The sequence below is a fragment of the Mastigoproctus giganteus genome, chromosome 1 (genome assembly GCF_048544385.1).
Source record: "Mastigoproctus giganteus isolate SK-2022 chromosome 1, ASM4854438v1, whole genome shotgun sequence".
NCBI lineage: Eukaryota > Metazoa > Arthropoda > Arachnida > Uropygi > Thelyphonidae > Mastigoproctus > Mastigoproctus giganteus.
This window is the reverse complement of record NC_143575.1, coordinates 196,299,436-196,587,793: the sequence shown is the minus strand read 5'-3', so window position 1 is coordinate 196,587,793 and position 288,358 is coordinate 196,299,436. Positions and strand designations below refer to the sequence as shown.

The 288,358-nt window shown below is 39.3% G+C and overlaps 1 protein-coding gene across 1 annotated transcript; it reads left to right on the top strand.

The window, feature by feature from the left end:
• Positions 1–31,208: 31,208 nt before the first annotated feature.
• On the top strand, positions 31,209–49,454 carry LOC150091429 (glycine receptor subunit alpha-3-like). Its single transcript, XM_090390313.1, has 6 exons — positions 31,209–31,272; positions 38,734–38,960; positions 44,688–44,770; positions 46,882–47,016; positions 47,206–47,558; positions 49,272–49,454. Exons 1-6 carry the CDS (start codon positions 31,270–31,272, stop codon positions 49,452–49,454), a joined length of 984 nt encoding a protein of 327 aa, XP_090246439.1. The 5' UTR covers positions 31,209–31,269.
• Positions 49,455–288,358: the final 238,904 nt, after the last annotated feature.

The following is a 288,358-nucleotide window of genomic DNA, read 5'->3' as shown; positions in this document are numbered from 1 at the left end:
GACAACCGCCTCCAGGTACTCGTGCCTACGCGTTGGAAGGCATGGCCTTCCCTACTATCTGCTCGGCGCCTCCGTAGCCAGGTGTGAAGGAGCAGCAGTGCGTAGCACAAGCTTCTTGATTAGACCGGGGTTCGAGCCCGTCACCACCAAATACGGAGGATGCGGAAAGGTCAGGGAATGACCACCGCATATTGCCGGAGCAATATGGCCTTAGTTGCTAATGCGCCTAAAAACCAAATAACAAACAAACTATCTGGCCACCATTCTCCCTGGGGAATGAATTTCCCAGGGGGGGGAGAGGACTCCACCGGTCCAGGGGAGCCCCAATCCAGGATAATTGTTAGGGGAAAAAAATAAAAAAAAATAATAATAAAATAAAAAATAACAATAAAAAAATAATAACAAACAACAAACAATCTGGTCGCCCTCCTCCCTGGGGAATGGGTTTCCCAGGGAGGAAAAGAAAATAAGTGCAACGTGAAGAGGGAGACGAGAGAAGGATTCCACCGGCCCAGGGGAGCCCCAATCCAGGATAATTGTTAGTGAAGGAGGAAAAATAATAATAAAATAAATAATAATAATAATAAAAGAGAGAGAGGGTTTATCCTGGCCTGGGGCGCCCCAGCCCATGTGGACATGTGTATATGTAAGGGCGGCACCTAGAACGTTTGTTCAACTCCGCCTCGTGTCTCTGTGAAGAACAGTATCACTACACATGGACCAGATATGTGTGTGACGTACGTTTGTGTGTGTTCTGTTGTTATGTTCTGGCCGCTTGGCTACCCAGAAGCATCAGTCACCTGGACAGATGATTCTGGGTGCTCGTCCACACCACGGGAAGGTGCGCCAGTCCCAGAAAAACACGTACTGTCTCAAGAGAGACTCTGACCCACCTAGTGTTGCCAGAAGGTGGAACAGATTCCTCTGGGGGCCCATTCCAGAGGGAGGAGATAAAGACAGAAGAGCCCAAAAAAAAAACACAAACCACCCGTAGTGCAGTTAGGGGGGAAAAAGTAAAATAATAATATATATATATATATATATATATATATATATATTAAATAATAATGTTAAAATAATAAAAAATAAAGAAATAATAATAAGAAAATTTAAATAAATTGGCTGCACTAGAGTGGGATCTCAAGGCAGAGCGCGTGAAAAAAAAAAATAAATAAAATAAAAATAGATATAAAATAAGTAAATAAATTGGCTGCGCTAGAGTGGGATCTCAAGGCAGAGCGCGTGAAGAACAAATTAAATAAATAAGAAAAATAATAATTTAATAAAAATAAAGAAAAGAATAATTTGATTTAGAAAATAAAGAAAAATAAATAAAATAAAATAAATAAATAAATGAAAAGAAAATTAATGAATAAATAAACTGGCTGCACTAGAGTGGGAATTCCAGACAGTACGTGAAGAAGGGAAAAAAAATGAAGAAGATGGTGGCAAGCGAATATAGAACTCTTTAAGTCACTGAAGAGGTATTGTTAGGTGCAGCAACAACTATGTAGCTCTGCTTCCTGCGCTCAAAGACTTCGGATGCATAGGATTGGAATGCCTTTAGATTGTCAGGTGTTTGGAGTAGAGGCTCTGGTTGCTGGTCTGAGATACCTGGCACAGCCTGCAGCAGGGTCCTTCTTAAGTCATCGTATAACCTGCATTCGAAAAGATGTTTCCAATTCTCTGAACTGCCGCAGAACCAGCGATCTGTTGGTAGCAAACCCAGTAGATGTAACTTTTTATTGAGGGACCTGTGTCCGGTAACCAAGTAGGAGGATTCCAAGGTGAGGGAAAGCCAGGTCTTTACCGTTTTCAGGGTTGTGAAAGTATCAGGGAGGAATTTTCTGGTAACGGAGCCTGTGTGTGAGGTGTTCCATCTAGACTGCCAAATGTTGACGAGTTCCTTATAACAGCGAGCTCTTTCTGCTTTGGGGTCAGCATTGAGATTTAGTTCTAGACCCTGTATCTTCATTGGTATTTTCTTTTTAATTCTGAAGTTAAGCCCTCTGAAGATAACAAATAGATCAAGCGGCAGTTCCAGCTATCACCTAGATGGCAGCTGTAGACACTGTTCGGCATAATCTGTGCGTGGCCAAGAGCGTAGCACGTTGAATGGAGTTGACCTTGACTTTCATATGTACTCGTTGAACCCAGTGAAACCACGCTCCTGCTGCGTAGGTCACAATAGGGATGAAAACAGCTTTATAATACAGAGAGAGTGTTTTGTTGGAGAGTCCCCAGTTGCTCTTGGAGATCCTCATGATTGCAGCTGAAAATCTTTTCGTTTTGACCCCTAGGTATTGCAGATGTGGAAGGAAGCTCAGCTTATGGTCAATGACCAACCCCTAGGACTTAGCCTGTATCACAATAGGAAGCTGTTTTCCGGAGATCTTGATTTGTGGTGGGCGACGTAGGTCAAGCTTTGATTTAAAAAGCATAATTTTTGTTTTGCTGGTACTGATTTGAAGCTTGTTGAGAACTGTCCGGAGTAAGTGTTTTCAGTGTCTAACGGCACCAGGGGTTTCCCCCATCTCCGCGTTGCTTTTATTGTGGGTGTACCAGTTCACTGGGAAGGCCAGAGATTTAAAAGTGTATGGATTGTGGAAGTGTGGTGTTTTGTACCATTGTTCCTCTGGCCATTTAGCCGCTGGACCTCTTCTGAGGCCCAACGTTGCCCCACTTACGCCCCGTGGAGGCAGACTAGGTACCCGATAGTCTTCAGTTCACTCTGGCAGGTCCTGCCACGTAATTTCCTGAGATTTCAGTGGCTAGGACCTAAAAAAAAAAAAAAAAAAAAAAAAAAAATTTTTTTTACACATGTGTGATATCTCTCGATTGCGTAGAGTGATGTCGCTTGAATAAGGATAGACAGAAATATGGGCGTAAGTTAATTTGGATTCATTGAATTTATGGGTGTGGGAGAATTCGCTTGTGTAAAGATAGAGAGGGGGAGAATGAAGACTGGGGGGTTAAAGGAGGAAGGATAAGGCCAATAGAGTAGGAGGCCTCAATTTGGTGTCAGCAGGGCATGCCCATGCCCTGCCAGAAGGAAGAATGGGGGTGGCGTGGAGGGGAGGAAACAGTATGACCGTCTCCTTCCCCCTGCCGGGGTGGGATAGAAAGGGCCGGACAAGGGAGCCGGCACAGGTCCCCAATATGGCGTGTGTGCAGCCTGGCTGCAGAGTGGTGGCTAGGCCAGCAGGTTCAGGACAGCATCACATCACTGGCCCCACCAGGAGGTACATCCAGGGACAAGGTCTCTACCGACTTGTTCACAGATCGGTTGAACGCCAGCGTTGGTCATGGGATCAAGGTCTCATCCAGTTTGGTTGTGGTCATGGTCCTTCTATTTCCATTTTGGGTGGTCATTGTTGGTATGTGGTCACTTTCACTGTTTGTTCTGTTATCTGGGCGTCGATGCAGTGTTGTCACTCCTGCATATGGTGATTGTCACATTCTAGGGTCGTTCGTTGGGTAAATTACATGCGCTGTCGGTCCAGTTGACAGGGTGTCCGTGTTTGATTGTGATGTTCGTGGGAGCAAAGTCCCGTCCGATATCGTGGTACTTTGATCTTTCTGGTAGTTGACAAAGTAATGGCACTCATAAGAGCAGAGTCCCGTCCGATGAGTTGTAGTCAGGTCCTGCATCAAGCCTGGGGAGGCTTGATGCAGGACCCACAGGCTGTTTACCCTTTAGCCGGGTAAACAGCTCATGTGCAAAGCACGAGAGGGCATTGTAGTGCTCCTCCTCATGTAATATAAGGTGCTCCCGTTCCTTCGGATTAAAGCGTATCTTTGTGATGAAATGACATCTGATGTCCAAAGAGGGGACAATCGTGCATTAGGTGTGACCATGTTTGGTTTTCTCCGCAGTGGCATAATGGGGAATCCCTGATGCCGAAAGTTGACAGCTTGGCATTAAAAGAGCCATGCCCTGTTAGAAGAAAGGTGGTGTAGAGCCCCGGTGAGAACCACTTTGGCTGTTCGGGATACACTTGGGTAATGTCCTGGATGAACTTCCGTGTTATCTCACCTTTAGTTGAGTCCGCCCATCGGGACTGCCAGATTTGTTGAAGATATTTGGTTAGTCGTTTCTTTTCTGTGTTGCTGTTGTTGGTAGGGTCTGTGGTGAAGCCAATGCAAGTTACACTGTTCCCTCTTGATAGTTGATATAGCATGCCACAGCGGACAATCTCCAGGTCCAAGGGTAGGAGCACCACAAGGGCCTGCAGTGCATGTGAGCTGACCGTGCAGCATGCTCTGGAGACGGTGAGTAAGATGCTGCGCTGTATCGTTTCTAGCTTTCTTTTATTGACTGCGGTGGTTGCTTTTTTAAACCAGATCCCTGCTGCATAGCTGATGGCTGGAATGAAGAAAGCCTTGTAAAAGAGGATCAGGGTTCTTTTCCTTAAACCCCAATCCTTTCGCGAGACTCTTGCTATGAGGGCTGAGTAGTTTTTGATCTTTTTTTGTAGATATACGAGGTGTGGGGTGAATGAAAGATTTTTGTCAAGGATGATGCCTAAGTATTTTAATTCCGTGGTCAGTTTTATGGTTTTTCCTTCTATTTTTATCTGAGGTGGCCTCCTGATATCAAGGGAGCCTTTTAAAAGTATTAAGGTTGTCTTATAAGGTGATATTCTTAAGTGATGATTTTTTGACCATTCTTGGAGGGTATCTATGGCCCTGTTTGCAATATCCTCAAGTTGTGCACGATTGTCCGCCTCCAGCATCAGGACCAGGTCGTCTGCGAAGGCTTGAGTATCTGCTCCGTTTAGATCCTGGTTGAGGAAGTCGTCCTAAACCAAGTTCCAGAGGAGAGGCCCCAGGACTGATTCCTGTGGGCATCCCCGGAACACCGGCCGGGTGAGTTGGCTATAGGGTGTAGATACTGAGATCCTTCTGTCCGAAAGATAGGTTTTGATGCATTGGTATAAGTTGCTGGGAATGTTTGCCTCCCGGAGTCTGCCGAGGACACTTGGCCACCCAAGTGAGTCAAATGCCCCGGCAAAGTCGATGGAGATAATAAGGAAGTATTTACTATTGCTGTGTGTAGCTGCATTTATTATATGTTCCAGGGCATCCACGGTGGAACATCCTCGTCGAAAGCCAAATTTCTTGGGAGAGGGGAGGCCTGCTTCAAATAGTAGTGAGCTTGTATCCTGCTGTGTAGTAGGTGTTCATACAATTTACTTAGTACTGGCAGTAGGGCTATGGGTCTGTATGACTCCAGGAGTTCCTGTGGTTTCTTCGGGTTCTTCAGTATGTCTAATTCGTGCTGCTCTCCAATCATGGGGAAAATATCCTGCAGATAGGCAGTGGTTATATAAGTTTAATATAGTTGTTGGGATATATTCCACGGCCTTTTTTACAATTTCTGGCTCCAGGTAGTCTTCTCCGGGTGTTCGCTTATTTCTTATTTTTGCTGTCGCCAGATGGAGGTCCTCAAGTGTGAACGGGTCCTCCCGATGTGCTGGCAGTAATTAGTATTTTCCTCACAGAGCAGAAGTTGCTCAGGAGTGTGGTCTGAGGGGAGTTTCTGGAAGGTGGTATTCAGGATATTGTCTATAGATTGGTGCCAGGATGTGGTATAGTGGCCATCGGGTGTCTTTGTCGAAGATATTACTTCTCCTTTTGGTAATTTATTAGTTGCCACTTTGTATACAACCCCCCAGGGGTCCTTATTTCCTGTTGTTGAGACTAGTGTCTCCCATGAACATTTTTTCCTGGTTCTTATCAGGGCTCTGTATTTGTTTCTGACCTCACGGTATTCTTGTCTGAGGACTTCTACCTCTGCCCCAGGCCAGGATCTTCTCGCTCGTTGGAAGCTTTTACGGCGTGTATTTACTTCATTCTGCAGTCTCTGAAGCTCAGGGCACCACCATGGGACTGAACCTGCGGATGGTGTCTTTATTTTTATAGCTATGTTTGAAGCCTCTGTGATTAGACTTACTATAACACGCTGGTGCTGTTCTGGGGTGAGGTTTCTGCTGTCAAATGCTTCAACAGAGTATGTCAGTGCTTCCCGAAATTGTTCCCAGTTTGCCTTGGCTATAGCAAATCTGTTGAGGATTGTTCTGGGTGTGGGTGGTCTATTGAGGGCACGGTGCATCTGGAAAGTTATTACTCTATGGTCGGAGGTTGTCCAGCCCTCTCTGACCTTCCATGAGGATATGTATCCTGCTGTGGAGCGAGTGGCTAGGCTTATGTCTATTGTCGACTCCCAAAGAGTACTTGAGAAGGTCGGTAGATTATTTGGCTGATTCAATACTATGAAGCTGCTGTTGGTCAGGAATTCTTCCAGGCGCTGTTCATTGGCAGTTCCTCATCGATCGGGAGTTGTACTGTGCCAGGCTGGTGACCTGCAGTTTGCATCGGCATAGACAATTATTTTAGTATTAGGGAGCTCGTGGAGGAAATTTTGCAGGTATTGGGTTGCAGGGAGAATATCTTCGCCGGGTCGGCAGTATAGCGATATGGCATAAAATTCTCCCAATGGAGAGATGATCTGGGCACAGGCAGCCCATTCGTTGCAAAAGTGGTTTATTTTAGTAACGGTGAGGTCAGGGTTGTAGACGACCAGGGCAGCCCAGGGGGTGTTGCCGTTATGTTGTACAATTTTGTATGTGAGTGGGTATCCTCTCACCTCTTTCTTGTGTGTGTAGGGTTCCTGGAGGAAGAGGATGTCAAGGTTGTCCTCGTCTACCTTTTTCTTTAGTTGCGCAGTGACTGCAATTGCCCGTTGTGCATTATGCTGTGCAATTTTCACTGTGTTAGAATCTTTATATTTACAAAGAGTTCCCATAATCTGTTCTTTGTTGTTGAGTGCTTTTGGCTTTTAAGTACACGGGACAGTTACTGTCTCTGACAGAGTGGTCTGCTGGTAACTTGAGGGCTTTGCAGTTTGCGCACACTAGTGGAGCGGTTTTGTTTTGGGCAGGAATTGTAATTGTGGCCTACTTCTGCACAGTGCCCACAGGTTGGAGAAGTTTGCGGTTGGGTACACGTGTGTGTGGTGTGGCCAAATCGGCAGCATCTAAAACACTTTGGAACAGCCACGTGCTCTCTGAAGCGATGACTGCCCCAATCGATGTAGATTCTTGCCTGCTGCATTAGTACTTTCGACGCTCTGGGAGCTAGTTCTATCACCCAGTTAGTTGAGTTATTATTTCTGGGTTTTGTCTGATATCTGGGTGTTATAAGATTCGATGGGTCCGTATTCGGGAATGCTTGCTGCAGGTTTTTGTGATATATCTCACCTTGCAATTGTGTTGGGGATAAGTCATTTCCTGTGTTAAAGATTACAATGCTTGGTCCTTTTTTCTTGGGAGTTTCTGCTTGTAGGCCCAGGGACACCACTTTCGGATTTGCTATAATTTTGTTCGCCTCCTCCTGTGTTTCTGTCTCGATGATGACGCCGACGTTGCGGGTCTTCATTATCGATTTTATTCTGGTGTTTGAATTCATCGCTAAAGTTAGTAATTACAGTCTTCTTTACTTCTTCACTTGTGTGAAGAGTCTCGGTGTTTGTTGGCTTCAGTATGACCAAGTTGGGTCTTGGTAGTAGTGGTACTTTCTTTTTGCTGGGAGCAGCGAGGGTTGGTGGTCGCTCCGTTGTCTTTATGGTCCTCAGCGCTTGGACATATGTGGGCGCGTGCTGATGCATTTGGTTTGCCTCACATTCCATGTATGCCTGGAACTTGGCATTGGCTCGCTCTCACTCTCGAGGTAAGTTTCCGTCAAGAGAGTGTCCAGCTTGTTCCACAGGTTCACGATTTGTGCCCTTAGCCCTGTGGTAACCCTGTTAGATTGCTCCTTAAATAATGTTTCCAAGGCAGCCTTGAGGAACAGAGACTTCTCGTGAACTGTACCCCCTGGCAAGGAGGGATCCAGGGGAGCCTCCGGTGGCTTCTCCTCGCTGGTGTCCTTTTGGTTTTCTGTTATGTCTTGATTCAGTTTGGGAGCGCATCTCCCGCTCCGGATTAGGTGTTGGCTTTCTATACTTGTGTTTTCCTGTTAGCGGGTCCCCCGAATGGGGTTCTGACGTCTCCTGTTGTTGGTCTATGACGACGGGGTCGTCATTTTGGCTCTGATGCGCGGCATCTGTGGGTTTTTCAATTTCCCATCTATCTTTGCGAATTTCGGATTATCGAACTTTTACGGATAATCGGTGTTCATGAGGTCCCGCGTGAAAGAGCTCGTGGAGGTGAGCAAGAGGCCACCTTCGTCAAGTCTCTGTTTGAATTTGGAACTGAATAATCCTTCAGCGAAGATTTTGAGCTAATCCCCCTCTGTCACTTGGGGTGGGGGAAAAAACAGCCAGATGTGGAAATGCCCCCTAGAAGAACGGGGTTAATTTTCTATTGGGTAGTTTATATCGGCGAAGACGTTGGTAGTGTTATTTTGTTGAAGAGATCATCGGAACAGAAGTAGCTACTCTCCATGGTCAGTTTATGGTAGAGGAGGGGGGGAAAACAAAAATCGTCGTTTCCAGTTGGAATTTCACTAAGTTGATAGCAGTTAGTTGGGACACAATCACTGTCCAAAGTATGTGATGACAGATCTGCTGTACAGGTCTTTATGCAGATGGTGAAAATTTGCACCGCATGCGTGCAACAAGCATTGAAACATCAAGTATTGAAACAAGCACTGGGTAAGTGTGAGAAGGAAGTAAACACCGGAGGCACAAAACAGTGAACACTGGTAGCTCCGATGCGATGCCCGTCCAAGGTCACAGAAGGGGGAAAATATTCAGTCAAATTAGCGAGAATAGACTGTGGTAGTCAGGCAAAGGAGTGGCCACCTCCCTAAAGCTATGGCGCCTAAGCCGAGTGACCAAAGAACAATAGCGGTGAGAAGAAAATGGAAGGAACTCGAAAGAGAGCTCTAATAACACAAAACTATGCTTACCAACAGAATCCTCAAGTTGTAATTATCCATTTGGTAACAAACTGCACTTTTAACACGAAGTAAATCCATAGTTTTGACACGATAATACAGGAGCTAAAAATAACGTGACCGCTATGCTACCCTCACCACTGTCCAGGAGTATTTGGTATGTTGAGGGTCTAGCGGCTCCTGGGATTTCTCCCATCTCCGCGGTGTTCACTGTATCGAGTGACAGTACCCTGTCAAGCCAGAGATTTAAAGTGTGTGGATCGTGTATAGTGTAGTCTGTTGTGCCCATTGTTCATCTGGCTTATTGGCCATCGGGCCCCTAATGGGACCCGACGTTGCCCATACCGCGCCACGTGGAGGCTAGCCAGGTGTTACCAATAAGGAATCAGTACTCTGGCAGGTCCTGCCACCTACTTTCCTCAGATTTCAATGGCTAGGACCTATTTAAAAAAAAAAAAAAAAAAAAAAAGACATTTGCTTTAATCGCAGTTGGTGCTTTTGTTTGGTCATAGAGATTTGCCTTAAGAGCGAGAATGGATTGTACGCTGGATGAGTTTTATTTTTTGTCCGAAAAGGGTCGGGCAAGCAATTTTGACATTTGGGGCTGTGCGCTGTGAAGGTAGACAGATTTGAGTGGGGAGAAGGAAGGCTGGAGGGTAGAAAAAGAAGAAAGGGGCCAATAGAGGAGGTGGGCCCCAAATGTTCAGTGGGCATGCCCATGCCACACCAGAGGGAAAGTGGGTTTTGCAGGGAGAGGGGGAGACAGGGGTGTCCCCCCACCGGGAAAGGAGATAAAGCAGGCCCGGAAAGGTGTCGGATCTGGGTCGCCATTGTTTCAGGGTGGTTGGGAGTGCTCTTTGCCTCGCGAAGAGATTTTGAGCGAAAAGCGTGAAAGCCTTATAGTTTTCTTCTTCCTGCAGCACTATGTCCTCCTGATTTCTAAGGATGGAGCGTAGTTTGGTAAACAGCAGGCCACGGAAGTCTTCATATATATTACATTCATAGAGCAGGTGCTCCCAAGTTTCTTCTTGTCCGCATCTACACTGCGCTATGTCCGAGATTCCAAAATCGTGTAGCTTCTTCCTGAAGGAGCCATGCCCTGTCAGCAGGTAAGTGGTATGAAGTCCAGGAGAGTACCAGGTCGGGGAAATAGGGTAAACACGTCCAATGTCTGGTATGAAGCTTCTAGTTATGCGGCCTTTAGTGGAGTCATTCCATCGATTCTGCCACACTGCTCTCATGTGGTCTGTAAGACGTCTTTTTTCCTGTGGTCTAGTCAGAGTTGGGTCCGTAGTGTATCCCAAATGTGTGATTACCCTTCCTTTGGCGTGTTGGTGCAGCAGCCCACGGCCGACAATCTCTAAGTCCAGAGTGAGACATCCCGCAAGGATCTGGAGAGCGTGGATGCTCACCGTGCAGCATACTCTGGTTGTTGTGAGGAGAATTATTCGCTGTCCAAGAGTAGTGATCTGCTAGGACAAGATTTGCTTTGTTTTCTAGGTCGGAGCGTGATTTCCCAGAAACAACCATAGTCAGGTCGTCTGCAAACGCCACAATTTTGCATCCTTCAAAAATTTTAGAAAGCCAGCTGTGCAGGACCATGTTCCACACAAAGCGCCCCAGCCCAGGGCAGAGCGCAAGAATAAAAAAAAAATAATAATAATAATAAATAATAATAGTAATAAATAAAATAAAAAATTTTGATCCCGCACCCCAGCCTGGAAGTGAAGGGAGCATAGTGTTGGGGGAAAGACGCCATCGGTGGTTACCCACATCTGCACCATATGAACTCTGTGGAGACAAACAGTATCACCGTGAAAGCCAGAAAAATTTTTTGTGTTGTAAATGAAGTATTGTGCTGGGTTCTGTTGGGTGTCCTGGCTTTTGCCACAGGGCCCCTGGTGGGACCCCACGTTGCCCGCACACACCACTAGGAGGTAGCCAGGCTGTCCATAATTCTCTGGCTAGTCTCCTCCAGGTCGCCTGAGCTTCCTGGAAAGAGACCAAAAAAATATAGGATACAGGGAGTACAGGATGTACCAGAGAGGGTAAAGGAAAGGAGGTATAGACAGAGCGACTGAGGATGCAAGGGAAGGCAACCTCTGCATGTTGGGTGGGAATTCTCTCACCTAAGCGGAAGTGGAAGAAGAGGGCCCTCTAGAGGGTGGAAAGACAATCACCTATCAAGAGAGACACGGGCAAACATAGACTAGGTGATCAAAGTCTTCGTTATCACCACAAAGACAGCGAGGGTCATCCACGATGTTCATAGAGGCAAGTTTGTGATTTATGGATCCATGGCCTGTAATCAGGAAAGTGGTATATAACCGTGGGCTATACCATGCTGGAGCTTTAGGGTAGATCTGGGCTATTTCAGGTAAGAATTTTTTAGTGATGGAACCTTTGGGGGTGGTATTCCATCTGTTTTGCCAGGCGTTAAGAAGGTAAACTGCAAGGGATTTTTTTTTCTTTGATGGTGTTTGCTTGGTTTGTGGTGAAATCCAGGATGGTGGTAGGGAGTCCCTTTGTGAGCCAGTAGTGCACGCCTTTGCAAATTATCTGCAGGTCCAGAGGGAGAACTCCTGCCAAGACTTGGAGCGCTGGGTTGCTTACTGTGCAGCAGGTACGGGTGATAGTGAGAAGGATATTACACTGGATGGAGGTGAGCTTCCTTTGGTTACGAACAATGAGTGCACGATGATACCAGACACCTGCAGAGTACCGTAGGTTATAGTGGGAATAAATACAGCTTTGTATAGCATTTGCAGTGAGCGACGATTTAGTCCCCAGTCAGACCTGGTGATCCTCACCACCATTGCCGTGTAGTTCCTGACTTTGCGATGAAGGTATTCTATATGCGGGTAAAACGTGAGCTTGGGGTAGAGAATTACCCCAATGTACTTCATCTCAGTTGTCAGTTTGATGGTTCTACCAGCAATTTTAATCTGCGGCGGCCTGCTTATTTGAAGGGTTCCTCTGGTAGAATTGAAGTAGTTTTCTCAAGGGATATATGGAGTTTATGGAGGCTGGCCCATTCTTGTAGCTTTGTAAGGGCTCCGTTGGCTGTTGTTTCCAGGGAAGCTCTGGAGTTTTCAGTGACTGTCAGTATCAAGTTGTCTGCAAAGGCTTGGGTGGAAACATCCCCCCAGGTCTAGGTTCAGGAACTCGTCCATGATCACATTCCATAGGAAAGGGCCAAGGACACAGTGAAAGGAGCGATGACCAGGGTGCCAGCAACAGAGTGTTTAAAAAAAAAAAAAGTGAAAAAAGTTGTTTTCATCCCGCATGAGGGTACCATACCCTGCGCCGGACAGAGAGGAAAGGATAGCAGTATGGCACTGTTGCTGTCCAAGCTACAGAGGTGGTCCTGGAGCCAGGGCAGAGCACGAAAAAAAAAAAAAAACTGGTAGTTTTGATGGTTAGCATAGGTTTTCCTCTTCTTAAATACTTCTGGGGCAAAGACCTGGAACGCCTTCAGTTTGTGTGGGGGTGTCTATTAATTTGTGTAGTTGTTCCTCGTTGTAGGTGGGAATTTCCCTCTTTAGCTTGTTTCTTTGCTCTTGGTAGAGGGCGCAGTTGAGGAGCACGTGCCTCCAATTTTTCTCCTGTCCGCAGTGACAGCTGTCTGTGTCAAGGAGTCCTAACTGGTGCAGTTTGCTATTTAGTGACCCATGCCCAGTGAGAATAAAAGTGGACTGGAGGGTTGGGGAGAACCACTTATTGGTTGCTTTGGCTGCAGTGATTGTGGAATGGAAACCCTGGTTGCAGTGCCCACCGGCGAGGTGTCCCATCTGGACTGTCACAGTTTTACCATTTCATTATAACAACGAGTTTTTTCTTCTTTAACTTCTGCGTTTAGGTTGATCTCTACTCCTGCTGTTGCTGTTGAGAAGCGTTTCTTGATTCTGTAGGCTAACCCCCCTGAAGATAATATGGAGGTCCAATGGTGGGGCGACAGCCAATACTTGTAATGCAGCTGTGGAGACTGTGCGACAAACCCGATGGGAGGCCAGCAGTATTCATCTTTGGATTGAGCTAATTTTCCTTTCATTTTACTGTTCGTGGCCCGGTGGTACCAAGCCCCCGCTGCGTATGAAACAATGGGCAGGAAAACCACCTTATAATAGAGGGTCAGGGTGCGCCTTGAGAGACCCCACTTATTCCTCTTGACACTGTAACTATGGATGCAGAGAATTTATTTGGTTTGTTGTGGACATGCTGCACGTGCAGAAGGGAGAGTCGATGGTCCATTATTACACCGAGAACTCTGGTTTCTTCTGCGATGGGGAGTCGAATTCCATTAATTTTGACCTGAGGGGGCCTTCTCAGATTTAATCTGGTTTTAAACACCATCATGCTGGATTTTGTTGGGCTGATCTTGAATTTATTCAGCGTAGTCCTTGATATTAGACTAGTGAGGACCGTTTGGGCTGCTTGTTCTATTGCCGTGCGTGATTTTCCAGAGACAACGATGGTCAGATCGTCGGCGAACGCTATAACTTTTGTTTTTTCAAGTGTGTAACTCAGCCAGTCTTAGAGAAACACTACTTCCATAGTGTATAGTGTGTTCGTGTCTAACGGCACCAGGGTTCCCCCCCCCCATCTCTGCGTTGCTTTCATTGTGGGTGTAACAGTTCACTGTAAAGGGCACAGATTTAAAAGTGTATGGATATTGTATGAGTGTAGTGTTGTGTATCGTTATTCTTCTGGCCTCACCAGGTGAAAGGAGGGGACGGCAGGGGGAGTTAAAAGGGGAAACCAGACAAGAGAGCCCGGTTCAGATCGCCAATATTGGCGTTGGGCAGTGTAGCCGCACTGTCATTCATGGTCCAGTGCAGTATTTTTTTTTATCCTTGAGATACAGGTCTGAGTTTGGGATGTTGTCTTCTAGTACAGTTCTTCTTGTTCTTGATGTAGGTGTCTTCTTTTAGTCCTTTTATTGTGATTAGTGAGTGTGGTTACGTGCGATGTTTTCGGTCCTGCGAGTTCGTGGTGTTCGAAATTCACTGGTGGGTAACCAATGGTTTGTGTTGTGTCAGTTTGCTTTTTTCAGGGTTAAACCGTAGGCTCTAGGGTAGTCGCCGTAGGGTCCTTTTAGTCTGGTAAACTTCTCTTGGGCAAATTGTGAGAGAGCCCGGCAATGGTCCTCCTCCAGCAGTATGAGGTGCTCCTGATCCTTTGGGTTGAAATGGATATTCGTGATGAGATGGCAACTGAGGTCTTCGTAGAGGGGGCAGTCGTGCATTAAATGCTTACAGGTTTGCTCCTCACCGCAGTGGCATAGTAGAGATTCTACAATACTGAAGGCGGCCAATTTTGCATTGAAAGATCCGTGCCCTGTGAGCAGAAAAGTGGTGTAGAGGCCAGGTGAGAACCAGGGTGGTTGACGTGGGTAGACTTGCAGAATGTCAGGGATAAATTTCCGGATCACAGTGCCCTTGGTTGAGTCCGTCCTTCTGGATTGCCAGATTTGTCCAAGAAAGGTTGTAAGGATTTTCTTCTCTGTTACAGTGTTATTGATTGAATTGGTGGTGACCCCAATACAAGTCACTGTTCTTTCCTTTGAAAAGTGGTAGAGTAGGCCGCAACGGATGATTTCCAAGTCTAGGGGGAGACAGCCCACTAGGACCTGGAGTGCGTGCGACCTCACAGTAGTTATGCCCTTGAGATGGTTTTTTTATTTTTATTTTTTTTTATTTTATTAATAACAAGATACACAACAGGTAACCATTAACAGTGTATCTGAGATCAGATCAATAAACATAATAACAATAATATGAAATCCAACAGGACGATAAACATTGATATAGATTCAAATAATAAAAGCATATGTAAAAAGAGGATTGTATTAAGTTAAGTTACCGGTAAAACAAGTAATAATTAATCCGTTAGAGAATAGAAAAATAATATAACAAATAAAAAGCTACAATAATTAGATGTGAGCTAGTCACTTTGCAGTTTAAGTGAAGAGGCAAACTTGTGGATGGAGTTCATCAGTGATTGGGAGTTGTCAAAGAAGTCAATGCGAGAGTCATTTGCTGATTTGCTGATTCTGTTCAGTGGACTGAACTTCATTAAGTCCGTGTTGGCAGAGTCAAGGCGAAACGGTGTAAGGTTCCTGACTTGTCTACAAGGAGCATTGAAGTTTATTTTACTCAGGATATCAGATGCTTCGTAAATTCCTGTGATTACTTTGGCTAGAAGGGCGATGTCAGCAGTAACTCTTCTAGTGCACAGAGGCCTCAGATGAAAGTAATTACACAGCGATTCATAATACACTGAGTGATAGAATAGAGGATTGCGGTACGTAAGGTAACTGACAAAGTTTTTTTGTTTTTGGACTGCTTCAATTTTGTTAGTTAAAGTCTTTGTGTGAGGATTCCAGATGGGTGAACTGAATTCAAGGATTGGCAGAACAATAGTTTTAAAGAGGATAACCGCATATCTGTAGCTTTTGAACTTGTATGTGTTCCGTTTGATGAATCCCAGTGTTTTGAATGCTTTGCTGGTGATTTTAAGGACATGGGCTTCGAATTTAGCACTGCTGGAAAAGAGAATCCCCAAGTCGTTAACTTGGTCACACCTTTCGATGATCACAGAGTTAATACTATACTCCGTATTCATTAGTTGTGGAGATCTGCAAGATGAGAAAGAGATTACTTTGCACTTCGAGGGGTTAGCAGACAAGCCATTCAGAGATAGCCACAGAGAGAATTTATTGAGAGCACATTGAAGCTGTTGAGAATCGGTAGTCTCCTTCACTGCTGAGTAGATCTTAAGATCATCTGCATAGAGAGCAACTTGAACATTGGAGGTGTACATGAAAGAAGGAAGATCATTTACGAAAACAATGAAGAGAAGAGGACCTAAGGGAGAGCCTTGTGGTACTCCGCTTTGTGGTATAAAACAGTCTGAGTTCACTTGATCTATGATAACGCTCAAGGAACGATGCGTAATATAGCTGCGTAGCCATGAGAGCAAAGGGTCACGGATATCATATAGTTTAAGTTTTTCCAGAAGTTGTTCGTGCGGGACTTTATCAAATGCCTTGGATATGTCTGTGTAGACTGCATCAACTTGTAGGTGGTTATCAAGAGCTTCCAAGGTGTATTGCCAGAAAGGAAGTAAATTTGTGACTACTGACTTGCCACTGCAGAAACCATGTTGATTCTGATCGATAAAAGGCTTGAAGAATTCGAAGAGATGTTTGTGCACTGCTGTGTCGAAGAGTTTAGCCAGGCTGTTTTGCAAGGTTATGGGTCTGTAATCGCATACGTCATTTTTATCACCTTTTTTGAAAATAGGAACTATATTGACCTGCTTAAAGTGCTTGGGATACTTCCCCAGCCTGAGAGACAGGTTGAAGATCCGCAGTATGAGGGGTTTCAATGTAGTGACAGTCCTTTTCCAAAATAAGCCTGGAATGTCATCTGGGCCTCTAGTATAGTCATTTCTCATGCTTTTTAATGCCGAATTTAAATCTTCATCAGTGATAAAGAGATTAATGAGGATATTATCTTTAACAGGTGTGAAGTCAGGAAATGAGGCAGGTCTCAGTGTATCATTTGTTTGAATTCTAGAAAAGTGTTTGGCAAACTCTTGAGCAATACTGAATTCGTCAGATAAGAGAATTCCATCTGCGTTACGGAGTTGTAACTTTCTACTGGTTATGTTCTTATGCTTCATGAAATTCCAGAATGGTTTGATATCTCTGTGAGTAAGCAGGCTATCCTGAACTGACTCTGTATAGATGTTGTAGGAGTTTAATATGAGAGTTTTCACTTCTTTGCGGAGTTGGCTGAATATTTCATAGTATTGACTGTCACCTGTTAGCTTATACTTGTTTCTGTAGAATTCTTTGGATTTAATTTTACGTATTAGTTCACTGTTATACCAGTGCTGGTAGGTAGAGCGTGCGGTAAGATGGGATTGAGGAACAATGTCAGATATAACTGAATGGACACAGTTAATCAGGTTGTTGGTGAGCACATCGATGTCATCCATAGCGTCAGCGAGCTGCTTGTCTATGTTCCTTAGAGCTAGGTTGAGCAGAGGCCAGTCAGCCTTTCTGAAATTAAATCGAGGAGTACGGGAGCTGCATTTGAAGTTATGAGAAGTCACTGTGATGTCAAAAGTAATTGGTGAATGATCCGAGTGAAATATGGGGTTGTCGGTGTGAACATCTATATGAGTAGAGGAAAATATTAGGTCGAGGTAGGCATTTTCTCTGGTTGGAAAGTTGCAAATTTGTTCCAGACCATAGCTGTGAAGCATATTAAAGAGAGCCCTAGTCTGCAGTGATGGAGAAGAAGATCCTAAATTGGCCATTTGACAGTTAAAGTCACCCAAAACCATTGCTATGTCGACAGATTGATAGTGGAAAGATTGATTCCAGCGAGCTTTCTAAGTACTGGAGGTCTATATTAGTTAAGGAAGGTGGAAAATAAAGCAATACTATTAAAACTTTTAACTTGCCAAGATGAAAAAGGCAGTATACTGATTCAATATTTGTGAAATTTGATGCAGTTTCACAGAGTATATGGTTAGAGTGTATAATAGCTACTCCGCCTCCACGAGATCCTCTGTCCTTTCTATGGATTGTATATTGTCCATCTATAATCTCCTGATCATCAATATCAATGGAGAGCCAGGTTTCAGTGAGCAGGTAAATGTCGTAAATATGTGAGCCTTGGATTGCTCTGAAGTGGTTTAGGTTGCTAATTATACTCCTGCAATTCTGAAGGTAAACACTGAACAGTAGGGATCTGGGGATTCTATGACGAGAGGAGAACGTAGTATGTGTAGATAGCAGGGTATCTGATTGCTGTGCCGGTGGAGAGGAGATTTTGGACTCCCTTGATGGCCTGTCCGTGAAGCGTTTTACTAGAGCCCCTGATAAAAGGGATCTTAGATTCAGCACTTTTTCTGTTTGTGATAGAAGGCATGTTATTATAAAATATGCGTAGGCGGGACATCGTGCCTTCAGAGAACGGACATCTACTCCGAAACCATATTCTTCTTTAATTAGGTTGATAAGATCTTCAGATTTAGTGGCGGGTCCAAGTCTAGAAAGAAAAATTCGGTCTTTTGTGGGAATAACTGTGATATTATACTTGTGTTTGAGTAACTGAGATTTTTCTGCAGTAGTTACATTCTGTGTTTGATGAGTTATGGCTGGAAGCTTGGAGAAAGTATCTTGAGATATAGATGCTTTAATATTTTCTGACGGTTTGTTCTGTTTTGATCTTTGGTGTGATATTTGAGACTGGGAGTTAGAAACAGGTTTACTCGCTGTGGCGGCAGATCTACAGACAGGTTTGCAGACCTCATTAGGTTAGTAGAATGGAGCGCTGTATAGTCTCTAATTTTCTCCTATTGACTGCCGTGGTGGCTTTTTTAAACCAGACACCCGCAGCATATGAGAAGGCTGGGATAAATATGGCTTTATAAAAGAGGGAGAGTGTCCTCTTCTTTAGGCCCCAATTCTCGGAGTAGCTCTGGCAATAAATGCTGAGTACCTCTTAATTTTTTTCTGCAGATGTGCAAGATGTGGACTGAAAGATAAGTTCTTGTCAAGGGTAAGTCTGAGATGCTTCAATTCTGTCGTTAGTTTTATTGTAGTAGTAGTAGTAGTGGAATGTGATGCAAGAAAGCAAGTGTATGAGCTTATGCAGCATCAGCCAAAATTAAAAAAAAAAAAAAAAAACATATCATTCCCTCCAAATGCCTGTCCAGTTCCTCCTTAAATTTATTCAACCTATCAACTTCCACAACGACAGATGGAAGTTTGTTCCAGCAATTAACCACCCGCTGGCTAAAGGCAAATTTCCGCACATCTCTTCTACATCTGTCTTTTCTTAATTTGAATTTATGCCCCCTTAGGTTCGTAATCTGAATAAGTGGAAGGATCCCATCAGAATTCAGCGTGCTAAACCCATTCAAGGCCTTATACACCTCAATCAGATCACTGCGCAGGTGCCTAGTCTCCAGCCACTGCAATTTACAGAACTTAAGCCTCTCTTGGTAAGAGGATCCCTTCATTACCCTAACCAATCTTGTTGCCCTTCTCTGTACACGCACAAGTAAACCTACATCCTTCCTAAAATGAGGCCTCCAGACCTGTATGCTGTACTGAAGGCGTATCCTGACCATTGCCTTATACAGAGGGACAATCACCTCCTTCTCCCTTCTAGAAAAAAATTCCTATATATCATTGACAAAACCCCATGACCTGCCCTGGCAGCCTGTCTGCATTGCTTAGAAAACTTCATATCTGCCTGCACAATTACTCCCAGGTCTTTTTCATTTTCTACCACCTTAAGTGTAGTACCACACAGGTGGTACGTTTCTCCCGGGTTACTTCTACCCATATGCAGTACTTTGCATTTGTCAAGGTTAAACTTCAGTTGCCACTTCTTAGCCCATTTGCCCAAATTATCTACATCCTGTTGCAGTAGCACATTGCCATTACTGTCATTAACAACACTGCCAACCTTTGTATCATCTGCAAACTTCAACATTAAGCCTGATATACCTTCATTAATATCATTGATAAATATACAAAACAACAGTGGACCTAACACCGAACCCTGTCGAACACCACTAATAACATTAGTCCACGAAGAGCAGCACCCATTGATTACCACACTCTGTCTTCTCCCACTTAACCATCCTTTTATCCATTGTAGCAACTTACCCTTAATACCATTCTGCTCCAATTTGTACTGTAGTCTTCCATGCGCAACAGTGTCAAAAGCTTTCGTGAAATCCAAATATATGATGTCAAAATTATTTTTTGCATCCAGTTCCTTTGTAACCACATCATAATATCCTATCAAATTTGTCAGACAAGACTTTCCCTTAACAAATCCATGCTGTGTCTGAATTATTGCTGCATTCTTGTCTAGATGATCCTGCAATGCATCTTTAATCAGTGACTCCATTATTTTACCCGGAACAGAAGTTAAACTAACTGGTCTGTAATTACTCATGTCACGGTTCGATCCCCCTTTGTGAATTGGGGATACATTTGCACATCTCCAGTCCGTGGGAACCTCCCCTGAGTCCAAGGATGGTCTCATAATTATGGCTAAGGGTTTGCTTAGTTGCTTTGCCGTCTCCTTTAATATAACTGGATAGATCCCATCCACCCCAGGTGCTTTTCTTATGTTTAACTTCAACAATTTCTCCTCCACTTTGCTTTCAGTTATTACAAAATCATTAAGTATCCTGCTACAATTTGATAATCTTCTGCCATTTTCAAACCTTAATAGTTCCTCATGTGTGAATGTAAATGCAAAATACTCATTCGGTTGGTTTGCTATCTGAGCAAGTTCATCAACGGTCGAACCATCGATGTCAAGTGGACCAATCAGATTCATCCCCTTCCTTTTAGAGTCTATGTAAGTAAAGAAATCCTTGCTGTTTTTCTTAGCATCTTTTGCCAAGGATTTCTCGTAATCTGCCTTCGCCTGCCTAACCTCCTTTGTGACCTGATTACAGACTAGCTTATATCTGCCATAGGCTTCTGATTCGCTTGATAATTTATATGCATCCCATGCATTTTTCTCCTCTGTTACGAGTCTCATTAGTTCATTAGATAACCATTTAGGCCTAAACCTTGAACAGTATTTCTTAATAGGTATAAAACTTTTAGCAGCATCCACGATTAATTCCTTGAATGCTTCCCACTTCGAATTTACTGTTGGTAACATCGTCAGTTTATCCCACTGTACAGAATTTAAAAACTGTCGGAGACTACCGTACTCACCTTTACGGAAGCAAAAACCCTTTCCTTTACCCCTGATGATAATTAAATCTTTAAGTAAATCCCACATCAGTACACTGTGATCACTGCCACCTAGTGGTTCCTTTATCTGCAAATTCTTAATACACGAATGATCACTGCTGATAACCAGATCAAGTGTATTACTTTCTCTGGTTGCCTCTAGAACATGCTGCTGCAGAAAACAATCATCCAATAAATCCACAAAAGTCTGACTAGTGTGTGGGTGATCAACCCATAAGTTCCAGTCAACATCTGGGAAGTTAAAATCCCTCATTATAATACATTCCGATTTACTAGCCCAGTCTATTTCTCTGTACAATTGTTCATTGTACTCATTCAAGTCATTAGGCCTATAACACACTCCTACTCTTATTTTTGCTTTCGCAGTGCTTATGTCACACCAAACTGACTCAACAGTGAACTGTTCATTTATATCAACTGGATGCACTTCTTTTGATTTTATGTTTTTCTTAATTAACAGCATAACACCTCCTCCCTTTCTATCCTGTCTATCCTTTCTGTACACATTGTACTCCCCAAATTCCAGTTCTGCATTCCTTATATCTGTGTGACACCACGTCTCTGCTATCCCAACAGTATCCGCCTTTGATGTCTTGACCAACACTTCAAATTCATCAAATTTATTTACTATACTTCTAGCATTGGGTTTGCGTATGTTGAGAGAACCTTTCAGGAGTATCGAGGAAGTTTTGGTTGAGGAAATTCTCAGGTGATTGAGACAGACCCATTTCTGTAGTCTGTCGATGGCCTGGTTTTCAGTAGCTTCCATCTGGGCTCTGTTGTCCGCCAGTAGCATGAGGACAAGATCATCCGCCTATACTTGCGTATCTACTTCATCAAGGTCCAGCCCCAGGAAACTGTCCAGGTCAAGGTTACAAAGTAGTGGCCGCAGTACAAAACCCTGTGGGCAACCCCGATGAACGGTCGGGTGACTTGGCAGTAGGGTGTAGTTAAAGTGACCATTCTGTCAGAGAGATAGGTATGTAGTCATATAGATTGCCCGAGATATTTGCCTCCCTGAGTCTGCCGAGGACGCTTGGCCACAAAAGTGAGTCAAACGCCCCGGCAAAGTCAATGGAAATGACCAGAAAATATTTTTTGTTGCAGTTTTGGGCTGAAGCTGTTATGCGTTCAAGAGCGTCAACCGCAGAGCGCCCCCTCCGGAAACCAAACTGGTTCGGGAAGACGAGGCCCGCGGCAAGGTAGCGACTTTCAATTTTATTATAGAGAAGGTTCTCAAAGAGCTTGCTGATTACTGAGAGAAGTGCAATCGTTCTATATGACTCAGGGAGGTCTTGTGGCTTGGTCGGGTTTTTCATTATGAGTCTGACTTTTGGCAATCTCCAGTTACGAGGAAAGTGGCCTGTAGAGAGTCAGTGATTAAATAAATTTAAGATGAGGTCCGGGATATATATTCTACTGCCTTTTTCACAATCTCAGGTTCAAGATAGGTCGCTTCTGGCGTTTTCCTGTTTCGCAATTTGTTCACTGCCAGAAGGAGTTGTGTATGAGTGAAAGGGGGGGGGATGGCTCCTGGAGAGCGTGTATTTGTTGTTCTCCTTGCAGAGCTGGAACTGTTCTGGGGAGTTAGGAACCATTTGAGGAAGAAAGGTAACATCCAGAATTTCATTTACTGATTCATGCCACGTCTTGGTGTAGGTGCCCATGGGTGTTTTGATGGCTGGTATCATCTCCCCTCTGGGTAGTTTATTGGTTGTTATTTTGTATACAACTCCCCAATAATCAGTATTTAGAACAGTGGAGACCAGGTGCTCCCAAGACTGTTTCTTCTTTTTTCTTATTAGAGCAGTATATTCGTTCCTGACCTCACGATAACGCTGTTTTAGGGCTTCCACTTCAGCTGCCGGCCAGGAGCGGCGCGCATGCTGGAAGTTCTTGCGGCATGCATTGACTTCGCGTCTGAGTCTTTGGAGTTCCGGACACCACCACGGAACGGATTCAGGGGACGGTCTCTTTCGTCTGATTGCAACCGCTGCAATCAGACGAAATGTAATAATTGTTGTTATGGCTCTTTGATGTTGGTCTGGTGTGAAACCTGCGTGGCCAAAGGTCCGGGTAGCCTCAGTCAGCTTCTCTCTGAAAAGGTCCCAGTTGGCTGTTTTCACTGAAAATCTGACAGGGTGAGCCTAGGTATAGGTTGATGGGTGAGAGCATGATGTAACTGGAAGGTGATAACTCTGTGGTCTGAGGTGGTCCAATCTTTTCTGACCACCCAGGAGTATAGGTGGTTGGCGATGGAGCGAGTGGCCAGACTGACATCGATGGTGGCTTCCCAAAGAGAGCTAGAGAAGGTGGGTGCATTGTTTGGTTGGTTAAGAACTGTGAGGCTGTTGTTGGTAAGGAATTCTTCAAGGCGTTGTCCATTTCTGGATCCGCGTCTTTCGGGAGTTGTGCTGTGCCATGCCATGCCGGTGACCTACAATTGACATCGGCACAGATGTCATTTCAGACTACAATTGACATCGGCACAGATTTTAGCATTAGGAATTTCATGTAGGACGTTCTGCAGGTAGTTTACCGCCTTGAGGATGTTTTCACCTGGTCGACAGTATAATGATATTGCATAAAAGTCCCCCAGTGGGGAGGTAATATTGGCACAGGCAGCCCATTTGTTGCACAGATGTGAGGTGAGATCTTAGTCACCGTGAGGTCAGGATTGTGGACGATCAGGGCCGCCCAAGGAGTGTCTCCGTCGTGCTGTACCACTTTGTAGTTGAGTGGGTATCCTCTCACCACTCAACTATGTGAGTATGGCTCTTGGAGGAAGAGAATATCCAGGTTTTCCTCTTCTGCCTTTTTTCCCAGCTGGGCTGCAACTGCAATGGCCCCTTTGAGCGTTGTGTTGCGCAAATTTTACTATAGTTGAGTTATAGTTTTTAGGTAGAGTCCCCATAATTTATTCATGTTTGTTGTGCACTCTTGGCTCTAACCTACACCGGGTAACGTACACCGGGAATTTATTGTCTCTGATCGAATGGTCGGCAGGTAGTTTTTGGGCCTTACAATTGGCACAGGTTGGAGCATCTGTCTTGTTGGGGCAGGAGTTGTAGTTGTGGCCCGTGTCTGCACAGTGGCCGTAGGTTGGCAAGGTCTGCGCACACGTGTGAGTAGTATGACTGAAGCGGTAGCATCTGAAACACTTGGGAACAGCCACGTGTTCCTTGTAGTGGTGGCTGTCCCAGTTTATAGAGACTCTATTTTGATGTTGTATTGTTTGCCAGGCTCGGGGGGACAGCTCCACAACCCAGTTTGTTGAGCTTCCCGTACGCGATTTTGTTTGGAATTTTGGAATGACATGGTTGGCAGGGTCTTCTTCTGCGAGTGCTTGTTGGAGATTTCTCTAGTATAGCTGCTCCCTGATGGTTGCTCGGTCAATGTCTTTAGCGATGTAAAATATGGTTATTGATGGGCCTTTCCTCTTTGGGGGTTCAGCCAGAAGGCCCAGAGTTGAGATTGTGGTGTTTTTTAGGATCTTTGTTTCATCTGCTTCGGTCTCGGTTTCAATAATTAGACCAGTGTTCCTGGTCTTTCTGATAGATTTTATTTTTGTCGTCTTAAATTCGCTGGTTAGTTTGGCAATCACAGTCTCCTTAATTTTCTTGCTGGTCTGAGGGGCGTCGGGGGTTGTAGGTTTCAGGAGAACCAGATGTGGTGTAGGAAGGAGTGTTTTCCTTTCGGTTACAGTTGTGGTTGTTGACACTGGTTGGTTTTGTTTGCTTGTATTCCTCAGCGCCTCTGCGAAGGTGGGAGCACGCTGTAGCAGTTCATTTGCTCCACAGTCAGTTTGTGGTCTTGCTCCTCCGTCAAGGTAGACGTCGAGCTTCGAAACTGCTTTCTCGTATTTAAGATTGGTTTCGTATAGCACTGTTTCAAGTTTGTTCCATAGTGTAACAGTTTGTGCCTGTAAGTTTGTGGTTACCCGGTTAGACTGGTTTTTGAACAGGTCTTCCAGCTCGGTCTTGAGTTTTATTGCTTTCTCGAGGACAGTGCCCTTTGGTATGGTCGGATCCAGTGGGAGGTCCTGTTGTCTGGTCTCATCCAGGTCTTTTTGTATGATGGTTGCGTCCTGTGGGTCTCGCAGGTCAACCTGGCTGCGGGTCTCTATTTCTGACTTTGGTACTGTAAGTTTTGTGTACTTTCTTTTGGCGGTTGACACTAAACAGTGCCGAGACGATACTGCGTGACACATTAAGTCAGTGTACCACCTCCACCTGCTACTACCTGGCTTCAAGTCGTCTAACTGCCCGCCATCTCAAAGAATCATCTAAATGATGATGACTTGCCACTCTGAGTACTGGAGATGTGGCCATTCCACTGAGCAAGCCAAAAAACGGGGTTCAATGAGGTGATTGCAACCCGTGTTTTTATAGGCATGAATAATTTGTATAATGTGTGGCTCTGTAAGGTGATAGATCGATTTCTATGGGATACTCGGAATTCACATCTCAAGATGCCTGTTACATCAAATATTAGCCTTCGGCAACACCGTTCACAATAAAACATTCATAAAAATATTTTGTTCTGTTAATTTTGTAAAGCAGTATGTGTATTGCACTGGCTGGTAAATTGGCGTGTTTGTCACATTAGGTCGTCGATGTGTTGTTTTATTTAATGTTTCACAAATTATCACGTTGTTTTCTTTGGTTTTCGTTATATTTATAGAGATATTTCAAACAATCTGGGCCATCAAGAAGGCCCCGATAAATTTGTAATTTCTTATTAATTTATATTAATTGATATGTTTTATTAATTGGTATTTCTTATAAATTATTTTAGAAACGCATTCCTTTTTCAGTACCGAAATATCCAAATGGTCATTTGGACCTCGATTTATTTTTCTTTCTTCCCGTCCTTTTGGTACTTCCCGTACTTATGTACTGCTTTAGTTTTTCCTACTTATTTGGCTTTCCATGTGACTGGCATATTTTTATTTTATTTCTCTCTATATATAGAAAGAGAGCGATAAAATTTTATATGTATTTAAAAGGTTGCATTTCGTAAACCTGAACAAAATTAGATCTGCGAACAGTTTATAGCAGTATCTCTGAAAAATCTGTAGGAATTGGTCATACATCTGAGAATGAGTTAATTCCTTAACTCAACACTGACCATCAGTTGATAAAAAAAAAAAAAGGTTTTACGAAGAATAATATGAGAAAATATAAAGGACGGTGAACCTGTGATCAGGTGCCGGCGCCACCAAAACAGCTGTTGGCGCTGTTTTAATGATGGCAGCTCTCTTTTAAAAAAATTCAAACTCCATTGTAACTGAAAACGGTTGTCAAGCGTGCTGTTTTTGAATATAAGCACACATTTTCCTTTATTACTTTTTAAGTTGAGCTATGCAGCAGTAATAGGCATTAATGGAAGCACATGTAGAGCGATAAACAGGCGGTTCATTAAAATTTGAATTAGGTTCCCCCAGATTTCCATTTGAATGGCAGCATAAATATGCATTAGGGCTCTGTTCATAGTAGCGAGATATTACGATTCCATTTTAGTTTACTTTTAGTGCAGATCAATTTTTCAGCTAGTTGTTACGAACAGGTAATCATATTCCGCAAAGAGAAATAAACCTCTCAGAGAAAATACTGTCATAGTTTATCTTTCTACGGCGCTGTTTTATACATGCCTGTTTATCCGGGGATAATTTGGTCTAGGATATTTCGAATCGTTGATTGTACAAGATTGGCAAGAAAATTATAAACTAAATGAATGGAAATATATTTCGCTTACAGTGTACAGAAGTAAAACCTAATTATACGAAATTATACTGCGTGCAATATGGGCTAGATCTCCTTCCTCCATAGCGACCTCAATTTATTCATAATCGTACTATGAAGGGTAATTTGGCGCCTCCGTAGCCAGGTGGGCAGGAGCAGTAGCGTATAGCACACGCTTCTTGATTAGACCGGGGTTCGAGCCCGTACCCACCAAATACGGAGGATGCGGCAGGTCAGGGAATGACCACCGCATATTCCCAGCCCGCATAAAGGGTGATGGTTAGCGTCAGGAAGGGCATCCGGCCGTAAAAATTGCATGCTAAAACAAATAAAAACGCTGACCTCATATAATAATGGGGAAAAGGCGAGGGGAAAAAAAACTATGAAGGGTAATTTCTAAGTGTGGACCAGTCAGGAATGTAAAAGTACTAGCAGCTGATTTCGGACGATGAAAATAAAAATAACGTTTATTGCAGAGTAGAATAAAAGAATGAATATATAGTGTAGTTGAACACTCTACCCTTCACAGACATTAAAAAGCCAGTGGCATAATTTAAAATTTAATTATAAATTATTATTAACGATATAGGTACTTCATTTATAACATTTTGTTCTAGGTCTGATATTGGTTCTCTTTGGCTACTTTCTTTTTTTTTTTTTTTTCCTGGGATCGATTTCCACTGCGTTGTTTCACTCACTGAGAAAGCAAGGGAATTTTGTGTAAAATGGCTGGACTTTGAGCTGTTATTGACAAAATTTTGACATTACGAGATGACACTATTTATGTCAGTACAGTGCAGAAATACATTCTTTTTCTTTGCCTGTTCCGCGATAAGAAGTGCCAAGAACCAACGCATGCTTTTCACTCAGCCTGGAGCACAGCATAGTCACTGCATAATTCTGTGATAGTTTCAAGTCCCAACCAGTTCATTCAATTCAATCTATGTGAACAGTTATGGCTGCTTTGACGTTATCAGCTTTACCAGCAGTTCGAAGTCACTGGGCGATACTGATTGATACATAATCAAGATAGTAAGGTATGTTGGGGTGAGAACGCTATATTGCCTTTGGCGATAAGAGGGAGAAGAGCCAGTCACTGCCTAATTTGCATACAGGTATGCTTTTCTCTGTTTGTCAGCGGATGTCCCTGTCCTTTTTTTGTTGAAAACGAAAAAGTAGTCTTATTTTGTGAAATCTCTATAAAAATTTGTTTATTTAAGTCCCATCATATTAGATTATTATATGTGTAATAAAATGAGAAAAATGCATGTTTCAGACTTATCCATATATTTTAAATGCCATCTGAACTTCAACTAATCATTGTTTCAATTCAAATTTTATTGATTTAAATCTCGTGTGTGTTCAAGGCTTGTTCAGATTACTGTATCCCTTTAAGATATGTTTTAGACTCTGCCAACTAATTTGCATACAGGTGTTTATTGAGACTGTTTGAGAACTTAATCTCCCCTCCATTGATTGATTTTAAAATTAAGTTTCATTTTGGTGGACAGTAAATATTCTGTTATATATATATATTTTTTTTTTCCCCCTAACTTACTATTAGTCTTCAGCATCTCCAACATTTACATAAACTGCCATGTACAGGTAAATGTTAAGGGACGTTGAGAAAATGTGTGTGTGTGTTTTTTTCCGTTGTAGAGTTATAAGGGAAGTTATTGGCATTGATGAGGCATTTTTACTTCTACTGGCTTTCCGTTCTCCAACTGCATTAATGATCGATGAAATTCATCTGAAACCTTATATTGATTACGCAGTTGGAACCGTACTGGGAAATTTTGATAGTACTAATGCATCTACAAGTGCTTATGTATTTATGATTCAAAGCTCATTGTCAAATTACAAGATGTCATTTATATTTTATCCGTGAAAAAAAAATTACTGCAGAAAAATTGCATTCAGTTTTGAAAAAAATTATTGTGGGTTTGGAAAAAATTGGTTATAATGTTGTAGCAATTGTAAGTGATAATTCAAAAAGGCTGCCGTAGCCTAGTGGTCAGGTGCGCGGGTGCATACGTACACGTGCCTTGAGTGACCGGGGGTTCAAGCCCGTGACTGCTGAATACGGTGCTGTTTCTTGTATTTTGTATATCTTATGAACTCCTCTGACTGTTTGGTTGTCCCGGAGTATAAACAGAAAATTTATTTATTCAATAGAAAAAGTATTTCACTATTTACAAACATCGATCGAGGTGGACTGTTATATCCTGAATCAAACGTTGTTGCTGTATGTTGTTATCTATTATTTCAAAAAAGTATATTGTCACCAGCCATAGAGAAAAATTCTTGAAGTTATATAATCAGAGAGATTTCTTGTCATTACTTATGTCAATTTTCTTTGAAACTATTGAATTTTCTTTGAATGATGTTTGCAAAAATGGTCATTTTGGAGAAGTAATTTTAAATTTGCTAATTAATACCATTATCAATATTTTGCTCAACAATTATTGTAAAAAGAAAAATGATGCATTAAAAGCAACATATAAACGTAAACTTCAAACATTGAAAAAGAGCTAAATTTTAAGTAAAATAATTGCTGTTCAACTTTAGCATCAAATTATTAGATTAAATGAATAAATGCATACATTAGTTGGATTACAAATTACATGTAAAACATTCAAAATAGTTAACTATAAAACGTGTCTTCATTTTTTCAGAATGTTATGATTAAAAAAAATTATCACACTTAAGTAGCAAAACTGATTATTTTATTAATTTTTTTTCGTATTGACCCTTGCAGCATACATTTGCTTTCAATTATGCAAAGAAAATAAAGTAGATTCAACTCTTGCTCTCGCTTTCTTCAATTCTGTGCAGCGATTTAGCTTTCTGTACTTATGGCCCACTTATGATGATGTCAAACACGCAGTGATAAGGTATTATTATTACGGTGGCGACGCTTGAACCTGGGTCACTCAAGGCATGTATACTTATGCACCCGCTTGCCTGACCACTCGGCTACGGCGTCCTTTATATCATTGACAAGACACCATGAGCTATTCTTGCAGACCGTCTGCACTGCTCAGAAAACTTCATATCTGACTGCACAATTACCCCCAGGTTATTTTGGTTCTCTACCACCGTGAGTGTAGTACCGCACAGTTGATACGTTACTCTTGTATTACTGCTTCCATATGCAGTACTGTACTTTACATTTGTCAATGTTAAACTTCAGTTGCCGCCTCTCAGCCAATCTGCTCAACTTTTCTAGATCCTGTTGCAGTAGCGTACTGTCATTACTGTCATTAACAACCCTGCCAACCTTCGTATTGTCTGCAAAGTTAGACATTAAGCCAGATATACCATCATCAATATCATTAATAAATACAGACAGCAATGGACCCAACACTGAACCCTGGGGGACTCTACTAATAACATTAGTGAAAAGCTGAAATCTTGCTAAATTTCCCTTAATCGTATTTATAACATACACAGAAAATCTAACAAAAAGTAATCTGGAAAGTGAATGTGAATTTTTTTACAACTACAGGTAGCAGAATACCGAAATTGCTCAAGACAGTCTCAGTGAGTTTTCCAGATGCATAATGAAAGCATACGGAAATATGTATTTCTATGACGAATAGTTGTTGAATTTAGTAAATTTATGTGATAAAAAGTTTTTCAATATGGATATCAACGTTTTGCAAATTTGAAACGTAAAAATTGAGATGCAGGTACTCATTTAACAAGTTTAACTTACAAACAGATTCCGTCTGTTTCTGAAAATATCTTCATTACGTTGTGGAAATCTGAAATCTTGCCAAGTTTTATATAACCGTATTTAAATCATACACAGGATCTAGTACAAAACTTAAGTTATGATTTAAAACAGTGCTCCTCAAAGTGTGGTTTGCCGACCGATGCCGGTCCGCGACGAGTTAAGTACAGAAATTGAGAGTAAACGTTTAGAAACTTTTATACTTATAGCAATTTGACATTGCCATATCGGTCTGCGACGGATTGGAAATAAAAGAAACTGGCCCTTCGCCACAGATAGTTTGAGAAGTACTAGTTTAAAACACGAAAGGTTTGTAAGTACGGATAGCTGAATATCAAAATTTCACAATCATTGTATTGCTCAATGATTTTTCCACGTGCATAATGAATGCATGTGGAAATATTTGTACGAAAAATAGCAAGTTGAATTAGTGAAAATACATATGAAGTATATATTTCATTTATTTCAATACGAGCGACAGCTTCTTTGCGCATTCCTACTTGAAGTTGTGGGACATCCACATAATTCCTCGTACAATTAATATAATTCTCACCAATGTAATTTTATTAAACAGAAAAACATTATTAGAGAGAGCAACTGAAATTGAGATTTTTCACAAAAGCATTTTTCTAGTGCTGAGTTGTGTGGCAGAACTGCGTATCTTTTTTTTCATGTGTTAATCAGCCTTTGAGCCGGTTATCTACAAATTTCGTTGATTTGTACATAACTGCTATTAACTAGTAGTAGTTGATTTATTACTGCGGTGTAATTGTGTCCATAATTTATTTCTCTTGATGGAAATAAACCACAAAGACATCGTCTTCAGTAAAAACTAAATTCTTATCATTTTCATGTATTTACACGTAATATTATTTATTGTTTATTTGAAATCATTTATAGAGCGCAGGGTGAATGTAATTGAAGGCAGCTAAACGAAAATTTGAGATTTCTGTAATTATCCTATTGTATGTTTTGCTTGTTACTAATTTTTTTACTTTTTTTTTTTTTTCTTAGGAAATGCTGTGCAAGTCAAGATTGGATTGGTACTAGCAAGTCTGTATTCTGTTGATGAGAATACGATGGTAAGTGGATATGTAATAGGATATAAGTACTGTATATTTTAAAGGTGTTCGAAGTTCACACTAAACTATTTAATAATATTGTGTTTAGAAATAATACGTATTCCTTGAATTACGGTTCTATTCTAATAAGAACAGAATACTAATTTGAAAAAAGAAGTCTCGTCGCTAGTACAGAGAGGTGATTGCAGTCTTTCAGAACTGTGAGGGCTTGAACCCCCGTCTAGTGAGGAAACTTTAATGATATCCAGTCAAAACATTAAGACCACTTCGGTGTTTTGCCAGGCGCCCGTTCCTTCCCTCCCGGTGGCACACTTTGCGATGAGAAGCAGTAAATGTGATAATGCAAGTTCGTGGCATTCAGTCAATACGAACTGCTTGATCGACATGGACAAGGGACGTAAGTTGATGGACTTCGAAAAAGGGATGATTGTCTGGTGCCCGTTAAAGGGTGGAAGTATTACAGAGACTTAAGAGTGGGCGAACAGTGGACTGAACAGCAGCCACCCCGGCCAATAGTTGGTCCCGCGCTTCATCGATGGATGTGGTGAACGTAGGCTGCCCAGCTTCGTGCTAGCCGATAGGCGAAGAGCAGTGGAACGGCTGACCATGGGTTCTGTGGGTAGACAGTGGTATAATCACCGTCCTCCTCACACCGGGTGGAAACGGCCTGGGTTCGAATTCCGTCAATGACGTGAGGAAGTTTTATGGGCCTTTTTTTTTTTATTATTCAGGCTGAATTTGTCGCAGGCATGGATAGTAAGGTACCCCTCCCCCCACGAAATTCGGATTTTTCGTCTAGCAAAGACGAAAAATCGAAAGAAATAGGGCAGAGGACGAAAAATCGAGGGAAATAGGGCATGGGCATATAAGTTAGTTCATGATTATCCTAATAAAACAGGGTTTTTTTTTAACCATTAACTTTGTCTGCGCTGTATAGTACAATGCTTATAATCCCTGTCCTCTTCACACCACGTGGAAAAGGACCGGGTTCAAATACCGTCAAGAACGCGCGAAACTTTTTTAGTCTCTGGAGGTCCTAATATGACAGATCAGTATGCTCTCAATATTACCAATTAAATTGTAGAAGTGGATAGTTTGAATAACTTTAAGGAAGAACTAGACAAATTATTAAAGAGAATGGATAGATGAGGTGGCGTACTGGTGTGTGTGTGTGTGTGTGTGTGTGTGTTTCCTCTGGTTGATGCTGTATAAGCTTGCTTCTTTGCATCATTTACTACTACTAATAATAATATTATTACATGTATTATACACCTGTACGATAGTCAGAGAGTTCGTCGACTGATAATAGTAACCTGACAAACAACTACTTCATGCATCTGGTTTTTCTGGAACAACCTTCCTTCATACGTATTTCCTGAAAATTACAATCTACAGAAGTTCAAGTCCAATATCAACAAATATCTTCTTTCGTGTTCTCAACCTCCAACCCAAGCACGGTACTAAGTACTATAGGTTATAATACCTCTCGTGTTTGGGGTTCTCATAAAAAAAAAAAAAAACAGCATCAGTTGCCCATAAGGAAAAGAAAAGGGATAATAATATATTGAAACGTATATAACTTAAATTCAGTGTCAACAAGCTTAAGCCTTCCATACCCTCAACTAATCCACCATATTAGAGTAACATTAAGTTTTAATAAACTTCGTGTTTCAGCCACCATAAAAAACGGTCGAAAATGTCTTTGTATACTACTGAAGTGTTACAATGCACGTGCACCATAGAAAAAAATATTTTAAGTTCTTAACAGAACCCGAAGTACTTCTATTGTGTGAATTTCCTGTAAAGCTGATTTCCATGATTTCATGTTGTATATGATAATCATTTTATACAGTACGATCACGATGGGTAATTTAAGCAGGTCGGATCTAGCAGTGAACCCTTTTTCTGTGACCCGCAAACTGCCGAAAAACTTAGTATTAAGTCTGCATATTTTTTTCTCAGTGTAATTTTAACTTTTGACGTAACGTTCGACAAACATCTTTTTTGTTTTGTGTTATATTTCTGAATTTGTAATGGCAGCGTATCTTTTCAGGCCCTCGTTGGTAGCTCAGTGGTTGCGACTACTATCCTTATTCTAAAAGGCTTAGGTTCGAATTCTGTCAAGAGGGAATGAATTTTTATGGGCTTTATTCATACCATCGTCGAACTGGTCTTCGGTGTTTGCTACATGGATTTTCCTTCCAGAAACTCGAGTTTCTCACCGAGAAAAACTGGCAAACGTACCACAGAATAAGCGCAATTCACAGATATTTTATAGCGACTCCCTGTGGTGTTAGTACTTTAGTGTTAATTATAAACAGTGAAGCGATATATATCCATTCAATCTTCCTCATTAATGATTTATTTAAAAAACCACCGTGGCAGCCTACTGGATACAATACATCGCCTTGTCTGCCACTCATTTGAAGAGGTCTGGGTTCCGTTCCGTCGTCAACTGGAAGAATTCCTAAAGTCCTCTTCATTCGAGGCTGTAGATAGCAGATTTTCATGTTTAAGCGGGCTGAAACACACGGAATAACCCACGGTTATTCCGTGTGTTTCAGCCCGCTTAAACATGAAAATCAGCCCTTGAAAACACACCTCTACGATATAATACAATTACAGTTATAAGCGGATGCAGGGGAAGGAACTATTAATATCAGTATTTATTTATTATTTATATGTTTATTCTGGAGTATCTATAAATGTGAGGAGCCGTTTATGAAATTCGAGATTGACAGACCATGACCTACACTATTTTATTATAATAACTTGTGATTATCATAAATTGTGAAGAGCCACGAGAAATATTTCGCGAGACGTTGACACTTTGTGAAAAAACGTTGAAGCCCTAAAATCACATTAATTAATACGATATTTTATTTATTTTTTTCTTGTTATTATGTGATAATTTCATATGTCATAATTTATTATACAGGTACAGGGTAGGGCAGGGAAACTGGCAATTTTAATAGTTATAGTTTTGTAATAAGCGCTTTGACGTCGAAAGTACGACGTGCACCATTCCACTGTTCCATGATTACTAAATAGCATGATGTGGACGATGTAATCCTCCACACCACAGGTATTCAAAAAAAAAAAAAAAAAAAAAAACCCCGGTTTTTAACAAGGTACTAGAACTGCAAGTATTAAAGCTTAACAATCTTACCCGCAAAATTTTTTGTGACGAAATGCTAAATCAAATGGACCATGATGAAGGCTTTATTCACAATCTGTAGATGTCTGATGAAACTTACTTTCATTTAAACAGTTTTGTAAATAAACAAAACTTTCGTCTTTGGTCGGAAGAAAACACTCGCCAGTTCCATCAGCAACCATTTCACAGTGACCGGAATTACACTGAACAACAAAATTAGGTCATATCTTGTTACAGGCATGAAATTAAGTTTACTTTACGATTGGCTCTTGTTTTCGAAAAAAGTAGTTTTATCTATTTATGCAAGATATTTTTTATTTATATGGCAGTAACATGTAGCTACGAACATACCTGTATCAAACAAGGGATCTCTTTTCGCCTTTCGCTTGTATTCAGCTTCAGACGCATCCCATTTCACCAACCAACAATAATGGGCTAACACGGCGGCTCTCTATTTGCTTTGTTATCGTTGTTCCTTCGCTGCGATGTCTTGATGAAAGCGCTCACCAAGTTCGTCGCTGACGGCACCACAGTTTGGCGGGAAGAAATCCAGGTGTGAGTGCAAGACATGCATCTCGAATGATATGTTGCACCTTAGTTTTTCATAAAAAGTAATGCGATTTTCCGCAAGCTGCCTGTAGTTGCTGGCTTTAACATTTCCTAGAAAACCAGTCGAAACATTTGAAAGGCTTTCCACGCTGATTTCTCGCTATCGCGAAGGGTACATTCGAACTGTTCGTCTTTGAAAAGTTGCCTTATTTGTGGACTGATGAAAACGCCTGCCTTAATCTTCTGTGTACTGAGTCTTGGGAATTTCTCTTGCAAGTATGTGAATGCAGGACCGTTCACTTCCAAAGCCTTCACGAAATTTTTCACAGGACCCAGTTTAATGTGGAGTGGTGGAAGCAAAACTTTATTTGGATCTGCCATAGGCTCAAATGCTGTGTTCTTCATTCCAGGTGTTAATGAATTTCGTTGAGACCAACTCCTCTTCTCGTAGTGCATATCCTTGGCACGACTATCCCACTCGCAGAGAAAGCAACAATATTTAGTGTAACCCTTTTGTAGTCCTAATAAAATGGCGATTACCTTTAAATCACCACATATCTGCCACTCATACTTCTGATAGCGTACACTGAAGAGGATGTTCTCCATGTTTGCGTATGTTTCTTTTTTGTGGAGGGCATATGCAAGAGGTATTGAAGGCAGCATATTTCCATTGTGTAATAACATAGTCTTAAGGCTAACCTTAGAAGCGTCTATAAATAGTCGCCATTCTTCGGGAACGTGCCTCATGTTCATTGCTGCCATTAGACCATCAACATTCTTACAAACAGTAAGTTCACCTTCTGTTTGATAGAATTTAGCATAGTCTTTATTTCGAGTACGAAATGTTGTTACTTTCACAGAATGACCTAGAAGATTCCACTGTTGTAGCCCCGAGACCAAAAAGCTCTGCCTTATTCTTCGGCAGTTCGATATCCCTGATGAGGTCATTGATGGGTGAATCGTCCCGTTCGATTCACCCACGCGCTGAGTTTTCATGAACAGGTAGTGGAGCATACGTGTGGAGCCCAGTTCTTGTCCTGGTCTCCTACTTTACACCCAAAGTACAAGAAGTAGGCCTTTTTTTATGATTCGAGCTAACGTGACTTCTCCACATACGTAAAAGAAGTTATCCGGATTATTCACACAATTATGGGGCATATTAATTTTACACGACACAAATGCTGTGCAAAAAGTAGGAATTTCACAGAAAATACCCGTTAACCGAGAACAAATCACGCAGTAACTAGCCATATTCGAGGATTACTGCAACAGAGTTGTAGATGCATTTCAGGGGCAACAACTTATCACGTGATGCAGAGCGCGGCGATAGTTGCCGATCACGTGATAAGAGCGTTTCGGTACTGAAACTGCGGTGTTTCCATGCGTTTTGCCGAGAGTCGTAGTTGATACTGTAGACGAGAGTGTCTAGGAGCCACCCTTCATATCAGGACACACACAATCAATGTACAGAAAGACTACAGTATATATAAGAGCATGTATATAAATCTGTATATAAATATTGTATATAAATTGATTAATATTGTATGTAAATTGATTAAGATAACTTGAGAATGTATATACAGTTGTGTGTTAATAAATAAATAAATAAATGTAGACGAGAGTAACTCGCTAATATGAAACCCCAACTGTAATTCGAATCTGCAGGGCATGTCGCACTGTCAGCACCCCTGCCCTACAGGCTATTACTGGATGCTTGCCACTCTATCTTGAGGTGATTAAAAGGGGACTTTACCATCTATTAAAGAAGGGAATTCCGACACAGTTGTTAAATCTTCAACTGCAACTTACCAATGACCTGAAACAAGAAAGAAAACGTATCTTCACACACCTTCAAGGAATTTGGCAGCATTCATGGGAAACCACGCCCAAAGGAGAAATTACCAGAAGATTCCTCCCATCCATTGACATGACTTTCCCGAAGTCTCCTTCCTGGTTTTCACCTGGTCTGCAAGTTACATTCCTGATCACAGGACATGGGCCCTTTCAACAAAAATTGACAGCAATGGGAATTGAAAGCAATCCATTCTGCCACTGTGGCGAAGAGGAGTCATGGGGGCATCTCATGTATGAGTGCCCTGCTTACGATGATTGTAGGCTCAAATTTTTAACTGAAATCCAGGAGAACCCTCGTAATCATGAAACATACCTGCTTCAGAATGAAACGACATACAAAGCCTTAACGAGTTACGCACAAGCTGTCTTTACCATCAGACGGGCAAAGTTTGCTGAACTTAGAGCTGCTCAGAACAACGACCTTCAAGTGCAAACACAAACTGGGGTCGGATAGCATTTTCCCAAACTGATAAAAGAGTAAGACATGGTTGGCACTCCTTGAAAAGCTGACTCCCAGAGAGTGCTTGGCCTTTGGCACTCGCACAGTGGCGCCTGCCCCTGTGACTTTTGATCCCTCTACCCATCCCCTATTTCTCCTTACTCGGGTGGACTGCCTTCTCTATCTGTCCACTTTAGCTTGTTCCTCACATTCAGATCCCTCTTCCTCTTGTTCCCCAGACCTTCTCTTCTCTTCTTCTCTTCTTCTCTTTTCTTTTTTTTTTTTTTTTTTTAACTTGGTCTTCGTCCAGGACGCTCAGGCGACCCTGGCGGAGACTAGCCAGAGAATAATGGGCAGCCTGGCTACCTCCTAGCGGTGTGTGCGGGCAACGTGAGGTCCCACCAGGGGCCCTGCGGCCAAATGCCAGGACACCCAACAGAACCTAACGCAATATGTCATATACAACAGACAACACTTTTCTGGCATTTACAGTAGTTCTGTATTTCTTCACAGCGTACATATGGCGCAGATGTGAGAAATCACAGGTGGCGCCTGACCCTAACACTATGCACACTATGTAGACGAGAGTAACTCGCTAATATGAAACCCCAACTGTAATTCGAATACAAGAGCTAATCGACAAATTTTAATGTGATTTTCGTGTTCAGCAACATAAAATTAATCAAGATTGGATATGATGATAATCATGATTGGCCAATGTTATCGGCCGTTATTTTTTTTAAGATGATAATATAAAAGTAAGAACTGTGACGTTAGCCAGGTACTAACACGATCGCAACTTTTTTGACTGATGAACCAGCTACTAGGTTTCCTCAAGTTAATGAGACTAGTTGGCTTCGATAAGGTGGCGCGAACCCGCCAGGGTGTCATTGTACGCTGTGAGACTGCTTTTCATAACCACATCATCTGCTAGAATAGTGACATTTCTTGACCTCCAAGGTCCCCAGATCTGTCAGCATGTTTTTCTTTTTTTTTTCTATGGGCCACTTAAAATAAAAAGCAAAGTGTACTCTCATTGTCCACACAATATTAAAGAGCTGAAATAAAGCATTCGTGGAGAAATGGCGGAATTCCTTTAGAGATGCTACACCATCTCATGGGAAACATGAGTGGAAGATTAGAAGAAAGCCTGCGCAGATACAGAGATCACCTCGAGGATATATCTTTAAAAAATAAACAGCATGCTGTGTACTTAAGGATGGCATATTTGTAGTTGGCAAACATGAATTATTTAATTATTCAGTTTTTAAAATCGTCCCTTTCCCTTCCTCGCCTGTAGTTTTATTCCATGTGGGCGTTTCTATAATATTCTTAATAATTACTCTTGTTGTGTAAGAATTCTTGTAAAAATGGATATATGTAGCCATTTCCTGGCAATTTATAAAATTTTTATCCAGCCGCAAATGAACAAAGGTTGCCTATCTGTGTGTTTATATTGCAGACTTACACCGTTACCGTCGATTACGAAGCTCAGTGGAAGGATGAACGACTTCGATTTCCTTCGTGGATCAAGGCGAGAAAGGTAAACCTTGATGTGTACTGGCTTGATAAATTGTGGCATCCGAAAACCTTCTTCAAGAACGCAGTGGGAGGTCAGAATGAAAAAGTGATCCATCGTTACTCATTCTTGTGGCTCTATAACGATTCTTCAATCTATTTCTTCAACAAGTAAGTAAAAGAACATATTTCTCACATGGTACTACCAGTACAACCATTAAGAAGTATTCTGTAGCGTATGTTAGTTTTTTTTAGCGCTAATATTCTATAGTTTTACGAACACCTTATCGTAAAATATTCTGCACACCACCCATGCATTAGAGAGTGCCACAGCAGGAAAAAAAAAAGGCACCAGACTGAAGCGCTGAGTATCATTAGTTTGTATGGTGGACTAGGTAGCAGAGCGCGGTTTTAAATCCACTTGTCTCATCATCCTATTAAGGGCCCTGACACCATAGAGATATTTTTTTTCTCCACTCATCCCGAATTTGGCCTTTTTGTATTGTTTCACTGTAATTCATTCTTGAGAGTCGGAGCACGTCATCAGGTGGTGTGATTCTTGGTCGTCCTCTGCTTCTTTTCCCTTCAAGCTGTCTTTCTAGTATGTTTACTATCCAATCATTGTGTCTCCAGAGATGTCCTAGGAACCGCATCTTCCTTTTTATTGTGGTTTTCTTGATTGTTCTTTGTTCCTCAGCTACTCTGAGGATCTCTTCATTCGTCTTTTTCTCTCTCCGGTTTGTTTCTCTTCCTGTTTTCTTTGTTTATCTTTCTTGCAATAAATGATTTCTTTTTCCTAAGTGCTTCTTTCGCTATTGCAATTCTTCTTTTTATTTATAAATGGCTTTTGCCATCCTCTTGTATGTTGCTTTCAAGATATACAAATGAACTTGTTCAATTTCCTTCTTATCTATTTCTATCTTGTCTGTTTTTCTTTGACTTTCTTTACCGCCAACCATTATTTTTGTCTTTGTTTGTGTTAATTTTGAACCCATATTCAAAGAAAACTTCTTCCATAACTTCGATTATGTTTTTCAACTCTTCTTCATGTTCCGCTAATGCCGCTATATCAACTGCAAAACGTTAAATTACACCTGTACCCCTCCTATGTTTATTCCTTTGGTTTTACACTTCAGTTTCTCTAGAATGTCTTCCATGTACAAGTTAAATAGTAATGGTGATAATGCACACCCCTGCCTAACTCCTTTTCTTATCTTGGTTATTACTTCATTATTTTGAAATTCAATTTTTGTTGTTTGATTTTCATATAATTTTTTGATTGCTCGTCGATCTCTCCAATCAACCTGGGCCTTTTTCATGACTCTGAAAAGCTTCTCCCAGAGAACACTGTCAAATGCTTTTTCTAGATCAATAAAAGCTATGTGTGTGGTTTTGTTTATGATTATTCTTCGATCAACGTAACACTAAGATGATTATCTGCGTAACACTAAGATGGCTTCTCGTGTTCCTCTTCTATTTCAAAAACCAAACTGATCTTCGCTTAAAAACTGTTCTGTTTTTGGTTTAATTCTGTGTTTTTTTATGTTCAGTAGTATTTTGGATGCGTGGCTAAGCGGACTGATGGTTTTGTAGTTTTTACGCTGTGTCGTATTTCCTATTTTCGGCAATGTCACTGTCCGGTTTTGAAAAAAGTCATCCACATTTTTTCCTTCTTCATAGACTGCTTTTATGGTATTGAACATTTCTTTCCTTTTTTAGTCTCCTGCTTTTTTTTAGCAATTCAGCCCGAATTTTATCTGTCCCCTGTTTTTCCATTGGGGACCTCATTTAGAGCTCTTCTAATTCTAGTGATTCTGACCCCAAACAATCCTTTTTTTACTTCACGTTCGGTCTCCAAGGCGTCTTAAATTATTTGGTTCCCATCATAGAGGTCTTCCAGGTACTCTTTCCATCTTATTCCTTTCTTTATTTCTAACCAGTAGTTTTCAATCTTTATCTCTTATTGCTGTGCTTTTGGTTTTTGGGTCTTGTGGCAATCGTCTTGTATGTTATGTCAGTTCTTCCATTTTTTAAAATTATCTTCAACTTCCTTGCATATTTCATCCATCCACTTTTCTTTTGCCCTTCTGCATTCATCAGTCGCTTTATTTCTTAGTCTTCCGTACTGTTCTTGTCCTTCGGCTGTATTATTCTTCTTCTTCTGGCTTTGTTTCTTTGTACAATCAGGTTGAGAATTTCACTTGTTATCCATGGCTTTCTTGGTTCGTTACTTTTTCCCCCCCTTATTTTTTTGTTTTAAGAAAAGACCAGAATTGTAGGTCTCCTAGGATCTTCCGTTTAGCCGCTTCTTTTTGGTACTTCAAAAAGGTGTGTTGCCAACGGTTAATTCTTGTTGATTACAAAACTCTAAGTCTTTCTCCCCTTTTATTTTTTATTCCAAGTCCAAATGGTCCTGCTTCTTCACATGCCCCTCCTTGTCCTACCACTGAATTGAAATCACCCATTATGATTAGGTTTTCTGTATCTTTTACTATCCCTATTAATTCGTCCAGTTGTTCATACACTGTTTCTATTTCATCTAATCACAGTTGCTTGTTGTATTATATTTAAAGACTTGTATTATATTTAAATCCACTGGGTTTGCTTTCACTGTTGCCATCAGCACTCTATCACTAAGATAGGTGTTCGTTACTTTTTCCCCCCTTATTTTGTCAGCAGAAGTCCACTTGTCTAGACATAATAAAATAACAATTTCAAAGTTATGAAATAGCTATTGATATTTTATACTTTTCGAATGACGTAAAGTAGTTAGGCAATTTTGTTCCTTCCTGCTTTTTTGTGCATTTAAACTACACTGACATTGTTAATATTTGGATCAATAAATTTGTTCCGCACATAATCATTTAAGGTCATTGCATTTACTGGGCAATTTATATATTTGTACAAATAACAACAATACGTTTGAAACAGGAATAATGGCAAATGAGGGAATATTTATTACATAGAATTTCGATGCATATTTAGGTAATAGCTAGCGCAGTTTAGGGTTATCACAAGTAGGTTGTTACATAGCAGGCATGTCCATTCTTCAGAGAGCAGAAAGAGTGGGACAATCCGAACTTTATTTCCAAAATCAACTATAGGGAATGCCAGTGGAAGATAGAAGTAATTCTATCATTAGTCCGATGCTAGGTAGATATCATTATTGCCGCTCCTCCAGCAGTGTATGTGAGCAGTTGAAATGGAGAGTGAAAAATTTGCGAAGACGCTTTTAATGAGCTGAGTCGAAAGAGACAGTTGATAGAACGGGAATAAGCGCAGAACTTCATCCTCTTGTGGTTGTACTGCACTACAATGAAATTCTGTTGGGGTAGTGGGAGTGGCGCTGTGATTGGGTTGTTTACGTGGTTTTGATTTAGTCTACTGGTTTTCATTGATGAAACCACGAGTGTATCTGTGTATAATTATTCATATTCTGAATAAAAATCTGCCTTATCTGCATTGTAGCAGTTATTTTGGAGAAAAGTGTATATATGTATCAGCATGGCAATGCTTTGTATCTGAAAGCAGAATCGTTGCAATAGTGGTTTAAGGAGAACTATTTAGTTTTGATTAACTAGCTATTTCCAGCTCGGATCTGAATCCAATTGAACACTTTTGGGAGGCTTTAGAATAACAATTGAGAGCCGGAACAAGACATCCTAGTTCAAACAGAGCTAACTGCAGCCTTACAAGAGGATTGGAGTAATATTACAGTATAGTACAGTACTAAAAAATTGTGGAAGGTGTCTCCGAGAGAATTGTTGATGTCATGAAAGTCCATGTGAGTTTACTCGATATTAAAAATGTCTTTGTTCTAACGAAAGTTTTTTTTTCTTCATGTAATGTCCCAATACACGTTGGAGGATAGTGTATATATGAATACCGTGTATATACAGTATTCACTGTGGTTTAGCAAACTTTTGTGGGGCTCTATTGTTAATTCCATCGGGTTGATATAAGAATGTCAGGAGTGTTTAAGGTGGTCCCACTTAGCTGGAAGTTCTGGTACATTGCACCATTTCGCCATTGTGAGAACTATTGACCATAGAGGAATCGATCTTTACAGTGAAGTATCAGGAGTCATTTGACTTCAGTAATACTCTACAAGTTGTTGGAATCAAAACTGTATTTAGTTATAAATATCACCAGAAGGGGAAGTGATACAGAGTTTCATCAATGAGATATACATAGTGTTCATAACGAAATTTCTTTCGAACACGTGTTCACAGTAATGTCTCAGTATTGGGTGTAATCCCTCTCATGGTAGAACACATCCGTTAAAATTGCTGTACCTTCTTGGTGTGTGACATCTTTCAACAATGACTGAGATGTCGGATATTCACGAGACTTGGGACACCTCCATAACCAAAAATCTGACTTGACACCAAGTCTTGGGTTTTATGAGCTCATTCATGTGGATAGAGTTCGCCAAGTGTATCATCTGCATCAAAGGTTGACATTAGAAATTATTTTATTGATGGTGTACCATGGCATATGAATGTTATCGTAACGAATGCTTTTCTTTCTTGAAGGCTAAGCGTGACGTAAAAGGTCGACGTATGGCCAACCTGTGACATTGCAGGTTTTCAAATCAGTGGCAATGTTCTTTAAAGAAAATGGCCCATATTTAACGATGCCGTAAGACTACTCCTTTACCTTTGGTGCCTGCTGAGGAGATTCGAGTAAGCCTGAGGGTTGTCTGTTCCCCAAATTCGGTAGTTATGGGAGTTTATCCCCTTAGCGAAAAGTGAACTTCATCCATCCTAAACATTAAGAAACCTGTTCTCGTTTTGCTCAGAGGCCGGTCTAGCGAATGCCTCTCGCTTTGGTAAATCGTATACTGGATATGCATCGCTTGCAGATAACAAGCACATTCGATGCTCTTCCATATCGTATGGAAAATGTTTTGCCTTGATTTCATTTCAGTGGAGAAATTTTTATGAGCTTCGTTTGCATCTTGGGATCAACAATATCTCGGACGAGGGTTTTATGTACCTCCTGCCCTGACTGAGGACATCTAAGTTCAAAGTAAGGTGTCAGTGTGTCGCTGTAAATTCCTTATATTATATGTCCGTTTGCCTCTTTTGAGTACAATTTTCGCCTGGCAGAAGTTACCATGAAGCAACTACACAAAAATTTACAGCGCGTCTAGTTCGATAGAAGCAAACTTGGTTAATAATAGTGTTGGACCATAAGGTAAATGTTCTTTTACTTCCGAAAGATGTGTAACTGTAGAAACAAAATAAAATTTTGTTTGAATTTATGTAATGTATGAATTTATGTAAGGCCTTTTGAATTATTCTTATTTGTACATTACTCTATTGATCCACTTCACTTAAGTCACAAAATTCAAATAGTAACCGCTATTGTGAATTGCGGTAGATTAGTGACAATTTTGCATTTAAACCGCTGTAATTTTTTGGGTATCACAGAACTTTTCAAAGCTTTTTTTTTTACACACACAACACGCCGACCGGACTAGTTGGGTGAGTAAAGTGCCTGCCTGGCAACCCAAAGGTCGCGGGTTCGAATCCCTCCTCGGGCTTGGATCAAAGTACTGCAAAAACCTTGGGAAGTGCATTATGGGCACAGAAGCCGATGCGCCAACAACTACCGAAAAAAAAAAAAAAAATACACACAACACATTATAGGTATGCTGAATTATAAAATATTTTTATAACATTTATAGCTTAGGTGACCTACTTCTCTCCCTTCTTCCTTTATATTTTTATGTCATAATACTGCCTCTCATATTTCTAAAGTATTTGCTGCATTTAATGCAGACGTATTACATTTCTTAGATTATTCTATTTAAGAAATAAATAAAGCAACTTAAATGCATGCAACCAGCATATACTTGTGAATAATCATTTACTCTTTTGTTACCCTATTCAGATTAACTTTAAAACTGAGCTGTAACATGGAACTCAGCAGGTTTCCTCACGACATTCAGAAGTGCAGGATCTTGATTATGAGCTGTAAGTAAGAAATAGTTAAAATTACTGGTACTTAAATATTTATTAAACGTTAAATACATTAAAAATTGAAGATAAATTTCAATATTCATTTGAGAACACCGTATTTAGAAGATAAAGTAGCTTTCAGACGAGGAAAACGAACGTTCAGAGGCATTGCTGGATTAAGGCACGGGCTAGTAGGGCCCTTGCCCAGGGTACCATTCTTTAAGGGCACCCTGGGCAAGCGCCAAAAACCTTTCTGCCCCGGGCACGGAAATACTTTGGTCCGGCTCTGTTTAGAGGAGAAACGTTTTGTTCATAACTATCTAAACATGGCAACAAGATTTAAATAACTGTGGCTGTGTGAATAACTTTACTGATTAGGAGGCCGCCGTAGCCGAGTGGTCAGGCTCGCGGGTGCATAAATACACGTGCCTTGAGTGACCCCGGTTCAAGCCCGTGGCTGCTGAATACGGTGCTGTTTCTTGTACTATTTCTACCTTTTGAACTCCTCTGACCGACCGTGTGGTCGTCCCGGAGTATAAACATAAAATTTAATTATTTTTTTTAATTTAAACAGCAAATTTTATTTCCAGAGAAATTGAGAAATCATATTTAGATTCCTAACAAAGACTATATTAAGGAATAAACAAGCGGTAGCTCGAAGGTAACTGACTAGGCTTCCCCAGGTGGTTTATTTTTTCTTTTTTTGGCAGGTAACACGCTACAAACAGTATTAGCGCATGGCCGCCCACCCTGAGCTTTCCTCTCATCACACAGTGTGAGTGTGGCGCGGGTAGGCCTAATGACAGTTAGGCCTACCTGCTACATACCTTACGCTGCCTATTGTTTTTCTCTTTACTATAACGTGTGTTACAACAAGCTCTAAAAACCTTTGTCCACCCTTTTGATGCCTTAAAAATACGAGCTATCATTTTAAGGGTTTTTTTTTTTTTTTTTTTTGAAGAAGCAAGCATATTGTTATATCTGCGGATATCAAGGAGTATGCGGATATTTCCAAATTAGAAAGAAATCGAGAAGATATAAGATGCAATAGAATACTTATTACAGAAGGGCAAGTATTCAACCGCACAGATTGGGTATAGAATGGTATGAAGACTTTTTAAGCACTTGGATTAAAACAAGAAACGTCGTTCGCGCTACACGAAAAGTTCTAAGAATGCTGTATTCACTTTGCGATCCCCGAGAGTTGACAAATGGGCACTGTTATTCCCAGGCTTCTACAGTCCTGTTCATCTAAATCCTCGTCTACTGTTCTCGGGAGAATAAAACTGAATTTTTTAAGATTTGCACTACGAATCACTTAACATACTCATGCACTCTTGAGTCTGTGTGTTTTTGTAACTATTCTGTTACTCAGTGTATATAAATTATTTTATTCTATTAATTGTTATTCTATTAATTATTATTCTATTCTATTAATAATGTTGTTCCTTTAGTGAAGATTTAGTAGCGCCTGGCGTTCACGATTAATTTTCGATTATATTTCATATAATAGAGAATGGGCCAAAAATAAAACATTGTTTTATTTTTGTCACGGTTCTTGCCAAAACGTGTAAAAGTTGTGTCTCATAATTAAATAGGAACTTAGATACAGTAGTGCCAAAGAATGTGCGTAGTAGTAATATATATATATATGTGTATATATATATATATATTTTGTTTTTTTATCTGTTTTTTTTTTTTTTTTTTTTTTCTTCGGATAATTTTTTGTACCAATGCAAATAAGGGTATGAGGTGTCAGTTTAATGTTTATTTAAAATTTTGTGTGTTCTGGTGGGTTGTTTTCGTAGTGTACTGAATGAAAAAACCAGTTTCTAGAGGAGTAACCGTGACCAATAAAACACACAATACCTCTTGACGGAATTCGAACCCGGGTCTTCTCCATGTGTCTTGTGGTTAAAAAAAAAAAAAAACAATGTATAGGTTAGTAGCACTGTGCTATCTGAGGATCGGATAACTGTGATTTTCTGGCCACTGACGTTTTTTTCTGCATAATATTTATTCTGGTTAAAGAAAAATCGAGTTAATTTTTAATTATTAGGTTTAAATGTTTATTTTGAATGGATGCCAAAACTGCGTTCGTTAATGGCTATGTTTTTTCATTTTAGTAACTCACACAACAGAGGATGTGATACTTGAATGGAATAACCTTAACGTTTTCCGTCTCAGTCGCCAGGTGGTGTTACCTCAGTTTGAAGTTGTTAAAATGTCAACCTCAGCCACCAACTCAGCTTATCTCATTGGTATGTATTTGATAAAGAGAATATGTTTGAAATCTTAACAAGGAAAGAATTCTCGTTTTAAGGTTTGTTTCAAGAAGGTCCATTAAATAAGAAGTGGCAATGCTGTCAGTATCAAATTTAATTACTTCTTAATATATTTTTAGCGAAAATTCTCAAAACAATTTTGTCCTTTGTTGTTTTCCCCTTTAGGAAACTTCTCCCGCCTCACAGGAACTGTGAGTTTGCAGCGACGCCTTAGTTTTTATATAATGAATGTGTACATTCCCACCATTCTCATAGTTATGATATCGATGTTAGCATTTTGGATTCCACCAGAGGCTGTTCCTGCTCGGATCACTTTAGGAGTTACCAGCCTACTGACGATAATCACTAAACAGTACCAATCATCACTACCCAATGTGTCGTACACAGTTGCTCTCAACATCTGGCTGTCCTGTTGTATTGCCTTCGTCTTCTTCAGCCTTCTGGAATATGCTCTTGTCTTAGTAATGAAGAACAAACAAAAATGTAAAATCTCTGATTGGGATGCCGATCATTTTAAGGTATGCATAACTTTGACTGCTAAGGTGGATTTTTTAACTGACACGTTTGTAATCATAGTAGCCCCATAAAAGAACGAAATGAATAGTGGTAATTCTTCTGAAACAGGATGGCATTCAAAAATTAAAGGAAGTGCCATAGATATCGTGTTCTTTTTTAGCACAGTTACAAAATAAAACTCTGTAGATTCAACGCTTCCTTTTGTAACATGCTTAAAAACTTTCAACCCAGTTCTACTGAGACTTTTACGACGGAAACTCAGAACTGTTACAAATTCTTATAATAAATTACATATCCTCTAATTGGGAAAAAAAAAACTCGGGTGGGGCAACTGCTGTCCTCTAATTTACATTGTCACTTGAATTTGCCCTGTAAGTGTATTCTACAGGAATGAACCTAAGAATCGCCCTGTATAATAAGTTGCAAATCAAAATGATCTTTTACCACTTGCGGACCAGAACTGGTCTAAAACCCCCGATCATAAGCTTAGATCGCACCAAGGAGAGTTTCCTTCTCTCATTATATACTGCATTTTATAAAAAAGTTTAAATTTACGTAATAATATAATTGCTAAATCTTGTGTGAAAGGCATTATGTGGGAATTCTAACGAAATCTAAACGCGACACTTGACTCCATTCAAGGCAAAATTTTATTTGTAAATTACAGAAATTCTAGCCAATTTGGCCAGCCACGTCATCCGATTCGAATCTTATAGAGAACGTATGGGACTGTTTTGAATGGAAAGTGAAAACACAACAGCATCCACGCGATTACGGGCCCAGTTGTTTTCAGAATGGCTTAATATTGATATAAACTGTCCAGTTGAATCCCTGCTAATGAGATATCGGAAGTGATTCGTGCTAAGGGAGAGGTTACACGTTATTAATTGAAAAACTAAGCAGTTTACTTTTCTTTCTTTTTTTTTTTTTTTGTCCGGTGTCTGTATTATTTACTACCTAATTTAAAAAAAAATGAAAATTAAACATGGCTTAATCAAGTATTGATGCAAACAGAAATGTCAATAAATCAAACTACCTAATGAAAAAAAATGAAATAAAAAAATACCAGAATAAACAAGCAAGGACTTTCACTCATCAGGGTCAATGTAGGCCCTCGTATGCAGGTAGCAGTTAATACCTATTCTACATTACTTGGTTTGCAACAACTCATTTTTACGTAATATAGTAGTGTTTAATTTTGTAAATGGCTATCAGTTACTAATTTTGGCCAATCGTTTCTTTTTTTTGTGGCATGAGCAAATTTTTATATTTTTGTTTCAGCATATTTGTTTAAGAAAAAGTTTTTTTCCTTTTTTTGATAAAAGATTTTAACCCCTCATACAGAGTAATTGCCACGAGTAAAAAAAAAAATATCCAGTTTTGAGATGGCAGAGTCAAAATTCATTCCACGAGGCCAAAATCATAAATATAACTTGAATGCCATCCCGAGTGCGGACCTTGACTTTTTTTTTGTCTGGTTCCAGGGTTGAATCGAGAATGTATCGTATATAGGAAGTTTTCTGCATTCATTGCCACGAATATATGTACCTTAGTTAACAAAATATTTACGTATTTAATTAACATATTCTCAATGCGTGGTTAGATACCATTTTCCCTTCCAACTATTCGTTCTGTATTTTAATGCTGGTTTTATTTAGTAACTTAACGATGTAATTAAGTTTATTTGTACTGCAGCACTTTAATTATTTTGACAGGTTTCCAAAACGAAAGGAAGTGTGAAAGAAACTGAAAAACCATTAAAAGACAAGCAGGCAGCAAATAAGGATGCTGAGGAAAGGAGGATCAGCATTGCAGAAAAGATTGATTTAATATCTCGTGCTGTTTTCCCATTGTCATTCCTCTTGCAATGTTGTGTCTACTGGAAAATGTACGTGTAAAGCTCTACAGAACACCACTGGTCGAACATATTCTGAGCTTTGTCAAAACGCTGATAAATATTTGATGCGTTTGTTGCGCATAAGGGGAATGGGATGTAGCAGAATTATGAAGTAGATTGGTTTGTTTTTAGAAAAACCGAAGTTTCTTTGTTTAAACTAAATTCGCATATGTGCGCTCACCTCATTACATATCCTCTAATTGAAAATGATTATTATAAGTGAGTATTTCTATGAGTTATGCTGTCATGCTCATATTCTAATTTTGTACTTTTGATTCCGGAAACTTTATATCAAAGAATATATGTTCCAAAGAATAATTTTAAAGAGAAAATTCCAATAATCACTGTAAAGAATTGTAATTCGCTTTGATCACCAAATTGCAATAAATTTCTCCTAATGTTCCTTTTTTTCTTCATTTATATCTTCTATCAATTCCTCTAACGTTTATGTTGTCTTATTAATATTCCAAAAGCTGGCTTATTCAAACGAAACGATTTAGGAAACAAGTGTATCATAGAAGATAACTTTATAACCTTCTATAAATTTTATAACATTATAAGGAATCAGATATATTTATATATACTCTGTATTTCTACAAGTATCCGTATTATGATTCCAGAAATCATAAACGTTTCATCCAGATGTTTGAATCACAGACAGTTATTATCCTATAATGCACTGAGTGGCCATTTTTTTAGTACATCTACCTTTGCACTCTAGCACTTAGAACAGCCTGGATTCGTCATAGTATGGACTCAACGAGATGTCTAAAGTGTGCCACAGGGATGCTGGTCATGTTGACTCAGTTACTTGTTGCAGATTGGATGGTTGTGGATCTCTATTCCAAAGAGCTCGTTCCACCTCATCCCACAGATGATCAGTTGGATTGCGATCTGATGACTGGGCAGGCAAACTGAATTTATTCTCACGTTCCTGGAACCATTTCTGTACAGTTTTGGCCTTGTGAAATTATTCAGTTGGAAGAATGCAACACATTCGCAGATGGATACAAGTAGTATCACCCTGCGATCTGAACAGACCTTAATAGCAGCTGCGAAGGGATCTGAACCTGCTTTAATGGCTGCCAATATGGCGGCGAAGGGATATGAACCAGTGGGGTAGGACGTGTGCAAAAATTTTAGTTTTTACTATTTTTATTTTTTGTTCCTAGATGGCGTTAGGGGTATTTTCTGATTTTATTTTCTTGAGGTGGATTTGATCACAGATCTGTCTGGATGACGACTCGTTGCATTTCCTCTGGGCTACAGGGGCCACATTTCACACCAATGGAAAGGTCAACTGATACAATTGTCGAATCTGGGGCATCCAGAAACATGAAGAGATAATTGAACATGAGCATGATTCGCTGAAGGTGAATGTTTTCTGCGCCTTGTCACGCCGAAAACTGTACAGACCTTCCTTCTTTGCCGAGGGCACTGTAACTAGGCTATCCTACCTGGATATGCTTCAGAAATGGTTGATGCCTCAAGTTCAGGAAGATAGTGATGACTATTTACCAGCAAGACCCACTTCCATAATGACGTTCGTGCCTACCTTAACACCTAGCTACACAAGCGCGCTGGATCGGAGGTGCTGGAGAAAGCAACGAATGTTCCTTGAAATGGCCGCCGAGATCACCGGACTTAACTCCGTGTGGTTTCTTCTTGTGGGACTACATAAAGGATCGTGTTTATGTACCACCTTTGCCACGTGACGTCCAGGAACTAAAGCAGAGAATTGAAGAAGCTACCACCACGGTCACACAGGATATGCTGGACGGGGTATGTCAAGAGTTTGATTACCATGTGGACATTTGCTGTGTCACACGAGGTTCCCACATTGAATCATTGTGAAGTGATGCGTTGTAAAAAAAAACCTTGACATTTTCTCTTTCACAAAGTATTTATAACACTGATATCTGTCCTAGTCTTTGTGCAAAAAATCACTGAAAATGTTCCCACCATTTATAAACACCATGTATTTAGTTTAAATTCAAAGTCTCCTCAACAGTAATTAAAGAAACAAAATAAACACCAGATTGCCTTCTATAATGATTTTCAATCACTACTAAATTTCACAAAAAAAGTTATTTCCAAAAGTAGAAAAACAAACTTAATATAGAGGTAAAGAATTGTACCCGTCATCAGACATTATCAGAACTAAGTCTGGTTTTGGTATGACATGTGCAAAGGTATTGTTGTCACTAATGCCACTGAAAAGCTGGTGTCAGCTGATGCATGCGAACTTAGACTTTCATTTGGACCAGGCTTAATGGACACTGACGATACAGACTGAGACATACTGGTGTCTGAGGAGACGGAGGATATGTCCACTTACGAACCGCTGGAAATACACAACAATTGTGTGGGGGTTGAAATTTCCATAGATGTATCACAGCCTTCGTTGCCGAGTGGTCAGGAGCAGGAGTGCAGTAGCACACGCTCTTTGAGTAGACGGGGGGGGGTTCAAGCCACCTGACTGCTAAATACGGCCGATCTGCCAACCTACACTGGACCAGCGTGGCAGATTATGGTCCATTTCGCTCGCCATGAATTGTTGAAGAGGCTTCCATCCTGCAGTGGGTTGATAAGAGCTGTAGTTTACCTTTTTTTTTATCACTTGAACTGTAGTCACTATAATACCAACGCTATCATCTCTCGATGGAGAGGAAGTAAGGGCATTGGTATCAATACAGGAAGGAGTCAAACTAACGAGGGTTTAGCTCCACAATGTAGGAAAAGATAAGAGTTTTCCACATCTCTACGCTCAAAATTCAGCTCAAGTTCCGCAAAATGCAGAAAGCCAACGACCTCCTCAGAATGCCAATTTCCGCAACACTCAGAACTTTCACCACTAATGTCGTTTAAGTTAAGACCGACATCAGAGACTGAGTACACGCTATGACTACAAGCCATTGGAAAAAAGTAATGCTGGAAAGATAACAACTAGAACGCAAGAGTAACATGAAGAGAGCACCACCAGAAATTAGCCCTTTTAACCCCAAGCACGGATTCAAATGTTAACCCAATATAACCAATCAGATTGGTGGGAAAGCTGAAAATTTAACCAATGAGGTTTTTTTTTTTTTTTTCATCTGGATTTGCAAACTAATCATTTTCACACATGTATTCAGAACACACATATGGTAATTGATGTGGCTGACAATGTGTGAGATTAATCACTACAGGCTATTTATGGCATAAAAAGGAACCAAAACTCAAACGAACACTTTCATGCATCTGGACAGAGGTCAATAGCTGAGGGTGATCTGGTAAAGTTGACTCGCTTTGTTGTCTTTTCTCATGTTAGATTAGGCTTTTCAGAAAGATATCTCAATACATAGAACGAAATACACAGAGCAGAGGGTTAGTTACCCTTTCATTCATTTCTCACGAGTGAAACATTCATTCACTCATTTCCGGCTCTGAGTTCTAATATCTTGACCTCGGGTAATGGTGTGTATATGGTGGGAACTTAGCTTTGTGTGCTTTTTTAGCTGAAAAAGTTAAATTATACATTCAAAACTCAGTGAAGAAAAATAATTTCACTGTCTTTTAATCTGAAACGAACCTGCCGTTTTGGGAATAGTGATGCTTGTTAATGAAAAAAATCAAATTGTGTGTATTCAGACCACAGAAAAATATTTTTAAAACAGCATTAATTTTTTTTTTTTTTTTTTTTTTTTTTTGTCAGTAGATACTAAAACGAGCCATTGTATTCCAGATTTTACACGTAAAAATGACTACCTTTACACTAAACGCTAGTGGCTATTGAAATTCCATTTAATGGGTATGTAGGTAGTTGATAAAACTATGCTGTTGTAAATTTTACGTGTCTGTGTTTTTTATTTTTAGGGATAAGAAGTGTCGACAGAATAAACTTTAAAATTAACTGCTAAAGAAGTTAAACTTAATTGGTTTGAAGAGATTCACAAAATAAACTTAGTCTGAGTCTAGTTGACTTTATACAGATAACAAAGTTTGCATGGTGTAGGTGTGAATATAAACAGGCGTTGCGAACGGATGATAGCATTCATTTACCTAGTTTTTTTTAAATGTACATTTCTTAAAAATTATAATGTTCACACCCATCATGTTAAATTGTAGAAAAATAATACCACTGCCTTTTTTAAAACTAATACTAAAAAACGAATGGACCATTTTGTTTTTGGGACGAAATTCACCATTGTTAATTTTTTTGTTAATTCATAAGTTAAAAGTTTATATCTTTCACAGGTTAGAGGAGGTGTCTTGGACTCTTAATCACTATGGTCGGGAAGGAGTTGGGAATTGCCAATATCTGTGCAAACGTTTTTCACTTTCTGAATTTGGTTTAATGCTTGTTATGTTTAAACTGAATGTTGACTTTATGAAAATCTTTCAAAATTCGATCTTTATTTTATCTACTTTTGAAAGCTGATATGTTTCTTAATAACACAAGATTAGCTTTTATGGAATGCAGAATACTAAAGGGCATCAGTTCAATTCAAACGGTGACAAACAACAATAGTTCAAATAAATTCAGTGTCAACCAGCCACATAGAGTTAAGTCTGACAGGCAGACAGATAGGCACAAACAGTTGAACTCACTATTATCATGTACAGTATAAGATTTCTACTGCTAGCTTTACAACGTTACAAAAACACCATTGTGTTTTTGTATCACTTAGTTTCACTCCATTAAAAATCACCCCAAAATAAAAAACACCGTTTTTAGTGTCAGTTTATAAAGTGATATTATTTGCTACCACTTATTTGAAAAGTTTAAGTTAACTTCAAAAACACATAAGCAGATTAAGGACATGAGCACGCTAAAGCGAGAGCAGTAAATGTGTCGGAACATCAAAGAGTAACTTCTTACCTACATTGGAAACAATCTTTTGAATGTATTATTTCAAGTCCAACCTACTACTACCACTGAAAATATTGTTAAAACAATATCAATATTTTATTTTTTTATCTTGCGTTCTGAAATGCAAGGTTACCACATTAAAAATCGAAAATGTCGATTTTTATTCAGGTTACAGGAGCAAAAATGCATTATTACGTAGAGTTTTTATTCTGTATACATTGGAAGTTAATTTTTATTCAGCTAATATCCGGAAAAATATGGAAGCAGTTTTCTGAAACTGCTTCCATAGTGCGGAGACGACAATGTGTTACCTGCTCATGCCCTGCTTCAAGTCACCCAGTAGTCCGCCAAAAAATTATCTAAACGACAACTTGCCATCCTGAGTACTGGAGATGTGACAGCAAGCCAAAAAACGGCAATGAAGTGATGTGGTCGCAATCCGTATTTTTATAGGCATGAATAATTTACATAATGTGCGGCTCTGTAAGATGGTAGATCGATTTCTATTGGAATTTTCATACTAAGATGCCTGTTATATCAAATATTCATCTTTAGCGACACGGTTCCCAATAAAATATTCGTAAAAAAACATTTTGTTCTGTTAATTTTGTTGAGCAGTGTAATTTAATTTAATCATGCAACCACGTACGTCTCAGGCTGATTCCATAAATAGTTCAACCAGTACAGAATACTTTGGTTTCGCAGCTGTAATATTAATTGGGGACTCAGTTGTAAGGGAGATAGGCAACATATTCTGTAAGAAAGACAGATGACGTTGGACCCGATTATGTCAAATGGACGCAAAAATTGAAGATGTAACTGTTTCAATTCATAATGGTACTATGACATAATAACATATATGGTAATACAGGTGTGTAATTGATTATGAAATTAATGCCATATCGGAAAAAGTGTCGTGAGACAGGAAAAAATTTTCTCTGTCTGCAATTTTGTTCTGACATGAAAAGAGGAATTTCTTGATGAAAGTCTTGTAGATTAACTCAAGGTTTGAGAAACTCTGCAAGGTTTATGGAGAATTTTTTTTTTTTCAGCATGGTTGGCATTGATAGCGACTGGGGTTTTTACTAATGCCATTTAGGAGACATTTAGAGTTCATGGAAATTTTATAATTACCCTAAAGGGTGCAAGTGAATGCTGCCGTATGGGAAAATAATACACTTCCACCCTTCGAATGTGGTGACATTTTTACATATAAACTTATTTTATAGTATGAACCAGAGCTGTAATGCTCAGTACGTTCTATTGATATCAATATTTGTAAAATAATAAGACAATAATAAGGTTTTCGTGTTAATCAACACGCGGCCTCAGTTTGTGGTTCTCGTTCAACAGCGTCAGAATTAGCCTTTCATGCCGTTAACAAAAAACATACTTTTTATTCAACGAGGCCAAAATACTTAGTGTCCAACGTAATTATACCAGACTATTAATTGCAGACACTATCGAAATTAAATTACATGAAAGCTCGCCAGCCATTTCTAATCTTCAATTCATGGGATTTTACGCGCATGCGCGAAGACAATCCCTATTTAAGTTTCAGGCTCACCCCTATCAGGATCACGGCATACGGTCAAAAAACGTTGTCAGCTTCAGGAAGGAAAATAGTATTGCTTTTTTTTTTTCGTTATATTTCTTTTAATTGATCTATTTAATTTTTAATTGCGTTAGATTTATTTCTAATTATGCTTCATTTGATTTCTTGCAGTTCATTTGATTTTTAATTGTGTTCAATTGATTATTTTTTACTGTTATGTAAGATTTTCGATTTTTTCGTTTTAATTCTAGAGAGTATCATACGGAAATGTTCTACGTATTATATTGAGGCAAACTACTCTTATTATTTTACAAACTTATTTTATTAAGGACTCTAATCAGACTTTCTTCCAGGAAGTGGATATGAACTGTTATTCTGCGGACCTATGATTATGAAATGTAAAAATTTATACTTAGCACTTTAAATGCAGTTATTGTAAGTCCAGTTTTCAGCATTTATATATGTATTTTTATTACACTTAATTGCTTTAATCAGAATTTATTATAATATATACCGATGAGCCTAAACATTAACCAGCGAGTCGTTATGCAAATCGAAGCAACTGCAGTTGAACTATACGTGTGCGTAGGTCAGGGCACGGTATAAAGAACACCTGATACTGAGCTCCGTTAATCAGTGTTACCCGTGTTCTTCAGATGGGAAAGGCAGCGTACTTAAGCGAGTTTGACAAAGGCCAAATTGTAATGGCCAGACGACTTGGTCAGAGAATGTCAGATGTGGCACGGCTGGTGGGTTGCTCCAGAATGGTACATGGAAACAGAAAGGCGACTGTTTCGCAACTCGCCGGTAATTGGAATTCTGGTGACGGGATTAATGTGTCACAACACACAGTACTTCAAACTCTGCTGAAAATGGGGCTGCGTAACCGCAGGCCGCTCCGAGTGCCCATGCCAACCATGGTTCACCGGCGACAGCACCTACAATGGGCATGCAAGCATCGAAACTTTGAGTGATTGGAAGAAGGTCGTATGGTCCGACAAATCACGTTTCCTGTTGCACCATGTGGACAGCAGGGTACGTGTGCGTCGTTTACCTGGGAAGTGATGGTGCCTGGATGCACCGTGGGACGAAAACAAACCGGTGGCGGCAGTGTCATGCTTTGGGTGATGTTCTGCTGGGATACCCTGGGTCCAGTCATTCATGTGCCTGGCACTCTGACATCTACCACCTACATAAACATCAGAAAGAGATTTAAGTAAGGAAGAAATAGTAGAGGGCATCTTTGTGAAAAATCTTAAAAGATTATGGCTTTACTTTTGAAGAGATTCAGGAAGTGGTGATGTTACGTTTTAGCTCAGCTACAAAGACAAAATAATAAATTGGGTTATAGGGCTCTCAACGAGATTATTTAGACATCTTTCAGAAAACGATAGCATTTTCTTGGGATTCTCAGCCCATAAAGACAGGAAATTTACAATAGTGACAAAATGCTTCCGTTGCTTGGGATTTGGTCACCTCATGCAGTTTAGCACCCACAAGACTGTATCTTGCTGACATTGTGCAGCTGGGAGACATATACTGTATATGCAGATTGCCCCATAAGAACAACCCCCGAGATGTATAAACTGTAAGAGGAGGAATAGCGACAATGCGCATTCTGTAAGGGATCCACTCTGTCCAGAAAGGCGCCTCCGTAGCCAGGTGGGAAGGAGCAGCAGCAGTGCGTAGCACATACTTCTTGATTAGACCGGGGTTCGAGCCCGTCACCACTAAATACCGAGGATACGGAGAGGTCAGCAAATGACCACCGCATATCCCCGGAGCAATATGGCCTTAGTTGCTAATGCTCCTAAAAACCAAACAACAACAACTGTCCAGAAATATCAGAAGGCAGCTGAACTTGCAAGACTGAAAATTGTTAATGAATAATACACTAATAAACCATCTAAATTACAATAGATCTGCCAACAAGTACATGTACTTCCTAAAAATAATGCAGGTGAACGTGCAACGTTCACGTTGTATTACAGGTTAACTAAGAGCTTCATGTTTGCAGGATAAAGTATATATTCTGGCTATTCAGGAGCCCTACTCGATGTATGGACAAACGGTTAAGTTATATCACGGTGTTGGATACCCATAGTAGCTAGAGTCGTTGCATATGAATCGAAGCAGCCAAAAACTGCCATTGTTGTATTTAATGGAGCTCTAACTGTAACAGTTATATCTCATTTTTGTACATCTTTTCTACCTGCATCCATATTTCTACCCAATTTTTAGACTTCTACATGGTTTCTTTATATTGCGCTTTAAATGATAATATTGAGGTACCAATGCATCTTTTGGAAGAACTTTTAAGCACTTTTCCTAGTACTTAAACTGACTCCAACGCAAAATCTCAACTTTGATTTAGCGAACGTAACGGCGCTAGAGGTTCTGTGTTTGAAGAATTTATATTAACTAACCATTGCAATGTGCACAATCTTCCCAACATGCCAACAATCTTTTGGAATGTTCGCGGATCGTCTGACCCTTTCCTCTACGTGTTTATCGCAGCATGTAGAAAACTGGATGGTCTTCCCGGATGTATGTATAGTGTGTTCGTGTCTGACGGCACCAGGGGTTCCCCAATCTCCGTGTTGCTTTCATTGTGGATGTAACAGTTCGTCCAGGCAGACCAGGTACCCAGTAATTTTAAAATTTCACTCTGGCAGGTCCTGCCACATAATTTCGTGAGATTTAAGTGGCTAGGACCTAAAAAAATAAAAAACATAAATAAATGAATTAAATTTTTTAAAAATGGGGGGGGGGGGTCCTTGAGGTTGTCACAGACATTCTCTCAGATATGCCAGACAAGCTGTAGGAGTCTAAAACGCTGATGGAACTGATATTCGGATGACACTCAAGTCAAGTGGACCCAATTTCGGCTAAGTTCGGACAGTCTGTGACAGCCAGATCCTCTGCTTGCACCTTCACGATGGTCGGACTGTTAGTAATCCTGGGTATAACCTCCATGCACAAGTACATGGTGGGTGACCACCCAGGTATGAACCAACATAAGCAGGGGTCGAGGTGTGGCGCCCACACCACATGGAGGAATGCCATCCCTCTATGTTACCAGGAAGTACTAGGTGGTAGATGTCACTCATCAATCGGTGTAATACCACCACTTTACTTATTGGAGGCTTGAAGTGGTGGAACCCATGTTCAGTCTCTAGAGCTAAGTTCCGGTCAACCCTTCCCCATCTCTTCCATCATGCAGTATGATTGATGACTTTTGAAGTTATGATGAACATCGTGGCGAGATCCAATCTTCCTTACATTTCGAGGGTACAGCTCTAAAACGGTGTTCGCAGGCCGGCCGCAAGTTAGTACACCGAACCGAACCTATTGGTAACTCTCTAGGAGGCTTCCGGATCAGCTAGTGTATATCTTGCTACCTCTACTCTGCCAGATAGTGACTGGAGGGAGTCCGAGTAATGTGTTTGCGGTGGGCATTGTCGAGGCCACTGATCTGGGTATATTCTTACCATGTGTACGCCATATCCAAAAATTTCATTGCTTCATACAGCATGTCCCACCCACTTTTTATTACTGTTGAATACAACATGAATTGTCAAACTAATATAGCAAGTTTATCTGCGAAAAGATCTAAACCTCCCAAACATTTCCTGATTCATTTCACAAATATACGTGGTCTCAATTCTAATCTCAACGATGTCCATTTCCACTTACAGTCTGCCAAACCCCATGTACCTCTTCTAACAGAATCTCAGTTATCGGTTGATTCAACTACTGCTCATCTGAGATGCCCAAATTATTCGCTGTATGATTCCTTTCGCCTCAAAGGTGGTACTTGTGCATATGTCCGTTGCGATATTCCCTGTCAGAGACTTCGTTGGAATCTCCTCTCTTCGATGTTCTCTACCTCACTGTGTGAAATTCATCTGTTGTCTCTACCGTTCTCTCCAACTCCACTAATCACTTGGAGCTCTTTGACGTCCTCTGTTTGAAACTTGACTTTCTCCAGTACAACTTTCTTAACAGTGAGGTAATTTTCCTTGGTGATTTTAATGTTCACAACTCCAGCTGGCTTCCGTTTTTCTACTCACACCGACCCAGCTGGTCGAGATGCTGAGGCTTTTGCAATTACTAATGACCTAGCAGAAATTGTTCATTTACCTACAAGAATACCGGACAATCCTAATCATACAGCCAACACGCTTGATCTGTTTCTCACAATCAACCCTTCTAAGTACACGGTTGAAGTGAGAGGTCCTTTAGGCACTTCAGGTCACAACTTGGTGATGGTCTCTGCTCCGATGGAGTTTTTATCTCATGGTTATTCCCAACCTCGTGTTGTTTGGCATTAAAGAATGCAAAATGGGATGACTTGCGAGATTTCTTTTCCTTGATCTGATTACTGTTTCAAAGCTTCTGATGTAAACGTCTGCTCAGATCGTGTCAGTGAAATTATTCTTGCAGGAATGGAATCCTTTATCCCACACTCGACTTTAAAATCTCGTCCTTTACCTAAACCTTGGTTTTCCAATAAATGTGCTAAGGCTGTTCAAGAGAAGAATGTTGCATATCGTAATTGGCTTGTTTCTAATTCTTCAGTTTCATTTTCTGCCTACACCAAAGCTCGCAACAATTGTAAAGCAGTTATTAATCAGTCCAAATTAGAGTTTGAACAGACTAAGAGTAGAAAACTTGCTTCTTGCCCTAATGGTAGACGAGCATTCTGATCTCTTGCTAAAGCTATTGGCCGCAACTTTTGCCCATCTCTGCTCCCACCTCTGTCCAAACCAGATGGTTCTGTTGTCACTTCAGCCAAGGATAAAGCTGACTTGCTAGCATCCCATTTTCTTCCAACTCATGTATTAATGATGGTGGTAAAACACCTCCCAACATTCCCAGCATGCTCCATTCAATGCCTTCTGTGGTCTGATGTCAGAAGGATTTCGACGAATCTTGATTCTAAGAAAGTTCCAGGTACCGATGGTATTCCTCCACTTGTTCTCAAAACCTGTGCTTCTGAACTTACTCCTATTCTTTGCCGCCTTTTTTCACTTTCTTGTTCCAAAGGTATTTTTCCTTCTGCTTGGAAATTTGCTCATATCCAGCCAGGTCCTAAAAAAGGGTGACAAATCCCTACCATCCAACTGTTGTCCCATTGCAATTACTTCTACTCTTTCTAAAGTAATGGAGAAATCAATTAACCGCCAATTCTTAAACTGCTTAGAAACCTTCAGTGTGATCAACGATCGCCAGTATGGATTCCGTCTTTGTCCATCCACTGGTGATATTCTGGTTTATGTTACCCATTTGTAGACAAATTCAATGGAAAAGTTCGGTGAAACACAAGCAGTTGCTCTTGACATCTCAGAGGTTTTCGATCGTTTTTGGCATAAAGGTCTCTAAACAAACTTCCATCTTATGGTTTGCCAACGATTTTTTGTAATTGGTTGTCCAGTTTTCTCTCTGATTGCTCATTGAGGGTGATGGTAGATGGCTCTCTGTCTACTAACATCTCCACTAATGCCGGTGTCCCCCAACGTTCAGGTCTTTCCCACATTCTTTTCCTTTTGTATATTAATGACCTTCTTCCATTGACTGGAAATCTTATCATCGTTTTGTCGATGATAGCACATTGCATTGCACTTTCCATTTTGAGAAACCTTACCCTGCCCAATCAGTTTCAACTTCTCGAATATCTGCTACCAATTCCTTAATTTCTGATCTTCAGGTAATTCTCCAGTGGGGCAAAGAGAACTTAGTTGATTTCAATTCTTCTAAAACTCAGTTTTCTCTTATATCTCACAAAAAGGATTCTTCTGCCCATACGCTTATCTTTGGTGACACTCCAATTTCTAGGCAAAATGATATATCTCTTTTGGCGCAAGTACATTAGAAATATTGCTTCCTTTGCATCTAAAAAACTTGGTTTTCTCTTTCGCTCTCGGCCTTACTTTTCTTCCAAACAGCTGCTCACTGTGTATAAATTGCAAATCCGCCCTACCATGGAACATTGTTCCCACATTTGGGGTAATTCCCCCAAAACCTCTCTCAGGCTTCTTGATTCCATTCAGAAGAGGGCAGTTAGGTTAATTAATGATTCATCTCTAACAGAGTCTCTCCACTCGCTGCCTCATAGACGTACTGTTTCTGCTGCATGCTTCTTCTACAGATATTTCCATGGGCACTGTTCTTCTGAATTGGCTTCTGTAATTCCCGTTCTCTCTTTCAAAACAGTCCGAACACGTGCAGCCACCAGCCAACATCCATTTACTGTCCAACTTCAAACTCACAGAACCAACCTTTCATCTTCGTTTATTCATTCAACTGCCGTTTTCTGGAACAACCTTCCTTCATATATTTCCAATATCAACAAATATCTTCTTTCGTCTTCTCAACCTCCAACCCAAGCACGGTACTACGTACTGTAGGTTCAAATCTTCTCGTGTTTGGGGTTTACATTAAAAAAAAAAAAAAAAAAAACTGGAAAAGTAAGACTTCAGTCTTACTTTTCCAGTTTTTTTTTTTATATATATTAAAATTATATTAATATATTAATATATTAACTTACTTATATTAATGCCGTTTAATTTTGGACGTTGTTGAATTTTGACATTGTGTGGGGGTGTATGCTGACAGTTTAGGCAGAGTGGGGAGGGGATGCTGAAGACGGGGTGGGGAAAAGACAAGTATGGGGACGATAGAGAAGGTGACCCCAAAAAAGTCAGTGGGGCAGGCCCAGGTCCCACCAGGAGAAGGGGGAGGCAGGGGATGGGAGGAGACAGAAACCCTTATCGTCCCCCCCCACCGACCTTGGAATGTGGATTTATAGGGAACCTAGTTCGATTGGCCAGATGGCACTTGATGGGGTTTGAGTGTGTCAGTTTCCTTACCTTCTGCTGTGCTTTAAAGGAACTTTTCTCTCAATCAAGGTTCCAGTCAGTGATTCAAAGCTGCGTCGTGAGTTGTGGGTGGCACTGTACAGTTCTCAAGTTTGTTTCCGTGGAAGCGCCCTGCGTCGGGTGAACAATTCTTGAACAAAGTGCATGAAGGCAATGTAGTCTTTGGCGTTATCAAGGACGTGCTGTTCCCGGTCTTTTGGAAGATAGGTATAAGGTATAAGGTATGTTAGTGTCTAACGGCTCCTGGGATTTCTCCCATCTCCGCGGGTGTACATTGTATCGGGGCCAGAGATTTGAAGTGTGTGGGGGTCATGTGCTGTGTATTGTGTTGTGCCCTTTGTTCCTCCGGTCTATTAGCCGCCGAGCCCCTAGTGGGACCCGACGTTACCACACCATGCCACGGGGAGGCTGACCGGGTGTACCACTGTAGCTAGAGTACTCTGGCGGGTCCTGCCACCTACTTTCCTGGGATTTCAGTGGCTAGGACCAGATTTAAGAATGAGATGATCGCTGTTTCTTGAGCAACGGTTGTAATTTTAACAGAGCGTAGGGTTGTTCGCTGATAACTTGTTCTAGGGCCAAATAGGTCGGGCAGTAATTTTGATGTTTTTAGATTTAGACCTGTGGGGGCATGAGTGTGTGTGTATATAAAAATATATATACACACCCACCCACACACAAATATATATATATATATATATATATATATATATATATATAAACTAAAAAAAAAAAAAAAAAAAACGTTGTGCAAGAGAAAAGTAAGGGAGGAAGGCAAAAAGACTGGAGGGTAGGAAACAGAAGAAAGGGGCCAATAGAGAAGATGGCCCCTGATGACAGTGTGGCATGCCCAACGCCTCACCAGAGAGAAGAGTGGGGTGGCGGGTGGACGAAAACCACCTCCCCACAAAAAAAAAATAAATAAAAATAAAAAATAGTAATAATAAATAAAAAAAAAAATAAAAAAATCATTCTGTAAGAGAAAAATAGGGGGGGGGGAGTAAAGAACGGATGGCAGGAAACAGAAGAAAGCCGGAAAAAAAAAAAAAAAAAAAAAAAAATGAGAGAGAGATATACCCCGCAAGTTCAGGGTAGGTACAGCTAGCACGGCCAGTCAGTTGCAGCCGACAACTTGCTGGAAATCCAGCAGTGTGAGATAATGGAAGATAATGGATTTTGGTGAAGAGAGTACATCTTAAGTCCTCATAGAGCTTGCAGTGATACATTAAGTGACTCCAGCTTTCCAAGGAACCGCAGTGGCATAGGGGGTCATCAATAATGCCTAGTGCTTGTAATTTCCCTTTTATGGGCCCATGGCTAGTTAAGAAGAACGTGGCATGGAGGCCGGGGGAGAACCATTTCGGCATTTCCCGATAAACCCTAGTAGTGTCGGGAATGAACTTTCTTGTAATCTCTCCTTTAGAGGAGTTGGTCCGCCTGGATTTCCAGGTTTGTTGTAGGTAGTGGGCTAGGCGTTTTTTCTCTGCTTTAGCTGTCTTAGCTGGGTCTGTTGTGTAATCCATGATTGATACTGCTTTGCCCTTAGAGAGGTGATATAACAACCCGCATCTGACGCCCTCAAGGTCCAGGGGTAGCACACCAGCCAGCACCTGAATGGCGTGGATGCTGACCGTGCACATCGCCCTGGTGATGGTCAGTAGCATTGCTAGTTGTATTGTTGCTTTCTGTAATTGACTGCTGTTATGGCCTTTGCATACCAGATTCCTGCTGCGTATGTGATTATTGGTACGAAGATGGCTCTGTAGTATAAGGAAAGAGTTCGTTTCTTTAATCCCCAGTCGCGGCGAGAGACTGTTTACTAGTGAGGTGTAATTACGGATCTTTTACGTAGATACGTCAGATGATGGGTAAAGGATAAGTTATTGTCCAGGATTATGCCTAGATACTTCATTTCGGTGGCAAGCTTGACAGTTCTGCCCTGTATTTTTAGTTGTGGAGGTCTCCGGATGTCCAGCGCTCCTTTAAGATGTATGGAGCAGGTTTTGTCCGGTGAGATCTGCAGGTTGTGCTCATTAGCCCAGTTCTGCAGGGTAGCAAATGCTCTGTTTCCTATATCTTCAAGCTCTGCTCAGTTATCGGCTACCAGGATAAGGACCAGGTCATCTACATATGCCTGAGTATTGATGTTTGCTGGGTTGGTAGAGAGGAATTCCTCTAGGACGATGTTAGGACCCCCCCAGCACGTACCCCTGTGGGCAGCCCCTGTAGATTGGTCGGGTTATCTGGTTGTATGGTGTTGACAGTTATGCTGCGGTTCGAGAGATAGCTGTGGATGCAAGGATTTAGGTTTTGGGCCAGGTTTGTGGCTCGAAGTCTACCCAGGACTCTTGACCACCAGAGAGAGTCAAACACCCCGGCGAAATCAATTGAGATTGCAAGGAAATATTTCTTGGTAGAGCTTTTGGCGGCTGTGACGATGTTATCCAGGGCGTCCACAGCTGACCAGCCCTTCCATACTGGTTTTGTGACTGGAAATTGGTGCTGACATAATGAGTTGTTATTCTGCTATGTATGAGATGTTCAAAAAGTTTGCTAAGGCAGGAGAGAAGAGCAATTGGGCGGTAGGAGTCTGGTCTATCTGGTGGCTTGTTTGGATTTTTTAGGATCAAGCGTACACTTGTTACTTTCCATGCACTTGGGAAATATCCTACTTGGAGACAGTGGTTGAAGAGGTCTAAGATAGGGTGTGGGGTATATTCAGTTAGTTTCTTAACAATTTCTAGCTCGAGTTTGTCCACACCAGGTGACTTACGTGTCCTAATTCTTGCTGCTGCTAAGTTAAGTTCCTCCAAAGTAAATGGTGGTTCCGTTGTTTCTGCGCTGTAATCATCATTTTCTCTGCATAGCAAGAGCTGTTGTGGAGTTGTTACCATTGCCAGCTGCTTAAAGATTGCATCAAGAATATTATTTATCGAGCTGGTCCGGATGTATGTAATAGCGATTACCGTGCTATCACTTTTGATTTAGTATTAAATGTTAGGGATGGAAGTTTTTCAGGTCACCTTCAGGATTGAAACCGCCTCTCTATCAGGATCACGAACTGGATCAAATTTAAGCAAGTCTTGCAACAAGATTTTTCAAATGATAAAATTGCACAATAGAACAGTTTATCTGTAATATAATATGCTTACTTTGTGCAAAACACTCTTTACAGAGCTTTGACTGAACCCACTAAAAGGAAAGTTAGGAGATCTGGCTCCACCCCCATGGTGGAATCCCCAGTTATCTGTTTTGAGAAGATGGGTTATAGATGGAATGAAGAATTTCCAGAGTCACAGGTACTTAACAGAAACAGATGTTAGATGGCTAAAAGAAGTCTATTGTCAATTACGTAAGGAATATTTCAAAGGTATTGCGGAAGCCAAAAGATCCTCATGGGTCATGGCAGAAACTAGTGTGTCATACAGGTAATTCTGATCCATGGGGATTAATGTACAAAATATGTCGTGACGAACTTGTAACTCCTGAGATATATAGTTCTGTTTACTCTAACAGAAGACCGACTATTGATTGACTCTCCACGGTTGAAGTTATTATAGAGAGACTTTTCCCTGATGATCACCCAGAGCAAGACTCAACAGAACAAGCCCAGAGGAGGTTCATTAATGGATCAAATGACACGGAATATTTAGTCTAGATGAACTTGCACTTGCAATTTATAAAATCAATCAGTCAAAATGTCCTGGAATGGACTTAGTTGAAAATGCGGCAATCAAAATATTTTACCAACATTTTTATGTATATTGCTGAATGTATTCAACAAATATCTATTAGAGGGGACTTTTCCAAATTTTTGGAAGATTGCGTTATTAAAGATGATCAGAAATCCTGGAAAATTGGCAACGCATCCCAAAGATTATCGCCCTCTAACCCTTCTAGGAAATATTGGAAAGCTTTGAGAGATTATTAGCGCCTAAGAAGCAGAAAGGTTTGGTTACAAGTAATATGATTTCTAATTCACAATTCGGCTTTAAGAAAGGCTCCTACACTGAAGATGCCATCAGAAATTTGGTGAATCTATGTAAAACAACAGACAAGAAATACATGATGGTTATTTTTATTGACTTTCAGGGCACTTTCGAGACATTGGTGGGAGAGTGCTCTCAGGTCACTTCGAATGGCAGAATGCGATGATTTACTATATCAGGTTATTAGATCTTATTTTACAAATAGGCAGATAAAAGTCATCTCACAACATTTGATATTTTCAAAATTCATTTCCAGAGGATGCCCACAAGGCTCGGTCCTTGGGCCTTTCCTCCAGAATTCTGTTTTAGACCAGTGGTTACTGAAAGAAAGTCAAATTTCCGTAGCCTAGTGGTCAGGCACGTGGGTGCATAAGTACACGCGCCTTGACTGACCGGGATTCAAGCCCGTGTCTGCTGAATATGGTGCTGTTTCTTGTATTCTGGCTATCTTGTTAACTCCTCTGACTGTTTGGTCGTCCCGGAGTATAAACAGAAAATTTATTTATTTAAATTTGCAATAAAATAGCATATGCTGACGATTTAGTGCTGTGCATACCAGGCAGGTCAAGGCTTTTGCTAGAAACATATGGGAAAGAAATCCTGGATGATTTGCTGGAATGGTCTAGAACAGGGGTGGGCAACAGCCGGCCCGCGACGATGTTGAATCCGGCCCCCTCGGTAAATGCATAAATATAGAAAATCCATACCTGACTACACTCGCCGTAAACGTTCGGCTTAATTCGGTTCAATCGGGAATCGCGGCCAGTGCAACAGTAACCAAGTGATTCTACGCAGCGTCAAAGAGTTATTTCCTAATTATTATTGTAGCATCGATCGAACGAAGTTCCTTTGGGTTTGACTTCTTATTGAAAAAAATAATATTGGTGCGAGATATTTTATGTTTTATGCCTTTTCTAATTATTACAATTTTTAATTTAATATAATTTATAGCCCATAAAATGAGCCAATTAAAAAAAAAAGAAAAATTGATGCCGAATGCCGCATTTTCAATGATCATTGGACATTCGGATATTTTTTTTAAAAATACATTAATAATTTGGTAATTCAAGTAATATAACATTTTTTAGGTTCTGATTTTTTTATTAAATCGTTCAACCTATTCCGGCCCGCATCATGATGCGAAAATTTCATTCGGCCCGCATCATGATAAGAAAATTTCATTCGGCCCGCTGACGAAAAAAGTTGCCCACCCCTGGTCTAGAATAAACAAATTAAAAATTTCTGAGACGAAAACTAAAATTATGATTTTAAATAATAAACTGGATTATAACAGGCCTCCTAAACTTCATATCAACGATGCCCAAATTCCTTATGTTTCTCAAAATAAATATCTTGGTCTCTTAATTGATAAATTTTCTTTTATCCACCACGTAAATAACTTAGCTGAAAAGATTAAGAAGTTTACTGCCAATGTAATTAGGCTCTTCAGAGCCGAGTGGGGTATAAACACAAAGCTTTGGCATTATATTATAAGGCTATATTTTTGCCAATTGTTGTATATGCGGCCGCCATATGGTTTCCCACGGTTACTCACGTCACAGTGGAGGCCAAAATTTTATCTTTTTAGAGAAAGATGATATTGGTAATGCACAGATGCTGCAGAACAACATCAATCAATGCATTACAAGCGATCTCAGGATGTATTCCGATTGACTTTTATATGGCACACCGAGGCATGGTTTTTAACTTAAAGAAAGGTTTGGCAACTCAAATTCTCGACATTGTAAGTAATCCGGCCACGGACATTCGGCAGGAGAAAATTAATCTTTGGATAAAATTCACTGATAAGTGGAAATACAGATGGCAATCCAGTGAAACAGGACTCACTACCAGGGAGTTGATTGAAGATGCAACATTTGCTGTAAATAAAGTTATTGATTGTTTTATCCTTCAACACAACGTCATATTTATTAACTGGACATGGTTCACTGCGGGATAAATTGTGTAAATTTGGACTTGAACCTGACCCTTTGTGTTTTTGTAGGGCAGTAGAAGATGGGAGGCATGTTCTGCTTTATTGCCCAGCTTATGACGACTTCAGACAAGAACTATTTAACAGCAGTCAACCTATTAGGACTGACAGCCTGAATATTTTAATTCAAGATGCCAAGAACTTTGCAGCATTCCAATCTTTTTCTGACAAGGTGTTTAAAAGAAGACGCACCTTGTTTACTAATTCTAGAAGTGGACAGTAAGTAGACTGATGTATCCATGTAATTAATTTTCTACCTTTCAAACAGCTGTTAACTTTAGAAACTAAATATTGTTTTCTTAAATCAGTAATAATATTGAATGCATATACTGTAATGGTATTAAATATGCATTGAATTTTTTTACATAGAATTTTTTTATTTATTTATTTTTATATTTATTTTTTATAGTTAATTTTATTTATTTATTTTTTATTTCATTTTTTTATTATTTATTTCATTTTTTATTTATTTTTTTATTATTTATTTATTTCATTATTTATTTATTTATTTTTCGTTCGGATTGGGCAGCCTGAGGGCTCCTGTCCTTTGGTATTGTACTCCTTCCACTGGACGACAAATTGGTGCAGCAACACTAGATAATAGAACCAGGCACAACTCTTCACTTAGAAATGGGCACTAGGCAGTGATTGACAGGGTGTTCTTCGCTGTAGACAGTGTTACTTTTTCAACACAGATTTTCCAAGGTGGAGTTCGACTAAACGTCTAGGTGTACCCAAAACAAGTACATACGCATGCCTGCATACATGCATAGTATATCTTTTATTGCGTTTTATTGCTTGCAAGTGAAGCTGTATAATTAAGAGTTTCTTACACAGAATGCAATGATTGTAAATAAAAAGTGTTTGTATATGTAATAAAATGTATGTAAATGTACCTAAACATCATTGCTGACCAGACCATGGCAACGGTCTTCCACTCTGGCGTTACCGTATTTCAGCAGGATAATGCGCCATGCCACACCGCCCGGACTGGTTCGCGGAACATGAGGAAGACTTCCAGGTGTTTCCCTGGCCTCCAAATTCCCCAGACATCAATCCCATCGGAGCCACTGTGGTTTGTGTTGGAACAGTAACTCCGATCTGCGGCGTCTCAACCACGGACCTTACAGGAGTTAAAGGATCTGCTGGTTATGTGCTGATACCAGATACCACAAGACACATTTAGAAATCTTGTAGCGTCCATGCTTCGTCGGGTATGAGCTGTTTTGGCTGCACGTGGAGGACCAACATCATATTAGGTAGGTGGCCATAATGTTTTGGCTCATCGGTGTATGCTTTTAAGAGTTTTAATATACTTTAATAGCCTAAAACTCTGAGCAATATTGTTTCAATTTAAGTGCAAACCGCTCATATGTGCGGTATAGTATATCAATATATTTTTTTGCCTGTTTTGGTGCACAGAACTATCACTGTTATAACGTTGGGAAGGGCGGCTTAAGGCACGATCGAGCGGTTCCCCCGAACAGGGCGCCAAAATTTAGGGCGCAAATTTCACTGAAAATTCACTGATTTGCTGTAAATTTCAAATCGGAGAAGGCGCACCAAAAAATCTCGCACAGGGCGCTGATAGACCTGGGGCCAGTTCTTTCTGTTGGTGCAATTTAGAAACACCCTGACACTTTTGATCATTATTTTAATACTTCTAAAAAAGGTATTTGAATCTTTGAGGCATTCTATTTTTTTTAATAGTGTCTTCTATGATATTAGATATACCAGAAAGAAAATCCATCAGTTGAAATCTAACAGAAAAAGTTCTTTAACAAACATTAGTCTATTCATTGGAGCCTGTATTTCTTCTTATTCCCAACTTTAACAAAACGCTTTTGGGCATAAGAAGTTGGAGTTTTTCCCGAAATTCCTCTGCTACTTGTGTTTCAGGGCAGACGTGGAAACGGAAATAATGTAACATTTTGACTAAACAAAGTTTTACTTCAAACAGTGGAAATCTCTCATCTGCGCAGTTCCTTGGTCCAGTTCCCAATGGAAGATATGCATACTGGTGAAATTCGATTTTATTCTTAGGCAGGAATCTGTCTGGGTTGAATTTTCCTAGGTCTGGGTAATAGTCTGGATCCTGATGTAATGCAAAAATGGGGATAGTTACTAACATTCCTTTTGGAATTGATTCCTGTTTTCCCTAATCTGGAATCTTCGTGTGCCAGGCTCTCAGTTCTGATCAGTGGTGGATACAGACAGAGACTGTTGCTGACCACACAGTTAAGATATTTCATATTTTTTATAACGTCATAGTTAACTTCTCCGTAGTTAAACATATGGTATCACCGCCACAAGTTGTCATTTAGGTGTAGCTAAATGACAACCGTCGAGGGTGATAACATGTGACCGCGAGAAGGGCTGTTGAATAGAGAACGTATATAATAGAGAAGAGAAATATATATGAAGGTTAATAAAAGGGGGAGGGGGAAGTAAGTGGAATCAGATGGTTTTACGGTGTCTTGGAATTTAGTCTCCATGATTAAATTAAATTCTTTGTGTGGATCACGATATATGCTAATTTTCTTTAAAGATATAGAAATTGATGTTGGTGAAAGAAAAAAATAAAGAAGCCAATCCAATCTATGCAAAGTCAAATTAAGGTATCCCAAAAGAGGTAGCAAAGGAATTTTTTGTGTTTGCAAAATTTAGAGGAATATATTGTATATCCTTCCTTCCTACGCTATTAGATAGCGTAGTATTGACATTTAATTAATTTAATTTATTGATTTTATTAATTTAAAGTATCATGCCCTCAAATAGAGAAGCAAAGCAACTGGCACAAAGTGGCAGGAGTGCTGTGACTCGGGGGAGAACTGAGGGGGGCGATTCTCCAACGCCTCACAGCCTAAAAAAATATGCGACTTGTGAAATGTTTGCCGAACTATCTGGAACGGAACATGATATTGCCATGTGGGGATGTCTTTGTGTGTGCGCGATGTAAGGAGTGTAAGGAAATCAGGCGATAACTCAGCGTTGTTATGGGCCTATATGACAGTTTCAAGGACAGGGTGGATGCCCTCGAAAGATCTAAATTAAGGGCCCATCAGGCTCTCAGCTGCCCACATCAACTCTAGAGCTTCACTTGGTCATCACGCAACACAGCGGCAACCCCCAAGGCAGAATGCGCTGGTCCCTCAGGAACTAGTAGTTGTTGGTGGCTCTATTGTCAGGTAAACGGGAAACATCCTTTGTAAAAAGGATAAGTGGAACAGGACCAGGGTATGTCTGCCAGGGGCAAAGGTTGATGACGTTGTAGAGCAGATATCATCTTTTAAGGGCACAAAAGGTAATATAGTTGTACACGTTGGCACTAATGATATTAAGAGTAGGAGACCGGCAGAATTATTTAACAAGTACAGGTCACTAATGAAAAAAAGCCGTGAATTAGGGTTGAATTTGAAAGTGTCTGCAATTCTGCCCAGACACGAGAGGAGGGAGTATATGATGAGAGTCTTGTCGATCAATTCGGTCCTGGAAAGATTGTGCAAGGCTCAAGGGATAGAATTTTTTTCAGCCTGGACTGTACTTGTTAACAGGAGAGACTGCTTCTACAAGGATGGGATACACTTAAATAGAAAGGTTGCAAGAATATTTGCTGATGCTATCGAGGCAGTGTTGGGTGGGTCGGAAAACTGATAGCTTGGGGGGATACAAGGATTAATAGTTTAACAGTAGCCGTAGTCAGAGGTGAAGGTGATTCTTGCACAACTTCTATTAGAATAAGTAGCGACCTGGAGCGTGGGATGTTGAGGGTTTCAGGGACGGGTGGCAGTCATCGTGGAACGGGTGGGTATATGGGATGTGTTAGGGTAACAAAGAATAGGAGTAGGAGCATGTATGCCAATGCTAGAAGTATAGTAAATAAATTTGAATTTGAAGTGTTGGTCAAGACATCAAAGGCGGATATTGTTGGGATATCAGAGACATGGTGTCACACTGATATAAGGAATGCCGAACTGGAATTTGGGGAGTACAATGTGTACAGAAAGGATAGACAGGATAGGAAGGGAGGAGGTGTTATGCTGTTAATTAAGAAAAACATAAAATCAAAAGAAGTGCATCCAGTTGATATAGATGAACAGTGAACTGTTGAGTCAGTTTGGTGTGACATAAGCACTGCGAAAGCAAAAATAAAAGTAGGAGTGTGTTATAGGCCTAATGATTCGAATGAGTACAATGAACAATTGTACAGAGAAATAGAGTGGGCTAGTAAATCGGAATGTCTTATAATGGGGGATTTAAACTTCCCAGATATTGACGGGAACTTGTGAGTTGGGCACTCACACACTAGTCAGACATTTGTGGATTTATTGGATGATTGTTTTCTGCAGCAGCATGTTCGAGAGGCAACCAGAGAAAGTAATACTCTTGATCTGGTTATCAGCAGTGATCATTCATTATTAGGAATTTGCAGATAAAAGAACCACTAGGTGGCAGTGATCACAGTGTACTGACGTGGGATTTACTTAAAGATTTAATTACCATCAGGGGTAAAGGAAAGGGGTTTTGCTTCCGTAAAGGCGAATACAGTGGTCTCCGACATTTTTTTTAAATTCTGTACAGTGGAATCAACTGATGATGTTACCAACAGTAAATTCTAAGTGGGAAGCATTCAAGGAATTAATTGTGGATGTTACTAAAAGTTTCATACCTATTAAGAAATATTGTTCAAGGTTTAGGCCTAAATGGTTGTCAAATGAACTAATGAGACTCGTAACAGAGAAGAAAAATGCATGGGATGCATACAAATTAACACGTGACACAGAAGCCTATGATAGCTACAAGTTGATCTGTAACCAAGTTACAAAGCAGGTTAGGCAGGCGAAGGCAGATTACAAGAATTCCTTGGCAAAAGATGCTAAGAAAAACAGCAAGGATTTCTTTACTTATATAAACTCTAAAAGGAAGGGGATGAATCTGATTGGTCCACTTGACATCGATGGTTCGACTGTTGATGATCCTGCTCAGATAGCAAACAAACTGAATGAGTATTTTGCATCTACATTCACACGTGAGGAATTAAGGTTTGAAAATGGCAGAAGGTTATCAAATTGTAGCAGGATACTTAATGATTTTGTAATAACTGATAGCAAAGTGGAAGAGAAACTGTTGAAGTTAAACGTAAGAAAAGCACCTGAGGTGGATGGGATCTATCCAGTTATATTAAAGGAGGCGGCAAAGCAACTAAGCAAACCCTTAGCCATAATTATGAGAGCATCCTTGGACTCAGGGGAGGTTCCCACGGACTGGAGATGTACAAATGTATCCCCAATTCACAAAGGGGGATCGAACGGTGACACGGTTTAACTTCTGTTCCGGGTAAAATAATGTAGTCACTGGTTAAAGATGCATTGCAGGATCATCTAGACAAGACTGCAGCAATAATTCAGACACAGCATGGGTTTGTTAAGGGAAAGTCTTGTCTGACAAATGTGATAGGATATTATGATGTGGTTACAAAGGAACTGGATGCAAAAAATAATTTTGATATCATATATTTGGATTTCAGGAAAGCTTTTGACACTGTTGCGCATGGAAGACTATTGTACAAATTGGAGCAGAATGGTATTAAGGGTAAGTTGCTACAATGGATAAAAGGATGGTTAAGTGGGAGAAGACAGAGGGTGGTAATCAATGGGTGCTGCTCTTCTTGGACTAATGTTATTAGTGGAGTCCCACAGGGTTCGGTGTTGGGTCCACTGTTGTTTTGTATATTTATCAATGATATTGATGAAGGTATATCAGGCTTAATGTCGAAGTTTGCAGATGATACAAATGTTGGCAGGGTTGTTAGTGACAGTAATGGTAGTGTGCTACTGTAACAGGATCTAGATAATTTGGGCAGATGGGCTAAGAAGTGGCAACTGAAGTTTAGCCTGACAAATGCAAAGTACTGCATATGGGTAAAAGTAACCCCAGAGAAACGTACCAACTGTGTGGTACTACACTTAAGGTGGTAGAAAATGAAAAAGACCTGGGAGAATTGTGCAGGCAGATATGAAGTTTTCTGAGCAATGCAGACAGGCTGCCAGGGCAGGTCATGGGATTTTGTCAATGATATATAGGAATTTTGCTAGCAGGGAAAAGGATGTGATTATCCCTCTGTATAAGGCAATGGTCAGGCCACGCCTTGAGTACTGCGTACAGGTCTGGAGGCCTCATTTTAGGAAGGATGTAGATTTACTTGAGCGTGTACAGAGAAGGGCAACAAGATTAGTGAGGGGGAATGAAGGGATCCTCTTATCAAGAGAGGCTTAAGTTCTGCAAATTGCAGTGGCTGGAAACTAGGCATCTGCGCGGTGATCTGATTGAGGTGTATAAGGCCTTGAATGGGTTCAGCACGCTGAATTCTGATGGGATCCTTCCACATGTTCAGATTACGAACCTAAGGGGGCATAAATTCAAATTAAGAAAAGACAGATGTAGATTAGATGTGCGGAAATTTGCCTTTAGCCAGCGGGTGGTTCATTGCTGGAACAAACTTCCATCTGTCGTTGTGGAAGTTGATAGGTTGAATAAATTTAAGGAGGAACTGGACAGGCATTTGGAGGGAATGGTGTGTGTTTTTTTTTTTTTTTTTTTGACTGATGCTGAATAAGCTCATACATTTGCTTTCTTGCATCACATGCCACTACTGCTACTACTACTACTACAGCACACAACACGTTTCTGGCATTTACAGTAGTACTGTACTCCTTCACAGCGAACATATGGCGCAGATGTGGGAAACCACAGGTGCCGCCTGACCCTAATACTTAAAAAAAAAAAAAAAAAGGCCTTGTTCTGTGGAGGTGCTACCCATGCATCACTTAATGTATCCAGTAATGCCCGCACGTTGTCAGATGGATAATCTTAGCATTGGATGCCCTTTTCCAGTAGGTCCCAAACAGTGTTGAAAGGGTTGAGATCAGCTAAGTTGGACGGCCATGAGAGGGCGGAGAAACATTGTCATTTTCCTGAAACCAATCAGTAACCTGCCGAACCTTGTGGCATGGCACGTTCTCTTCCTGATAGACTCCAGAGTTGTCTGCATACACTGTCATCATAAAGGGGCATACTTGTCGGCAATGATAGAAATGTAGGCGATCCCAACGACTGTTGATTAACGGTAGAGCACCTAGGGAATTCTACGAAAATAGTCCTCAAACCATAACACCACCGCCTCCAGCCTGCCGAACACCAACAATGTATCCAAGTTCCAAGGCCTTATGTTAATTTCTCCAAATGTAGATACGCTTGTAAAACGATGTGCACGTACCCGGCCGTCCACATGGTGCAAAAGAAAACGTGATTCATCGGACCAGACGACCTTCTTCCAATCACACAAGGTCCAGTTTCGATGCTCGCGTGCCCATTGTAGGCGCTGTCGCCAGTGAACCGTGGTTAGCATGGGCACTCGAAGCGGCCAGCGGCTACGCAGCCCCATTTTCAGCAGGATTCGCTGTATTGTGTGTTGTGACACGTTACTCCCGTCACGAGCATTCCAATTACCGGCGTGTTGCGACGTACCATCTGGGAGAGCCTTCGCCCACCTCGAGCATCGATGAGCCATGATCGTCCAACACCTCGCCGGCAGTTCGTGGGTTTCCCTTCCTGGGACCACTTTCGGTATGTACTAACTACGGCTGACCGTGAGAATCCCACTAGCTGTTCCGTTTTTCGAATATGCTCTGACCCAGTCATCTGGCCATTACAATTTGGCCTTTCTCAAACTCGCTTAAGTCCCCTGCCTTTCCCATCTGAAGAACAAGAGTAACACTGATTAACGGAGCTCAGTATCAGGTGTAATTATACCGTGTCCTGACCCGCGCACGTGCCAAAGTTGACCGGCAGTTGCTTCGATTTGCATAACGACTCGCTGATCATAATGTTTTGGCTCATCGGTGTATATTCCATTACACTAGTCAACACCAAAAATGTTTCTGGCTTGAAAATAGTCAATTCTTCTTAATTTCAGTACGAGAAAAAACGAATATAACATTTAAAACTCTTAGTTAGCTCTCGGTTCCACGATATAGCCCCTCTTATTATTTAGGACAACATCATCATCAGCCATTTTCAATCCACTGCAGGATGAAGGCCTCTCCAGCAACTTTCCAGTTCCTTCTGTTTTGAGCACTGGCCATCCATTTACTACCCACGAACTCATGAATTTCATCTATCCATCTCCGCCTTTGTCTTCCAGGTTTTCTTCTAGCTCCTCTTGGATACCATTCTTATTTTCTTAGTCCATCTGTCATCATGCCTTCGAGCTATGTGGCCTGCCCAAGACCATTTTAGTTCTTTAGTTTTGATAATAATGTCCTTTACTTGAGTTTGCTGCCTAATCCATGTGTTTCTCTTCTTATCTAACAGTCTGATTCCCAATATGATTCGTTCCATTCTTCGCTGTGTAGTTCTCAGCTTCTCTTCCATTCTTTTGGTGAGTTGCTAAGTTTCACTTCCTTAAGTCATGGTGGGGAGTATACATTGGTTCATTATTTTACGTTTCAGACAAACTGGGATATTGCTCTTCAGTATGTGACTATATTTCCTGAATGCTATCCATCCAAAATTTATTCTTCTCTTGACTTCCAGCCATTTATCAGTATTACAGCTAATGACTTGTCCCAGATAAGTATATGACTCCACCTTTTCAAACACTGCTCCTTCAATCATTATTTCCCTTTCTGTGACATACTTCTTGATCATTACTTTTGTTTTAGCCATATTCATCTTTAGCCCAAAATCTTTACTAGCTGTGTATAACTGATTAAGGTTTTCCTCTAATTCTTTGGGATCGTGGCTTATGACCACAATGTCATCTGCAAATTGTAAATGGGTTTAGTACTCTCCGTTCACATTGACTCCTTTCTGCGACCAGTCTAATCTTCTGAAAGCTTCCCCAAGGGCAGCAGTAAACAGCTTCGGAGATATTGTGTGTCCTTGTCGAACTCCTTTCTTCATTTTTAATTTCTTACTGTCTTTGTCTAGTCTAATAAAGGAGGTAGCACTCTCATATATTTTCTTCAAAATCATAATATATGGGGTATCAATGCCTTGCCTTTCCAGTGCCCGAAACATTGCCTTATGCTGTATGGAGTCAAATGCCTTTTCATAATCCACAAATGCCAGGCATAATGGTGTTTTTTATTCATTTGCTTTCTCCATTAGCTGTGATATTACGTGAAGGTGATCCATAGTTGAGAATCCTGTCCTAAAGCCAGCTTGCTCTTTCGGTTGATTCCCATCAAGTATTCTTTCTAATCTGTTAGTAACGACTCTTGTGAACAACGTGTAGATGTGGGATAACAAGCTAATTGGTCTATAATTTCCAATTTCTGATTTTTCTCCTTTCGTATGCAGCAAAACTATGATTGCATTATTCCACTGCTTAGGCGTCACACCTTTTCTAATGCACTTTGTGAAGAGCCTTGCCAGTTTTTGTGTTATGTCTCTTCCTCCCAATTTTAACAACTCTACAGTAACTTCATTTTCCCCCGGGGCTTTCTGATTCTTCATTTTCTTCAATGCATGTTCTACCTCATCAGGAAGAATATCGGGTATGTCGTGTGTGTTGCTACTTTGCAATCCATCTTCCCCACTGCTGGCATCATTCCCCTGCTCCTTATATAATTCTCTATAGTAGTCTTCTGCTATTTGAATTATGCCTTCTCTGCTGTTTATAAGTTCCCCATCGCTATTCTTCAGTTTCAGTATCATTTGTCTTTCTGTATTACTGCTAATGGCTGCTGATTTAAATCCTTTGTTTTCCCTTAATGCTTGTTCTACTTTTCTTGTGTTAAATCTTCTTATGTCCTCTCTCAGTCTCTTTCTAATGGCTTTGCATAACTCAGTATACTCAATTTTGTCCTTGTCAGTGTTTTTCTTGCTTTTCATTTGCCGTCTTCGGTTCATCATGACAAGTGTTTCTTGACTAATTTTTTCTTCTTTGGATTTATATTTCCATATAGGTTTCTTGGGCTTTATCACTTTCAAAAAGTTGTAATATTCCTCGTCGATATCTTGGTCCTGAGTAGTCTGCAGAAGCCCAAACTTGTTCTTAAGTTTCAGTACATACTGCTTTTTCTCCTCTTCTGTTATCTCAAAGACCTGTGTATTATTTACTCGAGTCAGTTTTTTCCTTTCCTTTCCTACATCTATATCAAGTGTACACCATTCTGTGATCACTTCCAACATTTACCTTATTCAGGACGGTAACATCATTCACATTATATCTTCTGTTAGTGAGGATGAAGTCGATTTCATTAGATGTTAATCCATTTGGACTCTTCCATGTCCACTTTCTGTTCACCCTTTTCTTGAAAAAAGTGTTCATTACTGACAGTCCTTGAGATTCTGCAAATTCCACAAGTCTTTCACCTCTTTTATTTCTTTCACCAATTCCAAAATTTCCTATAGTTCCCCTTTCTGCGCTGTTTTGTCTTTTTCCAACCTTAGCATTGAAGTCTCCCATAATAATAGTGTAGTGGGTTTTCTGCTCATCTGGAAGACTCTCAATTTCGGTGTACATTTCTTCAATCTCTTCATCATCGTGGCTCGATGTTGGTGCATAAATCATTATAACCTTTAGCTTGTACCTCTTAGAAATCTTGAGTATTAGTCTTGACACCCTTGGTGATGTACATTTGAATTCCAAAATGTTGTTTTTAAAATCTTTATGGACCAGAAACCCAACTCCACCTTCACTCCTTTCACTGTTTCCTTTGGTGTACAGCAGATTTCCACCTGATAAACTTATAAGTGATTCATTTCTTCTTCTTGTTTTAGCCAAACCAATGATATTCCAATTCACATTTTCTAATTCCTTTTCCAGCTCTAATATCCTGTCTTCACCGATGAGTGATCTTACGTTATAACAGGCCAAGTTCAGTTTCTGTGCATGGCAGCCTGGTCGTACCCAGAGATTCTTAGCACCCTCTGCTCCCACTCTGATCCTCTCGCTGCCGTAAGAGGGAGAGTGAAAGCTGCTGGGGAGCGAGGGCCATTTGTTTTGTCGTGCTGTCATATGCTGGAGGGTTTGATCTTTTCCTCTTCACGCTGACCAGGCGTCTTGAAGAGAACCACTCTACACGTTCGTTGCCACCTAAGTGACGTAACAGAGATTACCATCGAGAAGGTGTGCATGAGTGGATTTTAGGGAGACAGGCCAACCAGACTTCTCCTAAATCTTCTGTAATAGAGAGATATTGGATCCATCAGTGTTTTAGGCTGAGTGTCTGATAACACACAGGATACCTCTTCCTGTGATTTAGGGCAGGGGTCGGCAAATTGCGGCTTTTTAACTTTTAGCTCACAAGATGCACAATTTGAAATGGGGTTAGAGGACTTAAAAATCAATGATATGTGGAGTGCAAGACTAAAATGCCTTAAAATTGAAATTGAGGATTTGTAGAGGCAAAAGGCTTCACTTTCAAGTCTACACAAATGGATGGCGAAAGAAGAGTTGAAAATGCAAGACCAAATTGTGTTCGATCCGTGGGGGTCAAGTATATAAATTTGAAAATATTTGCGTTTAGACTTCTCTCAGTTTTTAGTTCGACGTATTTCTGCGGGCAAATATTTTCGAACCTTAACTATTTTAAAAATAAATCTCAAAACCGTCAATATAATGCGAGTCTCTCAGCATGTTTAAAGATGAAAATTACGACATACTCGCCTGATGTTGAGAGACTAGCTCAAAAAGTTTAGCAGCAAGTCACATTAATTCGTACCTAATTGAATCTTTGTTAGGTTTTTTTCAGTATTAATAAATGATATTTTTAAAATATATATATATTTATAATACACCTTCTTCTGAGGTGCGGCTCAGAAGAAGTTGTATTATAAATTCTTTTTTTTTTTTTTTTTTAATTAGATCAAAAATGGTTCTTCAATCAAAAGTGGTTTCAGACCCCTGATTTAGGGGAATATTTGTGAATACTAGGCGAATTTTGGAGTCTAGAGAATCGATACGTTAATAACACTGAAATAGGAACCGATGCGCCATGGTTTTTTTTTTTTTTTTTTTTTTTTGTATTTCTGTTTATCATTTACTTTGCAAGTGATGTATGAGTGATGTTCATTTCTTCCTTTTTTTTTTTTTTCTGGTTTATGGACAAAAATTACGTAAAAAGCCAGGATGCCACGTAAATGTGTTAGCAGTGTTGACAATTTTTGTTATGTGTGTGGTTATGTGACATTTTCCACTAAGAAACGCCAATTGACTCCACTTGTGTAGACAGCCTACTACCATTATTTTAGCTGTAAAGTAGGGGATGAAGACAAACTCTGGGCACCTCATACTTGCTGCAACACACGTGTTGTAAATCTCCGTGGATGGTGAATAACGAAGGACGTTCAATGTCTTTTGCCATCCTAATGATTTGGAAGGAGCCTTCAAATCATGTAAATGACTGTTATATCTGCATCGTGCCTCCTCTTCAACATGGCATGTCAAAAAAAAAAAAAAAAAAAGTGGACTGTGGAATACCCCAAAATCCCGTCAGCTATCCGACCAGTGGCACATTTCCCAAACGTCTGAACTGGTGGGGTGTTCGAGAGCCGGCGTAGTTAAAGTGTACCAGGACTGGCGTCAAAATGGTCAAACAACGACCCGACGGCAAAACTGCAAAGGTCAGCGAAAGGTTTATGTTAGAGATGAACGCCGGGTCCGACGACTCGTACAGGCGAAAAGGCGCAGCACTGTTGAAGAGTTGACTGCCCAATACAACATGGGCCAACTCGGAACAATATCTGGCATGACCACGCGTCGCACGCTCTCACGTATGGGCTATATCAGCAGACGACCCCTACGGCATCCCTCCTAACCAAGGTTCATCGGCGTAAAAGACTCGTCTGGTGCAAAGAGCATGCAAGTTGGACGTTAGAAGACTGGAAGAAGGTGTGCTGGTCGGATGAGTCACATTATTTATCCCACACCGTGGATGCTCGTGTACGGATTTAGCGTCAACAACATGAGGATCTTGATCCATCATGCATGGTATCAAAAGTGCAGGTCGTTGGAGGCGGTTGTATGGTGTGGGGCACATGTTTCACTGACAGGAACTTGGACCCATGGTGCATGTGGAACACCGTATCAGTGGTGTCTACTATGAGGTATGAGGTATATTGAGGGTCTAGCGGCTCCTGGGATTTCTCCCATCTCCGCGAATGTCCTATGTATCGGTGACAGTACCCTGTCAAAGCCAGAGATTTAGAAGTGTGTGGGTCATGAGTAGTGTTATATGTTGTGCCCATTGTTTATCCGGCTTATTGGCCGCCAGGCCCCTAATGGGACCCGACGTTACCCATACCTCGCCACGTCGAGGCTAGCCGGGTGTTACCATTGAGTCAATTGTACTCTGGCAGGTCCTGCCACTTACTTTCCTGGGATTTTAGTGGCTAGGACCTAAAATAAAATTGGAACGACCGCGGTTGATTTTAATTCACTTACATTAAAGCGCTAATATGGGGTTTGACGCTGAAGGCCTGTTTCTGAAGTGCCTAAAAGGTTGGGCGAAATTTTTTTGGTGTATTTTAAATTTGGACGTGTAGGGCTGTGCACTGTGCAAGAGAAAGAGCTGGGAGGGGAGAGTGAAGGCTGGGGGGTGAAATAGGAAGAAGAGGGTCGATAGGGTAGGTGACCCCCAATTATTCAGTGAGGCATGCCCATGCCCCACCAGAGGGAAGGAATGGTGTGGCAGGGAAGAGAGGAGACAGCAAGCCGTCACCTCCCTCCCCTACCGGGTGTGGGAGTAAAAGAATTGCACTGCACAAGAGAGTGCAGAGCCTTGAGCCAATATGGCTCCGTTGAGGCAGAAACATGGAGTTTCTCTATCTTCGTCGGTCTTCTGTCATTGGTAGCGTTTGGTATCCAGATTTGTCCTACAGCTATGAACACTGGTCAGGTCCGTTGTTAGTCTGTTAGCAATGGCTGTGGTTCTCTTCATCATGGGAAGATCCGCATCTCCATGGGGTTATTCTTGCGATCGCTGGTTTTAGATGATTAGTAGTGAGCAGGTTCCTGAGGGAGGTTCTCCTTGAATCCTCTCCACGCGTCTTCTGTGTCTCTTTTTATTTATTTATTTATTTTATTTTATTATTTTTTATTTTTATCTTCTGTAGATGGCTATCAGTGTTTTACGCCTACCAAATAGTTTTTGGGCATATTCCTTTAGCTCCCTGTATTCCTCTAGTGAGTCCAATAGATGTGATTCCAAGTTCTTGGGGAGGTAGTGTATTGCAGTGATCAGTCTGCACCTGAGGTCCTCATAATGGGTGCAATCATACATAATGTGCTCCCAGCACTCAAGCTCCCCACAGGCACAGCTCGGATCCACCTCAATCCCCAGCGCTGCCAGCTTGGCTTTAAAGGCCCCGTGACCAGTCAATAAATAGGTGGTGTATAAGCTAGGTTGAAACCAAGTTGGGGGACTGGGGTACATCCTGTCGATGTGTCTACTATCGTCAACTGCTTGTTGACGTTGTACACCCCGCTTTGTTACACTTTTTCCTGAATGGCGATGTTGTCCTCCAAGATGATAATGCGCCGAGCCATCGGGCACTTGTTGTGCAGGAATGGTTTGTGGAACACAGTTCTGACTTCCAGCGTATCGATTGGTCTCCGAACTCCGCTGATATCAATCCCATTGAGCACTTGTGGGACAGTATGGAAAGGCTTACGTCTCGATTCGCCAATTACTTCCATACTTGCATTGCTGACCACATTACACACAGCTTCGTTGGCCATACCTTCCGAACGCTTCCGACATCTTGTTGAATCAGTGCCACGTCGGATAGCTGCTGTACTAAGGACAAAAGGAGGATCTACGAAGTATTAGGTAGGTGGTCATAATTCAGTGATCACTCAGTGTGTGAGAATATGAAATTAATTCTGGAAGCAATGAAGTACAAAGACCACCAATGGTAGATCTGTGAAGACCTGAAGGTGATTGCAATGCTGCTGCTGGGCATGCAGTTTGGACACACGAAGTGCTGCTGCTTCCTGTTTGAGTAGGACAGTCGAGCTAGGTCCTCATACTACAAGAGAAGTCTGACCTCTAAGGAAAAATCTGCGCCCCGGGGGAAAAAATGTCCAGCACAATCCTCTGGTTAATCGAAGCAAAATTCTTCTTCCCCCCCCCTTTACACATCAAACTGGGACTCATGAAGAACTTTGTTAAGGGAATGAACCAGGATGGAGAAGCTTTCGAGTACCTGAGAGGACAATTTCCACCGTTCAGTGATGCTAATGTTAAGGAAGGAATCTTTCTTGGTCCACAAATTCGTGAACTTTTAAAGGATGACATTTTTGAGCGAGTCCTCCAGGGTAATGAGAACGCAGCTTGGGAAGCCTTTAAAAGTGCTGTGCATTACTTTCTGGAAAACCGAAGAAATGGAAAATATGTTAAGACTGTGAACAACCTTCTAGAAAAGTATCGTCAATTAGGCTGCAACATGTCACTGAAAATCCGCTCTCTCGACTCTCACTGGACTTCTTCCCTGACAACTGTGGTGCAGTGAGTGACGAGCACGGTGAGCGATTCCACCAAGACATTTCAGCAATGGAAAGAAGATATCAGGGTAGATGGAACGCTTGTACGCTTAAATTAGTAAAGTTTGCCTATTTTAAGAAAGGAAACAAATTCAAAGAATTTTTTTGTGAAACAGTGAATTATCAGCGAAATTTCTACCTCTTTTTGTGTTTTACATTACGTGACATTTTCCTAACAGTGTTCAGGTGGTTTCAGCTGTTCTTTTTGCGTGTTTACATGTCAGCGTTTCAAAGCATCCGATGCTGCTGACGCATATAACACCACTAGAAAAAATATCGGCACGATGAGCTCATATAACCACGGCTTCAGCGAGCCCCTTTAATAACAGTCACCAGTAAACACGTCATACCACATGGGCTTGACTGTGATTCATTTCTTTGTTAAACCTCATGTTGATTTATGGCCTTTGTGTGCTTTACATTCTTCATCCGCGCATATGAAAAGAGTTTGTGCTCTGAATTTGTACCTTTTGAAATCCCCATATTTTGTTATAACTATATTATAATAATTGAACAAACTTTTAGAAGGGTCCCCCTCTTCTTTATCGAGCCCCGAATGCCTTGTGTATCACCTTAATTCTCTCCCTTTGCATATCTCAAGTTCGAAAAATCTGTTTGCGTAATCTTCTTAATTCATATGTTGTTTGGATATAAATAAGTCACTTTTCACACAGGATTGTGTAATTGCGTCTTTTTTTTTTTTTTTTTTTTATTAAATTTTATTATGAAATACTCGTAAATAGTAACAACAAGCCATAAGTGAATTTATTTACAGATGAGATGGATAATGTTTATAAATACAGCAATAATTTTGCTTACCAGCTATCAGATAATTATAATTAAGGTCTTGAGCAGAAAAATATTAGGTAATATACGTATTCCATTACATTCCAAGTGTATTCGATTATCAAACAACCTACCTCAAGAGTTAAATAGTTCATTACTTAAGAAGTGTTTATCAAAACCTCACTACGTGATGTTCAAATCGATAGGCAGCTGCGAGGTGGGTTAACAGTTCTCTTTTGGAGGAGGCAACTGGGGGGGGGGGATCTATTGACGTGAATTGTAGTACAATGGTTGACAAGAATATTCTAAATAATGGCTAAAATATTAAAATGGTTCAGAGCACTATTCTAGATTCTTCGAAATGTTTCTGCATCGAGGGAAACTGGGGATTAAGAAATCGTAATTTGTCCTTAAACTTTCATAGGAATCAATAAAATATGATTACATAATGTCTATCCGACTTTTTTTTTTCTCGAGTAATGCCAGAAACACTTTCATTTATATAGATTTCTGTTAGGAGGAAAAGGAAGATATGAAATCGTAATTAGTCTTAAAAGCTTCCCAGGGACGAATGAAACGTGCACTGAAATTTGATTGCGATCTGATTTTTCTCTTCTCAAGTAATGCTCGAACACACAACCCTCATATAGAATTCTGTAGTAAAATTTCATTTAAATCCGTCCACTGGGAGTCGAGTTCTTAAGTTCGAATGGGTATATAGGCATGATGAAGAGAGTTGGCCGCTTTACAAATTTCCAATCACGCCTAAAAACGAACCAACCCAGCTGGAAATCAAACCCATCATTGCCTAACCGACCCAAAGGTCAGGTTCCTGCAGGTATTGCACCAAACTGACCTGATTTTTAAGCGAATCCCAGCCCTATCCAACTTAATGAAAATATAGAAATATTGTCCAGCAGGTCTTGTAAATACATAAAGCTTGTATTCTTAAATCTAAGCACGCAGTTATTAAAAAGATGGGAAAGACAGCTAAATAAATACATTTTCTGTTTATACTCCGGCCAAATGTTTATACGACCAAACGGTCAGAGGAGTTTACAAGATACACAGAATACAAGAAACAGCACCGTATTCAGCAGTCACGGGCTTGAATCCCGGTCATTCAAAGGCACGTGTACTTATGCACTCGCGCGCCTGACCACTAGGCTACGGCGGCCGCAACTGATAACTCCACTGAAGGAGGAATGAACACAAATTTCTGCTGCATGCTGAAAGGAACTGGTGGAAGTGTTCCACAAAGATCTCTGCCTTCATTGCAGCCCGGGGGGTCTACTCCTTATTTCGTGTTTTTCTAAACTTGATGATATCCTTGCGTGTGTGTGTACAAACACACACACGCAAACATGATTATTTCAGAACAGTCGCTTGTATTTCGCATTAAGTTCGTGTTTTTTTAAGGCTGCAGCCAGCAGTTGCTGCTGTGCAGCAAGACAAAATGAATATTTTTCAGGGGCATTACAAAAACTTTTCGAGGCCCATTTTTGAACACTAATATGAATATAATATCACTGTTGAAGGCAATCAGATGCTTTCGGTGTTATTGCGCATTATTATATTGGTAAATCATGCACCAGGCATGGTTATTTCAATGACTATAATTATTTATTTTAACTTTAGAAATACTTTTTTATGAACTGTTATCTCATTAATGCCAAAATTTCACTCAAACTTAACATTTTACTCAGCCGAAGAAAAGTCTATCTATCTATCTATGTTCGACGTAATACGGCAGATCGCCGCCTTGTCGTTCCCATTTTCCAAAGTCGCCGGACGTGAGCATCTTCAGCTGTCAAATTTCTCCTTCTCATGGCTGATAGTGCACCTTTCTTCCATGTTTTTCTAGGGCGTCCTCGCCTTCTCTTCCCTTGTGGTATCCACGCATATATAATTTTAGGCTATCTCACTTCATTCATGCGCAGCAGATGTCCAAACGATCTCAACTTCCTATTTTCTATTCGTTCTATAATATCTTCAACTGCGTGCATACGTTTTCTTATTTCCTCATCCGTTTTCCTCTCTAGCCTAGAAACCCTAGCACTCCGACGTAGGTAGTCCATCTCTAGCGCTCCAAGCTTCTTTTTGTCACCCTCTTTCAGTGTCCACACCTCACATCCGTAGCAAAGTACCGATTCCATTAACGACTGTCCGATTATGTTTTTTAGTTCTACGGGAGATATTGTTGTCCCACCATATAGAGTTTAGAGCACTAAGAATCTTCCTACTTTGATGAATTCTTGTATAAACTTCCTCTTTCCCCATTCCTTCCTTAGTTAATCTACATCCAAGATATTTGAAAAAGTCAACAGGTTTTAGATGTATAGGCTGTAACTTTCAATTCATCAGGATGTTCCGCTGTGCTTAGGTATTCTGTCTTTGTAAAATCGATATTGAGGTCCCATTGGTCATATGTAAGATGCAATTTTCTCAACATGTATTCTAAATCATAAGCTTCTTGTGCAATGATAATCTGATCAACGGCAAAATTTAGACTCCAAAGATATCTGTCATTAATTGGTACTCCCATTCCATAACAGTTTCTTTTCCATTCTTGTAAAACACATTCCAAGAAAACATTAAACAATAAACGTAATAGGCTACATCATTGTCTCAGCCCCTTTGTTGGATAGATTGGGGTAGATAAAGTATTCCCAACTTTAATATATGCCATGTTGTTATCGTACAATTCCCTAATCAGTTCCACAATCAGTGGACATATTTTGAAGGGCTTTTTGTAATTCCTTTCTTGGAACGGAGTCATAAGCCTTTTCTAAATCGATGAAGGCAAAGAAGGTGTCTTTTCTTTTCTTTTCTCCACCAGCTGTTGTAGAACAAACAGATTGTCCACACAAAAGCGACCTGACCTAAATCCACTTAGTTCTTCACTTTCCTTATCATTTAATAACTTATCTTATCCTTTAATAATCCTCTCGTAATTTTAACTGAAGCACTTTATAGTATAGTCTGAACATAGTGCAGTTAACACTTAAGCCTCTATAATTCTCCGAATCCAGCTTATTTCCTTTTTTATATATGGATGAAATATAACTTACTTTCCATTCATTTGGAGTTTTCCTTAGCTGTATACATCTGTTAATCAGCTGTGCTATGAGATAGAAAAGACTTAGTGGTCCATATTCCATCGCTATATTCTCAGGGACTGGAGATTTTTTGTCCTTCAGTAATTTTGCACAGTCAAGAACTTGATGTTTTGTAATTTCTATCTCCCTATTATCTACTGGTGGAGGGGTAATTATGCTCTGATACTGCGATCGTCTTTCGTTTAGGAGGTTATTATAATGATTTTCCCACGTTGGCATACCTATAAAGTTCTTATTCGATCGAGATTCATTTATTTTCAGTTCTCTCAAGCTTCGCCATGCTTCGGATGACTGTGTTCCTCCTAATGCTCTGTAAATTTCTTGGCATCTTTTCTCCCATGCTGCATTATTGGATTCAGAAATTTTCCTTTTAACTGCTCTGTTGAACCTTTTGTATTCTTCTCTATTTTGCTGATTTTTATTCATTAACCATTTGTTATAGGCTCTTTTCTTTTCTTTCACCAAGCTCGCTACCTTCTCATTCCATCAATACTGTTGCTTATGTTTGTGAACAATTTGGCCTAGTGCTTCGTTAGCAGCCGAAGAAAGGTGGTAGATGTGTATTTAGAAAAAAAAAAAAAACCTTACGCCTTCATTGTTGTTCTGTTATACTTTGCTCAGCTTAATTTAAAATTTGCGCAAGCCAAATTGTAAGTGTTATTCTATCATTTTAAACTTGACGGAATTTCATATTAACTATTACAGATGTCCAACATACTAACCAGTAGTAGTTTTTCACTTACAACGAAGGGAGCTCGTTATTTTCGAAGGCACAGCACATATTTATTATTAATTATATATATTTTTTATCTTTTGCACTATTTAACAAGTTGTTACTGTATACACCAACAACTTTCCCATATTTGAAGGATTAAAATTCAAATCGGATCAGAAAACTTAGAGGTAATTATTTGTTAATTACTCAGATCGGCCCCGTCGAGAACCAGCACAGGGCTATTGGGGAATGAGGCACCGGGCCTACTTTTCCTCCAATTCCTTATATATCTTATTTCAGTGGCCCTGGCTGTGGAAGCTGACTCACCTGTCCCTTTCTTAACGACCACCTGGACTTCAGGATTTTACTCGCTCACATCTTAAGCAGGAGAAGCTTTTAACTACGTTTAACTCTTAACTCGGTGGAATGGCTACTTCCTCCTGAGACTTGGCCAATTTCAGGAGGAGTACTAGTTTTGTTTTGTTTTGTTTTTTCCTGGACTTTTCCTCTATCCCCAACAAAATAAATTGGCTTAGAATACAAGCTTGTACAAACAAGAAATACGTGGACTCATCAGAGGTTTATCTGCCTTCTAATTGTGGTGAAATGATTGTCGAATTCTGACCTCATAATTTAATATAGCTCTTATTAATTCAGTTGATTTAAAAGCAAATCAATTCAAGGCTTCCCTAAAGAGAAACTAGCATTTTAACATTACAATGCTTCGTAAAATGAAGGTTAAAATCCTGTAAATGAAGAAAAGACCAGTTGAATTTGACTTCGCTCTGTAACATTTAGCATTAGTTTTAGCTCCTACTTTCATTATTAAAATTTATTTTCATTCATTTTCATCTCATTATTAAACATTACTCTCATTATTAAACAGAAAAAAGAGGAATGTAGCTGGTTGGTTCTCTCTCACACAACAGTGATGATATTCAAACTGGTATCGTTTAACTGATACGAATTTAAGGCGGAATGGGGGGGGGGGTAATTCAAAAATTACGTAAAGCGAATATTTAGCTTTCAAAGATTCTGTAACGCTTCGTAACAACAGTTTTGTACTGAAAAAGAATCGGATACTAAGAGTACCCAATTATTTGTAACAACACCTCATTCCTTGTAACATTTCTTTGTAATAACGACTCAGCCACATTATTTATTTTTTATGAAAAAAGAACTGTACGTGGCGTTCGTGCGACCACTCCACCTGTTCGGAATGTAATTTATTGGCCATAAAAAAAAGGTGAAATTTTATTCGACCCACCTTGTCTTAGATACAAGTAGAACCGAATAAGAAATTTTCCAAGGGACTGAAGGTTTAGAACTTCTTAGAAGGGAAAATGACCTAAGGGTGTTAAATATTAACCACAAATTTAAAAATGAAAAGATATACATACATAAGTTAAGGATCATTTTTAAGTACTATTTTACAATTTATAAATATTTTACTCTGCCTATGGGGACCATTTTTAAACTGAGGATTTCTAATTGCTTTGCATTGTGTTCATTAAACTCATTACCAAGTTGGAAGAATGAACTCTTTTGGCGTTTAAACATACCTTAAAAGGTCACAATTACAATAAGACAGAGCAACAATCCTCTAAGTAATTCAGACCCAGAGGCGGACTGCCCATAAGACTTACCGGGGAAACCCCCAATGGGCCGGAGACCAGTGTGATTTTGGCCATAAACAATATACCCATAAATACTAGTATGGGGCCGCTACATATTTTCCCCATAAAGAATTTTTGACCCATTCTCCTCTGTTCAGAACTATTCACAACCATCAGAACTTAACGGCGGATGCTTCACTGTGCTACACGTGGTCAACGCTATCCAGTTATGGATATTGATGAAAACAATTGGAGTGTGTCACTTCCATTATATAAAAATGTTTATGTTAAAAAAGGTTTTAGTGCTAAAAATCTCAGAGTACGGAAAATTCATTAATCGAACAAGCTCGTGCCAAGCATCATTTTAGTTCGTAGTAAATCGCCGACCGAAGTAGGTGAAATGGCATCGTTTCTGTTATATCTCATATTGTGAATGCCTTCACAACGAGTTGCCCTGATATTGAACTACCTAGAATAGGAAACGCTTCGAGAGTGGATTCTAGAATAGGCAACACTTCGCCAGTGGATTCTTCGCGGATACCACCACCACCCTTGGATGGTGGTATCCGCCGAGAATAAGTAACATTAGTCTTCTCCACTTGCGAAGCTTTGCTTATTCGAGTTAGTGCAATATCAGGGCAACTCATTGTTGTTGTGAAGGCATTCATAACATGAAATGTAAAAAACGATGCCATTTCACCTACTTCGGTGGTTTATTACGATCTAAAATGATGCTATGCACTAACTTGTTCGATTATCAAAATGTTTATATTGTTTAATATTTTTTAATATAAAAATAAAGAATTTCTATATTTAAAAAACGTATTAAGTGGACAAACGTCATTATAATAATACACTGTGTATTCTTTAACACGAACTTTTTATGCGGGAAAAACTTTTTATCCCGGAAATGAATATATTACAACATATATAGTCGAAATTGGGACTTAAGAAACCAAACCTAGTACAGGGGAAAACTCGTTATGCGGGAATTTCTTATCCGGGTTCTACTGTAATTTGAATGGCTCCTAAAAAAATGCTCCACTTCGCAGCTACCGTGACCGCTCTTGTCGTATTATATTTAGAATAATCGATCCCAATTTATTATACAGTGTAATAGATTCATATTTATAGTTTAGATAAGAGTTCTATTGGTTTGATTGCAAAAATTGTAAATACTTAAATTCTTGTATATTCAATGCAGATCCTTTTCGCTAATCTCTGCAGGGAAAAGAAATTCCAGATGCTGAATTCTATAGAATTCAGCGACTGGAACTGGATTTTGTTCTTGTAAGATTTATTGACAATGTTAAATGCCTTTATATTGTAAATATTGCAAAACAGCTAGTTGCTAGCACAGCCCTGCTATCGACTAAGTTGCCGGCTATTATAACAACATATCCACTAACTGAAAACACAGAATTCTAAGTAGTGCAGTTCAAGCTTAAACCTCAACTCTGTTCCTAAACGTTGCTAGTAGTCCATGGCCAGCCTCTCTGTTCAGCTAATACCTATTATTGTAATGATTTATCTCTTTCCCCATTTTCTGGTTTCTTATTGCTTATGCATTAGATTTACAATATTCATTTCAAAGTATTTTTCTTCCCTTAGAGATATATTTCATTTTGTATAGCTATTCACAAACTTAAAGAATATTACTTGTTAAAAATGTGCCGAGAAAACATTGCATAAATGCGACATGTTTAGTCAGATCAATTCTCATTTTAGATAAGTCAGTGGTTCAAATTATTGGAGCTGTTTCTAAAACTTAAAATGAATAAATACTTCTTTCTTTCGTTATCAAACAGAAAAAAGAGGAATACAGACCGGTTCTCTCAGATACAACAGTGACAATATTCTAACTGGAATCTTTTTAACTGATGAAGCGAAAATTTTCCCTATGTATATCATAAACGGATCGGAATGGAATAAATTCAGGTTCCATAGGCTTGAAGTACGATCATTCTACGTACACCGCCCAGTATGTGACAATCATGCTTACAAATGCACAAGGAAACAATACTCGAGATAAAAGATCCACGTTATCTTTGGTGATTTTCAGCGAGCTAATTTTTCTTGTTACAGTGGATTTTAACCAAAGTCCTTTTATTGCTGGATTTTCCTTAATAAAGAGAACAAAAAATTAAGGTCATAGCTAAAATGATTGGAGAAAGAGTTCATTTTGTATACATTTTTAACCACAATAATTATTTGTGTTATCTTAAATATGCACATAAACTATATTGCCAAAGATACTAGGTTTAACAACGTGCGACCCCTTGGTCTTAATTACATACTGCATCCTCGTTGGTAGACTCTGAAATAGTGTTTGATAACAGGAACGCGGTATTGTAGCCTCTTCCTCCTTTAGCAGGTAATTTCAGCTACTGATTGTGGGCATGTTAGCATGGCCCGAAGCCGACGTTCCAATTATCCCAAAGGTCCTAACTGGGGCCAAGGTCGTGCGCTCAGCAGGCTAGTGAAACTTTTGCACGCCCATGTCTTCGAACCAAATTACTATAGGCCAGGGGTGGCCAACAAGTCGATCGCAGCTTTAATTTCGGTCGATCAGGACGAATTTTAAATATATATAAAAATGGATTAGTCAAAATTTAAATGTTATTATTATTATGTGCCCCACTCATACGCTTATTACAAATCCGTTGAACTACGTGACTACTCTTGTCGCCGCACAGCCGCTAGGTTTGTCTAGTGAAAATTCACGCAGTTACGCTGTGGAGAGTGTTGTGTTGATTTCTTATTTAGTTTATTTAATATTAATAACTGGACAGTACTTACTTATACGTTAATTTAATACCCTTTGATTTAAAATAAATACTACGAAAAAGAGTAAAACGTATCATTTTCATCAAGAGTGGGAACTAGAATACTTTTTTGTAATGATGAAAGAGAAAAGGTTTGATTTGCAATGCTTCCGTGGCTATACCTAAAAGAGGAAATTTAGAACGGCAGTTCAACGCAACTCCATGGTAAATACCAATCGGATTTTCCGCCTAATAGTGACCTTAGGAAAAAATATATTAAAAGAACTTAAATCCAGATTACTCGGGCAACAAAATTTCTTCATGACACCTAATTTACAATCTAAAGTAGTAACTGTAGCATCATTTAAAGTGAGTCATCGTCTTGCAAAAAAATGCAAACCATTTTCTGATGGTCAATTCATCAAAGACGCATTTTTCGAAATAACAGATTCTCTTTTTGAAAATTTTCAAAACAAAAATGAAATTAAAAGTGCTCTTCAAGATCTGCAATTATCTCGAAATACTGTGATGCGACGCTTCCAAAAAATTAGTAAAAATGTGAGCGAACAAATTGCATGCTCATATTGCAAATTGTGTGTCCTTTTCTTGACAACTGGATGAATCTACAAACGTCCAGTGATACAGCTCAATTGCTCGTTTTTATTCTTATGGTTTTCGATGATCCAGCCACTAGAGAAGAACTGTGAGTATGGTTTCGTTAAAAGAAAGAATTAAAGGTCTTGCAAAAATTTTAATGAAAAAAAATTAAATTACCACTATTTAAGCTCGTATCAATAACAACAGATGGAGCTAAAGCAATGACGGGGCATCTTAACTGATTCATCGCATCGTGCCAAAAGGGTGAATTCCCAGATTTTTTGAGTTACCACTGTATCATCCACCAACAAGTGTTAGCCAGCAAAAGATTAAATACTAAAAGTATTGCGGACATAGCTTTCAAAATCGTGAATTCCATCAGAGGACAATCTTTTCAAAGGAGACTTTTCAAAATGCAACTTGATGAAAATGAACGAGATCTGATATTACACACAGATGTGAGGTGGCTGAGTCGGAGTCAGTTTCTACAGAGATTTCAAAATTTGCTGAATGAAATTTAAAAAATGTGTTAATCGAAGGAGAGATGATTATCAGAAGCTACAAGATACGGAGTGGTTGTGTGATTTTTTTTTTTGTCAGATTTTTCCAGTAAATTAAGTGATCTGAATTTGGAATTACAAAGAAAAAATAAAAATGTGGGTGACATGATTCGTAGTATTTCTGCATATAAATATCAATTTTTGGCAATGGCTGAGAATCTCAAAGAAATTCGATCATTTTGCAAATATGCAAGTCAAAATTCTATAAAGTTTGATTATTTGCAAAAATATCCTGTTTTTGGATTTAATAGTGATAAATATGTTTCTAATTGAGAAAGTTGGATGAATTTGAAACCAGATTCAGCGATTTTAAAATTTTGGCAATGGCTGAGAATCTCAACCATTTTAAATTAATTTTAAAACAATTGAAGATATTGCTTAATATATTTCTTATTCATTTAATGTCGGGTTAATGTAAATTGCAGAAAAAATCGCTTCGATTTTTCACATGGAGAAAATATTACTTTAAAATTGAAATTATTACATTTCGAAACGATATCTTTCTAAAAGCCAGATCATCAGAAAAAGACTTTTAGAAATATGTTTGCCGAGAAAAGTACCCAAATGTAAAAAAAATGCAGTGAACTTTTAAATTACTGTTTTGGTTCCACATATTTATGTGAATCGTCCTTTTCGTATTTTAAACAAACAAAGACGAAGAATCGCTCTACTCTTACGGATTTGCATACACAATATTCTTTACGGTTGGCCTTATCACAGTATATCCCCGATTTTCAAAGCTTGGCAGATGACACGAAGACACAAACATCACATAAATTAAAAATTTAAATACCGGTACGTGCGAATTTAAAATAAGAATTCTGAATTGTATTTAATCTTAAAATTTATAAACAACATTTTTCAATGTGTGTTGATTAACTTTTTTAACCATGTGCAATGAAATTCTTAAGATGGTAGATCGCGGCACATTTTGAAGAAAAAAAGTAGATCGCATTACAAATTAAGTTGGCCACCCCTGCTATAGGCTATGTATTATTAACAAATTTTACTGCTGTAACAGAAATAGGCCCCTATATTTATGCCACAGTGTGGGAAGAGCAGAATTGTTTAGAATGTCATTGTACTGCATGGCGTTCATTATTCTAGGAACGACGGCAAATGGTCAAAACCCAAACCATTAGAGACGGGGACAGCGCTTCCACTAAATTTCACGGCTGTGACTACACGATAATGTTCTGGCATCAACAAGAACCAAATACGCTCATCAGATTGGAAAACCGTGTACAGTGATTCTTTTATCATCCAATATTCCTGGAACAGATTATGATTGGTTGTGCACCAGGGAAGTCGATACTGTGCACTGCGTTCTATAAAGTTTGATTGGTGTGCTGCGGCTGTTCCGTAAAATCCAATACCATGTAGCTTCCTACTTGTCATCCTTGTACTAAATATCAGTTCCTGTGGTTTCCCTGAACTACTGACTGACAGTATTCGATCAGGACTGACGAAATCTACGTACCTCTCTTCTCAGCGCCCTCCAGTCTCTTTCTATTAATTTCTGTGGTCTAGTTTAATCCTGGCTGCAGTAGCACCATGTTTCCAGTAGGTGATCCAGAATACAGCAGTTTTGTTGCAGTGGCACTATCAGATTCATTACTAATATGACATCCTATGATGTCTCTCTGCTGGCAGTCGCTAAACTGAATGCCTCAGGCCATCTGTATTTCATGGATCTGTTTGCTTCTAGCATATACGAAGTTGCTTTTATACCTATTTCTGACACACAGATGGCGGTTATGGTTCATTTTTCCAAAATTCCAGAGGCGTCCATGTACTTTTGTCAATATAGTGTGCATACAATTATATTGTGTATCATTGCAATGCATGCTTATACAACAGTGATGCACAATAAACAAAGAAATGAATATTCTATATAAGTTCATTTTACAGAGAAATATAATAAGTAGAAAAATTTTCGGCGAAAATTCCACCCTCTTCTCGGTTCCTTATAGAGTGAATTCGATGCATAGATTATTGCATATCTAGTCGCTACTAATTGAGGAGCAGAAATGAAAAACGTTGAAAGTGTCAGAAACTAAATTTTTCAGGAAATGAAGAATACGTAATTCTTGCTTCTTTGGTAGTTTCATTGTTTTCCAGGATCTTTTTATTTTCTAAAGCAAAGCGTAGGGAAAAATACTGTTTGAAGAAAACCATTATGATTCTCATTTATCCATATGAATAAATTTTTTAACCTAATCCTGACTTCAGCTAGACTGGTTAGGGAAAGAGGTGGCAAGAATAACCTAGATAATGGTTAAATTTTATTTTTGCTTAAAAAAATAATTGAAGTTAAAAAATGCAGATTTCAACATAGCAGTTTTTTCACTATCCATATCATAACACTCATTATTTTCGTTGTGTTCCCCCAAACCAAGGGCTAGATAAAGCTTTTGTACTCTTCATTGCCCAAAAAAGGAGCATAGCTCCAAAAGGTCTTTTCTTTCTTTCTAATTTCATGCTTGTTTGTTATACGTGGAAGCATCAGTATTGAGAGTAGCTGTTTTTGGTTTTTTTAAACACGATAAAGATTTCTCAGTCGAAAAGTTCTTTGAAGGAAGTTTGATCTGGACTTGGTCTGGTTGATGACTTGTCTTGCTGATTTGTGATGCTTTACTTATGCTTAGTTTAGTGATGCTTATAAAGTTATCGGCCAGTCTTGAACTTTTGATGATCTCTTCCAGCTCATCAGGGACCATGGCTTTCACGAGCCTCTTTCATTTTTCGTTAAGCCCTAAGTCCCCGTCACAGGCCATAAAACTATGCCCCGAAACAAGATATTTAATTTCAGTAATATCAAAAATTGTTTTGGCCACTAAGTAAATCACAGTGAAGAGTAGAATCCGGTTTTTATTTTGTGCCGCACAGTTGTCGGCCCATAGGACATGTCTAGTGTTAGTTATTTTTGAAAATATTACCTTGAAAAAGCATGATGCGATTTCATTTCCTTCCTTCCCAGAGATACTCTCATGCCACATATATATGCAGCTTTTATTATTTGTCGAGTCATGTATGCAGAGGTTGTAGCAAGACAACGGGCGCGAGTAAAAAAATTCTGGAATTTGTAAGTGTAAGAATACACAGTGCTTGCTGCATGTCCATGCAGCAAGCACTGTGCATCAATGATATCAGTTTTCTGAGTCTTTTCGTTGGTGTACCTGCAGTTCATTATTAGCTTGCTGTTTGATACCAGGAACTGAAGCAGTTTTTATTGCAGCATCTTATCACAACGGTTACAAGTGTCTGTTTAGGCCTTCCAAATGCCAGATTAGGAGTTGTCCTTCAAAACACTTCCACAATACTTAAGTGTAATTTGACTCCTCGAATACATTTCTTTAAATGCTTGATAAACTCTATTTATATTTGAATCGGGATTCAGATTCAGGTACTCTATTTGATTTTTTTTTTTTTTTTTTTTGATAGTATGAATCGGAGCTGTGCTACTCAATATGTTCTACGTTGATAATAATATTAGTAAAATAATAAGAGGAGTCTACCTCAATATAGTGCGTAGAACCCTTCCGTATGATACCCTCCAGAAATTAAAACGGAAAAAACGAAAAAATCGGCAAACTTACCGGTACATTAGAGTAAAAAATAAATAAATAATTAAATAATCAATTTAACACAATACAAATCAATATAAAACAATTAAAAATCAAATTAACGCAATTAAAAGAATCAAACGAAAATTTTTCCGTTTTAATTTCTGGAGGGTATCATACGGAAGGGTTCTACGCACTATATTGAGGTAGACTCCTCTTATTATTTTACTAATATATTTTTTTTTGAATAATGATTTATTTCACGAGGAAATGATGTAATGTTACAACGAACTACTAAATTTCTGTCATTATTAGTAAACTTAAATTTATGTGCATTACACTCTGGTTTTCTTCCCCTTTCACCTGTGTACAACAATAGCTCCCGTCTTTTCTTTTTTTCCTGAACAGTCTGTAGGCGCCGGGCAGTCAATGCAAAAATTTCTCTGAATGTCTTACTACAAACTTGAACGTGCTCACGGAATAGTATAACATAATGTAGCGTAATGTAATTGTGTGGCGTAATTGGGAATAGTGTAACAAAATGTTGTTTGATCTTCAACTGTCGATCGGATCATTGCAGGTTCCGATACGCCGCCTACCTATTTTTACGAGTTCAAGCCGATTCACATATACAGGGCGGGCCCAAAAGTAGGTATACAGTACTGATCGGTCATGTTTGGTCCCTTAGGTCTCTTTGGACTCCACCAACGTTGCAACATTCCTGGAACCTGTCCCTGACACTGTGACATACAGTAACACACAAATTCTGGTTAGCACCAATGTCAATAAATGCTTGAGAGATGAACTCCTTCAATTCGTCCACTGTGTAGGGCTTCCTCTTAAAAACCTTCTCCTTCACTGCGTCTCCAAAAAAAAGTCCATAGGTGTCAAATAAAATAAAAAATACCATGACCCGACCAGTACTGTATGTTCCTTGTTCTTTGTCAATTAAGTTTTGCCGATCTTTTCTTCGTTGTGTCTTGTTCATCCTCGCAGGTTCAGGAGACGAAGTAGGTACGGATGGGAGGTTAGACATAATGACAAAGTAATAGAAATACAATATTCCAAACCACGCACTACTGAGGGAAACACAAACAACTCGAATACTTAACACGAATCTTAGCCTAATTGGGGTACGTAAGACGAGATCACAATTCAAAAATTGCTCAAAAACAATAAAAACTACGCGAAGTCAAGGGACGTAACACTCTAAACAAAACTCACAGGAGTACAATGACTGAGTGCGGGCGCTGGCACTTTCGTCGATCTCCACGTTTCCAGCCATGGCACTATCATATTAGTACATTTTTTGGGCGGAATTTCTCACTAAAATATTATTCTCAGAAACTTTTCTCGTTCACTAGGCTGTCAAACAAGGCACATACAACCAATTTATGTAAAAAACAAAAAATGAATTTTTGGGCATTTCTATCGTTTTTCATTTCTTCTTCTCAATTGTCAGTCTTTTTTTTTTTTGCTACAAATTCGGGTGACGGTCTTATTTTTCTCAACTTTGTAGTTGATAGCACTGGCAATCACAGAAAACCAGTCTATAAGTCGATATTAGAAATACGGACTTATATACAGATCATTGCATTTTCTGACTTCCTGAGGCTCAAAACAATTGAATATTCAAATTCTAAAATTTAGAATTTTAGCTGATGAATGAAAGTCATATGAAAGATCTGATGAAAGAACTGTGAAGGAAAGTCACCCATTTTAGGTTTCACATGGTGCGAAACCTAAAATAATTTGAATTTGTCTCCTGGCAGCTTCCACTATTCTACATTAATTGAAGGTTTCGCAGCACGAAGGTTTCGAATACCTGCAGTTATCTGTTTCCTAGTTATATACTGCAAGTTTTATATTTTTCTAAATATTGTTCCTTAACTGTCCTTGTGAAAACGAAACTCACCATCGATGCGGACGACCCGAAATAACTTAGGTAGCTGTCGGCGTAGGCAGGAAAACTGATATCAATTCCAATCAGTGCACAGATTGGAATTGATTATCGAGATATTCAACACCTCTATGTCAAGTTTTTTTGTTTGTTTTAAAATTTTCTTGACTATTATTAGAATTTTATCACGTAAGGCATATATTTACAATAAGTTTGATTTAAAATGTTTTCATAATGCTAAATGACCACCTCGTGGACAGTTTTAAAATGGCCTAAGTATAGGCTACTTGGTTCCACATAATGAATCTTGCACAAATTTTTCATTGTCCCTCCTAATTGGCAAGTGTCATTCATTAGGAATGTCAGAAGATGTGAATTTGAAAAATGAAATAAAGCACGGATGTTTAATTCATACAAAATGAAGTGCACTATGTGAGAACTTTTGTAATCTTCCCACAACTTTCACTCTTTCGACATAGAAAGAGAAAGTTGAGTGATTAAGAAAGATTGACCAAATTGAAAGAGAAAGATGGAAAGTTTGATAAAGAGGCGGGTTGAGAGAAATAAATAGAGAAAGCCAACCATACGGAAAACTGTTTTTTGTTGAGGACAAAAGATGAATCGTGGCCGTCTTTCGTATTCGGTATTATACATAGCGACTTAACCGGCGAGATACATATTTCTTGCCGGCTAATACCAAAAAGTAAACGATCGCTATGTCAATATTACAAAAAAAGCAAACGAGCCCCGTTACGGAGGCTCTATCTTCAATTTCCGTTTTTGTGGTGGTAAGACACTAAACCGAAAGGCCAGTTATTCAGATTGATGGCACAACCTCATTGTGCTACTGTTTGTCCCATCCCGGATTGGTTGTCAACAAATAATAAGCTTCCTGAACTATAATTAGCTATTCACGCACTAGGCAAATAATAATACAAGGAAATACAAAAATATCTTTGGCAGCCGAGAACCTAATTCTCCCCACTTTAGTTCCATAGGTCGTTAACTTTGCCATTTAAGAACATATTTTGGTACTTAACCCCTCGATCAGCATGATCCTACTGTATACAGGGTGTTTCAGTTAAACGTTTCAGAACTTCTAAGAGGGGTAGGGTACATCCTGACAACTCGAAATCATATAGCAATGTGGGGTCGGAAATGCTTTCCTGAAGCGGTGTTGTACACAGAAGCACCATAAAGAAAAGAGACCGTAAGTGAGAAATCGTTTTAATAATACATGAAAAGAAGCAAAAGGTACATGGATTAAAGTAAGTGTTCGAAGTTTCTTCCACGGGCTACAATGCACGCCTCACATCTCCGACGCATGGACATCCGAACATTCTGGAATACTCCAGGCGAATTTCGAATTTCTTCGGCAGCTACTGCGATTCTTGCAACCAGCTCCTCAGCATTGTCAACAGGGGTGTCATAAACTAGCGATTTCATATGACCCCAGAAATAAAAATCAAGACATGATAGGTCGGGTGACCGAGCAGGCCAACGCACGGGACGACCACGTCCGAAATGTGACATCCAAGTAGTTACGAACATCTCCGCTATAATGGGCAGGGGCTCCATCGTGTTGGAACCACATTGTCTGTTGCGTCGATGCAGAAATCTGTTCATCTCTCAAAAGTTGTGGCAATACTTGCTGCAGAAAGATCAGGTAGATAGGTCCGGTTAGACGACACGGTAACAGGTAAGGTCCGATGAGGTGATCTCCCATAATACCGGCCCATACATTGACCGAAAATCGAATCTGTGCTGCACGACGTCCTATTGCATGCGGGTTCTCGACCGCCCAGATATGGTCGTTATGCGTGTTGAAAATTCCTTCCCTTGTGAAGGATGCCTCATCGGAAAACAACACTTCAGCAGGAATCGCAGTAGCTGCCGAAGAAATTCGAAATTCGCTTGGAGTATTCCAGAATGTTCGGATGCCCATGCGTCGGAGATGTGAGGCGTGCATTGTAGCCCGTGGAAGAAACTTCGAACACTTACTTTAATCCATGTACCTTTTGCTTCTTTTCATGTATTATTAAAACGATTTCTCACTTACGGTCTCTTTTCTTTTTATGGTGCTTCTGTGTACAACACCGCTTCAGGAAAGCATTTCCGACCCCACATTGCTATATGATTTCGAGTTGTCAGGATGTACCCTACCCCTCTTAGAAGTTCTGAAACGTTTAACTGAAACACCCTGTATAGAAATACTAATATGCAACAGCACAATAATTTGCAAAAGCTTATTAGTTGTCTTAACACTACTGGAATGACTTCTGTGGATTAAATTTGAATATTAATAAATGCAGCACGATCAATTGTGCAGATCATAGAAAGTGCGATTGATTACCTTAGGAGGAAGCTTTGTGGGGGTTGTGAGATTCTCCTTTCCCATCAACAAAAGTACTATTGCATACTCCAAGAGACTGAAAAATACGAATCCGATACAGCAAGACAGCCATATATTGAGAGCAACTATATAAGATACGTTAGGTAATGAGGCTTGGTACTGTTTAGTCACAATGGTTAAAAGGCTTGTAACTCCTAAAGTAACCCTGGCAGGGACAGCTTCTGGAGGAATCCAAAACGTAAGCATTGACATTGCTACTATCAGAATTGTAGGAATGTACACGTTAATTATAAAAAATCCAACGCGTCGTCGTAAAGTCACGGTCCCTCGGAGCCCTGAGAATTTTCCTGTAACGAAAGAATTAATGGTTAATCATAAATATTTTAAGGTTGATTAGATATAAGCAAATCACTTCTGTATATGAAACAGAATTTAATTTATCCGTATGCAACAAAAGTCAGCTTTCAGTGTAATACTCTTTGGTGCCAAGCTGTTTTTTTTTTTTTTTTTTTTTTTTTGCGCCCTACAGTATTCTGATGTGAAAAGTCGACGACAACAGCAAATACCGAACACCTCAAAATACACTCGCTATTTTTTAATTACTAGTTGGAAGTGTATGATTTGAAAGAACTGTCCGCAAATTTATAATATTTGAATAATTTATAATTCAATAAGCTGGGGAACACGAATTGCAGAATATGAAATGGAAAAATTAATTTGCGAATAAAGCACAGAAACTGAAGATGATATCTCAGATGGCAAAACTCTCCTCCCTCCCTCCTTTAAGTTTGTGTTCACCATATTAACGATTATAACAGAGTTTTAAGTTTAGAATAGTGTAGAATAATTTTAATATTACTGCTTCAGTCAATTGATGTAAGTGGTAATATTCAAAGCCGTGTAAATAGCAATCAAGCAATTATTTAATTAATCAAGTCAAGTTGTGGATAAGTCAACTGTTGTATAAGTCAAAAGCTGAAAAATGTCAAGCTGCAGTGAGTATAATTATCGTAAAGGTAATGCAAATACTCTCCGCAAAACTTAAAAATGATCTTAATGAATACCGTATCGAAAAGAAAACTTTTTTTCGGTTCTACCAAAACGGATTTTGTTTGTTTCGCCGATTACCATTTCCCTAAACCATTTCCAAAAAAAGAAACGAAGAAATGTCAGGAAAATATGGTTGAAAAGTTTTCAAAGAAAAAAAAAATTGTTTCCATCTATTAAGAAGGTATATCTTCTTCAAGAGTGAATGGGTTTAATAGAGAAACTGTATTGAAATTAACAACAAAATTACTTTTAAGCGACCGACTAAACTTTATTAAAATAAATTAAAAAAGGTTGAAAATAAAATAAAGGTGAATAAAAATTATATTCTAAAAACGATAAATATGTATAGTTTAAAGTACGTTCAAATGACAAAATATAAGTCAAGATAAAAATCAGAAACTGGTAGCTTTTAAGGCGGTGCGCCCCTTCGTTAAACAAATAGTACATGGCAAAATGCGGCATAAATAATGAGTTTGTCATGTGATAGAGGAATGAGGACAAATTTTCACGCACAAGAAAAAGCAGCAAGCAGGTTCTGGCGGCGATAAATGATATGTGTTGCCAACAGTATTCCGATTGCGCCGATGCTGAAAAATTGTAGGGTAGCCGACTCCATAATAGGGTGGATGCGCGTACGGTTATTACGGCTGAAATTAAGACCCACTGTGGCATTACAAAGTTAGCATTATTAATCGCTTCCACAATTTCCATATTCGATCGTGGCTCGAGGTGCTCTGTATTGCTACAGCAAGATTAGTAGAAAGTTGCTGTAGCAACATAGAGCACCTCGAGCCACGATCGAATATGGAAATTGTGCGAGCGATTATTAATGCTAACGTTACTGCTGGGATAAGGTGTGTGTGTGTGTGGTATGGTTGTTTATTGGCGCATTAGCTGGGATAAGGAGCGGATTAAGGTCGGTTGAGGCCCCGGGCGCAGAAGAAAATATTGGGCCCCTTAAAAAAAAGAGACAGGGAAAATAAAAATACATGTTAACCATTTTTTTAAATAAATAAAAAATATTATGTACTATTAATGTTTTATTTCCAATAAAATTTGAATGTAATATATGTATAATATAATTAATAATAGCATAATAATAATCACAAAGTTTTGAACTAATACGTTCAACTAATTTGTTGGGGTTTTGCGTGGGCCCTTCAGAAGTCGGGGCCCAGGGCGCGCGCCCGGTGCGCCCGCCGTTAAATCCACCTCTGGCTGGGATCAAGCTTATCATGCTGTTCATTCCGGTAATGTTCAGCAGTGGCAGATCGAGCAAAACTGGCAGTGCCGACAGCTTCCTTATGCTCATGACTGCGATCTGCCAGCTTATGCGGTACTTTTAATCGCAATAAAGATACGCGCATCCATGCTATTACGAGTCCGCCCTCCTACAGTTTGACGAGCAGTGGTGCACTCGGAATACAGGTGCCAACGCGCATCCTTTGTCAGCGCGAGATCGTGTTTAGCTGCCTTTTGTTTGCTTCTTTGTGTGCCTCCTCCTTCCTCAATCACATTGCACTATTTGTACCGCACTGTGTCATATACTTGTGGTCTCCAAACTTTTTTGGTCGCGCACCCTTATTTTACTTAAAAGGACTAGCGCGCACTCCAGAATAAAAAAATAAATATATAAGTTTAATATATATTTTTTAATTTATCATCATTTACATGGAAGGCATTATATCTAAAATCACATATAATTTTAAAAGATCACAAATAAAAAAATACAAAACAAAATTAAATTGAAGTTCAAGCACAAAATGATATGAAATCATTAATGTAATAAATGTAATACTATTTGTTTTATTTATAAATAATTTACATAGTATACATTATATCTAGAATCACATATATAAAATCACGTATAATTTAAAAATATCACAATCTAATGCGATGCAAAAATACAAAACAAATTGAAATTAAAGTACAAAGTGGTATAAATCAAATCAACAGCATTTTTTAGTGGGAACTATAGTTTCGTAATTTGAAACCAATCTTGGTTTCATAATTTGGGACACAGCTATCAAAACATCTGTTTAGTTAAATTTATTTCTAAACGTGGTTTTAATCATAGTCATCGCAGAGAAAGTCACCTCATATACGTACGTTGATCCAATGGAAATATTGCATCGCTCGCCCTGCTTACCAAATCATCCCATGGATCATCCGCGCACCCCACTTTGCATACCACTGCTATATACTAAATGGTTGACGAAGAATGGAAACTGCCTTGAAAACTAGCACGTTTTTGATTTTACCTTCGCTTATATTTTATAATTTTAACGTATTTTATCCTGTATATACAGTGTATTTATTGTTTTTAGTATATCATTTGTATTCAGTCTTATTTTCAACTTTTTTTACTTACTTATTTCTCTATATTTATTTTAATAAAATTCATTCGGTCGTTTCAAATAATTTTATTTTTGATATGTTTCCCGATGCAGAAGGCTGCTAGACTTGTTTTAACATTAAAAGGGAAAACAAAATCCATTTCGGCTCTCTCTCAATATCACCTAATTCGAATTTTCGCATGTCATATCTCCCATATTTCTAGTTTGAATCGACAATGTTTTTTTTTCGCAATGCGGTTTAAATCTTTTATCGATCGCAAAAAAGGGGGGGGGCAGAACTAAAGAGGATGCTGTGCTTGTCAGGCACAGAAGTACCGTGGCTTATACCTGTCAGCTTGAAATAAAACGTGCTATATAACTGTAGCGTGCTACAGCACGCCACAACTCTTACTACACGCTAGTTTTAGACAGAAATATGTTGCTTTGTATTTTATTATACTGTATTATGTTTGTTTGTTTTTTTTTATTCATTCTGACCCATTTAAGGAAACTCATTCAAGACGAGATAAACACCATCGTGCATTGCAAGAGAAATGGGCTGGCATTTTTGTACTTTTATATCATAGAGAATGAAAATGCTTTTCGTTTCATTAGCAACAAAACTCTTCGTTGTGAAAAAATATACTATGAAAAGGCAAAATAATTCTAAACGAACCAGTTATAAAAGCTTTAAATCAGATAAAAGAAAAACGCACAACAACGGAGAAGGATTTGGCTGGCCAGTACGTGCGTTAGAAACAAAATAATCAAGCTAATAACGTTCTTTGTACAAGTTTGATGGTAGCGATGAACACTTAAAACCATTTTCAGGAAACAAGCCTTGTCAAACAGTGTCTTTGTATTGTCATAAAAATACTGTACTGTATTCTTTTCTAATAAAAGGAAGAATTTTGAACAAGTAAACTTCTTGGGACAAAGTTTACGTGTTCAGACAAAAGGCGACTAATCACGAGTGTAACGAAATGATAAAATACCCGAAGTCGCAAAGAAACCACATTAGTTTTTTGTTCTAGACAAAAACTGAGCTGTTGCAATTTCGCTCACAGGGTCTATTTTGTCATGAGGAATAAATTTTTAATTCAGTTTAATTACGAAAAGAAGTATGAATACTATATGTGCATTTCAACCTAATAAACGATACAGAGTCCGCTGAAAGATGGAAATATACACCGATGAGCCAAAACATTATGACCAGCGAGTCATTATGCAAATCGAATCAACTGCTGGTGAACTAATGTGCGTGCGCGGGTCGATAGACGGTATGGGAAAGGCAGCGGATTGAAGCGAGTTTGACAAAGGCCAAATTGTAATGGCCAGATGACTGGGTCAGAGCATATCCGAAACGGCACAGCTAGTGGGATGCTTACGGTCAGTTGTTGGACGACCACGGCTCATCGATGCTCGAGGCTTTCGAAGGCTCTCCCGGATGGTGCGTGGCAACAGAAGGGCGCCTGTGGCGCAACTCGCCGGTAATTGTAAAGCTGGTGACGGGAGTAATGTGTCACAACACACAGTACATCGAACCCTGCTGAAAACGAGGGGGGGGGCGTAGCCGCTCCTAATGCTCATGCTAACCACGGTTTACCGGCAACAACACTTACAATGGAAACTGAACCTTGAGTGATTGGAAAAAGATCGTCTTGTCCGATGAATCACGTTTTCCTGTTGCACCATGTGGGCGGCCGAGTACGTGCACGTTTACCTGGGGACGTGATGGATGCACCGTGAGACAAACACAAGCTGGTGGCAGTGGTGGTGTCATGCTTTGGGCGATGTTCTACTGGGATACCCTGAGTCCAGTTATCCATGTGCCAGGCACTCTAACGTCTTCCACCTACCTAAATATCAGAAATTAGTCCTGCCTCTCTAGGGCTATTTTCATACTTTGGTGTGCCTTCCCCCCAATAATAGTGGGGAAGCAAAAAGTTTAGATTGACCACTGCTAGGCCCCAAATTGTGCCACAGACTTACGGTTGGCAACATTTGTAAACATTTTCTAGCCACTTCTTGACCGTGATGATCCGACTTCGATAATCCGGAGTAGTCTCGATAAACCGAACCTGTGACAAAATGAGTACCCAGAGTCAGAAATTGACTGAACTTCAGCCAGAAGAAGGCAACAACCTACTCTAGAGCAAAATGATGATTTGCAACTTATAGAGACGAATGATCATGACGATGGAGTACAGCCATAACAAACTTCAAAAAAGAAGTACAGGAAATATGTCGCCCTGAGTAGGGAGGGGAGGCAAGATCGCAGAGCGAATCATAAGACCAGCAAAACAACGAGGATCCCCAACCAGAGGACAGCGAAGAATTAAGTAAGCAGCCACAACCTACCATAGACCCCAAATTGCTGGAAGGAACAGTACTGGACCAGGTTTTGCCCTCCGGGTGGAGCTTCAAAACAAATTGAAAGACTCCGCAAGTAGAATCTCAGCCGCCCTTAGGGCTGATATTGTAGGAATATAGACCAAGCTGGAGACGGTCCTCCACAAGGTTCGCAGTGAGGCAGAAAGAAATGCAACCAAACTGGAGGCCTGCCAGGAATGTAGGGTCACACAACAAATGCAACAGTGCACCCCTACCTACACAGATGTGCTGAGGAACCGACCAATTGTGATACAGATGCCAAGAAATGAACAGCCAAAGAAAAAGACACTCCTCACAACGCCGCCAAACCTGGTAATACTAAGGCCCAAAAATGCCAAGGAAATATGCACAAGTGAAGAAATTAAGGCAAAGCTATTAAGCACAATGAAGGAAGACTTCAAACAAACCCAAGTCAGAGGAATACGCAAGATGAGGAGTGTAGGACTAGTAATAGAAACCAAGACAAAGCAAGAGATGCAAGGGATAATACAAAACCCCAAAATAGCCACTTTGGGACTAACAGCTGAACCACCCAAAAGGAAAGGGCCAGCCATAATAATATACGACGTAAATAAAGACATCACACCGAACCAATTAGCATATGAACTCTACCATAGGAACCTACAGGTTAAAATCCCTGACAAAAATCCAAAAGAGATAGCAACGCCCAAACACTCCATTAAAGGGAGGGATGGAATAAACAAAAATTGGGTAGTAGAACTCACCCCAGAAGTCTGGCAAGCCTTAAAGAACCAGAAAAGGGTGTTTATAGAATGTGGATGCTACCGATATCGCGAACGTGTGGTCGTTCCGAAGTGCTACCGCTGCTGCAAGTTCGGCCACACCACGCATACGTGTGCACAAACCATCCCAACATGCGGCCACTGCTCAGTAAAGGGCCATAAATATAATGCTTGCCCCCACAAAGATATGGAACCTACCTGTGTAAACTGTAAAAACTTAAAGCTAGAGCACAAGCATTCACTGAGAGACCCCATGTGTCCCACGTACCAACGAGCTAAGAGTTTACACCAAATTAGGATCAACTATGGGGACGAAAATTAAAGCTTACAACGCAAATATACTAAAAATAATTCAGATAAATGTGCAGAGGGCTAGAGCAGTAGCCGACCAGATCCGGGTTAAAGCTGAAGAGGAAAACGCAGGTCATCATATTACATACTTGCATGGGAAACAGGTTGAAGGCTACCCACTCACCTACTAAGTGATACACACAGTTGAAGACACCCCATGGGCTGCTGTCCTGGTAAGGAATAGCAATATCAGAGTGACTAAAATCACACAGTTCTGCATGGAGCCACCTGTGCCTAGCTAAATACAGCTTTAGGAAACCTCTACATTGTGGCACTCTATTGTAGACCAGGACCACAGATAGATTTTGTAATCGACTACCTTCGATGCCTGCAGGACACCCGACCAAACCAAAAAATCATCGTAGGAGCCGACAAGGCACAGTACTACACCTAGCAGGCGAGGAACCCAGAATGGTTAACTCCTCGAGGATTATTGGCAGGATCACAGCTGACATTGCTAAATCAACCTCAGCACTTGCCAACCTTTTGCAACACCCTCTGGGAGGCCACGATTGATGTATCCCTAGCCACTAGGAACTTGGCGGGATTTGTGACCAACTGGAGGGTGGAGGAGGCATGGATTACCTCAGACCACCGTGCAATCACCTTTAAAATAATCAGACAACTGACAACAGTAACACTAACAAACCAACAGGAAAACAGATATGTGGCTGTGATGAGGTTTTTGAATGACATCCAGTCAGCTTTGGCAACTACATATCTGTAGTTACCAAAGCTTTTATGAGGTTTTTGCAACCCAGCCAGTATAAACCAACAGAATGACCCGGATCACCTGCTGAGGGGAACACAGACCTAATACAAACCATTAGCGATCGAACAATCAAAAGAAAAAAAACCCAAAACCTGGTGCTCTTCCCTGGTGGACCCCAGAAATAGCCGTGCTTCAACGCCAGAGGGCCTGTAAGACTTGCCCCACACATGAAGTGGAGGCTTTAAGACAGCGCTATCGAGAAGCCAGAAATCACTATACAGACACGATACAGAAAAGCAAGAAGCGTTCCTGGGAGCGTCTAGTATCCACGACAGGAAGCACTGACCCCTGGGGTGTAGTTTACAAGGTGACTACAAACAAACTGCCCAGGGGGAGGTGATCAGCACCACCAGAACCCTGCAAGGACACTATACAACCACTTGGGAGCAATCAATGGGTAATATACTTGACACAGTTTTCAAGGAACCTGCGACCCCAACTCTGCAAGAACAAAATAAAATCTGCGAAGAAAATGAAAAATATATCACTTCTGCGCTCGAGTCCCCTTCACCCATGAGGAACTCGGCTCAGCTGCTAATAGGATCAGAAACTGCAAATGCCTGGGACTTGATATGATCAAACCGGAGATACTGAAAAAAATAGTAGAAATTGCCCTGCAAATCCTACTCATCCTCTACAACAGATGTTTGGAAACAGGGAAATTCCTTGTAGTGTCGAAAACTGCAAACACCAAGCTAATTCTGAAAAACCCTACTAAGAACCCAGAATGTTCAGCATCATACAGACCAATTGCGATGCTCTCAGTGGTCAGTAAATTACATGAGAGGCTGCTCCACATGCGGTACAGAAGCACTACGAAAGGGCAGACCTGGCAGCTGAAAATCAGTTTGGCTTTAAGCAGGATCCTCTACAGTGGATGTCCTTGGAAATCTGCTTAGGAAAGCACAAAGATGCAGGAAAAAATATCTATTAGTCATTTCAGTTGATTTTGCCGGGGTTCGACTCACTTTGGTGGCCGAGCATCCTGAGCAGACGGAGAGAAGCTGCAGTACCCATCAACTTATACAAAGAAATGGAAGACTACCTTTCAGGCAGAAGAGTGGAAATAAATACAAATTATCAAAAAATAACAAGAAACGTACATAGGGGCTGTCTGCAGGGGTATGTTTTGGGGCCTCTCCTTTGGAACATGGTCTTGCACGAATTCCTGTGCCAGGATCTGGGGCTGGCCAAGGCCCAGGCCTTTGCGGACGATCTCATTGTTACTATTGAGTCAGATTCCAGAGTCCAACTGGAAAACATTGGTAATCAAGCAATGCAGAAATTACAATACTGGGCCACATAAAACCATCTAAAAAGAATCACCAACGAAAACCATATCCATCTTGCTGAAAGCAACTCTTCAGGTACAGCATCTGCCCCAAATAAAAATAAATGGCCTGACCATCAAACTCACCAAGCAAATGGAGTACTTAGGAGTTATCTTAGATAATAACCTATCAAATACATAAGAATGAAAATAAGAAGATACTTAGCCTTAGTGGCTAGGATTATGAGGAAGGACTGGGGATTGAAAAAACGAACCCTAGTGCTATATTATAAGTCAACCTTCATCCCAGCAGTAACCTAGCAGGTGTAGTATGGTACACCAAAACATCACTAGTAACCAACAAGAAAATCCTGGAAATGACACATAGGACCATCCTATTGACAACCACACGAGCTTGCTGCACGGTAAGCACACTTGCACTGCAGGTGCTTGCTGGAGCGCTGCCCCTGGATTTAGAAGCTGGGAAAGCAAGACTGCTCTACCTGCACTCAAAGGGAGTGGGCGCAAATCATCAGGACTTCACAATCAACCCAACAAACAGTCAAAAAATGGAAAGAGCCCGACTACAGATCTACCTCCTTCAAGAGTGGCAGCAAAGATGGACAGAGATAACAAAAGGCGAGATCACTTGTAAATTCTGAAGTGAAAGATCACTTGTAAATTCAGAACTGAAGAAAATATACCCAAGGCAACCAGGCTGGTTCTTCTTGGGCTTGCACCTGACCTCGTTACTCATAGGACATGGACCCTTCAACCAGAAACTGTTCAGCTTCGGCCTCGCCGATGACCCATATTGCACGTGCGAGGAGGTCGAAAACTGGAACCAACTGCTTTACGACTGCCCACAATACAAAATCTCAGATGCACCCTCATCACGAAAATCCATGCCAAAGGACTGGAACATCACTTCATTAACACGGAAGAGGAGTACCGAGTGCTTTCCCAGTACTCACAGGACCTCATCACAAGGAGAAAGGTCTTCATTGCCATACATCGAGACTGATAGAACAGTATCATAAACAAATCGCATAAGACAGAGACAACTCCTGGAAAAGAAAACTGTGGAAGAAAAGAAAATGAACGGAAAAGAAAGGATAAAGAAAAGAAGGGTAAAAAAAAAAAAAAAAAAAAAGAAGACAGGGCTTGCCCCATGAGTGTCCCAACCTGAATCAAGTGGACAGGAATAGAGACTACAAACTAGAGCCTAGCTCCCAAAGCATTACAGCAGCCTGAAGAGGGCACCCTGGCCCCTTCACCTTTAAACCCTACTTCCCAGGGGGACGATTCTCTCATCTCCCCACTCTCATTTCTGCTCTTGTGGGACATGGGCATGCCCCACTGAAACTTGGGGCTATCTTCCCTATTGGTCCCATACTTCTGTCTTTCATCCCCCAGTCTTCAGCTCCCCCCTTTCCATCCACGCTAGCGAAGCCCCCACACACCTAAATTTAAACACATCCAAAATAACTTCGCCCACTTCCCGGTCTATGAACTCAAACGACATCAACCCCCACGATTGGCGATGGTATGTGTATGCATATATATGTACATGTGTATGTATGTATTTGTATAAATACAATATAAGAATTTATTTATTTTTATTTATTTTTTTTTAATTTATTTATTATTACCGGTATTTTTAATTAATTAATTAATTTAAAAATGTTTCATTTTTATTTTTTATTTAATTCCTAGCCACTGAAATCTCAGGAAATTAGGTGGCAGGACAAGCCAGAGCGAAATTAAAACTACTTTCTGGTTCCTGTTCTGCCTCCACGGGGCAAAGTTGGGGCAAAGTTGGGGCAACGTTGAGCCTTCATAAACAGTTATGAAACAGTTCATAACTGCTTTGCCATCATTGCATCACTTGTACCCACCTACCCATCCACCGAAGAAGGGCCAAATAGACCTGAAACGGTGCCGTCTGGGTGGTTGTACCTATCTGAGAATAAGTAACATTAGTCTACTCCTTAGGTGAAGCATTACTTATTCGAAGTAGTGCAATATCATGGCAACTCGTTGTGAAGGTATTCACAATATGAGATATAACTTAAAACGATGCCGCCTTATAAATATTCTGTTTATTCAGAAATGGCTGTGTATTAATGATGCTATTGCACTTAATATATACATAGTCTAAGTTTGCTCGCAGCTTGAGGCTTTAGCCCTAAATGTATCTTAATTCATACACTTTTAAATCTCTGGCCTTTACAGTGTTCTGTAACACACAACAATGTAGTCTACACGAAGATGGGGGGAAACCCCTGGTACCGTTAGACCCTAAACACACTTTACACTTAACACACTTACCTAAACATCAGAGGACTAGATGTGGATGGCAAGTGCTTGCTGGTTGTTTTAATCAGTGCCCTTCAAAGTGTGTTTTTTAAAGTGATGCTAATTTACTATTTTGGATATAACAAATTTTATTATTTATTATTCAAGTCGAAGTGGATCTGTTTAGTTCGGTGAGTCGACTGATGTTTATTTTATGCCAAACTTCTAAGGCGTTCTCCAGATACGAACTAATTTAAATCTTCACTGTTGTCACATTCTCGGCTCGTTCATAAAGGCTATGCCATATAGGTCCATCCATTGCCTTATTTTTAGACCACTTATCATTAGATTTCTCTATCTTTTGGAGAGTTATGGATGCCTTAATTAATTTCACATTTGTTGATACTGATTTTATAGTGAAATTGTTTTGTTTACTGTGATTTTGAGGGACATATTGTTTTGACGCGAATAATTCGTCTTGTCTTCTTTGCCCATTGCTTCTTCCCCGGTGGGAACAAAGGGATTCGTTTGAAATAACAAGTCACGTGACCGCCAGGGCGATCGGCCATTGGTTCTCCTGAAGCCAGCATCTAAAGTTAGAACTTTTAATTTGGAACATTTATTTATTAATTATGACGTCATTAGTAATTAATACTGATTGTCTATTGAGTTGATTAATATGTGGTTATTAATTTTGGAACATACTATTTGCATACCAGCTTTTGAAGGGGACTTTCTTTTACTCTGCATTGATACATCTGACTACTGACCCTCGGGTGACGTCACAGTCCTCTGTCGCCCAAGAATACAATTTGTAAATGTCTTCCCATATCTTCATCGCTTCCTACTGACAAAAGTTGGAATTCTCCTTTTCTGTTAATTATTTAAATTCTTCAGTAGACTTTTCTGGAGATTTGACTCAAATTCAGTAGAAGCATTCATTCCTCGAACCTAAAAATTTCATCCCCAACACAATAAGAATGTTGAAAATAATGAAATTGCTGAAAGTTTACAGGACGAGTTTAGCTCATCCGAGAGAGAGATGAATCGGAGACTTCTAATTCTCTGCTTCGTAGAGTACCTTGCAAATCCTCCTCAAAGTAAAAGAAGAAGTCCAACAGGAAGTCCAGAGTTCGTCCTATGCTCTCCTCTTCCCACACAGACGAATAGTAACTGTATATCATTTGCCATAGACCATAATGACTCAGCTTCTACCTTGGAGCAAAGCATCTCTATACCAATAGCTGCCTCCATCCTCGAATCGATGACAAACTCCACCTGAACTGCAGCTCCAGACACTCATGTGAGTGTCTGGAGCACTTAACCAGAACGGGAGCACTTAACCATATTGGCTATTGTTGAGACAATGGCACCCGCACTGCTTACCTTCACAATCATTCCAAGTTGGAAAGATGTGGAGCTGACCCATTCTTCTTCGTAAACACTCAAACTGATCGCAACGTGTGTGAACTACAATCTCATATTAGTCGTTCCCAATATATATACAGTATATATATATATATATATATATATATATACAGTATATATATATATATAGATTGTAGTGATATACGGAAAGTCTAAAAAAAGAACGAAAAATAATATCTTAGAATGGAACACTGGAATGGAATAATAATATCTTAGAATGGAATGGAAAAATAATAAAGACTGATTTATTTAATATTTCTTTCTTACGTTAATTCTGGGATGCTGGCCTACCTATATTGTATTCCCTGACGTATAAGTTCTGGGTCAAACTAATTACCTCAAACTGAGGTAAAACGACGTGAACACTAAGACGTAGTGATTCGATCCGTCCCCATTTCAGCTTTATTTCATCATCTGTATGGCTCACTGTAGAAAGATTAAAAACATAAAGTGGAGAATCGTGAACAGTTTTAAAAGATTTCAGCAGTAGAAAAATATTGATGACCTTTAATCTTTTGTGATATTATTGAACTGCTTTATTTTGAATCGAAGTATGAATGGATATAGAACTGCACGATATAACGTGAGTAGTTATTGACCCAGAATCCTTTCCGAATGAGAGGGACACATATTCCCTCCCTCAGGAGGAGGTGCGTCCCGATTTGGCGGGAAATGGTTGACTTCAATTCCAGCCATCTCTCTCTTGTTGGAAGATGTTAAAGGCTACATAAGACTATCCAAAAGCCAATGGCTAGAATTGAAGTCAACCATATCCTGCCAAATCGGGACCTACCTCCTCCTGGGGGTGGGGATGTGTCCCTCTCATTTGCAAAGGATTCTGGGTCAATTTCGTTCATACCGACTCCAGATACTCCTAACGTGCAAGTTTTGCGAAATATTATATTGTTCGAAACAATATTGTAGTTATGTTCAAAACTTATCGGTCAGGTTAATCATTCATTTAACTCTGATTGATTGAGTTTCTAGTTGTACTAATAAATATAATGACATCAAGGAAAATACAGTCTCAATGAAAAGCTTAGTAATCACTTAGCATATGAAATATAAATTTCCTGAAAAGATTACGATTCCAGAACGTTGACTTACAGCTCATAATAAGTATATGACATTCTTGCACATCATGAGGAAACATCTGAAGATGCAATTCGCAGGTTAATTCCAGCGTCATCCTGAAAAAATAGAATAATGTTTTCAGATAAAGGCTTTTGAATCATTTAAATATCACTAATACATTAGAAGTAGCATTAAAGTACACTCGCATGTCTTTTTGATCCTTGAAGAGTCTCAGGCGGGGACAGCAGAGCAGGATTCAACCCCCTCCCCGTAAACTCACGGTTTTTCTTCCAGCAAAGCAGACAAGCCGACTAGAAACCACACAAAATTTATGGACATAATGTGGCAGTTTGGATGGCTCCAATATGACAGCTTGCTTTTTTTCCCTGCTCTCTAGCTGCATATTTAAGAATTGTTTTGGCTTCCACTATTAAATGAATATTGGAATACAATATAAGGGATGGTTTAAATGTTTCGGAAAAATACTGCCATTATGATCGTTGAAAACCAGGTGAATTTATGGTATCATCGCTATAGTAGCCTTTATTCTGATTGAGTGCTGAATGAATAGAGTGAATGAATGCTGTGGACTCTTCAGTTAGAGGTTAGTTTTGCCAAATTACAGATAATGTTATGTAGCGTATCTGGACAGTCATAAAACCCCCCTCAAGGAAATGTTTACAAAATGTTCTCTCCTCTTCTCTGAGTTTTTTAGAAAAAAAAATTGCTGAATAGAGTTCCTGAACAGTACGGACCGACTAATTCAGACACTGAGTGAAAAAGCCCATAACAATTACTCCTATCATTGACAGTATTCGAACCCAGGCCTTTTACACATAGTATGGGAGGACAGTGATTATAACCACGGTGCTACCGCAAAGGCACAACCAGAGCACAGGATTTCGTTATGCGATTTGCTTGGAGGTGTTTCTTTAATTGGCAGAATACATTCCAGGCGAACTTGACAGTAGTTGTAAGCAGTCGTAGCCGAGTAGATAAAGTAAAAGCATAGGGTTAACGCATTCTGCGTGTTCACATTTATCTGATGACACAGAACACAAAAAAATTATTGTAAACAGCTGTATCTTCGAACTGCTCCACCCTCAGGAGAAAAAACATTTTATGTATTTAAAAATTTGCCAGTTAAAGTGTCGACTGATGACCTCTCTGTCGTTTGTCTACTAGTCCACCTGATTGATAGATCACCGATAGTGAGGATCGAGTAGCGAGAATCGACATTGCTGCCAGCCACGAGTGTTGATTTTTGCTGTATCCTTCCAAACATAACATGAAAATAGGACTCCTGGACGAGTTAAAAAAAAAAAAAATGCTGAGAACGCAGAAGCTAATGTTGAAATTTGATTTGCGCATATTTAAAAATGGCAAAACTATTCCAATATATATATATTAAAATTACTATTCCAATATATATTTAATTAGTATTAAAGACAACAGGAGTCCCTAAAGAGAAATTCGGATAATACTGATAACTAATATGGCTTCAATATTACGAGTAACAAAAGATGAAGTTCATATTCTTGAGAACCATTTTATCGATTTCCTTTGTTCATAGGAGTAACCCAAGATTAGTCGGAGAGGTTATTTAGTTTTTTTAGGAGCATTAGCAACTAAGGCTATATTGCTCCGGGATATGCGGTGGTCATTCCATGACCTTTCCGCATCCTCCGTATTTGGTGGTGACGGGCTCGAACCCCTGTTCTTAATCAAGAAGCGTGTGCTATGCACTGCTGCTCCTTCCCACCTGGCTACGGAGGCGCCTAAGATTAGTCGGAGAGGAGCACACTCCTAATCCTGATAAGATGTAAGTCATTCTATTAAAGAAAACACATCGATTGGACCACTTTTAAAAGATATTGTCTTGGAAGAAAAGTTAAAAAGATTTTAAGCTCGATCTCCTTCATGTCAAGCATGTCTTACAATATGCAACAAAAAGTTAGGCAATGTAGCGTGTTACGTTTCAGGTGCATTTGATTTTTTTTTTTTTTTTCTTTTTCTTAAATTTTCGATTTTTTTCTTAAATTAATCGAATTTTTCAATTTTCTTCGATTAAAAATGAAAAATAAATAAGTAACTCGCTATTTACCAATTAATTACTAATAATTAACTTTTATTATATAAAAATAAATATTAAAAATAAAAGTAATTATATAAACACAATTTTTTTAACTTCACATAAAATGCAATATTCACTGACTTTTTGTATTTCCTTCTGAATTCTAATAAAAATCGAATTGTAACATACATTTCACAGATCCTCTGTGATCAATAAAATAAACAGATCGTAATAATTCATTATTTATATATTTATCATATTGCTAATGAAAAACAAGCTCCCACAAAACCTCAAAAAAAAATTCTTAAACCGAGAATATTTCTCGGTTTAAGAATTGTCTTCTAACCAATAAAGAACGAATTTCATGTAATTCGACTAGGTGTTGAAAAGGACCCTTTAATAACACTTACCATTCTTAACTATAGAATTTCTTAATTCTTAATTGTCCAAGAAGATATTGACATAGTTGACGTTAATGATAATACGAATATTTTTTTTTCAAAATATGTATCAATAATTCTAGACCAAATAAAAAAATAATCATAATCGTTTGAACATTTCTGAAAATAAAATGAGAGACATGCCACGGATAATTATTGATATAAAATCTATGATTTTTCACACAGATGAACTGTTTAGAAAATATATCAATTGATCTTACAGTGACTGTTTACTACATTGAGTAGCCACTTTATTACTACATCTTCCTAATAGAGAGTACGTCCTCCTTTTGATCTCAGAACAACCTATATTCGTCGTATCATGTACTCAGAGAGGTGTCGAAAGCGTGCCACAAGGATGTTGATCTATGTTGACTCAATTGTTTCCTACACGTGTTACAAATTGGTTGGTTGCAGATCTCTACTCCTACCACTTCATCCCATAGGTGCCAAATTGGATTGAGATCTGGTGACTGGGAAGACCTATCTCAGTACGCTGAATTCGCTCTCATTTTCCTGGAACCAGCTCTGTACAATTCTGGTTTTGTGACATGGCGCATTATCCTGTTAGAGGACCCTGTTCGCCGATATGAACGAATGCACATTATGGGGAAACAACTTGTAGATAACTTGTGGCATCCAAGCGTTGCTTGGTGGTATGAAGGGACCCAATGCGCCACGAAATTACTTCGCCACCACTAGCCTGCATTGTTGACTCATGCTCTTTTCATCATATTCTTATCTTCCCATTACCGTGAAACTGTCACATTATGTCCATAGTGGAAAAAATGCAGGAATTGGGATTCGTGAGACCGGCTAGCGCCTGGTCTCACCAATACTAAGGATGTAGTCACGAATACTAAGCATCTTGTCACTTTAGGTATACGTAATTATAGACCAGTATTGGTCTGTAACTGAGTAATTGAATAAAGTACAGTAATTTAATATTACTTTATGATTCACATATGCATTTACTTCAATGGCTTTTCTTTGTTAAGTCCCAATTTATACTCCTACAAAAGAACGCAAATATGAATATTAACAATTACGTATTAATTCTTTTTAGTAATTTGAAGAAAACGTATCTTGAATTTCTACTGTTATGCATTGTTAGTAGTCCACGAAATTTACTATTGTAGTATGGGGGGTTTGAGGGTTTGTTTAATTTTTTATTTTTTTTTCTGGGGGAATAGAAGCTAATTAATAAATCTCTTTGTACTTTCAGACCCACCTCTCTTAACTTTGTATTTCCCCGTTTATTTTCCCCCTAATTTACCCCCTCCCACATTAACACCTGACGTATACTGCACAGAAGATCACAGATTCTGGGGGAATAGTAGTTCGTGTATGTTTCCTCTGGACTGGCTGAGTATTCAGAATGACTCGTACTTACAATTTTGTTTATTCACAGTATATACATTAAAAGAATATATCATACATCATCATTTGGGGATTATGTTAATTACTAGCATTATATGTGTGTGCTAAGATTTAATGATAATCACAACTCATATATCATGTCTTTCTGCCTTTTCTCCTTCTGGTTTAGTTTACATCTCATAACATTCTCTTGTCTTCTAACAATTTGAACTTCCCAAATGGGATTACAGCAGTGAGCATAACAACTATATGTGTATTTTCCTAGATTTATAAATCCCCGCTATAATCTTTCTTTAATTATCCCTTCCAAAATAATTACATGTGCATAGAACATAGTCTCAACTTAAAACATACTAGTCTCGAGTACATATATCTAAATCTTCCTTGCTTATTAACTTATCTTTGTGATGAAGTACATATATCTTATGAACTTTCTCCTTCCCTTTATGCTAAACAATATCAAATCAACTAATTTAAAACATTCCCTAGAGTCCTTTCCTTCAAATCAAGCTTAAAACTATTATCTGGTACTTACACAACAGCTTAGGGGATCATTCTTTACACAACCTCTTTCTCAGCTCAGGGGCGGCCATCATCATCAATATAGGGCATCATCAGACTCCTACTGGAATTAGTCATCGGCTAAGGAACTGCTGCTCATCTACAGGAATTCTCCTTCGTTCAGGAACTCACTCTTTTCTCCATAAATGGGTTGCTCTGGCCCGCTTTGGGCATCTGATCAGCTCGACGATACTGGGGTGCATAATAAAATTATCAAGACTCTCCTTACTGCTTTATCGAGAAGACAGACTGTATAACTCTTCCTTATCTTTCTATATCGAGACTTTGCGATCCTTATCACTCAGCTCCAGCATATGTGTTTCCATCTTTCATTGGGCATCTCCTTCCTATTTCTACGTTGCGGCTGACCTCTCCCAGGACTTGCCTAACGAATTGTCTTTGCGACAAACTGCTTCAATTCCCACTACCACATTCCAGCGATTCACAAGAACTCTCACCTTCTTCAAAACTTCCTACAACTCCAGAAAACTCTAAAACTCTCTCATCTCTCACTGCAAAAAAAAAACTCCCTTAAATTAATTTCTCTGTCCGCTACTCTCCAGCGATTCTCCCGGCACTTCTCGGGATTTCTTTCCAGCCACACATCACTCAGGCCCACCCACAGGAACTCTCAAAAACTTCTAAAAACTGCCCAAACTGTCAAAAAACTGAAACTGTCACTCCTCCTCCTGTTCCATCTCCTTTTTGCTTCAGCCACCCCTTCTATTCTGATCCAATCGTAGTTCGTTCTTCATCATCCCTTTATTCTCATTCGCTCTCTCCCACTTCCGTCGTTTTCTTGGCCCTTCCCTTTCCTGGGGAAACATCCGACTTCTCGAAATTTCTAGACGCTTCGATGAACTTCCGGACGATGCACTTACCCCCATTAGTCCACTCCGTTTTTTCTCTACCGCTCCTTGAAATCAGTAAGTGCTCAAGGAGTCGGTTTGTTTTATCCAGAAGCTAGCCATTTCCACAGGTGTATGCCGCATCCAGGGTCCGCTCCACCTTCTTAGTCTTTAAAATTCTTCCTCTCCACAAGGGGGAGTCGGTTCCCTTGTTCTTTTCTTCCAAAGAGCTGCCCACTTTCTGTTTATAGCGACTTGAACTGGCCTTATGGTGCTCCCATTGTACTTTTGTGCTCTTCCAGTAACCCCTCCCCCCTCACCCGTTGTTACGTTAATCCTCCCCTACTTAACTGTACGGTACAGAGTGATCGCAATCTAAGCTGAAAATCATCCTATGTAAATAATATTATTTAATATATACATATATTTTCTTGTTATGTCATAATATTTATTTCCCTAGGATAATTGTAAGAATTAGGTTCTTACAGTAGAAACCCCATGAGCAATGTCGTTCCAACTCGTTGAATAATTTGACTCTAGTCTCAGAAGTTTTATGGACTATTTTCGTTCTCTGACCGCGTTCTTATTTCTCCCGACAACTGATTTTTCATCCCATAAAGCATGAAAACAGGTCATCGCATAAAGTAGCATGCACACCAGATGTAGTGAACTCCTCATAGTCATAGTTGCCTGAGAATGAATTCTAAAACAATTCAATCCAACTTAGCGTCAAAAAATTTGCACTTCTCTTGATCTTGAACGATGTTTCACTTAGCTATAGATTATTATTATTATTGGTATCATCTGTTTATTCACCTTAGGTTCACTCCCTGAACAGCTAGTGGGCTCGGAGGGTGTACAAATATATATATAAATTTTTACGTACAGTATACAACTTTATACAAATTTTTGATATTTAAAATAATGACATTGTTTAGAAAATTATATTTTCTTAATAGCAGTAACGATTAACTTTAAAATAAGATTGATATTCAATTAATATTGTTATTATATTTGCAGGTTGTTCTACATATCATTTCCTCTGTCACTACAATTTGCTTTTATTTTACAATATATTTTTACATTAAATTATTTTCATTTCTGATATAAATAAAGCTCAGATTTCAGTAGTTCTGGTGATTTGGTTCAGATTTTGTCCATAATTTGGCTTCTGTACGTTCTATTTTCTCCAAACGTATTTGGATCTATGGAGAAGGTGTTGAAATGTTGGATCATGTTACACGGAAACATTCCTTGTAAGGAGTCCAGGATAGTGAGCTTCATCCTAAGTGGACGTTTCCCGCTCTGGTGGTTTCTATTGCTTGCTTTTGGAAATGAGATAATATCCTCGATCGATGGGGCATCAATCTGACGGGTTAGCAGCTTAGAGAATGTGGACAGATTTTTTTTTGAGAACAGTGAGCTTCCAGGGGGTCTGCCTAGATTGATTAGAAGAGTAGATTTTGAGATGGTGCACGGGTTCACGCCCAGACGGTTCAGCCCCCGCAGAATCCCATATTCCATCGTCAGGAATCTGTTACGCAGAGAGGCAAGTGATGAGGACCAAATTTCACATGCATATAAAGATATAGGAGTGAGACACCTATCAATGTATTTAAAAATCAAACTGATGTTGTGGCAGCCTACGAGCTCCTGGCATATAGCCCAGAATGCAGCATAGGTCTTCTTCTTTGTCTTCAGGAAGTGATCTGAAATTTAAGTCTTCATTACACGTTAGCCCTAGGTCAGTATGCAATGAAACTTTTGGAACTGTCTGGCCATTAACTATAATTCGGATGTCATTCCTGAACTTCCTCTTCGTAATTGTCATGTGGGCTGATTTTGCATTGTTTAGTTGGAGTCCAGCTAGCTGTAAATAATCTGTTAATTGTTGAATTTGATTGGAGGTTTGATTATTAATTTGTTGATCTGTTTGGGATCTTTTGAAATAATAAAAAAAATTTAAATAATCGGCGAAGGAGCAGAAATTTGGATGTGCTATAAGGAATGGTTCAAGTAGAATTGCAAAGAGGGTGGTCGACATCACTCCACCCTGAGGCATCCCCCTCGTTGCATAGATAGTTTTTTTGGTGAGATCTATTTTCTATAATTAACTCTCTCCGCTGCATTAAAGACTCCAGAATGCTGACTATTTGGTTTGATGCCTTGAAATATTCTTTTAGGATGTATAAAAGAGTAGGGACACAGTATCATAAGCAGATTTAATATCGAAAAAGATAGTGTCCAGTTTAGCTCTGTCATTCAGGGCTTTTTGTGCTCTGAAGGAAGTATCGAGGAGATTTGAGGTAGTGAACCTGTGTTGTAGGACTATGTGGAGGTAAGGTGGTCGGTGAGAAAAACAGTTTTGGATAATTACTGGATATATTAGTTTTTCAATTTTTTTTAATAAAGTACATCTTATGGCAGGTGGACAGAAGTCTTTAGTAATCTTGGGGTTTCAAATTTTAGGAAATGGTTTGACATAATAAGATTTAGGCTGCCGTAGCCTAGTGGCCAGGCGCGCGGGTGCGTAAGTACACGTGCCTTGAGTGACCGGGGTTCAAGCCCGTGACTACTGAATACGGTGCTGTTTCTTGTATTCTATCTATCTTGTGAACTCCTCTGACCGTTTGGTCGTCCCGGAGTATAAACAGAAAATTTATTTATTTATTTATTTCCAGAGTTCAGGTATGGCGCCTGTCTTTAGAATATTCTGGAAAATGTTAAGGAGAAGATCCACAATGTACAGAGGCACACCTTGACCATAAACAGTGGAAAGCTGTCAGGTCCAGTTGTAGCCTTGTTGGGCAGGCCATTTATCACATCAATGACCTGTTGCTTAGTAACTATTATATCACCATAGCAATTAGAGTTTTCCCAGTTAGACTAGGCAGGATTGCAGTTTCTCTGGTCGCATCTGGATGATCAAAAGATATGCGCGTCCATTCCTCGAATAGCTTTCCTTCCATGTTATAGTGATTGTTGCATTTCGAGGAAATTCTCCGGGACTTCTTAATTTGGGATAAGATGTACTGTTGATGTGCTCCTCTCTTGAAGCGCAGGAATTGATGTTATGTTGAGAAACCTCTGGCCTGTTAGTGCTATTTTCTGTTTGTATTCTACATAGATGGTCACAATTTTGGAGGCAGGGACGCAATCCTCTGTGAAAAAGTGATCATAATGGGCATCTTTTATATTTATTAAAATGCATTGATTAGATTTTTGATTGTACTTTGTGTTTACAATTATGTAAAGGAGGAGACAAAACTTATCAATAAACTTTTTGATAAGTTATTTCTCCTTAATAAGTTCGTAAGTCTAAAATGAGTATTAATTTCGTGAAGGTTTTCCTGCATTCATAAAGAAGTGTCTTATAAATGTATAATTTATAAGGGCATATACAAAATGGATAAGATCCAGAAACAGTACAAACCACGAAACCTTTAAAAGGGAAAGAGCTCACTTCCTGCTCCTCAAGAGAGGAGCATATCAACAGTATCTTGTCCCAAATTAAGAAGTCCCGGAGAATTTCCTCGAAATACAACAATCACTTTAACATGGAAGGAAAGCTATTTGAGGAGTGGACGCGCATATCTTTTGTCCATCCAGATGCGACCATCTGGATTTTAGGGAAAACCCTAAAATCTATGGATGATATAATAGTTACTAAGCAACAGCTCATTGACGTGATAAATGGCCTGTCCAACAAGACTACAACTGGACCTGACGGCTTTCCACTGTTTATGGTCAAGGTGTGCTCTGTGTACATTGTGGATCTCCTCCTTAACATCTTCCGGAAGATTCTAAAGACAGGCACCATACCTGAACTCTGGAAATCTTATTATGTCAAACCAGTCCCTAAAATTGGAAACCCCAAGACTGCTAAAGACTTCCGTCCAATTGCCATAGGATCTACTTTATTAAAAGTTTTTGAAAACTAATACATCCAGTAATTATCCAGCACTGTTTTTCTCACCGACCACCTTACCTCCACATAGTCCTACACCACAGGTCCACGACCTCAAATCTCCTCGATACTCTCTTCAGAACACAAAAGGCCCTGAACGACAGAGCTCAACTGGACATTATTTTTTTTCTATATATTAAATCTGCTTATGATACTGTGTCAATCCCTACCCTTTTATACATCCTAAAAGAATATTTCAAGGCATCAAATCAAATAGTCAGCATTCTGGAGTCTTTATTACAGCGGAGAGAGCTAATTATAGAAAATGTATGTCACCAAAAAACTGTTTATGCAACGAGGGGGGTGTCTCAGGGTGGGGTGATGTCGACCACCTTCTTTGCAATTCTTCTTGAACCACTCCTTGCTGCACATCCAAATTTCTGCTCCTTCGCCGATGATTTAAAAATTTTATTATTTCAAAAGATCCCAAACAGATTCAAGAAATTAATAATCAAACCTGCAATCAAATTTAACAATTAATAGATTATTTACAGCTAGCTGGACTCCAACTAAACAATGCGAAGTCAGGCCACATCACAATTACGAAGAGGAAGTTCAGGAATGACATCCGAGTTGTAGTTAATGGCGAGACGATTCCAAAAGTATCATCGCATACTGACCTAGGGTTAACGTGGAATGAAGATTTAAATTTCAAAGACCACTTCCTGAAGACAAAGAAGAATACCTATGCTGCATTCTGGGCTATCCTCCAGGAGCTCGTAGGCTGCCACAACATCAATCTGCTTTGTCAATACATTGATTGGTGTCTCACTTCTATACCTTAATATGCATCTGAAATCTGGTCCTCAGTACCTGCCTCTCTGCGTAACAGATTCTTGGCGATGGAATACTGGATTGTGCTGTGGCTGAACCGTTTAGGAGGGAACCCGTTCACCCTCTCCAAATCTATTCTTCTAGTCAATCTACGCATGATCCCCTGGTAGCTCACTGTTCTCAAAAAAAATCTATCCACATTCTCAAAGCTGCTAACCCATCAGATTGATGCCCCATCGATAGAGGATATTATCTCATTTCCCAAAGCAAGCAGTAGAAACTACCAGAGCGGGCAACGTCCCCTTAGGATAAGCTCACTATCCTGGACTCCCTGAAAGGAATGTTCCCGTATAACACGATTCAACACTTCAACACCTTCTCCATAGATCCAAATAAGTTTGGAGAAAATAGAAGATACAGAAGCCAAATTATCGATGAAATCTTGACCAAATCACCAGAATTACTATAAAATGCGAGCTTTATTTATATGAGAAATGTGAATAATTTAATGCAAAAATATAAAGCAAAGCAAACTGTAATGACAGAAAAAATATATAGTACAAATTTGTACAACCTGTATTTGTATTTACAATATTAATTTAATACCATATATGAAGTTGGAAAATCCTAAAATTACTAAGCCTGTTAATTTATTTTACTCTTAAGAGCTTCTGGTGTTTAATGAAATTATTTTAAATTATGACGAAAAATGAAGTGAATTATCAATTTTTACAAGATAATTTAATTTTGACGGCGCTAGCGTCAAGTGTAACTTGTTTGCACAGTTTATGTATTACAGTTTTAACTATCGTTTGGGAAAAGTACTTTGTCATGATCATGTGATTGTTGTCATTGGAAACTCCAATTAAACGTTGAGAAGTAAAAACTAGCGTTCTTGAAATAAATCTTAAAGTTTAACTTCAGTTATTTCCAACTGACAAAGTAACGGGTTAGTGTATTTTCCGTCTTTTAATGTAAAGTTTTTCTTTGCAGTATTTTCGAAACGCGGAGAATTTTATAATTTCTTGAAGTGATAATGAAGTTGAGGTGCTTTTCCTGTTGACGAGAAACATTCTCCGTGTATTGTGTAGTTCTTCAGAGTTGTCGCAGCAAATGCCGAATACGTTTGCTTACCGAGGTCACCGGAATACTTGCATCGGAATACTTACATCGGAATCTGTACCGGAAATAACGTAAGTGGAAATTGGTTTGTTTTTAATTGCTGGGCGACATAGAATAATTATACTGCCGTAATATTTGTGTGTTATAATTATACCTCGTACTCAGAAGTGGATTTATACTCTTATTTATCTTAGACCTGTGAACTCCCCCCCCCTCAACTTTCGTATGCTTTTACAATACAGTATGTTCGAAATTGCAAGTGGCTGCCCATAGTTCCTTGAGTATTCTAGCTATCGGTTAACTCTCACTTGGTCATAGTGAATAATGCGCATCTTATAAAATAAATGAAATAATCTTTATTCTGTGGTGCCACTGTATTGAGTCAGTGGTGGCACGCTTCACACTAAATCGACCTTATTTAAAAATCAAAAAGTTTTTGATAATCGATATTGTAAAATGATTTCTGTTAATCATGCGTTTGAGTTAATTCTTCAGTCGTCATCGATATTATAATCAGGTTTACACAGATAAATAGATAGTATAACGAGGATACAGTATTCTGGAAAATTGTGAAGGACATGTCAACAACAAAAAAATGTTCAATACTACTGACATGGTATACAGAAATCAATTGGACATAACATAGCTTATAAACCATACTGGATTTTGCTAGTCGCTGCAATGGTGCACATATTTTTATAGAATAATAAATAATATAATATAATATATAGTGATAAAGTAATAAAAACCAAGTTTAAACTTATTGGTGAATAATTGGATTTAGTGTAATAATAATATACTGTAATGGACTACACATATCATTTGTAGATACCCATTTGTAGACTTCATGATGAAGCACGCTTCCAAAAAGTTGGAAGTAAAAACCATGAGCATATAACGTTAGCTAACTTTTTTTTTTTTTTTTTCCCACTTTGTGGAAAAAATCTAACATTTCAAGCGCATTAAGATTTTATATTTATTTATTGATTTAAAATTCAGGAAAAAGTCACATGCGAGGATTTAAGCGGACAAACCTCGAGTAGCATTACCTGCAATTATACAAAGAATGGAGATATCATTGAAAACAGGGCATAGATAAAGCTTCCATTTACGAGACCTTCGCGAAAGGAATATTTCTTCATTTACATGCATTTATCCGAAATACAGTAGAGCAGTGATTATCCAGTTTTTAGGAGGGAAAGGATTGGCAGTTAATGTTTTTGGTCGATAATTGGTCACGCTACCATTTTCACATAATGGTTATCGAGCTATTAACCAATCAGAAGGGAATTATACGAACGCTTCTGTTGTGTTTTTGGTTGTGTTTTTCCGCATTTATGAATGTTGCGATAATACTCGTAATAGGATCATGTGAATATTTGTATATTTTCTAAGGATTGGTATTTTTATTTTCGTGACAGCTATGTACTAGACCACATTTTGGGAAATGCTGATCTACCGTATTACGCGCACACTGGCTCGCTAGTCACCAATGGCTGTATTATCGGCCCTCCGAAAAAACGATTTTGATGGTGAATGAAGGTGCACTTGTGTGTTCACTCGCTCCTCGTCTCATTCCTTTTTTTTCTTTCTTGTTTTTTTTTTTTTTTTTTTTTTTGTTTCCGACTGCAATTTATGGTAGTGTTGGAGTCGTGTAACGTGCGATTAGTTTCTGGTTAGTCAGTTTTTATTTGGAGCAGCTTGTTTATGATGGAATAATAGGGTTTCGGTACCAAGCGTAACGTGTCCCGTAATTGCTTTTGCCGAATAATGTATTATTATACATGTATTTTCTTATCACGAAGGAGATAGTTTATGAATTCGACGTAGGATTTTTCATTAGGAGAAACTAGTCAATAATATATCTTGGTGTTTACTACTGGTTAGGTCGGCAGTTTTCTTTCACGGTATTATGTTGTCTAAAAATATTTATGTTGAAACGGAACAAATGTAGTTAAGCACGGAAATGATGAAAAGGGAGTTTCCATTGGCTTTATTTCTTAGTTGTTTTTGCATTTGCGAAGGAATTCTGCAAGCCCAGGATATATGCAGCATTACACTGATTTTCTGGCAGCCTTCAAAGAAATCGATATAATGGTGCATGTGAGATCTTGTTGGAATTGCCACCTTTTTGATAATTTAAGTACTGTAATATAATTTATTGTGGAATATTTACATAGTGCTAATGAAATATTTACTAACTTTACATAGTGCTAGCCAATAAAGTGATTTGGACTTGGCGCTGCCATCCTCGATTTTTGTGTTCGCAAATGCGAAAAACAACTGTTGCCTTTGTCATATCTGCCGCATATGATAAAGATCCCACTGGACAATTTTAATAAAATGTTATATTATTTTCTCAGAAAGATTTTGACTAATCCCAAATTTTATTACAATCGGACCAATAGAAGTTCGGATTTTTTTAAAAATAATATTTAAAATTATTTCTATATATGAATGGAAGTACAGTATTGTTTTGGATGTTGGATCATTATCTGGTAAGGAAAAGTCAAATCGATACGAAGTCTTCAGCGTATGTTCTGTTATTTCCTTGAAAGGGTTAGCAGATCAATTGCGAGGAGAGATACCAGATCAATGGAAATATACTGGAATTCTTGAAGTCGCTACTTACAACCAGGGTCTTTCGCCTGACTGTGAATAAAAAATCATTCACAAGGAAAGTTTGTGTAGGTTTCCCCCAGGGCGGAGTTCTTTCAGGGCTGCTCTTTACCGCTGCCATCCACCCATTCCTGTGCCAGTAAAACAGAATTTATTAATTATGCAGACGACTTGAAGCTCCTCTATCTGATCTACGGGACCGCCCGACCTGATTCTGCTTCCGAAACCATCATTAACAGACTTAAGAATATGATTACATACCTAGCACAGTTTTCTCTTAAGATAAATCCGCACAAATGGTGTTTTCACTTAAAAGAAACCCAACACAACTAAAGCTGGAAATTCATGGAAACCCCATCATCCCAGTAACCAAGCACAGAGATCTCGGTGTTATATTTGAACCCAAACTCAGTTTCAGACACCATGTTGCAGACATTCACAACAAGGCCTGCACATCCAAATGGCTTGCTAATCAACACCTCCATGCCACAGAGGCTGTGTACACGCCCCAGTGCATTACCGGTTTCTGCAGCCAGTCATCATCTACGGATCTGGGTATCGGCAACGAAAATCACGCTAAAAACCGTTGCATCTGATGAGTACTGGCTTCTTCGGTGGGTCCTCTTCAATCATAAGCTGCCGCCCCTCACGCATACTTCAGATATTACCAAAATACTTCATTACAGAAAAGTCATGGAACGGATCTTCACCCTCTGCTTACTCATCACAATTAAAATGATAGCGGATGAAATCAATACGCCAATATATGCAATTGGAGGATCGCCCGAAACCCTTAAGAGCCCTCCTCTTTGCAGTCTCTGGAGGGTCAGGATAGGCGATAGATTCCTGCCCATGGAAATGCCCCACAACGTCCAGGAGATGGGTGTCGACTACAAAAGTTCATAGAGGACAAATCCTAGAGAAGACGCATCATAAGGGAACAGTTTCGTCTTCAGCTGAGTGACTGCCATCGTTTTTTATCGCGCAGTGCGCAGCAAAAAAAAAAAAGAAAAGTTTTCTTTTCCCATGTTAATATATAATTTTTATATAATGTACAAGTTAGTGCATTGGCATAATTTCTGTACATAGCCAACTACATAAGTAGTTATATATTGGCATCATTAAGTATATCTCATATTGTGAATACCTTCACAACGAGTTGCGATGATATTGCATTACCTCGAATACGTAACGCTTCACCATTGGAGAAGACTATTGTTACTTATTCCAGCGGATACCATCACCCATACGGCACTGTTTCGGAGCTTATTGGCTCCTCATCAGTGGGTGGGCAGGTACCCTGGTTTTGCAATGACGACAACCCCGTTGCAAAGTATAAATCCACAATATGAGAGATGCTTGATGGTGTGGAGTAATTTAGATTACGATATACAATAAACTCCGAAACTGTGCCTTATGGGTGATGGTATCCGCTGAGAATAAGTAACAATAGTCTTCTCCTATGGTGAGGCGTTACTTATTCGAGGTAGTGCAATATCATGGCAACTTGTTGCAAAGGTCACAATATGAGATATACTTAATGATGCCAATATATAACTACTTATGTAGTTGGCTATGTACAGAAATGATGCAAATGCACTGACTTGTACATTAGTTAAACTATTTACGTAGCCTGAGGCTTTAGCCCTAAACTATACCATAATTTTTATATGTAATATATGTGATTATACGTCTTATGTTTTTGCATTAGGCATCCATGTAACTATTCACTGCCCTCAATAAAGATATTAGATATTTTATTAAGTTCATATCATAACTACAGAAGAATCACTGGTGGATAAGGAAATAATATAAAACTTTTTATCTGTAATATATTGTGTATTTATAAAATAATTATACAAAGACAAAAAAAAGTGTATAATTCTTTTAAACAAGCAATTCTAACGAGATCCCTGGGAATGATGCGACTCAGAAGCGACATTAGATTCTATGATAGCGCTCGTTGACAAACCAAACCCTCCCCTTAAAGTTTCTAAAACTTGCCCTTTGGGAACCATTGAATAATCCTGCGCTTATTAACCCATATACAATGTATTCCCAACCGGTGTGCAGAGAAAATATAACATTCAACCCCTACCATCCGGTGTATTACAATTAATATCAATCATTTCACCATCAAAGTGTAAAGCTCCTTGCACTGCTGTCTTGATGAGAATATACTAGTAATACATTGTAATCAGTATTTATGAACATTTACTAGTAATAAAGATTATTTATTTTAATTAATTTATTTATTGCTAATCTATGGCTTCTGCTCTGATGCCCCGCAATCGGCATAATTCAGTACAGCGCACCATTGAATTTAATTTCGAGACTAATTTTAAAGATAATAAGTGGATCTTCTTATATTTTCTAGACCTATTAGCACGCCAGAATTTATTCCTGAATTTGTCTTCGAATAATATTGGTGATGTATAAACTTGTCTGCTTTAAGTTACTTTCTGCCTATTTCTATAAACTAATATGAATGGGTGATTGCATCCTACCCGTTCTTCCAGAGATCTCTTTAACGATGCTCAACTGACGTGTTATTGAAATAGAACAACTTATCCAGTTATTTTGCGACACAAATTTTAAAATCAAATTTCATAGTCTTTATTACGTTTTGGCTAACCGTGGAAGTTGAATAACTTACATTATCTGGAAGACCTTTGGATATTTTCCCTTGCTACCAGTGTGTGAGACTGGTTTTTAGCCATGAAAACGCGCAAGCCAGAAAGTCAAGCAAAATTCCAAGATACGGAAGGGGATCTCCGTGTCTGTCTATCTTCTGTCAGACCCAATATTACATGCTGTATTCACCTGGTCTGGAGCCCCACAATCGATCCGATGATACTGTGGCCTTGAAGCAACTTTGCCATTGCAACGTGTTAACCCGACATTTGCAAAGTTTAAGCGATTGTCGTGCCATTAAGTCACCCATTAACCTTGCTTAATATTTATATCATGTTCTTGTAATATTAAACTTTTAGTGATTATTGCTTAAAATAAATAGTGTTTTTGTATCCGTAGAGATTTAATTTACATTAAAACTTATTTAACTTGCATTAAAAAATTCAAGAAATATGAGAATTATAATCGGCTCTGAATACAAAATAAAAGGAGGGGATACGAGGTGAGGAGGATGCTGGTGTGCCTCATGAAAACTAGATGAGACAATGTGCCGTGAAACGAAAACGGTTGGGAACCACTTTGTTAATCCATATATCCCCTCCCCTTAAAAAAAGAATTATTACATAAATACAATCTCTCGAATGCTCATTATACTTCATGTGTGGTGACGTTTCGGTAAAACACCTTTTTGAATACAGTATAGTAAGAAGGTTTTAACCCCTGAGGTACGTTATTTGATAATCGATAGTGCCTGAAATGTAACAGGATACGTTCATTTCCTAACCTCTCCCCCCCCCCCTTATTTAATATAGAAAACTGCTTTTTGAGCTTTTCTCGTAATGCGGTAAACATTCGTCTGTTGAAGTTTTATTTTCAATTTCAAAATTCGTCTCCAAGGCTATGGGGCCAAATCACTGTTGGGTTATACAGGTGAATTTGGTGTGGATCCAGTTGTTTTGTTACAAAGGTCGCGTAAATGCCGATGGCTATAATGACATTGTGAATTATGACATTGTTATTACTTGTGTTGTTATTATTATTATAAAAAGATTATCCTTTTTGTGGGATTTTTTTTCCGCTGCTTGACTGGTACTGGTACCAAGTTCATGGGGTGGTTGGTTGTGTCCGATTATTATTATTGTTACTGTTGGTCGAGGAACTGTCTTATTATCCTACAGGTGTTCAGGATCGCGGCTTTCTAGAGTTCCATGTAAGTGTCCTCTAGGTTCTTAGGGAGGCTCTTTGGCACCATGCCTGTGGTTGACACGATGATCGGGATTGTCATTACTCGTTACATATGCCACATATCTTTGACTTCCTGTCTTAGGTATCAGTACTTCCTGATTATTATTATTAAAATATATTTATTAAACTCCTTAGTAGACAAGACTTGGTGCAGAGGTGTGTGTGATACGTATTTAGATGCAAAGCCACATGTAACTTTAGGGTTATAATAGCATGCCTGCTGGTTCTCTCACCTGGTAGTATTATTAAATATATTTACATTTCAAGATGACACGGGTAGATATTTTCACATGCTTACATAAGTACATATTACCTTATTTATATTGTATATCACATTACATAGATTTAATTTTATATATGCGATTCAGTATCCACTTATGGGTAGAATCACGTGTTAACCAGTTAAATTTCTTTTAATATACTATTGTTTAGTTTTTACCATAAAACAACTACAGCTCTCACATTAACGGAGTAAAGCATAATATCTTATTATATGTTTGTTTAGTCCTGAAAATGTAAACTTGCTTCAGGCTGTGAAGTTCGCTGCTTAACTGAGTTGCTTTAACTCTGAAAAGATTCGCCTGTTATCCCTGCTTATTATGGTTTCTTTTATGTACTTTTTGTAGTTTGAAAAGTCTAGGCACATTTGTTGATTTTCGCTTCTCTTGGTGCCCTCTTGATTTTATTCATCATGAAAATGCTTAGCTCTCTTTTGCTTTCTTTAGGATGTATGAATTGCACATAATTTGTCTTCTATACTCATCAGGACAGAAAAATTGTGGGCATAAATTTTTAGGCACGTAATTTCAATTGTGTTTAATGGGAATTAACTTCTTAGCCTGCCCAGCTTACTGCGTACTGTATGGGTAGGTTGAGGTGTATGCCAAAGTTTAGTAGTTGGACATGGCTTTGAAACTAAATACAGTATTAGCCGTTTCACTAGTCCGTACCCAACCTTTGGGAAAGTTTTCATGTGGCAAACTTTTACCACACGTCTAGAAAAATAGGACAAGTCCTCCTTTTTTTATATGTTCCTTGTTCTGCACCCATTTTAAATAAATTTGATACTGTTCGGCTTTTTACTCTTTCCAAACTCTATATAATTTTTCTTTGTAACACTGCATTGTCGTTATTATTATTATTATTATTATTAGCTATATGGTGCAAGGAAGCCTGAGGCATATGCTGCACCAGCCAAAAATAAAATTCCCGAGTTACCCCTGAGAGAGAGAGAGAGAGAGAGAGAGAGAGAGAGAGAGAGAGAGAGAGAGAGAGAGAGAGAGAGAGAGAGAGAGAGAGAGAGAGAGAGTCAAAAGGGAATCACCAAGAAAGAGAAGAATGATGATATCCAGCTCAGGACCCTGAGTATGCCAAGCCCATACTCACCAGATGTGAGCCCCTGGGGTTGAATTCCATGCCCTCCTTTTTTCTCCAATTTCGCTTCTGATGTCCTCCTGATGGCTGGTAATCCTAGGCAGATGGGACCGAAAATCATATTTGTGTGGAATGGGTGTTTTATCATAACCCAATAGAAAATACACGGTTCTGCTATTCTTCATTGTTACAAAACAAAAAGAAGCTTTGTGATTGTTTCAACGAGACAATATACCATTTCACAAAGAATTAAAATTTTATAAATCATAAAATTTATGATTTATAAAATTTTAATTCTTTGTGTTCAGGATCGCGAATATGGACCTCAACACACTAAAAAATATTGGGTTAACTATCTATCGCGACTTTTTGAAATGACCAGTGCATTCACCTCAAGGATTACAAGAAAATATTAAAATTTCATGGGAAAACTTAGGTAAATCTTTCTCTTTAATGCTTATCCAAAGAGAAGTTGTGATCTTTATCAGTGTCGAAGGTAAGAGTTCAGAGTTGCTGGCAGATTAATGTATTTTCTGAATACTGTACTGCGGCTTCTGCTCTTAGAAAAATACTGTTCGAAAATTTTTTTTTTTTTTTTTTTTTTAAATGTAACTACATCAGATTCGCTTTTTTTTTTTACTTAAAGTTCGAAGAGCAAAAGGGTACATAAAGCACCCTTCTTCTCTTCAGACTGTGTCAATTGGCGAATTAATATAACTAACAAAGGGTCTAATGTGGCTAAAAATACTAACTTGGAGAATAAATAAACGGTCTTGTTTTTGTAGAGCCATAAGAAAGAGTAAGGATGCAAAATTGTATCTGAGTCACCTCCTATAGAATTTTTAAAGAAAGTTTTCGGGTTCCATAGATGTTGTAACCATTTGTAATCTAACTCAGTTTTCGATTCCACACTGTAGCTTGGGTAGAGTAGTCTGGGGTCTGTCCATCTTTGATGGTAGGCGATGTTCGTCCAGAAACTCTACAATAATGTAAAAAAAAGAGTAGTATAAGATTTCTGTTATGACAGTTTAGTTATATTTTCAGTTATTAGATTTATTCAGACACTTCTAATAATTATGTTCTTGTATGTCATTTCCAGTACAAGGTCTGTTCAAAAATGAATTATTTTTTAAAATTATTTGCTTACCTTAATGTATAAGAGTCGTGTTAGAAACGAATTTCTGGAATAAACATTTCAGAGATTCCCTGGTTTAAAAGTATACACCCAAGGCGTTGAGACATCTGTCCTGTCGTGCTGCTATCACAGATACCTTCAATACTCAGCTGGCTGCTGGTAACAACGATTAGTGATGGTCGCCTTTATTGTTCGAATGAAAACGACGACCTTTAAGTGCCTTCTTCAGAGTGCTGTAGATGCCATAGCTGCACACTAGACTGGTTTTCAAGCTACCTGTTGCAACATTTCTCACATATGCCGCTACAGCTGAGTCTGGTCGTAAAGGGCTGGTTACGGTTGACGTGGAGTAAGCTGTTAAGCAACTTGGTTGCTTTGCATTTATTCCATAAGTGCTCCAGCTTGGGTAGCACTGTTGGTATAATCGCCGTCCTCCCTACACCGGGTGGAAAAGACGCGAGTTTGAATCTCATCAAAGACGCGAAGAATTATTAAGGTTACTTTTTCACAACGTGGCTGAGTTAGTCTGTCTCAGGCGAGGGTAACATGGTTATTTTTCGGAAACCCTACTTTTTTTGTACAGAAAGCAGCAAATCGACCACAGAACACACGCAATTTAGATACCTATATACGGCGAAATATGGCCTAAGCTGCTGATGCGTCAAAAAAAGAACCCCTACAACATCCATAATTGGTCCATTATTTCGCTTTAGCAATGCTCAAATGAAACGAGTAAACGTTGACAGCCTGGCTATGATAATTGTCCATAAGGGTCCCACTACTCACATACAAGTTAGTGCATTGCATCATTTCTGTAAGCAGGTAAATCAACCAAAGTTGTACGAACAATATCATTAAATAACATCTCATGTTGGGAAAAATCCGTCGTAACGAGTCGCCTATCTCTTATACGTTGAATAAGTAACTCAGTACTTCCCCATAAGAAATCATTGGTATTTATTCTCATTGGACACCACCACCCAGGCAGCCTTTTTATATCAGAATATGTAATCACCTAAGGCCTCTGATGGACAGTTGAAAAGAGCAATAAGTTGGTAAAAAGGGAAGAAAGCCAGAAATGACACACACACACACACACACACACACACACACACACACACACACACACACACACCTGCAAAAAATGCAAGATACAACATTCAGACAATCTGGCTCCTTGTGCCCAGTCTAATTGAGCTGGGTACAATTAAGCTGCCGAGAAAACTGCGCTGAAACAGCCACATCAGACCACTTTCATTCTCGGCCGCTCACAGAGTGAGCGGCCCACCCAACTAGACCAGGGATCATTACTCTATGGCTCAATCCTCGCACAGGATAAGCGATATCTGGCCAAACTTATACAGTATATGCTAAAAATCCCTAAAGCGCTAAAACTCTCTGCAATTGCTAAATCTACCAAAATTCCAAAAAAAAAAAAAAAAAAATAATAATAATAATTAATTAATAATATAATTTAACCCATTTCAGATGAATTGCCCTTGAAATCTAATGAATAATTTTACCGGCTGATACCGAACCAGATACAAAATAGGTGGCACGAACCATGCCTTTCGGGACTTCAGATTACCTATTCGTTTCCTTTCTAGCCATATAAAGGGCTGAGCAGAGATGTAGACAGAGGTGTAGCTAGGTTTTTGGCGCTCTTGGCAAATTGGTGGCTACGCGCCTTTTTACGATAATTGCTAAAGTCATCGTAAAAAGGCCCTTAAATAAAATTATCATAATTAATAATAATAAGTACAGTCTGACCTTTGTTTTAACGAACTTCTTTACACCAGATTTTCTATATATACCACTCTTCTATTTCGCGAATTTTTTTGAACTCCCCTTCGTAATTATGAAATTACGAAAGCAACATTTAAAATAGTGTCCGTAAACAAAGAAAATTTTCCATACGAGATTACCAGGTTAATGGATTACGAGAGACTTAACTGGGTACGCACTGTTCGCCCCTCTGGCCTTCAAGAAATTTAGGCAATAGTACTGTTTGTTGCTAAGCACAGTGGTATTCTCTTTAGCTTAAAGATTACCATCTGCAACTTAGTGGTACCCGTAAAACCTATCCAAATACCTGTCCCACATTTGATTGGATACTACGATGTGGTTGCAAAGGAACTGGATGCAAAATATAATTTTGATATCATATTAGTATTAGTATTAGTAACGGCCGCATGGTGCAAGAAAGCCTATGGCTTATGCTGCACCAGCCAAAAAAAAATAAAAAATAAAAAAAAATAAATCCGAACAAAACAATGATAAAAACAAAAAAATAAAAATAAATAACTAAATAATAATAATTAATAAAATAAAAAATAAATAAAAAGGAAATTAAACCTATCATCCTATGTGCTTCCCTTACCCGAAAGTACTATCCAGATGACCTTTGAATTTCCCCAAACTCTCGGCCTCTACCACCCATGAAGGCAACTTATTCCAGTAATTTATAACTCGCTGGCTAAAATAGAACTTCCTGCAATCCAATCTAAACATTTCCCCCCGTAACTTGAATTTATGTCCCCTAGTTCTAGCATCATTTATAATCTTGAAAATTTTGTCCTCATTCATTTTACTGATGCCTCTCAGAGCCTTAAACACCTCAATCAAATCTCCTCTAAGGTGTCTAGTTTCCAAACTCTGCAACCCACATATTCGAAGTCTTTCTTCATAAGGACGCCCTTTTGCCGATCCCACCAGGCGAGTTACCCTTCTTTGCACCCTTTCAAGAAGCTCGATGTCTTTCTTCAGGTGCGGTCTCCATACTTGAACACAGTATTCCAAGTGTGGTCTAACATAAGCCTTATATAATGGGATTATCACGTCCCTATCTCTACTTGCAAAAGTTCGATAGATCATTGATAGGACACCATGGGCCTTCCTTGCAACCTGTTTACAATGCTCAGAGAATTTCATGTCTGACCGTATCGTAACTCCCAAGTCCCTTTCCTCCAGTACTGGCTTTAGTTGAACTCCACCAAGTGAATAAGTTTTTTTGGGATTACTGTTTCCCAGGTGTAATACCTTACACTTTGTTGGATTAAAGCACAGCTGCCATTTTTCTGACCATTCCTGAAGTCTATCTAGGTCTCTCTGAAGAAGCTCAGCTTGACAGTGATCATTAACTACTCTCCCAATTTTAACATCATCTGCAAATTTAGACATCACGCCCTCTATCCCTTCATCAATGTCGTTTATGAAAATTAAAAACCACAGTGGTCCTAATACTGATCCTTGGGGAACCCCACTTCTTACATCAACCCAATCTGAGGAATAGCCATTTATCACAACCCTCTGCCTCCTGCCCTGAAGCCATCCTTCTATCCATCTAAGGATTTTCCCAGTGATTCCAACCTGTTCCAGCTTATAAAGCAACCGCTCATGTGGGACTGAGTCAAAAGCTTTGCTGAAATCTAAATAAACAATGTCGAATTAATGTAAGTAAAACAATGTCCAAGTAAATACATATACATGTATTTACTTGGATTTCAGGAAAGCTTTTGATACTGTTGCAAATGGAAGACTACTACACAAGTTGGAGCAGTATGGTATTAAGGGCAAGTTGCTGCTATGGATAAAGGGATGGTTAAGTGGCAGAAAACAGAGAGTGGTAATGAATGGATGATGCTCTTCTTGGATTAATGTTATTAGTGAAGTCCCCCAGGGTTCGGTGCTGGGCCTCTTGTTGTTTTGTATATTTATCAATGATATTGATGAAGGTATATCAGGCTTAATGTCCAAGTACTGTATGCACATAATACAAAGGTTGGGAACATTGTTAATGACAGTAATGGTAGTGTGTTACTGCAACAGGATCTAGAAAAGTTGGGCAGATGGGCTGAAAAGTGGCAACTCAAGTTTTAACATTGACAAATGCAAAGTACTGCATATGGGTAGAAGTAACCCCAGAGAAACGTACCAACTGTGTGGTATTACACTTAGGGTGGTAGAATATTAATAATAAAATAAAAAAGAACTGGTAGTAATTGTGCAGTCAGATATGAAGTTTTCTGATCAGTGTAGACAGGCTACCAGAGCAGGTCATGGGGTATTGTCAATGATATACAGGAATTTTGCTAGCAGGGAAAAGGAGGTGATTATCCATTTGTACACCGATAAGGAATAACATTGACCACCTATCTATTATGATGTTGGTCCTCCATGTGCAACCAAAACATCTCGTACCCAGTGAGGCATGGACGCTACAAGATTTCTAAATGTGTCTTGTAATAACTGGTACCAACACGTAACAAGCAGATCCTTAACTCCTGTAAGGTCCGTGGTTGAGATGCTGCAGACTGTAGTTGCTGTTCCAACACAAACCACAGATGATTGATGTCTGGGGAATTTGGAAGCAAGGAAATACCTGGAAGTCTTCCTCATGTTCCGCGAACTAGACTCGAACAATCCGGGTGGTGCGGCATGGCACATTATCCTGCTGAAAGACAGCACCGCCAGAGGGGAAGACCATTGCCATGAAAGGGTGTATCTGGTCAGCAATGATGTTATAGTAGGTGGTAGAGGTCATAAAGCCCAGCAAATGGATGACTGGACCCAGGGTATTCCAGAAGAACATTGCCCAAAGCATGACACCGCTACCACTGGCTTTAATTCGTCCCACGATGCATCTAGGCCATTACTGGCACCATTACTTCCCCAGGTAAACGATGCACGTGTACCTGGTTGTCCACATGGTGCAACAGGAAACGCGATTCATCAAACCGGGTGACCTTCTTCCAATCACTCAAGGTCCGGTTTCGATGCTCGCGTGCCCACTGTAGGCGCTGTCGCTGGTGAACCGTGGTTAGCATGGGCACTCGGAGTAGCCTGCGGCTACGAAGCCCCAATTTCAGCAGGCTTCGATCTATTGTGTGTTGCGACACATTACTCTTGTCACCAACATTCCAATTACCGGGCGCCTCCGTAGCCAGGTGGGAAGGAGCAGCAGTGCATAGCACACGCTTCTTGATTAGACCGGGGTTCGAGTCCATCACCACCAAATACGGAGGATGCGGAAAGGTCAGGGAATGACCACCGCATATCCAGGAGCAATATGGCCTTAGTTGCTAATGCTCCTAAAAAACCAAATAACAAACCAATTACCGGCGAATTGCATCACAGTTGCCCTTCTGTTGCCACGTACCATCTGGGAGAGCCTTCGCTCAGCTCGAGCATCGATGAGCCATGGTTGTCCAACACCTCGCTGGCAGTTCGCGGGTTTCACCCTCCTCGGACCACTTTCAGTAGGTACTTACCACGGCTGACCGTGAGCATCCCACCAGCCGTGCCATTTCGGATATGCTGGTCTGGCCATTACAATTTGACCTTTGTCAAACTCACTTAAGTCTGCTACCTTTCCCATCTGAAGAACAAGAGTAACACTGATGAACGGAGCTCTGTATCAGGTGTTTTTTATACTGTGTCCCGACCTGTGCAGGCGCCATAGTTCACTGGCAGTTGCTTTGATTTCCATAACGACTCGCTGGTCATAATGTTTTAGCTCATCGGTGTAAAATGCAATGGTCAGACCACATATTGAGTACTGTGTACAGGTTTGGAGCCTCATTTTAGGAAGGATGTGCAGTTGTTTTAGTGAGCAGAGAGAAGGGCAACAATATTGATGAGGGGAACAAAGAGGTTATCTTACCAAGAAAGGCTGAAGTTCTGGAAATTGCAGCGTCTGGAGACTAGGTACCTGCGAGGTGATCTGATTGAGGTGTATAGGGCCTTGAATGGTTTGAGCCGGCTCAATGCTGATGGGATTCTTTCTGTTGCTCAGATTACGAACCATAGGGAGCATAAATTCAAATTGAGGAAAGACAGTTCTAGATGAGATGGGCGGAAATTTGCATTTAGACAGCTGGAACAAACTTCCATCTGTCGTGGAAATTGATAGCTTAAATAAATTCAAGGAGGAACTAGACAATCTTTTAGAGGGAATGGATGTGCGAAATGGGCTTTTTTTTTTTTTTTTTTTTTTTTTTTTTTTTGGCTGATGCTGCATAAGCTTGCTTACTTGCATCACGTGCCTCTAGTACTATACATGCTTGGAAGTCGACCTGATCAACTACTTTCTTTATATCCCTAGTCAGTGACAGATCAAGGGTATTCCACATTCGTACAATAGGCTCTGGTCAACCTTCTACTCTAAGCAACCTGTTAGAGATTTAGGGGAGAGTGGTTTTTCCTTTACCCCAACAAGGAGTCATTTGTTGTTTCGCTGAACTGAATCAGCCACACTTTGCCATAAATTTCCCCTATTTCTGTTTACATGGTCACAGTAATTGAATATCCAAGTGTCTCCAACATTTCATAGTTTCAAAAAAAAAAAAAAAAAAAAACATAATAATAAAATTCAAATTTAAGCCAGTTTTGTAAACAAGCAGAATGTTTTTTTTTTTTTTTTTTGTTTTTCTTTTTAATTTCTTCTTTATGCAGTCTTTCTATGCTGCACTGATGTTCACTTCTTTTGTTTGGTGCCATGTCTAAAATTAATTGGCCTTTTTTTTTTTTTTTTTTTTTTTTTTTTTTTGTTTCATTAGGCGCCTCCGTAGACAGGTGGGAAGGAGCAGCAGTGCGTAGCACACGCTTCTTGATTAGACCGGGGTTCGAGCCCGTCACCACCAAATACGGAGGATGCGGAAAGGTCAGGGAATGACCACCGCATATCCCCGAGCAATATGGCCTTAGCTGCTAATGCTCCTAAAAACCAAATAACAATAACCAAATAACAATTTTGTTTCATTTGAATTATAAATCACGATTACTTGTTTAAATAGCAAGCACAAAAATACTCTACACACAACTTTTTCAGTATCGCAGAATTTACACAGTGCGTGAATTGCAAATTGCTGTGCATTTGAGCATGTGCCAATGAAGCAGTCTCTTGATTGGTCCCTTAAAAGTTACGTTCTGGACGTCAAAGAGATCTATGCTGCTATGCAGTATGTGCTCAGATTTAAGGATGCATGCAGGCTTCAATCGTCCTGTGAAAACGTTTGGAAAAATAATTTTCACCCCACCCTCTGCTCCCATCCTAATGTGACATCTAGGGGTGCCATTTCGTCAGCTTGCCTCGGGTGTCAAAATAACTTTACACGGAACTTGTGGCCTGTCAGTGGTGCCTTCTGATACCAGTGCCCTCGGCACCTGCCCCAAGGAATTCCTACGCTACTGGATGTAGACCGCACTGTACAATCAGAAGCCTAGTAGGCTTTGGACCAGTTATGTTACTTCTGTGGGACGGATATGGTACTTAAACACCCCTTCCCTACTAAAAAAAGTGGAAACTGGGAAAGCATTAGTAGAGGCATACGATGCAAGAAAGCAAGCTTATGCAGCATGAGCCACCAAAGCCCCTCCTCCATTTCACCCCTCCATTCATTCCAAATGCCAGTCCAGCTCAGTCTTAAATTTATTTAGGCTATTAGCTTCCACAACAAAAGATGGAAGCTTGTTCCATCAATTAACTGTCTGCTTGCTAAAGGCAAATTTCCACATATCTATTCTATAGCTGTCTTTCTTCAATTTTGAAACTGTGTCCCCTCATGTGCTTAGTCTGAGTAAGAGGAAGAATCCCATCAGCATTCAGCTTGCTCAACCCATTCAAGGCCTTATATACCACAATCAGATCACCTAGTAGGTGCCTATGCTCCAGGTGCTGCATTTGCAGAACTTAAGCCTTTCTTGGTAAGAACACCCCTTTGTTCCCCTCACCAATCTTGTTGACCTTCCTTCTTTGTACTTATTCTAGCAACTCTACATCCTTCCTAAAATGAGTCCTCCAGACCTGTACACAGTACTCTAGGTGTGGCCTGACCATTGCCTTGTATAACAGGATAATCACCTCCCTGTCCCTGCTAGCAAAATTCCTATATATCATTGACAATACTCCATGACCTGCCCTGGCAGCCTCTCTGCACTGCTCAGCGAACTTCATATTTGACTGCGCAATTATCTCCAGGTCTTTTTCACTTTCAGCTTCCCTGAGTGTAGTACCACACAGTTGGTACATTTCTCTTCGGTTATTGCTACCCATATGCAGTACTTTGCATTTGTCAATGTTAAACTTCAGTTGCCACTTTTCAGCCCATTTTTTCAACTTATCTGGATCCAGTTGGAGTAGCATACTGTCTTTACTGTCATTGACAGCCCTGCCAACATTTGTATCATCTGCATACTTGGACATTAAACCTGATATACCTTCATCAATATCATTGATAAATATACAAAACAACAATGGGCCAAACACCAAACCCTGGGGAACTCTACTAATAACATTTGTCCACTAATAGCAGTGTCCATTGATTAGCACTCTTTGTCGTCTCCCACTCAATCATTCCTTTATCCCTTGTAGCAACGTAAACTTAATGCCATACCTCTCTCTTACTCTTAATGTCATTAGTTCCAGCGTATACAACAACATCACCTTTTATTCTCTTAAAAGATATCTGCTCTATAGCATCATCAATATTTGCCCCTGGCAGACATACCCTGGTCCTGTTCCACCTATCCTTCTTGCATAGTATATTCCCATCTCCCTGACAATAGTTACCAACAATAACTAGTTCCTTTGGGACCAGCACATTCTGCCTTGGAGATTGCCTCTGTTTTGCCTGATGTACAGGAGTGAGCTCTGTCGTTGAGCTGGGTAGCTGAGAGCTTGTGGACCCCTCATATTAATTTCTTCGAGGGCATTTACCTTACACCTCAAGCTCTCATAGATGCCCACCAGAACACTGAGTTGGTGCCTAATTTCTTGACACTCTTGACACTTAGCACACACAAAGGCATCCTCCTTGGCTAGATCATGTCCTGTTTCAGAAAAGTCGGTAAACATTTCACACTGGGGCTACTTACCCTATTGGTCCCATATTTCTGTCTCTCACCCCCCCAGTCTTCTGTCTCCCCCCACTCCTATCTTTACGCTAACGAAAGCCCCACACAACAAAAATTAACGTGCCAAAAATCCTTTGAGTCCAAATTCGGCATGACAACCTTAGCGATCATACCCCCACGCCAACGCATATGTGTATGTAATTGTACATGTGTGTGTGTGTGTGTGTGTGTATATATATATATATATGTGTGTGCGCGCATCATCACTAACCTAACGGATTTTTTAAAATTTATTATTAGTTTTTTTTTTTTTTTTTTTTTAGGTCCTAGCCGCTGAAATCTCAGGTAAGTAAGCGGCAGGACCTGCCAGAGTAAAACTGAGTCTACTGGGTTCCTGGTCTGCCTCCACGGGGTGTAAATGGGGCAGCGTTGGGCCTCAGCAGGGGTCTAGCAGCTAAATGACCAGATGAACAATGGTACACGAAACTATACATGAACAAGTCCCTCACACTTTTAAATCTCTGGCATTTCCCAGCGAACTGGTTAACCCACAATGAAAGCAATGCAGAGATGGGGGAAACCCCTAGTGCCGTATGACAATAACACACTTTACACTTAAACATTTCACATTTCGCACATTTTTTCATTTATTTAAAAACTTTGCATACATCTTATAATTTGTCCCATCTCTTCCTCCTTTTCATAAATTTAGTACGTCCTTGTAGACTGTGATGCGTTGAAGAATTGTCCCCTTCATTTCTCCCCTGAGTCACAGCACTCTTGCTAGTCTATGATCTTTGCCTCGCAGCTCTAGTCTGGGTCATGATTTAGGTTGAAAATACAATTTAATTAACAATTAATTTTAATAAGATTAATAATATTTTTGATTTTAATTGATAATACTATAATAAGCTAACAGATTCCTAATTGAGTGCTTCGTATTATGCTACCTAGTTTTACATTATACCTAATGCTATCCGTTCTAGATATATATACGTTATGCTAATTCTTATCAACTACAATATGGTGGCTAGTTCGACAATATTGGCACCAACACTGGGAGTCGTAACTTCCAAAAATTGCTAGTTAAATTTAAAATAAGAAGCTAATGAATGCAACTAAATCTATTTAATATCTCTGTAAAATACAATGTACTATGTTAAATAACGAAGAATACAGTAAAAATTAAAAATACTTATCCCTTTACAGCAGCCAAAAAACTACCCACTGTTCCCTTCCGCAACCCGAGCACCCTCGGGTCGTGGAATATACACGGCATTATCTCAGTTTAAGCCAGAGCCATGGCGAGCCATTTTAGTACCCGAGGCAAGAATGAAAAATTACACCCTCCCCTAAAATAAAAAAAAAAAAATGACTTATTTAAAATACATTTCAGGTACACGTTTTAATAAAAATTAAAGGATGACAAAAATAAAATTTAAAAAACTGTCTAAACTAATTTTTATTCTCATAAGCAGTATTTATTATAAATATATAACGGACTTATTTATGCATCATTCATTTCAAAAATAATAACAATATTATTATTATAATACTTTCAACAAATGTTTCATCAAAAATATCACAAATTAGAATAATTTAAATTATAAATCAACTATTTCTTTAATCAAAACATAAAATCAAAAATGTTGGCAATTATTTAATCTTTCTTTTAGCGCCCCTTTCAGCTTTTAACCTGAGCAAGAAGCCTTGTTCACCTCGGCACGTCTCTAGATTGAGTCCAAGTTTGTGTATCATGTCCAAAGTCCACTGCCTATCTCCCAAATAATCGAAATTTTTACCTTATGATTGGTCTTCTCAGACGCAATGGTAAAAGGCACAACTAAAGGCCCAATAAACCCATAATAAATAATAATAATAAATACAGTATTCCAAAACCATCACTCCTCAATTTGTCAAAATATATCCACTGCTCTTAATCCTTCTGACATCGGCCATTCCATAAGTAATGAAAAACAAACGATGAAATTGCCTCACTATCTGAGCAGAATTCCTGCTAATAATAACACCTGCGTTAAGTAAGAAACGAGCACAATTTTCATCACCTGTTTGCAGTGTCTTGCCATTTTTTCTACCTGAACAATCCCCCCTACCAAACCTAAACCCAAAACAGTCATACAATTTATAGCCACTTCGTTCACCTGTGGGATTGTCACTCCCTTCCATTTGCCCCAGATTGAATCTTGTGCTATTCTTGTTCATGGCTAAGCCAGAGTAAATCTTAAACTTTCCCTGGGGACAAAATATTCATAGATTTGTTCATCTGTTAACATCCCTATCACTTCGTCATCATATTGCTACAGTCCTGCTGAAGCTGGTAATAACACCCTATGAATATGCCTAAGTTCATAGCCAGCTCAAACAAGACAGGACTCAACGGAATTCAGTGGCTCACATTGGAACCCCAAGGGAACCCTATTAGATCAGAAACTAACAATTAATTTTTAAACGAGTAAAAGGGGGGGCTTGTAGGATGTAATGATTTAATAGCTGTATACATGAAATCACCCACATTGGCCTGGCACAATGAATTAAACTAATATATCTCAGAGAAGACTGTGAAAAGCCTTTATAAAATGCACCAACATAAAAGCGACCTTAGCTCTCTTTCTCAATAGATACCTCTCAATCCCTTAAAAGATTTATGTTAAAATCTAAACTGCTTCCTGATAGTATTCTTTAAACCTACTTGCCACAAATAACCCACTCTATGTATGAATACTCGTATTACTTGCACTCGTTACTTATATTTCTCTAACTGTTTATTTAAAAACTTTGCATACATCTTATAATCTGTCCCATCTCTTCCTCCTTTTCATAAATTTAGTACGTCCTTGTAGAAACACTGGTGGGCTTTTCCCATGTGCAAAAATGGAATTTGAAATTTAAGACTGGCTATAAATTTCTATAAGAAACCAATCTAGTGCTGGTGCCTTCTGGTCCTTAAATGCTTCTAAAACTTCATCTTATCTACAAGGGGATTTGGAGGTTTATATAGATAGCTTTTACAGTGATATTAATAGGAGAAGCACAGAAACCAATGTATGTAAGAGAGTGTGATATCATTGTCAGTAACATTCGTGAGCAGAAATGTAGGCTGGGAGATGTAAATTCAATATATAAGTTAATTACTAAGCTTAAAAAACTATTAGTGGATTATACAACAAGTGAGAGTAATAAGGTAACAAAGGTAGTTTCAAATTTTGTGTTGGATAAGTGGATAGACTTAGAAGTAATTACCACAGCATTACTAATGGATAATGAAAGACTAAAAGCAAGGGTAGAGGAATTGCAGACAAGAGCTGCTCTATTTGATGATTTAGTTAGAGGTCAATCACTTTTGCCTGGGATCCTGGAGAATCAACAGCAACATCATCAAATTTATGCAGATATGGTGAAACATCAAGGTTCACACGTCTTGACCCAACATGATGGTAATACTAAGGTATTAAAAGACTCAAATTGAAGAAAGGGGTTTGAAAATTAAGAAACCACATCAAAATAACACTGTTATATTTGAGAGCTCAGGATGATACTAAATTTGCAACAAGTCAGGATATAAAGAATGTTATGATTACAACTCTAAAACAGGATTTAAAGGATGTTGTGATTACAACTCTAAAACAGGATTTAAAGAAAGTAAAGATAAGGAATTTAAGAACAATTAGAAATAAAGGTTTATTGATTGAAACAGACAACAGAGAGGATTTAAGTAAGATTATTGAGTCAGAAGCACTGACTGATAAGGGGATTAAACAAATTAGAATTAAATTTACTAATCCAAACTTGTTAATTTATGATGTACCGAAGAAGATGACACAAGAAGAAATTGTAAATCTTGTATTGTAAGAATCTAAGAGATTATGGACATATGAGGAGGAAGTGAAGGAGGGAATATCATTTAGGTCTAAAACTGGTAATAAAAGTAAATTGGGTAATTGGGGTTGATCCTCAGATATATATGTATGAGAGTATTTCTCAGGGGATAGATTATTTATTTATTGGTTATTCATCACATAAATTTAGAAAATTCACAGTAATAGTTAATTTTTCAAATGTTTAAGTTTTGGACACTGCAAACTATTGTTTCCATAAAACTGTTTCATGTGGACACTGTGCCCAAGGAGAGCATATCTTTGCTGACTGTATTAATAAAAATAAGAGTCCTAAGTGTGTCAATTATAAAAGGAAAGGTAAAAGTTGTGAAGATTCAGTTCGGGACAATAATTGTCCAGAGTAAAGGGGGGGGGTAGTATATTAGTGTTTTTGAAATAGAAAGTATGAAGGTTAATAATGGATAGTGAGTTTTTTTTAGAAACCTGGAGTCTTTATATATCAGTGAGGATGATTTATATAAATATTATGCAATTAAATGCATAAAGAGTAGGCCAGTAATGGATGAGGCAAGGGTTATGGCCTATGAGATGAATTTAGATATTATGTGTTTCCAAGATCCATATATTAGTTGCTTTGGAGGGGTATACAAGGTGACTGGTCTTCCTATTACAGCAAGGACAGTGTATATAGATAATGATAAACTTAAATCAATTGTTATTTTTAATAGGAGCATTAATGTCACTGTTATTTCTGGTATGTGTAAACAGAATGTTATCTGTGTGCACATGTAAACTCCAGTGGTATCATTCTATCTAGCTTCAATTTATTGTCCCCCTTCTCATGATATTGAGAATATATTGTGGTGTCTGGAAACATTATGGAAATTGTGGGTAGTGGAAACCTTTTGGTTGCTGTTGATGCAAATGCCAAGTCAAAATTGTGGCACAGTTCCATAGTGACCACAGAGGTAGGATACTGGAAGAATTTATTCTAAACCATAATTTAAGTGTTATCAAATGTGAAGGGTTTCCCCTCCACATTTGATAACTTACATGAAAGTTCCAATAGTGATGTTACCATTGCAAATCAGCAACTTAGCAGCAGAGTTTGTCATTGGAATGTGTTGCTTGGTGGCATCAACAATGACCACAGGGCCATATTGTTTCATGTATTGCTGACTGATCTCCATTTAGATAGTAATTTGGATTTGATAATGTAAGATTTGGGTATAAAAGAATTAACTGGAAGAACTTTTAAGTATTCTTTGGAAATATCTTTTGATGATAATATTTTGAGTTGATTAAACAGTTTGAATGCTGCGGAATATGCATTTTATATGCAAAATGCTCTGTATAGAGCTTTACTGTTAGCTGCTAAGAGAATATAAGAGATTAGCATTAGTAGAGGCATATGATGCAAGAAAGCAAGCTTATACAGCATCAGTGAAAAAAAAAAAAAAAAAAAACTGCTCCCATTTCACCCCTCCTTTCGTCCCAAATCCCTGTCCAGCTCAGCCTTAAATTTTATTTAGGCTATCAACTTCCCCATCAAAAGATGGAAGTCTGTTCCACCAATCAACTACCTGCTGGCTAAAGGCAAACTTCCACAGATCTATCCTACAACTATCTTTCCTCAATTTGAATTTATGCCCTCTCATGTGACTATTCTGAGCAAAAGGAAGAATCCAATCTGCATTGAGCATGCTCAAACCATTCAAGGCATTATACACCTCAATCAGATCACCTTGCAGGTGCCTAGTCTCCAGAGACTGTAATCTGCAAAACTTAGACTTTCTTTGTAAGAGCACCCCTTTGACCCTTCACCAATCTTGTTGCCCTTCTTTGTACTCATTCTAGCAACTCTACATCCTTGTTAAAATGAGGCCTCCAGACCTGTATACAGTACTCAAAGTGTGGCCTGACCATTGCCTTATACAGGGGGAAAATCACCTCCTTATCCCTGCTAGAAAAATTCCTGTATATCATTGAGAAGGCACCATGAGCTACTCTTGCAGCTAGTCTGCACTTCATATCTGCCTGCACAATTACCCCCAGGTCCTTTTCATCCTTTACTGCACTGTCAGTTTAGTACCACAGAGTTGATACATTACTCTGGGGTTACTGCTTCCCATATGTAGTACTTTATATTTGTCAATGTTAAACTTCATTTGCCACCTCTCAGCCCATCTGCTCAACTTTTCTAGTTCCTGTTGCAGCAGCGTACTGTCATTAGTGTCCTTTACAACCCTGCCAACTTTCGTATCGTCTGCAAACTTGGACATTAAGCCTGATGTACTAACATCAATATTATTTATAAATACAGAAAACAACAGTGGACTGAACACTGAACCCTGAGGGACTCCACTAATAACATTAGTCCAAAAAGAGCAGTGTCCATTGATTACCACTCTGTCTTTTCCCACTCAACCATCCGTTAATCCATACCAGCAATTTGCCTCCAATGTGGCACTGCTCCAATTTGTGCAGCAGTCTTCCATGTGCAACAGTATCAGAAGCCTTTCTAAGATCCAAATATATGATATCAAAGTTATTCCCTGCATCAAGTTCCTTTTTGACAACATCATAGTATCCAATCAAATTGGTCAGGCAAGACTTTCCCTTAACAAAACCATGCTGTGTCTTGACTATAACTGAAGTCTTGTCTAGATGATCCTACAGTTCTTCTTTAACAAGTGCCTCCATTAATTTCCCTGGAACAGAAGTTAAACTAACAGGTCTATAATTACTTGTGTCACCCTTTGATCCTCCTTTATGAATTGGGATCACATTTGCACATCTCCAATCCATGGGTACCTCCCCTGAGTCCAAGGAAGCTCTTATAATTATGGCAAAGGGTTTGCTTACTTCCTTTGCTGCCTCTTTTATTATAACTGAATAGATCCCATCCACCCCAGGTGCCTTTTTTATGTTTATCTTTAACAATTTCTCCTCCACTTTCCTCTCAGTTATTACAAAATCATCTAGCTCACTGCCAGAGTTTAATTCACCTCTGGCATTCCCCTCCCTGAATAACTCCTCGTGTGTGTGAATGTAGATGCACAATACTCATTTAGTTTGTTAGCCAGCTGAGCAGGATCATCAACAGTTGAACCATCAATATTCAATGGACCAATCTGATTCATCCCTTTCCTTCTAGAGTTTACATAGGTAAAGAACTCTTTTGCTGTTTTTCTTTGCATCCTTTGCCAAGGATTTCTCATTATCTGCCTTTCTTGCCTAATCTCCTTTGAGCCTTGGTTACAGACCAGCTTATATCTATCATAGGCTTCCCTGTCACCCATTAATTTATATGTATCCCGTGCATTTTTCTTCTCTCTCATGTCTCATTAGTTCTTCTGACATCCATTTAGGCCTAAACCTTGAACAATATTTCTTAGTTGGTATGTAAAGCCTAGTAGCCTCAAAGATTAATTCTTTGAATGTCTCCCATTTTGAATTTGCTGTTGCTAATATCATGAGTTGGTCACACTGTATAGAATTTAAATATGTCTCAGACTACCATAGTCGCCTTTACGAAAGCAAAAACCCTTCTCTTTACCCCTGATGATAGTTACCTCTTTGAGTAAATCCCACTTCAGCACACTGTGATCAACGCCACCTAGTGGCCCAATTATCTGCAGATTCTTAATGCATGAAGAATCACTACTGATAATCAGATGAAGAGTATTACTCCCTCTACTTGTCCCTCGAACATGCTGATGTAGAAAACAATCATCCAATAAATCCACAAAAGCCTTGCCAAGTGCGTGAGTGAACAACCCACAAATTCCAGTCAATATCCCGGAAATTAAAATCCCCATTATAAGACTGTCTGATTTACTGGCCCACTCTATTTCTCTGTACAGTTTCTTATTATACTCATCAGAGTCATCAGGCCTATAACACATTCCTACTCTCAATTTTGATCTCCCAATGTTTTTTTTTTTTTTACACCAAACTGACTCGACACTGCACTATCCAGCGATGTCGACTGGGTGCACTTCCTTGGATTTTATGTGTTTCTAATTAATAGCTTAACCCCTCCTCCCTTCCTATCCTGTCCATCCTTTCTATACACATTGTACTCCCCAAATTCCAGTTATGCATTCCTTATATCTGTGTGACACGACATCTCTGATATCTCAACAATATCTGCCTTTGATGTTTTGACCAGCACCTCAAATTCATCAAATTTATTTACCGAACTACTAGCATTAGTGTATACACAAGTATACATGCTCCTATTCCTAGCTACCCTAACACAACCCATGTGTTTACTTGTACCGCAATGACTCCCAGCAGTCTCTGAAATACCCTACATCTTGTTTTCCAGGCTGCAGCTCATTCCAATAGAAGCAGTGCAAGAATCTCTTTCACCTCTGCCAGCAGCTACTGTCCTTGAGGTTGTCACAGACATTCTCTCAGATATGCCAGACAAGCTGTTCTTGCTACCTGGGAGTATAAAACGCTGATGGAACTGATATTCGGGTGACACTCAAGTCAAAGTGGACCCAATTTCGGCGAAGTCCGGACGGTCTATGACAGCCAAATCCTCTACTTGCACTTTCACGATGGTGGGACTCTTAGTAATCCTGGGTATAACCTTCATGCACAAGTACATGGTGGGTGACCACCCAGGTGTGAACCAACGTAAGCAGGGGTCGAGGTGTGGCGCCCACACCACATGGAGGAACGCCGCCCCTCTATGTTACCAGGCAGTACTAGGTGGTAGATGACTCTCATCAACCGGTGAAATACCACCACTTTGCTTATTGGAGGCTTGAAGTGGTGGAACCCATGTTTAGTCTCTAGAGCTAAGTTCCGGCCAACCCTTCCCTATCTCTTCCATCATGCAGTATGATTGATGATTTTTGAGGTTATGATGAATGTCTTGGCGAGATCCAATATTCCTTACATTTCGAGGGTACAGCTCTAAAACGGTGTTCGCAGGCCGGCCGCTAGTTAGTACACCGGACTGAACCTATTGGTAACTCTCTAGGAAGCTTCCGGATCAACTAGTGTATAATCTTGCTACCTGTACTCTGCCAGATAGTGACTGGGGGGAGTCCGAGTAGTGTTTATGCGGGGAGCTTTGTCGAGGCCACGTTATGTCAAGGATCTGGGTATATTCTTACCACATGTACGCCATATCCAAAAATTTCATTACTTCATACAGCATGTCCCACCCACTTTTTCTTACTATTGAATACACCATGAATTGTCAAAATAATAGAGCAAGCTTATCTGCGAAAAGATCTAAACCTCCCAAGGACTTCCTAATTCATTTCACAAATATACGTGGTCTCAATTCTAATCTCAACGATGTCCATTTCCACTTGCAGTCTTCCAAACCCCATGTACTTTTTTGACTGAATCTCAGTTATCAGTTGATTCAATTACTGCTCATCTCAGATGTCCAAATTATTTGCTGTATGATTTCTTTCGCCTCGAAGGTGGTACTTGTGCATATGTCCGTTCTGATATTCTCTGTCAGAGACTTGGCAATTTGGAATCTCCTCTCTTTGATCTTCTCTGGCTTAAAATCTCTCTACCTCATTGTGTAAAATTCATCTGTTGTCTCTACCGTTCTCCCAACTCCACTAATCACTTGGAGCTCTTTGACTTCCTCTCTTTGCAACTTGACTTTCTCCAGTCCAACTTTCCTAACAGTGAGGTAATTTTCCTTGGTGATTTTAACGTTCACAACTCCAGCTAGCTTCCGTTTTCTAGTCACACCGACCCAGCAGGTCGAGATGCTGAGGCTTTTGCAATTACTAATGACCTAACACAGATTGTTCATTTACCTACAAGAATACCGGACAATCCGAATCATACAGCCAATACGCTTGATCTTTTTCTCACAAACAACCCTTCTAAGTACACGGTCGAGCTGAGTGGTCCCTTAGGCATCTCGGATCAGAATTTGGTGATTGTCACTTCTCCAATGGAACCTTTATCTCATGGCTATTCCCAACCTCGTATTGTTTGGCATTACAAGAATGCAAAATGGGATGACCTGCGAGACTTATTTTGTTCTTTTCCTTGGTCTGATTACTGTTTCAAAACTTCTGATGTCAACGTTTGCTCAGATCGTGTCAGTGAAATTAATCTTGCAGGAATGGAATCCTTTATCCCACACTCCACTTTAAAATCTCGTCCTTTATCTAAACCTTGGTTTTCCAATAAATGTGCTAAGGCTGTCCAAGAGAAGAACGTTGCATATCGTAATTGGCTTGTTTCTAATTCTTCAGTTTCATTTTCTGCCTACACCAAAGCTCGCAACAATTGTAAAGCAGTTATTAATCAGTCCAAACTAGGGTTTGAACAGGCTAAGATTAGAAAACTTGCTTCTTGCCCTAATGGTAGCCGAGCATTCTGGTCTCTTGCCAAAGCTATTGGCCGCAACTTTTGCCCATCTCTGCTCCCACCTCTGTCCAAACCAGATGGTTCTGTTGTCACTTCAGCCAAGGATAAAGCTGACCTGCTAGCATCCCATTTTTCTTCGAGCTCATGTATTAATGATCCTGGTAAAACACCTCCCACCATTCCTACATTCCTAACACCCTCCATTCAATGCCTCCTGTGGTCTTCCGTCAAAAGGATATCAGAAGGATTTTGATGAATCTTGATGCTAAGAAAGCTCCAGGTCCTGATGGTATTTCTCCACTTGTTCTCAAAACCTGTGCTCCTGAACTTACTCCTATTCTTTGCTGCCTTTTTTCACTTTCTTATTCCAAAGGTGTTTTTCCTTCTGCTTGGAAATTTGCTCATATCCAGCCAGTTCCTAAATAGGGTGACAAATCCCTCCCATCCAATTATCGTCCCATTGCAATTACTTCTACTCTTTCTAAAGTAATGGAGAAATCAATTAACCGCCAACTCTTAAACTACCTAGAAACCTTCCGTCTGATCAACGATCGCCAGTATGGATTCCGTCAGTGTCGATCCACTGGTGATATTCTGGCTTATGTTACCCATTTATGGACAAATTCAATGGAAAAGTTCGGTGAAACACAAGCAGTTGCTTTTGACATCTCAAAGGCTTTCGATCGTGTTTGACATAAAGGTCTTCTAAACAAGCTTCCATCTTATGGTTTGCCAACTGTTTTTAGTAATTGGTTATCCAGTTTTCTCTCTGATCGCTTACTGAGGGTGATGGTAGATGGCTCTCTGTCTTCTAACTTCTCCACTAAAGCCGGTGTCCCCCAAGGTTCAGTTCTTTCCCCCCCTCTTTTCCTCTTGTATATTAATGACCTTCTTCCATTGACTGGAAATCCTATCCATAATTTTGCCGATGATAGCACATTGCATTCAACTTTCCATTTTGAGAAACCTTGTCCAGCTCAATCAGCTTCAAGTTCTCGAAAATCTGCTGCCAATTCCTTAAATGTCGATCTTCAGGTAATTCTCCAGTGGGGCAAAGACAACTTAGTTGATTTCAACCGTTCTAAAACTCAATCTTGTCTTATATCTCTCAAAAAGGATTCTTCTGGGCCTATGCTTATCTTTAGTGACACTCCAATTTCTAGTCAAAATGATATATCTCTTTTGGGGATTACCCTGACTTCTAATCTCTCTTGGCACTAGCACATTTACAAATATTGCTTCCTCTGCATCTAAAAAAACTTGGTTTTCTCTTTCGCTCTCGGCGTTACTTTTCTCCCAAACAGCTGCTCACTCTGTATAAATCGCAAATCCGCCCTGCCATGGAATATTGTTCCCACATCTGGGGTGGTGCCCCCAAAACCTCTCTCAGGCTTCTTGATTCCATTCAGAAGAGGGCAGTTAGGTTAATTAATGATTCATCTCTAACAGAGTCTCTCCACTCGCTTTCTCATAGACGCACCGTTTCTGCTGCATGCCTCTTCTACAGATACTTCCATGGGCACTGTTCTTCTGAATTGGCTTCTATAATTCCCGCTCTCTCTTTCAAAACAGTCCGAACACGTGCCGCCACCAGCCAACATCCATTTACTGTCCAACTTCAAACCCACAGATCCAACTTTTCATCTTCCTCATTTATTCATTCAACTGCCGTTTTCTGGAACAACCTTCTTTCATACGTATTTCCTGATAATTACAATCTACAGAAGTTCAAGTCCAATATCAACAAATATCTTCTTTCGTCTTCTCAACCTCCAACCCAAGCACGGTACTAAGTACTATAGGTTATAATACCTCTCGTGTTTGGGGTTCTCATAAAAAAAAAAAAATCAATTAGTTCTTGTGTCCCCCCCAGGCCAGCAGTTTTCCAACCCACTGAACACTGCCTCTATAGCATCAGCAAATATTCTTGCCCCCTTTCTATTTAAGTGTATCCCATCCCTGTAGAAGCAGTCTCTTCTGTTAACAAGTACAGACCAGGCTGAAAAAAAATTCTACCCCTTGAGCCTTGCACAATCTGTCCAGGGCTGAATTGATTGACAAGGCTCTCATCATATACTCCCTCCTATGGTGTCTTCGTAGAATTGCAGATACTTTCAAATTCAACCCTAATTCACAGCTTTTTGTCAACAGTGACCTGTGTCTTTTTAAATAATTCTGCCAGTTCCTACTCTTAATATCATTAGTGCAAACGTGTATAATATCACCTTTTGTGCCCTTAAAAGATGATATCCGCTCTACAACGTCATCAACCTTTGCTCCTGGCAGACATACCCTGGTCCTGTTCCACCTATCCTTTTTACATACCACATTCCCCCGACAATAGTCACCGAAAACTACTAGTGCCTGTGGGACCAGTGCATTCTGCCTTTGGGGTTGCCATTGTGTTGCATGATGATCAAGTGCAAACTCTGGCATTGATGTGGGCAGCTGAGAGCTTGATGGGCCCCTAAATGTAGATCCTTCGAGGGCATCCACCCTGTCCTTCAAGTTGTCATATAGGCCCATAACGCTGAGTTTTCACCTGATTTCCTCACACTCCTTGCATCGCGTACACACACAAAGACATCCCCCATGGCATTATCATGCCCCGTACCCGATTGTCCACAAACATCATGCAAGCAGTGCATTTTAAAAGGCTGTGATTCAGAGGGCAACTGTCCCCCTCAGTTCTCCCTTGAGCCACAGCACTCCCGTTAGCTTGAGTCTTTTGCTTTGCTGCTCTGGTCTGAGTCATGATTTCGATTCAATTTCAATAATAATTCAATTTCAGTACAAAATGATAACCCTAAACCTATATTCCAATACAGTTATAACACTATATTTATATATATTTTTTTCAGTATCGAGTATTATCTCAGAGTTTCGTTCTGTAACTTCCGTATCAAGTTATGTATTAATTAGTAATGTTACATTTGTAAAAGCCAAGTCGTTATATGTATTTAGTTAAAAAAGCACAATTTAATTGACAATGAAGTTTAATAAGATTTATAAATTTTACTGATTTATTGATAATATATACTGTACTATACTAAGCTAACACTGTCTAGTATGGGATATAACGTTGTATCGTATAACAATGGCGGCAAGTTACGAACGGTAAATCTACAGACATTAAGTATTAATTAACTTCCAAAATCTCGCTATCTAAATTCAGAATAAACCAAGTTTCTTGACTATGTCTGTAAGCTATTTATAGAAAATAATTTAATCTAACAATTAAGTCAATAAAGTGGCTAAATATAGCTAAAACGTTCCATTTGAAGAGGCTGAAAAACTTGTAAAACACGTGGATTGGATACCCTTACCGATACCAAGTAATAACCTACAAAATCTCTATTGAAGTTAAAAATTAAACTAAGCATCGTAACCAGGAATATAAAGCTACTCTAAAAAAATAAGTGAATATGCCAATTTAAATTGATAAAAGCGAAGAAAAATTTTTTTAAATCTTCTCTATTTGTTGGAACTGTAAAAACTTCGCCTGCACAGGGCTACTCTCGTTCCCACAAAGCAGTGTGTACCTTGGTGGTGCAATGGCTTGATGGTTTTCCATAGGGAAGTGTTTACCCTTAAGAAGAAATACCAAAGATGCAGAAGTAGAGATTCTGCTGATGCATTAGTGTTTAAAGAACTGTACAGAATTAAAAGGAAACAATATCACAAAGAAATATATATGAACATAAGTTAGCTGCATGGAGGGATTTTTGTACTAACAACAGGGAATACAGATCCTTTAAATTGTCAAGAGACAAACTGCATATTAATAATGTTATTAATATGGTTAACTCAAATAATATATAAACTTTTGATTGGTTTTCAACCATTAAAACTATTACAGATGAGTTGTTTGTGTATGATGCTATGGATGATGATACTAAGGAACAAAGGAAAATTAGGGTTGATAATTTTAGTTATGTAGGAAATAATGACATGCAATTGTTCACTACTCAGGAGTCATTAATGACATGTTCTAAATTAAATGAAAATAAAACTCCAGGCATGGATATGATAAAAATATTTGTATAACTACGATGAATGAATATTATCCTGAGATATTGGTAGTTATGTTTAACAAGTGTTTGTTGGAGGGTAGTTTTTCAGGGTTCTGGAAAATTGCCCTTCTAAAGCTTTTACATAAACCTGGTAAACTTGTTAGTGATCCTAGAGGATATAGACCTATTTTGTTGTTGGCAAATTTGGGAAACATTTTTGAGAAGTTGTTACTTTTAAGATTAGAACATGTTTATTAAGTCTAAAATGGAGTTTATAGGTCAGTTTGGATTTAGAAAAGGTCTTTCAACCGAAGATGCTATAAACACATTAGTGAGTTGTTGGTCACAAGTAAATATGTTTTGGCTTTATTTGTAGATTTTGAAGGTGCGTTTGACAAGGTCTGGTAAGAGAGCATTTTGTGCTCATTAAGAAAAATAAATTGTCTTCAAATATTGAGGACAATTTAAGTGGTAGGAGAGTTCAAGTATATTCACAACATTTGAAATTTGGGAGATCTGTTAATAGAGGCTGTCCGCAAGGATGGGTGCTCGGTCTGGTGTTTTGGAATTTGGTGTTAAATCAGTGGCTGGAGAAAGAAATTCCGCATTATGAGTTGGTTGCATATGCAGATGATTTAGTAATATTTACTGAGATTAAATCTAGGTTAGTATTAGAGCAGACGATGGGAGTTGTAGTAAAAGATCTGAGTATGAGGGCAGGGGTAAATAAACTTAAGAATCTCAGATAGTAAGACAGTAATGATGTTGCTGAAAGACAAGTTAGAATGCCGACCGGGCTAGCCGGGTGGGTAAAGTGCCTACCTAGCAACCCAAAGGTCGCGGGTTCGAATCCCACCTCGGGCTTGGATCAAAGTACTGCAAAAACCTTGGGAGGTGCATTATGGCCACAGAAGCCGATGCGCCAACAACTACCAAAAAAAAAAAAAAAAAAAAAAACAAGTTAGTTATGGAAGGCCACGGAAATTAATAATTAATGGAAAGCAAATATCTTTGAGATCTCAAGTTAAATACTTAAGAATTTTACTAGATGACAAATTGTCATTTTTCCCGCATCTTGATTATATAAGTAATAAGATCAAAAAATTTACATCAGCAATTATTAGAGTAACAAAAACTGGTTGGGGACTTGGCAAAAGGGTCTTGAATTTATATTATAAGGTGATATATCTCCCAATCGTAGTATACGCTGTCTCTGTATGGTTTAAGTGTATAAATATTGTTAAGTTTAAATACAAGTTATTATCCCTACAGAGAGTAATAATGTTGGCTTTTATAAGAGCATGCAAGACCGTTTCAACAAATGCTTTACAGGTAATTGGAGGGGTATTGCCTTTATATTTATATACTATTTATAGAGCGTTTTGTTATTTCTCGAGAAAAAGGGTATGAACAAGCTTTTGGAGGATGAATGTTACTTGTATGGATCATGTTAAAAAAAGCAAGTGATTAGAAGTAGATTAGTAGAGATGTGACAATATTGTTGGGAGCAGAGTTTAATGGGAGAAGTTATCAGATTATTTATTCCGAATGTGTGGTTTAATCACAGTGTCAAAAATAAATGGTTTTTATCCAAGTATGGAAACACCATATTTAATTATGCGGCATGGGTCTTTGAACCAAAGTTGTTTTATTTTGGGTTAGAAACTCATCCTAATTGTACATGCACACTGCCGGAATTGTGGGATCATATTTTATTTGATTGCCCCATATACGAGGACTACAGGAGAGAGTTAATGCTTGTTGTGCCACACTTTGTCAGAGGAAAAGAGTACGTATGTTTAGATAATAACGAAGTCTTTCAGGCCTTACAAAATTTTGCAAGATTAGTTCTTAAGAAGAGGAGAACCCTCTTTGCTGTTGCTTACAGTTCATAAATGCCGTAAATTTTTTTTTCTCCCTGGCTTAATTTGGCCTTGTTGAGGGGAGGTTTTTATTTTAATATATATATATATATATATATATACAGGGTTGATAAAATTAAAGTATCCCTATATAGAGGGCTCTGGAGCGAGTTCTAAGGCTCTTACTGAAGAGAAATTTGGACAACAGGTACAATAAAGAATGTGCTCACCATTTATTGGAAAAAAAATTTGTTACAAAATTTGTCATTGTGTGGCGCGTAACTATCTTAGTTATGATTATGCAAATAACTTAAACTTACGTTATTTGCATAATCATAAGTTATTGCCACAGTGCCATTACTCAGCTCTACTGTACTGTATAAAAAGCAAAGCAGTCTCTTCAAAATCATACAGTAGATGTTTGCCTGCACTACAGCAGCAATGCCAACAACGTTGCTGGAAAAGGCGCTATTAGTTGAAGCTGTACTATCAGAACAGCAACAACGCAGCTGTGGCTATCAGAATTCCAGCATCAGAAGTGCATAAGGCATTGAGCTATGACTGTTTGTGCTGTCCGCAAAATGATTGCAAAATTTGAAGTGACAGGACATCTTGGTGTTCAACCAGGTAGAGGTCAAAAAACGAGTGGACTCCTCTCAAGTTGAAGATATGGCTGTTGCTGTCGTGGATTTATCAAGTCAATCTCCATGTAGTACCACAAGTGCGCCAGCTGTTTCTCGTGAAGTGGACATGCCGTAATCCACTGTAAGGCTAGTAATGCATCAGGGTGTTGCGGTACTATCCTTACAAGATGCACATGCTACAGCAGCTAAAGCATGGTGATGCAGATATTCGTTTCACATATGCACTTCAGTTTCTGGCACGATTGACAGTGGATGGAACATCCTTGCCCATGGAACAACCTTTGGAGTGATGAAGCCCACTTCTGCTTAAACGGACACGTGAATACGCACAAATGTCGCATTTCAGCAACAGAAAACCCTCGAGTTATCCAAGAGGTCCCGTTGCATTCTCCAAAAGTGATAGTGTGGTGTGGATTTACGGCCACATTCATGATTGGGCCATATTTTTTTGAACAGGTAACACCGACTGTACCCTGCACCTGTTCCATCCCTGGACAGTGATATTATGAAATGTTGGCAAATTTTTCAATACCAGAGCTGCAACAACGTGGGTGCCTCCAAGATACCATATTAATGAAAGATGGTGCACCACCCCACATCCACCGTTGTGTCTAAAGATTGCTAAGGCAACACTTTACAGACGAACGGGTTATCAGCCATTGTTTCCAGACATCTTGGCCACCCCAATCACTGGACCTCACCCCAAGCGACTTCTGCTTGTGGAGTTTTTTGAAGAACCAGGTGTATCGGGAAAGATGTCAAACTCTGGAAGATCTGAAGGACAACATTAGATACCACGTGCTGGCTATTCCAGTTGACATGTTACGTTCTGCTTTAGAAAATGCTGTTCTTCGAATGGAAACTGTTGTTGACCAAAATGGAAGACATGAACAATTGTAGCGCTGTTCAAGTGATTTGTATTGCCACAGTAACATATAGTGACAAAAGTTTTAACTAATTTTTTTTTCCAATAAATGGTGAGCACATTCTTTATTGTACCTGTTATCCAAATTTCTCTTCATTGCTAGCTTTAGAACTTGCTCCAGAGCCCTCTTTTTTTTTTTTTAACTCTGGCTTTAGCCATGTGGGGAAGAAATTTAATTGATTTTTTTTGTTTGTTTAATTATAATTTTAATTTGTTATTTTTATTTATTTATTTTATTATATTTATTTATTTAACTATTTATTTTATTTTTATTTATTTTTGTTATTATTTATTTATTATTTGCTGGCACTCAGGTTTGGGCAGCCTGGGTACGGGATTAGTGCCAATTCGCACAATAATAGCTTTAGTAGACCCAGATTGGAAAACGTGCCTGGGACAGGCACCAGGAAGCAGCTGCAAAGGTGTGACTGCTTCCTGGTGGTGAGGTGGCCTGAATATAATGTTCAGGCCATTTGTAATATTCATCGAGTATATGTTCGACAATAATACTAGGTGGATTTGGACAAGAGTCTTGGGGCCACCATAGAACAGAAACAAAGATGATGTATTAGAGAAGCACCCAACATCCTGTGCTACTGGCATGCCATAACCTCCAGTGATCTTAATAATATGCTGAGAATATGCATAATTTTCTCCCCTCAGCTACCTTGACTTCCCACCTTATTTCTCTCCATAGTGGAATAGTGTTTGGGTAAGGCATCATTGGTGGCTTCCCACACATGCACAAGTAGTATAAGAATAGGATCTGAATGAGCGTAATGGCGGCCAACATGTCTGCGAATGGATCTGAACCGAGCTCAATGGCGGTCAATATGGTGGCGAAGGGAGTTGGGTCGTGTGGAAAAATTTTAGTTTCTGCTGTTTATCTTTGTCCTTAGATGGTGTTAGTGGTATTTTAGATTTTCTTTTCTTGAGGTAGATTTGATCCCGGCTCTATCTGGCGCTTTTTCTCTGGGCTACGGTGTTCCTTGCCAGTAGGAAATTAGAGGTGGTAGTTGAAGATAGCAGTCTGTGACGTTAAGAAAGTTTGTGACTGTGTAATTAGGCTTGTACTTTGAATTGCGGATGTTGCTATGAATTGTGGGATGAGTTTGTCTGGTGCGAGGCGCCGGCCCACAGGCGAAGGTAGTTTGTTCTACTAAAGTTATAATTTTTGTCACTGTTAAGTTTACCAAGATTTCTTCTTTTGGCTTTCATCTATTGGAAGCTAACTGAAAATGAAAAATTACTTGGTGTTTATTCTCCTCTCTGTAGTTGAAAAAGCCGAAAAATAAATATTTTTTGCTGTTTTTCTCGTACGATTAAAACTGTATGTGCATATGTATATACTTAAGTTTAGACTTTTTCTTGACAAGGTTCCATCTGTTATTGAAAGCTTAAAAAATCAAAATTGTGTGTGTTTTTTTTTTTTTTTTTTCCTAGTGTGATCTGCAAGTGAATATATTTTTTTTCTTGACAAAGTTCCTGTACTGGTGAAAGCTGAAAATTAAAATTGTGTGTGTGTTTGTTGCTTTGAAGCCTTATCAAGTCTACCTGTAATGAGTATGATTTTCTGAAATCCCTGAATATAGTTGATGTGTAAAAAAAATTCCCAAAGTAAAAAATTAAGCGGTTGAGTTGTCAATAGTTTAGACATTAAAAGTTTTTATTTTTCTCAATAATACTAAGGAATTGCACAGACAGAGATAAAATTTACAAAAGAATAATGTTATTGGCCATATCCAATAGACATATTATTTACAAGATAGCAGTAAGCATACAAATTATTTTCTAAGCTAGCAACAGATGGAAATTATGAAAAACGCTAAATTAACATGCAAATTTCACCCAGAAGATTCACTTAGTCTGTGTAACGAATAGACAAACTACTTATATACTTTTAACATTATTTCCTCACTGTCTGAACACAAACAACTTAATTTTCATTAAACACCATATTTTCCCTCCCGAAAACAACAGCTTTGTTTTTTCCTGTCAACTTAAAAAAGACAGTGAACTGAAGTTTGTTAAAGAAATAGAATCAGCACTAGTTAGGCTTATATAATGGTTTTCAATCATTGCTAAATTTTACAAAAATTATATCCAAAAGTAGAAAAAAAAAACAAACAAACTTAATAAAATAACTGTAAGTGAATATTTGTCATTTTTAACATTGCATTCCAAGATAAACTAGGAACTGTATAAATTAGATCCAAGCAGGATCTAATTTATATGCTCCTAGACAAACATCTCTGAAATTTTCAAATATATCAGCTAATAAGAACACATCAGTTTTTAAATACAAATCAGAATATTCACTCATGTTTTATGTTAAATTTTTTTCCAAACTTTGTGCATGAATGTAATCTTCATCCGTTATGTAACTTTCGTTTAATATGCTATAAAATGTTTTAGATTTTTTAGGTAATTTAGTTTATTCACATTTTTTAACAAATCCATATAATAATCACAGTGGTATACACCTTTTCTTATCACTAAATGTAACTTATCTTCTGAAAAGTATTTGTTTTTGAACTGATCTAAGGAAAATTAATTCATTTACAAATTATTTTAAAACTTATTGGGCTTAATGCAATTTAAAATTATTCTAATTATTTGTGATAATTTCTTAAATTTTTATTAATTTTTTGCACATTGTTTACATACTGTGCGATAAAAACCTTGGATATTTTGTAAATTCTGAAATAAGATTTTCTTTATCACATTTTTGCATACTTTTTTCCTTAAAGTTCCATAAGACGTCTTATATGTAAATCTAACTTTCTATATCTATTCAAATAAGTTGTTTTGAACTTTTCTTCCATATTTACATACAATTATTTTTCTATGTTCATCTTACTTTCTATGACTATAATATTCTTTTTGATATTTTTGTTTATAATCGTTACAACAAAGGTGAGAAATGCTAAATTCAGTTTCACTTTTTCTTGATTACATTTCTTACAGAATTGTTTCCATTTATGAAAAACGTTTTTAAAAATTAAAAAAATTGTTTATTAAAATGGAGCATGAAAAGACTAAAAGCAATTGGTCAATTTTCACTAACTCCAACTAAAAATTAATCGATTTAAATGTAAATACTCCTTATCCAATAAAAAAAATGAAAAAAATAAAATATTGAGAAACAATAATTGTAACTTTAACTGATAATAATAAAATTACTTTTAAAGTATTTCTTCTATATAAATTTTCTAAATAAATAATCAAAAAAATATTTCATCATTTAATAACAAAAAAATTAAATCAATTTATTAAGGTAAGGAAGATATTGGAAATAATAAATTAGCTGATATTTTTAAACTTTGAGTTTAAAAATAGTCAAACTTTTATTTATTAAAATACTGTATATTATTTTAATGAGGAATTTCTAATTTTGTTTAAAAGTATAAATAAATTGTTTCACATCAGCTTCAGTACCGCTTATTCACTTACTGTTAATAGCAGATGGGGTTTAAGTAGTGAAAAGAGGAAAAATCTATTTCATCAGCTATACGTGTGGGCAACAGTAGAGATAATGTGTTATTAGTGATAAGAGGAGAAGTCTATTTTGTTAGCTATATGTGGGCAGCAGTACAGTTACCGTATTATTAGAGGATTAAGAGAGAGCTGTATATGAATAGAATAGAGTTTTTTTTAATTAAAAAGTGGGTTTAGAAACACATTATTTAAGAAATGTAAATAATTTAATTTTTTAGATTTTAGCAGTTTATTTTATAAAAATGGATGATTTTAAGAGAAAAGTGGTGTTTCTTAAATCATCTCTTTTTTTTTTTTTTTTGCGTTTGTAAAATTGTACATTTGTCCTAGAATTCCCATTTTCTGTACTACTGTAATTAGCGAAAGTGCCTTTATCTGCTGCTAAAAAACACGTGCCAATCGATCATATGAATAATAACCATGACCTCCACTGTAAAGATCTTAATCATGCAAATTTATTCCCGTCAGCTGTCTGACTTCCCGCCTTATTTTTCTCCAGTAAGAGACCTTCTGTCCGTTTTTGGGCAGCAAAGCTTCAATGGATTTATCTTCCTAAGGATTCTAGCTTGAAAAAATATACTAGATTTCTTGTGTCCGTAGAAATCGAAAACATTAATGGCGGCAATCTGCATTAGTAAACACTTGATTCTTTGAGTTAGCATGCTGAAGTGGTAACGAGACCAGTGAAAATAAATTGACTTACCATTTTTGATTCGTCCAAGGAATGAAGACTCATCAAGACTATTCCAATTTCAACTGTTGTTGGTTCATTTCCTGTAGGAATAAACAAATTAAGTTATAGCATTATAAGTATGATCTGTATAAGGTTACTTATAGTTCTAGTGCTCAAAACGATTAAGATATATCTCGAGATTGCCTTCATTCTCCAGTAAAATCAGTGTTCTCGTTCCAGAAATATTTTATATATTGCCAATTTATTTGGTGTATTTAGCCCGCAGAACAGCTTGGATTCGTCGTGGCATGGACTCAAACGAGGTTTTAAAACTGCGGCACAGAGCTGCAGATTAATACTCAATCAATTATTTCCCTTAGTTGTTGCGAATTTGGATGGTTTCGGATCTCTACTCCAAAGAGCTCCTTCGATCTCATCTCATAAGTGCTCAGTTGGATTGATTCTGGTGACTGGAGAGCCCACCGCACTAGGCTTAATTCACCATCATGTTTCTGAGACCAGTTCTTTACGATTCTGTCCTTATGACATGGCACATTATCCTGTTGAAAGCTCCCATTCACAGATGGATACGCTGCTGCCATGAAAGAATGCGCCTCTAGGAAACAATTTCTAGATAACCTGTGGCATTCAAATATTGCGATATCAAAAGGCACAATATGCACAACGAAAACACTCCCCAAATCATTACACCATCACCACCAGCTTACATTATTGACATCTGGAAAGGCGAGACCATGGGCTCATACTGTTTTTACTATATTCTTGTCCTCCAGTCCTAATGAACACCAACATCTGCAATGACGTTGGTGTTCCAAATCCTACACGATGTTGTGTTCCAAAACTTCCACATAGTGTTGGTGAGTCGTGTTCCAAAACGTCTACACATACCTTTCTACATGTGCCTTTCTCACAACGTGGCTGAGTTGGTTTATCTCAGTTGAGGTAGCATGTTTTTTTCCTCCCGTAACTCCGGTTTTCATCCACCAAACAGAAAATCGACCACAGAACACATGCAGTGTATGCGGAGTGATATGTCCTTATTAGCTGATGCTCCTAAAACCCAACTACTGCAACGGCTGAGCCCACTATAACCGTACGTTGCTTTGCTTTTGCTTTTTCCCCCCTGACAGGAATTGAACCTAGTTCGGTCTTTTGGGCCTTGACAGGGTATGATAAGTTCTACATTCCTAAATAGCTCTTTGGTTATTCCTGTTTTCCTTAGTTGTTTTGTGCGCCTCTGCAATCTCGATACATTCAAGACACCAGTAAAAACCCCAGAAGGGTTGCAGTTTCTGAGTTATATCGTCGAGCCTGATGAAGACTGTCATGCTGCCATGTTAAACTTGTATTTCCCATTCTTACACTGAACTGCCCACCTATACATTCATATTACCTGCATATTACATTCATATTGTATGGTACGAACACGTAATGCTATTTTTATAACGTCTGAGGCCACGTTTGGGTGGGATAACTGCGTAAATATGTGGGAGTATAGAGATGACAAGATTGCCAAAGACGTGGAGATATTTCCTCTCATGCCGACGAGAGAGCATCCCATACCTGTTCACTGGAAGAGCAGTGGATCTGTTGTTGGTCCATTCGACTGGAATATAGTAATGGATGAGTTGTAACAAGACTGGACGATCTGTGACCCGATATCGTACTCTGATGACTTATTGTTATTAGCGTATGGGCGGTCGAGGAAGCAGCTCAAGGAAAGAATTCAACAGATGGCGACGGTAGAGAATTGGGTTGAGCTGAATAAATTAGAGGTTTCATACAACAGACACATGATGTTGCTTTAGGTTTAGGCTGAGTGAAGGGAGAAAGCTTACAGCGAAGATCTTTTTCTAGTCCTATAGAGTCTTTACCTTTTCTGGTCCTTAGTCAAATACCTTGGAGTTATTGTAGATGAGTGATTGACTTTTTGTCCCATGCTCAGTATTTAAAAGAAAAAAATTAGAATGGTGAATTCTATGATAAATAGAATAATAAGGGTGGAGTGGGGGATCTAGGGGAAGTTCCTTATTCTCCTATATAAGTGTGTTTATATCTATAGTAGGATATGCGTGTGGAGGGTGAGGTGATAGGGTCAGTAATAGCCATATTCTGAGGAGTCTCTTGTCAGCACAGATTTGCTCTTTTGGCAGTCACGAGGACCTGCAGAACTGTCTCCAATGATGCACTTTTAAGTTTTGGCTGGAAAAGAACCAGTAGCTTTACTTATATTTCAGAAAACATAGGATGTGCTACTAATAAAATTATATGCCTAGAGGTGAGATCCTGTATCGATATGAGTAGGCAATATAATAGGGAAAACTTGAAGAAGAGATTATGTGAAGAGTCAACAGAAATATGGCAAAGAAGGCGGGACAGTTCTGCAGTTGGCCGAGTCACATATGCCTTTTTGCTTGGGGTGAACACTATTAGAGATAATAATACCTGGCTTGTGCTGGGCTGGGAGTCTTTGCCTCAATGCTGGTGACGGGGCATGGCCTAAGAAAAAGGCTGAACTTGGAATAGAGAACAATATGATGTGTGTATGTGGAGTAGTTGAAGTGGAACATGTTATGAGGAGTTGTCCCCTCTATAGAGCTTTGAGGGAGGATTGGTACTTAATCATATATCTTCTGTGAGCTCTTTAAATGTATAGAGAAATATGGGGCCTTCCTGGACTTCGCAGATGCCGTTCACCTGCGGAGGAAGAGAATGGTCCTCTAGTGTATATATGTATATAGTTATTTTGTCAGTTGGGGTTTTGTATTATACAATTTCTAGTTTAATATGAGTTTAGTATTTATATATAAAAAAAAGGTGGAGTTTTATTTATAACAAGTGTTTCAGAGTTTAAAGTTGGTGCTAAAACGAGCATTGGAATTACAAGTTAAGGCTTAAACGCTTTAAAGTCGTGTTTATGAAGTTTGCGATAGATAGTAGAAATCCATCACCACGGGGCTGGGGCGGTAACGTGCTCCGCGTATTCTGAATTTTCAGATCGAGGAGTACGACTGAGGATCAATGATAAAAGTTGAAAGTATAGAGTAATTAAACGGGGCTGAGATTTTGCCCAGGAAGCGTATAAAAAGATTGTGTATGTGAAGATGATGATGATTATTGCATGGTACGAACACGTAATGCTATTTTTATAAAGTCTGGGACCACGTTATAAAAATACACGTCATAACGTCTGGGTCAGATAGCTGCTTAAATACACCTGGGTATGGAGATGACAAGATTGCCGGAGACGTGGAGATATTTCCTGTCATGCCGACTACAGAGCATCCCGTAATTGTTCACTGGAAAGTGGTGGGCGGGTGGCGAAGTCGGACCACTCTTTCCAGCTCTATACGACGTGTGTGGCAATAAAGACCCTTAACTGGTGCGATAGAAAGAACACAAAGTGAAGCAGCTAAAAAATGTTTTTACTTTTATTCAAAGTAATCACCACCCGATTGAATGCACTTATTATACTGTACTAAAAGTTTCTGAAAAGAGTCAGCGAACGCGTCCAAAGAGATGATGTTCAGTTCGGCGGTTACTTCTTTCTTTGTCTTCAACATCCTGAAATCTCTTTCCTTTGAGGGCGGTTTTCACCTTGGGAAAGAGGAAGAAGTCATTGGTGCTAGAACACGGCTATCAGTGAGACTATTGGTTGGAAGGACTCCGTTGAGATAATTTTAAGTAAAATATTTCCAACTGACGACCCTCGGGAAGATACTGAATATCAAGCTGGCATACGTAGAGATAATCGGCTCTATGTAGCTAGAGAACATACTGCGGAGTTTACGATGGATGAACTTACAGGATTTTTGAAGAAGCTTAATCTCACAATGTCCTGGAATTGATTTATTCGAGAATATATTTATAACAAGGTTCTATTAGTCGTTACCTAATATCCTTTTATTAATGTATAACAGAGGGGCAGTTTCCAACGCAATGGAAGATTGCATTATTGAAGTTAGAAAACCTGGGAAGCCACTATCTGAACCTAAATCATATCGTCCGATCGCTGTTTTGGCAAGCCTTGTTAAAATCCTTGAAAGGTTAATGGCATTATGGGTAACCGACCTGCTAGTGCAGCAGAATATGATATCGCCTCAGCAATATGGGTTCACTCCTAGGAAATCCTATGAAGATTGTCTAGTGGCATTTCGAACGCATATTGAGAATTCTACCTCTAAATATGAATTAGCAATTTACGTTGATTTCGAAGGGGCATTTGATGCAGTTTGGTGGGAGGTCGCGATGGCTCAGTTAAGAAACGCTGATTGTTTCAAGGAATTATATATGCTTTTCAACAGTTACTTTTCAAATAGATATGTGCTAGCGAAGTCCAAGCACTTCGAGCTACGAAAACAGGTTGTGAGAGGGTGTCCTCAAGGTTCCGTCTTGGAACCCCTTATTTGGAACCTAGTCTTATAGAATTGGTTGGTTCGCATGTTCCCTAATTGTAAGGTGCTGGCATTTGCGAATGATCCGACAATTATAATTGCAGGACGATCTCGCTCACTCTTAGAAGAGAGACCTAGTAGTGCTGACAGACTTAAGTTCTTGGGCTCAAAGCTATAAGCTTGCTATTAGTCCTTACAAAACTAAAATGATGTTATTTAAAACAGCTTTGGATATAAATCGACTTCCTCAGATCAAGTTGAATGGTGTATAGTTACCTATGATCCTTGATACCAAATACCTTTGAATTATTGTGGACAGTAAGTTATCATTTCAGCAGCACTTATTATATTTAAGCAATAAAATCAGGAAATTTTCTGATGCTATCATTAGATTTTCAAAGTCTGACTGGGGCCTATCACATAAAACACTGTTTCTGCATTACAGGGCAGTGTTATTCCCTATAACTACGTACACTGCAGGAGTCTGGTTCCATAGAGTTAAAATAGCTAGTTTTCGGGCTAAACTAAATTTTATACAGCGCATCATGCTTCTTGGTATTCTAAGAATGTGCAGAACGGTGTCCACTGCCGCGCTGCAGGTGTTGGCCGGAGCGCTACCCTTGGATATACATTTGTTGTATCGTGGTTTTTGCTACCGTATTAAGAGGGAAATTCCTACAGAATGTTTTGGTATAGAGATCAGTATTCGCTCTGACTGTACAGGCGAAAAGAAAAGATGTATGAATGAAGTAATCAATTTATGGCAGACAGATGGAATACCATACCTACTGGAAGAGTTACCAACTTGTTTATCCCGAACGTAACTTTTCTCAATGATAAAAAAAGTTCGCAATTGGTTTACACCTAGTTTACAGTCGTCATTTTTGTTAAGAGGGCACGGGTCAATGAATGAGAAATTATATGCATTAGGACTAAGTGACACGGACCGTTGTTTTTGCGGGACCATGGAAGGCTGGCAGCACATACTATATTGTCGATTATATGACAATGCCAGGACAGCGATACGTGAAATTCTTGTCGGTATAGCTCCAGGAGAAGAAGCTATATTTTGAAGAGACCGTAGTAAGTTTCAGATGCTCCAGGTATTTGCTAAAGAAGTGTTTGGTTTGATGCTGCCGTTCTTAATGGTTGCACAACTAGAGCTTCTGTTTTCTCATCTTTTCTTTATCTTTCTCTTTTTTTTTTTTTTTTTTTTCATCCCCGCTTTCGGTTCCGTTCGAGTTTTTTTTTTTTTTTTTTTACTTTCGGTTTTTATATATAAATATATATGAACAGGAATGAGTTCCTCATATGTAGACAATAAGAATATTTTATATCAACATAGTTCCGAAAATCCTTGGTTCCAGAGTTATTAATCGAAATGTCTTATCTCCCGCAGGTGATTTCCTTCATCACAAGGTACTGACAGAATCAGGCGCCTCCATAGCCAGGTGGGAAGGAGCAGCAGTGCGTAGCATACGCTTCTTGATTAGACCGGGGTTCGAGCCCGTCACCACCAAATACGGAGGATGCGGAAAGGTCAGGAATGACCACCGCATATTCCCGGAGCAATATGGCCTTAGTTGCTAATGCTCCTAAAAACCAAATAACAACAAACAACAAACTGACAGAATCTGTTGGTTTTCCATTCCGACCATGTACTGAAATCAGAAGCAAGGGGATATGCACTTTATGTACGGTTTGGCGGACATCAATGCCCTGGAGGTTCATCGTTTGTACCACGAAAAGTTCTCAGAACGAAGATGTCCAGACAGGAAAACGTTTGAAAGTATCCATGGCCTCCTTTGCGAACATGGGACCATTACAACTCGTGCTGCCGACAGAGGACAACCAAGATCTACGACTCCTGAAGTAGAGGAGGAGATTTTGGATGTTGTGCATGCCACTCCTGGATTCAGCACGCGGAATAGCAATGCAAATGGCTGTTCAACATTCGACTATTTGGAGTGTTGGGAGAACGCCAACTGTATCCTTACCATCTGCAATGGGTACAGGCTTTGTCACCAGCAGATTACCCTGCGCGAGTAATGTTCTGCCAGTGGTTCTTGCAGCACTGTGGCACAACTCCTCACTTTCCTGCCTTAGAGATATTCACAGATGAAGCACAGTTCACACGAGACTGAATCCAAAACTTTCACAATGAGCATGTATGGGCTGAGGAAAACCCACATGCAATTCTTCCACCACATCACCACCAGCGGTTCAGCCTCAACATCTCGGCGGGTGTTTTTGGTGATAAGTTATTTGGGCCCCATATACTTCCAAACAAACTCACAGGGCAGGCGTACGGAAACTTTCTGGAAAACAACATGCCTGATTTCTTGGACGACACGCCACTGGCCATTCGTCAACAAGCACACTTCATGCAGGAATGAATCGAAGGTTTCCTGGTCGGTGGATAGGTAGAGGTGGACCAACTGCCTGACCTCCACGCTCACTGATTTAAACCAGCTAGATTTCTTCTTGTGGGGCTATTTAAAGTCATTGGTGTATTCGACTCCGGTAGCTGATGTGGAAACTCCCCGCAATCAAATTGTGGCAGATTTTTTTTTTTTTTTTAGGAGCATTAGCAACTAAGGCCATATTGCTCCGGGATATGCGGTAGTCATTCCCTGACCTCCGCATTTGGTGGTGACGGGCTCGAACCCCGGTCTAATCAAGAAGCGTGTGCTACGCACTGCTGCTCCTTCCCACCTGGCTACGGAGGCGCCGTGGCAGATTGTGAGACAATACGAAACATGCCAGGAATTTGGCATCGTCTTCGCGAGTCCATGAGACGTCGATGTGAGGCCTGTATTCAGGCAGAAAGGTGGACATTTTGAACAATTACTGTAAGGTGATGTGAACAGTTAAAGTGTCATAGCCAGATCTTCAAAATTCAGAAACCAAGCATTTCCGGGACTATGTTGTTATAAAATATTTTTATTGTCCACATATGAGGAACTCATTTCTGAAGTTATGCCGTGTATTTTTGAGACACCCTCTCTCTCTCTCCCTCTGTGTGTGTGTGTATTATTTTTTTTTTAAATCTTATTTATTTTTTTATTTATTTATATTCTTTTCTTTCTCTTTCCTTCGGGGTTCCCCCCACTTTTTTACTGGAACTGGCCCACCATCGCGTGTGTGAACGTGTACCTAGAATCACCTGTCCAGGTGACTGATGCTTCTGGGTAGCCAAGCCCCCGGTATCGCTTGACCCTAAGCACTTTATGTGACTGGCTTTGTTCGTTGGGCTAGGAGAGTGTTTCCTGGATTTTTTCCCCCTTCTGCAAACTCGAGTTTTACCTCCAGCAAAGTTACTAAGAATACACGTAATTAGAAACAGAGTATACAGACTCCTCATAGTCATAGTTACCTTGACTCTTAACACACCTTTCCCTCCCGTTTAAAGTCGGTAAGTTAAGCGCTTCGACTCGTCTACTGTATTTCGTTAATCTACTTACTTCTAACGGATAACTATAAAAGCAATTATAATGCAGTTGCTTTTGTACCTATTCTTGACACATGGATGGCGGGTATCGTTAATTTTTTTCAAATCCTAGGACTGTCCGGATTCTTTTGAAATGAAATTCTGAATGAAATAGTGATGTGATCGGGAAGTTATCAGTTTGTATTGAAATCAACGTGAACTGAGAGATTAGGAGGTTGCCATATCATGAGAGCGAATGTCCAGAGTTCAAATAGTACCAAGAAAATTGCATAATTTTTGATTGATGCTTGAGAAGTGGTGAGGTCTCTGGAAGATTGGATTATAGTCTACATTTTATTGTAGCCTATAATCTAATTTTAATCATCAGAATAACAGAGGATGTCGTTTCTCTTAGTAGCAATTAGTGCTATTAGTACTGTAAACCGCATCCGCAAGTAGTTCATTTTCTTTACAATCTGGTCAATATGAGACGTGAACGTAAGTTTCGTATCAATGTTACTCCGAGATCTCTATGCGTCTCAACAACTGGGATAGGTTTGCCATTAAGTTTCGGGTGTACGAGCGTAGGCGATTTTTTGAGCGAGTACACCATGATTACAGTCTTCTGCGGATTTAGGGCCAAGCCAAACTTGTCTAAGTACACGAATAAGTTCAGAAGCTTATAATTAATCTGCTCACACAATGCCCTATTGTTCATGGACGGTTGGATGGGTGTTAGGATCTTAATATCGTCTGCATAAGTGCATACATCATCCTTACCGTTGCAGAAGGATCATCGTGGCGGTAAAGAGGAGTCCAGATAAAACTCCACCCTGTGGAACTCCTGCATGGAGTTGACGTTGGAGGATCTGACTATCTGTGCGGTAATAAATGGACCGACAAGTAAGTAGGGCCTGTAAGAACTTCAGCAAATTTTCTTTTATTTGGAAGGTGTGTTGGAGCAGATGAAGTAAGGCATGTACATCCAGACTATCGAAAGCTGCTTTTATATCGGCATAAATTATTGCAATTTCCTTTCTGGCTTGGAAAGCATTTAGTATCGTGGCTTGAACTGTGAGGAGGTTAGTTATTGTTGATCTTGCAGTTATTGAATAATGAATTTGTTGACGCTGCCCAGCCAGTATCTGATTCGACAACTTTGGCAACAGAGCTTTCTCCAGTACTTATAACAGGGTAGATGCAGTAGATATTGGCCTATAGTGCTCCACAAGGTTAGGCTTTGTAATTTTCGGCATTGGAATTACAGCGTACTTATTACCCTCGCTGAACAGAGTAGCCTTAACTTCTTTTATGGGGTGAACCAGGATGCTGCCATTGCATTGAATCAGCTGTTTATATCCCCGTAGAATCGTCTTTCACCTATTAATAAAAACTTACGAGCATTCATTTAATATTTGTAGAGCTGCTTTTGTTTGTAACTTAACTTACCCATTCTCCCTTATATTATGAAATAATTTTTTTTTTTCAAATGCACACAACTATTTGTTAACCTATTATATAGCAAATGGATATACATTTCGGCTATTATTAATATATTCTTCCAGAACTTACCTGATTGAATTGGTGGACTGAAGCGATCATAGTTTTCTGGAAGTATGTTTCTTAGCAACGGAGGAATCATTGTTGAAGACGAGTTCATTCTGTAATAATAATAATAATAAGATTAATTATTATTATTCAGTAATAATAAGGGGCGTTTAAATATGAATGTATCGTGCATTGTTTCTAAAATGGAATGAGAGGATAGCAGGAAATACGCCCAAGTTCCTTATGATATACTTATATTTAGAAGTATATCATATTCTTATTTCAATGAAGAATATCCCTAGATTACTGACAGTGCACTGAAAAAAAAAATGACTATCAAGAGGTGGTTATGGATCACTTCTATATCATTATAAACAGTTTGCTGGTGAATACGTTATATTTGAAAAATCTCTGGTGTAATCACATCGATGAGACCAGAAAATTATTGAGCCGTTTTCAAGTGGGAATTACTTGATTTATCCCAGTCGCAGGTACTGTGTCCTTTATGTCATGTCATATGATTTTTGTTATGACTCGTGCGAAAGTATTTATATAAATTTAAGAAAAAACAAGTAATATAAAAAAAAATTTTAAAGTCAATTCCTACTTAGGTCAACAAAGAAAAATTTTATTTTAGTTTTTATTAAATAATTACAATTAATATAAATATGTATATACATATGACAGAATCACAATATTAAGTGGCAAAATAGAAAGCGAATTTCCTTGCAATTTTCCATTTTCCTTTCTAAATATGGTGTTGGACTATTATTTTTATTCACATGTTTCATTTTCCATTTTGTTCCCTCCAATCAGTTTTGATCTTTACTAAAAAGAATCTGAAAAAGAAATTTTTTTTTCCAGCGATCTACACGCTTCGCCACTGACGGTATTTATTCCTAAATTTATATCCTGCTAAATATCTTATATAAGAGAAATTTTTTCTCCCATATAAAACTAAAATTAATTAATTTAATTTAATTAATGAATTAATATTTGAAAAAACTGTATTAACATCAAGTGTCATCCACTACAAGTTTAAAAAAATTTATTTGAACTTGAGTGGATGAATAAAAAGTATTTTATTAACGATTGAAAATTTGAACAAGATATATAAATATATATAGGGAGAGTGTGAACTAATAATAGGAATTGAAAAAAAAAGCGGCGATTACAGTGGTGATTTTAGGTATATCTTGGAAATTTTAACCAAAACATCCATCGTTAGGATGGTTGCGATTGGAATGTGGTGTTATTAATGAGCACTGCGTATCGTTTCGCTGTTTAAAATGCGTTACTTAATGTTGATTACAATTTTATTACACAAAGTACTCCAACTGGCCGCATTCCACAGCGTTCTATAATTGCAAAGTGATGTTATTTCGAATTGGTAAAACATTCAGTGTTCGCTTCAACACGCTTAATACATGTCACGTTTATCTTACTGTAGCTACTACTTTTGCAGATTGCAGTTTTCAAATCGCATTTAGACAGAAACTTTTAATCCAGCATAAAATTAAGACAGAAAATGTCTGCCTGATTGAACTAATAATTACTTTCAAGTCATTTAAAAAGAACTTGCAGAGAATGGTCAGTAATCATCTTTTTGGAAATTTGGACAGCTTTTCACCTTGCATGTTTTTTTTCTGTCTCTCATAGAATAGAAAATGGAGCTTGAAATTTTAAATTTCACCATTAGCACCGTTGATGTTGATAAAAATCACCCCTAACAAGTATTAGAATGAACAGAATCCCTCTGCCCTCCTGCATTAACCTATTTAGTTGTAAGTTAATTTCACTTTTTTGTATTTTGTAAATTTCTGTGTGCTTATGTTTAGTTTTTCAACTCCTATAATTTCGCAGTTTAATCTGAGAATTTAGTACAGATTCGAATTTCCTTCTCGAGTATTATTTAAAAGCGATGTACATCCAGAAGTATAGAGTTCCATCTTAGGGAATATTTCCACCTTTATTAAATTGCATTGTAAATTTATTATCTGATCGGCCTGCCAAAGTAGTCATTGAAGGCGTTTCTTGTTATATATTTATAGCTTCTCCTCTGGCACATTATAACCTTCTATGTTTTTCCGTCATAAAAACCAAAAATAATTATCATCATCATCTGGGACACTTTTTCCATTATTACTTCTTGTAGTACGGCTGGTTGAAATAGGTTTCTTGTTCACAGCCGACGCTAGAAAAACACTAGATAAAGAAGGCTTCATTGAAGGTTTTATTTGAGTTTGAAGAACTCGAGTAGAACCTTCAAAGAAGCGTTTCCAAAGTGTTAAGCGTAAATTGATGCGATTCACTTCAGTAAACATTTAAAACTCTATCATCTGGTGTAACAGTGTTTTTAATTTCCTTTAAATCGTAGTTAATGCCTAACTACGTATAGCTTTCTCTTCACACAAAGGATGTTTGTTTCTTGTATAACGACTCTCGTCGTCAGGCGCAATTTTTCAATAATTCACTGTATTTTACCATCTCTGTATTGCTTTACCTTTACTTTCCTTAAAATCTTTGAGGTACCCGGTTTTGCGAATGCTCGCCTCCTTTTTTTTTTTTTTTTTTCCCTTACTTATTTAGTTAACTTTTGAATACGTAACGCATCCCATCTCAGGCCTTTCACCGCCATAACTTGCATCCGGATTCTCCGCGCTCTGCACTTACTGTCCACAAAAAAACTTCCCAAACACCAGTTCACCCTTTTTGGTTTGGAGCTATGCAGTAAGATTTTCTTCCCTTCTTAATTCAGATATTTTCAAAAATGGATACCACTAGGTGCGATTGGTATAGCTCTAGAATTTAGGCATTTTTATTAAGGGAACAATAGCTTACTCTTTGGCGTTTTGATCTTTACTTCAGGAATAGTGACGTTAAGGCCAACTTCAATCACTTAAATTCCTGATGTTTTGTATCTCGATTTACCCGAAGTATTCATACCGTTCAGTTAATTTGAGTGAGCCATTATTTGCTAAAGGTGCTAAGAGGGGCTTAAATTCTAGAGGCTATGGTATTTATTTCTATCATTTTCATGTATTTGCGCAGAGATGTTCGAAAATAACAATTAGTTTTCGGATTCTTCATTAAATCCCAACTGAATCTACACGGGGCAATCCTGATATTTGCTAATACGGTGTTATACCAACAAATTATCACTTTAACTCCTTCTCCTCCTCTCTTCCCATATAATTTTATAATAAAATTATATTTTGTCCTTCCCCCCCCCCCCCCGTTTTTTTTTTTTTTTTTTTTTTTTTTGTAAGCTAAGGATACATTTTTTTCATCTTTTTTTTATTAACATATATCTGCACAAACGCTTTTCTTATACAGTCATCCAGTTCTTCAGGAAAACTCTTTGTGATTATAGACCATCTCATACAAATCCATAGGCCGACCGGACTAGCCAGGTGGGTATGGTGCCTGCCTGGCAACCCAAAGGTCGCGGGTTCGAATCCCGCCTCGGGCTTGAATCAGAGTAGTACGAAAACCTTGGGAGTTGCATTATGGCCACAGAAGCCGATGCCCCAACAACTAATAAAAAAAAAAAAAAATCCATAGACAACAATAAAACACTTACTCTAAGGAAAAACATGTATACATGTGACTGTTCAGTATAGCGGCGGCACTTGGAAGAGTTCAATCCCGCAAGTTATCATCGTATTTACATAATGCTTTAGTTTTGCCAAATGTAAATAAATAAATGTGCGTTGTATGTGCCACCTTAACCGGGCAGCAGTAAAGCGGTACCCATCCTCAGCATGAGAAGGTGGGCTTGTATTAACTTAATTGCCCATAAAGGGGCAGATCCCACACCCACCAAAGGCAGTGCTAAATCGGTGGGTGCCAGCAGATTTCTCTAGTTGCCCAAACTAGAGAAAGATAAAGGATACTAAGAATAATCCAGTAAGGCAAGCAGGATGCGATAAGAAAGCATCCATTCATAATGATGCGTCGTTGGAACTCGTCGTGGAAGTTGCCAGTAACTGCCTTCTTCTGTTGAAGACAGTTCCTAACAAAACTTTTACATTGTCAGGCGAGAACTGCGGAACTTTTTCCAGTAGGGAATTCTAAAGTCACAATAATAAGGGCAGTGGAAGACATGGTGCGCCCAGTCTTCTCGCTGCTGACAAAGGCAAGTGTCATTATTTTCTAAACCCAACCGAACAAGTTTCGATTTTACGTAACCGTGCCCAACGATGAGAAAAGACGTGTTGATATTTGGAGAGAAACAAGATGAAATTTGCTTCAGAAGCAAACGATACATTATCGATAAATTTGTATGTGATTCTACACTTGACTTGCTGACGTGGTCCAACGATCTTGCCAGATGTTAAGTTCCGACCAGATACGACTTTTTTCCTGCTTTATATCATTTAAATTGTTTGCAGTAATATCAGCAAATCCCATTGTCAATGCGTGCTTGAAATGATAACAGAACAATCTAAATAATGGCATAGTGTTTTGTGGAAAGCGCCACCAGTGGTACCCCACATCTGCGTCATGGTACTTTGTGAAGAATTACAGAACCTTTGTAAAAACCAGAAAAGTGTAGTCTTGTTTGTGTCAGAATGGTGTTGCTGGCCTCTACGAAGGTCGCCTGAGCTTCCTGACAGAAACGAAAAAAGGTTTAGGAGTGAGTAAGGAAATAGGGAAGAAAGGTGGGGTACAAAGTAGTTAAAAAAAAAAAAAAAAAAAAAAGAGAGAGAGAGAGAGAGAGCAAGGCACGGAGAAGGGGCCTGCTAGAGTGGGGAAGGGGACTAGCCCCAGGGGTAAAAGTCACGGGAGACAAATGCTCCCAAATGAAGCCTACAAATGCAAGTATTAATCCTAACCTCAGAAGAGGTTAGCATGACATCATAAAAATCTCACGATGGAGAGCTCGTCGTCAGGGACGGCTCGAGTTTGCATTTTGTCAAGGTTTGTACTTAAATTCCACCTGGACGAGATGGAAGTATCCAGGTCAGCAATGAGAAGAGAATGGGAACATCAAGCGATGACTTAGAGAAGTAGGCTGGAACTTTATAAGTGACTGGGAGCTGGTTGTTGGATGGTTTGTGGAGTTAATGCCAGGATAAGGCGTCTTCGCTTGAAGAGAGAAGTTGCAAATGGTGAAAAAGCTGTGGAAGCTTGTTTGGAATTGATTAGTGCAGTAACATGTTGCATGGTAGTCAGGTAAAGATCTGTGAGTAGTTGTTGCCGGAGGTCAAGGTAGATAGTGCAAGAAAAGATTGTGTTCCCAGTCTTCAGTTTCTCCACAAAAACATTGATCATCTTCAGAAAGGCCCATATCATACCTTGATGGAGCCATGTCCAGTTAAGAGATATGATGTCTGTAGGTTTGGTTTAGACCATTGAAGGCACTTCTTATCGATCGACGAAACTAAGGGAAGAAAATTCCTGGTAATGTGAACCTTGTCCCCAGTTAACCAACGAATCTGCCTGATGGAGATGAGTTCCTCCCAAATACGTTTTCTCTCTGCTTTGATGTCGGTGTCAGTGATTGAATACCAAGGGAGGAGGCAACTTGATTCTTGCGAACGCAGTAAATTAAACCCTGGAAAATGACATGAAGATCTAAGGGAAGATTACCAGTGAGTACTTGGAGAGCTGCAGTGGAGGTTGTTTTGCAAGCGTGGGCCATAAGGCGTAGGATGATTCTCTGTGTGTGTTCAAGATGGTCTTGGATGAATCGCTGGTTGGTCCGGTGGTACCAAACTTCTGCACCATAGAGCACAATTGAAATGAAGGTGGTGGAATGCGTGAGCTGAAGGGATCTACCCTTCAACTCTCAGTCTCTCCTAGTGACACGTGGAGCATGGCAACTGCCTTGTCTTGTCTCCGATTGCTTTCAGGTAAGGAATATAGAACCAGCGGTCGTTGAGGGTGACACCAAGAAATTTCAAAGAACCGCGGTTGGTGAGCGACTGCTCGCTGATCCTTATAGTTGGAGGGCGACGGATGTTAAGGTTGCCCTTCAGCATGAGGGTACTGCACTTTTTGATGGAGATGGTATGCTTCTGAATTGTTGTCCAGGCAGCCAGATCAGACAAAGCAACGTTGGCTTGGGTTTCCAGTGCTGAGCGTGACGAACCCTCGATGAGGAGAACAAGATCATCTGAGTTGGAACTGCTTCATTAACCATTCATCAAGAACCATATTCCAGGCTGCAGGTCCCAAGATGGATCCTTGGGGACATCCCCTTGTAATTAATTTGGTAATGCAATGGTATTTTGTTTTTATAGAGATCATTTTGTGCTGAAATTAGTTGGTGAGACACCTGTACAAGCCAACTGAGCACTGATTCCCTAGCGCGCTCGAGAGTACTAGGCCACTACACGCTATCCAACACACTATGGAAATCGACAAAAATAGCAACCACATAAGTAGATTGTGATGAACCAACAATGTGTGAAATGTTTAAGAGCATGGTAGAGCAACCTGGCTTGGAGCCATATTGATTTGGAGCATTCATCCGTTTCCTGTCATAGAAAAATCTTAGCCTAGTAAGCCGGAGCCGCTCAAATTTTGCTTAAGATGGGAAGCAGGGCAATTGGACGGTAGGATTTGGGAACTGTGATGGATTTGCGCTGTTCTTTGGGATCAGGAGAATGTTGGAATGTTTCCATCTGGTGAGCAAGATACCATCCCAAAGACAGGAATTATACAATTGGATTAGCAAGTTAGGGTGATTAGCCCACAGATGTTGAACAGCTTCACCCTCAATGAGATCAAGGCCTGGGGTTTGCCAAGTTTGATTTTGGAGATGGCGTTATCAATTTCAGAATGTGAGAAGTGTTCATCCATAAGTGAGGAGAAGTAACTGTCATTGAGATTGATGATATCTTTTTGGTCTTCAGTATTAAGATTTGGATGATCTTGAATCACTAATGCATCAAGGACCTTATCCATGGTAGTAGATATGCCAGACAGGATGTATTTGCTACCTGGGATTCTGAAACGCTGATGGAACTAATATTCGGGTAACATTGAAGTCAAGTGGACCCAATTTCGGCGAAGTCCGGACGGTCTGTGACAGCCAGATACTCTGCTTGCACATTCACGATGGTGGGACTGTTAGTAATCTTGGGTATAACCCCCATGCACAAGCACACTTTGGGTGACCACCCAGGTGTGAACCAAAGTAAGCAGGATTCAAGGTGTGGCGCCCACACCATATGGAGGAATGTGGCCCCTCTTTGTTACCAGGCAGTACTAGGTGGTAGATAACTCTCATCAACTGGTACAATACCACCACTTTGCTTACTGGAGGCTTCAAGTGGTGGAACCCATGTTCAATCTTCAGAGCTAAGTTCCAGTCAACCCTTCCCGTCTCTTCCATCGTGCAGTATGAATGATGATTTTTTAAGTTATGATGGGCATCGTGGCGAGATCCATTATTCCTTACATTTCCAGGGTACAGCTCTAAAACGGTGTTCGCAGGACGGCCCCTAGTTAGTAAGCCGGACCGAACCTATTGGTAATTCTCTAGGAAACTTCCGGATCAGCTAGTGTATAACATTGCTACCTTTACTCTGCCAGATATTGATTGGAAGGAGTCCGAGTAGTGTGTATGTGGGGGGAATTGTCGAGGCCACGTTATGTCAAGAATCTGGGTATATTCTTTCCATGTGTACCCCCATATCCAAAAATTTCATTACTCATACAGCATGCCCTTGCCATCTTTCTTTACTGCTGAATACACCATGAATTGTCAAAATAATATATAATAAATTTATCTGGGAAAATATCTAAACCTCCCAAAGAAAACCTAGTTCATTTCACAAATATACGTGGTCTTGGTTCTGATCTCAACGATGTCCATTTCCACTTGCAATCTGCCAAACGCCATGTACTTTTTCTGACAGAATCGAGTTATCGGTTGATTCAACTACTGCTCATCTCAATTGCCATTTATCATTCCATTTATTCGCTGTATCATTCCATTCGCCTCAAAGGTGGTACTTGTGCATATGTCCGTTCCTATATTCCTTATCAGAGACTTCGTAATTTGGAATATCCTCTTTTCGATCTTTCTACCTTATTCTGTCAAATTCATCTGTTGCCTCTACCGTTCTCCCAACTCCACTAATCACTTGGAGCTCTTTGATTTCCTCTCTTTGCAACTTGACTTTCTACAGTCCAACTTTCTTAACAGTGAGGTAATTTTACTTGGTGATTGTAATGTTGACAACTCCAGCTGGCTTCCGTTTTCTAGTCACACCGACCCAGAAGGTCGAGATGCTGAGGCTTTTGCAATTACTAATGACCTAGCACAGATTGTCATTTACCTACAAGAATACCGGACAGTCCTAATCATACAGCCAATACGCTTGATCTTTTTGTCACAAACAACCCTTCTAAGTACACGGTCGAGCTGAGTGGTCCCTTAGGCATCTCGGATCAGACTTTGGTGATTGTCTCTTCTCCAATGGACTCTTTATCTCATGGCTATTCCCAATCTTGAGTTTTTTAGTATTACAAGAATGCAAAATAGGATCACCTGCGAGAATATTTTTTTTCTTTTCCTTGGTCGGATTACTGTTTCAAAACTTCTGATGTCAACTTTTGCTCAGATCGCGTCAGTGAAATTATTCTTGCAGGAATGGAATCCTTTATTCCACACCCCACCTTAAAATCGCTTCCTTTATCTAAACCATGGCTTTCCAATAAATGTGCTAAGGCTGTTCAAGAGAAGAATTTTGCATATCGAAATTGGCTTGATTCCACTTCTTCAATTTCGTTTTCTGCCTACACCAAAGTTTGCAACAACTGTGAAGCACTTATTAATCAGTCCAAACAAGCTTTGGAACGGGCTAAGAGTAAAAAACTTGTTTCTTGCCCTAATGGGAACCGAGCATTCTAGTCTCTTTCCAAGGCTATTGGCCGCAACTTTTGCCCATCTCTGCTCCCACCTCTGTCAAAACCAGATGGTTCTGTTGTCACTTCAGCCAAGGATAAAGCTCACCTGTTAGCATCCCATGTTTCTTCCATCTCGTGTGTTAATGATCTTAGTAAAACACCTCCCGCCATTCCCAACATGTTCCATTCAATGCCTCCTGCGGTCTTCCGTCAAAATGATGTTAGAAGGATTTTGACGAATTTTGATTCTAAGAAAGCTCCAGGTCCCGATGGTATTCCTTTACTTGTTCTCAAAACCTGTGCTCCTGAACTTACTCCTGTTCTTTGCAACCTTTTTTCACTTTCTTATTGCAAAGATGTTTTTCCTTCTGCTTGAAAATTTGCTCATATCCAGCCAGTTCCTAAAAAGGGTGACAAATCCCTCCCATCCAACTGTCGTCCCATTGTAATTACTTCTCATCTTTCTAAAGCAATGGAGAAATCAATTAACTACCAACTCTTAAATACCTAGAAACCTTCCGTCTGATCAACGATCGCCAGTATGGATTCCATCAGTGTCGATACATTGGTGATAAGTCTGGCTTATGTTACCCATTGATGGATAAATTCAATGGAAAATTTCGGTGAAACACAGGCATTTGCTCTTGACATCTCAAAGGCTTTCGATCGTGTTGGCATAAAGGTCTTCTAAACAAGCTTCCATCTTATGGTTTGCCAACTGTTTTTTGTAATTGGCTATCCAGTTTTCTCTCTGATCGCTCAATGAGGGTGATGGCTCTCTGTCTTCTAACTTCTCGACTAATGCTGGTGTCCCCCAAGATTCAGTTCTTTCCCCCTTGTATATTAATGAATGACCTTCTTCCACTGACTGGAAATCCTACCCATAGTTTTTCGGATGATAGCACATTGCATTCCACTTTCCATTTTGAGAAACCTTGCCCTGCTCAATCAGCTTCAACTTCTCGAATATCCGCTACCAATTCCTTAAAAGCCGTTCTCCAGTGCGGAAAAGACAACTTAATTGATTTGAATCCTTCTAAAACCCAGTATTGTCTCATAACTCGCAAAAAGGATTCTTTTGCTCCTATGCGTATCTTTGGTGACACTCACATTTCTAGGCAAGATGATATATCTCTCTTGGGAATTATCTTGACTTATAATCTCTCTTGGCACAAGCACATTACAAATATTGCTTCCTCTGCATCTTAAGAAACTTGGTTTTCTCTTTCGCTCTCAGCGTTACTTTTCTTCCAAACAGCTGTTTACTCTGTACAAATCGCAAATCCGCCCTACCATGGAATATTGTTCCCAAATCTGGAGCGGTGCCCCCCAAAACCTCTCTCAGGCTTCTAGATTTCATTCAGAAGAGTACAGTTAGGTTAATTAATGATTTCTCTCTAACATAGTCTCTTCATCCTCTGTCTCATAGACGTACTGTTTCTGCTGCATGCCTTTTCTACAGATACTTCATTGGCACTGTTCTTTTGAATTAGCTTCTATAATTCCCGCTCTTTCTTTCAAAACAATCCGAACATGTGCCACCACCTGCTAACATCCGTTTACTGTCCAACTTCAAACTCACAGAACCAACTTTTCATCTTACTCGTTTATTCAATCAACTGCTGTTCTGGAATAACCTTCCTTCACGCTTATTTCCTGAAAATTAGTCTACAGAAGTTAAAGTCTAATGTCAACAAATATCTTCTTTCGTCTTCTCAATCTCCAACCCAAGCACGGTACTAAGTACTATAGGTTCTAATAACTCTCGTGTTTGGGGGTTTCATAAAAAAAAATCTAACGGCAATATCCCACCTATGACTTGTAGGATATCCGTAAAAACTGCTCTGCATACACGCAGCATTTAGCGCTGAAGAGAGTACAGTTTAAGTCGAAACTTTACAGTTTGAACACGCTCAAACCACACAATAGAAGCCGAAGTGACAATTGGAAGAAACACTGCTTTGTAGTAGAGCAAGGGCGTGTTCCTGCCAAGACCCCAGTCACACTTTAAATTTTTCACTATAGCCATAGTAAATTTCTTGACCTTCTCGTGAAAACTGTTGATATGTAGGGTAAAGTCTATTCGGTCATCCAGCAGGACACCAAGATATTTCAAGTTACAGACGTAAAATATTTGTTTTCTATCAATCTTAATATTAAGAGGGCGGTCCAGATTAAACTGAATGTTAAATGACATCATCTTGGTTTTCTCTTGAGATATAGTAAGCTTGTTTTGTTTAGTCCAAGAAATTAGGTCCAGAAGGACTAGACGTCCTGTTTTGGAGCTGAGCTCTTGAACATCCAGAAAAAGTAAGAACCAAGTCTTCTGCGTTAGTAGTTGGGACAGTAAACTCAAATTGTCCTGTAAGCCATCTATTTAAAAGAATGTTCCAAAACAGAGGTACTAGGACAGATCCTTGAGCGCATCCACGCGAGAGAGACCTACGAATTGTCAGATTTTTGGATAAACCTGTTTCTGGAGTAATTCCGGATAACCTGATAAAGCTACATCGAACACTTACCAGCACGCAGAGCTTCGAATACACTTTCCCACTTCAGGGAATCGAACACCTTCAAAATCAATGAAGATAGCTCGAATACATTTTCCCACCTCAGGGAATCGAACACACCTTCAAAATCAATGAAGATAGCTAAATGGTAATTCGACTCCAAGTTCTTAGCATGTTTCTTTAGTTTTAATAAAGCATCCTCACAATATTTTCCCTTGATAAATCCGAATTGTTGAGTTTAAAATGATTCCCGATCATGAAATAAATCTGTAATTTTATGATAAAGAATTCGCTCAAATAGCTTGCCTAAGTTTGGAATAAATAGGAAGGAAAGATTTTGGATGTGCAGTTGGCTTGTTCAGCTGTTTGATGAGCCTCACCAGGGCCTAAGAATACAAATCGCATATATACGAAAACGCATACTCGAACTGGAACTCCAGTTTTTACATATGGGGTAATTCGAGGAATTACCATATAGTTACGCCAGCCTTTATTTAATAACGGTAGCAGTTATTTAAGAACTACGAAAACAGTAAACGTTTCGTAATCTAAACAGCTTTTTGATAAGCCCGCCTGCTTATAAAGAAGACCTTTTTGAAACAAAATCTGGTCACTTTACTTCGGAACAGTATTAGAAAAACGAACTTAATATCTTAATTAACCTTAATAAGCACAATTAATAAAATTAAATTAGTTGATAGTCTACCGAAACCTTATATTTCAGAAAGGAAAAGTGCGTATTTTTACATTAATTTTTTGAAATAAGACATGTAACATTAACTGGAAAATTGAAAAGATTGGAAATATGTTCTATTTGTAGATATACAGCCATGTATAATACGATTTTATCTCTTCTCCCCCTCCCTCTCAGCTTCTTCTTCTAATCCTTCCAGAATACTTTTGTGATAACATAAGAAAAAATATCGAAAACTTACTTTGCAGTTGCGTGACAATCTGTTATAAGAACCACAGTAATTAACAAAGATATTAAACTTTTTTTAGAATTAAAGACAAGCATTTTCCCATGGGTATTATATCTTCTTGTGTGTTTCTGTAAAAGAAACAGAATTCTCACGTGGTTTATAGAACAGGGCATTGTGGAGAATGTCGCTATTAAGCACGGTTCCTCATTGAAGTTCAGGTAGATGTATTTTTCAGCATTTGCGTTTTGCTAAAATACCGTGACCAAAACACGCATCGCATGGCGGCCACAGTTCATTTCACATTCTCTTCAAGATCATAAGTTTATTCGAGAATGGCTTATGATTTCTTTGCGTGTGACGAGTGTGTTTCTGTGTTATATGAAAAAAAAAAAAATCAATGTGTTTGATTTAATTTCCGATAGTCGAAAATAACAGACAGCAGGGGGAACTATTAAGAAATCTGTTTTCCTTCTTTTTTTTTTAGTAAAGTGATTCCGGATTTTATTGATTTTGTTTATGCACGCCATGCTTTAACGAAAATAACTAGAATACTATTAATGGTATTGTTGAGGAGGGAATTGTGGTTCACAATATTTTAAAAATATATATTATCTGACGGCATTTAAAAGTATTGTAATGCAAAATTTCCTCCGGTACTTGCTCAAAAGAAGCTGTTGATTGTGATCAACGGCGCTTGCTCAATGTGAATAGTTTATACTGAGTGTTTTGTTCAAGAATATATTCCCCCCCCCCTCTCCCCTTGCAATATAAAAGAACAGAAGGCTTTGCTAGCACCCTGTAGCCAACTTACGGTCAGTCAGCGTGGTAAAGGTTACAAAGAGGGAGAAACTTAGATGTTGTTAGAGCGGCTTTGTGCATAAATATACATATAGTAAACTCCCGTTACAACATTTACGCTTTTAAGAACGATTTTTTCTTCTAGTCTCATGATCAGTCCTCTGAAGTGTGGTCTGGCTTATAATGCTTTTTCGTTTATAGTGCTCTTTGGGACCGTCAGCTTTGAAAACGTTATCACTGGAGTTTACTGTATGTTAAAAGTGCACTTTTAATCTACATGAGATCTAAATATTACACTAATGGTTTGACATGCATCACTGTATTCTGTGGTCGATTTCCTTGTTTAATGGAGAAAAAAACCCATGCTACTACTCGGCTGAGACCGACTAACTCAGCCACTTTGTGAAAAAAGCTCATAACAATTCCTCGCGTCATTACCGGGAATCGAACCCAGGCTTTTTTCAGTCGGTGTGGGAGGACAGTTATTATATACCCCGCAAGTGCTTGTTATCATCTGCGCAGCAGATAACGTCTGGTTTTGGCACTATAAAGGGATGTAGAATCGCTGAAGACCTGGCAAGATTCCTCCCCGAGGAATGCTAGGATAGACTTGTCAGCCTGGGGATGGTAGGGCCTTGTTTTTAGTAATCATGAGAAAGGCAAGAGCATCACCATTAGCGTGATGTAAATTCTGTCATAAGTTGAGGAGGCCTTCAATGATGGCGGTATGAAAGTTAGACTTGACGTCCAAGCACAATGTATAGCCGAAATTTAATTACTCTCCTCAAATGACTTAAATGTTATTTGTGGTATCAAGATTTCAGATGATTGAGTGCTTTTTTTATGCCATAATGAATTTGTGGTGAATTATCAGGAAGGAACTGCCAGTACCAACTTTTCAAGCAGCTTCAAGAGAGTCAAAGCATGACAATAGGTCGCTCATGGTGAAATGATCGTAGCTTGTTGGCTAGTATTGCGATGAACTAAAACAGGGAACCGAACCGTAGCTGGAAATCTTGTATATTCTAACAATGTGTCCTAGTCAAGGTTGTAGCGACGATTGTGTCTTCAGCAAACGGCGTTTTTTCTCCTCCTCCGTTTATAGCACCACAATGACAGAATATAATTCTGTCATTGTGGTGCTACTTTATATTTCTTATTCGTTTCTGATAAATTTAAATTATATTAAAAATTTCCACCTATATAGTATTAAATCAATTAAAATTGTGGGGGAACCTTTTTTTTTTAATATAACTTACCTCGATCATAAGCACAAACTTTAATTCGTTTGCGTTCATTTTTTTTTTTTTTTTTTTTTTAATTTCCTTTTTGTAATTTTTGTTTCTGGGAATTACCGGATGAATAGTTCGTTTATTTATTTTTCCTGTGCCATACCATTGCTTATTTAGTAAACTGTAGTGGGATACATTAATTTTCTTTAAAATAATTTTAAAAAATATAATAATAATCATTTTCAGCCTATATTCTTTAATAATTTAATCATTAAGCATTTAAGATATTAGCAACAGACGTATCCCAAACGAGTGGACAAAAACTGCAGGGATTTTCAGAGTATTAATTGCGACCCCACCCCATAAGTCGGGAGCAAATTGGGGGGGGGGGGGTCATTTATTTTATTATTATTTTATTTTATTTATTATTTATTTTTTCATTTTGCCTCAGGTTTTAAATGTGGTTGTGTTTTTTTTTTTTTTTTTTTCCTTTGTTAATTTCTAGTGCAATAGAGCACTTTTTTATATATATATAAAGTTGTAGGGCTCAGTCATTGTTTTCTTGATATATATACTGAAATTTATTCATCAAAAATAAGTAGTATATTTATTTCTTATCAAACTCTGAGCCAAATGAAATCATTAGTTTTATTTAAATTGGGCGAAAGGTCGCACAGATTCATCTATCATTTTTGGGGGTCCAGGTGTAACAGAGTTTGAGAACACCTGACTTAGGAGTTTTAATAGAGAAAACCTTTCTCTACGTTTTGGGAAAATGTGAATTCCATTCTTTAATCCATATGAACCCAGGGGCTCACATCTGGTGAGTATGGGTTCTGAGCTGGATATCATCATCCTTCCCTTTCTTGGGATTCCCTTCTTCTCTCTCTCTCTCTCTCTCTCGGTAACTCTGGAATTTTTTTTTTTTCGGCTGGTGAAGCATAAGCCCTAGGTTTCCTTGCACCATATAGCTAATAATAACCCGATTCGCGTCCTGTTTGGTTCAGCGTCCTTAGAAAATTGACTTCCACTCCTTACTACTATTATGGAAGAGTGACCTTGAGTAGCCTGTTTTTTTTCTTTCTCTGCTATAGTTGGTTGTGTGGTGGCTTCAAGATCGCCGTTGGAGTGGGTTGTGGTGATCCTAATCAGTAAGGCTACTGCGATTGTCGATTTTCATTTGGGGACAACAACGGGAGAAACACAACTATGACAAATAAAAGCTAATATTTTAATATTACATCCTACCGCATGTCTAATAGAAAATAGACATGTGGTAAATAAATTAAAAAAAAAATTCATTTTAAAAAAGTATTTTGAAACCTTAGTGGAACTTACAACTGCAAATGGGAAAGGACTTGGATATTATTTAGAATAGCTCTATTTTGCACTTGGCAGAAATTTTTCCGACGGCAGGAATAATTTCTCGGGTACCTCATAGCTATAATGGAGCATGGATCGAAAATTTATTTTTTTTATATCTAAAAAGGCAGGTCGTATTCTGCTATTGGCAAAAGCCATGGGAAGACAATTTTTAAGCTGTCTGGGCGCTCTGTGTAGTGACGCCACATGCCATGAATCGGCGCATCCGTGGGCAGGAGCAGCAGTGCCTAGCACACGTTTCTTGATTAGACCGGGGTTCGAGCCCGTGCCCACCAAATACGGAGGATGCGGAAAGGTCAAGGAATGACCACCGCATATCCCCAGAGCAATATGGCCTTAGTTGCTAATACTCCTAAAATCCAAATAACAAACAAACAACAAACATGCCATGAATCTTAAATGTCAGATGTATAACTAGTATCTTCTACTCAACTCAACTAACCTTTCATTACTTAACTGTAAATCTTGATTCCTTATTTCACCTTCAAATTACACGGTTATCTCAGCTTAACTCAACCTATTATTTTATTAGGGATACCAATATTTGATTAGCTCTTGAAAAGATGTGAATATGTATAGCACTACAGTGTATAATTAAACGTGCTGTCAGTGCAATTCGTAATGTGCTATTAAGAACAGGCGCCTCCGTAGCCAGGTGGGAAGGAGCAGCGGTGCGTAGACACTCTTCTTGATTAGATCGGGGTTCTTGCCCGTCACCACCAAATACGGAGGATGCGGAAAGGTCAGGGAATGACCACCGCATATACCGGAGCAATATGGCCTTAGTTGCTAATGCTCCTAAAAACCAAATAACAACAACAACAACAGCTATTAAGAATGACAGGTCTTCAACCATATATATCGGTGCGGTACACCGTTCTCAACAGCATATGAGTCTGTGTTACTATGAGTACAGTATATCTTTTCCGTATTCTGTATATTTCATTTCGATTACAATATACAAGGTGTCCCAAAAGTCACTGCAGCATATTTTGGTGAAACAACGTGAGTTTCAAATAAATTTAATTACGACAAGTGTATTTATTCTTTTTTACATAAAACATAAGTATTTGTAATGTGTTAGAGATGTTATTATAATTGTTATTAATGTTTTCTTTTCAGACCCATAATTCATGATGAATGTTCAAGAGCGAATTTTTGCTGTAACATCCCGAATCAAAGGAATGAAGTTTTGTGAAATTAGGGAAAGATTTCAAGGATATTTCATAGAACCGGCCCTACAGACAATGCGATTTGTGCACTGTGGAATGTTTAAAAGACCTGGGTCTGTGCGTGACGAGGAGAGATGTGGAGGCCCAAGGACAGCACTTGAAAGCATTGAATCAATTATCAATTCGAAGCCGACCGGGCTAGCCGGGTGGGTAAAGTGCCTGCCTAGCAACCCAAAGGTCGCGGGTTCGAATCCCGCCTCGGGCTTGGATCAAAGTACTGCAAAAAACCTTAGGAGGTGCATTATGGCCACAGAAGTCGATGCGCCAACAACTAACAAAGAAAAAAAAAAAAAAAAAAATCAATTCGAAAAATGTTCGAAGAGGACCCAAAATTATCAGTTAGGAAGGGATCTCGAAGGCTGACATACTCAGCACATCAGTGCACAGAATTTTGCGTTCGACACTGATGAAAAGCCTTACCACATCCAACTGTGCATGACCTGCATTAAGAAGATTTTTCACGTGAGCAGCAATGCGTGCAGAACTTGTCGATCAAATCCAAAATACCTGTTGATAAACCACACTATGAAATCTCCTTGAAAATCTTTCCCTAATTTCACAAAACTTAATTCCTTTGCGAGATGTTACAACAAAAATTCGTAACATTCTTGTTACGAATGTTAAGCTTGAACATTCATCATGAATTATGAGTCTGAGAAGAAAACATTAATAACAATTATAATAACATGTCTAACACATTACAAATACTTATGTTTTATGTAAAAAAGAATAAATATACTTGTGGTAATGAAATTTATTTGAAAATCATACTGTTTCACCACAATACGCAGCGACTTTTGGGACACCCTGTATAATAATTCTGAGTTTCCTTGTGAATATAAAATGACCTTTATATTTTAAATTATGATTTAAGTTCGTTAGGTAAGATGATTCAGTTCAAATTTAAGCTTGGCTTGCGCAAACTAATATTAAATTAATATTATTGCAGTTCTGTGCTTTAAAGTAGATCTGTTTTTTTATAGCGATTATATATTTTATTTTATTAGCGTGATATTTGTGTTTAAAATATTTTAAATGCCATTGAAGTCATAGAGCGTTCCGTGCACTTATTTTATGTTTGGTGGGATTGAGTCTTGAAAACAATGAAAATTCGCGCATGTATAGTTTAAATGCTTCTTGTCAGATCGATTGGAAGCTATTTTAATGACGCCCGTCACATCCAGTATTATTTGTAATGCAACTTAACATGGAATGGTCGTAGCACTGGTTGTTTGTACAGCGTGGTTAAAAACCAAACTAAAAGACCCCTTTATGAGTAAATATTTAAAACTGGAACTAAACACTTTGGAAAGCCTAACCTGCAATTCCTACAGATTTGGAAAATTAAAGAATTTGCTTCTTATATATATATATATATATATATATATATATATATATATATATATATATATATATACACACACACACACTGTACTATGTCTGGTTACCAAGTTTTTTTTTTTTTTTCCTATGAAAACCCCAACACGAAAGGTATCAAAACCTATAGTACTTAGTACCGTGCATGGGTTGAAGGAGAAGTATGGGGGGGATGCCGGAAACATTGCTCTAGAGACTAAACATGGGTTTCACCACTTCAAGCCTCCAATAAGCAAAGTGGTGGTATTTCCCCATCAATAAGCGACTATTATTGTATGAAGCACACATGCTTTTAAAAAGTACATAGGCATTCTTAGTCTTACATGAAATGCCCTTTACCATATTTAAAGATGGCACGCGATCAACTCTATGCATGATATGAATATGAGCACCACACCGGGATTGCATGTGCCCTTCTTTCGTCATATCCTTTAAATTCTTTTCCCTTGGTAGCTGTGCTTAAGAGAATTATTCCAATAATGATGCTTAGTACGTATTGAACGCATTACGCATAGTTCCCTCGAAGTAATCATAATAACTATTCACACAACCTCCTCTGACCTCCTACTTTTGCTTTCTTCGTTCTGTTAAATTTTTTTCAATCATAGAAATTGCGACTGCTATTTTCGTAAGCAGAGTTGGTTTAAAACCATCGTATTCATATCTACTAGTATTCATCAACTGTTTTTGCGCCATTAAAAAAAAAAAAAAAACTCCAAACCATTGCTGACTTTGATAATATTGACAATGGTTGGATATTGTGTTGCATAAAGCATAGGAAAGGATTAAAACTATTCGTTTTGGCATCATTAACATAATTTGCTGCAAGAAATTATATTTGAAGTTTGAATTCCCAAATTTTCACATTCCGTATTTGTGGGGGAAAGGACGAGGGGAGAAAGAAGAATATCAGATCGTGTAAATTTTCATTTATCGGAAGCTTTAATTTAAATTTAAGATTGGCTTGTATTATAGAACGGTATGAAACTAAAATCAGCATCAACTATATATGGATTTCACAAAACCGCATAATTGATAGCATGCTTTTATGCTTGGAATCTGAAATACAGTTCTGTTATACAACTGTCATTTCCTTAAAAAATGTGCGGTTCCTTATGGAGGGCATTACTGGCAAATTAAGCATTTTTGTGATATACTTTTAAGGTAGTGCTGAGTGAGATCTGTTCACATGTATACAACAAAGTAAATAGTGCAAAGGCAGGCGAAAGCAAATGGAAACAGTATTCTTGAGAGTATGTCTACCATTTCTGGAGTTACTATGGGTCTGTTCCCTTTGTTCTCCGATGTCGGAAACATTGCATTAATATCAATGGGATTTATCTGAAAAGAACAAAAAAAAATCGAAGTAATTTAATAATAATTAAGTGAAACACTTAATAATTATACACTGAAATGGGACCTAATTAAATAATATTATAATTTAATAATAATAGTAATTTAATAATATTTTTTTACGATACAATTTATTTATCAAGAGAATTATATTTAATAATAGTATTTAATAATAATTAAATTATTAAAACACTTAATAATTATACACTGAAATGGGACCACTTATTCTACTAGGAGTACGTGGACTTCAGCACGGGAATACCAGGTGACGGGTGAATGTAGTCACTGCGTGGTTATGTGTTCAGCTGGAAAGTATTATTACAGATGATGATTATTGGAAAATACCTCACTACTATGATAGACTTTCAACGAATTATGATTGTTGGTTAAAGGTTGGACTGTTCCTGGATGGATTGTTGGACTGTTCCTGCCTGTCGTTGTGCGAGTGCACCACAAGTGATATGCAAGGATTTCTCCTTGCATATCATATGTGGTGCACAAACAATCTTGTGAGGACCAATAGGATGGTGACAATGGCGCCATTGACTGCAAGATACAATACGCGCCTGTAAGAGTACTTAGCAGCAGAACTGCTTGTCGTACTCTCCATCGGATGGGGTATCACAGAATACGGCCGAGTCGACATCCCCCCCACCTGACTGTACGTCAAATCGTCATCAGCCATTTTCAATCCACTGCAGGATGAAGGCCTTTTCAGTTTATCCTGTTTTGTGCATTGGCCATCCATTTACTACCCACAAACTCATGAATTTCATCTGTCCATCTCCGCTGTTGTCATTCAGGTTTTCTCTTAGCTCCTCTTGGGTACCATTCTGTTATTTTCTTAGTCCATTTGTCATGTCTTTGAGCTGTGTCCTGCCCAAGACCATTTTAGTTCTTTAGTTTTTATAAGAATGTCCTTTACTTGAGTTTGCTGCCTAATCCATGTGTTTCTCTTCTTATCTAACAGTCTGATTCCCAATATAATTTGTTCCATTCTTTTGATGAGTGCCCAAGTTTCACTTCCATAAGTCATGGTGGGGGTATACATTGGTTCATTATTTTACGTTTCAGACAAATTGGGATATTGCTCCCCGGTACGTGACTATATTTCCTGAATGCTATCCATCCAAAATTTATTCTTCTCTTGACTTCCAGCCATTTATCATTATTACAGCTAATGACTTGTCCCAGATAAGTATGACTCCAACTTTTCAATTACTGCTCTTCAATCATTATATCCCTTTCTATGGCATACTTGTTCATCATTACTTCTATTTTAGCCATATTCATCTTTAGTCCAAACTCCTTACTAACTCTGCATAACTCATTCAGATTTTCCTCTTTCTTTGGGATCCTCTTTCTTATGACCTCAATGTCATCTGCAAATCGTAAATGGTTTAGATACTCTTCATTCACATTGACTGCTTTCTGCGACCAGTCTAATCTTCTGAAAGCTTACTCAAGGGCAGCAGTAAATAACTTCGGAGATATTGTGTCTTCTTGTCGAACTCCTTTCTCAATTTTAAATTTACTACTGTCCTTGTCTAGTCTAATAAAGGAGGTAGCATTCTCATATATTTTCTTCAAAATCATAATATATGGGGTATCTATGCCTTGTCTTTCCAGTGCCCGAAACATTGCCTTATGCTGTATGGAGTCAAATGCCTTTTCATAATCCTCAAGTGCCAGGCATAATAGTGTTTTATATTCATTTGCTTTCTCCATTAGCTGCGATATTACGTGAAGGTGATCCATAGTTGAGAATTCTGTCCTAAAGCCAGCCTGCTCTTTCGGTTGATTCTCATCAAGTATTCTTTCTAATCTGTTAGTAATGACCCTTGTGAACAACTTGTAGATGTGGGATAACAAGCTAATTGGTCTATAATTTCCAATTTCTGATTTATCTCCTTTCTAATGCAGTAAAACTATGATTGCATTATTCCACTCCTTGGGCGTCACACCTTTTCTAATGCATTTTGTGAAGAATCTTGCCAGTTTTTGTCATGTCTCTTCCCAGTTTTAACAACTCTACAGTAACTTCATTTTCCCCCGGGGCTTTCTGATTCTTCATTTTTTTTCAACGCATGTTCTACCTCATCAGGAAGGATATCAGATATGTTGTATGTGGTACTAATTTGCGATCCATCTTCCCCACTGCTGACATCATACCCTTGCTCCTTATATAACTCTTTATAGTAGCCTTATGCTATTTGAATTATGCCTTCTCTGCTATTTATAATAAATAAATAAATAAATATTCATTTATTGCAAATACAGCAAGCCCATCACAACACATGGCTAGGGGCAGGTAAAAATACAACGGGAATGACATAAAATAATCAAGTATATGTACATAGCAGATTTTATATAGATATTAACAATGCCTAGGAATTTTAATTGTGAATTTAAAAATTGCAGAACAGTTATGAATTTAAAAAAATTGCAGAACAGGACATTTGGCTTTCAGTTGCAATTACTGGGTTGGATTATTTTTCTTCATTTTATCGGAGATCCGACTCCTGTAGGCTTCAGAGTTGATTAACCTGTTGCAATCAATGTTGTGATGATTTATGAGGTGAAGAGATGCATTGGGGAACATTCTGTCCATTTGTTTGAGCCTGGAGAGGTTGGATTTGAATTGCTGGTTTCTTGAATTTTTCCTGTTGGGGATAAGTACACCATCGCTATTCTTCAGCTTCAGTATCATTTGTCTTTCTGTATGGCTGCTGATTTAAATCCTTTGTTTTCCCTTAATGCTTGTTCTACTTTTCTTTTGCTAAATTTTCTCATGTCCTCTCTGAGTCTCTTTCTAATGGCTTTGCATAAATCAGTATACTCAGTTTTCTCCCTGTCAGTGTTTTTCTTGCTCTTCATTTGTCATCTTCGGTTCATCATGACAAGTGTTTCTTGACTGATTTTTTCTTCTTTGGATTTATTATTACCTATAGGTTTCTTGGGCTTTATCACTTTCAGAAAGTTGTGATATTCCTCGTCGATATCTTGGTCCTGAGCAGTCTGCAGAAGCTCAAACTTGTTCTTAAGTTCCAGTACATACTGCTTTTTTTTCCTCTTCTGTTATCTCAAAGACCTTTGTATTATTTACTCTAGTCAGTTTTTTCCTTTCTTTTCTTACATCTATATCAAGTGTGCTTCTTACCATTCTGTGATCACTTCCAACATTTACCTTGTTCAGGACAGTAACATCATTCACGATATATATACATTCTGTTAGTGAGGATGATGTCGATTTTATTGGTTGTTAATCCATTTGGGCTGTTCCATGTCCACTTTCTGTTCACCCTTTTCTTGAAAAAAGTGTTCATTACTGACATTCCTCGAGATACTGCAAATTCCACAACTCTTTCACCTCTTTCATTTCTTTCACCAATTCCAAAATTTCCTATAGTTCCCCTTTCTGCGCTGTTTTGTCTCTTTCAAACCTTAGCATTGGAGTCCCCTATAATGATAGTGTAGTGAGTTTTCTGTTCATCTAGAAGGCTCAATTTCGGTGTACATTTCTTCAACCTCTTCGTCTTCAACCTCTTCGTCAACCTCTTCGCTCGATGTTGGTGCATAAATCATTATAACCTTCAGCTTATACCTATTAGAAATCCTGAGTAGTAGTCTTGATGCCCTTGGTGATGTACTTTTGAATTCCAAAATGTTGTTTTTTATATCTTTATGGACCAGAAAGCCAACTCCAGCTTCACTCCTTTCATTGTTTCCATTGGTGTACAGCAGATTTCCACTTGTACGTCAGATGTCTGCGCCTAACTGGTGTAGTAAATACTGCAGTTAGAGTGCGTATGAATCGCGGTTCCTTTTGCATCACGCCAACGGAAAGGTTAGTGTGTGACAAAGACAACAAGAGGCGATGGACCCCCACATACATTATACGCACAGTGCAGGATGGTGGCAGCAGTGATCTTATCTGGCGAATGTTTCGTTGATATACCCTAGGTCCTCTGAATACGTGTGTAAGCACGTTGTCGTGGATACCTATTGCGCTATCATTTCCAACCACGTACACACTTCAGTATTCCTACTGTAACCTGATGATGGTAGTGGTGGTATCTTCCAGAAGAATAATTCTCTGTACCACCGCTGTATCAGACGTATGCTGTTTGTTTGTTTGTTGATTTATTAGGCGAATCGGCATCTATGGCCATAGTGCGCCAAACCAGACGTATGCAGCAATGGTTTGTTGACCACTCTGAAGACTTCAGCGTCTTCATTGTGCTAATTCCCCTGTGTAATGAGGTCAAATGGGCTATATGTAGGTCCGTCCCAATCCGATGTGGGTCAGCTATGGTACGCTATATGGCTCGAATGCGATTCACATCTCCAGATATCTTTCAAGCACTTTGGTACGCGCTTCGACCTGTATATGTCTTTCTGCCAGTCCATGGAGGTCCAACTCTATATTAAGTATGTGATCCTATTTAAATGTCCTTACAGTATATGATTATTACATTCAACGAGATTGATATGTTGTTTATCACTAGGACTAAGGATAAACAATATAATAATTATGGGATATAATTATGGAAATTTTTTCAAGCAGTTTCATCTTGGGTTTGCGCAATTTTCTTGAAGCTTATAAACTTCAATAAAGTTTACAAACTCTGGTTGAATGTAATAATCATATACATTTAAGGACATTGAAATGGGACTACATACTTAATATCAAGTTGGACCTCCATGGACTCGCAGAAAGACTTACAGGAAGAGACTTTACTTGAAGTTTATATACTTCAAGTAAAGTCTCTTCCTGTAAGTCTTTCTGCGAGTCCATTGAAGTCCAACTTGATATTAAGTATGTAGCCCTATTTCAGTTCCATAATTATATCCCATATTGATCCAGGGATATGCGGTGGTCATTTCCTGACCTATCCGCATCCTCCGTATTTGGTGGTCACGGGCTCGAACCCCGGTCTAATCAAGAAGCGTGTGCTACGCACTGCTGCTCCTGGCTACGGAGGCGGTGTGTGTGTGTTCGGACGGTAAACAGTAGTACATTTCATATGTGTGGCATATGCCACTGCTCAGTTTTCCCTCTTTCTGATCAGTGATTTCAAGTTAAGGATTGCTAAAAGTGAAGCTTCTGGATTTGTAACTTGGTTGCTTTGCCCATTGAGTAAAGAGCCGTTCAGGTGCAGACAAAAAACCAACCGTATTAAACTGGAAGCATTGCTGCATTTTGAGATCGAATAAAATTAAAAGAAAATATTAATTTGAAATGGCAGTTTATTCACGTTTTATTTTCGATTAATTATTTTTCTTATAAATGTATGCACTGCAGAAAATTAAGAAATTAAAAATATTAAACGGGTGCCAAGTGTTTCGTGGCCAAGCAATTCTAGTGCGTTTCTGAAAGCGTTTTCTCTAAAGAGCATTTCAGCGAACATTCTATTTTTTGTTTCAAAAACCATTTTCTTGATTTGTATATCAGAGTTGCTCTTTCGCACTACAAGAAGTTGTGGCACTGTTCCTACCTCCCCGTGGCGGGGCCAGAAATCTTGGTGGTAAACTAAACCCCCAGGGCCAAAAGGAGCAAAACATGGACTACGCCGTCACCACCAAATATGGAGGATGCGGAAAGGTCAGGGAATGACCACCGCATATCCCGGAGCAATATGGCCTTAGTTGCTAATGCTCCTAAAAACCAAACAACAAACAAACAACATGGACTACGACAACTTTCCTCCCGATTCAGACAGCAAATCCAAATTCAATGGATTTGCACCAATCCGATGATGACGCAACTAACCGATAGAGACTGAAGACGGATACTTCCCGAGTAGAACATCCAAGTTGCTGATCTTGCATTCCTTAACGAACCAGGCCATGGGCAATCTAGCACCATTTCTCAATCAGACATGTCTAGAAAATGTTGTAGTAGGTTCCCCGAGAATGGTGCGACGTCTTAAATCTGGCGACCTACTGGTTGTGACTAACAGCTCCAAAACACTGAGCCTCTTCTCAAACTCACCACGTTCGGTGGAATTTCAGTTAAGGTGTTACCATATGCTACACTCGGTACCTTCAAAGGTGTCATCTCAGAGGAGGAAATTGTCATCGAATTGCAGGATCAGGTCACAAGTGAAGAGAATTATGCTGAAAAAGATGGCGAACTTATTCCAACTAGCAGCATCGTACTGACGTTTAGTGTATGATGGGGTCCCACAATTCATTCTTAAGAGCGTTAGTGTTTTCATCATTGATGCACTCCTAAGTATCTTCAATGGAATCCTCACAACGCAAAGTTTCCCAACAGCCTGGAATCAATATATTGTCCGACCAATCCCCAAAACACAAGGAGCGACATCAATTTCACAATTCAGGCCAATAATGAAAGCCTCATGTCTCCTCAAAGTCATGAGGAGACATGAGGATGGTTAGGATGGGAGAAGTGTCTTCTTCCCATCCTAACCAACCAGATTCTGCCATGTGAGTCACCATACATTCACTATGCCTTGTAACGCAGGTCCACCATTACAAACCTATTGCAAACCACCAACACCATTCTGGGGGCTCTACAAGATAGGGCTGAGATGGTAATTGTTTATCTGGATATCCAGTCTGCATTCGACAGCATAGACATCCAGCCCCTCCTGCAACTTTGTGAGGATGGATACCAGATAAAAGGCAATATACTGGAATTCTTGAAGTCGCTACTTACGACCAGGGTCCTTCACTTGACTGTGAATAAAAAATCTTTCACAAGGAAAGTTTGTGTAGGTGTACCCCAGTGCGGAGTTCTCTCAGGGCTCCTCTTTACGGCTGCCATCCACCCATTCCTGTGTCAGCAAACAGAATTTATCAGTTATGCAGACGACTTTAAGTTCCTCTATCGGATCAACGAGACCGCCCGACCTGATTCTGTTTCTGGAAACATTATCAACAGCCTCAAGAATCTGATTACATACTTGGCACAGTTCTCTCTTAAGATAAATCCAAAAAAATCTGCACAAATGGTATTTTCCCTCAAATCAAATCCAACGCAACTAAACCTGGAGATCCACGGAAGCCCCATCACCCCAGTCATCAAGCACAAAGATCTCGGCGTTATATTCGACCCTAAACTCAGTTTCAAATACCATGTTGCAGACATTCACAACAAGGTCTGCAGAGCAAGATGGCTTGCCAAACAACACCTCCTTCATGTCACAGAGACCGAGTACACGCTACAATACATATACCGGTTTCTGCAGCCAGCCATCACCTACGAGTCAGAAATCTGGGCGTCGGCAACGAAAACCACGCTAAAAACCATTGCACCTGATGAGTACTGGCTTCTTCGGTGGGTCCTCTTCAAGCATAAACTGCCATCACTCATACATACTTCAGATATCACCCAACTTCTAAATTACAGGAAAGTCTCCAAACGGATATTTTCCCTCCGCCTGCTTGTGTCAATTAAAATGATAGCGGGTGAAAGTCAATACGCCAAATTTTTGGCAGATGTGCAATTGGAGGATCCCCCCCAAAACCCTTAAGAGCCCTCCCCTCTCTGCAGTCTGTGGCGTGGAGGCTCAGAATAGGAGATAGATTCCTGCCCATGGAGATGCTCCACAACGTCCAGGAGATAGATGTGGACTACAAAAAGTTCATAGAGGACAAATCGTACAGAAGACGCATCATCAGGGACCAGCTTTCGTCTTCAACCGAGTGACTGTCATCGTCCTTTCATGTGTCTTCATTTCACATGTTAATATTAATTTTATATGTAAAATATGTAATTATGTTTTATGTCCTAATATATGTTTTAAGTAATTCTTCTTGTATAAGTTATTTAATGTTAAACCCCTAGCATTGTCGCTGTTGTGGGTATTATTGCATCAGGCAATCATGTAACTAATCACTGCCTGCGATAAAGATATTTATTATTCACAAACCTCTGTATATCACAGACATCCGGGTAGTTGAACTGCCGCATTCTCCCGTATACTCCAAACCCAATAAGATGTTATAAGTGTCAGAAATTCTGACGCTCAAACGGTCTGTCGAAGTGATACAGTATGCCCTAACTGTGGATATAAGGAGCATGCCCAAGCCGATTGTAAATCCTCAATTTACCTTTGTTGTAAAGGCAAATAGCCTTCTCTAAACATGTAATCGGTGGAAATATGGAAAAAAAATCCAGAATACAAGATAGGAAAGATAGAAAAGAAAGTCTCATTTTCAGAAGCAAGAAAACAATTACAACAGATGCCAAGACGTACATACGCCGATGCTGCTCAAAGATTTCATTCAATATCAGTTCAGATTGATACATCATTTCCGCCAAGCATCTCTATTTTTGAATGGACTCGACCTTTACTGTTTTCTATACCTCAATCCTCAAAGCAAGAGACTTCAAATTGATCTATTAACACACCAGTGACGATACCACCTGTTGCTCATACAACTCCCGTAAGACCTGTTCAAACAGAAAACTCTGATCCCATTAGCAAAGAGCACGCTGACTCTTTCCTTATGAATACAAATGAAACTTCTAGTCAAGAAGAAACCCAAATCATTCTGAAGATCCACTCAGAAGATGAAATAGATGCAAGGGCTATCTTTTCAAAGAGAAATAAAATGAAAATTGACCTCCTGAAACAGACTTCCAAAGAGCAAACACACGCAGCTTGTCTATTTAAATCGAAACAATGCAAAACATCGTCCAGTATTCTTGTAGGGGCTTTCGCAGCAATATTGATGATATCCACAAGATAATTATGCCATCATAATCCAATTGGAATCTGCTTACAGGAGGCATTTAACACCTCAGGTGTCTCCCTCGTTAAAAAATTATACTCTTTCGGGAAAACAGACCTGTTACAAATAATGCTCACGGAGGGGTAGAGATACTTATAGATTCACGAGTCCCTTGCAAACGCATTCCTTTACAAACTGCTGTTGAAGCTGTTTTCAAGCGAATAACGATTCTCATTACTCCGCACGTGTTTCGATCATCCCTGTACCCTTCATGAACTTGAAGATCTTATAACCCCCTTCTGTTTATTCGGCGACTTCAATGGACACTACCCATTGTGGGATTCTCCTAATAAGTGCCGCCAGACCAAGGTATTTTCGTACCCCGGGCAAAAAGATTTTTCGGCGTCCCCTTTACTATGGAGATATATATATATATATTTCATGATTTGTAAAATTTTGCGCCCCTTAAAGGATAGCGCCCGTGGCAAGGTCTCTGATATCCCACAGCTTAATTCGGCACTGCTCCCAATGCAGACGGACGAGGAGAACTCATTGAAATGAACGTCGACAGACAAAATCCAACCATATTAAATACTGGCTCACCAATTTACATCCATCTCCCAGCAAGAACAGCCTCAGCAATAGATCTCTCTATCTGCTCTCCGATACTCTTTCCTAGTATCGAGCGGACAGCTCTGGACGACTAACAACTGGTTGCGTCCATTCTAACAAATCCGGGTTTCCTCAGGGCAAAGGTACTTATTTACTTACTTACTCTTAGGTAGGTATACCTAATAAAGTGGCCATTCCGTGTAAATCTCTCCGTGTTTTATGTGATCAGCTTTCGCTGTTGTCAAATATAATATGAGCACACCTTTTGAAAATAATGAAAATATCTGCTGATGGACAAATTTCGCTAAACATCTCAATAAAATCGGGTTTGTAAGTGTAAAGTGGAAGTATGTTTCATATTTTTGACTCTTACTTGCCATAAAGATGTCAGAGTGATACCAAATTTTCGGCATATGTTTTTGCTCGTCTCTGAGAAGGTTTTTGGATCAATTCCTGTTCGACAGACCCCATTCCATCCCCCCTCCCCCATCCTACAGAAGCCACTGTTAGATTCGGACACCCAGCGTTACTCGAGAAGGAAAAGTTGGATCGACACCAAAATTTCCGCTTATGTTTCGTTGGCCTTTGGAAAGCTCTTAAAAATAAATATGATTCCATACCCCATCCCAGCCCCCTTAAAAATCCATATAAAAGAAAGTTCCGTATATCGCTTTAGAATGAAAAATCAGATACACTAAATTTTAAACGCATGTTTTGATAGTCACTGTGTCGGTTTTAGGTCCGATTTCGATTTCATAGCTATCGAACCACCCCCTACAGAAACATGAGAAATCTGAACAGCAGTTTTGATCCTTTTCGAAATTTCAGCACTTATTTTGAATATTCTTCTGGGCCTTACCAGCTATCATGTCATTGGGTTAACCGATGTCTCCTCTTTAATGTGCCCAGTGTAACCTACTAACCAATGTGTCCTGTCCAGCCGTTTCCCCCTTACTCCCTTATTCAAAAACAAAAAAAAAAAAAATTTTTTTTTAAAATATATTACACAATCTGCCTCAGAACTACTTGTCACGTGAATATCGCGAGGTAAAGGTTTGGTAAGCCACTTCCTGTGTACAAAATATGTGCTTACTCCCTTGAGGTACGTTACTTTGATAATAGAACGCTGTTAAAATGTAACGCAATGCTTACGTTACCTAACTTGCTTTTTAAACACGTTCGCATCTGTGTAAATGTTACAACTCAACTTCCAGTGGACAGATTTTGCTGAAATTTTATATTTGGATCTTTAGAAAGACTTCATGAGATTACGCCGAATTTAATTAAAATTTGACCAACAGAAATTCGGCAATTTTATTTTCATTAAATTTCGAGTTACCACAGTAGATAAATCGAAATATGTTACAGATCTTCTGGCACTGCTTTGGGCAGGTAAGTTGTTCGTGGAAGTCACATTGATATCAAGACCAAGTTTTCAGAATATGCTTCTTTACTCCATCGAAAGTCTTTAAGATCGATTCCGTTTCGATATCTTCCACGAGTTCCCTACCCTAATACAGATTTTCTGTAAAAAAATCTGTATAAGATTCGGATGTGGAGCATTAGAGGGAAAAGCGGGATCAACGCCAAACTATTAAGATGTTTCGTCCCCAAAATGGTTTTGGGGACCCTTGGTTCTCCCTCCTTGTTGATGCCTTTTCAAATATAAAAATTTTCCAGCACCCACAGTTTTTTTTTTTTTTTTTTTTTCAGATTTTTTTGTTTTTCATGAAAATAAATAATTACAAAACAAAATATTACTCTTCAAAAAAGCAGCTATCCCCTCCCCCAACAAATAACCTGGAATTAAATTGCTAGAAATACAAAATGCACCCGTCTTTTATGTGAAATACGGTGATTAGGTATTACTGGACTAATATACAGTCATTCCTTATTGTTGGAACTTCAATTCTTTTGTTCATTCGATAGCTACTCGTAAAATATTCAGTTCACTGTAATAACAATAAGAAATGTTCATATGGTGTAATATTTAAAACAATTTATTTATTTATTAGATAAGCATAATTTCATAAACTTCAGACATTTTATTTGAATCATGCGACTCACTTTTTGCAGTTTTATTGGTTTCAAATGCAATTCTAGTTCCTTCCTCTTTTGCTTCCTTATTAGTATCATAACAACGGCGTATTCGAGGAGACTACAGAAGACGAATGCAATGCAACAACTCAGCCAGATGTTGAGAGCGACGATGTAGGACACTTGGGGAAGAGCGGCCTGATACTGTTTGGTGACAATCGTTAAGAGACTAGTGACGCCTAGAGTGATTCTAGCTGGTACGGCATCAGGTGGAACCCAGAAAGTCAGCATGGACATGGATACAATTAGAATGGTGGGGATATAGACGTTTATTACATAGAATCCTTCACGACGCTGCAAAGTAATATTTGCCATAAGGTAGGCGAAGGTCCCTGCAAAGATAACGTGAAATTTAATGTATTTCTTTTTTTTTTTTTTTTTCCCTTTTTTTTTTTTTAAATTCCAGTCAATTAATCTATCCTTGGGGTAAATAACAATAGGACTCGTTGCATAGTCCTCAGTGGCGGCTTATTCCTGTGACCCAAACCAGTGGCTAGGCGGTTTGCCGCTGGTCTGGATAGGTCTGGGTTCGCTCTCCTTCAATGGAGAATGTAATTAGCCGATCTCAGCGGTGGGATTAAAGTTCTCCCCGTGAGTTACCCCGGATTGTTCAGCCGTATAGCATGCAAATCTGGTCAATGAACAGAAACTTCTACTGAGAATTATGTAAATGCTGATGTGAGAGACAAGCAGCGGCGCTGTTAAAATAATAATTTGAATTTAAGTACTCATTAAGTTAATAAGTACTATTGAATTTGATGAATCATTGTCATTAATGAATAACCAATAATAATAACTATCAATCCTTTACTAGTCCCCATTAGTTTTACATAACAGTTCGGTGGAATGAGTGCCTAACTAGTCAAACCGTCAATTTCAGAGAGAGAGAGAGAGAGAGAGATATTTGGTGGACTGAAATGGTATAGTCAATATCCCATTGCTTGATTAAAAAAAAAAAAAAATTGGCTGAAGACTACGATAATTACACAACATAAACAGGCAATGTACGTATATTTCTGTTTATTTAGCAACCACTTCGAATAAATAGCAATATATATATATACCTCTCTCTTGGAGTAATGCTTTTATTTAGAGTAATATGATACCATGGAAACTCGTGGTGGACAACTCTACAATATGAGATCGATGCATTTGATAGAAAACCACCCAGTTTGTTCATTGCTATTTACAAAATCAGGTTTTGCTCTACAATAATGTAACCTTAAAATAAAAATAATCTGTTTGTTTATTTCAACGAATTTCAGTGACCTCAGTAGCGTCACCTGGATCGGAGTGGGCTTCGGTAAAGTAAGGATTCTGTTACTTCACTCAAAGTGACTGCAATCTATGGGATAAGCTACTGCGGTAGCTTATCCCATAGATCTCCTCCTCCTTCAGCCTGTAATAGAGCTTGCCTCGTGTTATTATAATCGTTCCCCTCCGTTGATGTTCCGTAATGTTCGATGTTTTTTAGCGCGTTACTTGCCCGCACGCTATTTTTGTATCTTTAAGAAAGCAATTCTTTCACTCCTTTTAATTTCGGGAAAGTTTCGAAAGCAAACAGTCTATCCCTTTAATTAAGGTGACTACTTTAGCAAATATTTTCTGACATTATTCGATACATAAAGCATTTACGGCCTTTAAGGCATCCAATTGCGGGTATTTAACAAATCAACCTAAGTTAGTGCAAAAAGCATGATTTCTATACATATTGAATCATAAAGAAACAAAACTAAGTTTGGAAAGTGGCATCATAACTACAACCACTCATATTGTGAAAGCCTACATAAAAAGTTCTTTCTTTTCGAATAAGTAACACTTTCGATGTAGAAAAGACTATTGTTACTTATTTCCAGTTAAGTCCACAACCTGGACGGCATCGTTTAAAGCGGCGATATTTTTATGCACTAAAACTTAGGCACACATTTTAAAATCTCGCTTTTTTTTTTTTTTTTTTTTTTTTTTTGACAAATGCACCTTTTGCGAAAATATTTCACAACTGGATGATCGCGTCTTGCACTTTTGTGGCCACCCGCCCGTCGATATCAGTTCTTGAAACGGCCGTCTAGAGAACTTTTCCTGGAAATCCAGCTTTGGACTTTGGAAAAGATTCAGCTAGTGAGAACCGGCGATAATCGTTTTTCTTCTTATCACTTTCTTTTTGCAAACACAGCATTTGTAGTGTAGGATCTGTTGACCTTACGTTCTGTAAGGTAGGATTTGTCAGACACACAAGTTCTTCTGTTGTGTGATATTTGCGGACAACACCTTGTATTTGGTGGTGTGGGATTTTTAATTTTACTCAATCTTGGTAAGCTCTGGAGAAAATGGCGTTCTTTTTCACAGTGGGAACTGTTGAGTTTAATAAGGAACCTGCCATTAGAGACGCCATACGTGGTAAGATGACTAAACTACCAATTGATAAGATCCAGGGTCTTTTTCAGGGGAATGTATAAAACGTAGATGCTAAATGCCAGTTGCTGTCAGATGTAGCGTCTGCGGATATAATTTTAAAGGCTTTTGTGTGGGGAGTTCACATTGTGACTGGTATTCAGAGATACCTGGCCAGTTAATTGCAAAAAAAAAATTAGCGAGGTAGGGAAGGTTATTAAGTTAGAGAGATAACTGGAGGACTTTCCTATAGTACGGATCGAAAAGACAGTAATGATTATGGATATGAAGACATTGGTATCCAGTATAGTGGAGGTGGCAGGTTATAAGTGAATAGTACCAGAGTTCTTGGGATGCTCCAAGAAGGGACATATCAGTTCTCAGTGTGATTGGAGCAAATGCTGTAATTGTCTGGAAATGGTCACGTGGCTGCTCAATACAAAGCAGCATGTGGGATATGCAAGAGATTGGGCATTTAGATTCTTTTATTGGGAAAACTTTTAGAGGAAGAGTTAGGGAGAGGATGGTGGCAGATGATGTTATAAATGATGAAATAGTTGTACATTTATTAGAGTTTCCAGCATTTTAGGTTCTAGAAGAGGTAATTAAACAGAAAGAAAGGATAACTCGGGAGGAGCGGGCAGGATTGGCACATGTCAGTTTGACCAGAAAGAATAGGGAACTCAGCTTTGTGAGATTGTGCAGCAGGATCTCGGAGAAGCTGCTGAGCAAAAACGTCTTTCGAGAGTCTTAAAAGAACAGCGATAGAGGTCAAGAATTATGTGGGAGAAGTTGTTTATGTACAGTTAGACTTCGGGTTAAGTTCAGGCTCTGTTGAGGGTATGGATGCAAAAGAGGAGGGCGTATCTAGGTTGTTCCTAAAGGTATCAGGAGTAGGTTACATCGTTTTTTGAGGCAAACCCTGTCTAGGAAAAGTAGGCAGGGTTTGATCCTCGTATTACAAGATTTCGAGGATTGATAGGGCTACCACATTTTGAGTTTGTTCTGGATGCATTTACATTTATGCTATTTACGCTACACGTTTCCTGCGCCAGTGGCTCATCCACATTAAGGATCTTTACATGTGATTTAAAATTTTCAGTTTTAAGGCCTTTTGGCCATGCAGTCGCCTCACTTACAGCAGACTCCTCAGCAAGGGTTACCACCCCTGCCGCGGGGAGGCGGGTCTTCAACTCTTTAGATTTACACTTAAAAACATCTAGAAACAAGAAGAGAAGGGACTAAAAACCTCACAGTTACAGAATTATAGAAGTCCGCCGCCACTACCGGTCTTATACAACGACTCGAGCTACTCCATCATAAGCTCCAATCTTTACACTTTACAACAACCTTTTCATAAATATACTCTACATCTGCATAAGTTTATTCGGGATAGTGAAGAAAAACTCTCTGCTGGTTAGGAATACAGTGTGGACGGTGGTAATATGAGCAACTTGGTGGAGGAAGATAGCAGGTACAATACGCAACTGTTCAGATAGCCCCAGCCCTTGTGAACAGACAAAAAACCGGCGCTATTAGGTAGTAACAGCACTGAATATTCGATGTTTAAAGATGAATTTTAAGAAATATCTATAACGCTTAGTGTCATTGGGGTATACGTTGGATTTCTTTTTTTTTATAAGAGACCCATATTAGTACTAAGAGGGAAGTGGAATCTGTTCAAGACAAATTTAGTTATTGTTCATTGTGGAATTTTGGTACTGGACATGCACCGGGGAGGGGAAGGATTTTAATCCTGCCACCGGCGCTTAGTCAGTTTAGAAATTTATAACGAGACTTGCAGGGCGAGTGGCGTTCATTGATTGCGTGACAGAACGTAGAGTAATTAGGTTGGTAAATGTGTATCACCAAATACATAGAATGAGCGTACTGGTCTGGATAGGTTTTTGGCCGAGGCACTCTAGATAATCTGGCTGGGGATTAGCATTGTGTTCAAGATCCAGTTATGGATAAAGTTGGAATTGCTCACCCCACAAGCGAAACTAGTGCTACTACGTTCTAGGAAACATCTGTACAAAGTTTATATTAGCAATATATGAAGTCAATGTATGTTTAATCCCCTCGGATTAAACATCCTCCATATATTCCCTCGGAATACTCGGATTGATAATAGATATATATATGTGTGTGTGTGTGTGTAATTTTAGAATATAAGTGTTAGATCATGTTCTTTGGACCTTGTACAGGGCTACGACTGACCACAAGTTAGCACTAGAGAACTTGAAGCCGTCGGAATACATTAAATGGGTAAGACCTTGTGCGCGATTATCTGTTATTAGCCCATTTTATATAAATGTTTATATTTTATATGTATCAAATTTTGACCACAAAAAAGATATTTTAACTCGTATGTCGATCTTTTCTTCATATTTTCTTTATGAAATTCACATAAATGAGATCATTGTTTTAGCATAAACAGAATTAATTATGGTAGATTTCTTCAATAGCAGAAGTGAAGCTGTTTTCACAGCGGTTAAACTCAACATTTACGAAATAGTGGAGATGGCTGATTTAGGAACTACTAGATGCGATCAAAAATATCGAACATTGAAACTGGTATTTGGTAAGTGATGTAGCTTACCCGGGGGGATACAGTGAGGAACACACACACACACACACACACACACACACACACACACACACGGCGATTCTTAATGCCTTTCTGGAACTTTTGGAGCATTTCTCATAGGCTTCTTTTGAAATTGCTGAGAGTGCTGAGCCAGATTCTAAATAATTTCCTCAGCTATTGCAAATCTCTGACCTTTCAAGGTGGCTTTTAGTTTGGGAAACAAACAAAAAAAAAAACTTCACAGAGAGCTAAATTCGATGAGTATCATGGTTGGGGACAATAGTGATGGAGTGCTATGCAGAAATTCTTGAATAACTAGCGCCAAGTGTGCAAGGATGTTGTTAAGATGCAAGTGCCAATTCCTGGGGTAGTCGTTATGTGGCGTTGTTCTGGTGTCTATTGCGTGCTCTGAGTATTTGCCTTTTCTGGATTATTAAATCTGAAAGTATAGTCTTTTCTCGTTGCCAGGCAACCATAAAACGATTCTTTTTTTTTTTTTTTTTTTTTTTTTTTAATGAAAACCCCAAAACACGAGAGGTATTAGAAGCTATAATATTTAGTACCGTGATTGGGTTGGAGGTTCAGAAGACGAAATAACATATTTGTTGACATTAGATTTGAACTTCTGTAGACCGTAATTTTCAGGAAATACCTATGAATGAAGGTTGTTTCAGAAAACGGCAGTTTAATGAATAAAGGAGGAAGATGAAAAGTTGGTTCTGTGAGTTTGAAATTGGACAGTAAATGGATGTTGGCTGGGCGGCACCTGTTCAGGCTGTTTTGAAAGAGACAGCAGGAATTATAGAAGCCAGTTCAGAAGAACAGTGTCCATGGAAGTATCTGTAGAAAAGGCATGCAGCAGAAACAGTACGTCTATGAGACAGAGCGTGGAGAGACTCTCTTGCAGATGAATCATTAATTAACCTAACTGCCCTCTTCTGAATGGAAGCCTGGGAGAGGTTTTGGGAGCACCGCCCCAGATATGGGAACAATATTCCATGCCAGGGCGGATTTGCGATTCGTACAGATTGAACAGCTGTTTGGAAGAAAAGTAACGCCGAGAACGAAAGAGAAAACCAAGTTTTTTTAGATGCAGAGGAAGCAGCAATATTTGTAATGTGCTTGTGCCAAGAGAGATTAGAAGTCTCAGGATAATCCCAAAAAGAGATATATCATTTTGCGTAGAAATCGGAGTGTCACCAAAGCTAAGCATACGAGCAGAAGAATCCTTTATGCGAGATATAAGACAAGACTGAGTTTTAGAAAGATTGAAATCAACTAAGTTGTCTTTGCCCACTGGAGAATTACTTGGAGATCGGCATTTAAGGAATTGGTAGCGGATATTCGAGAAGTTGAAGCTGATTGAGCAGGGCAAAGTTTCTCAAAGTGGAATGCAATGTGCTATCATCCGCAAAAATATGGGTAGGATTTTCAGTCAGTGGAAGAAGGTCATTCATTAATATACAAGAGGAAAAGAATGGGGGGAAAGAACTGAACCTTGGGGGACACAAGCATTAGTGGAGAAGCATTAGTGGACAGAGTCATCTATCATCACCCTCAGTGAGCGATGAGAGAGAAAAGTGGATAACCAATTGCAAAAAACAGTTGGCAAACTATAAGATGGAAGCTTGTTTAGAAGACCTTTATGCCAAACACGATCGGAAGCCTTTGAGATGTCAAGAGCAACTGCTTGTGTTTCACCGAACTTTTCCATTGAATTTGTCCATAAATGAGTAACATAAGCCAGAATATCACCAGTGAATCGACACTGACCGAATCCATACTGGCGATCGTTGATGAGATGGAAGGTTTCTAAGTAGTTTAAGAGTTGGCGGTTTATTGATTTCTCCATTACTTTAAAGATAGTAGAAGTAATTGCAGTGGGACGACAGTTGGATGGGAGGGATTTGTCACCTTTTTTAGGAACTGGCTGGATATGAGCAAATTTCCAAGCAGAAGGAAAAACACCTTTGGAATAAAAAAGTGAAAAAACGCGGCAAAGAACAGGAGTAAGTTCAGGAGCACAGGTTTTGAGAACATATGGAGAAATACCACCAGGCCCTGGAGCTTTCTTGGCATCAAGATTCGTCAAAATCCTTCTGACATCCTTTTGACGGAAGACCACAGGAGGCATTGAATGGAGCGTGTTGAGAATGATGGGAAGTGTTTTATCAAGATCATTAATACATGAGTTGGAAGCAAAATGGGATGCTAGCAGGTCAGTTTTATCATTGGCAGACGTGACAACAGAACCATCTGGTTTTGACGGGGTGAGATCAGAGATGGGCAAAAGTTGCGGCCAATAGCTTTGGCAGGAGATCAGAATGCTCGGCAACCATTAGGGCAAGAAGCAAGTTTTCTACTCTTAGCCTGTTCAAAATCTAGTTTGGACTGATTAATAACTGCTTTACAATTATTGTGAGCTTTGGTGTAAGCAGAAAATGAAACTGGAGAATTGGAAACAAGCTAATTACGATATGCACCGTTGCTCTCTTGAACAGCCTAAGCACATTTATTGGAAAACCAAGGGTTAGATAAAGGACGAGATTTTAAAGTGGAGTGTGGATAAAGGATTCCATTCCTACAAGAATAATTTTCACTGACACGATCTGAGCAAACGTTGACATCAGAAGTTTTGAAACAGTAATCCGACCAAGGAAAAGAAGGAAAGAAATCTCACAGGTCATCCCATTTTGCATTCTTGTAATGCGAAACAATACGAGGTTGGGAATAGCCATGAGATAAAGGCTCCATTGAGAAGAGATAATCACAAAGTTGTGATCTGAGGTGCCTAAAGGACCACTCACTTCAATCGTGTACTTAGAAGGGTTGTTTGTGAGAAAAAGATCAAGCGTGTTGGCTGCATGGTTAGGATTGTTTGGTATTGTTGTAGGTAAATGAACAATTATTATCCGTTTACTAACCACAAACTGTGGGTCACCCTGGGACGGCAGTGTTCCAGGAGAGTGAGAGATTTACATACTGAGGTGCGAGGAACCACATGTACAATGTGCACGAGTTTATACGTGCTTGACCTGAGATATTTACATAATTGAACTTCTGTACGCTTCAAATAAAACAAAGTTTATAGCATCTGCAATAAGGCCTCTGAGGTTGGGATAATCCATACTACCAATTTTAAACACACCACCAACCGTTTATGACTGATTGAATAAAATAAAATAAAATAAAATGATAGAAAAGACTGTAAAATAATATTTACAAAAAACTTTTAATAATTTACAAAAAACTAAACTATAACAGAAGTAAAATAAGTAAATAAGTTAAAATGCATTAAAATATAAATATAAAAGCGATAAAAAGACGATAAAAAACACTAGAGCTTTCGGAGGTGTCTTCCTCCTTCCTCAGTAATAGTGAGACTTAAATGACACATCCTTAAATACCAGGTTCACGGCACACGTGGATGACCAGGCGCATACTCAGCATCCCTTTCACTTGTACCAGAACCGGAAGTGGTCTGGACCCGTGGAAAATTAAAACGTTTGTCTCTTGTCAAAACCACCGCCTCAAAAAGGGGGTGAAGCCTAACTCCCCTGTCTCTATTTATACTATTGTTACCAGAGGACCCAATCCACAGACTTTCCAGCCACTTTCGGTCCCAGAATCTATGTGCCCGGTCAAGGATGACAGCGTTGTCGGGGGAGATCTGGTGTTGTTTTTCCCAATAGTGCTCGGCAATGGCGGATTTATTGAGCTCTGCGGTCCGTATCGCTCGTGAATGTTCTCCCAGACGGTCCTTGAGACGCCGTCCTGTCTCCCCCACGTAACATTCCCCACAATCCGGGCATGTGATCTCATACACGACCCCACTACTAGAATCCCTAGTAATGGGGTCTTTGACCTGTGACACTACTGTGTGCAACCTCCGGCCCGGAAGCTGCACACAGCGTGTCTGAAAGTCGCGAAGCATTCTCGCAATGCGATCTGACAGGCCCGGACAGTAGGGAACATACACTGTGGTAAGCGGTACAGGCGGAACTACCCGATTGGGCTCTTCCTCTCTGTTGTATTCATCAATGACCCTCTGGGGGTAACCGCACCTCATAAGATCCGTCGTGATTTGCCTAATTTCCTTCTCCCCCTCCTCAGGGGTACTGCAATGCGTTCTCACCCTACCCAAAAGTGCTCTGGCCACACTATTTTTATGTTGGACAGTCTGTGCCGTCCTATAATGTGTGTACTGGCCCCTACACATTGGTTTCCTATAAACCTTAGTTCTAAGTCTGGGGCCTTCCCTATATACCATTATGTCCAGAAATGGGAGGGTACCATCTATTTCTACCTCCGAGGTAAATTTTATGAAGGGGGAGAAACCATTGAGAAACGAGACCACATCTTCCTCTCTCCCCTTCTTTACAATAGTAAACGTGTCATCAACATATCGTTTCCACTTCCGCATAGGGAACTCCAATCTTGCGAAAACCCTATTCTCAAATTCCTCCATAGCCAGATTTGCAACAATGGCGCTGATTGGAGAACCCATGGCTGTACCGTGAACCTGTTTATACATCACTCCTTGGAAAACCAAGGTTGTACTAGAAAGACATAATTCAACAGCACCACATATATCTTCTATGTTTAGGTGGGATCTGGCACTCAAAGTATTATCCTTTTGTAAAGCCAACCTTACACATTCTACCCCATGTGCTATGGGGATACAAGTAAATAATGCTATAACATCAAATGACATCATCATCTCGTCCTCCCCTATTTCTTGACTCCTTACAAAGTTCACAAATTCCGCACTGTTTCCAACGACCAACGCGGACCGCCCCACAACCGGGGAAATCAGCTGCGCCAGATATTTTGATAAAGCATACGTAGGGCTACCAATGAAGGAAAACCTTAAGTGCTGTTTGGACTCAGCTACGCTATATCTCTGGAACCTTCGGATGTGCCGCAAAACTGTATGGCCATAAACATTAACTATATCTGCAATAAGGCCTCTGAAGTTGGGATAAATAAGAGCGTGTAAATAAGATGCTACTTTCCTGGCTAAGAATGGAAAAGATTCCAAAGGACAAGTATTGGTCCATGCACGCAACAGGGTGTCGACTGCCCAGATTTGATGGGTTACCCAAGACACACAAGGAGAATGTTCCATTACGGCCCATAGTTTCCTTCATTGGTAGCCCTACGTATGCTTTATCAAAATATCTGGCGCAGCTGATTTCCCCGGTTGTGGGGCGGTCCGCGTTGGTCGTTGGAAACAGTGCGGAATTTGTGAACTTTGTAAGGAGTCAAGAAATAGGGGAGGACGAGATGATGATGTCATTTGATGTTATAGCATTATTTACTTGTATCCCCATAGCACATGGGGTAGAATGTGTAAGGTTGGCTTTACAAAAGGATAATACTTTGAGTGCCAGATCCCACCTAAACATAGAAGATATATGTGGTGCTGTTGAATTATGTCTTTCTAGTACAACCTTGGTTTTCCAAGGAGTGATGTATAAACAGGTTCACGGTACAGCCATGGGTTCTCCAATCAGCGCCATTGTTGCAAATCTGGCTATGGAGGAATTTGAGAATAGGGTTTTCGCAAGATTGGAGTTCCCTATGCGGAAGTGGAAACGATATGTTGATGACACGTTTACTATTGTAAAGAAGGGGAGAGAGGAAGATGTGGTCTCGTTTCTCAATGGTTTCTCCCCCTTCATAAAATTTACCTCGGAGGTAGAAATAGATGGTACCCTCCCATTTCTGGACATAATGGTATATAGGGAAGGCCCCAGACTTAGAACTAAGGTTTATAGGAAACCAATGTGTAGGGGCCAGTACACACATTATAGGACGGCACAGACTGTCCAACATAAAAATAGTGTGGCCAGAGCACTTTTGGGTAGGGTGAGAACGCATTGCAGTACCCCTGAGGAGGGGGAGAAGGAAATTAGGCAAATCACGACGGATCTTATGAGGTGCGGTTACCCCCAGAGGGTCATTGATGAATACAACAGAGAGGAAGAGCCCAATCGGGTAGTTCCGCCTGTACCGCTTACCACAGTGTATGTTCCCTACTGTCCGGGCCTGTCAGATCGCATTGCGAGAATGCTTCGCGACTTTCAGACACGCTGTGTGCAGCTTCCGGGCCGGAGGTTGCACACAGTAGTGTCACAGGTCAAAGACCCCATTACTAGGGATTCTAGTAGTGGGGTCGTGTATGAGATCACATGCCCGGATTGTGGGGAATGTTACGTGGGGGAGACAGGACGGCGTCTCAAGGACCGTCTGGGAGAACATTCACGAGCGATACGGACCGCAGAGCTCAATAAATCCGCCATTGCCGAGCACTATTGGGAAAAACAACACCAGATCTCCCCCGACAACGCTGTCATCCTTGACCGGGCACATAGATTCTGGGACCGAAAGTGGCTGGAAAGTCTGTGGATTGGGTCCTCTGGTAACAATAGTATAAATAGAGACAGGGGAGTTAGGCTTCACCCCCTTTTTGAGGCGGTGGTTTTGACAAGAGACAAACGTTTTAATTTTCCACGGGTCCAGACCACTTCCGGTTCTGGTACAAGTGAAAGGGATGCTGAGTATGCGCCTGGTCATCCACGTGTGCCGTGAACCTGGTATTTAAGGATGTGTCATTTAAGTCTCACTATTACTGAGGAAGGAGGAAGACACCTCCGAAAGCTCTAGTGTTTTTTATCGTCTTTTTATCGCTTTTATATTTATATTTTAATGCATTTTAACTTATTTACTTATTTTACTTCTGTTATAGTTTAGTTTTTTGTAAATTATTAAAAGTTTTTTGTAAATATTATTTTACAGTCTTTTCTATCATTTTATTTTATTTTATTTTATTCAATCAGTCATAAACGGTTGGTGGTGTGTTTAAAATTGGTAGTAAAGTTTATAGCAATAGGCATCGGAATTTTTTTAAAAAATAATAACAAAAAAAAACTAAAAAAAATATATATGAAAAAAATATATATATAATAATAGTAAAATAAAAAAATGCAAAGGCAAAAAAGTCCAGGTCTAGGTGATCGTCACAGGTTCAATAGTTAGTAACAGTTCTTGAGGTTCGATTCCCGCCTCGGGCTTGGATCAAAGTACTGCAAAAACCTTCGGCGGTGCAATATGGCCACAGAAGCCGATGCGCCAACAACTACCAAATCAAAAAAAAAAAAAAAAAAAAAAGTTCTTGAGGCATTCCTTTCTGTAGAGCTTGTCCTCACAGAACTTATCAAGGTTATTGTCCAGTGTGTTGTAGATTTGAGGGCAGTTGGATGGAAACACACCTCTAAGCCTAAGGGAATCAATATTTGTAAGTGTAAACCGGAGAGGGTGGCAGGACTGGCGGCGTTCACCTCTTGTCATCTTTGGGCCAGAGATTAAAGGGGATACAGATGGAGCATCTGTTCTGGCTGTGATAAGCCGAGCTAGCATGAATACATTTCTTGTCGTAATGAGAAGTCTCCAGGGAGTGGTCCCTACATTAGCTTGGAGGATGGATCTAGAGATAGTAAAAGGGTGACCACCACCCTGTTCATCCATCTGAGCAACAAATATTCCAGACTGAGGTACTTTTTTGGTGGGAGGCAGGAGCAGATGACCAAATTTCAGATGCGTAGAGAGGGATAGGGGTAATGCACCTCAGAATGTACCGACAAAACAGCGCTGGCTGATGCACACCAACGAGCTCCTGACGCACCGCCCAAAGAAAGTGCCGCGTACTTCTTCTGTCTCATCCTGACAAAGTGAGGCTGGAAGGCGAGTACAACATCCCAGGTGAGGCTTAGGTCTGTGTGGGAAATTACCCTTTGCCCCCTTTCCCCGCCAACAAAGATTTGAACATAATTTTTAACTCTTTTTTTTTTTTTTTTGTAATCGGTAGTTGAGCAGATTTGGAAGGGTTCAGATGCAACCGAATTACGGCAAGATAGTTTTCCAGTTTCATTATCTGTGTAGAGGCCTGTTGGTTAATATCCAGGATCTGATCAGGATGGTTTTAACTCACGTAGAACTTCAGATCGGCGGCATAAGAGAAAGTTAGAATTACATGCTAGGAAAGGTTCCAAAACTGCTGCAAAGAGAATTGTTGAAAGCACACTCCCTTGCGGGATGCCCTCTTGTTACGTCGAAAGTTAACTGGAAATCATTGACAGTAACAGACAGATGTCTGAGAAGTAGGATGGACTTAAAGATTTGTAGCAAAGTATCTGCCAGACCGAAGTAGTGTTTCAGAATAGTAAAGAGAGCTGGTAGGTATATTCTGTCGTATGCCGATTTAATGTCCAGGAAGATGTCAATCTGGGATTTGTTTTTGATGGCCTGTTGGATTCTGAAGAGGGTATCTAGAAGGTTTGTAGTTGTTGATCTCTGGTGCAGAACAGTATGAAGGTACTCGGGCCTGTAACCAAAGCAGTGCTGGGTAATTGCTGACTGAATCGCGTTTTCAAAGATTTTAAGTAAAGTGCAACTGATGGAAATTGGTCGCAGATCTTTCGGAGATTTAGGTTTCCTAATCTTTGGAATGGGCTTGATATGGTAAGATCTCCAAATTGATGGAACTCTTCAAGATTGTAAGATTCGTCTGCAAATGTGGAGTAGAAGGTCAACAATGTACGTGCTGCATATTTTTACTATGAATAATGGGAAACCATCTGGCCCTACAGTAACTTTGTTAGGTAATTTGTTGATGACATCAATCAGGGTCTCCCTAGATATTTCCATATCATTCGCCTGTGTCTAGGTGATCAGTCCTCCTGTGACGGAGGCGAATCTGGATCTGGAAAATTTGCCTGCAGGAGGTTGCACTGTACCCATTCCTGGACCAGCTTTTGATCAATAATATGATGGTTTGTCTGGTGTGACAGAATCCTTCTACCCCTCTTCAACCTATCAAGAACAGCTTGGTTTAGGACCTTTTTCTTTTCTTTTTTAGGAAGTAAGCTCCTTCTTTCTTAAATATAGTGAAGTCTGAGGAAAGTTGAGATTTCTGCCATTTCCGGTAGGCCTTCTGCTTCCTGATGAAGGCCAACTTGGTTTACTTATCAAAACACCGATTCGACTTGCTACAAATCCTAACTTTCTTGGATGCATCATGGAGTGCAATTATCTTCAATTGTTTGGACAAGGCCATATTGGCATCCTCTATTGACTGAGAATAGAGGCGTCCCCAGTCAAATCCGCACAAGAACTGTAAAATGATGTCCGGCTTAAGATATTTAATAGAGAAGGCAACCCTAGGCAGTTCAGCAGCATACTAATCAGGTAACTCAAGGGAATTGCCATGCATGGATAACTGGCATGCAATTGGCAGGTGATCCGCTTGAACTTGGAAATTGCTAGTCAGGAGCTTGATGTCTGGTAGGTTATGGAATATTAGGTTGAGCGCTTAGCCTCCTCTAGTAGCCGTCACTAAGAACCGTGTAAGGTCAAAGGTCCGAAGAGTGACCTCAAGGCCAACAAGAGAATCTTCGTGGTTAGGGATCGGCAAGTTGAAATCACCCACAACTACAGTTGGAGTTGTAGGTACTAGATTTGTTGCCAACTAGGTGAGCAGCTCAGATCTAGAGCTCTCATTGTGGTCTGGGGGGGCGTAAACCAGGCAGCACTGAATTTGAATAAGAGGACTCCTCAGCGTTGTACAGATTGCATCAAAGTTGGTCGACCGGCTTACTCTTGTCCTTATTGGCTGAAAACAACAGTTAAAAAAGATTTCTACACCACCACCCCCGTCTGGTGTTTCTTGAATTCGCAATGTGCTTGAAGGAATGTGTTAAGAGCACAAGATCAAGCTGCCTATCCACCGATAGCTATGTTTCAGTAAGACAAATGATATCAAACTCGTCAAGAAAAAAAGGGTCTGGAATGAGTGAAGCTTGTCTGTGCAAGGTCATTAATAATTGCAAAACCCTCAGCATCTCGAAGAGCTGGATCGGTGTGGCTAGAAAACGAAGCCAGCTGGAGTTGTGAACGTTAACATTACCATGGAAAATTACCTGACGTTTAGGAAAGTTGGACTGGACAAAGTCAAGTTGCAAAGAGAGGAAGTCAAAGAGCTCCACAATGAGGTAGAGAGACTTTAAACCAGAGAAGATCGAAAAGAGGAGATTCCAAATTACCAGGTCTCTGAGAGCGAATTTCGGAACGGACATATGCACAAATACCACCTTTGAGGCGAAAGGAATCATACAGCGAATAATTTGGACAACTGAGATGAGCAGTAGTTGAATCAACCGATAGCTGAGATCCCGTCAGAAAAAGTACATGTTGTTTGGCAAACTGCAAATGGATTCACTTGCAGTTTGCCAAATGACCAGTGAATCTACAGTTACTGAGTTTCTGGTCTACCTCCACGGGGCGTAAGTGGGACAACGTTGGGCCTCAATAGGGGTCCAACGGCTAAATGACCAGATGAACATCGGTACAGAACACAACACATGAACAATTCCCACACACTTTTAAATCTCTGGCATTTCTCAGTGAACTGGTTCACCACAATGAAAGCAACGCGGAGATGGGGGAAACCCCTGGTGCCGTAAGACAACAACACACACTTACACTTACTGCAAATGGAAATCGACATCGTTGAGATTAGAATGGAGACCACGTATATTTGTGAAATGAACTAGGAAGTGTTTGGGAGGTTTAGACCTTTTCGCAGATAAGCTTACTCTATTAGTTTGGCGCCTCCGTAGCCAGGTGGACGGGAGCAGTAGTGCGTAGCACACGCTTCCTGATTAGACCGGGGTTCGAGCCCCATAACCACCAAATACGGAGGATGTGGAAAGGTCAGGGAATGACCACCACATATCCCTGGAGCAATATGGCCTTAGTTGCTAATGCTCCTAAAAACCAAATAACAACAACAACAACTCTTTTAGTTTGACAATTCGTAATGTATTCAATAGTAAGAAAAAGTGTGGTGGGAACATGCTGTATGAAGTAATGAAATTTTTGGATATGGTCTACACATGCTAAGAATATACCCAGATCTTTGACATAACGTGGCCTCGACAATTCCCCCTACATACTCACTACTCGGACTTCCTCCAGTCACTATCTGGCAGAGTAGAGGTAGCAAGATTATACACTAGCTGATCTGGAAGCCTCCTAAAGAGTTACCAATCGGTTCGGACCGGTGTACTAATTAGCGGCCGGCCTGCAAACACCGTTTTAGAAGTACCCTCGAAATGTAAGGAAGATTGGATGTCGCCATGATCATAATAACCTCAAAAATCATCAGGCATACTGCATGATGGAAGAGATGGGGAAGGGTTGGCCGGAATTTAGTTCTGGAGACTAAACATGAGTTCCACCACTTCAAGCCTCCAGTAAGCAAAGTTGTGATATTGCCCGGTTGATGAGAGTCTTCTACCACCTAGTATTGCTTAATAACATAGTGGGGCGGCATACCTCCATATGGTTTTGGCGTCACACCTCGACCCCTGCTTACGTTGGTTCACACGTTGGTGGTCACCCACAGTGTGCTTGTTCATAGAGGTTATACCCAGGATTACTAACAGTCCCACCATTGTGAAAGTACAAGCAGAGAATTTCGCTGTCACAGACTGTCCGGACTTCGCCGAAATTGGGTACACTTGACTTCAATGTCACCCGAATATCAGTTCCATCAGCATTTTAGACTCCATGGTAGCAAGTACAACTTGTCTGGTATATCTGAGAGAGTCTGTGATAACCTCAAGGACCAGCGTGCCTGTGCTCGTTAGTTCGACGAATTCATCTACATAGATAAATATTTTGTATTTTTAATCGAGATTAAAAATGTTTTTGTATTTTTAATCATCATGGCCTGCACAAGTGTCTTTGTTCAGTGTTCAAAACTATTGCTGCCATTGGTCGCTTTCCGGAAGTACTGCACAGTGCGCTGTTTTGTTGTAAGTCATTATTCTCGGTATGCGAGAGCATTATTCCCGTGATCTTTATTGTAATTAGATTTTATTTCAGAAAATTTAATTGGAAAAATTTTTAAGACTGTTAATTTGGATTTTCCCAGTCCATCGGATTTATTTGAAAATAAAATGACTGCTGAACTGGCAAATTATATTCGGAATCTTTAATAAAAGCATCATACTAGTCAACAAACGAGAAGAGAATTGGTCTATAAACGGATAGACCTTGTTCTTGTTGGTCTATTGACCCCTCTAGTGAAGCTCGGCTCGTCGAAGATGCCATCGACATTAACCTCTGCTGAGGTTGAGCAGTTACATAAAAACATAGTTGTGCCCCCTTTTTTTTTTTTTTTTTTTTTTTTTTTAGGAGCATTAGCAACTAAGGCCATATTGCTCCAGGATATGCGGTGGTCATTCCTTGACCTTTCCGCATCCTCCGTATTTGGTGGTGACGGGCTCGAACCCCGGTCTAATCAAGAAGCGTGTGCTGTGCACTGTGCTCCTTCCCACCTGGCTACGGAGGCGCCTTTGTGCCCCCTATCCGCTTGTTTAGTTATCTACGGTTAACCACGAAAAAAAAAAAAAACCGAAAAATTTTAACACCTATTACTCGCGTGTCCAGTACGATGCTTTGCGTTTGCCCATTTTCGCGATTTCTAAACAAATTAAAAAAAATAATAATAAAAAATAGTTACTATAAAAAAAAAATTCCGACATCCCTACATAAATAACCAAACAAAAATTGTCCTTTTGCGGTGCAACGGAACACAACAATCGACGCTACGCACTAAATCAAATTAAACATTTGGTCTCTCTCTCTCTCTCTCTCTCTCTCTTTTTTTTTTTTTTTTTTTTTTTTTTTTTGAGCGGTAGGTGTGAAGCCAGCGGGGGTTGCAAGATAATAGGTACACTAATCTCGCAATGAAGACTTATAACGCCGGATCTTGTCGCTTATTTACGACTTGCAATAATATCTGTTTATACCTATTGTAGTTATTACTTGAATTTTATGATTTTTGGTTTTTTTTTTTTTTTTTAATTTGGAGTCTTTAAGTGTCCCGGTTAATCCAATCCCTGTAAATCGAGAGTCTGCAGTACTTTATTATTACCGTATTTAATGTATGTTGGTAATGGCTTACTGTATGTTTAATTTATCAAATAAACTTTATTATAGGTACGTATAATAAAGTCTATGTTCAAGAAAATCGCGTTATATATGGGGTCAGCGGGTGTTCGCTTATATCCGCAATTTCAGCCATCCACGGTAGGTCTTGGAACGTATCCCCGCGGATACGGGGGTCTTACTGTATACTGATATTAAGAATACTTTTACAAAAGCAATCATAAATAGGAAGCACACTAATTGGATGAAATTAGTTCAATCATCTGCTAATAATAATCCTTGGGGACTTGTATATAAACTGACGACAGCTCGGCTGCATTCACCAGAAACTTTTGAGACAGTACAGTCAAATGGGAATGAAACTTTGGATTGGTATGGAACAATTAATGTAATACTAGATAGGCTTTTTCCTATTGATGATGGATTGGATACAGGCTTTCATTTATCTATCCGTTGATAATTACTTTACCGATAAGAATTCAGAACTATTCAGTATTGATGAGATCGACTCAGTAATTAAGAAATTAAAAACTTCTAAATGTAGTTTTTATGGATCTTTTAGAAAATATCTTAATATTAAGGTTTTACGAGATGAGACCAAGGATTTTGCTTTTACTATATAATAAATATTTGTATGAGGATTTATTTCCTACTGGTTAGAAAATAGCCAAGGATTTTGCTTTTACTATATAATAAATATTTGTATGAGGATTTATTTCCTACTGGTTAGAAAATAGCATTATCAAAATTTATTCTTAAGGCCGGAAAACCAAGAAATGATGCTAGGTTTTATAGGCCAATTGCTTTGTTGGCTAATTTAATATTCCCTCAGCAATATGGATTTTGCCCTGGAAGATCCAGTGAGAAAGTGCTTATGGATTTTTTTTTTTTTTTTTTATGTAAACCCCAAACACGAGAGGTATTAGAACCTATAGTACTTAGTACCGTGCTTGGGTTGGAGATTGAGATGATGAAGGAAGATATTTGTTGACACTGGACTTGAACTTCTGTAGACTGTAATTTTCAGGAAATACGTATGAAGGAAGGTTGTTCCAGAAAACGGCAGTTAAATGAGGAAGATGAAAAGTTGGTTCTGTGGGTTTGAAGTTGGACAGTAAATGGATGTTGGCTGGTGGCGGCACGTGTTCGGACTGTTTTGAAGGAGAGAGCGGGAATTATAGAGGCCAGTTCAGAAGAACAGTGCCCATGGAAGTATCTGTAGAAGAGGCATGCAGCAGAAACCGTACGTTTTATGACACAGTGAGTGGAGAGACTCTGTTAGAGATGAATCATTAATTAACCTAACTGCCCTCTTCTGAATGGAATCAAGAAGCCTGAGAGAGATTTTGGGGGCACCACCCCAGATATGGGAACAATATTCCATGGCTGGGCGGATTTGTGATTTATACAGAGTGGAGCAACTGTTTGGAAGAAAAGTAAGGCTGAGAGCGAAAGAGAAAACCAAGTTTTTTAGATGCAGAGGAAGCAATATTTGTAATGTGCTTGTGCCAAGAGAGTCATTTTGTGAGTCACATAAAAAAATTCTTTTTATAAATATGTACTTGCTATTTTCGAGGAGGCTTTCGATTACCTTTTGTGGGAGATTACAAGACTTCCTCAAACTAATTGCCCTCAGCAGTTATATAACTTGGTGCGAAGTTATTTTTCACACAGGAAAATACGGTAAAATCAAAATTTCTGTGTGTAGAGCAGGAAGGTTAATGTGGAATACAGTATTATATTACATGCATGGTTAGCACGAAATTTTGACAGGACTAGACTTATTGCACATGCTGATGATTTAGCTGTTTTAAATGAAGGTAATTTCCAAAGAGCTTTGGTGTCTTCTACCAACCATATATTAAAGGATTTGTATAAGTGGATTCACAGCAAGCTTATCATTAGTTCTTCTAAAACTAAGATGATCATTTTTAAGACTAAATTAGAACAGACTAATAAATGTAAATAGACCACTTCAAATTAAAATTAATGGGATCCAACTTCCTCTTGTAACTGAAGTGAAATATTTAGGAGTGAATTGATTACAAGCTAAATTTCTTTTTACATCTTTCTTATTTATCTGGTAACGCTAAGAGGTTCACTGCAGCTATTTTTAGGATATCAAGAACGGAGTGGGGATTGTCGAGAAAAACTTTGAAGTTATACTATTCTGCAGTCTTCTCCCTGTGGTTATCTGTGCTGCTGGAGCATGGTACCATAGGGCGGTGATCGTTAGATTTCAGTTAAAACTTATGTCATTGCAAAGGACAATGCTATTATACGTATTTGTTGAACAGTATCGGCGGCTGCTTTTCAGGTATTAATCGAGTCGTATTATTGGACTTTTTTTAGTATTTTTAGGGCTATGTTTTCATATCCGTAAACAGATTCCAACTGCATTTATGGGAATTGAGATTGACACACAACACGGTGTTAGGAGAAAGAAACAAAGATGGTGTATTGAGTTGGTGAACAATGGCAGGACAAATGGGATACATCCGAAGCTGGATTAGTGACTAAGGAATTTATTCTTCGAGTTTCTTATTTGACGAACATAAGGACAAATAAGTGGTTCTCTGTGCGCATGTTCAGCTCTTATATTCTTACTGGGCACGGTTCGTTAACTGAGAAACTGCATAAGTTCCGATTCAGCAATACACCTCTCTGCTTTTGTGGAGCGGCCGAGAGTTGGAGCTGTGTTTTGTATGACTGTCCACATTATTTGGACATCTTATTCTTCTTAGGATTTATTCCGTTATTACAACTGTTCACCTCGACTTGACATCGAAAAGTCATTCCTTTATTCTTTTTTTTCCCATTTTCTTCTATCTTCCCAATCTCCCTCCACCAGTCCTCTTCTATTCATGGCTGCTCTCACACCTTCTATCCACGTCTTTCTTGGTCTTCCTCTCATTTTCCTTCTCCATGGCATCCATTCCATATGGAATATATATGGAGTAATATATTCCATATATATATGGAATATATTACTCCATATATTCCTTATCACTCCATTTCTAACTTTTTCAGTCCTAGACTTTCTTGCCGATCTTCGCCAAAAATCCATCTCAATGGCCAGTAGTTTATTTTTTTTGTCTTTCAGTTAACTTCCAAATCTCACATCCGTATAATAGAACACTTTGTAATAATTCATTATATATTTGATGTTTAGTTTTGTTAATATTTTTATTCCATAGCACAGAATAGAATTAAGCATTCTATTACTTTTCTACTACCTTCACCCAGTCTTCTCTCCATTTCCTGCGCAGAAAAGCCATCAGCCTGGATAATTGCACCCAGGTATTTAAATTGCTGTACAGTTTTCACATGTATTCCATCTAAATCCAGAATCTCCTCACTTCGATCCATGTACTCTGTCTTATTAAAATTAACTGTCAGTCCCCATGTTTTATATTCTTCTAGTAACTTTCTGCCCATGTAGTTTACATCATCATCGTCCTGTGCTACCACAACTTGGTCGGCTGCAAACAGTATATTGTAAAGATACTTATTCTGATCAAGGGGAACATCCATTGAACTGCCCTTCTGTGACCATGGTCTTAGAACTACTTCCAGGTACAGCGTAAACAAAGTAGGTGACAAACAGCATCCTTGAAGTAGTCCTTTGGAAGTCTTAAATTTTCTTGATATTTTTGAACTAATTTTTATACAGCATGTATTGTTCTTGTAGATTCTTCTAATTATTTCAATTAATGGCTGGCTTATTGACATTTTTTTTCATAGCCTTCCACAGAAGATTTCTTGGCACATTATCATATGCTTTTTCTAAGTCTATGAACAGCATACCTACATCTTGGTTTGTAGCCGGACATTTTTCCAGAATTTGCTTAACAGTGAATAAATGGTCTATACGTGAGAGTCCAGTCGAAAAGCCACACTGTTCTTCAGAAATTACAATATCTTGTTCCAGTTTTTTATTTTTATCACTTTTCCAAATAGTTTAGCAATAGAGCTTGTAACACAGATTCCTCTATAGTTGGAGCATCTCCTTCTGTCACCTTTCTTGAAAATTGAAGTAATGCATCCGATTGTCATCTCATCAGGTATTTCTTCGCCATCGCATAATTTGTTGAACAATAAAGTTAGTAGATTTATAACTTTTCTACCTCCCTATATAAGCAGCTCCATGTTAATTCCACCTGGGCCTCGTGCTTTTCCATTTTTTGCCATTTTTATTTCCACTTCCTTAATTTGAATGTTCAGTCCTTTTCCATGACAACCGTCTCCGTTTGTTTCTCTAAATTTCTTTCTTCCTTCATTCAATAGCTGTTTATAATAATTGACCTATTCCTCCAGATCTATCATTTCCAGTCTAGCATTTTGCTTATGAGGCTTCCTTAAACTCTTCAATACTCTCCACGTCTCTGCAGATCTTGTACATCCTAGTTCGCTGTTCACTTTGGCACATACTCTATCCCAGAACTCGTTCTTTGCCTTGATGACTTCCGTTTTCACTTCCTTATATTTTTCTACGAACTTCACTTTTTGAGCTTAGCCATCTTTGTTACGTTTCCTTTTTCTCATTTATTAACTCCTTAATTTCCATGTTCAGCCAATCATTTTGTTTCATCTTTTGAGGTTTTCCTATTGCCTCTCTAGAAATTTTCTGTTTCCTTTAGGTATTCATATATATCTTTTGCACTCTCCCCATAGGTTTCATCTAATTCTTGGTCAAATCTTCGTTGATACAAGCCCCTAGTGCTCATCTTTTAGTGAGCCCACATTGGATCTTTCGGTGTCAAGTTGTTCACTCCTCTCAAGGCCTTTCTTCTTTTTCTCCTTCCTTTTTTGGCACATCCATAGGAATGACAACGTAGCCTTCACCAAAAAGTGAACAGAGCCACAGTATGCTCCTCTCTGGGGCCCTAACATCACAGACAAAAATTGTGCTTTGCTATTTAGTGATCACGTAATCAATTGTTGATTTTAGTCCTTTTGTTTCTTGGAACCATGTGAACTTATGTCTCTAAGTTGGAAGACGTTACTAATCCTCAGCTTATATTGGGAGCAAAGTTCTATCAGTCTCACTCCGTTATCATTCTTTACATTTTCTCCGTGTCTTCCCAACACTTCATTGTCCGCAGCTTGTCCCACTCTGGAGTTCAAATCCCCCATTATGACTATCTCTCTGCAACGTGGAATTGCTTCAATTACTTCTATCAAGTTTTCCCAGAAATCTTTAATATCTGTAGGAGACTCATTATTAGGAGCATATACCCCAATAATAGTGATTTCTCTTCCATATACATTTATTTTAATGACAAGGGTCATGATTCGTTCATCACCAAAACTCCATTTTTCAGTAAACTTTCTGAGATTCTTGTGAATAAGTACAGCCACCCCTGCCTTAGCTCTTACATGTCAGTCGACACCAGACCAAAGGAAAATATATTTTCCAGTCCCTTCTTCTCTGTTTCAGTTAAGACCGCCACATTCAATTTATATTTTCCCAATTCCAATAAAACTTCATCTTGTTTTCAGCTAACTCCTTGTACGTTCCAGCAGCCAAAATTCATAATCCTTTTCCGTTTTCCAGTTTGATTCCTATTTGTCCGTCCGATATTTTCTCTGTTAGGTCTTTTAGCATTGAAAGAATGTTTTATGATGACATAAGGACAGAATTTCTTGTGGTCAAGAGACTAAACGTATTAAATTCCCTTTAATCTAAATGCGCTTCATGTGTTTAAAAAGCGAAAATTTCTCCAGACACGAATGGCTTTGGATAGGTCTAGTGTATTGTAAAAATTCTGAGTGGATTTTTAATAATTTAGGAAAAATAATATGTATAGTATAAATACTTTATGAACGCTGCATAAGCGTTCGGTGATGGGAAATGTTAAGAATTTTAAGTTTTACCTTCTTTCTTTTTTATTTTTTTTTAAATTTCCTCTTTTCCCCATCTTTTCTTTTTCTTTTTTTCCTCTCTCCTCTCCTCTGGAATTGGCTCCCAGAGGGGGTGTTTTTTTTTTTTTTTTTTTCTCTCTCTCATAAACTGAGACCCTTAGCCATCCTACCTACTGGAACTGGCCCACCTTCCTGTGGTATGTGCGAGCACTCAGAAGCAGCTTTCCAGGTGATTGCTGCTTCTGGGTAGTCAAGCGGCCAACACAACACGCACTAACTACACAAACATAACACTATTACACCTCTGACCATTTTTACAGAGTTTGTAAAATTACAGTGATACGAGGTGGATTTGAACTAACGTACTAGGAGCCGCCCTCAACAATTACACATGTCCACATGCCATTTCCCCGAAGTGCATTTTCCCTGCCATTTTTTTTTCTCCGAACAACATCCATCAACCGCCGCAGAACTGTTCATTGTTTGACCATGCTGTGCAAATTCCTAATGAACAATAATCTGTGAATCAAGAAATACGATAAGTATAATCTTCATATTTGATCAAAATTGTCTTGGTTTTTTGGGTCTTTGAGAAGTTGGAGTCTTCCATTGAGAGAAATTCACCACACACACACACGCACACACAATCGTCACCAGTAATGGTGGAAGAAACAAACTGTCGGTCGGCGGCAGCAGTAGCAGCACGTTGACGATCTTCACATTCGATCTCTCCGCTCTTTGTGAGGATACGAGGCACAAACTTGACTGAAAGGCGTTGCATTCCGAAATCTTTCGTTAATATTGATTGATATGTCCCATAAGAAAGGCCAATTTCATTAAAAAATCTTCGCGTTTATTTAAATGTCGATAACTCTGATTTACATCACGACCTCAAGCAATTAGATCGTTGGCTTTTGAAGTTGAAGGGCGACCAATCGCTTATCAAAAGTTCCAGCAAACTTCTGATAATATTAATGTCACTGCCAATACTATCTTTTAGTATTAGAAGTGACACCACTCTACTAGTACGGGCATATAGGGGAACCCCGGAGACAGCAGTTCAAACAAACACCCCTTGACTCTACCAGTACGGCCCCGAGTGCCAAGCGATATTAGTGACCACAGCGCCTTTTCATAGTGATTATCTGATACGCTTTACTGTAAATACGTTTCTCCTGAGTTTCGCAAGTCCGTTAACTCTTGAGCATTATAATTAAATAGATCTTTCAATTTATATAACCCAGGAAGGAAAGCACCTTTCTTTAACCTCCTTTTTTATCTTTTCGTTAATACTAACCTTTTCTTCGCTTGGGTCACTAGGCGGCACCGCTCTTGCCTCCACGTGGCGGGGCTGGTAACCTGGGAGAAAAAGGTAATCTCCCGGGGCCAAAAAGAGCACGTCATGAGTAAATCAAACTCTGACTTACCTGGGCTGCCAGATGCACCCCAGTCAACGAAAAAGAAAGATAGTTCTATTGCAGGAACTTCAAAACGGCAGAAAACTGACTCTGACATCTATCCTACTCCAGCTTTTCTGATCATGCACTCAACTGGTGAAAATGCAATTGGCAAAATCTCGCCATTTAGGGTACAGAAAGAATTAGAAAGCAGAGCTGGAACTCCTAAGTCTGTAAAAAGACTTAGGTCAGGAGATATTCTGATCGAGACCTCTAATAGTAAACACTCAGAGCGACTCTTGAATATTAATCTCTTTGCTGGAATACCAGTTACTGTGACACCCCACAGATCACTGAACACCTCTAAAGGAGTGATCTCTGATTGGGATTTAATAGATGTATCCGAAGAGGAGATGCTTGAAGAACTTAAAGAAGAAGGCGTTATACAGGTCAAGAGAATTTCCACCAGAAAAGGAGTTCTGACTCCTACACGTAATCTCATTTTGACCTTTAATACACCACATCGCCCAACATCCATCAAGGCTGGATATCTGGTCTGTAATGTCAGACCTTATATTCCAAATCCCCTACGGTGTTTCCGATGCCAGAAGTACGGACATTCCCAGACAGCTTGCCGGGGAACTCCTGCTTGTGCAAAGTGCGGGCCAGTTGAACACAACTGCGAAGCCTGTACTGCACCCCAACCGATATGCCCAAACTGCAAAAAAGATCATCCCGCTTATGCTAGAACATGTGAACGCTGGAAAACTGAGAAACTTATTCAGATTTATAAAACCAATCATAACGTGTCCTATCAAGAAGTTAAGCGAAATATCTCACCACCAAACCTTGCAAATAGATCTACGTATGCTCAAATCACCAAAAAATTCCAATCAACCGCATCGCAAACTGAACTAACAGTACCCCCAAAAGAGTCTTTCTCGAACTATGTAAAAACACTGTTCAATACAACTCAAACGCAGGCAGTCAATACGCCTGTTTCTATACCAATCGAAAATCTCCACTCCCCGGATGAAGGGCACAAAGAAAAACAAATCGTAACTTCTGCTCACCAACAGGAAATGGATACTAAGGAAATACCCACAGATGACCCCGTCCTACACATTTTTGTAGAAGAAGAAATGGAAACAGAAAGGCCCTACTTTCGAAAGAAAGATAAAAACAAGAGTGAAAAACAGAGAACCTCAACACCAAGAAAACGCTCGGAAAGTCTAACTAGAGATAAACAATGAACACAATAATTCAGTGGAATTGTCGTGGTTTCCGTGCCAATATTAATGACCTGTACGACCTTACCTATAAATATACACCAATATGTCTCTGCCTCCAAGAGACATATTTTAAACCTCAAGACACACCAAAACTGTCTCATTACAATATCTTTAGAAAAGATAGAACCGATCAAAATACTGCACATGGTGGTGTAGCTGTTATAACAAACCCATATGTTCCTGTCAAACAGGTCTTACTGAACTCTCCCCTCGAGGCAATAGCGGTCCGTGTAGCTGCTGACATCCATATTACAATCTGTTCCTTATATATTCCACCAAGCTTTTCCATCCAACAAAATGATCTAAACAACCTCATAGCTCAACTCCCCACACCTTTCCTCATTCTGGGAGACTTAAATGGTCATCACACACTATGGGGTAACAACAATATCGACCAAAGAGGAAAACTAATTGAAAAATGTTTAGATGATAACAACCTTCTCCTTCTAAATGACGGCTCACCTACCTATGTTCACCTTCCTTCTGGAACATATACTGCAATAGACCTGTCTATCTGTTCTGCAACTTTGTATCCTACTCTAAAGTGGACGGCAAACAATGATCCACTGCATAGTGACCACTTTCCCATTACAATTGAATTACTAAATAAACCCTCTTATCATCTTACTAGAATTCCTCGGTGGCTAATTGATAAAGCAGACTGGGAGATGTATAAAAAATTAGCTAAACTGGACCCTGAAATTATACAAAAATCCCCAACCAGGGAAGCGGTTGAGTATGTCACAAAAACCATACTAGACGCAGCAGGACAAGCTATACCAAAATCCTCCTCAAAATTACCTGAACACCCAAAAATATGGTGGAATGACGAATGCTGGGCAGCAAAAAGAGACCAAAATAAAGCTTGGAATACTTTTAGGCGCTATCCAACCACCGCTAATCTCATTCAGTTTAAACGCGTTAGAGCAAGAGCCAGGTATGTTAGACGCAGTAATAAAAAGGCCGCTTGGATTCGCTTCACTTCAACCATCAATCAAGCAACTCCCACACATAAAATTTGGAAACCAATCAGGAAAATGAGTGGTAAATATCAAACGACACCTCAGCCTATCATGGAATGGAGAGGGCAGAACATTTCTGACCCTACCCAAATTGCCAATATACTAGGAGAAACTTTTGCCAAAACATCAGCAACAGAAAGTTACATACCAGCCTTCAGAAGATTCAAAGCAAATTCAGAAAAACAAAAGTTAAACTTTTCTTCAAAAGCAGAAGAACAATATAACTTACCATTCACTATCCACGAACTACATAGAGCGTTGTCAACATCTAGGCGTAGCGCTGTAGGACCGAATAATATCCATTATTCGATGATACAGGAACTAAGTGCTGAATCACTGCAGTCACTTCTTGATCTGTTCAATAGGCTCTACCGGGAAGACACATTCCCTGAACAATGGCACCACGCTACAGTCCTTGCATTCCTTAAACCAGGAAAAGACCCGACAAACCCTACTAGCTATAGACCCATTGCCTTGACCAGTTGCCTTTGCAAAATTCTGGAAAAGATGGTGAACCGTCGACTGATATGGTACCTGGAAAATTTCAATCTCTTACATTCTGCACAATTCGGCATTCGACAGAACAGATCAACACTAGATATACTAGTAAAACTAGAGAATTCCATTCGGAATGCATTCCTTAGATCGGAACACCATGTAATGGTTTGCTTTGACATCAGCAAGGCCTATGATTCCACGTGGAAGTATGGAATACTCCGCGAATTACACCGCCATGGACTTCGGGGCCATCTCCCGATTTTCATACGCAACTTCCTAGACAAGCGAACTTTCCAGGTTCGATTTAAAACTTCATTGTCGGAACTATTTTTTCAAGAAGAAGGAGTTCCCCAGGGCTCTGTACTTAGTGCTACACTCTTTATAATTGCAATAAACACCATTGCCGAACAACTTCCAAACACTATCGATAAGGCACTGTTCGTAGATGACCTTAGTATTTCTTGCCATGCGAAAAACATGAATACGATCGAGAGACAGTTACAAGGGGCAATAAATAAGATCAGTACATGGGCACAAACCAATGGTTTTCAGCTTTGTTCTCAAAAAACGTTGTGCATCCATTTTTGCCGACAACGTAAATTGCACCCACACCCGGAACTACAACTGAAGGGACAACCAATTGCAGTTCAACCCAGCATACGATTCTTAGGAATCACCTTAGATCATAAACTTACATTCCTGGAACATATTAAAAGACTAAGAACATCCTGCCAACAAAAATTAAATATTATCCGGGTTCTCTCAGCAACAAAGTGGGGAGCTGATCGCCTTACCTTATTACGGCTATACAGATCTTTAATAAGATCAAAACTTGACTATGGGGCACCAGTGTATAGCTCAGCAAGGCCTAGTGTCCTTCGCTGGCTTGATCCTCTCCATCATAGTGCAATACGCATTGCTCTAGGAGCATATCGCACGTCTCCAATACATAGTCTATATGCCGAAGCTCACGAACCCCCTCTCTCTATCAGAAGGCAACAACTTATATTACGCTATGCATATAAAATAAGATCTATGCCTGAACACCCAAACTGGGAATTACTTTTCACCCCCCAACACAGCAGGTTATACCATAACCGCCCTACTGCTAACCGACCATTAGGTATAAGAATAAGACATCTTCTAGAAGAATTTAATCTGAGTTTTGATAATATCTCAAATACCCCTCCACTATTCCTTGCTCCGTGGAGCATTACTCCACCTTTATGTGATAAATACCTTCATAAATGGGATAAATCTGCACTACATAAAGAAAATTTCTTGCAATTGTACCTTGCAGTGGTGGAGCAGTTTCCAAACTTTGTTGTAGTTCATACAGATGGGTCAAAGAATGACACCCACGTTGGAATTGCCGCAGTTTTCCCGAACATAACATTGGCCTACAAACTGCCATATGAGTTCAGTATATTTTCTGCCGAACTATTGGCAATTCAGGTTGCACTGAAGCATATCGAGACCTCCAATATTGAAAACAGCATAATTTTCTCTGATTCTCTAAGTGCACTTCAAGCCCTTGAAAACACCATGAACATCACCCACCCAGTCGTAAAAGAAATAACAAACTCTTTATATACCTTATCTGAGCTTGGAAGAACCATACATTTCTGTTGGGTCCCAGGACATATGGGAATTCCTGGAAATGAATTAGCGGACAATGCCGCAAAAGCAGCCGACTTACCACCTGATGGTAAGTCGGCTGCTTCCACATCAAGTTCCACATCAAGATTATAGACGAATAATACATGAAAAATGCATGTACCAGTGGCAATCAACGTGGCAAAACCAACTTGAAAATAAGCTTCGAAGTATCAAGCCAAATCTTGAGCAATGGCCTTCAAGTCTTAGTGCAATTCGACAACAGGAGGTAATACTAGCTCGTCTCCGTATAGGTCACACTAATATTACTCATGGTTACCTTTTAAGAGGGGAGATTCACCCCCAGTGTGATCACTGTAAAACAGTACTTTCAGTGAAACATATCCTTGTGGAATGCACAAAATTTGCAATAGAACGCCAGAATCACTTCAATCCAGCCTCAACTGAAGACCCACTAACGCTTACTTCACTTCTGGGCAAAAAAACAGATGTCTCAAAGATTTTTACCTTTCTCAAAGCGATCAATGTATACCACCTCCTTTAGCTAGTCAAAAATCAGTTTCCTGACTCTCGATCCATAAAGAAATAGCATAAATACTAACCTATGTATGGCGCATTATGGCCATAGACGCCCATGCGCCAAAAAAATCCCCAAACAAACAAACAAACAAACAAACTCTACCAGTACAGGATGTTTCCACAAAAATAAAAATTTCGGCACTCTATGTTAAGACATGTTTTTCTCTCTATCATGTGAAAATCGAATGCTTTTAATCATGTAAAAAGTTAAGCCTGATTGGAAATTCCACAAGTGTTTTCACGATTGTATCAAGCACATTTCAAGTTAATCGATAATTTAGAATGAGCAACTGCAGTGTGAAATAGGGGTGATATAAAATACATAAATTAATAAATTTAATTTTATCTAATTAGTAAGTGATAAAATGCTTAACTATGTGGCTGCATGCATTATAATCACTATACTACTTACCTACACTATAAGAAACCCAATCCGATTTGGATTTAATTTGAGTTACATCAAATTGAGGGAGACTGATGTGGTTACTGAAACGAAGAGATTTCTTCTTCTTCCACTTTAAATCCATATCTTCTACAGTGTGGGACACTGAAACACAGATATAAAGAAATATAAAAAGACGACAGAGGTTTTAATTTAAAAAACGCAATTTTGTAATTACTTTCATTAACTTACTCTCTTCACTGAATTAAAGATACAGGTGTTATAGGTCAATACTTGGAAAGCACATCCATTCTAAGAGCATATCCCGAACGATCATAAATTCATAATGGAACGGAACAACTTTTTCGAATGGGCACAAACAGGGCCAACTATAGGATTTGAGGGAAATGGAAAAAATCAATTGCGTGGGACCGATGGTAACTTTCGGAATATCTATTTTATAAAAGTAAAATAAAAATAATATCTGGTATTATTACAGGAACAAAAAAAAAATTATGAACTTAAACGTTAGAATTACACAACATAAAACAGAATTCCTTAGTGTACACTGGTGTTCAAAGAAAATGCATCACCTAGGAATTTCACATTTCTAACCTTTTTTCGCGATGGTATGTTACATTAATGACCAGCATCATAAATAGAAATATAAACAAAAGATATTTATTAATAGTTAAGGCAAAGCTAAGTAATATTTGACAGGTGCTCTCAAAATATTTCAAAATGAGCATTTGCAACCTTATACAACAGTTTGGAAAACTCGATAATTATGGCTGAAATGTTGTCAAAAGCCCTCCATTTGCTTCAGTTTATCATTTTAAATGGAAAACAAAATGAAAACTTCACCAGGTGCAAACTAATACTTAGTTTAACCGCCTCTGGCCCTGATGACAGCAGCACACCATCGAGGCATTGACAAGATCAATTTCTGAAGATAATCAACTGATAGTTCGTGGTTCCAAACACGAATTATGAAGTTCACGAAGGGTCTTTGGTTTCTTTCTGGCAACTGCAGATTCCACACAATGCCAACAGTTCTCTATAGGATTCAGGTCCGGGCTGTTTCTTGGCCAGCTAACAGTTGTAATGGGCCGTTCTTCCAACCATTTTTTCACCCGCAACAAATGTAAAGACATTACTGTCGAACCTCTAATTATAGAAATGAAGCTAAACTACAGAAGTGCCTACTTACACTTTTCGCCCGATGACAAGGAGCAGAGTCGTCCTGAAAGATGTAGTTACTTGGCAGGTTGAAATGGTCTCTAATGTTCGGCAATTTGCCTTCCAATATAGCCAGGTATCCACTGGCATTTATGGAACCTTTTATAAACTGCATGTGACCTACTCCGCTATACGAAATCCACCCCCATATCATTTGGCTGGTAGGGAATATCACTGTATACACCATACAGTCTGGATGGTATTCTTCACCACGTCTACGGCGAATCGTTTGTCTCCCATCAGAGCCATGCACGTTGAATTTCTTCTCATCCAAGAAAATAACTGACTTCCACTGCTCGGGGGGTTCCATTTGACATGCTGATTCCGCTAGAGGGATTGTTGGTTGGATTAATCGTGGAAATGTGCTCCTGTTCTTAAGATTATTTAAAGTTTTTTAAGCCACCCCCTGCTATAAAATTATGTCCTTCTTAAAGACGAAGTGTTGGTGAGTTGTGTTAAATTTTGGGTGTCGGAATCGTGGGGTTGTGCTGATATCATTGAGTGAAGTATTCTCTTTCATTATTTGAATACTATACATAGGAATACATAGAGTTAACACTGGAATATATACCATTGTGAAATTTCCCATAGACTTTTCATGGGAGAAAATGGCTACCTGAGAAATTTTGTTTAAAAATATCGATGGAGATGGTAAACACTAACTAGTGCCATCTCAGTAATACATGGTACTGAATAATATTAAATATAATATAATTCAAAATATACATATTTTGAAGTTGTGTGATTATCTTTCGGGATATTTTGAAGAAGAGAAATCTATCCAGCTATAAGATTATTTATTTATGGCTTTTGTTTCTTCACTAAAACATACACTCTTAAACATGGATACGGATTTGGAAAAAACTTTAACTAGACATTCTGAAGCAGAGAATTCGTCTTCCGGATCAGAGTTAGTGGATTCGGTGAGGAGAAAGAAATCTCCAAACAATGTAAAAATGTCTAGAGGTAAAAAAACCCCGAAAACACCTAAAACGCCCAGAGTGCTTGCTCCTCGGTTGGACAAAGATAAAGACAAGTAAAAAAATCCTCATGTGTGGGTGGAAGAGTCTACCCCATCAATAGAAACGGATGTTAATCTTATTACTTCTACGATTAATACGGATAATCAAAATAGTTCTAGTGAAAATGATGTGGTTCGGGATTCATCATTTACCGAGGGTTTGAACCTTGGTGGGTCCATTGAGGCTTCTGCTGTGACAGACACAGGTGAGGTTCTGCTGACATAACCTCACCCAAAATCCGAAAGGCTTTAGATGAGGTTATGTCAGCTGATTCAAGCAAAGTAACAAAGTTGGCCTCAAATCGCATCCATAGTTTGTGGGCAGATTTGGAGGCAGTCACAACAGCTTTATTGATTGACAATGAGCGATTAAAAGCTAAATCAGCGGAACTAGAAATTCGAGCAAATCATTTTAATCAGCTAATGGAGAAACGGGCAGCTCCTCACAGATTATTTGCTGATGCTGTTAGGCAGAATTTGGTTTGTGAGAATTCAAATGGTGATACTATTGTTAGGGAGGCTACTGAGAGGCGCACAATGGTTGTTGCAGCTGCAGATAAGGTTGTGCATATGTCCTCGGTTAGTCCTCGTGGTATTTCGGAGCCTAAAAACATTGTTATACTTAGACCAAGAGAGAATTCTGCTTTGGCTTCAAGCCAAGACATCAGGAATGCGGTGGCAGATGCAATTAAGAAGGATTATAAGAATATGAAAATTAAAAATATTCGTCTCCTGAGGAATAAAGGGGTTTTATTAGAAACCACAAACTCAGAAGATGCAACTAGGATAGGGAATGTTTCAGCTTTAAAGGAGGTTGGTCTATCGATCGAGAGGCCTAAAATGTCAGATCCAACAGTGCTTGTATACGGGATGCCCAAGGAGTTTACAAAGGACGAAATCCTGGAGGATTTATATTATAAAAATAAAATTTTAAAGATTATGAATTTACTCAGAATGAGGTAAAAGATGAAGTAACATTCAGATTTAATTCTGGATCTGGAACTTTAATTGGGTCATTGGTTTCAGCCCTCGATTATATAAATGCTTGTTTCATAATGAAAGAATTTTTCTTGGATTCGGTTCACATAGGTTTCGGAAATTCACGGTGGTGAACAAGTGTTTTCGATGTCTGGGTTTTGGACATGGTGCACAGTCATGTTCACACAAGACTGTTTCTTGTGGTCACTGTACTAATGGGGGTCATGTTTTCGCTGAGTGCCCTCACAAGGAGGATCCTCCACAATGTATTAATTGTAAGAGAAGAAACAGAGATTGTAATCACTCAGTAAGGGACATTAAGTGTCCTGAGTACATGAGAGCAGTGGAATTAGCAAACATGTGCATCAATCATGGATAATAACTCCTTCTCTGATTTTACCTCTGGAGCTTTGCAAGGACATAGAGATTTAAAAATTTTGCAAATAAATGGTCAGCGTTGTCGGGCAGTTGCTGATGAAATAGGGGTGATTGCCTTGGAGCATTGTATAGATATTGTTTGTATCCAGGAGCCATTTTATTCCTCACAAGTGGGAGGGGCAGCCCATAAGATTATGGGTTTTCCTTCTTCTACTAGAATAGTAGCAGCTGTGGATGTTCCTCCAAAATCCGCTATTTTGATTTTTAATCAAGACCTTGTAACGTCAATCACGGGTTTGTGCTCGGCGTGTATGACCAGCATTATTGTGAATTCACAAGTTGCTTCTTTCTGCCTGGTGTCACTGTATTGTCCTCCATCGGAAAATATTCAGATAGCGCTTCATAATTTGGAAAATATTTGTTTAAGATATGCATCCCATAATCTCATTGTGACTGCTGATTTTAATGCAAAATCACATTTTTGGCACAGTGAATATACTGATGTGAGAGGGAACCAACTTGAAGATCTCATATTATCTCATAATCTTGTTGTTCAAAACCTTCCAAATAAGCTGTTCACCTTTTCAACTGTAAATGGAGAGTCTAATATTGACGTTACTGTGACATCTCTTCGTATGTGCGATTCTATTTTGAATTGGGAAGTCAATTCTGGCTTAGTAAATAGTGATCACCGTGCAATTTCATTTGATCTCTGTTTCGAAGTAAGTGAAAAGAGTTTCGCTACGAGTGATCTGTCTAGATTTTCTGTGGACCGTGTTAACTGGAACAATTTTAAAAATTATTTGACTACAGTTTTCGATAGTGATAATTGTGAGATATCTGGAGAGAGTTTAAATGATATGACAGCTTATGAATATGTAAACTATGTACTGTATCATATTTTCCAGGCTTGTGTGCACTCCACGAGGAGAAAAAGGACTAAAACGTTGTCTGTGCCGTGGTGGACTCCTGCTTTGTCTGCTCTGAGGTCTCAGGTATGCCAGGCTAGGAAAGTATACCAAAGAAATAGACATCTCTCTAGTGTTGATGTGGAATCATTTAAAATGCCTATAAAGAGAGAAGAAAGGCTTTTCATAAGGCTATTGCTGAGAGCAAGAGAACTTATTGGCCAAATTTGGTTAATGAAGTTGGTAACAGAGATCCCTGGGGTCTCGTGTATAAAATTTCTCGTGATAAATTGCTTTGTGGAGAAATATACAACACTGTATTGAACAATAATGATGAGACATCGGATTGGTTTTCTACTGCGGAAACGATTGTTAGAAGACTATTTCCTCAGGATCTTCCTCAAGATGATTCACCTGAACAAGCGGAGATACGCCGGATGAACTCTGAGTTTACAGGAGCAGGTGACGCTGAAGCTGAACTCTTCAGTTTGGTGGAGTTGGGTGCAGCAGTAGCTAAATTGAACGTTAAGAAATGTCCAGGTTTGGACTTAATCGAAAATCAAGTAATCATTAAGTTTTATGATTATTTTCCTCATATTATGTTAAATTTGTTTAATAAATGTTTCACTGAAGGTACTTTTCCAAGACCGTGGAAGATGGCACTGCTAAAGATATTGCATAAGCCTGGTAAGCCCAGGACTGATCCGAGAGCATACAGACCAATTTCTCTCTTGGCGAACATGGGTAAGGTTTATGAAAGGTTACTTTCTCCCAGAATTTCTGCGATGTTAGAGGATAAGCATCTGTGTTCTGCTGATCAGCATGGATTTAAGAAGGGGCACTCTACAGAGGACGCCATAACATCTCTTTTAAATTACATCAAGGATTCTTCTGAGAAATATGTTGTTATGGTCTTTATAGACTTTGAAGGAGCATTTGATTCGGTATGGTGGGAAAGTGCCCTTCGACCTCTAGTGCTTGCAGAGTGTAATAATTACATATTTAACACTATAAGGTCATACTTTCAGGACAGATTTATTACTGTGCGTGCACGTCATCTGTCATATAGTGCCAGTGTCTCGAGATGCTGTCCTCAAGGTTCGGTTTTGGGACCTCTCTTTTGGAATGCAGTTTTAGATCAGTGGTTTGTTAAGGAGAGTACAGAGTTTGCTAAGATAGTCTATGCTGATGATCTTGTGATTGGAGTTTCTGGGCACTCCAGACTTATATTGGAAAGAAAAATACAGTCAGTTTTAGATGATTTAATGCAGTTGGCCAATTTGAACAAATTGAAGATCTCTGCAAGTAAGACCTGTTTTATGGTTTTTAAGAAACAATTTGATTACGGCAGACCTCCAAGAGTTCTTTTAGGTGGAGTTCAAATTCCTTATGTTGCTAAATCCTAGCAATTTCCATTGCTAGGATTTCTCGTAAGGAGTGGGGATTGAATAAGAGGGTGTTATCATTGTATTATAAGACTATTTTTCTCCAGATAGTGGCATATGCGGCTGTTGCTTGGTTTTCTGTGGTAACTAAAACTAGGATTCGATCGAAACTTTTATCGCTTCAGCGCTCTATGTTATTACCTTTATTGAAAGTACCTAGAACAGCGTCTACAAACGCCCAACAGGTAATTGCTGGTACCATGCCATTGGATTTATTTATTGTCTACAGAGGGTTTTTGTACAAATTGAAAAAGGGTACATCAATAACGTTTTTGGATATTACAATCGATTTGGAGAATAATATTAAAGAAGAAAAACAACGAATATGGAACAAATTAATGGATTTATGGCAGACCAGATGGGAAAGTGGTGATGTTGGAGCTGTGACGAGGAAATATATTCCCCAGGTGAACTATGCATTGGCATAAACCGTGGCATCTTGGTTTACGCCTTCTATGTACACTTATTTGTTAACAGGACACGGCTCAGTTAGGGCCAAATTATATGAGAAAGGGGTGGAGATAGATCCTTTCTGTACTTGTGGCGAGCGGGAGACTTGGATGCATGTAATTTTTTTATGTCGGGAGTATGAAGACCAAAGGCGGATTTTGATGGCACATATTCCTGACTTATCATTTGATACAGTGCATTTGCTTATTGCAAATCGTGACTGTTTTAATTTATTTCAGGAGTTTTCAGCTGCTGTTTTTGCAAGAAGAACTGTTCTCAGAGCCTTTCTTGAGAGGCAAACCTAGTGACTTAATTGTCTTCATGGAGTTTCACTATTTGTTTCTACCTCAGGCTAGCAGCTGGGGTGCTGGACCTGATTCATGGTGTTGGGTCTAGTGCTCTGGTTAGTTGTCTTTTGTGCTGCGATCATGAATACTCCATTCTGGGGTGCTGGATCTGATTCATTGCGTCGGCTCTGGTGGTCTAAAAGTTCTATTATCCATGGCGTAAAGTTGGAGATTTGCTGGATAGTACCGTTATTGGTTTTGGAGGTTCCAGTGCATGTGAACAGCAACTGAGGAAATATTCAGTTGAACTGTGATTTTTGAAGTTTATAGTTGTGCCATCCAGACTATTGAATATTATTGTTGTTTTATTATATATATATATATATATTTTTTTTTTTTTTTTTTTTTTTCCTGCTGGCTCCCTGGTATGGGCAACCCGGGGTGCGGGATTGCTGGCACTCACTGGTATCGCACTACCTCCAGTGGGTGCGGGATTTCATGTGCGAATTGCGCTACAGTAAAATCAGACTCAGGTAATTTAACATACTGTTTCAGGACTGCTTTGTAAAGACTATATATTCCCAAGTTCTCAGGGTAGATTTGGGCTTATGCCTGGGAGCTACCCTGAATAAGAGCACACTTGCACACACACACACACGAGAGTTTAATGTTTGTCAGAGAATATAATTATATGTAAATATATCTTGTATATAAATCATGTATATACTTTTATGTACATAATGTTGAGACTATATTGTGTGTAATTAATAAATGAATGAATGAAATTTGACATGCTCCTTACACCAAATTAATCGGACTTTTTCTTAGGACCACGGGCTATAAGTCCATTTTTGAAGAGGCGTATTCTGACTATTATTGCATTTGCTAACACTCCTGTATGTTCCTCCCATTCTCTTTTCAGCTGAGATGAAGAAGCTCTAAGGCTTTTAGGGCATAAGCACTTCAAAACGCCGTCCTGTTTAGGCGTAGAGACTCGTTTGCGTCCGGTTCCTTTTTTTCCTGTCAGCAGAACCAGTATTCTTGGTTTGGAAAGAAATCTACTCACTGGCGACTGATTATAAGACACACTATAAGCAATATGACGGGAAGAACACCCTTCTTCACGTAAAGCAACAATAGCACTCTTTCTTTGTGGCGTCAACTGCACGTAACTCGCCATCCTGACACAAGCAAGGAATGACTGCAACTCTTGCAGAGCGTGCTTATATAGCTGAAAGTAACAGCTGATGCAATATTACATAATCACCTACGCATGTCAATCTTATCTTATGCAATCTGTAAGAAATATTGCCATATATTTACTTTATTCGGACAACAATTACAATTTTAAGGGGTGATGCACTTCCTTTGAACAACAGTGTATATAGTATTAATAGTGTTGTATTAAAATGGCGTAATGATGTAAGAAAGCGAACATTTTTGCAGCTGCGAAGGAAAAAAAAACCTTTAGTATATTAGTCTCATATTAGTCTCATCATCAAAAACAGTAGCATATCACATCAATTTTATTTAAAAATCCTGCAGATCAATGCCCAACGCTGTAGGGCGGTCGCTGACGAGCTTGGGGTTGCTTCCCTTTAGGGAGATTATGATTTTCTACTGTTACAGGAGCCTTTGTCATCATCAGAAATCTGACAACACTTATAAAATTGGCGCCTCCGTAGTTAGGTGGGCGGGAGCAGCAGTGCGTAACACACGCTTCTTGATTAGACCGAGGTTCGAGCCCGTGACCACAAAATACGGAGGATGCGGAAAGGTCAGGGAATGACCACCGCATATCCCAGGAGCAATATGGCCTTAGTTGCTAATGCTCCTAAAACCAAATAACAAACAACAAACAAACCTAAAACGTCTGTTGTTGTTTTTAATAACAATCTATCTGTTACTGTGGTCCCTCGATTTTGCACATCCTTTTACACTTGTATATATGTTGTTTCGTCCAACTTACTGGATTTCTACATGGTATCATTGTACTGTGCTCCTGCTGAAGATATTCGTATCTCCTTGCATTTGTTGGAGGAAATTTACAACACGTTTGTACGTAGTAATATACTGGTATCAATGGATTCGAGCTCAAAATCTAAAATGTGACACAGCAGTGAAAATGATCGACGTGGATTGGCCTTGGAGGAGTTTATCCTTTCTTCACATTGGAATGTTCAAAATTGTCCGAATATGCCAACTACATTTTGGAATGTTCACGGGCAATCTAATATCGATCTAACTGTGTCATCTCCAGGTTTAACCCAATGTGTCACAAATTGGGAGGTCAAGACAGATATTTGTTAGAGTGACCACCGTGCCATTTCCTTCCAAGTGTCGATTTCTGCTGTTGGGAAAAATGAGGAGAATAATTTACAAGACTTGACAAAAATCTCAACAAAAACCGTCAATTGGAATCGGTTTAAAGAATTTTTATCTTCTGAATTGACTGAATCGGGTTAAAGAATTCTTATCTTCTGAATTGACTGAATCGGTTTAAAGAATTCTTATCTTCTGAATTGACTGAATGTGTTATACAACTTAATACTTTCTCAGCTATAGAGTATGCAACTTTGTCAAAACCTATGATATAGAGCACTCATAGTTTCTACTAAACGTAAATTTGAAAGAGCTGCCTCTACTTTGTGGATGCCTCAACTTTCCATTTGAAGATGGAGAGTTAATGTTGCTAGAAGAAACTATCAGCGGCACAGAGGTTGGTCTGAAAACTATATTTTGCCAAGAAAATTTCTTAGCAAAATGTAGTTTCCCATGTCGGAAATTCTGAGCCTAGGGGGCTTATCTATAAGATATGCAGGAATAAGTTAGTCAGTCCTGAAATTTACAGTAGTCTCCAGCGATGACGGGGGTACTACTGATTGGTTTACTACAGTTCAAGAAATAACTACCAAACCTTTTCTAGAGGATGACTCTACTCTCGATTCTCCAACTCAAGCTCTGATTAGAAGTGAGAACAAAAGCTGTGTGGGTACTTATGAGGTGGATCTCTTCAGTTCTACAGAGTTAGATTTTGCAGTCTCCAAAATAAATAGTAGCAAGTGTCCAGGTTTGGACCTCATTGAGAATGTTGCAATAAAAATATTTCATGCTCTGTATCCCCAAGTCCTTCTAAACCTATTTAACAAATGTTTATTAGCTTGCATGTTTCCAGGTTTCTAGCCTTACTTAAGATCTTACACAAGCCAGAAAAATCCAAATCAGATACTTAGTAATTTGGGAAAGCTTTTTGAAAGGCTTTTAGCTCCAAGATTAATCCACATTTTGACATCCAGTAATATGACCTCTGAGTTACAGTATGGTTTCAAGAAAGGATCCTCAGCTGAGGATGCCATTGAAGCATTTGTAAAGCACTGTCAAGAATCCACAGAGAAATACGAGATGGCGATCTTTATAGATTTTGAGGGCGCTTTTGACTCACTTTGGTGGGAGAGCGCCCTTAGGTCTCTTCGTTTAGCCAATTGTAATAAATTGATTTATCAAACACTATAATCGTATTTCAGTGATAGACAGATTAAAGTTGTGTCCTACTATCTAGTTTTCAACAAGTTTGTTTCCAGAGGTTGTCCACAGGGCTCAGTCCTTGGACCTCTCCTCTGGAACTCGATTCTTGATCAATGATTAACAAGGAATACTACAGATTGTTTCAAGTTGGCCAATGCTGATGATCTAGTGATATGTATTGCAGGGAGATTCAGGGTTGGGCCAAAGAATAAATTAAAGATATCGGAGACCAAGACCAAGCTTATGATTTTTAATCATCACCAGGATTACAATCGGCCTCCTACAATCAAAATCAATATCCAGATTTCATATGTAGCATAACATATAAATACCTAGGTGTAACTGTTGATGACAGATTTTCGTTTTTACCGCATGTGAAAACTCTGGCTGATAAAATTAAGAACTTTACGTTTAATGTTATTTGTCTTACTAGAGCTGTATGTGGTCTGCGGCCTAAAACGGTGGTATTGTATTATAAAACTATTTTTCTGCCTATCGTATCTTATGCCTCAGGCGTTTGGTTCATTAGTGACACATGTTAAGATCAATGCCAAACTGCTTTCCCTTCAAAGAGCTGTGATATTGGCTTCTTATAAGTGTTGCCGAACCACTTCTACTAGTGCTCTTCAAGTTATATCTGGACAGATCCCTCTAGACTTATATATAGCATACAGAGGAATATATAACCTCAGAAAAGGCTTGTAATGCAAGATTATGGATATTGAAAGCAACTTTAAATTTGAAAAACAGAACTTATGGGCACAATTCTCTGCTGAGAAGATGGACTGAACGTGAAACTGGAGCAACAACATGACAGTTTATAGATGATGCACTTTTTGCTCAAAATAAAAAGGCAATGCATTGGTTGTACCCATCGATGGTCACCTCTTTTATTATAGCGGGTCTTGGCTCGTTTAGGGATAAGTCGTTTAAACTTGGGTTGGAACCAAATCCCTTGTGCTTCTTTGGGGACAGTGAGAACTGGAGCCATGTTCTGCTTTCGTGTCCAGCGTACGAGGAGGAGAGAGCCGAATTACTTCTTCATAACGTAACCTACGATAATGTCAAGATTCTTGAACAGGACGTCAAGAACTTTGTGGCTTTGCAAAGATTTTCGGCATTAGTTTTTAAGAAGAGGCTCACTTTGAAGGCTAGGGCTATTTGAAGGACTTGTGAAAATTGCCTATAGAAAACTGGGTACGGAACCGTCATTTGGTATTGAAAATTATCTTCTGTTTTGTTTAGTTCTGACTTGTGCCAAGTTGAAAAGTTTTTATTTAACATTGCTTATTAATGCTTTTACTAATGTACTATATATTTCTGAACAATTGTTACTGTTCAGTACGGCATTGACTTAAGTATAGCTTAAATATTGTCGGTGTTGCTTAAGCTTGGATGTTAAATGCAAACTTATTTGATACATAGCTTATTATTATAATTATAAGTCTGATTGGCTTACTGCTTGGAGGGAATTAATGTGTACACAACTTAAATCTAATTGATTTTAGAATTGTTGAATTGTTAATAATATTATTTTACTGTTTATTTCATTTGAAGATAGGTGACATGCTTATCTACCTCTGTGACTAAAAGAGGTCTTATTTTTAACACAAATCATGTCTATCCTTAGCTCGGTTAGAGCCTTGTATATTTCACCTCTAGTTTTTTTTTTCCCTTCTCCTACAGGTTAGACAATCTGTGCAATAGAGTGCATCCATTGGTATTGCACTACCTCCAATGGATGCGAACTTGGTGCTTATAGATAGCAGAACCGGTCCCATCTAACCGTGCATAGAAACGGGTGCAAGGAAGCGACTGACCAGGTGTTGGCTGTGCTTGTGTTACTGTTTCTATCGCAGACTTACAAGGTGTAGTTTGACTTGCGTTTAGGTCCCCCCCCCCCCAAAACATGTTTTAGATGCATACATACATGTCCATTTCCTCCTTAAATTTTGTCAAGCTCTCCACTTCGGTTACCCTTGAATGGTAAGGTATTACAGCGTCCCACAACACGCTGCCTAAAGATAAACTTCCTAAGATCTAGTCTACTGATACCCCTCTAATATTTTATAGTAGTGCCCTCTGGTTATTGTCTCACTCATTAGTGAGAATATTCCTCTTTCATTCATTTTATTTATCCTCTCAGGACCTTATACTTCAATCAACTGCTCCCTAAGGCGTCTAGTTGATAAGCTCTGCAGACCACATCTTTTAGCCTTTACTCAAAAAAGCCTTAGCAATCTTCGCCAATCTAGCGTCTATTCCTTTTTGCACCTTCTCTAGGAGTTCCATATTTTTCTTTAGATGCTGCCTACAGACTTGTGTGTTAAGAGAAGGAATAATGACCTTCTCTTCGCTTGCAAAATTAAGATAAATCATAAATAGATGGGCTGAAGTAAACAGATTTCTCTTCCCCTCCCCTTCTGTCTATTGCGATCGGCCCTCCGTAGCATGAAAAATCGGAACAAATACTGTTTATTTTTTTATTATTGAGTTGTATGGTAACTATTCGTGTTGTATGCATATTATACAGAGGCCGGACGAAAAATTAGTCACATGTGTAATTTTTTCATTTAATAATGTATAATCCCTCCTTTAGTACGAATCACCTCATGAATTCTTGTTGGTAGAGATTCATCTAGATTCCTTAAATGGTTTATACGAGGGCTTTCCGAAAAGTAAGGTAACACATTTTTTCTCTCTCGCTGATGTTTAATAATACGAAGTTGAAATTACACACCAAGAAATAAGTGAACATGCACTACTTCTTCACAAAGTCTCCAGTTTTATTGATGCACTTGTCCCAACGATGGATCAGTTTATCAATACCAGTACTGAAGAAGTCCTTGCCTACACGCAGTAACTAACATCGCGCCGCCTGATGAACTTCCTCATCCATGGTGAAATGCTTTCCTTAAAGGTGTTTTTAAAGAGGGCTGAACAAATGGAAGTCCGAAGTCTCTTAAGTCTGAGCTGTAGGGGGGGGGGATGTGACAGAGTTTCACTGCGCACACCACTCGTGAGCAACCACTCACGAGTGGTGTGCGCAGTGTGTGTTTGCGTTGTCGTGCAGCAAAATCACGCCGCTTGTCAGGAGTCCTGGTCGTTTGCATCGAATGTTGGCTTTCAGTTTTTCCAACATTCAACAGTAAAGCTGTGATTGTTACTCCCTTAGGGAAGAAATCAACCAACAGAATGCCTTGGCGATCCCAGAACGCTGTGGCCATGACTTTTCGGACACTGGGAACTTTTTTGAATTTTTTGCGCACAGGAGATTGTGGATGCAAACAAGACACCAGGTCATGGTGTCTTGTTTGCTCTCCGGCGTAAAGTGATGAACCCACGTTTCGTCTGCTGTGACTATGCGAGCGAAAAAAATCCTCTCCTTCGTCGCTGTATCGCAACAGGTTTTCCAGACCAGCGGTCGCCAACCTTTCGGACCACTAAACTCAAAATTTTGAATCCCGCGTACCACTACCGTGATTTTTTCCATAAAAGTAACATTCTAAATATGAAATGGTACTTACACTTGTTTTTGCACTCCAAATTATTTGAAAAAAAACTGGATATCATTAATGTTAATATAATTAATAATATAATGACCTTATAATGATAAAAAAAGTATAATAAATAAATGCAGATATATTCATTATGAAAAATGCAAAAAAAAAACATTTTAAATTTCATTTTATTAAAAAAGAATTAACAGAAACAATTAATATTAACAATTATCAAATATCGAGTGCACCTCGACATAGAGGTGTATAAAGGATTAATTATAGCAAAATAATCAGTATGACATTTGTTGCTGCTTGTTTGAAATAAGCTGTTGGATTCTTGGCTCCAATGACGTTACTGCAACACGGAGAGCTGTTTGTATTTCTAGCCGACAGCGGTACTTGTTTTTAATTGCCGTAACTAATGAAAATGTCTTTTCACACATATGTAGTTGCGAATGGAACTACATATAAAATTTTGATGGCCTTTTCACTCAGCACTCGGTACTCACTCTTTACGGAAAACCAAAAATGAGATCTTGTTAGGGACGAGTGGAATTTACCTTTGAGACTGTCGTCGGATGATAGATCGATTAGGCTTTCTTTTTCTTTCATGTTCAAATTACTATCCTCGATTTTCGCCGAAAATGGATCTATTATTCACGTATTTCCGTGTCTGGGGTCCTCTTCCTTTGGGTAATAACGACCAAAAGAGTCAGTGAGCGACTGTAAGTGCAGTCCCCATATTCCACTGAAAGTGCAATCCCCACGTAGACAAGGATAGATGTCAAAGTAGTTTTTTTCTCTTTTTCGCCAATTGATAAGAAATAGAAATAGATTTCTATATTTTTTTACAATAAAAGCATCGCTAATACCGGATATTGCACTGGGCCTTTTATAAACATGCAACGTAATAAGGCGAAAATTGGAAAATTTGAATCAGAATATAATGAAACATTTTAATAAACACGAAAATTGCAAATATATTCAAATTACTCTGCGGACCACCAAAATTCTCTCGCGGACCACTGGTTGCCGACCACTGCTCCAGACACATCCCCATGCGTTTTGCTTTGGCCTCCGCTGACAATTGTCGGGGCACCCAGCGGCTGCACGCCTCTCGAAAGCCAAGGACATCGTGAACAGTCGACTTAGGGCAGAAACACGCTATTATCACGTCACGTGAATCTCATCATGTCCCTACCACAGAGTAATGTAAAATGTAATGTAAATACGAAGTCGGTCGGAGAAGGAACGTCACTGTAACGTACGGTGGCCACATTAAAAATTTGATCTCGAGGTATCCATGCTTTGTTTGGGGTATTCATTCCTCGTTTAGGCGTACACGCATTATATCTTAAAAGAAAACCGAACAATTTTAATAACAACCATTTTATTTCTATATTTTGTTGATTTTTACAAGTTTGTGGAATGAAAAATTAGTCAAATTTTAATCAAACTAACCGAAGCCTGTGCTTTAATGCGTTTAATTCGGAAAATTTTATTGCAAGAGTTGTAAATACTAAAGGAAACTTTATAAATATTAACATCAAATGTTTTACATAATTGTTTATAATACATATTCAGTACACCTGATTTTATTTTATCGAAAAGAAAATATTTACCTAGCAATACTTCTCATTTGAGCGAATTTTATTTAACAGTTTTTTTCATTTTTTTCAGTGCATTTGTGTAAAATTCTTTGCAAGACATATTGTGATTGGTTTTCGGCAACAGTTCTCCTTCAATATTCTTATTAAATACTCGCTCATGCATTGCATTTGAGTGAGGAAAAGCAAAAACAAAATTAATATTTTTTTTCTGTATTACCGTACTTCGCACGCATTTAAAATTTTTATCCAAACATCTGTGGTATTTTTGAGGTCTTTTGTCTCAATATTTTTGTGGAATGATTTCAACAGAACATATTCTTCATACAGCAAATCGATATTGATATTGGGAATTTTAAATAAAATAAAAAAAAAGTTTGTTGCCCGAGCCTTAAACCATTACGACGAAATAAAAAAAGGAGTCAAGTAGAATGTAAAAGGTTACAAAGTAAGCATAATATGAATATTCTGTAACCCCCTTTGTAAATAGAATAGAATGTTGTTTTTTTGAATCTTTAACGGTGCAATTCAACAACAACTTTATCGTCAGTTGATTCTTCCTTCCTAAATAATCATCTCAACATGTTGTTTTATGAGTTCTGCTTTTTTCAAATTCTCCATTTCAAACGTGAAAAAAGGTGTATCTTGGAAATTTTATTATAATTCCAAAAGGGGTACGTCTGGCAACCTGTAACATTGTATATGTGTCATTCTCTTTGAGGAAAGCTGAAGCGAAATGAATTGCCACAGTTCATCCTACTGTTCAGATTTCGAAGAAGATTTAGAAAATGCATGCGCTTCTCTTATAGCCAAGAAAACAAAAGAGTACGCAATGGATACACGACATCAACTGGAAGAGAACAGAAAAAGGCAAATTCCATCATTTACTGCAGGACTTGAAGAAGATGAAAATCGTTTCAAGATGTACTTACGGATGAATAAAGAAGAATTTTAATTTCCTCTACTGTATATTCTAAAAAGGATGACATTCAAGGGCAAAATACGCAATTTCGAAATTCAATCAGCGCTAAGGAAAAATTAGTTATATGTTTAAGGAAAGTTGAAATACTGCAGGTTTAATTTTGAATAAGGACTTATTCTGTTAAAATACGAAACAAAAATTTTTAATGAAATTTAATTACAAAGAAAAACTTCTCAACCCTAAAAATTTGAACTTGTAAGAAATCGTTATGTTTGAGTTGTTCAAATTGAAATGATCGACTTGTTCGTCCTCTCAATTTGTTAATGGAATTCTGTTGATCTATTTTCCTCCTTTGGCCATTTTTGAGCGTCCCTGTGACTGGACATTTGCGATGAGTATGCCGAGTAGCTGGTCGAAGTAGAGGCTGCTTCGGAATAGGCACAGGTGCAACGTCCTTGATGTTGTTGTTATTTGATTTCGGATATTCTTACTTGTGCGCTCAAAACAGATTATTTACTTCTAATTTAATTTTCTATTAACATTTCTTCCATTTTCCTCTTGTCACGCCTAACAAAATTTCTGTTTGAACAGAAAAATCTGACTCCCTGACAATGTCATTCGGCCCTTGAAGCCCGACGTGTTATCTTGTGAATTCAGCCAATCACAACGGTGTTCTCCGAGAAATACGCTAATTGTTAAATATAGCTCCCCCACATTTGACGTTAGATATGTATACGAGTGGAGTGACAATAGTGTGTTTCCGCCCTTACTCACGTTCACTATTTGTGCAATTTCACTCGCCTGTTTTCAAGAACAATGCCCCCCTTAATGCCCGAAATGTCTTCTGCCTTGCTAGATGAGGGCCTGCCCGCCCGCCCAATGTCGATCTTCAATGTCAACACGGCCCGCTTTAAATTCATTGCACCAAAAACACACCTGCTTCTTTGTCATCACCTTTTCGCCATACACAGCAACCAGTTCACGGTGAATGTCACGTGGTGAAGACCCTTTTGCTTGCAAAAGCGAATAACTTCACGAACACCTGTTTTGGACCACACTCGCACGGTAGCCGCCATTTTGCAACTGTCCTTGAGGTTGTCACAGACATTCTCTCAGATATACAAGACAAGCTGTACTTGCTACCTGGGAGTCTAAAACGCTGATGGAACTGATATTCGGGTGACACTCAAGTCAAGTGGACCCAATTTCGGCGAAGTCCGGACGGTCTGTGACAGCCAAATCCTCTGCTTGCACCTTCACGATGGTGGGACTTTTAGTAATCCTGGGTATAACCTCCATGCACAAGCACATGGTGGGTGACCACCCAGGTGTGAACCAACGTAAGCAGGGGTCGAGGTGTGGCGCCCACACCACATGGAGGAATGCCGCCCCTCTATGTTACCAGGCAGTACTAGGTGGTAGATGACTCTCATCAACCGGTGAAATACCACCACTTTGCTTATTGGAGGCTTGAAGTGGTGGAACCCATGTTTAGTCTCTAGAGCTAAGTTCCGGTCAACCCTTCCCTATCTCTTCCATCATGCAGTATGATTGATGACTTTTGAGGTTATGATGAACGTCGTGGCGAGATCCAATATTCCTTACATTTCGAGGGTACAGCTCTAAAACGGTTTTCGCAGGCCGGCCGCTAGTTAGTACACCGGACCGAACCTATTGGTAACTCTCTAGGAGGCTTCCGGATCAGCTAGTGTATAATCTTGCTACCTCTACTCTGCCAGATAGTGACTGGCGGGAGTCCGAGTAGTGTGTATGCGGGGAGCATTGTCGAGGCCACGTTATGTCAAGGATCTGGGTATATTCTTACCACATGTACGCCATATCCAAAAATTTCATTACTTCATACAGCATGTCCCACCCACTTTTTCTTACTATTGAATACACTATGAATTGTCAAACTAATAGAACAAGCTTATCTGCGAAAAGATCTAAACCTCCCAAGGATTTCCTAATTCATTTCACAAATATACGTGGTCTCAACTCTAATCTCAACGATGTCCATTTCCACTTGCAGTCTGCCAAACCCCATGTTCTTTTTCTGACAGAATCTCAGTTATCGGTTGATTCAACTACTGCTCATCTCAGATGCCCAAATTATTCGCTGTATGATTCCTTTCGCCTCAAAGGTGGTACTTGTGCATATGTCCGTTCTGATATTCCCTGTCAGAGACTTGGCAATTTGGAATCTCCTCTCTTTGATCTTCTCTGGCTTAAAATCTCTCTACCTCATTGTGTCAAATTCATCTGTTGTCTCTACCGTTCTCCCAACTCCACTAATCACTTGGAGCTCTTTGACTTCCTCTCGTTGCAACTTGACTTTCTCCAGTCCAACTTTCCTAACAGTGAGGTAATTTTCCTTGGTGATTTTAATGTTCACAACTCCAGCTGGCTTCCGTTTTCTAGTCACACCGACCCAGCAGGTCGAGATGCTGAGGCTTTTGCAATTACTAATGACCTAGCACAGATTGTTCATTTACCTACAAGAATACCGGACAATCCGAATCATACAGCCAATACGCTTGATCTTTTTCTCACAAACAACCCTTCTAAGTACACGGTCGAAGTGAGAGGTCCTTTAGGCACTTCAGATCACAACTTGGTGATTGTCTCTTCTCCAATGGAACCTTTATCTCATGACTATTCCCAACCTCGTGTTGTTTGGCATTACAAGAATGCAAAATGGGATGACCTGCGAGACTTCTTTTCTTCTTTTCCTTGGTCGGATTACTGTTTCAAAACTCCTGATGTCAACGTTTGCTCAGATCGTGTCAGTGAAATTATTCTTGCAGGAATGGAATCCTTTATCCCACACTCCACTTTAAAATCTCGTCCTTTATCTAAACCTTGGTTTTCCAATAAATGTGCTAAGGCTGTTCAAGAGAAGAATGTTGCATATCGTAATTGGCTTGTTTCTAATTCTTCAGTTTCATTTTCTGCCTACACCAAAGCTCGCAACAATTGTAAAGCAGTTATTAATCAGTCCAAACTAGAGTTTGAACAGGCTAAGAGTAGAAAACTTGCTTCTTGCCCTAATGGTAGCCGAGCATTCTGGTCTCTTGCCAAAGCTATTGGCCGCAACTTTTGCCCATCTGTGCTTCCACCTCTGTCCAAACCAGATGGTTCTGTTGTCACTTTAGCCAAGGATAAAGCTGACCTGCTAGCATCCCATTTTTCTTCCAGCTCATGTATTAATGAACTTGGTAAAACACCTCCCACCATTCCCAACACGGTCCATTCAATGCCTCCTGTGGTCTTCCGTCAAAAGGATATCAGAAGGATTTTGATGAATCTTGATGCTAAGAAAACTCCGGGTCCTGATGGTATTTCTCCACTTGTTCTCAAAATCTGTGCTCCTGAACTTACTCCTATTCTTTGCCGCCTTTTTTCACTTTCTTATTCCAAAGGTGTTTTTCCTTCTGCTTGGAAATTTGCTCATATCCAGCCAGTTCCTAAAAAGGGTGACAAATCCCTCCCATCCAATTATCGTCCCATTGCAATTACTTCTACTCTTTCTAAAGTAATGGAGAAATCAATTAACCGCCAACTCTTAAACTACCTAGAAACCTTCCGTCTGATCAACGATCGCCAGTTTGGATTCCGTCGGTGTCGATCCACTGGTGATATTCTGGCTTATGTTACCCATTTATGGACTACTTCAATGGAAAGGTTCGGTGAAACACAAGTAGTTGCTCTTGACATCTCAAAGGCTTTCGATCGTGTTTGGCATAAAGGTCTTCTAAACAAGCTTCCATCTTATGGTTTGCCAACAGTTTTTAGTAATTGGTTATCCAGTTTTCTCTCTGATCGCTCAGTGAGGGTGATGGTAGATGGCTCTCTGTCTTCTAACTTCTCCACTAATGCCGGTGTCCCCCAAGGTTCAGTTCTTTCCCCCACTCTTTTCCTTTTGTATATCAATGACCTTCTTCCATTGACTGGAAATCCTATCCATAGTTTTGCCGATGATAGCACATTGCATTCAACTTTCCATTTTGAGAAACCTTGCCCTGCTCAATCAGCTTCAACTTCTCGAAAATCTGCTACCAATTCCTTAAATGCCGATCTTCAGGTAATTCTCCAGTGGGGCAAAGACAACTTAGTTGATTTCAACCCTTCTAAAACTCAGTCTTGTCTTATATCTCGCAAAAAGGATTCTTCTGCTCCTATGCTTATCTTTAGTGAAACTCCGATTTGTAGGCAAAATGATATATATCTCTTTTGGGGATTACCCTGACTTCTAATCTCTCTTGGCACAAGCACATTACAAATATTGCTTCCTCTGCATCTAGAAAACTTGGTTTTCTCTTTCGCTCTCGGCGTTACTTTTCTTCCAAACAGCTGCTCACTCTGTATAAATCGCAAATCCGCCCTGCCATGGAATATTGTTCCCACATTTGGGGTGGTGCCCCCAAAACCTCTCTCAGGCTTCTTGATTCCATTCAGAAGAGGGCAGTTAGGTTAATTAATGATTCATCTCTAACAGAGTCTCTCCACTCGCTTTCTCATAGACGTACTGTTTCTGCTGCATGCCTCTTCTACAGATATTTCCATGGGCACTGTTCTTCTGAATTGGCTTCTATAATTCCCGCTCTCTCTTTCAAAACAGTCCGAACACGTGCCGCCACCAGCCAACATCCATTTACTGTCCAACTTCAAACCCACAGAACCAACTTTTCATCTTCCTCATTTATTCATTCAACTGCCGTTTTCTGGAACAACCTTCCTTCATACGTATTTCCTGAAAATTACAATCTACAGAAGTTCAAGTCCAATGTCAACAAATATCTTCTTTCGTCTCCTCAACCTCCAACCCAAGCACGGTACTAAGTACTATAGGTTCTAATACCTCTCGTGTTTGGGGTTCACATAAAAAAAAAAAAAAAAAAAAAAAAAAAACTGGAATCTGCTGTGAGGCGACAGTACCGCAACACTGCACTGGCGGTCTTTTTGAACGTTAACGGGCTTACCTCTCCACCACGTTTCATCTAATTCCCTTTCACCATTATTAAGATAAAAAATGTGTTACCTTACTTTACGGAAAGCCCTCGTATTATTTTGCCACGAAATATAATTGGCCTGTAGTTCATTTAGGTTTTGAGGTTGCTGTGGTTGTTTCACTTTCTGTTCTTTTATAGTGTCGCATACTTTCTCTCTGTAGAATTTAAATCTGATTACTTATATGGCCAATTTAAACGCCCACCCATTCCTAGTGTTCCTCGTGCCAATTTAAAACAGCAGAGGTCTTGTAAACCAGATATTTGTAATCCTGGAATACAGAATATCGAAATCTCTCAAATGTTCAGCATCGACCAGATTATTCAGAATAATTGTATAACGATTGTTTCTCCATCTTTTAAATTTGATATATTATTAGGATATTCATCAGATTGAAAATAGAATTGGAAATTTTAAGTGCATTAAGATTAAGTGGAATTTCCTTTTAAATATAAAATATTTTGTATAATCCGTCTTATTCATATTCATGTAGATTACTTCTCTAATGTGGTTTGTATAATTTCAATGATAACTAGTCTAAGCACACTTACTGCTCATAATAACAAAAAGACACTCTTGACTGTCATGTGGAAAGCGGTGTAGAAACATCTCGCAACTTATTTCGACAGTGATCCTGCAATGAAATGTAAAGCACACATTATCAGCATGTGGACAACAGCACATTATTTTTAAAAAAATGGGGGGGAGATCATTATTATACTAGTAAGGGTATCAGGGCCGGTTCTGGTAGTTGGCAGCGCGTGCATGCACGCAGGCGGCCAAATCCCCAGGGCGGCCGATAGTGCACTTTAAAGAATAAAATTAAAATGTAATTTAATATCATTTTAATATAGTGGTCGGCGATGAAATAGAGAACGTGGCATTGTTAATAAATAATATTGTATTCTCTAAAGGCCCATTCACAATGAAAATTAAACATAAAAATAACGTAACAAACGTTACAGTAAAATTAAGAAGTCAAAGCAACATTCACAGTGGGAACATAAACACGCTCGTAAACATATTTGGTAACCATGGAAACACATGCTCTTCTTTCATACTTCAAAAAATTGATGTTTGCATGATATAGCTGTTCAGTTTATGGTTATAAATAACGCCGAAGCATACATCAGGAAACTTAGAAGTGCAAGCACAGGCGATGGTCGGTTCATCCGTTGAACCAGAGAAGGATTCAACAATGGGACTTCCATAACCTCTACGACCGTGTCTTGTTTTAAACCACGTAAACAAAATCATAAAAGCTTGGAGTTTGCAAACTTTCATGTTAACGTCTTATGATTAAGTTTAAGGTTACACTTACGTAATTCATTGTGAATGGTTTCATTAAATAACATAGGTACAAGGTTTTATGCTTATGTTATGTTTAATTTTCATTGTGAATGGGCCTTTATTCCCGTACCGTTAATCTTAAAGCGATTACATCATTGTTTTAATTGTTGACGGAAAATAAAATAGAGAGAAATGCACAGAACGTTATTAATTTAAATATTCACCCAACAATCAATTCTCTTGTCGACCGTTTTCAACATTTTCACAGCAAAAAATTCGTTACTACCGAGTGAGCATTGATAGGGGCGGGCAGCCAAATATCGTTATTACCGATCCGCATTGATAGGGGAGGCTAAATATCTCTAGCACGCAGGCGACTAACAGTCCAAAACCGGCCCTGAAGGGTATAGCCTCATTAGTACTTAACAATAAACAAAAAAAGGTTTTCTGGTAGTCTTATAGCTCTCGTAGCATGGGGCTTTTGCCCTAAATTTACTTGAGTTAAAAAAAACTATTCTGAAATCTGCGAGATTTTGTACTTGCATCTCTAGTTAACCAATGGGATGAATTGAAGAGAGGTTGGAATGGCTTGTTCATAAAAATCAATTTCACTTGCCACATTAAAAACTGTACTGCCTAGTCAAAGATTTGTTTATGCGTGGGTACTGCGTTTGCATCATTTCTACTATCCAGGTAGTATGAATGCATCGTTTAATTATTATATCTCAAGGGCCTGACGTAGCCCAGTGGTCAGGAGCGAGAGTGCATAGCACGCGTTCCTTGAGTGGACCGGGGTTCAAGCCCGTGACTACTAAATACGATAAATATTTGTATTGACGATTTATTGTAAACTCTACTGACTTGGTTGTCGTGCCGGAGTATAAACAGGAAAAAAAATATATCTCATTGTGAATACCTTCACAACGAGTTGCCGTGGTATTGCACTACCTTGAATAAGTAACGCTTCACCAGTGGAGAAGGCTAGTGTTACTTATTCTCGACGAATACCACAACCCAGACGGCACCGTGTCAAGCTTGTTGGCTTACTTATCGGTGGGTGGGCAAGTACTGCCCATCCACTGCCAACAACAAGTTTTGTCCATTGGTGAAGCGTTACTTATTCAAAGCAGTGCAATACCTCGGCAATTCGTTGTGAAGGTATTCACTATATGAGATATAATTAAACTATGCATTCAAACTACCTGGGTAGTAGAAATGATGCAAGTCGTGCATAAACAAATCTTTCATACTCTTAGGCATTTAGCCAAGAAATATTTTTAGATTAAACCACGCACACCGTCAAGCATCTCTCATATTGTGGAGTTATAGTTCATAACTGGGTATTCACTATTAAACAACAGGGTACCTGCCCAAACCGATGAAAAGCCAACTAGCTTTGAAACGGTCACCAGGTTCCCCTGGTGACCGTTTCAAAGCTAGTTGGCTTTCCGAGAATAGGTAACAACAGCCTTCTCTACTGGAGAAGCGTTGCCTATTCGAGGAATTTGAGTTTTTCAGTGGTGTGAGTTGAAGGAGTTACTGTCCTTTTCATTCTTCTATTCCATTTCTTTTCTTCTTCCACTCCTACTATAACTTTCCCTCTACTTTTTGCTTTTCTAAGTCTAATAGGGACACGTGGATAGTAGAGTTATTATCCCACACATATACAAACTATCTTTTAAATGGCCGTCTGGGGACGCCTGATATTCACAGAATTTCCGAGAATAGGTAACAACAGTCTTCCCCACTGGGGAAAGAGTTGCCTTTTCGAGGAATTTATGAGCTTTTGAGTGGTGTGAGAATGAGGGGGTAACTGTCCCTTTCCGCTTTCGACGGTGTTCCTTCTTCTTCCTCCTCTCCTACCCACAGAGAAGTAAGATATGTTACTACTCTTGTGCTCTTACCATCACTTTCCTACACTTTTTTTGCTTTCCTAAGTCTAAAAGGGACAGTATGAGGATAACAGAATATCTTATCCCATACCATTTTTCAAACTGTGCCGTCTGGGTGGTGGTATCCGCCGAGAATAAGTAACATTAGTCTTCTCCACTAGTGAAACTTTACGTATTCAAAACAGTGCAATACCTTGCAAACTCGTTGTGAAGGTATTCACAATATGAGATATAATTAAACGGTGCTTTCCTGCTGTTTGGCATTAGCCAAGAAATATTTTTAGATGCACTGCCTAGTGACGGGCATAATCGAATGATTGTTGAAATAATCGATTATAAGCAAATTCCTTGGTTACGACGAAATCGACAATAGTGACCGAACGGAACAACTCTCTCTCTCTCTCGTAGTAATAATAGAACTTTATCTATATATAGTTTTGTTAATATCGGATCGAATTCGTCCGCTATCCTTTTTTTATCCCCCATGTCGATTCATAATCATCTAATTTACTTATTTTTGATTATGACTCGATTATACCCATCATTAGTTCTGCTTGAGAAGTAGAGAAATAAAATTTCCGTCACCACGTGTCATAAATTGAGCGAAAGTGTTATCGTAAAAACTATTTGCTGTATTATAGACCAAAGGCGCTACACCGAAAGGAAAACTGATTTTTTTTTTTTACGGTTTACAGCTGTAATAAATGTTTTTCTTTTATTGTCCAATCTCTTATTCTTTGTATATAGGCTACAGAAAACCAACAATTTTCTGTTACATAATGTTCTTCTCTGGTGTTGCGAAGCAAGCTGTTGCTAGTGTACAACCCCACCCTCGCTCTTCTCTCTCTTTCTCCCTCTTTCTTTCTCTTGGGGTCTTCCTGTGTCGACTATCCTGCCTTGTTCTGGCGATCAGTTAGGACAATAAACCGAGCCCTTAGAAATCGGGGGTTTTAGGGGCCCCGGGTTTCTGCAGCAACAGGTTGCGTTGTGTTTTTAATGGAAAGGTCGCTTAGCATCTTTCCATCCCGCAAAATCCATTTTCTTGGTTTGTTTACCCTGGCGTGGTTAAAATGTTGGCAGAGAGAACACGACACTTCAATTAACACTCAACAATATTTATTACAAACAAGAAGGTCATGTATACAATCTACTTTCACACCCTAAACATAATGAATAAAATATGCATCAATCTATGTGCAATCATTTGCAAACAGAAAGTAATAAGAATCAAAGGTTTCGCGATTTCATAGGTTTGTATATTTTAACTTTCCCGGACAAGTCCTGTCCCTTCCTTTAAACTTTCTCTAAGTAATACAAGGGCGTGAACAATAATACATGTTATTAACTTAATTCTTAATTAACTTTATTCCACATATAAAAGAAACTCAGAAAGGAAGAATTGGATTTAGAATATATCTTGACTGTTTCACACACGTTGATTTATACATAAAAATGGTTTTCGCTTACCCATTTAGGTGAGTTTGTCCCTAGGCTTTTTTGCAAGGCTTCCTTCTGTAGGGGCGTTGGCAGCGGTCTCAGTGGTCCTCGCAATTCTCTCTCTCTTCGGCGAAAGGGTGGTGTGGAAAGTGTATTGATGTCTAACAGCACCAGGGGTTTCCCCCATCTCCGCGTTGCTTTCATTGTAGGTGTAGCAGTTCACTAGGAAGGCCAGAGATTTAAAAGTGTGTGGATTATGTATGAGTGTGTATCGTCGTTCATCTGGCCGTTTAGCCGCTGGACCCCTACTGAGGCCCAACGTTGTCCACACTTGGCCTCGTGGAGGCAGACCAGGTACACAGAATGAAGTTTTACTCTGGCAGGCCCTGCCACATAGTTTCCTGAGATTTCAGTGACTAGGGCCTAAAAAAATTAAAAATAAAAAAAAAAACTCTGCAGGGGTGAGCGCTGGAATTAGAAAAGCCAGTTGAGGTGTATGCGGTTTAATTTGGACGAAGTTAAGTTTTTGCAGTTTGTGTGGGGTTATACGCTGGCGTATTAGGCAGAGTAGGGAGGGAGACTGAAGGCTGGGGGGAAAAGACAGAAGTATGGGGACGATAGAGAAGGCGATCCCAGGATTTTCAGTGAGGTAGGCCCAAGCCCCACCAGGAGAAGAATTAAGGTTGGCAGGGGTGGAGAGGAGACAAGACTGTCTCCTCTTCCCCACCAGGGGAAAGGGAGTAAAGGTACCAGGTAAGGGAGCCCGATACAGATCGCCATCAGGCATTGGCAGTTGTGAGCACGTGGGGGTCCAAGCAATCTTCTTTGGTGTTCTTTTTCAATATAGGAGTCAGATCCCATCTCAGGGTCATACATGAATCAAGTCCTGCGTCAGGTTGTCTCTGGTTCAGACGTAGGTCTTCCTGGTTGTCAATTCCTTCGTGAACAAGGCTAAATGATGGTCATGTTCGTGATTGTGGGTTATTTGGTACAGTTTTCTTGTGTATTCCGGTTTTCTCTAGTCCTGGTTTTAGGATTCATCATCAGCTTCTGGGTGCTGTGCATGGTGGTTTGCTATAAGTGCTCGCCTTCTAGCAAAGATTTTCTGTGCAAAAATGGTAAGGGCTTTGTATGCTTGTTCCGAGTCGAGAAGATGCTGTTCTATGTTCCGCGGGAAGTAGGTGATAGCAGTGGTGAGCCTGCATCGCAGGTCCTCATACTGGTCGCAGTCATACATGAGATGTTGCCATGTTTCCTCGTGGCCACAGAGGCAACGGGGATCCTCGGTGATTCGGAAGCTAGATAGTTTTGCATTAAATGGCCCGTGCCCTGTGAGCAGAAAGGTGACGTGGAGTCCTGGTTGGAACCAACTCGGGAGTTTTGGAAAGACTCTGTTTACGCTAGGGAGGAACTTCTTGGTGATTTCCCCTTTAGTGGATTCTGTCCACCGATCCTGCCATTCCTGTCGGAGGTGGTCGAGCAGTCTGGTTTTTTCAAGCTTCCTGTTGTTGGTGAGATCCAACGTGAAGTTCAGGATAGTGCACGGTATTGCCATATTTTATGTCAGGGCGCATCTAATGATTTCCAAGTCCAGCGGGAGGACTCCGGCCAGAACCTGGAGTGCGTGCGTGCTGACTGTGGAGACAGCTCGTGTGATTGTCAGAATTATTGACCGCTGGATGCTGTCCAAGGGCGAAAGGGTGGTGCAGGCGGCTACTAAGGGAGCTCGGATAAGAAGCGGAGGCGACGACGAGAGCCACACTGGAGATCATGGCGATCCGCGACCACATCCCAACAGCCCTTTGGTCTCATTTTGGGCCCTTTTTATTCTTTGGGCTCTCCTTTGTCTTTGAGAGCAAAGTTCTCTCATTGGACACTGGCAGTCACGAGTTTCCTGTCCCAGACGGTCCAGGGATGACTCGCACCCCCGCCCCCAATGGATCCCCTCGTCTCTGTGTGTTTTGCCTGGCGTCCTAGTGTCGGATATATTAATAAAATGCCCGCCTACTCACTTTCTCACTCTGGCTTCCTTTCTTGCCAACCTCTCATGACTTCTGTTCAGTTACACCGGTCATAAAATCTTTTGGGTATCGCAGTTGGCGAAGAGGGCTTAACCTACTGCATTCCTTTCCCTTTACACATTAATTCATTTCTAGATCTTGTAGGGACTAGAGAGACTTTGCCTCTCTCCTTTTTTGGTATGGAGAGAAATTCGTATAACCTAGTTAGAGCGAGAGGTTTTCACGTTCCCTGGGATACAAACTTTGTCTTGCTACAATGAGAATATTCTCTTTATTCTTTCGACAAGCATTAGATACCCAACAGTTACACAACTCAGGCTTGATGTTGCTCCATTACAATATTGATAACTGAGTATTAGTATGGATAGGTTATAATTTTAGGGAAAGTAAAAACTCTTGGGCCATAACACTAGGACCTGTTTCAGATACTGTCTCCGTATATCTTTATCTCTTTCTGATGGATGGTAGTATTTATATATAAAAATTTATGCAAGTTCTGGCGAATTTTTAATGAGAAGTGATATTTACTTACTTGTTAAAGCTGTAGATAGATGAATCATTCATGAGCCATATATAGGAATAGGGATACATAACGCCTTCCAGACTTCCACTGATACAATTCTTAAAGTATGTTTTAGGAGTCCAGATTTTGTTCGTCCATTCAGAACCCAAATCAAGTTTTGTGCCATTAATCCAAGTTGGAAATAATAACCGACGATCCTTCCAGTACTGTCTTAAGTATATGTTGACCGTGTATGACTGAAATGGAAAATAAAATTAATTTAATACACAGAGTTCGTATTTTATGTTTGCATATTGTGTATGCGCCTCGTCTGCTTCTTTGATCGCGAATACTTGCTACTTTGACATTTATAAAGTGTACATGGCGTTTAAGTACGGCCTAGCGCATATAGTCACACTGCGTAATGTACATAATTTCTTTGTCTGTATTTAACACTATGCAGCCGCTGTGTGGTGTACATAATTTCTGCATGTCTCTGTTTAGAACTATGCAGCCGCTGTGTGGTGTACATAATTTCTGCATGTCTCTGTTTAGAACTATGCAGCCGTGGCGTAGTGTACGTAATTTCTGCATGTCTGTGTTTAGCACTATGCAGCGTACATGGGCTGTGTCAATGCTGTGTAGTCGCACTGCATAATGCTACACAGATCGGCTGAAAGAGCACTGCGAGATATTTAAATGGTGTAATTAAATTCATGATGTTTGGTTTTCTGTATTGCTACCTCAATGCCAATTAGGTAGCATTATTTCGCAAAAAGTTTCGCAAGATACTTTATCGCGATTTGCAACAATCTAAAATGCTCTGATTATACTGTACAACAAAACGAAAAGGGTTGTTTTTTTTTTTTAATCTCTTTAGAGAAATTCGTGATTCTAGTAAATTTGAATGTCCTGAATTTAAATGAAATGTGAACTTAAATTTTTGCATCACTCTTCGTTTTTTAAATGGAAAGGAAATGAAAGATTTTTAAACGAATAAAATTTTAACGTAATTAATAATGTAACAAATTAAATTCAGAAAATTTTGTTCAATTTTTTCCTTTTATAACTGATATCTGAACTTCTCTAATCAACATCCATTAAGAGTTTGTCAGCGTATTTGAATCCCACCTTTCCTGGTAGCGGTTTTCCTGAATGGTCAGGCGCGAGGGTGCATAAGTACACGTGCCTTGAGTGACGGATTCAAGCCCGTGACTGCTAAATACGGTGCTGTTTTTGTATTCTCTCTCTTCTGAACTACTCTGACCGTTGCCGGAGAAATTAGCTAACGTTCCCGGAGAAAGTAGCAACGACTATTTTAAAATAGTTCCATCCGGGGTTTAAATCTGGCTTCAAATGTGCTGTCCTGTGTAAGTTATTCATGGTGGAAATGTTCTCTTTGATCTTCGCTTCACTTATTCTTAGGAATTTATTCTTTAAATATAAAAATTCATCACTTGATGAAATTGTTGGCATAGCAGATAGCTTGTATAGAATGTTTCGACTTTGAAGAAATAGGGATATAAGAGTCAAACAGAAATAGAAGTCACTTACGCGGTGCTTCGGCTCTGCTCATACCATCGGAACTCGTCAAATATCTTTTCGAAGATCTGGCTTCGAGAAGATATTTGGGGTTTTTCGTCCAGCAAACAGACAAATCGACCATATAACACATGCAATTAACAGACATAAGACACATCACGGCATATGAATTTAATTATTCGGGTGGCCTAAATATAATAGTTAGTTAGCCTTTGTATTAAAAATGTACAAAATAAACCATTTACTTTCTCCACTTCCAACGGAGAATCGAACATTGACGTCACACTTACTTCAATAAGGATGGAAGACAAAATTGGAAACTGAGACGTAAAACCTTACTTGGTGAACAGCGACCACAGGGCTATCACGTTCAATATATCAAAGAACTCCCAACACAATGCCTTGACTGTCCATGACTTAAGAAGATACCGTATGGACAAAGTCAACTGGAAAAAATTCAAGGATTATTTGTGTACGGTATTTAATGGGGAGGATGCTGAAGCATTTAACCAACTATCGGCTTCAGAATATGCAGATACGGTTCAACAACATCTGTATATAGCTATGTCAAACTCAACTAAAAGAAAACGCATAAGAAAGCCTTCAGTGCCATGGTCGAACGCTCAGCTTTCTGACTTGAGGCTTCAAACTCAACATGCCAGACGCTTGTATCAGCGTATTAGACATTTTTCTAACGAGGACGTCGAAAGGTTGAAAAACGGTTATAGAGAGAAAATTATTTCATCGAGCCATAACTGAAAGTAAGAGGACCTGTTGGCAAAACTTGGTCAAGGATGTTGGGAATACCAATTCCTGGGGGATCATATATAAAATAATGAGGAATAAATTGATAAGTGGAGATATCTATCAGACAGTAATTAGTAATAACCTAGAAACAACAGATTGGCACTCTGTTGTTGGAACGATCGTTGCTAATTTGTTTCCAAAGGATCTACCTCACTGTGATACTCCAGAACAGTCAGAGATCAGGAGGAAAAACCAGAATTATGTTGGATCTACCGATGTTTGCCTTTTTACTCTAGTGGAACTAGGAGCTACTACTGCTAAACTCAATAAGAAAAAATGTCCTGGCATTGACTTGCTAGAGAACTTGGTAATTGTGAAAATTTTTAAACTGTTTCCTAATATCCTACTGAATATGTACAATAAATGCTTCCTCGAGGGACTTTTTCCCAAACCCTGGAAACTAGTTCTGGCGTACAGACCACTTAGCCAACTTAGGGAAACTCTTCGAGAGATTAATCTCTCCCAGAATTGCAAGCATGTTATCGGACCAACAGTTGTGCTCAGAGCATCAACACTGTTTCAAAAAGGGTCACTCGACCCAAGACGCTATCATCTTTTCTAAAATACATCCAGGATTTTCATAGCAAGTATGTTTGGATGGGGTTCGTGGACTTCGAGGGCGCTTTCGACTCCCTCTGGTGGGAGAGCGCCCTCGGGTCACTGCGTTCAGCCATGTGTGTTAATCATATCTACCAAACTATGAAATTATACTTTCAAGACAGACAGATCAAGGTTTGTGCCAAACGCCTGACTTATAGCACGACTGCTTCCAGAGGATGCCCGCAGGCTTCAGTCCTGGGGCCTCTCCTCTGGAATGTAGTCTTAGACCAATGGCTGATAAAGGAAAATGGGGATTGCCTAAAAATAGCATATGCAGACGACCTGGCGGTCGGCGTTACTGGAAGGTCGAGATCAATTTTGGAACAAAAGATCCAAACAATATTGGATGACTTATCTAATTGGTCCAATCTTAATAAGCTCAATTTCCCCCACAAAAACTAATTTCATGGTTTTTTGAAAGCAATTCAATTATAGCAGACCTCCCCGAGTTATCTTAAATTGTTCACAAATCCCCTACATATCCAGCACAAAATATTTGGGACTTATAATCGATGAAAAACTAAACGTTCATGCTCACGTATCCAAAATTTCTGAGAAAATTAAAAACTTAACTTCACGGCTAGAATTGCAAGGATTTCCAGAAAAGAATGTGGCCTTAGCAAAAAGATATGGCCTTTATACTATAAGACTATCTTCCTACCGATTGCTGCATACGCAGGAGGTGTTTGGTTTTGGAGAGTCTCAAAAACTAAGATAAGGACTAAACTTCTTTCATTACAGCGTTCGGTGTTGCTCACTCTTCTTCAAGCTCCTAGGACGGTGTCGAATAATGCTCTACACGTCCTAGCAGGAACGCTGCCTCTGGATCTCTATATCTCCTACAGGGGTATGATCTACAATCTCAAAAAAGGAACTTCTGTAAATATTTTTAACATTGTAATGGACCCTGCCAACAGAATACAAGAGGAAAAACGAAGACTCCGGAGAGAACTCACTGCTGTTTGCCAGCAAAGATGGGCTCAAAGTGAACATGGTGAGGTTACACGAAGATATATTTCAAATGTTGAATTCGCATCATTACCCACAATCTCAAAATTGTTTGTGCCTAGCATGACCACATCATATTTAATTGACTGGCCACGGGGCTAAACTTTTTGAAAGGGGCCTTGAGCCTGACCCTTCCTGTCACTGCGGTGCATCTGAGACATGGCAGCACGTTCTCTCTGAATGTGATGAATATCTCAATGAAAGACAGGTATTGCTGAGTGAAATAAATGTACATTTGCTCATTGAAAATTCTGATGACTTCACTATATTTCAAGAGTTCTCTGCAGCAGTTTTCAAGAAAAGACTTGCGGCTAGAAACCATTCTACGGAGTCTTAATGATCCAGATTAACATACTTTTGGGAAGAACATATCGGAAGATAGTCATCAACGCAACAGGAAACGATAGGTAGACCCTTTCTCCTCTAAGTGATGCTGAATGGCTTACCAAAAAACTTTGTGTATAAACGTGCCTAAATTATTTGGAGGCTAACCTTGAAGAATTGTAAATAATTGCCTAACCATACAGTTCAGCATCCAAACTTTGTATGATGCTACAGTGCATGCTGAGAGGGAACTTCCTCTCCTTCCTAAAGCGCAGGAAATCGCCTTAAGGAACTTCTATAGACCTACTTTACGAGCTCAAATTCTACTAGGGAAAATTTTAAATCCAATTATATATTTCCTGAATAGTTAAAGACTACTGGACATTCTTTACAATTGTATAAAACAAAAATACATGTAACTATTGATAAGTAACAATTAATATTGCTGTAAAAACGATTGTAAATAATTTTCAAATTCTGTTGCTAGAACTGATCAGAGAGGCTGGTAAACCTCACTGGAATGTAAATAGTATAATCAATGTTAACAGTTTATTTCCTTGTTAATTCTAAAGTTAATAGGGTAACTGATATATATATATATATATATATATATATATATATAATGCTATTGAAAACGGCAGGGTTTCAAAATGGTTGTCTTGGCTGTATGACTTCAACGGGTTTTTGGAGTTCCGGCCTTCTCTTTTTTTTTTTTTTTTTTTTTTTGCGGGCTCCTAGGCCTGGGCAGCCCGGGAGCGATATTGCAGTACCTCCAGTGGGTGCGGGATTTTGTGCGTTTTGGCATGTAAAACGAAAAAAAAAACCCAGGCCCGACTACTCGTTTGGGACGGTCACCAGGCAGCAGAGGTCCTACATTCAATATAGATCCACTAGGTGAAGATGAGCTATGCCTAGGGGCCACCCTTGGTACCAGGACACACACACACACACGTTTTGTACTGTTTCCTCTACTGTAGTTAGTTTGGACAAAATATATATATATGCAAGGATAATTATATATGAGAATGAAAATGAACATAATATTTGAGTTGTAAATAAATGGAAAAAAAAAAATGCTATGCTCCTTACACCAAATAATCGGGCATTTTTTGTGTGAGGAGGAGCTTCTTCTCAGGACGACGGGCTACAAGTCCATTTTTGAAGAGGCGTCTTCTGACTGTCACTGCACTTGCTACCACTCCTGTATGTTCTTCCCATTGTCTTTTCATCTCAGACGAAGAAGCTCCACGGTTTTTAAGGCATAAGCGCTTCAAAACGCGGTCCTGCTTTGGTGTAAAGTATCGTTTGCGTCCAGTTCCTTTTTTCCTATCAGCAGAACCAGTATTCTTGAGTTTCGAAAGAAATCTACTCACTGTCGACTGATTACAAGACACTTTATAAGCAATATGACGGGAAGAACATCGTTCCTCACGTAAAGTAACAATAGCACTCTTTCTTCGTGGTGTCAACTGCAGTAACTCGCCATTCTGACACAAGCAAGGAATGACTGCAACTCTTGCAGAGCGTGCTTATATAGCTGAAAATAACAGCTGATGCAATATTACGTCATCACCTACGCGTGTCAATCTTATCTGATGCAATCTGCAAGAAATATTGCCATATACTTACGTTATTCGGACGACAGTTACAATTTTAAGGGGTAATGCACTTTATTTGAACACCAGTGTATACACGGAGCAATACGGCCATAATCTCTGATACTCCTAAAACCCTACTACAAGAACAACGACGCCACCTTGTCGTGTGAACTCTGGAATTAACCATTATCTCCCACATACAATGTACCAATATATGTTGGAGGACGTTATTTCATATTTCCTGTCTTCGCTGAATTCCTTTCTTTTTCTCTTCTATCGCCTTTTTCAATTAATCTTTACTTGTTCTTTTAGATTCTCCTCCACTCAAGATGTTACTCAGTGTCTATTTATTCACCTGTGTCGACGTTTTTACACGATTTGATGTTAGTGCCCAGCATACCCTTTCAGTGACGAGCAATTCAGTTTAAAATGTTAGTGTTTATTATCTTTGTTTCATCTTGTGATATATATTTTTCATCGCGCTTTTTTTTTTTTTTTTTTTTTTGCTACGTAAGCCCAGCACTGTTATCGGGAAGGTGACACTGCATGCTACCAGTGGATCACTGCAAATTATAAATTCTTTCTTGACCTTGGAATTTAATTTTTCGATTCAAGTTACTGGTCCACTCATCTAGTGTATGTTGTCATATTCATTGCCATGTTATTTCTAGCCAAATACAATCGTAATATAATATGAATCTTACATTGCTAATCTTACTCATTTAATACAAGCTGTTACAACCCATTTAGGAAGATAAAGTTTCTTACCATCTTAAGTGGATCCACCGAATATAAATTCATGATGACCACATCCATTTCCACTGTCACGGGCTTACCTGAAACGCAAAGTAGTGTGTAAGAAACATCCGGAAAAGAAGTATTCTTATCAGCACCAGAAACTACACATACCTGATTCCTTAGGTGGCCCAAGGTGGTTGTAATTTGCCGGAATAATATCTTCTAAAACAATGGCGCGTTCTCCATTTGTCCTATTTTTAAAAAAAGTAAAAGTTACATGCATTATTGCTTGTAGAATATCTAGTATGATTATTTGCTAATGTACCTGCTTGTAAGAGTGATCTAAGAAAAACATTTCTTAAAGGAATCTATGCATTTCCAATGAATCTCCAAGCAGGGAATCATTGAGCACAGTTTTCAACATCCTTTACATAAACCCTTATTTTAATAAGTCCAAAAATAAATAAACACGATTACTTTGTTTCTATAAATATGTAGTTAATTGAAAAGCAACTTACTCGTTTTGTGCAAGCACAGAAAATGACATTGACAATTGGCAGAATAACGCTATTATCAGAATGATGGTAACGTTCACAGAAGAAAAAGCCATCCTGTATGTGGAGAACCACAATTTCAGAACCGCGATATCAGAAAACAAAAATCAGTATTGGACTACTACGTTGCCCGTATGTGTCTGATAAAGTTGTTATCGTCACCGTATGTAACTGACGACTATATGGACTGGCCTTACCACTGCTCCTGCCAATGTGAGCAAGCAGTAATTACAGCTGTAAATTTCATATATCGTGCTAGCACGGAAACTTTGCGCTCGTTACAATGCTCACCGATATTCTGAATAATAAATAGCTAAAAAATCAATCGCAGTCTCCACTGACTGTAGATTCGTGATGACCATATCCATTTCCAATGATGTCATTGGTCTACCTGAAATACAAATTAGCGTATGTAAGAAACATATCCAGAAAGGGGTATTGTTATCAATACCAGAAACTATGCATGCCTGGTTCCGGTGGACCAGAAGCTTATTCCATATTCTCTCCAACCATCAAAGGATCACTATATGAAAACTAATTAGTTTCTTGAAAAGTGTGAAAAATTTATGCGTTTGTGTGCTATTTAACTTTTTTGCTACTCGTATTACAGAATTCTGTGAACGGTTAAATGAATATACATTCAGAAGGCTCCACTTGTTAATTTCTTTATTAGCAAGTACACTGCCCTACCATTAATATCCGAATACCTGCATATCTACAAATAACTTTTATTAAAGGAAAAATAATAATGTGCTTTTGAAACCTTTAGCCTTTATGGCAGTCTCTGGCCTCCATAGAACACCCTTTTCTTTTCTTTTTTTAATGTCCTCTGATAATTTCCGCTTTTCGGTCTTCAAAGCAGCCACAAGTTTAGCTCTGTGTTACGGGCAGTCGCTCATCCCGCAAACCCGAAGATCCACTTCATCACATACGTTTTCTGTAGGATTGTGGTCAGGTCTCTGGGCTGGCGAGACCAACTTTCAGGACATCTAGATTGACCTTACCGTTCAGGGTTTTGTCTAAAACAACCAATGGTCCCAAGCAAAAGAATGAAAAATAGCCCTGGACCATTGCGCTGCCTCCGCCAAATTTCATCGTTGCGATACAGTCCGACAGGGATATATCCCTCGGCATCCACTACACGGCGCCTCCGTAGCCAGGTGAGCAGGAGCAGCAGTGCGTAGCACACGCTTCTTGATTAGACCGGGGTTCGAGCCCGTGACCACCAAATACGGAGGATGCGGAAAGGTCAGGGAATGACCACCGCATATCCCCGGAGCAATATGGCCTTAGTTGCTAATGCTCCTAAAAACCAAATAACAAACAAACAATCCACTACACCCGGTTACCACTGTCAGACTGATAAATCTTGTACCATCACTCATCATTCCAAAGCACAGCTTTCCATTGGTGGGTCAAGAACAGCGGACCTTACACCAAGATTGACAGGGTCGGCCATTAGTCTGAGTGATTAGTGACTTGTGAATTGTGCCCGATATGGTATGGGTTATTACTACACAAGAGTGGTAACCCATTATTATGCAGCGTTCTGTGCACTGCACTGCACTGTACTGTACTGTACTGTATTGTATTGTGTACTGTACTTGAGTGACCGGGGTTCAAGCCCGTGACTACTGAATACGGTGCTGTTTCTTGTATTCTGTCTATCTTGTGAACTCCTCTGACCGTTTGGTCGTCCTGGAGTATAAACAGAAAATTTATTTATTTATTTATTGATGTGTGTCCCAATCATCTCATTGAGGGCTGTGTATGTGTTACGACAACGTCGAGCTGCTTTCTGAGCGGAGGATTCTTTGTAGGGTGTTATCGCATTCAGTCAACTTTGGAGGTTTTCCGTGTCGTTTCATGACGGTTTCAGCACCAGTCCACTTCCATTTGCCTACCACATTACCAATCGTCTCCTTAAGGATCTTCAGTGCCATGGAAATTTGTTGTATAGACCGACTGCTTATGTGTCATTCTATTATTATTCCGCGCTGTTAATTCCGTCGATCGCAGCATCTTGCATTCACAATCATATTATTGCCTCCTTGTAGGTTTTGTTGTATCTCACGCGTGGGCCCTCGTGGATAAACAGTTGGTAGAATCGCAGTCCTCCCCACACCGGGTGGAAAACACCTGGGTTCGAGTCCCGTCAATGATGTGAGCAATTTTTATGGGCATTTTTTCACAACGTTGCTGAGTTAGTAGGTCTCCGGCGAGGGTAACATGGTTTTTCCCCCATAAACTCGGGTTCTTCGTTCAGCAAACATAAAATTGACCACAGAACATACAATTTTGAGGCAGTATACGCAGAGCAATAGGGCCTTAGTCGCTGCTGCTCCTAAAACCCTAATACTACAACAACAATCTGACACGTGGTGCTTGGTTAGAACGTGACAGCTGTCAACGGCGGGATGTCAGGATATTACATTTGCGACGTTCCTGTCCCTTGATTCTGGTGAATATGGCTCTGTGCTTCTTTTTTTTTTTTTTTTTTTTTTTTTTTTTTTTTTTGGTAGTTGTTGGCGCATCGGCTTCTGTGGCCATAGTGCACCTCCCAAGGTTTTTTTGCAGTACTTTGATCCAAGCCCGAGGCGGGATTCGAACCCGCGATCTACAATGACTGACATCAAGTACCACTATTGAGACACCAGCCAGCACAATGTAAAGGCTGCAACTAAAGATGAGGGACACAAGCACAAGGACGGAGCTTGCCCCATGAGTAAAGAAACTTGAAAGGAACCCTGCAATTGCGACGACCACCGCAAATAAAAATTAACAATGTCACCATTAAGTTTGTAAACCAACTTAAGTACCTAGGCGTGGTACTGGACAACAACCTCTCGTTCCAGCTGCACCTAAAGTACATAAGAAAAAAAATCAGGAGCTATTCTGCACTGGTAGCCAGAGTTACTAGGAAAGATTGGGGACTCAAAAAAAGAGCCCTGACGCTATATTACAGGACAACGTTTCTCCCAGCAATTACTTACGCCTCAGCAATTTGGTTCCCAAAAACTGCACTGGCAGTGAATAGAAGAATTCTGGACATGATCCAAAGGACCATACTCTTAACTACGACGCGTGCGTGTAGTACAGTGAGTACTCCAGCACTACAGGTACTCGCTGGAGCGCTTCCTTTGGACCTGGAGGTCGTTCGCACAGGTCTGCTATACTTGCTATCCAGGGGAGTGGCGGCCACACATCTGGACTACACAACTGACCCAGCGAACAACCTAAAAACGGAAAAAACTAGATTACAGAACCACCTGCTAAAATTATGGCAGAGAAGATGGACGGAGACCACCAAGGGTGAGATAACCAGAAGATATCTACCTGACCTCCAGAAAATCTACCCAAAACAGCCGACCTGGTACTTCCCTGGGTACCATTTGACATCTCTAATAACAGGACACGGACCCTACAATGAGAAGCTGCACGGATTCGGACTCACTGAGGACCCAAACTGTACGTGCGGGGAGACAGAAAGCTGGAATCACATAGTGTACGAGTGCCCACAATATGAAGACCTCAGAGGGGTACTTATAACAAAAATAAGATACCTACCAAAAGGATTGGAATCCCATTTCATAGATACTGAGGATGAATATAGAGCATTATCCCAGTTCGCACAAGACCTCTTCATCAGGAAAAGGACATTAATCACCATCTACAATGACTGACATCAAGTACCACTATTGAGACACCAGCCAGCACAATGTAAAGGCTGCAACTAAAGATGAGGGACACAAGCACAAGGACGGAGCTTGCCCCATGAGTAAAGAAACTTGAAACAATAGCTGCCAATAGCCATATGGCGATCTGAAGAGGGCACTCTAGCCCCCTTCACCTTTAAACCTACTTCCCTGGGGGGGGGGACATTTTCGTCCTCCTCTCCTCTCCACCCTATATCTTCTACTCTGGTGGGACATGGGCATGTCCCACTGAAAACTGGGGCTACCTACTCTATTGCCCCCATATTTCTGTCTTTCTCCCCCCAGCCTTCTGCCTCCCCCCCTCTATCTATAAGCTAGCGAAAGCCCTACCCAAAAACTTAACATATCTAAATTACCTTACGCCCATAACTTGGCCTAGCAAAACTAAGCGATTCTACCCCTACGTCGACGCGTTTCTGTTTTTTTTTTTTTTTTTTTTTTTTTTTTTAAGGTCCTAGCCGCCGAAATCTCAGGAAATTAAGTGGCAGGACCTGCCAGAGTGAAACAGACTACTGGGTTCCTGGTCTGCCTCCACGGGGCGTAAGTGGGGCAACGCTGGGCCTCAGTAGGGGCCCAGCGGCTAAATGACCAGATGAACAACGGTACAAGGCATCACACATATACAAAGTCCATACACTTTTAAATCTCTGGCTTTTCCAGTCAACTGGTTCACCCACAATGTAAACTACGCGGAGATGGGGGGAACCCCTTGTGCCGTTTGACCCTAAATACACTTACACTTACCTTTGGGTTGCCAGGTAGGCACTTTACCCACCCGGCTAGCCCGGTCGGCTGTGCTTCTTCAGTTGAAAAGGTTCTTGTGTAAGAGATCCCTCTATTCCCTATATGTTTTGACTTTGATGAAAGATTTCATTTTGCTCAAAAACCAAAGTCTAGATAGGGACTTACTTAAAATCCCTCTTTTTCTGAAACACCATCACATGCAATGTATCTCTTTTAGGTGCTCTTCCAAGGAATAATGACCTGCTTGAGGTTATGGTCGCGGGTGCAGGTACCCGCAGGTGCGTGTTATCTGCTAAGGTAGCTAATCCCATGAAGCGTCAGTGTACAGTGTCTGCAATTTTGGTAAATTTACCTGCTTGCAGGACGAAAAATTCCTTTGCGAGAGAAAAAACTGTTCTAACCACACCCGAGACTGACTAGCTCGGTGACAATGTGTAATTAAAGCCTGTATAAAAATTCCCCCTTCTTCACGATATTCGAACCCAGACCTCTTTCACCACAGTGTGTAGGAAGCACACCACAGCGAGCGTAGCCACTGTGCTAGCCGCGAGAGCAATTAATTTCGGAAAGGTGTCAACCAGTTGTTTTTAGGATATCCAGTATATTCAGTTTGATACCCCTCTGGATAATCGAAAAATGACTTTGACCAGGATTGCTAGTAATTTCAAGTTTTGGGTGTTACGATGAAATAATACCATGATGGTAATTGAACTATGATCAGAGGTGAAGCGATCAGCGCTGCATAGTGCTTCAAATTTTGGTGCATTAAGATAGGTCAAAATTTAGGGTTTACCGCGTGAAATTTTTTATGCCATATGTTTTTTGCCGCTTATAACGTTTTATATAATATAATCTTTTTCTAATATTCTATATATAAAAATTTTCTTATCACTAAATTAAACCACGATTATGCAGAGAGTATAAAAATTAGTCCACGCATTCCGGGGGGATGGGAGTTTTGAACAGCACTGTTTCGGGACAGTTTTTTTTTTTTAAATAGCATCCGAAATACTCTACGATAAGGACGCTACTTCTGATTTGAAGGCGGGAATTGAACCCAGACTTCTATGTGCTTGACAAGTAGCTCATATTCAAGGAGGAATGCAAGACAGAATAATGTTTTTTTTTTTTCTTTTTTTTTTTTGTTATTTTATAAATAATAAATCTATCAAGTGCCTCACCTAATCAGGATAAATTATAGCCGCATATTTTCTCCCAGACAGAATTCAAGCTAGCTGGAATTGCATTATAATATCATATACTCATATTATTTTAATGATAATTATAAATAATAATGCCTGATGGAAAAGGTTTCGACACTTCATAAATTAAGTTTCTAAGCTTCTTCCATCGTAAAATATTCTCATTTCCATTTGTCTGTAAATGATTATTGCCTGAATTTTTACATTATCTATAGTAATCAGCCAAACCATTCGAAGTTTTTCGCTAATGGAAGTGAGATGAGCTGCAGACATAATTAGTTTTAAAACTTAGTTTTCAGCTGTCACGAAATCAAGTCATCAGGCCTTAATAAATGCTTTGATGTTCAGCACTATAGAAAAATCAGGGAGAAACAGAATAGATGATTCAAAAGTTTGGATAATAGAGCAGTTATTTGTTTACTGCTCTAAGTTTGCGAATCAAGGTGTACATAAAACTCATTTCTCCTTGGGATTTGGTATACGTGGTTTGTTGTGTATCGAGTGTGTTTAAGGACTGGTTTGCATGTTGTGAGTGTTGAAAAACCTGAAATAATTCATGGAGAAAGCCTTACTCCCTCCATCTGAGGTTGGCTAAATACAGCCCGATTGAGGAAGTCCTTAAGAATTCCTCCAGTCTCCGAAGGAATTTGAATCCATACGAAACCAAAAGAGCGACAAGATCACTTTATTGTCATGGAGGGTGTTCGCTTATAAATAAATTTTCTGTTTATACTCCGGGACGACCAAACGGTCAGAGGAGTTCACAAGATAGACAGAATACAAGAAACAGCACCGTATTCAGTAGTCACGGGCTTGAACCCCGGTCACTCAAAGCACGTGTACTTATGCACCCGCGCGCCTGACCACTAGGCTACGGCGGCCTATAAGATAGATCTCTTTCTTGCACTTCTTTAGAGAAACATCACTTCCCTGCTGCAATATTATCAGCATTTGTTTAAAGTCGACCAGACTAGAAACGTGAACAACTCTTTGAATATAAAACTTATATACAGTGAAATGTATATAAATTTTATATTCAAAGAGCTGTTCAAAGACTTGCATCATAACATTTCATTGATAGATTTTTTTTTTCGAATAACTGAAGCCAGTGTAATAAGACTGCTAGCGCTGTGGGCTCCAGATGTTAATGTTTGCCAAAATTCCTCACTCGCAGTTTTTGAATTGTATTTTTATCACTTTCAGTGTTTACTTGAATATATTAATACTAACCAGAGCAGTTTACAATGGAGACATTGCGGTCACTCTGGACAGTGAACCATTGTAATATGAAGCCTTTTGAGTTTTGTTACTAAAGATTGCATAATAGCTAAATATTTATGACTGCGTTCTAAATAAATAATCATTTATTGTAACTAGAAGTAGGTATACATATCCCCTCACAGCAATTCGCCAGGGTTTTAATATAAGAATGATGTTAAAGGATGAAATTACAATCGATATAATTTTGTTGCTAATTATACATTAAATATAAGTAACTAAAGTAAAGAATACAATAAAAATTAGAAATATAGTACGAGCATAGTTCAAAGGCCAACTACAACAGAAATTTAAAAAATGTGCTAAACTGATCAATGTTGAATTAGTGTTAATCCGTGGCATACGAAAGGTTGTCTTCTAGCTTATAACAGAAGTGACGTTTGTCAGTACTTCCTGTTCTTCGCATATGTATGCAGATTTGTGTCGAGTTGGTTGATGTTTGAGGGGGAGAGAGAGATCTGTCGGACAAGGCAAGCGTAATGCTTCTTCTGAAGGGTGACTGCTTTCAAATGAGTAGGTATCCCAGTAATTTGGTGACGAGATTGTCTCTGTAATCTTCCTCGTGAAAGTTGTTCTTTGTTGATCTACCAAAGAAAACGGCGTTCTCATCAGAGTTGAAGCTATAAATTCTGGACCCTTCCCCCTCGCTAAATTGCCGAACCTGCTCCCATGTGATCTTTAACAACCATACCAAACCAGTCGTCGTACGCCTTAATTCCTCTCCCTGCGTGGCGGACTTGGTGGTGTGGGCTCTACTGGCTTTCAACTTGCACAAGTTAAAATATTCCTGAGTCAACACTAAAGGAGGAACTACATTTAAGTCGTTTATTTAAGTTTAACAATTTTCTTTTTTCCAGATCTTCGCCTCCTTTAACCTTATAGTAAGGAAAGAGTATTTCTAACCTTAAAAATTGACTTAAAAATTAGAAAATTGTCACGCCTGCCCAAGTCCAATTTTACAGTAAAATCGGTCAGAAAAGGTGATCTGACTATCACCTTTTCTGACCGTTCAAAGAAGTGCTACGTGAGCACCGATTTTCAAATGACGAAGAGGTAAAAGACGCGGTGCACGCGTGGCTTCAAAGTCTGCCGACATCACCGGGAAGTTGGTGGTCCAATGTAAGAAGTGTTTGGAGAAGCAAGGAGGATACATCGAAAACCAGTGGTTCCTTTTGGCATTTTATTAAAACAATGAATTTCCTTTACTTTTGAATTGCTGATTAAGAGCGTGTATAATGGATTGCAGAAAAAATTTGTTAGAAGTACCCTGAAGATTTTTGCAGTCCTATTGTTCTTTTTAATTTTCCTCATTTTTTTAAAATAATGTTCCTTTATTAATGCCTTTAATGTGCACTTAAAAATACATTATGTTAGTAATAACTAGAAGCTTATAATGTTGATGGGAATGTTTTTGTTACATTTAACCGCATGCATATTGCCAAAGTACGTCCACTGCTTTTATAATCATGTGCTACAGCTACAGCTAACGTTATAAATATTATGTATCTCAATTATAAGACTTTTGTATGAATACTGTACTCGTAATTCTGAAGATTATAGCCACAATAATAAACAATTTTTTTTTTTTTTTGCTTAGAGTAACGTTTAAATAAAATAAAAACGTGGATAATTTAAAAACAATGTACAGAAAAAGAGAACTTTTCACCACGTACACAGTTTAGATTTTATAAGTTAACTAATTGAATGGCTACTAAATAAGTGTGTTATTTTTTTATAACTCAGCAACCCAGCACAATCTAATTGCTAAACTATATAAAGACAACGTTTCTGAATTTGTTTTGAAATTCCGTCATCAAACCAATTATGAGAACAGGAAAAGAAATTATCGACTGTTTTAATATCTTAATTTTAAAGCTTCGGCATGTTTTTATTTATTTATATCATAGAATTTAACTTTAAGTATAATTTCACCATTCTTTAATTGCCGATAATTCAGCAAAGTATAGTTGCTTCATGAATTTTTCTCAACTCATATGATTAACAGAGAGTTACGATCATATCACTCGCACCTAATTTAATTACCATGAGGCAGATTAGTTAATAACTTAATCTAAGTTTAATCTTCCGTAGTTGAGCAATACCTAATTTTAAGGAACTTGATTAAACAGATTCCTGCAATGTAGGTTTCTTCTGATTAATTTATTATATGAAGAGTTAATATAAATAATATATTATATGATAATTAGTTAATTATCTTAAGAGTACTATATTTTTATTCCACTGTTTGTTCCATCAAGATAGGAATATCAAATATAGTATCCGAATTTTAATCATTAGTACATATGATTCCGTTCCAGTTAACTTCGATATTCGTTAAAAGGATCATTAAATAAATCTTTACATTCCAACCAGTATTGTTTCATACATTTTGTTGATATGATGTATGACTCTATTATATATCATCTGACCTAGACTTGTAGTAGTTTTTATTCTACTATTTATTTTGGATTCTGTAATTTGTTCTCTTTTTACAAACCCTGATCCTATAAATTATTGTCGTAGTATATTTTATTTTTTCTGATTAAGCCATTATAAAGAACAGCTTATGTAGTTCCGAAGCTGATCCATTAATCAGAAAAAATAAAATATACTACGACAATAATTTATAGGATCAGGGTTTGTAAAAAGAGAACAAATTACAGAATCATTTGTCGCTGAATTTTTATAAAACTGTATGCCATTTCCTTCTTATTTCCTTTCACTACAATTGCTCATCGTTCTCGCATTTCTTTGTTTTACTGTACATATTGGTACCAGTACACACCACACTGGCATAAAAAAGCTGCAGGAAAAAGAAATCTGGATACCAAGTCAATTCTCTCTGGAGTAACAATGATCGTCTTTTTTTTCACTTTGTTTTCGGTCTTGATCCAACCCTTCTTGGTTTCTTCTTCTTCTTCCTCCTTTGGAGAAGTCTTTGGGAGTAAAAAAAAAATAATAAAATAAAATAAACATTAGCACATTTCACACATATTCAGTGCAAAACAAAAGTCAAACCAACTTTAAAAAGCCAATAAAGAGCAGCAAACATAAGGAGCAGATATTGAATAGAATTCCGTTGCCTTACTTGTACCACGAAGCTTAGCAGGTCGTTAAAAAAACTGGTAATAGTGGCTGAAAAACACGATCCTTAATAATAACAACGAAAGATAGTGGCATCCACTGAATAGAACAAACTCTTCCCATCCACCGATTTAGAAAGTTCCTGTCCAGAAATTCGCGAGCATGGCTAGAAATGAGTGGGTGCAACGTCTTGTTGGTATATAGAATGATGATGATCAGTAGTATAAACCACCGTTGTTTGACCTGTTCTGACAGTTCTAACATATAATGCTAATGCAATGTTACATGTGAAATGCTTCTTCCCTGTATTATATGAGCTATAGCAACCCAATTAGTGTTCTTCAATTTATGTAAATTCTCTGGTAATAGTAGCTGAAAAACGTGATTGTAACGAATCTTTAATAATAATGGAGATAGCGCTGGCCACGGACTGGACCACCTCTTTCCAACCACCGATTTGGAGAGTTCCTATCCAAAAATTCGTGAGAGAAATGAGCACGAAAATATGACTAGAAATCAGCGGATGCAACGTCTTGTTGTATAAGGGGTGATAATTTTTAACCATACGGCCCACAATTTCTATCGTATTTTCTTTAATATTAGCCCGCTGATGAAAAAGTTTGAGAACCGGTGTAGGCGAGCCAGCAACTTAGACCGTATATAACATATCTGTTATAGGCGTTGTTGTGCAGTCGATTTGCCGTTTGCTGGACGAAAAATACGAGTTTTCGGGAGAAAAAACTGTGCTACCTCGCCTAAGACCGACTAACTCAACCATGTGAAAAAGACCCATAACTATTCCTCCGTTACCGACGGGATTCGAACTCGTGTCTTTTTCGCCCGGTGTCGTGAGGACGGCTATTTATACCAACTTACCCACGAGGCAAAGGGAGCCAGTTTTGTGCGTTAATGCGTAATGGTTTCTCACTTCCCCAGATGAACTATGCCTCTTTCAAATAAAGATGTACCTTTTCAAGGTCGTAGGGGGCTCCGTAGCCAGGTGGGCAGGAGCAGCAGTGCGTAGCACATGCTTCTTGATTAGACCGGGGTTTGAGCCCGTGACCACCAAATGCGGAGAGGTCAGGGAATGACCACCGCATATCCCCGGAGCAATATGGCCTTAGTTGCCAATGCTCCTAAACACCAAAACAACAACAACATTTTCAAGGTCGCAATAAACTCTGCCAGAATTGTTCATTAGGAACGACCATACTTTTATAGGCAACGCCTATAAAAGTACTGGTCGTACGTAAGTACTTTTTATAGGCACTTTTATAGGCGTTGTACGTTTTATAAAAGTACTTAAAAAAGTACTTACCTATAAAAGTACGTAAAAGTATTTAATGCCCATGCCCCACGACATGGGGAGGCCAGGAGAGGGAAAAAAAAAAAATAATAATAAATAAATAAATAAATTTAAAAAAAATAATAAATAAATAAAAAATATATATGGGGAGGAGAGGAGAAGAACAAATACCCCCTCCCCCTCCCCGAAAAAAAAAACCGCACAAGGGAGTGCAGTTTTGGGTCGACAGTAGGCCAACCAAATCATCCTAAAGTCTTGACTTTCTGTTGTAAGCTGAGTTTTTTTTTTTTTTTTTTACTTGTTTGACCTCCTGCATTCTTTCTAGTCGGGTTGCCTTTGGTATATTTCTATCATTGTTTTCCTTCTAGAAAATAGATCCTGGGCATATTGACTGAGTGCCTTGTAGTCCTGCTGAGTGTCTAACAGTCTGGATTCTTGGTTGTCTGGGATATATTGGATTGCTGTTATTAGACGTAGTCGTAGGTCATCATACAAATCGCACTCAAACATTAAGTGTCTCCAGGACTCTGGGTTGCCACAGGGACAGTCTACGTTATTTATGATGCCAAGTTGGTGAAGTTTAGCTTTAAACGGGCCGTGCCCTGTAAGGAGGAAGGTGGTATTTCGACCAGGGTGAAACCACGCTGGCGCCTTAGGGTACAGCTTGGTGACAGTGGGGAGGAATCTTCTGGTCACTGCACCTTTTTCTGTGTTGCTCCATCTCCTCTGCCAAATCTGGACGAGGTGGTCGGTGATTCTTCTCTTCTCATAATCGCGGTCATTAGTGATGTCAGTGGTGAGGTCATACATTGTAGCCGATATGTTTCTGGCAAGATGGTAGAGCAGACCACAGCGGGTAGCTTCGAGATCCAGGGGCAGAACTCCTACCAGGACTTGGAGGGCAGCCGTGCTAGTCGTTCTAGTTGCTCTCGACATAGTAAGGAGGATAGTCCTCTGAATGGTTTCGAGGATCCGTTTATTCACTTCTAGTGCCGCCCTCATGTACCAGACAGGGGAGCCATATGTGATGGCAGGGATGAAGAGAGCTTTGTAGTACAGAGACAGGGTAGTACGTCTGAGTCCCCAGTCCCTGCGAGTGACTCTAGCGATGAGGGCCGCGTATCTTCTTATCTTTTGTTTAATATATTCTAGGTGTGGCTTGAAATTTAATTTTCTGTCCAGGATTATTCCTAGGTATTTAATCTGTTCGCACAGCTTAACTGTTTTGTTCTCAATCCTAATTTGTGGTGGTCTCCTTAAGTCTAGCATACCTTTTAGCAGCGCCGATTTTGTCTTGTCGGGTGCTAGTTTGAGCAAGTGTAGCTTCGTCCAATCTAGCAGCTTTTGCAGGGCATCATTTGCCTGCATTTCTAAGGAAGATCTGCTGTCAGCCTCGATGGTCAAGACCACGTCATCTGCATAGGCCTGGGCCTCCACACCATCCAGATCCATGGCGAGGAATTCGTCTAAGACAATGTTCCACAGGAGCGGCCCCAGGACAGAACCCTGGGGGCAGCCCCTGCGGACTGGGCAACTAAGGCATTTATATGGTGTGGTAACTTGCACTGCTCTATCAGCCAGGTAATCCTTCATGCAATAATAAAGATTCAATGGAAGGTTGGCAGCTCTGAGTCTCGCCAAGACGCTCGGCCACCAGAGGGTGTCGAATGCCCCAGCGAAATCCACTGCGATGACGAGGAAGTATTTCCTTTGACAATGGGTGGCTCTAGAGAGGAGGTTCTGTATTGCTTCGATAGTGGATTTGCCAGGAGTAAATCCATATTGCTTTGTCATGTTACGATTTACTTCATTATAATGCCTTGTGATTCTGGTATGTAGCAGCCTTTCGAATATTTTACTGAGGGTTGGTAGCAGGGCTATGGGTCTGTAGGAACTAGGTGTCTCTGGTGGCTTTGTTGGGTTTTTTAGGAGCAGTTTTTTAAATTTGCCTTTTTCCACTGTAGTGGAAATTTACCTGCTTCCAGGCAGCAATTGAATAGTTTTAGCAGTAATTCCGGTATATGTTCCATTGCTTCTTTTGCCATCTCCGGTTCAATTAGGTCCAATCCAGGGCATTTCTTATTTTTTGCGCTGCTTGCTGCATCCTGAATTTCTTCTAAGGTGAAGGGGGGTTCTATTTGGTCATTATTATAGCAATTGTTTGCTTGGCAGATAGCCTGCTGCTCATCTGTTAGTGTTGTTGGCAGCTCCTGAAGGATGTTGTCCAGGATGTTCCCAATCGATTCCTCCCAGGTTATGGTTAAATTTCCTTGTGCTGTTTTGGTGGCTGTCACAACTTCCCCCCTGGGGAGTTTGTGAGTGGTAATTTTGTATACCATCCCCCAGGGGTTGCTGTTTCCTGACCCTTGTACCAACCTCTCCCATGATTCTCTTTTCTTTTTCTTTATCTGTTCAGTATGACAATTTCTAGCGATTCTATATTGGTTCCTGAGTTCAGTGACTTCTTGTTGCGGCCAATTCCTCCTAGCCCTCTGAAATTGTTTTCTTCTGTGTTGTACTAATTTCCTCATTCGTGTGAGCTCTGGAGTCCACTAGGGCGTGGCTCCTGCAATGGGGATTCTTCTCTTCATGGCTTTCTCTGCTGCTTCTGTTATTATTTTTGTTAAATCCTTCTGGAGTCGTTCTGGGTTTTCGCTCCCGCATTCCTGTTCCCTATACCTTCCCAGACCATGCGATGCATGGTCTGGGAAGGTATTTTTCTGGGTAAGGACCATGTTGTATTGGGTAGTCAACCCTTGAACGGCGCTCACCTCTAACTTCAACCTTTCGCTGACCTTTGCAATTTTGCCGTCCGGTTGTTGTTTGACCATTTTGACGCGTCCTGGTACACTTCAACTACGGCGGCTCTTGAACACCCCACCAGTTCAGCCGTTTGGGAAATCGAGGCACCAGCTCATCAAGCACCCACAATCTGTCCATTATCAAAGTCCGTTAAATCTTTCCTTTTACCCATCACGCTCGGAATTTTACTGCCTACTGAACCACTGACACCTTATCTATGCTACGTAGGTAGACTAACTGCGCAATCTCGTACCTGACGTGGTCAATGGTTCGCATTCACTTTTCATAAGGGTGGTCACAATTCAGTGATCATTCAGTGTATAATGGTTTCGTCACTTGTCATTCGTTTGGAGAGGTCTTGGTTCGATACCAAAGTAGAGCATTGGAATCAAACCCAGATAGATGAATGGGGTAGAATTTTTAAGGTCCTCTTCAGTCGAGGCTGTAGTTAACCAATCTCAAGCAGAGGGAGTAGGATTTTCAGGCACGAGTTCTTCCAGATTTTTCAGACCACACAACATGCAAATCGGCCCGCGAACCCCACTTGTACTGACATAATACACAATGGAACAGAATGATCTAATTGCTAATGCATTCAGGCTTTTAAATACGACTAAATTGCTACCACAGTTTAGGCACTTCTCTTTGCTGTGGGGTAAGAGGCATGGTTGTTGGCTAC

Excerpts from the sequence above, each read along its gene's own strand:
- LOC150091429 (XM_090390313.1), top strand. Across the intron at positions 44,771-46,881 it reads CAGGATCTTGATTATGAGCT|TAACTCACACAACAGAGGAT; the intron begins GTAAGTAAGAAA and ends TTTTCATTTTAG. Across the intron at positions 47,017-47,205 it reads CAACTCAGCTTATCTCATTG|GAAACTTCTCCCGCCTCACA; the intron begins GTATGTATTTGA and ends TTTCCCCTTTAG.